The 243,496-nt window shown below is 54.9% G+C and overlaps 11 protein-coding genes, 1 long non-coding RNA gene and 1 other non-coding gene across 47 annotated transcripts; 8 read left to right on the top strand and 5 right to left on the bottom strand.

The window, feature by feature from the left end:
- Window positions 1-29,887: 29,887 nt before the first annotated feature.
- ARHGEF18 (Rho/Rac guanine nucleotide exchange factor 18) lies at window positions 29,888-111,454 on the top strand. 4 transcript variants are annotated; one of them, XM_026481313.4, is made up of 29 exons: window positions 29,888-30,171; window positions 40,999-41,120; window positions 47,386-47,645; window positions 48,353-48,503; window positions 49,164-49,278; window positions 50,167-50,224; window positions 50,532-50,576; window positions 51,086-51,163; window positions 52,743-52,845; window positions 52,981-53,122; window positions 92,142-92,280; window positions 93,088-93,200; window positions 93,357-93,497; window positions 95,211-95,461; window positions 96,414-96,539; window positions 97,736-97,853; window positions 98,603-98,851; window positions 100,369-100,445; window positions 101,001-101,179; window positions 102,018-102,109; window positions 104,259-104,441; window positions 105,620-105,757; window positions 106,119-106,240; window positions 106,946-107,002; window positions 107,096-107,143; window positions 107,261-107,731; window positions 107,994-108,321; window positions 109,159-109,284; window positions 109,371-111,454. In XM_026481313.4, the coding sequence occupies exons 2-29, from the start codon at window positions 41,106-41,108 to the stop codon at window positions 109,517-109,519; spliced, it is 4,074 nt and encodes a 1,357-aa protein (XP_026337098.2). In that variant the 5' UTR covers window positions 29,888-30,171; window positions 40,999-41,105; the 3' UTR covers window positions 109,520-111,454. The 4 variants fall into 4 exon arrangements, with proteins under 4 accessions (XP_026337098.2, XP_057167479.1, XP_057167478.1 ...); XM_057311496.1 differs by lacking the exon at window positions 29,888-30,171 and adding an exon at window positions 33,789-33,900 and having other exon boundaries at window positions 106,119-106,177; XM_057311495.1 differs by lacking the exon at window positions 29,888-30,171 and adding an exon at window positions 33,790-33,900.
- PEX11G (peroxisomal biogenesis factor 11 gamma) lies at window positions 109,741-120,286 on the bottom strand. The gene is made up of 5 exons (XM_026481320.4): window positions 120,205-120,286; window positions 118,704-118,892; window positions 116,508-116,686; window positions 114,182-114,244; window positions 109,741-113,624 (listed from the first exon to the last, which is right to left on the bottom strand). The coding sequence occupies exons 1-5, from the start codon at window positions 120,262-120,264 to the stop codon at window positions 113,390-113,392; spliced, it is 726 nt and encodes a 241-aa protein (XP_026337105.2). The 5' UTR covers window positions 120,265-120,286; the 3' UTR covers window positions 109,741-113,389.
- A 6,680-nt stretch (window positions 120,287-126,966) lies between these two features.
- SAXO5 (stabilizer of axonemal microtubules 5) lies at window positions 126,967-137,200 on the top strand. Its single transcript, XM_026480803.2, has 9 exons — window positions 126,967-127,522; window positions 128,503-128,609; window positions 128,695-128,795; window positions 129,014-129,126; window positions 129,234-129,343; window positions 129,697-129,901; window positions 130,459-130,544; window positions 131,048-131,213; window positions 137,094-137,200. Exons 1-9 carry the CDS (start codon window positions 126,967-126,969, stop codon window positions 137,198-137,200), a joined length of 1,551 nt encoding a protein of 516 aa, XP_026336588.2.
- Window positions 137,201-137,917: 717 nt separating this feature from the next.
- ZNF358 (zinc finger protein 358) lies at window positions 137,918-141,930 on the top strand. 4 transcript variants are annotated; one of them, XM_026481316.4, is made up of 3 exons: window positions 137,919-137,994; window positions 139,681-139,786; window positions 140,046-141,930. In XM_026481316.4, the coding sequence occupies exons 2-3, from the start codon at window positions 139,714-139,716 to the stop codon at window positions 141,818-141,820; spliced, it is 1,848 nt and encodes a 615-aa protein (XP_026337101.2). In that variant the 5' UTR covers window positions 137,919-137,994; window positions 139,681-139,713; the 3' UTR covers window positions 141,821-141,930. The 4 variants fall into 4 exon arrangements, with proteins under 4 accessions (XP_044233923.2, XP_026337101.2, XP_057167480.1 ...); XM_026481315.4 differs by lacking the exon at window positions 137,919-137,994 and adding an exon at window positions 138,415-138,892; XM_044377988.3 differs by lacking the exon at window positions 139,681-139,786 and having other exon boundaries at window positions 137,918-137,994.
- A 585-nt stretch (window positions 141,931-142,515) lies between these two features.
- LOC113243047 (small nucleolar RNA U13) lies at window positions 142,516-142,619 on the bottom strand. Its single transcript, XR_003312065.1, has one exon. It is a non-coding gene; the product is annotated as a small nucleolar RNA U13 (small nucleolar RNA).
- A 1,274-nt stretch (window positions 142,620-143,893) lies between these two features.
- MCOLN1 (mucolipin TRP cation channel 1) lies at window positions 143,894-152,366 on the top strand. 4 transcript variants are annotated; one of them, XM_026481304.4, is made up of 14 exons: window positions 143,894-144,042; window positions 146,050-146,246; window positions 146,958-147,125; window positions 147,224-147,389; window positions 147,789-147,897; window positions 148,130-148,226; window positions 148,440-148,539; window positions 148,752-148,858; window positions 148,985-149,134; window positions 149,278-149,379; window positions 149,794-149,916; window positions 150,198-150,413; window positions 151,924-152,054; window positions 152,152-152,366. In XM_026481304.4, the coding sequence occupies exons 1-14, from the start codon at window positions 144,012-144,014 to the stop codon at window positions 152,186-152,188; spliced, it is 1,734 nt and encodes a 577-aa protein (XP_026337089.1). In that variant the 5' UTR covers window positions 143,894-144,011; the 3' UTR covers window positions 152,189-152,366. The 4 variants fall into 4 exon arrangements, with proteins under 4 accessions (XP_026337089.1, XP_057167477.1, XP_057167475.1 ...); XM_057311494.1 differs by lacking the exons at window positions 151,924-152,054; window positions 152,152-152,366 and adding an exon at window positions 151,638-151,805 and having other exon boundaries at window positions 143,903-144,042; XM_057311493.1 differs by adding an exon at window positions 145,691-145,761 and having other exon boundaries at window positions 143,940-144,042; window positions 150,198-152,366.
- Window positions 152,367-152,519: 153 nt separating this feature from the next.
- On the top strand, window positions 152,520-182,420 carry PNPLA6 (patatin like phospholipase domain containing 6). 19 transcript variants are annotated; one of them, XM_057311491.1, is made up of 35 exons: window positions 152,520-152,591; window positions 153,661-153,717; window positions 153,799-153,867; window positions 154,196-154,283; window positions 154,455-154,537; window positions 154,707-154,804; window positions 156,530-156,670; window positions 156,764-156,923; window positions 157,238-157,318; window positions 157,535-157,663; window positions 158,020-158,100; window positions 158,198-158,360; window positions 158,610-158,693; window positions 158,986-159,095; window positions 159,221-159,388; window positions 159,475-159,552; window positions 163,057-163,262; window positions 163,492-163,623; window positions 163,705-163,828; window positions 164,278-164,391; window positions 164,647-164,722; window positions 166,366-166,506; window positions 166,681-166,744; window positions 167,011-167,179; window positions 167,376-167,558; window positions 167,743-167,861; window positions 168,067-168,223; window positions 168,538-168,654; window positions 168,742-168,811; window positions 169,250-169,366; window positions 171,056-171,357; window positions 172,145-172,261; window positions 172,480-172,576; window positions 172,699-172,808; window positions 172,917-173,211. In XM_057311491.1, the coding sequence occupies exons 3-35, from the start codon at window positions 153,841-153,843 to the stop codon at window positions 172,989-172,991; spliced, it is 3,981 nt and encodes a 1,326-aa protein (XP_057167474.1). In that variant the 5' UTR covers window positions 152,520-152,591; window positions 153,661-153,717; window positions 153,799-153,840; the 3' UTR covers window positions 172,992-173,211. The 19 variants fall into 19 exon arrangements, 17 of the variants coding, with proteins under 17 accessions (XP_057167474.1, XP_057167473.1, XP_048082849.1 ...); XM_057311490.1 differs by lacking the exon at window positions 172,917-173,211 and adding an exon at window positions 179,948-180,067 and having other exon boundaries at window positions 152,531-152,591; window positions 166,363-166,506; XM_048226892.2 differs by having other exon boundaries at window positions 152,531-152,591; window positions 153,661-153,706.
- Window positions 182,421-194,920: 12,500 nt separating this feature from the next.
- Window positions 194,921-209,287, top strand: CAMSAP3 (calmodulin regulated spectrin associated protein family member 3). Of its 7 annotated transcripts, none has more exons than XM_026481295.4 (18): window positions 194,921-195,123; window positions 200,376-200,629; window positions 200,925-201,047; window positions 201,127-201,222; window positions 202,354-202,401; window positions 202,653-202,791; window positions 203,340-203,479; window positions 203,556-203,649; window positions 203,723-203,777; window positions 203,941-204,014; window positions 204,248-204,317; window positions 204,414-205,866; window positions 206,908-207,047; window positions 207,129-207,436; window positions 207,911-208,010; window positions 208,307-208,419; window positions 208,505-208,623; window positions 208,713-209,287. In XM_026481295.4, exons 1-18 carry the CDS (start codon window positions 194,976-194,978, stop codon window positions 209,016-209,018), a joined length of 3,780 nt encoding a protein of 1,259 aa, XP_026337080.2. In that variant the 5' UTR covers window positions 194,921-194,975; the 3' UTR covers window positions 209,019-209,287. The 7 variants fall into 7 exon arrangements, with proteins under 7 accessions (XP_026337080.2, XP_044233902.2, XP_057167463.1 ...); XM_044377967.3 differs by having other exon boundaries at window positions 203,723-203,795; XM_057311480.1 differs by having other exon boundaries at window positions 203,268-203,479.
- Window positions 209,288-210,387: 1,100 nt separating this feature from the next.
- Window positions 210,388-222,291, bottom strand: XAB2 (XPA binding protein 2). The gene is made up of 19 exons (XM_026481289.4): window positions 222,186-222,291; window positions 217,738-217,886; window positions 217,366-217,489; window positions 216,960-217,157; window positions 216,053-216,187; window positions 215,804-215,968; window positions 214,462-214,606; window positions 214,001-214,152; window positions 213,795-213,914; window positions 213,490-213,621; window positions 213,257-213,388; window positions 213,055-213,168; window positions 211,950-212,112; window positions 211,679-211,869; window positions 211,444-211,566; window positions 211,186-211,357; window positions 210,809-210,938; window positions 210,603-210,712; window positions 210,388-210,504 (listed from the first exon to the last, which is right to left on the bottom strand). The coding sequence occupies exons 1-19, from the start codon at window positions 222,234-222,236 to the stop codon at window positions 210,443-210,445; spliced, it is 2,568 nt and encodes an 855-aa protein (XP_026337074.1). The 5' UTR covers window positions 222,237-222,291; the 3' UTR covers window positions 210,388-210,442.
- A 137-nt stretch (window positions 222,292-222,428) lies between these two features.
- On the top strand, window positions 222,429-224,027 carry LOC113242930 (protein PET100 homolog, mitochondrial). Its single transcript, XM_026481292.4, has 4 exons — window positions 222,429-222,571; window positions 223,291-223,377; window positions 223,544-223,576; window positions 223,901-224,027. The coding sequence occupies exons 1-4, from the start codon at window positions 222,545-222,547 to the stop codon at window positions 223,982-223,984; spliced, it is 231 nt and encodes a 76-aa protein (XP_026337077.1). The 5' UTR covers window positions 222,429-222,544; the 3' UTR covers window positions 223,985-224,027.
- Window positions 224,028-224,034: 7 nt separating this feature from the next.
- On the bottom strand, window positions 224,035-225,951 carry PCP2 (Purkinje cell protein 2). Of its 2 annotated transcripts, none has more exons than XM_026481293.3 (4): window positions 225,901-225,951; window positions 225,251-225,365; window positions 224,846-224,970; window positions 224,035-224,211 (listed from the first exon to the last, which is right to left on the bottom strand). In XM_026481293.3, exons 1-4 carry the CDS (start codon window positions 225,949-225,951, stop codon window positions 224,092-224,094), a joined length of 411 nt encoding a protein of 136 aa, XP_026337078.1. In that variant the 3' UTR covers window positions 224,035-224,091. The 2 variants fall into 2 exon arrangements, with proteins under 2 accessions (XP_026337078.1, XP_048083028.1); XM_048227071.2 differs by lacking the exon at window positions 225,901-225,951 and adding an exon at window positions 225,440-225,519.
- A 3,601-nt stretch (window positions 225,952-229,552) lies between these two features.
- STXBP2 (syntaxin binding protein 2) lies at window positions 229,553-237,763 on the top strand. Its single transcript, XM_026481288.4, has 19 exons — window positions 229,553-229,626; window positions 230,827-230,876; window positions 231,164-231,245; window positions 231,731-231,807; window positions 231,958-232,036; window positions 232,117-232,220; window positions 232,631-232,779; window positions 232,993-233,077; window positions 233,163-233,293; window positions 233,390-233,497; window positions 233,795-233,852; window positions 234,001-234,066; window positions 234,170-234,250; window positions 234,647-234,785; window positions 235,313-235,422; window positions 236,297-236,392; window positions 236,938-237,023; window positions 237,141-237,298; window positions 237,632-237,763. The coding sequence occupies exons 1-19, from the start codon at window positions 229,590-229,592 to the stop codon at window positions 237,715-237,717; spliced, it is 1,782 nt and encodes a 593-aa protein (XP_026337073.2). The 5' UTR covers window positions 229,553-229,589; the 3' UTR covers window positions 237,718-237,763.
- On the bottom strand, window positions 237,660-241,337 carry LOC123000188 (uncharacterized). Its single transcript, XR_006408005.2, has 3 exons — window positions 239,708-241,337; window positions 238,487-238,569; window positions 237,660-238,092 (listed from the first exon to the last, which is right to left on the bottom strand). It is a non-coding gene; the product is annotated as an uncharacterized LOC123000188 (long non-coding RNA).
- Window positions 241,338-243,496: the final 2,159 nt, after the last annotated feature.

Genomic DNA, 243,496 nt, shown 5'->3' with positions numbered 1-243,496 from the left:
TGGCTGCCCGAGGCCCCTTTAACTTAAAGTTTACTGCACCATCTCCAGTTCTGAGTCACGAAGTCACCTCCCGATCATTCATTTAACAAATACTAATTGAGGGGTGCCTGGGTGGCTCAGTGGGTTAAGCGTCCAACTCTTGAATCATGGCTCAGGTCGTGGGATTGAGCCCCATGTGGGGCTCAGCGCTGGGCATGGAGCCTGCTTAAGATTTTCTCTCTCCCCTCTCCCCTCCCTCTGCCCCCCCCCCAGGCTCTCTCTCTAAAAAGAAGAAATTAATGAAGCATTTACTAGTGCAAGCTGTGTGGCCATCCCCTATTGCTACTGTAACGAATCACCATGAACTTGGTAGCTTAAAACAACACATTTATTATCTCACAGTTCTGGTGGTCGTTAAGTCCAAAACCCTCTGGCTAAAGCAAAAACCAAGGCATCCACAGATTCTTTTTCCTTCTGGAGCTTCTAGGAGAAAATCCTTTGCCTTTCCCGGCTTCTAGAAGATGTCTTCGTGCCTTGGTTCATCGATCATCCATCCATCTTCAAAGCCGGCACCATCAGGCCAAGTCCTTCTCACGCCACCACGTGTCTGGTTCTCTCTCTGCTGCCTCCCTCCCTCACGTTTAAGGATGTTCGGGATTACACTGGGATCCCACAGATAAGCCAGGATCATCTCCCCACCTCCGGGTCAGCTGATTAACCACCTTGATGCCCTGTGGCCAGGCAGCCTCTCCGGTCCCTAGGTTCCAGGAATTAGGAAGTAAACATCTCTGGAGGTGCCGTAAGTAAACCAAACAAGATCTCTGCCCTTGTTTGTAGAGGCGACAGTCTAGGGGTAGAAAACAAGCAATAAACATGCTGGGGGAGGGGAGGCGGGAGTGATAATAAAGATAATGGCCGATAACAGGGAGTGCTGTGAACAAAATAAAACAGCAGGATCCGATAAGAGTAAAAACACTACGTGCCGGACAGCTGACCAAGAGCCCAGTGGCATACCAGCCCAGACCATCTTGCAGTGTGACCACGCACAGAGGGGAAGGCAAATGTGGTGTCCTCTTGGATGCTGCTTCTATGTGAATGCCCCCAGCACTAGTTTGGAGAAAGAAAACATCAAGACTCCTAAAGGCATATCATCTTTGATAAGAGTAATTCTGCCACCATCTCTAATTACAAAGGAGGTCAACGAGGATCGAAGGAATAAGCCACTCGGATGCGGACAGAGGGGGAGCGTACATAGTAAGGAACAGGTGCACAGGCCTCCAAGGTGGAGGACGGCCGAGAGGAAACACATGGGCTCTATGTGCCAGGCTCAAAGAGGAGACTGGGAAATGAGGCTGCAGGGAAGGAAGGGGACCCCCACATCAATGACTGATCTCAGCCTGCTAAGTCAGAGAGGGAGGATGGGACGAAATCCTGAGTGCGATGGGAATCCTGAGTGCGATTCTGCTGCACTCAGTCCGATCCCACATTATCTTTCCCATCTTGGACTGTGGAGGCTCCTCCTTTCCCATTGCACTGGCCGAAATCATCCTTGGCGTCACCTTGTCACTCCCGCCCGTCCTTCAGAAGATAACTATCGGTTCTACCTGCAACATCCATCCAGAAACCTAACGCTTCTTACCAACTCCTCAGTCCCCAACCTAGTTCACTCCATCATCGCTCACACTCACCCAGACTAGCACAGACACCACCCTACCCCACACATGGTACCCTGCCCCCCCTTCCTGAACCCCTGAACCTTGTCCCCCCTGAAGAAGCCACCAGAGGGTGCTGTGAGCACCCAAGTCAGGTCCTGCCCTCCTTTGCCCACAGATTTCCAGGGCTCCCACCTTGGGAGGAAGGGGGATCTGAGTCCTCTCTTAGCCTGCAAGACCCTGGAGAACCTGACCCTGTCCCCTCCCTGCCCTCCCTGCCTCCCCATCTCTCCCTCACTCACTCAGCTCCAGCCACATAGCCTTCTCCCTGTTCCTTTAACACAGCAGACCCAGTGCTGCCCCGGGACCTTTGCACAGGACTGTGCCCTCTGCCTAGAACACTCTTCCCACAGATACCCACATGGCTCCCTCCCTCCCTTTCTTCTGATCTCTGCTCAAATGTTAACCTCAGCAAGGATTTCTCTGACCACCCTATTTTAAAATCTGCATCACACTCTCACCCCCCAATGATTTCTGTCACCCTCTCTCTATCTTGTAGTTACCACCATCTGAGTATGCTATCGGTTGTGTATTTTTATCATTTGTTGCCTGGCTCCCTCCTCTCAACCATAAGCTACAGAAGGGGTGGTGTCCCTGTGTTGAGGACTGCTAATCCCAGAGCTCAGTAGGTAGTGAGAGGTATTCATGGATGGGAGGATAGGTGATTTCTGTTCTGAGATCACGCTGGCTATGGATGGAGGATGTACTATGGGGCAAGAGTGGAATCTCGGGTAGAAAACGGTGTGGCAGTTCCTCAAAAAGTGAAACCTAGCAGTAACATACAATGCAGTGATCCCACTTCTGGGCAGATACTCAAAAGCAGTGAAACCAGGGCCTCCAGGAGATCTCCGCACACCCACGTTCATAGCAACATCAAATGTCTGTCAGTAAATGAGCGGATAAACAAAATGTGGCCCATTCATACAACGGAATATTAATCGGCCCTAAAAAGGAAGGACATTCTGACACCTGCTACGGAAGGGTGAATGTGCAGGGCATTCTGCTCTGTGAAGCAAGCCAGACACAGAAGGACAGATACGTTGGACCCCACTTAGAGAAGTCCCATCCACAGGGACAGAGGAGACAGCGGGAGCGAGGGGTGGGGAGGGGAAGGGGAGTCCGTGTTTCATGGGGACAGAGGTTCAGTTTGGGGAGATGAGAAAGTTCTGGAGACAGATGGTGACGGTTGCACAACCATGTGAACATGCTTAATGCCACAGACCCATACAGCTAAAATGGCTTAAATGGTAACTGTTATGTAACGATTTTACTACAATACAAAGATGGAAATTAAGTAATTCAAGTGAAGGGAAAAGCGCAGGTAAATAAAAGGATTGTGGCAGCGGAGGAGGTGAGACTCGCTAACAAACACGCTCATAGTTAATAACACCGCGCCAGAGCGTTGAATCCTCATGAGCAGCACGCTGTGATGATCCTGTTGTTGTTTCTATCTTACAGATGGGGAAACTGAGGCACGGCAGTAACGTTCACACAGCTGGCAAGTGAGCAAGTGCGAAGGCTAGGTTCTGAAAGCAGGCATCCTTAACCACAAGCCCTAGCCCTCCTTCCAATTCTCTTCTCATACTATACACTCATTCTAAAATTATTGGAGGCTTCCTATGTGCTGTGCATTGAATCAAATCCTTGAGTGTGTTAACATATATATTCCTGCCAATATTCATATGTGGCAGATAATATTATTACCCACATCCTGCAGATGAGTAAATCGAGGTTATGGCCTCCTCCGCAGGGGCTCTGACCTCATCACTCCCCAGCTGGAAACCGCCTGTGGCTCTCCACCACCCTCACGCTAAAATCTAAGTTTACCTTAGCACGACCTTCAAGGCTCCTGGCAAGCTCGGAATCTTATTTATTTATTTTTAAGATTTTATTTATTTATTTGACAGACAGAGCGCACGCACAAGCGGGGGAGCAGCAGAGGGAGAGAGAGAAGCAGGCTCCTCCATGGAGCAGGGAGCCCGAGGCAGGGCTCAATCCCAGGACCCCCGGTTCGTAACCTGAGCTGAAGGCAGATGCTTCACCGACTGAGCCAGCCAGGTGCCCTTCAGAATCTTATTTTCACCTCTCCCCCCAGCATATGCATCCTTTGCTCTGGCCATTCCTGACTCTCTGCAGAGATGAACAGAACAAACGTGTTCCAGCCTCAGAGCCTTCGCAGGTGCTCTTTCCTCTGCCTACAAAGTTCTCCCTTTCAGCCCAACTAACTTCTTTGCCTGTTAATGCTAATCTCTTGGGAGATTTCCTCCGGCCATCCCCAGGCTCTCCTTTCTCTGTTCCTGCGATGCCTGGTGCTCACCTCTGTCCCAGGTAACGTTGCCCGTTGCCCGCAGCTCCTGCATTAGCATATCCACTGAGCTTGAAAGCTGAGAGCAGAGGGATGCATCAGTTCAAACCCTATCAGCTCCAAGTGTTAGAAACCCCAACTAGAAGCGCCTTAAATCTTAAGAAACAAGTATTCCGTGATCTCACTTATGGGGAATCCAAAAAAGCTGAACTCAGAAAACCAGAGTAGAATGGTGATTACCAGGGGCAGGGCGGGGGAGTTGGGGAGACGATGTTTTAAGGGTACAAACTTGCAACTAGCAGATACATAAATTCTGGAGATCTAATCCACGACATAGTGATGATAGGCAACAGTATGTGTTATAAACTTTAAGGCTGCTAAGAGATTAGATCTTAATTGTTCTCACCACAAAAAAGAAATTGTAATTATGTAACATGGCGCTACTGGTGGTAATCATATTGCATTACATAAATGTATCAAATCAACTTGTTGTACACCTTAAATTTACACAATTATAGTTCATTAAAACGAAAACCCTTAAGGGGACATATTATGTCTTGGAAGGAGGAGTTGTGGTGTTGGGTGGCTCCCGGGCTCCTAAATTCAGCAGAGTTAGAATTCAGATTCTTTCTATGTTTCTGCCCATCCGTCTGCAGCACGTCAGGTGAATGAAGATGTTGAGTTCAGTTTGGAGATATGCTGAGTCCTGGGCAGGGGGGCGGAGTACCCAGGAGGAATATCCAGGAGGCAGCTGGATATCAGAGCCCAGGGTGAGACAGGAGACAGAGTCATCCCTACACCACGGCAGAGGATCAGACCCTGGCAGGGTATGTGGAGTGAGAAACTGGCTTTGCCCAGCATTTATGAAGCACCTACTGCATGCCAGCACTAGCTGGGCTCTGGGGATTCAGTGACTCCATGGGGTGGGTTATCCCAGCAGCAGACCCCAAGCCAAGAATTTGGATGCAAGCATGGATTAAAGAGGAGCCTGCATCCTGTGGGGAGCTCTGGAGTGTGAATTGCGTCTCAGAGTCTGTCCTGTCTCCATGGGAGGGAGTGAGCTTTGTACTTGCGCACATGTCAGTCATGACAGGTAAAGAGGCAGGGACGCTTCTAGGCACTTCCGGCTCACTTCCGGGAGAGCCACTCCAGAGCCGAGGACAGCACTGAAGGCCACAGTGAGCTCTCAGTAGGAAAGCACTAGGGGGGAATGAGCCCTCAGAGCTGGGAGAGAGACCTGGGTAGGCACCAGCAAGTCCCTGTCCAAGTCCATGGTGCCACTTCCCTGTGTGTGATCTCAGACAAGACCCTTCACTTCTCTGGACCCCGTTATGCAATAACCTCACTTTAAAATGGCGCCTACCTTGTACATTCATTCTGCAAATATTACTGAGCGCCTACCGTGTGTCAGGACTGGGGATCCAGGGGTGGACAGAGCAGTTAAAACTTCCTAGGAAGGAAACACACAAAAAACAGAATGAGTAACTGACCTATACGATGTCCGTCGGGCTGGGAAGTCCGCCATGGAGAAAAATAAAACGGGGGTATAAACGTTGCCAGCCAGGGGTTTAGAGAGTGGAACTTTCAGTAGGAAGAGCCACAGGGCCTCTCTGATGTGGCAACATCTGAGCAGAGATCGGAAAGGAGTGAGGGAGGGAGTCACGTGGCTTTCTAGAGGAAGAGCATTCGAGGAAGAAGGAACAGCCAGTGCAAAGGTCCTGGGGCAGGATGGCTCTGCTCCGGCTTGTTGGAAGAACAGCAGGAGGCTGGTGTGGCTGAAGCAGAGTGAGAGGCGGTAATTTCAGACAGGGAGGAAATGGTGCTCACACACCACGGGGTCTCATAGCCCATCATAAGAACTTCAGATCTGACTCCTAGATCTGTGAATTATTTAATTTGGATTAAATGAGACAAGGCAGGGGCGCCTGGGTGGCTCAGTTGTTAAGTGTCTGCCTTCGGCTCAGGGCGTGATCCCGGCGTTCTGGGATCGAGCCCCACATCAGGCTCCTCCGCTGGGAGCCTGCTTCTTCCTCTCCCACTCCCCCTGCTTGTATTCCCTCTCTCACTGGCTGTCTCTCTCTCAAATGAATAAATAAAATCTTTAAAAAAATAAATAAATAAATGAGACAAGGCAGGCTATGCCCTTAACACAGAGCCTGGTACATAGCAAATAGTCAGGAAACACCAGCCAAGGATTACTTCTTGAGACCATCAACAGAAAAGAATGTGGAGCCTTCCGTAAATTGCATTGAAGAAATGGAAACCATAAACAGCCCTAGTAATAAAATAATTATCTCCCGCCATAGCCACCAGGCTATCGACAGCCAACGAAACTCCTAGAACTCGGGTCCAGGCGTACAGTTCTCCTATGTGGCCTGACCTCTGGTCCAAGGAATGGGTCTGTCTGAGACCTCAGAGCATGTCCCCAGCCCAGGAGAACCCAAAGGGCAGTTTTGAAGTCACATCTTCTGTCCACCATCAGGCATGTCCAGAACAAGCAGTAGTGGATAAACCGACTCTGTTCTGAGTAGGTTCCCACGCCCCGCCCTGCCCTAAATGGAAAGACACTTCTTTCTCCTTGGCTGAGAAATGCAAAGGTGCTCAATAGCACAGGAGGAAAAAAAGAATAAAATGATTCCAAATGAGGAATTCAGCCACTTAGGATAGTCAGTTAGGATAAACCCCAATGTTTTAGTCCTGTCTTGCTTCCTTACGTAGCTGTCTCTGGACCTCAGCTTCCACATCTGTAAAATGGGCACCCTGGGTTGATGAACGGATGATTCAGAGATAGTCCCTTCCACCTTGTGCCTCTGTCGTCCCTGGGATCTCTGCACACGTTTGCTGCAGCATTCCTTAAAGGGGGAGAGGGAAAAACCCAGCTGTCCATCTGCAGGGGACTAAGTAAATAAATACTAAAGAACATTCATGTTATAGAACAAGGGTCGGTTTTTGTAAATAAAGTTTTATTGGCACAGAGCCATACCCATTTGTTTCTATATCGCCTGTGACTCCTTTTGCTCTAGGACAGCAGAGGAGAGTGGTTGCCACGGAGACCATTTGGATCTACAAAGCCTGAATATTTACTCTCTGGCCCTTTAAGAAAGCTCGCCAAGTCCTGCTACAGAATATTATACCACCCTTAAAAGCAGCATGCCAAGTCTTGTTTTTCAGATAATGACATGGAAGGATAAACATGATCTATGATTACAGCAAGGAAAAAAAGTGCAGAAGGTTATGCATAGTACAGTTCCGTGCTGGCAAATGGGCATAATTTATTTATTTGAGCGTAGACAGAGAACCTAAGAAAACACATACACAGGTGCGTTCGTGTGGTTATAGCATTCGGGGACAATATACGAATGCTAGTTACCGTGCTGGGAATCACCTCCAGGGACTTCCACATTCTCTATTTTGGTGTTGTTGGTTTGGTTTTGTTTGCTTTTTTACAAGATGTACTCCTTTTTTTTTTCAATTGAGCAATTAAAAACTGATTGTGAAAAAAGTGTTTGTGGCAAAACACACATAACAAAAATTGACCATTCTAACCACTGTTAAGTGGCATTAAGTACATTCGCAGTGTTGTGCAATAATCCCCACCATCCGTCCCCAGAACTGGTTCATCTTGCAAAACCGAAACTCTGGCCCCATGAAACACTAACTCCCCAGCCCCCTCCCCCAGCCCCCGACTCCCACCACTACTTCCTGTCTCTATGAATTTGATGACTCTCGGGACCTCAGATAAGTGGAATCCTGCAGTATCTGCCCTTTCGTGGCCCGCTTGTTTCACTGGGAATAAGGTCAAGTTTCATCCACGTTGTAGCAGCTGTCAGAATGTCCTTCCGTTTTTGCTAGATGATACTCCGTTGTACGGATACGCACGTTCGGTTTACCCATTCGTCCCTCAGTAGACATTCGGGCTGCTTCCACCTTTCGGCTATTGTGAATAATGCTGCTGTGAACATGGGTGTGCAAATGTCTCTTAAGCCCCTGCTTTCAATTTCTTTAGATATGGACCCATAAGTGGAATGCTAGATCACACTGGCAATTCTATTTTTAATTTTTTGAGGGACCGCCATACTGTTCTCCACGGTGCCTGCAGAATTTTACATTCCTATGAGCAATACACAGCTTTTAAAATGAAATCCAGGGACGCCTGGGTGGCTCAGTCTGTTAAGTATCTGCCTTCGGCTCAGGTCATGATCCCAGGGTCCTGCGATCGAGTCCTGCATTGGGCTCCCAGCTCAGTGGGGAGCCTGTTTCTCCCTCTCCTGCTTCCCCTGCTTGTGCTCTCTCTCTCTCTCTCTCTCTGTAAAATAAGTAAATAAATCTTTAAAATAATGGAATGAAATCCAACCTCACTATCCCCTGTTCTGAGCAAAATGAATGTTACACATTGGTAACATTTTAAGAAACAAAATTTGCTGAGCAATCAGTAAAGAAGACAGACATAGTCCTTGCCCTTATGAATTCATGTTTTAGTGAGGAAGACAGACCACAACCACATAAATAAATAAATTTCAGATTGTGCTGAGTGACAGATGCTGGACAGAGATTGACATAAAGTAATGGAATCAGCAGTAACAAGGCACTTTTCTATAAGCGTAACATTTTTCACAATTGAAAAACCTCTGTAATGGGAACAGACCTTCAGTCTTGCAAGATTAAAAGGTTCTGGAGACGGGTTGCACAACGATGTACATATACTTCATGGCGCTGAACTGTACACTTAGAAATGGTTAAGATGGCAAATTTTATATCATATGTTTTTTAGCACAATATTTTTTAAGACATTACACTCTGATGTTATTTATATACAATTTTTAAGTACAAAAAAAAATCCGGTAAAAATACCACACTCTCTTTAAAGAGTGATGTAGGAGGCATTTTAGGTAAAATAGAGAAGGTCTGTGAACAAGGGATATTGAAGCAGAGACCTGAAAGATCAGAAGAGGCTGACCTTGGGGGCGCCTGGGTGGCTCAGTCGTTAAGCATCTGCCTTCGGCTCAGGTCATGATCCCAGCGTTCTGGGATCGAGCCCCGCATCGGGCTCCCTGCTCAGCAGGAAAGCCTGCTTCTCCCTTTCCCACTCCCCCTGTTTGTGTTCCCTCTCTCACTGCATCTCTCTCTGTCAAATAAATAAAATCTTTAAAAAAAGAAGAAGAAGAAGAAGAGCGACCTTGGAGCGACTGCAGAAAGGAACACCAGGTAACTGTGGTGAGGTGGGAATGAGTCCAGGGCATTCTGGGAGCGAAAGGAAGGACGGCGAGTGCAGAGCTTGGGGAGTGAGGCTGAGAGAAGCAAGAACGAGACTCAAGAAGTTCTGCAGAGCCTGACAGCTGAAGACACTTGACATCGTTAGTCGAGGGAAACGCAAATGAAGTCCACAGCGGGCTGCCGGCCCGCACCTGCCAGGACGGCCAAAATTAACAGCAAGGGCATTACCGAGTGCCCTCAAGGAGGTGGAGGAACTGGAACGCCGAATGCTGCTGATGGGGAGTAAAATGGTACACACGCTTTGGAGCAGTCCTGTGGCTTCAACTCCTGAGTCTTTCCGCAGAAGAGGTGAAAGCATATGTCCACATGTGGATTTGTACGTGAAGAAGGATCATAGCTCGGGGTGCCTGGGTGACTCAGTCGTTAAGTGTCTGCCTTCGGCTCAGGGCGTGATCCCAGCATTCTGGGATCGAGCCCCACAGCTGGCTTCTCCGCTGGGAGCCTGCTTCTTCCTCTCCCACTCCCCCTGCTTATGTTCCCTCTCTCGCTGGCTGTCTCTCTCTGTCAAATAAATAAATAAAATCTTAAAAAAAAAGAAAAAGAAGAAGGATCATAGCTCTACTTGCAATTGCCAGGAAGCGAAAGCAATCCCAATGTCCATTCTTAGGAGAGTGGATAATGAAGTTCTGGTATCCGTCTGCTGGATGTGACTCAGGAACGAAACAGAGATCATCAGACTATGGGCACGCAGAACAACGCGGATGAATCTCGAAGTCATTATGCCGAGTGAGGGCACAGGCTAAGACCAAAAAAAAAAAAAAAAAAAGGAAGAGCATATGGTACGTTTCCACTTACATGAAGCACTAGAAAGTGCACACTGTCTACGGTGGCAGAAAACACATCAGTGTTTTTTATTGGTGATTTGGGGGAAGGGGTGAGACAGAAGGAAACGATGATGAAGGGCCAGTAGGAAATACAGGGGGTTGACCAAACATTCATGATCTTAATTGTGATGAGGGTTGTACAGGTGTACAAATAGGTCAGAACTCATCAGATTTGTTACTTTAAATATGTGCGACTTACCATGTGTCCGTTTGGGTTCTAGGTACTTTTGCCATAAACATCTTTGCTGTGGCCATTTTCACCACAAACACTTTGGTCCCGTAACTCATTGGCCGCAAGGCGATTTTACCATACAAGATTAAAAAAAATAATAATAATAACTGGCAGACAGTTTGGTTCAGCAGCCTGGTTTCATTTCTCCGTTGACACAGCACTCTCATTTTCACATTGTATAAATCTTAGTCCTCCTAATGATCTATACAGGGGTGCAGAGTTTGAGCCCATGTGCCCCACAGAAGTTTGGAACATCTATCAATGGACGTGTGACAATTCGTCAGAAAAAAACAACAGTGGAGAAGGCTCTCACAATGCAACACAAAGCTCAGTTACAAATACACAGTCTACAATCTGGAAACGGATACATTTTGGGATGGGGTGGGGAGAAGAGGGAGGGAATCTTCAGCAGCTTGCCCCATGCAAGGCTGGATTTCACAACCCTGAGGTCATGACCTGAGCTGAAATCGAGTTGGACGCTTAACAGACTGAGCCATCCAGGCGCCCCTCTTTTTTTTTTTTTCCAGTAATCTCTACACCCAACATGGGGCTTGAACTCCAGATCCCAAGATCAAGAGTCAAATTCTCTACCACCTGAGCCAGCCAGGTGCCCCCAGATACCTTTCTTAATGAAGGAAGAAATGTTAGTGAAAGAAGACAAAGTGGGTTACCAAATGAGAAGAGTCAACAAACGAATACATGTGCAGTACTATGAACGGAAGGCTTCGAAGACAGCTCCTTAGGTACCATCCACAAAATAAAAATCAATTATTTGTGCAGCATTGCTATGAATTACACTAGACGTGTGGAATGTATTCAAATATTTCGTATTTCACAATAAAGTCTTTTTAATTTTATTCTTCCTTTTTCATGTTTCATTATGTCCTTTTTTAACGTCCCTCTTATTTTTGTGTTTGAACGTGTTCAGCAAAACTGCCTTAGGTCAATTTAAGTGGCAAAAATCTTTGCAGCCCAGATGCTTACAGCGAAAATATCACACCTGGTCACTTCCGCCTCAACAAAGCCACTGAAAAGAAAAACACTGTGGTCCCTTTCAGTCCAAAGTAGCCCTCCTGAACACGCAGCTGCCCCATAGGCTCCCGACTCCGACTCCGCAGACCCTTCACCCCCAACCTGTACCTCGGCGCACCTCCTCCCTGACCTCCCAGCTTCCACTCCTGCCCCCTAGAGTCCATTCACAGCACTGCAGCCCCCGGGCTTTTCTTTCTCTTCAATGCAATACAGTCCACGTGGTGACCAGGGCTCAGCGGACTGGCAAAGCCCCTCATGACTGCCTCTGCTGACCTCCCACCACACTCTCTCTGGCTCCTATGTTGCCGCCAAACGAATCTTTCAGCACCACCCATCAGAAAGGCTCTGTTCACTACTGTGTCCCCCAATGCCTGGAACAAGCCTTGGCACCATGCGGGCGTCCTGGGAGCTCCTTTCCTCAATAACCCTCTTTGGGCTGGGTCCCAGAATTGGCACTAGAAAACAGTGGTCTCTCTAAGCCCTCATGGAGCTTACAGTTGAATCAAATAATCCCAAAAATGAATTAATATATTATATTATAAATAGATTGTATAGTTTATAAATATAATAGATAAATATATTATTACAAATGCCATTCATTTCCTCATTCAACTGCACCTTGCCAGTAATCATTTCTAGCGCACGGCGGGTCTTTCATCCTTCTGTGGCTGGTGTCTCAACTGGAAAGAACTTCTCCATCTAGAAAATTTCTATCCATCCGTCAAAACACAGCTTCAAGTGTAAGTCCCCCGACTCTCCTCCCTCCTCCACTTCATAAAAGGAACCCCTCTCTCTACTGAGCTACTGTGGAAATAAATAAACTGCTGGAGCGTTCAACTCAAGAAATCCGTAAGAGAGTAACAAAAGCCAAGAAAGGAATTTGTAATGAGTTTCAAAGATCTTACATCAATTAAAACACACACACACAAAAACACACAAAAGGAATTTGGAAGCTGCATAGCCACGCCTCTAGCCGGTTTATCCAAGAAACAGAAAGAAAACAAACGCTATTCTCTAAAACTAGATAAACAGGGGCTTTTTTTTTTTTTAATAAAAGAATATGACATACAGCACTATGCTGAAAAATTTGAAAATCTCAGTGGAATTGAGCTTTCTACAAATGTATCCATTACCAATATTAACTCAAGAAGAAATAGGACACCAGGGCACCCGACTGGCTCAGTCAGAAGAGCACGAAACACTTGATCTTGGGGTCATGAGTATGAGTCCTATGTTGGATGTAGCGATTACTTAGGAAAAAAAAAAAAAAACTTAAAAAAAAGAAAGAAGTAGAACACCTGAATGAAACAATAAATACTCATGAAAAAACTAAAAATACTATCAAAAACAACCTCTCCAAAAAAGGTCAATCCCAAGAAGTTTATGCCATTGTTCCTCCTTCAAAAGTTCGAGAAATAAGTAAAAATTTCCAAAAGACTTGGAAAACTTCCTAGTCATTCTATAAACAGCCCAACCCTGATACAAAACCTGACAACCTAGAAAAAAATTTGAAGACCAAGCTCACCAAAAAAACTATATATATATAAACAGAGAGAGCAAAAGTACTCAATAAAAACTCAAGTTCACAGACACATCCATAATTCCGAAACCAAAAAAAAAAAGCTCTGAACTTTTGGGTAAGTTCATCACCAAAACTAACTTGGTGGCCAACTTGACCCAAAGTGACGGGAGCCTCTTTTGTGTATTTATGACCGTAGAACGTGTCATGCGTTTCTGCTGCTAAAATATTAATGTGCTTGATTGCAAGGTCCCCCCACACACCGTAGGTGTGTTCAGTGACCGCACTGTGTGCCATCTACTGTGTGTGTGTGTTAAATTGATAATTTGCCACGACCTTAGAGGCTACTCCCGGGAATGCAAGTGGAAATCCTTGTTGGCCCGAACAAGAGTGCCCCTCTTCCTAACTCCTCGCTCAGCGACATCGCGATGGTAGCTTGAAACCCCCCACGACGAGAGTATTTGCACCACAGATGGGTCTTCTTTTTCCCCATTTGCCAGCACTCTACTGAGCACTGAGGGTTTTTTTAAAATGAAATTCACTATCAGCCAGTGAAAGAAAACATACTGCATGTTCATCTACAAAGAAGTCCAAAAGTTATTTTGGTCAACTCTTGATCCAGCCCTGACGGTAAAAATGTAGCGAGTTGGTAACGGAAACTGTAGCGAGTTTTTATGGAGGGCATAGCACACAGTTAGACACACAGGCTCCGAAGTTCTATGGCCTGTGTTCAAATCCTGATTCCTCTCCATTGGCTATTTTCCTTGAGTTCTCTGACCCTAAGCTCCTTTCTGTGTAAATGGGAATAACAATAGCACCTTACTTCCGAGGGCTGTTTTTAGGAATTAAATGAAACAATCCCTTTAAAATGCTTAGAAAAGTACCTGGCAAATATGAAGAATCTAGTAAATGGTAACGATCGCTATTCTTTGTCAAATACGGAAAAAAAAAAAAAAAAACAACTTCCTAATGTGAAATTGTTTTATCTCTATGACTCCATCACATTTCATGGGGAAACACGAACTTTCTTGTTACAATTAAAGGAAAAGAATATGTTTCCATTATTAGAATGTCGGTTGTCATTGTTAGTATTCGGATGTCCTAACCATCAGTATAACAAGAAAAAATAAGGAAAAAAAAAACATTAAGAGAAAAGGAAATCAAATAATATTTCTCTACAGGAAATAACCTTACTTACCCTAGAAAATCTAGCCAAAAAACTATTACAGTTAATAAGAATTCAGGAAGGCAACAGGATACAAAATAAATATATAAATATGAGCAGACCAGTAATTACCAGGAAACATAATGGGGAAATGACTCATTTTATATTATTCACCCAAAATATGTACAACCTATGAATATATTTCATAATAATGGTATAGGGGTTCATATGAACAAATCATTCAATTTTTAAGGATATAAAAAAGCTAAACAAAGAAATATTCCTGGGTGGGAAGTATATTATGATGATGTCACTACAGGACAGATAACGAAAAAGACATTTATAGAAAAGAACAGAAAATCCTTAAGCAGACCCAAATGTAGATTATTATTTGGTATTTATAAATGAAGAACTTCACATCAGAATGCAAACAGCTACTCAATTCAATAAACGGACCTGGGACAACTCAGTCATCATTTGAAAAAAACAGAATTAATCTGACATGGCTGCCCATCTACCCTCACAACCAAATAAATTCCAGACAAAAATGTGAAACCTAAAAACACTGCAGGAACCCACCACTGGAAGAAAATACAAGATGGATATTTACCAAGGGTATAAGTAATAAAGGAAAAGACTGACATATTTGATTAGATTTTAAAAAAAACTTAACTTCTAGGGGCTTAAAACCACTTAAAAGAAGTTAAAAGAGAGGCCCCTGAGAAGCTCAGTCAGATAAGCATCAGGCTTTTGATCTCAGCTCAAGTCTTGATCTCGGGGTCGTGAGTTCAAACCCCACATTGGACAGAGAGATGACTTAAGTACATAAAGCTTTAAAAAAAATTTCTTTAAGTTAAAAGAGAAAAGAAAGCTGGAAAAGAATGTTTGAAATGTATTTGCCAGGATGCCTGGGTGGCTCAGTCAGTTAAGCATCTCAATCTTCGGCTCAGGTCGTGATCCCAGGGTCCTGGGATCGAGTCCCACATTAGGCTCCTTGCTCAGCGGGGAGCCTGCTTCTCCCTCTGCCTGCTGCTCCCCCTGCTTGTGCTCACTCTCTGTTTCTCTCTCTCTGACAAGTAAATAAATAAAATCTTTAAAAAAAAAAAGAAACGTATTTGCCAAAAGATACTTTTTCCATAAGAAATCTAAGAAATCAATGTGAAAATATGAAAAACACAAGGCCAGGAGACATGTGAAAATTTTGACTTTTATAAAGGTATCAAAAGTTTACAAATAAAATGAGCTGCGTTATTTGCCTATCGGTTTGGTAAAACGTAACATCCCGTGCTGGTGAGGATGTGGGGAAAGAGAAACAACGAATAAACTCAAAGAGCATCCTGAATGTAATCAAGAAACTAGTGCCCAGTGACCTGACGGTGAGTGATGGGTGGGGTGTTTCCACTCCAGAGAGCAGATAATATTTGACCCAAGGCCTGGAGAATGAGAAGGGCCCAGCTGTAAATGTCTGGGAGGGAAGAGAACACCAGGCAGAAGTAAGAGCAAGTGCAAAGACCCTGGGGTCAGGGAGGTCTATCGGAAGAACAGAAAGGCGGCCCGTGTGGCTGGAGGGTGTTGAGCAGCGGGAGAGGGGTCCAATTCATTGGGAGGAGGATATACAACCGCATGGATAGCATCTCAGCCCAGCATCTCAGCCCTGGGCCTGGCACACAGCCTAGGCTCAGTAAATGTAACAATTGTTACGAAGCTTTCAAAGTGGTGGGAGCTGCCTTTGCTGCCCCAGAGGCTGAACTTTGGGACGTTCCCTGGCCTTCAGATGTGGCCACGGGACAAGTGCCAGCCGTGGGAACCTCTGCAGGGCCTGGCTCAGGAAGGCCCCAACCCGTCATCTTCCTCAGGTCCTCAGCGCCCTGCCGCCACCCACACCCACCTGCTGGGAACCGGGCCGGAGATGCGGCACTGTCTCGCCATTCTCCTGAGCAACCTCCGGCAGACATCAGGGACTCTTTTATACAATAGCCATGCTCCGTGCGGGGTTCTTAAGAAACCAGAGCCATCGACATTGTAATGGATGTTGGTGCCAACCAGGGACAGAACATCCTGAGTCGTGGCATTGGAACTGGGCTCCCTCCTCCAGTGGGAAGCCCCACGAGCCCCACGCGCCCTGGTCTTGCACCTGGAAAGCCATACTCTGCTTGACCAGATCCGGCCTGGAATCCGGGCTGGCCACGTGACTTTACGCCTTGGTTTGACTGACAGAACGTGGTTGGACCATCTCACGTTCCACTGGCGATAGTGGAGAGTTCCAATGGCTCCGTCATTTTGCCGACGCTGGGTGTTGTTGGAATTTCCCAGGCTGGCGCTCTGGTGGGCCTGCGGTGGTGTCTCGCGGTGCTCCTAAGTTGCGTTTTCCTGATGTGCGATGGTCCTGAGCACCTTTTCATGGGCTCTGGCTCTTCATCTGTTCTTTTTTTTTTTTTTTTTTTTTAAGATTTTATTTGTTTCTCTGACACAGAGAGAACGTGAGACAGCACCACCAGGGGGAAGGGCAGAGGCGGAGGAAGAAGCAGGCTCCCAGCTGATCTAGGAGCCTGATGCGGGGCTCAATCCCAGGACCCCGGGACCACGACCTGAGCCGAAGGCAGACATCTAACCGTCTGAGCCACCCCGGTGCCATCTATTCATGTTCTTATGTTCTGAAGCATCTGTCAAGTGTTCGCACCTAAGACACCTTTTATGTCTCTAAACTCAGCTCACACTTCAGGATCCATCCTGTCTCCTTCCCGTCACGCTCAAAATGCCTTATGAAAGTTTCCCAGCCGGGGTACTATCTGCATTCGGGGCTGTATCACTCTCTGCCTTGGGGCGGGGTGGCGGGGTGGGGTGGGGGCGTCCTGTGCTTTGTACGAGGTTCAGCGGCGTCTCTGGCATCCACCCGCTAGAATACAGAAGCGCATCCCCCTGGCTGGGGTGTCAACCAAAAATATCTTCAGACACCGACAGGTTTCCCCTGGGGGGGACGTTGCCCCTCCTTTGAGAACTGCAGTCTCAGAGTCACCCCGCCCCTCTGGGTCTCCCCGGCTCTGGAACGGGACAGGTTGATGTGCCCCTCAGAGCGTGCGGAGAATCTGGGGCCGTAACCTTCCGGATCCACCCCCCCCCCCCCGCTACACCCCAGCTGCCCTGTGGATCACGTTTATCACCCAGTTCTGTCTGAACTTGGCAGTGGAGTCGCGGAGCTGGTGCAGCCGGCAGAACCAGCCCCCAGACGTCCCAGCACACGTGGTCCCGGCTCCTGTCCCTGGGAGCCAGGGGCCCCCTCCAAGAAGACTGCTCCCACTCCAGAAAGTGCTGGAGACCTCCCTGGGAACGGCCCAGAGGCCTGCAAGTGGCCAGGAGGAATTTCCTCCACTGTATCCTGGTTCTTTGAAGGCTCGTTTGGCTTGGGGGGGAGCCCAGAGCGGCTGGGGTCAAAGCAAGAGGGAGAAAGGGAGTCTCCGTGGGCCAAGCTCTTCCCTGGGTTTGAAATACAGCAGTGCTGGGCGGGGAGGGACGGGGGTGTCAGGAAAGCCCTGGGATCAGTCATGGCCGGGTCTGAGGGCATGTGGGCACACCTATGTGGGTACATACACAGGCACGCAGGGGACACACATGTATTCATGTGGGCACATGCACAGACGTGCTTAAGCACACGTTTGCACGTTAGTAGGCACACAGGCAGGAATACATTCACACACGCACGCAAATACACACACGGACAAGCTTGCGTGCACGTGGACACCGTGTGATCCCACATTCACAGGTGCGCTCTGACACATCCATGTGGGCGCACACACAAGCGTGGTCCGCACATGTGAGCACACACGTGACACACGCAGAGACCCACACACAGAGTGGTGACACATCCCCTGTCCCCAGCAGCCTCTGTTGCTCTCATCTCCATCCCCAGCCCGAGCTCTGTCCACACTCAGATTCGTGCTCACCAGTGTCTGCGGAGAACCTCATGTATGTGTGGGGCTCTGCGCTTGACTCTGGGGATCCAGGGGAGCTACTTAAAAACCACACTGATCTTGCCTCCGGATCACACAGACCAGAGGGGACACAACACCTCAAATCCGGCCACCTGCCGACACAGACCTGATGGCAGGGGGGATCCTAGGGGAACCACGGGATCCCAAGATTTCCAGGCGGCGTGGGGCCGGTGCCAGCAAGGGGACTCAAACTCCACTAGGGAGTCAGACAAGGCGGCCTCGGAGTGAGACTTCCACAGACACAGGCACTCGAGCTCAGGGGTGCACACATGTTTGCACCCCCTTCTCCCCACACATTCCCCACAAGGTATTTACCCCCAAGTAACGAGAAGCCAGGAGGACTCACGGGAGCCGATGCCTCCTAGGGGGGCACCTCCAGGCCCCTCCCTGGAACTGTAGCTCCTGCCATCTCCCACCTCCCCTTGCCCCCAGCTTCTGACGCCCCCACCTCACCCCCACTGCCTTTGCTCCTCCTCTTCTGGGCCTCCACCTTCTCAAGCACTCCCCAGTGCTCAAAGCAACACCCTCGGAGCGTCCTCGCCCACAAGCTTTCTCTTGTCACACAGTCTGTCCAGTCTTCCCCTGCACCCAATCTCAAATCTCTCCACGTGCCCAGGCTGCAAAACGTACCCAGGATTCTACCCCCTTCCCTCCTCCCCCTGCCTCACCTGGTCAGCTCCCATCCCCTCCCCCTGGGACCAGTGCAGTCCCCTGCCCCTGGTCCCCCTGCTCCCACCCTCATCCCCACAATCCGTCCTTCCCACAGTGGCCTCCAGAGGGGAGTCTGCCCTCCTCTGCCCGCAGCCCTCCAGGGCTCCCACCTCCTTCAGGGTAAAAGCCCAAGCCATCCCAGGGCACATAAGATCCTGCAGGACATGCTCCTGTCCCCTCCCCTGCCCTCATCTTCTCCCGTTGTCCCCCTCACTCACTCTGCTCCAGTCACATGGGTCTCCCCTCTGTTCCTCCATCACACCAGGCAGGGTACTACCCCAGGACCTTTGCACTGACTGTTCCCTCAGTCCAAACTGCTCTTCTCCCTGATAGTCCTACATCTCACTCCCTTACCTCCTTCGGGTCTTTATTTTTATTCTCTGTCCCCTGCCACTTGAAAAGGTCACCCCAAACAGTGTTGTCTATAGGCTTCATTCTCTGCTAGAGTCCCATTTCCAAATGGCACAGGGCCACAATAGGCGTTCATAAATATTCCTTAAATGTTGAGTATATGTTAGACATTATTGTTGCGATCGTCAACCTATTTTTGTCTCTCACTTCCCTATCATCTTCCCGGGGCAGGGGCTCTCCCCTTCTTTCAACAGATGTTTATTGAGCACCTACTGTGTGTCTAGTGGCAAAGGAAATAGACAAAAATCTCCTTTCCCCCCAAATCAGCATTCGAATGCAGGAGGCAGATCAATGTGTGTAAACCAAGAAATGATTTCAGAGAACAGCCAGGAAATACAGGGAGGCATGGAGGGCGGCAGGGGTGAGGCAGTTTGCCCCAGACAGGCGCTCTTTGAGCGGAGGCTGCATTACGAAGCGCCAGCTGCCCGGAGGTGGAGGTGGGGCGGGGGGCTTCAAGTCCGGCCTCTGCATTACCAGCTCTAATGGGCACACACAGACACGGGCACACGGGCTCCAGCAGGCAAGACATGCTCCTGGGCCACGTGCACATGTGTCCAGATGTCCCAAACACGTATGCCCCAGCCCCCGACCTGGGCCTGGGATTCCTTGACCCCTGAGTCCATGAGGGCATGGGAAGAGAGGCCCCATGGCTGAGACACCCTGCCCTTCCTCCAGGGTTCCCAGCCGCCCTGACACAGGCCCCCCTGCAGGAAAAGGAAGAGCGTCAGCCCGGGGCAGCCTCTGCCTTGTAGGCCAGCTGCTGGGGTGGGGGAATGTCTTCCCAGCCTCTTCCTTCCAGGTGACCAGAGGGGCTGCCGGAAAATCCCAGGCACAGGAAATGAAACCGGGCAAATGGCGGGAAGTAGGCAGGGAGCTTACACTCACAGATTAGCAGACACGAAGGCCCTCCGTCACCAGGGCTGACCCTGGAGCCTCCCCCAGGGCCAGCCATCTAGGGCACCGGGCCAAGAGCCAGGAGGCATGCTCACTCCCTACCTCCCATGTCTACACAAAGTCAAGCTCATTCTTCCTTCTGAATCCCCTTCAAATCCACCCACCGCTCTCCCTGCCATGCCTGGGCTAAGCCATCACCCTCTCCCAGAGATAACAGTGCGGCCGCCTAACCAGCCTTCCAGCCTCCTAGAGTGCATCCTGTTTCCATTCTCGCCCCCACCCCCTCCCCACCCCCAGTCAGAGGGATCTTCCCAAAACACAACAGCCTTTGCCACTACCCCCTGCGTACAGCCTCTCATGGCTCCTCATTGCCCTTGGAGCAAAACCCAAAGCTCTTTCTAAACCCATGTCTTGGAACCCAGCACACACTGGCCTCCATCTCTAGCTTCCTCGTTATGGCCACTCCCCCCATCCATGGCTCTCCTTGTTACAGACAGGTGGGATCACTTCTGCTCCCCAGTAGAGCCCTATGCTTGTCACGGGGTCCCCCAGCCTCACCCATCCTTCAGGTATGTGCTGAGCTTCACTTCCTGAAAGCCTTCCTGGACCACAAGTCCAAGTTCACCTGGGCTCCCCCTAGAGCACAGGCCACATTGCTTTGTACTCACCAGGCTCTCTGTCTCTCAGTGGACCCGACCTTGCAAGGCCCTCCCACACCTGGCACAGTGTCTGGTCCCAAACAGATAAGCATGTGCCATCTTGTGCAAGGAGGCAGGTTTCATCGGACCGTGACAGGCTTCATGGCTCATGCTGATGGTGGACATAGGTCTACCCTCTTCTGCTCTCTTAGCCAAGACAAGATTCATGGGCTAAAAAAGGAACCTTCTCAGCAGAGCCCAGGGCAGAATTAGAGTCTGAAAGTGATAAGCCTGGGTGTCCCTAGCTGGAGCCTTGGATGACCCAGACGTTGGGTCACTCCCTCTCACTGGTGATGACCCTGGTCATTAGAAGGCAGCATTTGGCACCATCTCTCTCCAGCCTCTGTGTGCCGCACCCAGCAGCTGAGCCTGACCCCTGCCCCACTCCAGAGGGAGCTTTGGCTGGAAGAAGAAGCCACAAGGCTGGGGGTTAAGGGTGGTAAGACACTGGTGAAGGACAAGGGTGCCTCAGTGCTTTCCAGGAAGGCTGGAGTCCCAAACTGGAGGAGCTGCATGATGAATGCAGTGGTGGCAATAGCCAAACTATGGGAAGAGCCCAGATGTCCATCGACAGATGAATGGATAAAGAAGGTATAGCGCGCACACACACACACACACACACACACACACACACAATGGAATATGACTCGGCCAACAAAAAGAATGAAATCTTGCCATTTCCAATGACCTGGATGGAACTAGAGGGCATTATGCTAAGCAAAATAAGTCAGTCAGAGAAAGACAGATACCATGCGATCTCACTCCTATGTGGAATTTAAGAAACAGAACAGATGAACATAGCGGAAAGGAAGGAAAAATAAGGTAAGATGAAAATAGAGAAGGAAACAAACCATAAGAGATGCTAAACTCCAGGAAACACTGAGGGTTGCTAGAGAGGAGGTGGGTAGGGGGATGGGGTAACTGGGTGATGAGTATTAAGGAGGGCACGTGACATAATGAGCACTGGGTGTTGTATGCAACTAATGAATCATTAAATTCTACCCCAGTAACTAGTAATACATTATATGTTAACTAAATTGAATTTAAATAAACAATTAAAAAAAAAAGAACACAATGGTGGGAAGGAAACAGCTGGGGAATGGTGACTCCTGTGGGTGCAGTGGCGGCCAGAGGCTATCCCCGTCACCAGCCACACGAGTCCCAGTCACTAGCAGAGACAGGCAGGGCTAGCAATACAGGCACATGGATGCCCCCGGCCGCAGTGGCTGGCACAGTGGCCCAGATGCCGTCCCTCTCAACATGTCCTTAACTAGGCAGATGTTCTAAAGGTTTCTGCACACCGCAGCCCCCGGGAGGCCATGTAGCACGGAGCCTCGCCTCACCGAGCCTCAGCTTCCTCGGAGGCAGAATGGGGCCAAGGGAACCCAGGATGGCCATGAAGATTAAATGAGAGAAATAAGCCATGTAGAAAGTTCTCAGAGGGTAGTGACCCTTCCTTTATGGTTCATCACCGGCTCTGGGAGCCACTCGGGACGCAGCTGACAATTGAACTACATAAGGGCACAAGGCTGTGCTTCTGCGGGCATCTCGTTATGAGAACGTTGGTTTCTTGGGTTATATTAAGATGCGGTTTTCCTGTTCAAGCCTCTGAAATCCCCTGTGGGTTCTCTGGGGGTTCAGCAGCAGGGGTAGAGGTAGGTTCTCAACCAGGAGAGGGCAGAAAGAGGCCCAGCCTCCCTGCCCTTTGTGTTGCTTCCTGAACTTGGGAAACCAGCCCCCAGGGGCTTGGGGGCTACCACGAAGCGTCGTCCCTAAGCAGGGTCAGCACCATTAGCAAATAAAAGTGTAAGAGGTCCAAGGGCGCCTGGTGGCTCAGTCGATTGAGTGTCCAACTTGTGACTTTGGCTCAGGCCACGATCTCAGGGTCCTGGGATTGAGCCCCGAGTTGGGCTCTGTGCTCAGTGGGCAGTCTGCCTGAGGATTCTCTGTCTCCCTCTCTGCCTGCCCCTCCCGCCCCCTACCTCCCCCGCCACCACCACGCTTCCGCGCTTTCTCTCTCTTTCTCTAATAAATAAATAAATCTTAAAAAAAAAAAAAAAAAAAAAGCATGGGGCGCCTGGGTGGCTCAGTCTGTTGAGTGTCTGTCTTTGGCTCAGGTCATGAGTTCTGGGATTGAGCAGGGAACCTCCTTCTTTTTCTCTATGCACACCCCCCCCCCCCCCCCCCGCTCATGCTCTCTCTTTCTCTCTCTCTCAAATAAATAAATACAATCCTTAAAAAATAATTAAAATTTAAGATTTTTTTAATTAAAAAAAAAACCATAAGAGCTCTACTTGCCCGTATTTTATCTGGCAGCCCTGACTCTCTGGGTATGCCAGGGACGGATAAATAGGATCTCCTGCATGTGTGTAGGTCTATTTTGGTAACGTGGGTAGGTGCTGTTTGGCTTCAAAAATACAAACTGATTCAAGGCATTAATTAACTCCTCTTAGCTTGTTGCTTACACACACACACACACACACACACTCACACACATGCACACACAGAGTAGTGCAGTTGAAGATGGACCAGAAGACTATTCCAGCAGAGCGCGTGGTGGGTGCAAAGGCCTGGGGCTGCAAGCGGATGGCGCCAGACCCTGTTCCAAGCTTGTCACCAGCATCGTCTCATCAAAGCCTCTGTCGTGGGAATCCTGACACATTACAGCGTCAGACGGCTTGCACACTCGGGATGCACAAGTGATGGGAGCAAGTGATGGAAGGATCAGGAGTTGGACCCAGAACCGCACACTCTCAGCCCTGCTCGACTCTCCCGCCTCCACTCTCCATGCAGGGGTCTCATGAGCCCCAGGTTTCTGATGTTACCAAGGGGCCCGCACACAATGAGACACCACCAAACGCCAGCTAGAATGGCTAACACTAGCAAAGGGCCCCACCGAGTGCTCTCAACCGTTGCTGGGGGAATACATTATTTTTTCGTCCACTAAGACAGAGAAGAGATGATTTATGGTCCGCGGGTTACACTCAGCCACAAATGAAAACGGCATTCACCCTGAGAGTCACAGGTCCGGGGCAAAGGACCCAAAGGGACTGTTTTGGCATGAGCGAGGCGGGTCTCTCTAAGGTGGTTGTGGCGATCACAGGGCGATCGATGTGCTTTGAGTCACGTTCTAGAAAGTCGGTGTGCCGGCCAACGGTCTGTACCTGCATCCCCAGCCTCTCTCTCCCCTTGTTTCTGCTTCTGTGGCCTCCAGGGAGGGGGGCTGTGCACAAGCTAGCGGTGTGCTGGGAACTCGGCCTCATCTTTCTTCTCTTTCAGAAAACGGTGCATTGTTCACACTATTTTGGAAGACACTTGAAATGATTTTCATAAAGTTGAACGTACATTCCCCTTAGGACCCAGCAATGCCACGCCTAGATATAAAGAGAGAAATAAAGACTTGTGTTCACACAGAAACCTCAGCACGAAGGTTTATAGTGGCGTTATTCATAATCGCCACCAACTGCATACCGTCTAAAGGACGTCAGTGGGTGACTGGACAAACAGTGGTATACCTTGTAACAGTGATAAAAAGAAGCACACAGGGGTGCCTGGGTGGCTCAGTTAGACGAGCATCTGCTTTCGGCTCAGGTCATGATCCCCGGGGTCCTGGGATCGAGCCCCGCATCCAGCTCCTTGCTCAGCGGGGAGCTTGCTTCTCCTTTCTCCTCTGCCTGCCGCTCTGCCTGCTTGTGTTCTGTGTGTGTGTGTGTGTGTGTGTGTGTGTCAAATAAATAAACAAAATCTTTCAAAATAAATAAATAAATAATTTTTAAAAAGATTTTATTTATTTATTCGACAGAGATAGAGACAGCCAGCGAGAGAGGGAACACAAGCAGGGGGAGTGGGAGAGGAAGAAGCAGGCTCCTAGTGGAGGAGCCTGATGTGGGGCTCGATCCCGTAACACCAGGATCACGCCTTGAGCCGAAGGCAGACGCTTAACCGCTGTGCCACCCAGGCGCCCCAAAATAAATAAATAAATTTTTAAAATAATTTTTAAAAAATTTTAAAAAGAAACACACATAGCAACCTAGGTGAATCTCAAATGTGCTATGCTGGGTGGCTGAAGTCAGACTCAAAGGCTAAATACCTGCATGATTCCATCGATATAATATTCTGGAAAAGACAAAACTCCAGGGACAGAGAAGAATTCAGCGATTTCCAGAGGGAGAGAAAGAGGATGCCTGCAAAAGGGCAGGAGGAAATTGGGGGAGATGATGGAATGGTTCTATATATTGATCGTGGTGTTGGGTACATGAGTGTACGGATTAGTTAAAACTCGCAGAACAGTGCTCTCAAGGGATTGAATGTCCCTATATGTTAACCTATGTCACTTTGTAAACATTGAGAGAAGACAGAGGCCCATACTCAGAAAATGAGACCCTACTGCATATTTTCTTCCTTGGGACTTTCATGAAATGTGGTGAGAAATGGTAAGCAAATTCTAGAGTGTAAGCTCTCCTTCTGAAACAAGAGACCGGAGAGCAGGGGCTGCTAAAGCTCTGACCGTTCATGGTTATACACATTAGAGGAAGAGTTTCTAAATACAGACAGTCCCTGACTTACGGGGTTCAACTTAAAAATTTTCGACTTTGCGATGGTGTGAAAGCAATATGCACTCAGTAGAAACTGTACTTCAAATTTTGCATTTTGTTCTTTGCCCAGGCTGCCCATATGTGGTATGATCCTGTCATGATGCTGGGCAGTGGCCATGAGCTACGGCTCCCCGTCAGTCATGAAATCAGAAACTTAGATCTTTGATATATCAATGGTTGCACAACTGTTACTGTATACACTGACAACCACTCCAGTTTTCACGTTCAGTACCGTATTCAGTAAATTATATGAGATATTCAATTCTTATCATAAAATAGTTTTGTGTATGATGATTTTGCCCAGTGTAGGCTAACGTAAATATTCTGTATATGTCTCAGGGAGGCTAAGCCAAGCTATGCTATTTGATAGGTTAGGTATATCAAATGCATCTTGACTTATGATACTTTCAACATATGATGGGTTTATCTGGATGTAACACTGTTGCGAGTCAAGGAATATCTGTGTAAGACGATATGCATCACTACTCTTTTCTCTACATCTCTGCCAGCAATAAGTGTTATCATTTTTTAATGTTTTTTAATCACATTTTTTACGTGTTTTATAGTGACAGCTTGGAAATTTTTGTTCAATCTTAGAAAATATTGGGGATCGTAGATAAATTAAATATGTAGAATTTCACAAATTTTCTGATTTCTCCTATAATTTCATCTACAATAAGATGATAATCAGACACAATTTCTCACTTATTTCTGTTGTCGTTGACACTTTCTTGGGTGTGAAGTGACAGCCAGATGTCACTTGTTACTGAACATTCACACTCTGGGCTCCTGAGGACATATTTTCATATGTTCTTTGGCTCTTGGTTTCGAGAAATACCTGTTCACGTGATTTCTCAGTTTTCTATTTATGTTGTTCGTCTTTTTCTTATCAATGTACCGAAATCCTTTTTATATGAATGTACTAATCTTTCACAGACAACTAACTGATCTTTACTTACTGGTTTTGTTTATAACATCTCCCCCCTACATTTGTGTTTAGCTTTTATATATCATCAGATATTTCTGCCTTGTCATTCATGACTTCTGAGTTTCCTCTCTTAGTTTAAAAAAAAAGAAAAGAAAAAAGCTTTTCAACCCAAAGTGTAAAAATTGCCTTGTAAATTTCTTCTACAAATTGTATTAATTTGGGGTGTTGGTTGTTTACATTTGCCCTTTAGCCCGTCTGGAAATTTTTTTTTCCCTGCAGCACAGAAAATATCACTCCACCACCTCTCTATCAAAAGCGAGAGAAGGAAAGGTGGACCTAACGGACCCAGGTGTCCCTCACTAACTCAAGCCAGGGCCCCACACTTAGGCGGTCCGTGTTGCATTCCCAGCCTGGTTTTGGGGTTTTTTCTCACTGTGGTCTTGGGTTGGCCGGCAGAGAAGCCCTGGTGAAGCACTGCCCTCTAGTGGCCCTTTCAGTGATAGCAGCTATCGTCTTAAGAACCATTTCTTAAAGCTAAAAGCAGGATGGGTTCATTTCCTCTGGGGTCAAAACTCTCCAGCAGTAATATCCAAAGGGGTTCAGATGAGGGATTCCAACAGATATTTGCACATGCATGTTCATAGCATCATTTTTCATGATGGCCAAAGGTGGAAAACAATCTAAATGTCCATTGACAGATAGACATAAACAAAATCTGTCCATCCACACAGCGCAATATAATTCAGCCGTAAAAAGAAAGGACATTCCGGGGCGCCTGGGTGGCACAGCGGTTAAGCGTCTGCCTTCGGTTCAGGGCGTGATCCTGGCGTTATGGGATCGAGCCCCACATCAGGCTCCTCCGCTATGAGCCTGCTTCTTCCTCTCCCACTCCCCCTGCTTGCGTTCCCTCTCTCGCTGGCTGTCTCTATCTCTGTCGAATAAATAAATAAAATCTTAAAAAAAAGAAAGAAAGAAAGAAAGAAAGAAAGAAAGAAAGAAAGAAAGAAAGAACATTCTGACACCTGCTACAACATGGAAGAACCTTGAGGGCATTATGCTCAGTGATATAAACCAGACACAAAAGGACAGAAATTGTCTGACTCCACTCATGGGATGTACTCAGATGGCAAATGGAGGGACACAGAAAGTCCAACAGAAGATACCAGGGGTGGGGCAGGGGCTGGGAGTCAGTGTTTCATGGAGGCAGAGCCTCACTTGGGGGAGATGACAAAAGTCTGGAGATGGATGGTGGGGAAGGTTGCACAACAGTGTGAATGTGCTTAATGCCCCTGAGCTGTGCACTTAGAAATGGTTAGAAGAGTAAATCTTACATTATGTTTATTTTGCCAAGGAAAGAGAAAAGGGTACCTCAGGCAGAAAGGATCTCCCTGGAGGTGAGACGGGGGAGTAGAGGGAGAGGAGAGCCAGGGGTACACAGCTGCACAGTCAGCATCTAGGAGGCCACGGGGACCTCGGCAGTGGAAGGAGGGCAGTGAGGAGGGGGTCCAGGGCAGAGGGCCAGGGAAGCCCATACTGAGAGCAGGGAGAGCATTCTCTAGCAATCGGACCACAAGAAGGAGAGCAGGACAGGGAGACAGGGAAGGGGAGATGCCTGAGAGAATTTAAATTCTGGCAGGGGAGCCCATGAGAAGAGGCAGAGAGAAATGGAGGTGGGGGGGAGAGAGAGAAGCCCTTCCTGGGCCAAGGACTCTAGACTCCTCACCCTCCGTCCCAGCACCACCCAGTGATGGCGTCTGTGTGGGTCTCTGGGGCTCTGCACCCTCTGAGCCATCTTGTCCCCGCCTCTGCCCCTTCATTCCCTGCTTAAGTCCCCCCCACCCCACCCGGATGACGCCCATCAGTCATGCTTGCAGTCTGGGCCCCAAGGCCCTGCAGGTCTGAGCACCGCCCACCTCATCTTCTAGGGCTGTCCCCCTCCAGCCTCACTCCCGTCACGCAGGCATTCCCCAAACACGCCAAGCTCAGCCTGCCCCCTAGCCTTTGCCCCTGCAGTTCCTGCCCCACGGAATGTCCCAGATCTTCATTTGCATGCCTGGCTCTTTCTGAGCCTCCCCTGGCGCCCCCCCCCCCCCGCCCCCGCGAATGCAGCCTCCACCCCCACCCGCTCTCTGTCACATCACCAGGCTTGCTTCCGTTCACAGCAATTAATACGGTGTGGGTCTGTTTCCGGCTTCACAGCTTGCCTCCAGCACTCCAGAGCAGGGGGTTGTGTCCGCCCTGTTCACCATAACACCCCCCCCAGCCTACAAAAAGACCCAGCATATAGTAGGTGCTCAATAAATGTGTGCTGCATTCAGTAAATAACCAATGGTTACAAAATGGGTTGTGCGCGTGAATCTTCCCTGCCTCCTGTGTCCTGCGTGTGTCTTGTGTTTGTTTCCGTGGGCTGTCGGCTGGAGGGCGCTGGTCTGTGATGTTTGCCGGCTCCCATGGTGTCCGTATGTCTCAGGGTGGCCCATTTCCAGGTACCAGCGTGATGTCACCGACCTCAGGGCTGGGAAGAGATGCCCAGGAGCACCCCACCGTCCAGTATTGCCCCCAAACGGGCTCCGTAGTCATAAATAACCTCGAGAGCACGGATAAGAGAAAAATGAAGCAAAATCATTAGGGAAGGTTGAATTTCTTCATTTTATTACAGCAAAACGTGCATGACATAAAATTTACCACGTTAACCATTTCTAAGCATACAGTGTGGCATGAAGTACACGGTGTTGGAATTAAGCGGCTATTACTTTAGTTCTTGACGTGATTTATTTAACTGTAAGTTAATATAATTAAATGTTTTATGATGGCAGCCTTTAACACCAGCCTGCGAAACTCCTGATCCTTTACAATCGGCTCCGTGAACCGGGACGAGCTGGCTGTACCTCCTTGTGTCTGCTCTCGGGCTCCTCTCTGGCCTCCCGGTGAGCGTGCCCGACTGCCCGTGTGTGATTCCATGTGTCCCCATTGGTCATGTCGTGGGCACACCCTGTGTGCACGTGCACCCACCTGTGTCTGAGCATAAAGGGCACCCGGGGATGTCTGGGGGTGCACCACTCTGCACACCCCCACGTCTACCTGGACCCCCAGGTATCCACGGACCCGTATGCCACGGGACCCTTGTCTGTGCAGGAAGCACGTGCCTGAGTATCCACTCTAATGATGCGTGGAGTCCCGTCTGAGCGTTTCCTCCTACCTCCATGCTCAACGGGGTCGGGTTGGCTTTGCAATCAGCTGCGTGGGGCTATTTACACCACAGGGATCCGCGTTTGCTACATTATCAGGGCGGCTCCTTCTTTTCTTTTCTTTCTTTCTTTTTTTTTTTTGGTCTGTGAGGTGGTTGGTAAACATTTACCGCAACACCATGGGGACCCACGTGTGTACCCACACACACGCCGGTGCGGGTTCCCGGGGTCTGAGCGCCTGCGTCTCCGTGGGTACACGCGGCTTCTGTGCCCCCTGCATCTCCACACGCCCGTGTACCCGAGTGAGGCCCTGGCACCCCGCTCCTCTTCACCAGTTGGTTCCACAGGAAGCTGCAGGGGTGGGGGCGAGGGCGCTGAGGCTCCCCGCCCCATTCCTCACCCCACCTCTCAGGACACCTGCGCTCTGGGGGCTGAGCAGCGGGGGAGGTTCCCCGCTTCTGGAACCCAGCCTGGGCAGTGTCCTCAGGCCCCCGCCTCGGCCCAGGGCTGGGGTCAACAGAGGCGCCAAGCAGGCGGGCAGACCGTTGAGGAAGAGGAAGCTGGGGCAGAGTTGGGTCACCCTGCGGTTCCCCTGGGGCCCCAACCCGCCAGTGCTCCCCCTGGGCCTCCTGGAAGCCTTAGCTGTGGGTCCTGTGGGCCGCAGGAGCTGGTAGCCAGCCAGGTACTCACGGCAGCGAGGACAAGCCTCCCTCTGGTGAGTGACCATCACGGGGGCGTGGGGGACAGAGGGGCCAACAGAGACAGAGTGGCAGTGGGTGGGGGGAGTCCGGCCAGCATCGGATAGACCACCCACAGTGTCTGTCCACCTTGCAGCCAGCCTGCTTCCTGAGTGGGCAGGGAAGGCTGTTTGACCCGGGTTTGCTCTGCAGGGGTCTGTGCGCCCAGGAGGTCCCCCCAGGGGGCTGGGGTCCACCGCACGTGCAGCCCATAAGACCGGAAGATGGGGGCCCTTGTAGCCAAAGCCCGCACAAGGGACCCAGCCAGGGGGCAAATGGGGTGCTCCCTGTACAGAGTCACCAGGCACGCTTCGTGAACTGGATCCCGGCCACCGCCACCCCCACCACCCCTACCCCCCCTTCGGGGCTTGGGTGTCTGACTTTCACAACAAACACTGCCTTCTAAGTTTGACGTCTGAGGGCCCGTCCTGGGGAGGGCGCACCCCAATCTTCCGAGGTCAGCGGAGGAAGAGGAGGACCCTCCTTCTGGGCCACCCTCCAGGTCGAGCTCTGCCTGGGGAGTCGCCCCCTGGCTCCCACCGAGGCCCACCTTGCGGAGTTCAAACCCGCCTGCCTGGGGTGGGGCGGAGGGGGCGGAAGGCTGCGGTTTGCACAGGGCACACCCAGGCCCGCTTCCGCCCGCCCCGGGGCCACAGGGCTTGCAGGAGGCGTCAAGCACAGAGGGTCTGGTGGCCCTGGGGCAGCCTGGAGGGGGTGAACTGAGAGGGGAGAGCTGGGGCCGGGAGAGCAGAGCTGCTGAGTCAGGCTGGAGGCATGCGGAGAAGGCCTCGAATGCCACCCCCAGGGGGCTGATGCTCCAGGGTTCCGCTGGCCCGGTCACCTGCAGTTCTGAGGAACGGGCTTGACGAGCAAGTGCAGCCCAGGGAGGGCTCCCCCCCGCACCCCCCACCCCGCTCTCAGCCTCCTGTGAGTTCTCTAGCCTCTGCTGTGGGCCCCTCTGGGAGGGCTTCCTGGCAGAAGCGGGCTTTTCACGGGAATGTCAGCTGCCCACAGACATCAGTGTATCTGTTCAGGGCTGTTTTCCCCATGTCCCCTCAGACCCCCAGGGCTGGACATGGTCCGGCACTCGGTACTGTCGCTGTGGATGGTGGGATGGCTGTGTCCACCAGGTGCGGGTTCAGATCCTGGCTCCCCTGACTCCGTGTGGCTGAGGGCAAGGGGCTTTCACTACTCTGGCCCTGTTTGTTCCTCTATGAAAGGTCGGGGCCTTGCAGGTGAAATCTTAACACGGTGCCTGGCACCCCACAGGAGCTAGAAAGCACGGTCAGCCTGCCCGTCCCCATAGTCTGTCCCCATCCCAAAGCTTTGCTTCAGCCACAGAAGCTCTCACATCTGCCCCCCACCCAGAGGTCCTGGACATCCCAGCGGCATCCATAGCCATCCAGGCAAAGGCGTGTGGCGGGAGGTGGGGAACTGAGGCCTGGAGCACAGCCTGGAGGTGGTTATGTTAAACCTCCACGCGCTGTTCTCTGGGTTTCTATGGGTTTCTATGTAGGAGTCTGGCCGTCTGTGTATGGTTGTGTGTGCGCGTGTGTCTGACCGTGTGTGCGCGTGCACGTGCTTCTGGGTGTGAAGGTACGTCTGACTAGTGTGTGCACGTCTGTGGTTGTCTGTGTGTGCTGGAGTGTGTTGGCTGTTGCTGGCATGGGTGTTTTTGTGTCTTTCTGTTAGTGACAGATTTGGGGTCACCTACTGGGGAGGTGCAGATGGGGTCGTCAGGGCCGGGGTGGGAGGCATGAAATGACCAAGGACAGAGTTCAAAGGTCAGACAGAGAAAGGAAGATGGGCCAAGGCAGGAAGGGAGACTGAGGAGGACGCAGGAAGGAGAAGCCTGTGGCATGGGGGTGGGGGGTGTTTAAGAAAGAGGGGGTCAGAAGCATCCAGCAAAGGTGGGGCAGAAAATGTCCGCTGGATGTAGCCCCTAGAGAGAACGAGAAGGCTGGAGGGGATGGAAATCAGCCTACAGGGGCTGTGGGGTCGGGTGGGTGTGAGTAGGCAAGCAGATAGATAACCCTTCAGAAAGTGTCGCTGAAGACGGAAAAGTGACAGCCTTCTCCTCCAAGGGGGAGGTGGCAGGCCAGGACGCAAGGAAGGAGAAGGCCTTGATCCTCTCACCGGTGACAGCGGTTTGAGGCTGGGAGGTCACAGAAAGGATTTGGGGAGCAGAGGACGAGGTCAGCAGGGAACAAAGCCAGAATTTCGTTGCCCAGGGAGCGGGATTGTAGGAGGGAGGCTTGGCCACCAGGGGGCAGCGCTGACATGGCCACGCGCTGCCCAGTGCCCGACACCGGACCGCACACCCACCCCATACACCCCACTCACACCACCGGGCAGACACACAGAAAGCGAGGCAGGCACCTAGACTCCTCACAGATAGCAGACACGGATCTCCCCACGTTCCGGGTGAGCCATGTAGGTCCAACCCTACAGATAACAACGGGCATCCAGACACACGCGCAGGATCGCAGATAGAGATACAGATATAGATAGATGCAGATATATATTTTAACGCCCATTTAACAATATTCAGCCGTAAAAAGGAAGGAAATCCGGCCATTTGTGACAACATGGATGGACGTCGAGGGCATTCTGCTACGTGAAATAAGACAGAGAAAGACAAATACTGTGTGATCTCACCTAAATGTGGAATCTAAAAACAGCAACCGAACTCGTGGATAAAGGGATGGGATTTGTGGTTTCCAGAGGCAGGGGCTCGGGGAGGAGGGAGAACGGGAGGAAGGGGATCACAAGGGACAAACTTCCAGGTCCGAGATAGGACAGTGCTGGGGCTGTAACGCACGGCATGGTGACTCGCGTTAACGCCGCTGGGTGGTGTGTGGAGAGTTGCTAAGACAGTAGATCCTGAGGGTTCTCACCACAAGGAAAAGAAGATTTTTTTCATTTTTTCTGTACAAATCTTGTTTTCCATATCTATAAGAGGTGCTGGGTGTTAAGTAAACTTGTTACGGAGATCATTTCACAGTATAGGTAGTCAGGTCATGCCTTAAATTTATATAGCGCTTGTGTTCATTGTATCTCAATAAAACCGGGGGGGGGACCACCTAGATGTTCATATTCACCCCCACCTAGGCAAGGTGACACTCAAGATTTGCACTCAAACACACACTCACGGACATGGAAGGATGCACTCTACGTACAGACTCACAAACCCAGTGTCGGAATCACAGACGATGGCACACACGCACACACAAACACTCAGACATTCAGGCACACATAGGCTCACCTCAGGACCCAGTCTAGACTTGCTTTCCGAGGACCCCAGTGTCACTACCACTCACACTGCCGTCTTCGGCTCCTCCTGGGAATGTCTGGTCCAGCCAGGGTGAGAGGCTTCCGGGTCAAGGAAGGGGGGTGGGGTGGGGGTTGTACCAAGGGCTTGGCCTCCCCCCAGGCTGGAGTCCCTGGGCCCCCCAGCCAAAAACCCCAGCCCCCCTGCCCTAGCCCCACGCTCCCATCAGCTGATGCATCTGGCAGCCCCTGGCGGCAGTCTCCGCCCCTCTTGCTGGCAGCCCCATCTTGGCAGGGACTCCCAGCCAAACTCCGGCTTCATCCCTGCTGTTCACCCTCACTCTCGCATGCGTGGGCCCCCATGGCTAACTCGGCGCTCAACCACTCCTGGCCAGCCCTCTCCAAGCTGTGGCTGAAGCGATGGGCCTTCAAGAGAGGTAAGGGGGTGGGCAGTGACCAGCAGGCACGGCCACCCCGGCAGGGCTCCCTGGACAGCCTGGAGCCTTTTCTTGGCCTGGGGCACGGACTCTGCATGATCCAGCCCCGAATTCCATGATCCCTAGCCCCCCACACACACACAGCCCACAGAACATCACAGACTTCTGGGGTCCCTCTCACTTCAGAGGAACCGTCTCCCTAGGCCCAGCCAGGACCTTGTCTCAGGAGGAAAATTTGCGGAAAGAGAATCCATCCCAGAGCTCTGTCTGGGCAGCCTGGTGACTTCCTGGGGGTTCTTGATGCTGTCTGCTCCTGGAAGGCTGCGGGACGGAGGCTCAGGGAGGCAGCAAAAAAAGAAGAGGTTGGAGACTCCCAGGGGTTCTGGTAGATGCCGCCCTCAAACACACACACATTGTCTGGTGCCAACCCCCTTCCCGGTCCTAGGGCCTCAGTTTACCTCTATGGGGGCTGGAGAGGCCCTTATAGTACATCCCTTAAGGTGTGGGTGAATTGCTTTGGCACATAGACGCGTTTCCTTAAAGCTCAAGGCGAGTTTACCCTTGAAGATAACCAGACAGTGTCCGGGGCCACAGGGGGTTTCAGTTGAGAGGACCCTCCTGGATGTCCTTGCCCCTCTGCGCCTCCCACCTTTGCACAACCCTCCCCCACCCATCAGGCAACCCATGCTTAGCCTCCGCAAGTCCTGGCCACTGCCACCTGCATGAGTCGAGCACTGCTTCAGGGTGGCGGTGAGTGTTCGTGAAGGGGGGAGGCCAATGAGAAGATTCCTTAGCTCATTCTCGCCACAGACTCTGTTTGAGAGCCGAATGTGTACCAGGCACCTGCTTGGGTCAGGAAGGAGATGGGACTATCCGAGGACCCGGAGGCTGGGGCTGGGGAGAGAGAGGGTGGCCTGGAGACTGGGATGCTGTACAAGAGTAGTCAGAAGAGGGGCGCCTGGGTGGCACAGCGGTTAAGCGTCTGCCTTCGGCTCAGGGCATGATCCCGGCGTTATGGGATCGAGCCCCACGTCAGGCTCCTCTGCTATGAGCCTGCTTCTTCCTCTCCCACTCCCCCTGCTTGTGTTCCCTCTCTCGCTGGCTGTCTCTATCTCTGTCGAATGAATAAATAAATAAAATCTTTAAAAAAAAAAAAAAAAGAGTAGTCAGAAGGATGGAAGCTGCTGCCAGGTGTGGAACCCTCGTGATGCTGAGAGAGGTTGAGTGACTTACTTGAGGTCACACAGCACACGCATGCTGCAGGAGGCAGGATTTGAAAACAATTCTATACCAAGGCTACCCTTGTGGTGTGTTCTGACCAGTAAACGAGGCTATCAGTGTGGGTGGCTGGAGGGCGGGGTGGGAGGCAGTTAGACCCACCAGTGAATAGCAATACCAGAGAACTCGTGTGTCAACCAAGGACCACCAAAGTGCCTGTCTGTGACCCAGATCCTTACGACGTTCCACCCACTCCTGGCCTCTCTGCCCACCCCATCTTCCAGCCCAGGCAGACTGAGACTGGCAAGTGGGGGAGCGAGCTGAGGGAACCAGCAGTGACTCTTACACCCTTTTATGGCTGGTGATGCAGGGCCTGATGGAAGAGGCGGCCTGGGACCTAAATCCGGGATCCTTAGAGAGAAGCATGGTGTTGGGGAGCGAGGTCTTTCCTAACAACGCCCTTCCAGTCTTTAGCCCAGGGGTGGGGAAGCCCACTGGAAGAGGGAATTTTTGTACCCCGCTTAAGCTCTCTAACTGGCCATCCAGGCACCTCACGGGACTTCCTGAAAAAATGATGGGGTTGGACTTGAGGAAGCAAACAAGGCTGAGGAGAGGGTGGTTGGGACCTGCAGTGAGGTTCCCTCAACTGCATGTGTAAGGAGTGCATTCTATGTCTTAACTTGGTTTTCTTCTTGCCTGGCTTCTCTGACTCTGTTCTGTCCCTCTTCCATCTACATGTCTCCCCCCTCATCCCCTCAGAATGCAGTCTCCTGAATGTAATGGCTCCCTGCCTCTGAACACTGCCACCCCACCTATCCAGCTATCCATCCATCCGTCAATGCATGCATGCATCCATCTACCCACCCATCCGCCCATCTAATCGTCCATCCATCCAACTGTCCACCCATCTAACCGTTCACCCATCTAACCATCTATGCATCCATCCATCCAAATAGCCAGGCAGCCAAGTATCCATTCATTCATTCATCCCGGCAGCCATCCATCCATCCATTTATATAAGCATCTACCCATCTACCCATCCATCCATCCATCCATCCAGGCAGCCAGCCAGCCAGCCAGACAACCATCCATCCATCCATCCATCCATCCATCCATCCATCCATCCATCCATCCAACCATCTAGCCAGACAACCATCCATCCATCCATCCATCCATCCATCCATCCATCCAACCATCTAGCCAGACAACCATCCATCCATCCATCCATCCATCCATCCATCCATCCATCCATCCACCCACCCATCCATCCGTCCATCCATCCATCCAGCTCGCCAACTAGCCAACTATCTAACCATCCAACCATCTATCGAACAATTTATTCACTCATTCATTCAACCATCCACTCGTCCACCCATCCAATCATTTATTCACCCACCCACCCATTCATCAGCTTACCACAGGATAGCCTGGTGGTTATAAACCCCTGCTTTGGAGTCAGAAAGACCTGGGTTTGCATCCCAAATCTTCCTCTTACCAGTATGGTATGACCTTGGGCAGGTCTCTAAGCCTCCGTTTCTTCTTTTGTAAAGTGGGGACTCGGGGGTTGTTATGAAGATAGAAGAACGCAAAGTACATGGCAGACTTAGAACTAGGCAAGGGGCATATAGGAACGAATCAATGCAGGTAAGATTGTGCTACTTGGGGCTTAGGGATGTAAAAGCGGGACAGACACAATACCTGTCCTCACGGACCTCCTGGTCTGGAGCAGGGGTCAGCAAGCTTTTTCTGTAAAGGGAGTAAATATTTTCAGCTTTGCGGGTCATACGTCTCTGATGCAATTACTGAGCTCTGCTGTTATCACATGAAAGCCGTCATGGATAATACGTACACAAATGGGCATGACTTGTGCTAATAAAACTTTATTTATAAAGTCAGATGTTGAGCCAGATTTGGCCCATGGGACTCCTGGTCTAGAAGGAAACAAGTAAACCAATCACAGTGTAACAGTGGGTTAAAATTGTGGTTGACAATTGTTCGTGTGGGAAAACCCCAACAAGAATTGTGGTTGCATAGGGAGGGAAATAATGGGGACTGAAATTCAGACAGTGGCAGGGGAAAGAAGGAGAGAGGATGGAGTGGAGAAATGTCAGGGAGGTCACATTGACAGGGTTTGGTGTCCTGAGAGGTAGTGAGGAGGGAAGACTGGTCTCCAGGTTTCTGGCCAGGTCACAGGGAGGATAAGGCATTCACACAGCTATAGGGACACAAGATGAGGAGAGAAGACAATGAGTTTGGTCCTGACAGCTTGAGGTTGGCGTATGGGTGGGAAGGTCAGGCAGCAATGACCAGAGGCCACTGGAGACAATGCCTGGAGCCTGGGGGGAGAGAATCTTCCACCAAAACCAGAGCTCACTGTGCAACGTCAGTCAGAGCTCAGTCTGAGCAGCATCAGGGTTCAGCTTGTGGCACTGATGGGAGCTCAGTCTATGACACCAGGATCAGGACTCAGTCTGTGATATGAGGATTGGGGCTCAGTCCGTGATACCAGGACAGGGCTTCATCTCTGATACCAGGATTGGAGCTTAGTCTATAACACCAAGAGGGGCTCAGTCTGTGATATTGGGATTGGAGCTCAGTCCATGACCCCGGGATGGGGCTCAGTCTATGACACCTGGGTCAAAGTTCAGTCTATGACCCTGGGGATCAAGGCTTATAGTCTGTGACACAAGGATTGGGGTTTCGGCGTGAGATACCAGGATGAGAGTAGAGTCTGTCATCAAAGTCGAGCCCAGCCAGTTCTTGGGTCAGAAGATTCTATAGAAAGAATAAACTCATCCCTGGCCTTTCACTTTCAGCCTGTGGATCCCAGACCCCCAGGGTTTGCAGAGACAAGGGCTGAGGTTCGCCTTTAACCCCTACGTGCTGTCAAGGCCTCAGACCTCCATGAGGTCCCTGCCCAGTGAAGCAGGCAGACCTGAGGCCCCCGGGGTGCTTGGCCAAGGGATGGGACTGACCCTTGGGCCAGCTCCTCCTCCCCTCCCAGGCCCGCATCAGCGCCCCAGACCCACCCCCACATCTGGTTTTTCTCCTTCACAGCCTGCTTGTTTTGTTCGGACATTTCTCTGAGTCATAGACGCCGCCTTGGCTTCAGGGTGGGGAAGGCGGGAGATACAAGGCTTACATGAGGTACAACAGAGCAGAGTCCCTCAGTCAGCCTGGGAGGGCAGCTGGGAGAGCAGGGTCGGTGGAAACAATGACGTTCTCGCACACTGTGACAGGCCCAGACATCAAAGGCTCATCTACCTTGAAGGAAATGGAGCGGAAGCCCATAAGCTCCCACCCAATCAAAATTCTGCAAGGGCCCTCGCCATTTTTTTTATTTTGGCAACAATTTCGTTGAGATAGAATTCACACCCCCTGCGATTGACCCATTTAATGGGCACGATTCGGTGACTTTTAGTACGTTCATAGTGTTACGCGACCCACACCACAATCCATTTTAAAACACCTTCATCACCCCAGTAGAAATTCGTATCTTCTAGCTCTTCCTCCACACCCCCCATTCCCCCCCCCCCACAGCCTTAGGCAACCGCGAATATGCTTTGTGTGTCTCTAGACTCACTTATTCCAGACGTTTTCTTTTTTTCTTTTCTTTTTTTTTTTTAAGATTTTGTTTATTTATTTGACAGAGATAGAGACAGCCAGCGAGAGAGGGAACACAAGCAGGGGGAGTGGGAGAGGAAGAAGCAGGCTCCCAGCGGAAGAGCCTGATGTGGGGCCCGATCCCAGAACGCCAGGATCACGCCCTGAGCCGAAGGCAGACGCCCAACGACTGCGCCACCCAGGCGCCCCTATTCCAGACATTTTCTGTAAACCCGCGTAGCATGCGGTCTCTGTCAACCGGCTGCTTTGCTTCTAACGTCTTCAGGGTTGATCCCCCAGCTGGCAGTAGGGGTCAGAACTTTTTCCCTTTTTGTGGCTGAGCACTACTCCGCTGTACGCCTGAACCACACCTTGTGTATCTGTCCAACCATTGGTGAATATCTGGGTTGTTTCCACCTTCTAACTATTGTAAATAACACTGCTCAGGAGCAGGCACGTATAGGCTTTTGGGTGGACGTACAATTTCATTTCCCTCGAGGAGATACCTAGGCGTGGGGTGGCTGGGTCACGTGATGGCTCTGTGATTTTCCTTTTTAAGGGACTGCCACACAGTTTTCCAGTGTCCTTGGGTTTTTGCACACGGGCATGTGCCCACCTAACTCCTTTGCACTCATCTGTTCACGACGTGTGTTTGTTTCTGCCTTGGCCGTTTTCTGCCATCCCGGTTCAGAGGCCCTGGCAATTTTGTATTCATAATTTCGTATTCTTTCCTAAAAGAAGGCTCCTCCAGATTGTGTACATTTCAGGGCCTCAACACTTGGAGCAGTGTTCGCAGGTCCGCAGCCAGGACGAGAGGGAGCATGAGTGGGTGCAGACAGCCCCGTTGGAATAGAGGGACATCATCGACCTTCCTGCTAGACCCTTTGGAGTATGAATGGGGGTGTTGCTCATAATCAGCCTGGCTCAGCATTAAGTAGGACTGTCCCCAGCAAACCAGGACATGGGGTCACCCAGCCATAGGGGACCCAAGCTACCTACCTAACTCGGTGCTTTCCAAAAGCATCTGATGTCCCACTCCTCCACCCCATCTCAGCCCCACCTGAAGCTACCATTACTCTTACTTAGAATGTGCTGGTCTGGTCGGTCCCTTAATGAATCCCTTCACTGGTATCTTCTCTCCTTCATCTCTACCCACCTCCCCAGGCCTCTCCTCCAGGCACTCTCCTGTCACCTCCCTGGTCTCAGCAGAGCCTGGGAGGTCTTGAGGCGGGGTAGAGGAGTGAAGGGAGTCCAGATGTCAAGGCAAGGCAATGAGATGAAATGCACGTGAGAGAGGCACCATAGGTAGGGGTGGCCAGAGATTTCTGGAAGGAATACAGTGAGGTCTCCGGGCAGACAGCCTCAGGGCAGGAATGGAGGGGGAAGGTCTCAGGCAGCAGGTCCTGCGGGAGCAGGGATGAGACACGGAAGGAATCTCCCGGTGGACATCGGTAGCCAGGCCAAGAGTCTCAATACCCTTCCTGCAGGCAATGAGGAACCTCCGCAGGGATGTGAATAGGCAAGGGTGACCATTCTCGCTGCGATGTAAGGGGCAGGGGATAAGAAAAGGGGCTACCCACTCCTCCCACAGCAGGGGACTCAGTCCAAGACCTGATGTCAAGCCAGGGCAGCCTCCTGACCCAGAGAGCAAGGAAGGTGGCTGAGACTGGCCAAGGACCACACATGCAGGGCCCCTTCCCCCTCCCCAAAGCTCTGAAAGGCATTGTCACACCCACCTTCCAGGTGAGGAAACAGCCTCAAAGTGCCTTCCCCAAGGGGTGGGCAGCCAGTAGCGACAGGTCCAGGCAAGGACACAGTCTGCTTGACCCTAAAGCCCTGGTCTTTTCCTCTATCCCATGGCACCCAGAGGTCCCTGAAACCCCAAATACAGCATCGGGGAGAGATAGCCTCAAGTCCCACCATTAGAGACCCTTACACATGTGGGCATTGGGACTTGGATTTGATCTTAAGGAGCCATTCTATTGAATGAGAGCATCTTAATCCGCAATACCTGCTGGAAATGGTGCCCGGGGAGGGAAATCCTAAGGAGATAAAAGATCAGCAGGAAAGAGCCTCAAATGTCCTCCACAGGCCCAGGATGGGGAGGTGACAGCATGTGTGCTGGCTTAAAAGTCATCGAGACCATCTTCCTCCACCACCCCATCTTATGGATGAGAAAACTGAGCCCCACAGAGCAGCAGCAGATGCAGAACTCAGACTCCCGCTCCTCAGCCCTTCCCACTTGGCCCTGACACGGGGTCCCTCCTCTCTCCGCAGGCTCGGAGCCCAAGCCATGTGTCCAGCCCTTTGACTCTGGAGCTGCAGCCTCAGACACCGAGAGCAGCGGTGCAGCCCAGCGGTCCGAGCAGCCAGACTTCCCCACCATGGAGCACGAGCAGGCAGGTGTCTGATGGCTGAGACGGGCAGCGGCTGATGACGCTGGTCGCAGCAAGTACACTTTGTAAAGCACGTGCGCTCTCCCAGGCACCTTGTGCACATTAGTCCAGAGAACTCTCCTTAAAACTTGGCCGAGGAGTTATGATCCCGTTTTATAGATGAGGAGACTGGAATCCTTCCTGGAACAAGGGGAGGGAGGGAGGGAGGGAGGGATAGGCAGAAGGCTGCTGAATGGACGGATGGAAGAAGGAAGAACTGGCAGAGGGATGTCTACATGGATGGATGGACGGACAGATGGATGGATGGATGGATGGATGGATGGAATGATGGATGGACGGGAGGAAGGAAAGAAGGTTACATGGGTGCGTGGGTGGGTGGATGAAATAGAAGAAAAAGCTTCCGAGGGGAGCAAGGAGCAGCCCTGCAGAGTGGTCTCAAGTCAGGCTGAGATGGGCGAACCATTATGTCCCCGCATCGATCAGTGGTGGCCTGTGGGCTGCCCGGGGAGGGGTGTGACTTCCTGGAAGGGGTCTGACAGCTGACAGCCATCTGCAGGCAGCCCCCCTCCTCACATCTGGGGCGGCACGTCTTCACTGGATGGGGTGCTGAGTGGCATTTTGCACGGCCCCCCGCACTAAGGAAGGGGGGTCTGTTACAGTTAACGCACACAGGGCATCCTGTGGACCCACCCCGTCATTTTGTAGAAGAGGACACTAGGGCCCGGCAGGTACGAACTGGCCCCAAGGGTCAGGGAGGATCCAGGGTGCACAGAAGTAACATCAGGACTCAGGTTTAGTTCAGGGCTCTGAACCTCTTGGGATAAATTCTAGGCTGCAGGCAGTGGACGGATGAGGTGGTAATGCGGGAACTGTGTGCCTGGGGAGGCAGGGCGCCCTGGGAGTACATGGCCAGGCTCAACCCCCCACCACCACCAAATGAACCCCTCCACCTGCGTCCCTGTCACTGTCATCTACCTGGTCACCGGACCTGGAGGCAATGGAAGGCACTGCCCTTGTCCCTTCCCTCCCCTACTCTCACCCGGGCCCTGTGAGCACCGCACGGGCACAGCCCTCACATCTGTCCACGTTTCTCCCTTCTGCTCCACTGCCCAGGAGGAGGCCACCACCATCACTCCCCCCAGCGTCCTCAGGGCTCCGCCAGCCTCCGTCTTGCCCCCCTCCAAGCCCAGCTCCTCTCTGCTTCTTGCACGATCTCTTTGAAGGCAAATCGCAGCCCCTTCCCCCACCTCCCTACCACCACTGTTTGGAACTTAGAGATTAAATTCTTGCTGGACCTACCAGGCCTGCTGGTCCGGCCCCATTTCCCCCTCCACACCTCCAGCCCCAAGGAACTCCTGCCAGTTGTCGGAAGGCACCAGGACCTCTCAAGCCTGCAGGCTTCTGAACGTCCTGTTCTTTTGATGCCTGGAATGCCCTTGCCTGTAACTTCTGCCTAGCCAACTCCCATTTTTTCCTCAGAGCTTCATTGGCTGCCACCTCCTCCAGGAAGACCCCCTGGTTGGTTTCTTTCTTTCTTTCTTTCTTTCTTTCTTTTTTTCTTTCTTCTTTACATTTAGTAGAACTTCTTCATGAAAGTCTACTGTCTCCTAACTGGTAAGACATAGATCTTTTCTTTTTTCTTTTCTTTATTTTTATTTTTTAAGTAGACTCCATGCCCAATGTGGTGCTTGAACTCATGACCCTGAGGTGAAGAGTCCCGTGCTCTACCGACTGAGCAAGCGAGGCACCCCAAGATGTAGATCTTTTTAAAATGTATGAAACACAACCAACGCGTGAAAGTTGGCTAGTTCAAGAGATCATTCACGTGTCATGTGGACGCTATTGTATGTGGTCGGAAATAGTTCTTTCTGGGTTTTGTTGTGGCTATGGAAGCTGTCTAAAGATTGTCTAACTTTTCTTAATTCATTTGTACTTAGTAGGTTTTTTACACCGATGCTTACCCTGGGTTTCGTGCTTTGAAATAGAGGGGATTTTCTAAGTAAAATTCCAATCCAGAATTTCTATCCCTCCAGACAGGGCCCGCTGGCCCCCCTCAGTTCTTTTCTTCAGCCTGCTTCCTGGAACATTCTATCATACTTGATTGTGATGGCTGGGTTAAACCCTCACTCTGCCCGCACCTAGCTCTAGGGGGTGCAGGGGACGGGCTGTGCAACTGCATCTGACACAGCCATCAGCTTCCTCAGAGGGAGAGCCCTGACTCCCGAAATAGAAAAACAGCACACACTGTAAGATCGGCTTCCACTGACCCAGGGCTTGCAGTGTGCACACATCACCTCATTGCACCCGCACAGCAAGGAGTCCTACAAGAAGGCGGCATTGCATCCATTTTACAGAGGAGAAAACTGAGACCCGGTGAGGGTTTGGGACTTGCCTGAGGTCCCGCTGAGCTCATAAAAGTCATGCCAGGGATGCAAACCCTGACCGAGGTTTTTCTACCATTCGAGCCACTCAAGAACCAGCCGCCCTGTCATCTATTTGCTATTTGTTCGATACCAATCTCCTCTCTTACCTGATGAAATGGAACCGGAGAAACGATATGCTCGAAGCTGCTTTGGCGTGCCCTGGCTTGCTAATATACGATGAAATAAATAACTATTCACATTTTTAAAAACCAGTTTATCCATGTACTGTCCAAGTTGCACCCAGTAAGCCCTTCTGCAGAGAGCATTCCTGGGACATCTCGCCTCTGAGTCTGACGGGGAAGCCCATCCCCCAAAGCTCCCCAGGGTGCATGCAGCGAGAGCCTGGATTTATTACATCCTCTCTGGTGTGTCAGGGCCAGCATACACTGTTTAGGCAGACGCCTAGAAAGGCCCCCATTGGGCCGGCTCCCGCCTTTTCTCACCCAGGCAATGTTGGAGGAAAGATTCGGGTTCCCAAGCAAAGGATGAGGCTCCCCTCCCCCTGTCTCCGTCCGTGTACCTGCCGCCAGGAGCTGGGACAGCCTGTGCCCGCAGCTGCCCACCACCCCTGCCACCCCCAGCTCTGGCCAAGTTTCCACTTCTGCCTCCGGTGAGAGAGGCCAGATGCAGGAGAGGGAGAGGGGGCCCGGTCCAGGCCAAGAGGCTGTCCTGACATGTTTATATTGACAGAAGGATAAAAACCAGAGACACCAGGAAACCTTTCAGGCAGTGGCAGAGCAGACAGGAGTCAAGAGAGGGAGGTTGTCCAGGCACCAGGGATGGGACTGGAGTAATTTGGGGAAAGGGGAGACCCGCCAGGAGGCTGCCGCCCAGGTCACAGGAAGGGGCAGACGAGCCTGAGACGTGGGTATTCCCACAGAGACCGGAGAAGAGGGGCCCTGGTATATAGAGGACAGAGGGAGGACACCGAGGCAGGGGAGGACACCGAAGCAGAGAAGGAGCCGCCGGGGAGGTCGGAGGGACAAAGATCAAAGGGAACAAAGCAGAGATTCCAGAGAAAGGGAGGCCGTGTGAACAGACTAGAGCGTGCTCCAAAAGTCAAACCCAGAATTTCCGCCGCCTCCAGCAATCCCCCTTCCGGGTACCTACCCAAAACAACTGAAAGCAGGGGCTCCACCGGCTCTCTGTACACCCATATTCCCAACAGCCAAACATGGAGGCAACCCGCGTCCATCAAGGGATGGATGGGTACAAAGAAGAAGGAAAGGGTAAAACTGGAGAGAGTTCCAAGCAGGTGAGGTCAGGGGGAAAAGCCAGATCCTGCAAAGCTCCTCTTTCCGGGTGCTTTCGACTTTGAATTGGAAGCTTCTCTGCAAATCCCCAAGACCAAGCATTAGCAGGGGGCCTCCATGTTCTCCCTCACCTGCTAAGGACTGGCCCTGCCTAGCCAAATGGTCCAGGGGTGGGGTTGCAAGACTGAGCAAACAAAATTACAGGACACCCAGTTAGATTTGAATGTCAAATAGTGCAATGTTTTGGGATATATTTCTACTAAAAAAAATACTTGTTGTTTATCTGAGACTCAAATTTAACTGGGCGTCCTGTATTTTATCTGGCAATCCTATCCTGGGTTTTTTTTTTTTTTTTTAAGATTTTATTTATTTATTTGACACAGAGGGAGAGAGAGCACAAGCAGGCGGAGGGGTAGAGGGAGAGGGAGAAACAGGCTCCCTGCTGAGCAGATAGCTGGATATGGGGCCTGATCTAGGACCCTGGGACCATAACCCGAGCCAAAGGCAGACGCTTAACCAACTGAGCCATCCAGTCACAACCCCCCCCCCAAGAGATTTTATTTATTTATTTGAAAGAGAGAGAGAGAGAGCACCAGTTGGGGGATGGACAGAGAGAGAGGTACCCCTGGAGGACTTTTTTAAAAATCACATTTATTCACGTCACCACCAATCTTTTTATTTATTTGTTTGTTTGTTTGTTTTAAAGTAATCTCTACACCCACCATAGGGTTTGAACTCACGACCCTATGATCAAGAGTGCGTTCTCGGGACACCTGGGTGGCTCAGGTGTTTAAACATCTGACTCTTGGTTTCAGCTCAGTTCATGATCTCAGGGTCCTGGGATCGAGCCCTGCATCTGGCTCCGTGCTCAGTGTGAAGCCTGCTTAAGATTCTCTCACTTCCTCTGCTCCTCCCCCTGCAGTCTCGGGCATTCTCTCTCTCTTTCTAAAATAAATAAATAAATCTAAAAAAAAAAAAAAGTTGCATGCTCTACCAACTGAGCCAGCCAGCACCCCTCCTGGGGGACTTTTGTAGAGTCCATTAAGGGGGACCATGTCCCCTCAGTGGTCCCTTCAGGCCACCAACTGGGACAGTCCATCGAGGGCTGCCTGAGACCACAGAGATGCCCGGGGCCATGTCTCAGTATTGGCTTTGCAGGGAGCAATGGGAGAGGCCCACCCACCACCCTACCCACCAAACGCGGTCTGAGGTCGGTCCTAACAAAGGTCTGGACCAGAGAAGTCCCTGGGCTACAGATGGCGACAGCCCAGAGGAGGGACATCTTACCTAGTCTCGAGGGTCAGGAAGGCAGCCTGGAGGGCATGCCCAAGCTGGCTTTTGAAGGCTGAATAGGAGTTCTCCAGGCCAGCTGTAGGTGGGCTGGGAGAAGAGGTTTTCCAAGAAGAGGAAAAGGCAAGTTCCCTAGTTGGAAACAAAAAAGGCAACTAGAATGATTTGGAAGGAGAAAGAGAAGAGAAAAAGGAATAGGAGGAGGAGAGAGATGGGTGAGAAAGAGTGTGGGGCTTGGATCCAGACAGACCTGAGCCTGAGTCCGGCTCTGCTGCTGGTCGGCCACCTGATCCAGGGCCAGTCTTCCTTCCTCCCTGAGCCTCAGTCTTCTGATCTGGAAAGTGGGATAACAATGCCCCCTCGTGGTGGAGCTGCTGTGGCAGTAAGGACAATGCCCGTTCAGTTCGGGGTGGCTGTGTGTTGGCACTCTGGCGGCTGGCACGTGGTCATCTACGTCTGCATATCTTCCGCGGCGTCTAACAGCGCCTGGCACACTGCGGCCTCGCGGGCGGGCGGTGGCTTGAGGCTACAGAGGGGCCAGAAGCCGAGGGGGCTGACCCTGTGGCCTTTTGTAATGTGCCCCCTGGGCTTCTGCCTTCCAGGAGGGGAAGGTATTGGCTTAAGTGCTGGGGTGTTCCAGACTCTGGTAGGAGGGAGCAGGGCCAGGAATGGGGGACGGGAGCCAGGGGAGTGGTACAACCGCAGGGCCAGTACTGTCCTTATTTAACATTTTAGTAACGCGCTCATCGTGGATCTCCTTGCATTACTCGACTTTTTAAAAAAAAATACTGCACTAACATGATTTTCCTGGATTCCTGAGTTTGAGGGCGCCCCCTCCGATTTTGTGCCTGAAGCGAGGTCCTCCCTTGCCTCACCCTAGCCCGGGGCCTGGGAGGGAGACTTGGGATCCAAGAGACCCATGAGGACATGCCCCAAGCCACCCAGGGATGCGACTGGGAGTCCCGACCCTGCCTGAAATTCTGCAGTAGTGTCCAGGATAACTTAGGTCCGTGCAGCTGCATTCAGTGAGGGGCAGGGCAGAGCGGTCAAGCCGATCAGAGGGAACCAGCGAGTGAGGGGGCGTCAGGGCTAGAAGCCCAGACTTCCAGCCCCTTTTTGGGATGAGGCCTTGAAGTCCCAGGTTAGACAGGGGGCTGGAGGGACTACCCTCATTCTACCCCACCTGCCACGAGAAGGGCGCGCTGAGCCCAGGTTGGGCGGGAGGGGGATGGGCAGGGTTTGGTACCGGGGCTTCTGGTCCCCTCCGTCAAGCCCTCTTCTCCCCCCCACACCGGCCTACAGGAGGATGGAATTCCGGGGCAGCTCGGCGACAGCACGGAGGACCTCGGCCTGGATCTGGGGGCCCTGCAGGGCAGCGAGTATCTCCAGGACCTGGGCCTTGGGGCCTTTTCCCACAGCGAGCCTGGGGGGGCCAGGGACAGTGGCGTCCCCAGCGAAGAGGCCGGAGGAGAAGCGACCTTCTCCAGCTCAGCAGAGCCCCAGGGCCTGCCTCGGAGACGCAGCTGGGAGAGGTCTCGGAGCTGCTCTGAGAGCTGGCAGAGGTCAGCCCGCGCGGCCCCCCGCTGCCTTCCGAGACACACCCCCAGGACAGGGCAGGGCCCCCCCTGCAGGCACACAGAGCCAGTGCGCACACGTGCCCCCGTGCACAGGCGAGCACCTACAGCTGAGGGAGGGAGCACGCTCAACCCCAAAACAAAGACTGCATGCTCACACCGCGGGCAAACACAATCCCAAGCATGCACACTTGCCCGTATACACAGGGCGTGCATGCCCGCAAGCTTGCACACTCACCCCGCTCCAACCCATACAGAAAAGCCTGAATGTGTGACGAGCACACGGGCTGCACAGATATGCACAAAGCCACAGATGCATTTGTGATTAAAACACGGGTGCGTGCATGACTCCACACACAGTAGCTGCCCCAGGCAGTGGAGCGGGGTGCTTTAGCCACCCCCACCTGCCTCCCTTAACCCCCGCCCCCCGAAGTCACCGCAGGGAGAAGTCCAATCTGCGTAAAAATGTGTCTGCCATGCAAGGACATGGATCTACCTGCAAATTCGCCAGCAAGGCTCCCCCGACGACCCCTCCCATGGAGAGAAACCGAACACCCCTCCAGATTCTGACCGCTCCTCCCTGCCCCAGAAGGATCACCCCGCAGTTCCCCCCAGGTCCCTGGATGCTGGCATCAGGGCAACCGCCAGGTGTAAGAGACTCGCTGAAGACCTGCCTTCCTCATTTCTTCCACCAGGCTCAGCTTCGAAGCCTCGGCTGTGAAGGAGGGGCCCTGTCTCCCTCGGACGCTGGCTAGCCTTGCTCTGAACCTTCCGGGAGAGGATCTGCAGGCCTGGACCCAAGAGTGTCTGTCTGGGGGTGGAATCTCAGCAGAGCTCCCAGGCAAGGTGGGTGCAACCTCCAGCCACCCCTGACCATGGCACAACTCTGGGCCCGGGGGGCCAGCGTGGCGGGTGGGAAGGAGCTCCTTACCCATGGCTAGTAGAACTTACCTGTCATAGCAGGGCTGTCCATGGGGTAGCCCAAGACTGGAGGGTCACTGAGTCCTGAGAGTCCGGGCCAGGCCTGGGGGTCCTTCACTGGGGTGGGGTCCAGAGTAGGGGATCCTCAGTCACAAGTGCAACCCATGGTCTGGGAGGCAGGGGAGATGGTCTCTGCATCTTTGCAGCTAGAAGGAAGCCCCACACATGCCTGGTAGATCTTGTCTCGGGTCTGTGATTCCAGCCTCAGGACTGTAGCCTGTGGCTGGGGCATCTTTGCCCAGGACCATGACCTGGGGAGAAACCCCTAATGGGCTGGAATCTGGAGCTCAGAGTTTGGGGGCTCCAGCCCACAGCTGGGGAAGTCCTTGGCCAGGACTGCAGCCCATGGCTGGGGAAGGTATGGCTCCAGCCCTCAGCAGCTGCTATGGAAATCCATCCCCGTGCCCTGGGCTGAGGGGAACCCCTGCCTGCGGCTGGAGGTGGGTGCTGTGGACCCTCCATCTGGGGAGCTTGCCTGCACCCCGGGCTGCCGCCCGGGCTTAGTGAGATGCTTATTCCCCGCAGGAATGTGACAGCCCTGAGAAAAGAGTGAGGTCACGGTCCGTTCCCGTGTCCTTCGATGAGATCAGCTCCCTGGAAATCTCTCCCACTTTGGAGGTGCCCACTCCAGCTGTTCAAGGTAGCCCAGCCTGGCAGTGTCCCTCATTCAAACCAAAAGGGTAGGGGGGTTCTGCTGGAGGGTTCCCTGGATGGGGCCCCAGATGTGCCCGAGACGGGAAAGGGGGGGAGTTTAGGGCCCCATGGGCAGGAACTGGGCAGAATTCCTGGAGTGGGAGGTGGGTGGAGGAGAAGAGGCGTCCAGCACCTACCCCTTCCCCCCGCCCCCGGGCCTCCCACCATGGTGGACTGCACCGCTGCAGTCCCCTTGCTCTCCTAGGACTCTTCTTTTATCTCAACCTCTGTTCCCTACTTTACCTCCCTCGTTATCTCTGAATCTCTGTGCTAAGAGCTTGTTTCTCTCTGCTGTCAAAGGGACCTGAAGTCTAAACCCAAATCTACCACTTTCTAGTAAGTCTCTGAGCCTTGTGGCTTTCTCTATGAGAAGCAGGGACGCCTGGGTGGCTCAGTCGGTTAAGCCTCCGACTCCTGATTTCGGCTCAGGTCATGATCTCAGAGTCGTGAGAAGGAGCCCTGTGTTGGCTCCACGCTCTGCTGGGCCCTTGCTTGAGAGTCTCTCTCTCCTTCTGCCCCTCCCTCCCCCCACAAAATAAATAAATAAATCTAAAAACGAATAGAACCGTAAGTGTGTCTCCTTAGGGCTACTTGGAGGGTCCACTGAGTGCACATGCGCAAAGCGCTTGGCACGTTGTCCGCAGTCTGGAGACACGGGGCGCACCTCCAACCCCGGAGAAGGCTCTGCCTTCTTGGTGCCTTTCCTCCTGGAATGGCAAGCCCCGCCTGGAAGGTCTCCAGTTGTGCAGGGATGGGTCACAGGGGGCCCAGGCAGGGCTGGTCTGCCCCAGAGCCCCCTCACACCTGGACCTCCCGGGGTGGGGGCTGCTTCCAGGCCTGGAGCCCCCGGTGCTGGAGTGCATGGAAAAGGACCACGTGGAGTCAGATCACGTGTGAGTGTCCGCCTGGCGGTGGGGAGGGGACCCCAGTGGACAGCCACGGGGTCAAGGCTGGGGTCCCTCCCAAGCCCCCCGTAACCTCGGGCTTCTCTCCCACACCATCCTTCTCTCAGAGGAAAGACCCAGGCCTCTCAGAAAGGTTCTCAGTACAGCATCAGGGGAGGGGTCGGGTCTCCCAGTGAGGGTCTGCATTGGGACCGGGGCCTGGGTGGACAATCACAGGTCATCTTGGGGAACACGTCTATACCCTGGGGCAACTGTGAGCTGTTTTTATCCTCACTTCCCCCACCCCCTGCCCCAGGCTGATTGTCCAGCAGGTGCTTCAAGAACTTCGGCAGTACCATGGGTAAGTGGGGAGGGGGACAGGTGTGACGGAGCAGGGGTGGGAAGACAGACGTGGAGGACGAGTATGGGGGAAAGCGGAGGGGGACAGTATAGGAGTGGACAGGTGGGGGACAGGTGTGGAGAAGACAGGGAGATAGGGGAGAGAAACAGGGACAGGAGAGGTGGGGGGTGTGGACAAATGTGGGAAAGGGCAGTGGACATAAACTGGTGAGGAGGGAGCCCATGAAGTACCTTCGCACAAGTGAGAAACGGTGCCTTTTTCCCAAGACACCGCCATTTGCTAGAAAATCTTCCTGACTGGCTGATTTAGTCTGACCAAGATATGTTATCACCCTCTGCTGGAAAACCAGTCGCAGTGACCATGGGTAGAGCGCACAGAGGGAGGGGTGGTGAGGTCTCGATGTGGCTCCAGGGCACACGGAAGCATTGGGGGAGAGAGGAGGCAGGAGATGGGGCAGCTGGGGAAGGAGGGGCCGCTGACCCAGGGATCTGTCCTCTCTGAGCCCACAGGGCCCGGCAGAGGGCTCGCTTGTCAGTCAGTCCCGGAGGAGCCCACTCAAACCTCACCTGGTTTGAGTTCCTGTCTGAGTAAGTCTGCAGAGCTACCGCGGGAGGGAGCTTTGGGCTGGGATCTGCCCTGGGTCTGCACACGTTTACCCGCGGCCATCTGTGCAAGACCCTGAGCTGGGGGTGGGGGGGCAGGAGGTGGAGCCCCCGTCCTCTCCCTGGAACTGCCAGGGCAACGGTGGTGATGGGGCCAGGGGAGGCTCCTCATACACCCTGGGAAGGCAGAGGAAGACTTCCTGGAGGAGGTGACGGCTTGAGCGGGTTTCCAATGGAAGAGTAGGAGTGTACCAACACATGGAGAGGAGGACCAGGGAAATAAAGAGGCGCCTTCTGGGAGAAAGGGCAAGGCCTGAGGAATGGTGTCAGGTGGGGTGGGGAAGAGGGAAGGGGAGGGACGTCAGCAGAGGCCAGATCACCTCAGTGACACTAAGGAGCACAGCTCTCCGGAGACTGATAGCGGTGGGCACAGACAAGGCTGGGGGCAGGCAGGGGCTGCCGCCTGGAGGCGTGGGATCTCCCTCCAGTGAATAGATTCTACAGGGGCTGGGTTTGTTTGCGGCTGACTTCATAAATACAGCTGATCCTTGAACAACGCGGGTTTGAGCTACATGGGTCCACTGGTACATGGATTTTTTTTTCGATGAGTATAGGACTGTAAATGTATTTTCCCTCTCTTAGAATTTTTTCTTAGTGACATTTTCTTTTCTCTGGCTTACTTTACTGTTAGAACCCAGTACCTAGGGGCGCCTGGGTGGCACAGCAGTTAAGCGTCTGCCTTCGGCTCGGGGCGTGATCCTGGCGTTATGGAATCGAGCCCCACATCAGGCTCCTCCGCTATGAGCCTGCTTCTTCCTCTCCCACTCCCCCTGCTTGTGTTCCCTCTCTCGCTGGCTGTCTCTATCCTGTCGAATAAATGGATAAAATCTTAAAAAAAAAAAAAAAAGAACCCAGTACCTAATACCTATAACACATAGAATATGTCTTCGTTGATGGTTGACGTTATCAGTAAGACTTCTGATCAACAGCAGGCTATCAGTAGTTAAGTTGGGGGGGAGTCAGAAGTTATACGTGGATTTTTGACTGTGCAGGGGGTTAGCGTTATTCAAGGGTCAACTGTATTTATTAAATGAGGGGGTACCAGTAATCCAGGAGAGGCATGACAGTGATCCTTGGCTGGAGTGTTGGGGGAAGAGAGGAGTGGGATTTGAGAGATATCCCAAAGGAAGAATGGGCAGGATTTGGAAGCTGATTAGATATTGGGGTCAGGAGTGAATCAGAGGAAGGAGGCAGAAATGGACAGAGCCAGGATTTCCAGCCTCACCACTGAGGGACCCCAAGCTTGAGACCATGTCACAGTCCCCTCTGTAAACCCAGCCCCACAGTTCCGGGAACTTTGCAAATATCCATAAATGTTTGTTGAGTGAATAAGTGAGAGGCAGAAGGAGGGAATTCAGGGACCACAGAAGTGAAACAGGACTAAGGGGCTGCAGGGAGGAGACAGATTCCAGGTGGGGTCCAGGAGCAACTTGCAGACTGAAAATGGCCCTCTGGCCATGCTGCCCCCCCCCCCCCCGCCCCCGTTCATCCTTCCATCCTTTAGGAGCGAGGACGGCGCCAGCAAGGGTGAGCGGAGTAACAGGAGCACCAGGGTGAAGCGCAGACTGAGCTCCCTACGTTGTCGGGTCACCAGGCAGAAGGAGAAGGTCAGGGGGCCGGGCCAGGGGGACCCCCCCTCTACCTTCTCCAGTTTTGCAGTATGCCCCCGACCCTGGAGCCCCGTGATTCGAGGTAGGTCTGAACGCACAAGGCAGTCTAAGGTTCACCTCTGTCCCCCACAGGGGAAGAGCCCAGTGCTTCTAAAGGACAAGGGTCAGGATGCTAGAGAGAGGAAGGAATGTATCAACGGGCACCAGCTGACGCAAGGAACCTTCCTGGGCCACTCCAGCTGCCCCCTGTGTGGCAAACCCTTTCTGAGCTCTGGTAAGTCTCGTGGCCCGGCCCAGCCCTCTGGATGGCAGCCACTTTCTCCCCTTTATTGCCTCTCATTCTCTCTTGTGGTCTCCTTCACCTGTTGCGTCCGCATCCCATTTCACCCTTGCCAAGCAGAGGCTGACTTCAGCTCCCCTGAGAGCACCAGGTCCCTTAAGGGCAGGGACCATGTGGTCACCTCAGGGCCCACAAAACCCCTCTAAATCTCAGTGTTTGTCACTGCAAAAACCCTCAGGCAGTGTATTAGTCAGCTAGGGCTGCCTGGCAAAATACCACAGTCTGGGTGCTTTGAACAACAGAATTGTGCAGTTCACCCTCGAACAATGCGAGGGTTAGGGACGCTGACGCCCCGCCCCCATACACACACACACAGTCGACAATCCACATGTAACGCTTAGCACTATCTTGGCACAACAGACTAACTACTGGGTCACCCCTTATTCCCCTCGACTTTTAATTTAAGAATCACAGAAAAGTGGAGAGAGCACAGAGTGTCCCCTTCTTTCACCCGGGTTCCCGTCATGGCAGCATCTTCTGTGACCACAGTACATTGGTCACAGCTCAGGAATCAACACTGGTGCCGTATTATTAATCAAACTGCAGGTTTTCCTCAGATATTGCCAAGGTTTCTTCTTCTGTTCGGGTTCCCTCTGTTTCCAGACACAATTCAGAATCCTGTGTTCTCTTTCATCACCCTGTCTCCCTCGTCTCCCTGGTCGATGAAGGTTTCTCAGTCTTTCCTGATTGTTCATGACCTTGACAGTCTTGAGAGGTATTAGCCAGGTGTCTAAGACAATGCCCCCCCATCTGGGTTTGTCTGGTGTTTTCTCATAATTAGACAGGGTTATGGGTTTGGGAACCTTCTTGCCTCATGAGATCAGGGGTAAGTGCTATCAATCTCACATCCCTGAGGATGTTAACCTTCATCCCCTGGTTAAGGCAACATCTGCCGGGTTACTATTCTTTCCCTCTCCCTACTCTGTTCTTTGGAAGCAAGTAACTCAATCCAGCCTGCTCTCAGGATGGTGGGAATCAGGCTCCACTTCCTGGAGACAATATCTGATTTTCAGAACAGCAATTTGAGATCACAGGAGATTTGAGTTGGTGTAAAAGAAAAATGTGGGTTGCCCTTAAGAGCGTGGTGCCTGGTGCATATGGGCAATGGTAGCATCCGTCATCATCATCTTCTTCATGATGTGTTGTTGAGTTAAAGCTGGCAGCTAAAACGCAGACCCACAACCGTGGGCTTTGACTACAGCTCCCACACTGTGTAGGAGGCCTGCGGGGCCAGGACAGCTGTGGCTCACTCCCACCAGGCCGAGAGCAGGCAGCTCCCAGGTATAACTAGCCACAAGCCTATCACCACTGGCGGTATTCAAAGCCAGATGTTACTATCTGTCCCTTAGAGGAAACAGCCCATAGTAAGTTCAACAGAACAGGGAATGAGTCACACTCCAGGTAATTATGGAAGGTGGGTCGCCAGGATAAAGCTGAGATGGTTTCTCAGAAACCAGCCCCACTGATGGAACGCCATTCCAGACAGTCTTTTTTTTTTATTTTAAGATTTTATTTGAGAGAGAGAGCACACGCACATACATACGCTCGCACGCTCAAGCAGGGGGAGCGGCAGAAAGAGAGGGAGAAGCAGACTCCCCACTGAGCCAGGGCGCTAGGATCATGACCTGAGCGGAAGGCAGACGTCTAACCGACTGAGCCACCCACGCACCGCTCCAGACAGTCTTATCACTGGCCTTGACCTCGGAGGTTCTTCACAGTCTGACCCCGCCTACCTGTCCACTTTTCCCTTCCACTACTCAGCCACCGTGAAGTCTCGTGGCTGCCCGCACACATCACCTGCACCTTGCTCATTCAGTGCTGTTCCTGGAACTCCTTGGCGACCTAACTCTTACTCACCCTTTAGAGCCAAGCCAGGGCCACCTCCCCCAGGAAGCCTGGATTGTGGATTGGGCGACTGTATCAGCATCTGAGTGTCTCTTAGGCCAGTTGCTGTCAGCCAAGAGGACACTGGCAATATCTGGAGGCATTTTTTGTTGTCAGGACTGGGGTGCTGCTTGCATTTACGTGGATAGAGGCCAGGGGTGCTGTTCGACATCCTCCAACACATAGGATAGCCCCAACAACAGGCTCAGTTGTCAATAGTGCCAAGACTGAGAAACAGTGCCATAGATTTACATTCCCTGTGTCTCCTTAGCTCTTAACAGAGTCCCTGGCCCATGAGAAGGATGTAATAAATGCACAACAGAAAGATAAAAGAAAGACGAGAGATACCGCTCCTTGTTGCCAGGCTCCTTGAGAAAGGTGGTTTCTACATTTAGGGGAGAACTGTGTCAGCCTGAAGGTTTCTATAGCCAAGATAGCTAGAGCAATAAGGAGCATGCCACTTTTCCTGCTTAAAATCTTCAGTGGCTCCCCACTGCCTTTGGAATAAAGTCCAAAAGTCATAGGAACTCAGAGAGTGAACATTTACACATCCATTGAGACCCCAAAAGTACCCGTGTCAGGTTTCTGACCTCTGATGAAGCAGTCCTTACACTTCTGGAACCTCCAATTTCCTGGACGTGCTCCCTCTCTTGACCATGACAAAATGGACTTAAGCTGAAGGCAGGTCACTTGGGGACTCTGCCACCCTGTTTCTGAACTGAGGGCTGTCGGCCACAGATTGTGGGTGTTTTGAAGTGAGTCTGGCTTGGAAAGATCTCAGCCTGGTTGGCCAGCTTGAACCTGGTGAAAGAGGTGCTTGGCTCCTCTCCTGGGTCCTGCCCAACTATCTCACCAGTGGCCAACCTGGGTTGGAACAAGCAACCTCAGAGCTTGGAAGTCTGACGGCACTTGAGGGGTGGAGGTGCTGGAGGAGGCATCCAGCATGTCTTCTGGTGTCTGAGAACACCTGTGTGGGGGTAGTCTGGCATGTATTTTAGACTCTGAATACCTGTTTGGGGGTATCTAGTATGTGTTTGGGGGGAATATCTAAAAGTTTGGGTAGGGTCTCTCACATGTCTCTATTTGGGGGTATCGATGGCTCCTGGGTGAAGGCGTCTGGTACCTTTGGGTATTTTGGCATGTTTTTCAGATTCTGAATACTTTGCGGTAACTGACAAATCGAGGTGGGGTGTCTGACCGATTTGGGATCACCTGAAAGCATGTTTTGAGTATCTGATAACACCTGCCTGGGAGTCTAGTATGCGTTAGGGGTACTAACAGGTCGTACCCATGTTGGGGTGTCTGGGACCACCTGAGAGGTATATGGCTCATTTTCCCCAGATTTGTCTAGCTTCTTGTAATCTACGCTGCCCCTTCTTCTCAGGTGACGGACCTGTTTTCTCCATCGCTTGCACCATGCCCTCAGCATTCTCTCCCCAGGCTCAATCCCCTTAGCCATGCCCAAGTGCCCGCTAATCCCCCGCTCCGGGCACCCCTGATTCGCTCAAGATGCCCCCCAGCCCCTCTGACCCTCCCCGCGAGGATCGCCTTCACCCCTCCGCAAAGACCCTCCCGGTTAGGTCCTGGGGTCCCCTACAAGGCCGGGCGGGGGTGCCCTCCCGACCGGCTCCAGGTTCCGCCAGAAACAAAGTCCGCAGTTGCCGGGACCCGCGGACCCGCGAGCCCCGCCCCCTTCCGGGCCCACGCCCTCTGACCCGCCCTCGGGGCGGGGACACGCACGCGCAGCTCGCCCGCGCGGCTTCCCGCTTCCGGCCCCGGGCTGCGGGTTGCTGTGGATCCGGGGAGGCCGGGCGGCAGCGGTGGCGGCGGCGAGCGGCCTGCGGGGGACCGGGCCGAGGTGAGGGCAGCGGGGCGGGCCCGAGGAGAACGGAGCTCGGGAGGGAAGTCTCGGGCCTCGGGAAGGCGCCGTCGGGCCTCGGGGGCGGCCTCGGGCACGGGACCCCCGGGGCTGCCTCAGCCTCGGGCCGGGCCCCCGTGGACCCCTCCGAGCCGGCGGGGGGGTCCTGCAGTTCAGGCTGTCCCTTCGGTGCGTTTGGGCTCTGACTGGCGAATGCAGGGGTGCAGACGATGCCTGCTGGCCCCATCCGAGCTCCGGCCCTTGGGCGGTGTAGCCTCCCCCCCCCCCCCCGCTCCGGAGGGGGAGGTCACCGGGTTCGAGGTTCAGGAGCGCCCGGGGCAGGACCGGGGATGTAGTGATAACCGTAAACAGCAGCCAGCGCCGTGGTGCTTCGGCGCTCTGTGGAGAACTCACTTCCCTGGCGTGGACGCCTTCCGTGCTAGGGAGCTTTTGGGTAACGAACACTATACGAAGTGTGTGTTCTTTGGATCTTCCTTACTCCAGTTCCTTGTGGAAGAATTTAGATGGTGCGGGGCAGCTTTCGCTGCAGGGAGGAATCAGAGGCCCTTGATCCTTGCATGATTTGTGGCAGTTTACTTCCCCGTCTGTTTTACCTGTTGCTCTGTTGAGATGGAAGCCTTAGGAGAGATGGCTGGCGCAGAGTGTAAAAAGTTTTCTTGGGAGGGGGAAAAAAAGCTTTCTTTAAGTTTTACAGTGTACGTGAAGAACACAACTCTTCCTTCTTCGCCTCATTTGAGGGGAGTGGAACTCCAGCCAAAAGCCTCAAAGGGCCTTTTTTCTTGTTGGGTAGAGAGAGTTCAGGACGGCAAGAGCAGCCCCATGGCCAAGGGCGATTTGGGGATGATCTTGCGGGTATCTGGGTGAAAGATTAATCCTAAAGCTTTGTGGAGAAGTGTCAAGAGCGCAGGCTTCAGTGTCAAATCAGATCTGGGTTCTGGTCCCCTGTTCCACCACGTATTAGCCATGTAGCCTTGCTAAGACTCAGTCCCCCCCCATCCTTAAAATGGGAATAAGGATTGGTTAGAGATTCCATACGGTAGTTTGTCTCAAGTGCATAGCAGAGTGTCTGGCATATAGTGAATGCTCAATAAATGTTACGTATTCTGTGTATATGTGCATGCCCCCAGACTTGTATTTTTAGGCTGACATTGCAAATAATAAAGAGTCTGGAAAACTTGAGCATCTCGGTTGTTGTTTGAACTGGGTCAGAGTGTACACTTATCAGTAGTTTGCTATCCTATGGGTCAAGCCCTTTTGAGAAAAAGGTGGTTGTAAAGCGAATAAGAGCATATCGCCGGAAGGCATAATAAATTCAGTTCTTGTAAACATAATTTGTTTTGGGTTTATATTAGCTTATTTTAATTTTTTTTTTTTTAAGATTTTATTTATTTATGTGACAGAGAGACAGCCAGCGAGAGAGGGAACACAAACAGGGGGAGTGGGAGAGGAAGAAGCAGGCTCCCAGCAGAGGAGCCCGATGTGGGACTCGATCCCGGAACGCCAGGATCACGCCCTGAGCCGAAGGCAGACGCTTAACGACTGCGCTACCCAGGCGCCCCAGCTTATTTTAATTTTAAATGGCATGCATAGAGAAATGGAAAAGGCGATTCTTTGATTCTTTTGATTCTTTTCTTTCTCTCTTTCTCTCTTTCTTTTTTTTCTTAAATTGACTTGAGAATGCCCCCACTTTGAAAGCTGAAGCGGCACGTACATTGTTTCTGGCATAAGCTGTGTTATAATTTTCATTCTTGTCACACAGTAGCAATTACCACTGGCTGCAGGGCCATTACCCTTGTCACCAGCCCCTGGGACTAGGGCTGTGGTCACCAGCTGTGCCTCCCTGGGTGTTTACCTACCACATGTTTAGCATATTTCTGATCCTTGTGTCAAGGTCTCCTTCATTCTTCCTCATTCACCCTAGGTCCTGTTTCCATTTCTTCGAGTTCCCTCTAAGACTTTGAGAACCTTTTCATCTCGGCCCTCTTAATACGTAATTTAAAACTTTACAGAGTCCAATTTACTTCTTTAGTATTTATTAGTTGAGTTCTACCACCCCACCCCCCCCAAGTGGTGGAGAGTGGCTGTTTTGAAAACTCTTTCTCCAGGTGCAAAATAATTCCTGAGCTCTGGAGCTGCCTGTAGGAATTTTCTGGAGGAGGAATGTGACGGATGGGGGAGGGGGCAAACTGATGAAAATAATGTCCTCAGTGAAAGGGCCCCTGCTGCGGTACTTATTTTTTGTTGTTAAAGTTGCCCTTGAGTGTAAAATTCAACTGGCTGCCTTCTCCCCTTTTGTTCTGAGATAGTTTTCAACTGAGTGCATTTGGTTGTGTTCAAAGTAGCAATGACATAAGCTGATTTACATCGTACGTTGAAAAAAATGTTGTAAAGTTTAGCTGAGAGTGTACATTTAACACATCGTGGGTGGTTACATTTTAAACTCATGCCACTCCTCTTTTTCCCTTAATATAACAGCTTTATTGAGCTATAATTCCCGTACCATAAAATTCACCCTTTTAAAGCGTGCCATTCAGTGGATTTTTCACAGACTTATGCAACTGTCACACTATCTAATTGAGAACATTTTATCATCTGGTTGTTCTTGTGGGTGAGTTTCAGGAGGTGAGAAAGGCAAATGAAAGGTGGGCTAGCAGGTGCCCCGTGGCTCCGCTGCAGCATGCGACCCAGGGAGGGAAGAACCGCATCAAAGTACTTGGCTGGAATCCAGCGTGTGCCTGAGCGCAAGGACGTTTATGTACTGTGTATGGATCCCTCTGATTTGCTGAGATTACAAGGCAGAGCGAAATGGACTTGAGAAAGAATCATAAGTCATGAAGCCATCCACAGTAGCGCGGTTAATGTGCTCACAGTCCCCTCACGAGACTGAAATGGATAGCGACTGACCATCCATAATGTAGAGCAGAAAACCAGCATCTGTGGGCATAGGAAGCAGGAAGGGAGGCAGCTCTGTGGTGCTCATAACACCAGGATATGGTGACTGATGGCCTTTGCAATCTTTTGCAGTGTCCACTTAGAGGCTCCTATTCAAAGAATTTAAAGAGATGGGAAGATGGAAAAACTGAGACCCTCCCAGATGCTGCTGGTGGGGCTGTAGGATGGGCCAGCCACTGTGGAAAACCAGTCTGGCCGTTCCTCGAGAAGTTAAACGCAGAGTTACCCTGTGACCTAGCGATTCTACCCCTAGGTATGTGCCCGAGAGGGATGAATACAGGCTGCACGAAAACTGGTACACAGACGTTCACAGGAGTGTTGTTCACAGTAGCCAGAAAGTGAAAACAACCCAAATGGCCCATCAGATGAATGGAAAAATAAAATGTGATCCGTCCATACAGTAGCATTCAGCGGTGAAAAGGCGTGGCATTCTGATACAGGTTACAGCATGGATGAGCCTTGAAAACGCCGTGCTGAGTGAAAGAAGCCAGGCCCAAAAGGCTGTGTATCTTCTGATTTCATTTACGTGAAATATCCAGAACAGGCAAACCCATAGAGACAAAAATAGATGAGTGCTTGCCCAGGGCTGGAAAGAGGGGAACGAGGCGTGACAGCCGAGGGGTGCAGGGTTGCTTTCAGGGGTGATGCAGATGTTCTCACACCGTGGTGGTGGATGCACAGCCCTGAACACACTAACAGCCATCGCCTCGTTCGCCGTGAGAGGCCGAGTTGTGTAGTATGTGAATTCCGTCTCCATAAAGCTGCTGAATAAGACAGAGGCCGACAAAGACACAGGATGAGAACTAGAAGCACAGTGGAAGTGGTTATGAGCGTGGGACAGAACTGCAAGAAGTGGTTGGAAACTAGGAAGCTAGTCTACGGCCATACCACCCTGAACGCGCCCGATCTCGTCTGAAACTAGGAAGCTAGAAATCCAAGGGGGATCGATAAAAAAAACCCTGAAGAAACAGGGAGCACCTCTCCAGAATAAATAGCACGGGGTCAGATTACAGACATTAAGAGATTCTTCTTTTCCTAAAGCTGATCATAGACAGGTCCCTGCCATGTTGGAAACGGTCACCAAGCCCTGTGTGCCGCCCATGTGACAAGGGTTGAGGCGGAGATGTGGGGTCAGAATCTCCGGGATGTAGCTCCGGCCTGGGCAGGAAAGCCCTCTCTCTCCTGAGGGATGAGACTCAGCTGTTGATGGGGTCGGGGGAGGGGGGCAGCTTATGTGAAAGTCAGAGTCAAGAAACGTGTGCTGTTGATCAGGTAGCCAGGGAGCGCTGAGTTGGGCATCTTACAGGCTGGCGTGTTACTGCAGAGGACTTTCTGGCCCTAGCCATCAGTGGGTGGAGGCTAGCTTGGAAAACGCAGAGGCCGGAGACAGGGAAGTTCTTTGAGAAGTGACCTGGGCCTAAATAGGGACAGTGTGGGAAGTGGTCAGACTTGCATCTGTGCAAAGGGAGGTGTGTCAGGGCTTCGTAGGCAGTGTGGAGAGAGTGGGATGTAGGTAACATGGGAGGTAGGTGACAGGGCCCCAAGATCATCAGCTAGTAGGACTCTTCCTTATGCAGCAAGGGCACCCTGAGGCGTGTAGGTGCTGTCAGTATGACCAGTTTGGACCTCTCTCGAGTTTATCTTGCACTGGAAAGGGGGAATCTGTGTTCCCTGCACTCAAATCAGGGTCTCTTCCACTCCCCCAAGCACCTCCACCCCATCCCAAGGCTTCCAGGGTCTAAGAGCAGTAAAAGTAGCCCTTCGAAGACCCTCAGAGGTCCTGAGGTTGTAGCGCTCTGGGATAGAGTGGGGGCGGGGCGGGATAGCAGTCACTGCCTGCCAGCGGTTGGAGGTAGGAGGGAGAGAGACAGAGAACTTGGCAGCGAAGTGATGTGAAACCCATCAGTAGAGTCATGATCTGGTTAATGTGCTTGCATAACCAGAGGTGGCAGCCTTCGGAGTCTGACTCCTGTAAGCCCGTGCCGTTCTGGGGCTTTTCTGTCCATTCGCAGCAGCAGTCACCCTTGTTCTCCCCACAGCACAGTATGCATGGAGAGTTGTGGCCTGGGAGCCTGGAGGGACATCTGCGTCTCTCCTCTGTGATGTGATATATAGCCCCCCACCTCTCACACCTCACTGATGTGAAAACATCTTAACCGGTGCGGTAGGCAGGACCACGGCGCCCAGAGATACTTGCATCCTAACCCCCAGGACTTGCAAACACGTGACCTTCTGTGGCAAAAGGAACTTTGCAGGTGTGATTCAGGATCTGGAGATGGCAGGTGAGCCTGGATTATCCAGGTGAGCCCATTGTCATCCAGAGGGTCCTCATGAGAGGGAGACGGGAGGGTCCGGGTCGGAGGAGGAGGTGTGATGGTAGAAGCAGAGGTCAGAGGTAAGAAGGTGCTCAGCTGCTGGCCTAGAAGGCGCGGGAAGCCCAGGAGGTCAGGTGCCACCGGCAGCTGGAAAGGGAGGGGAAACGTGTTCTCCCCTAGAACCTCCAGGAGGTGGCAGCCCTCCTGACCCCGCATAGCCTTCTGCCCTCCAGCCCCACTGGAGAAGAACCTCAGTGTTGTTTTCACCCACTGTTTGTGGAAATTTGTGACAGCAGCCTTTGGGAACGCCCACACCCACTTTCCATCTCCAGTGTTTGAAAGCTCAAATTCTCAATTGACTTGGGACCCGCCCCGCCCCCCACCCTCCCCAGCACGTCTTTCTCCTGTGGAAGTTTCTAGCACTCCCGCCTGGCCTCACTCAGGATTCTGTGTGCCTCCAGCCGGGCCACTCCCGTTGCCCCTTCGCTAGACACGTACACACGTGAGCCCCGTGAGCAGAAAGATGGTAGCAGGGAGCTCAGGCCTGCTTCTCTGGTATTAGAGATGCTGCTTCAACACTCTGATCGTCGGTTTCCTGGCTCTAAAATTAGAAGTCTAATAGCATTCCTTATTTCATAGGGCTGTGATTGCTTGTGAAGGGCTTGGCAGTGTCTGGGTGTGTCCCTCCATTCCTTCAATACCAGGATCCTGCCGCAGTGAACACAACTTAGCCCTTTTTTTTTTAATCTGAAATATATAACTTCATTAACAAAGTGCAGAATATATGTACAAATGAATAAAAATAAATTATTAAAAAATGACGTGCCACCACTATGGGCTGCTCCAGAAGTCTGGGGATTAATTATAAGTCACATCTTGTAAATTAGTGCTTTTAAGTTTGTCATTAGCTCCACCTGGCTTATTGGCAGGAAGCTAAAACCTTCCTTTTGGTGTGTCTCCCTCTTCGGAATGTTCCAAAAGCCCTGATCAAAGGAGAAGGCCCTCCATTTTCCCTGCTGTCTGCAGAATTGGCCATCCTGCTGCTGCTTTTTAAAATGGGGATAATATAATTCACATACCATAATATTCACCCCTTTAAAGTGTACGATTCAGTGGTTTTTAATATATTTATATGTACTCCTCACCCTAAACGTTCTCATCACCCCAAAAGTAAACCAAGTAGCCATGAGCAGTCACTCCCCTTTTCCCGTTCCCAAGCCACTGGCAACCACGATTCTGCTTACCCCTGAAGATGTTCCACACTGGGGTAGCTTTCCATTGGTCTAGAAGGCTCACTTCTGGATGGGCCCAAAGATAGGGGCTTCCGGGACTCTACAGTGTGTTTGGTTTTGACCATGACCATGATGAAAACCAACACTTTATGACGTTGTGATCTGGTGAGCACATACACACATACACGATGCGATCCAACGTTTTGCTGAAGACTAAGAATACTCGTCTTTATTACTCAGTAGAGACTCTGTTCTGTTTGATTTTGTGGGAAGCTATTTTCCCCCAGTTGACTAAGGGGTCATGGTCCTCCATTTCAGAACACTGCCTTGGGATCCCAGTGCGCCATGCTGTAGGAAAAAAGTTTAGCAAAGGAGGGAGCATTTGGCAGTACAATTAATAGCTTTGACTTTCGAGGACTGTACTCGTTTCTTAGGACTGCTGTAACAAATCGCTACCACCCGAGTAGCTTAAAGTAACAGAAACTTACTCTCTCACCATTCTGGAGGCTCAGAGTCTGAAATCGAGGTGTCTACAAGGCCGCACTCCCTCCGAAGGCTCCAGGGAAGGATCCTGGAAAGCTGCCCTAGGCTGTGGGTCCTTGGCTTGTGGCTGCATTACGCCAGTCTCTGCTTCTGTATTCACTTGGCCTTTACCTCCGTGTGTCTGTCTATCTCTCTGTGTCCAAGTCTCCCTCTTGGCCTTGTAAAGACGCCAGTCATTGGATCACCCTTAATCCAGGATGATGTCCTCTTGAGATCCTTAAGTTAATTATATCTGCAAAGACCCTCTTTCTGAATGAGGCCACATTCCGAGGTCTGGGTGGACGTGCATTTTGAGGGGACCATGTTCACCCAACCACAGGAGCCTTCTATTCCTAGTGGCTTGTAAGTGAGAACAAGTTGACAAGCTATTAATACTGGCTTCTTAGATTTCTTACAACACATAGTAATTTTCACATTATTTAAAGTGAAATTAAGCACTGGACTTCAGCTCACTCTTGGGAACCCAGGAAGTGAAGAGAGAAACGTGGAGGAGATCTTAAGAACCAGTTTCTCACTTGAAAAGCTTCTAAATCTGATTCCTCTGTGAATATCATTTGCCACACAGTAGAAACAGGTGCCTCATACTACAGTATGTTAAATGTTTGCTTGTTTGCCTGTCCTTATATAATCTATTCTTTCCCCCATGCATTCAAAGACCACCTTCATCAAATATAAAAGTTTTATCAATTTAGAGAGGAAAAAACAGTTCCATCTGCTTGGCCCTGCACCTAGCTTACATAAGTACTCGAAACTGCTTTCTTCCTGACCTTGAGACGTGAAATATATTAAAAGATATTCAAGCTCACACCTTTGCAGTACTAAAAGGAACACTAATGAAGGTCTTTGCAAGGTTTTGGAATTTTCCTAATATAGGAGCTGATTGCCGACTCACATGAATAGTTACAGCTGGCTTTCTTAGCCAGTGTGGGGATCTTGAGATGCTCGGAAAGCAACCTGGTACCTGTTTGCTGCCAGCGTACACTCTTTCACGGCTCTGGAATTCAGTAATGACTTCACACAGTTAATCCACTTCACTGCTTCCTTTATTCCATTCCCTTCCGTGGGCCAGGGATTAAAAATGGGAGCTTCTCGTGCCCCATGAGCCCTGCTGGGTGCATTTTGGTTGTTGGAATAGGCCCTCCCTTCCAGAACGATCCAAGTAGATAAGGTAGACCAGGAATCAGCAGACTTTCTCTGTAAAGAGCCCCGTAGTAAATATTTTAGACTTTGCAGACCACACAGCCTCTGCCGCAGCTACTCCCCAAAGCAGCCCCAGACAACAGGGAAGCAAGTGGGCATGGCTATGTTCCAATAAAACTTTATTTACAAAAATAGGTGGCTGGCCCTCAGGCCGGAGCTTGCCCACTGCTGCAGAAGATTTGTGATTTTCACCATTCTGTGTCAAGGGCTGTGACTCCGATTTGGTGAATTTGGTGAGGGACATGGGTGAAGGGGACAGGGGATTCTCTCAGATGTGTGTTTGCACTGGGAACTCCTTATGGAGCGTGTCTCTGAGCCTCAACAGCCCTGACAGGATTTCAGTTGTCTTTTTTACAGAAATGCAGTGTCCTTGAATAATTCCCAGGCCACCGAAAGCAAACGGTTTTTTTCTGGCATTGTATGCGCCTGTTTTTCTTCCTTGCTTTCCACCTTTAACAGAATGCTTTTTATCTGGTGAAAGAGAAACCCACTGGACGCTGTTAAGTGTTTGATTTCCTCTGCCCTCCTTATAGCTACCTCTGCTAATATTTGCTCTTTATTTCCCAAATAAAAGGTTTTAAAATATATATATATATATATATATATGCCTGGGTGGCTCAGATGGTTTAGTGTCTGCCTTTGCCTCAGGTTATGATCTCTGGGCCCTGGGATCGAGCCCCCCCCCCCCCACTCGGGCTCCTGGCTCAGTAGGGAGTGTGCTTCTCCCTCTCCCTCTGCCCCTCTCCCCCGCCCCATGCTCTCTCTGTGTCCTTCTCTGGAATAAGTAAATAAAGTATAAAAATATATAATAATAGTAATAAGGCCAGTTGGGGTTTTCTGGAAGATTTCAGATGTGTGGTAGCGACACCTGAATTAATCTTTCCAAATCATTTGTTTTCATTGAAATGTTTTCTAGCCGCGTCATTTTGATTTCTGTACCGTCCGTTGAATTAACATAATTGTTTCAAACACCAGCGGGGAAAGCAGGGCTGCCCCTCCTGGCAAGGCTGGGGGAAGTGGGGGGCATTGTTTTGCTGGGATCCCCACAGTTCAGCATCTGGCCTTGTTGCCAGGTCACAAGAAATACTTACTCACATGGCATATGCTTTTCAGGGTCTGAACTGCCCACGGATGATGCTGAAGGTACCTCCCTCCTGACACCAGAAATAACGTAAACTTGAGCAAAGGGGAACGGGTGATCCGCACCCCATCCTTAGCTCCGCACGCTCTTTCTCAGATCCGTAAATAACGAAGTGGAACACCAGGTTCTCTCGTTTTTAGCAGTCCCCTTCCGGCCCTGGGGTCACACCTCTGTCCCTCTGACCAGGTTCACCCCTCATTGACCTTACATTGAAAGGTCATTTCCACTGGTGTCGATGTCATCCTTTAGGAGCGATTGTTACTAATTCTGTCTTGGTAAAATGTTCCAGAGCCACCTGCACCCGAATGGCCCCTGTGAACTGGTCAAACTTGTTCATCAGAATGAGTGGAAACACCCAATGGAGCAGGGTTTTGTTCCCCTATTTTCATTAAGCATCCTCGTTAATTGCTAAGGGCGCTTTGAGGAGAGGGCGCTAGAATGCGGGGGCAGGGCCCTTCCAGACCATCGGGGAGCCCTGCAGAGTTCCCCGAGTACTGGAGCCAGTCTCCTGAGGAAGATGGTAAGTAGGTCCTGTCACGCCAGGAGGGGCCGGCAGTGACAGCGGACAGAAGTTCTCAAGTGCTGCTTTGTGTTTACCTTCTGTCTTGGGGAATGTGAGGTTCCTGGGAGAAAATCTGAATCCACGAGGGCTGAGTAGCAGCTGCTGAAATTCAGGTCCCCTGCAGCATTAGTTGTACCTTCAGAAAACAGCACGTTAACCATTTTTCAGTGTCCAGTTCAACCGCATAAGTGGACGCCCATTGTTGTGGTGCTGTCCCCACCATCCATCTCCAGAACGTGTTCATCTGCCCCAAACGGAGACCCCGTCCCCATGAAATGCTGACTCCCCTCCCCCTCCCCCAGCCCCAGCACCTGCCGTCTACTTCCAGTTTCTATGGATGGGACTCCTCTAGGGACCCCACAGAAGTCGAATCAGACAGTATTCGTCCTTTTGCGTCTGGCTCATCTCACTGAGCACAGTGTCCTCCGGGTTCGTCCGTGTCGTAGCAGGTGGCAGCATGGCCTTCCTTTTTAAGGCTGAGTCATAGTCCGTTGTATGGAGGGACCACACTGTGTTTATCCGTTTCTCTGTTGGTGGACACTTGGGTGTTTGCACCTGTGGCCAGTGTGAATAATCATCCTGTGAACGTGGGTGTACAAGGGTCTGAGTCTCTGCTTTTAATTCTTCGGAGTCTACACCCAGAAGTGGGACTGCTGACGCTTCTAATTCTTTTTAGAATTAAAAAGACTTTTTGAGGAACTGCCCAACTTGTCGGCAGCAACCGCGTCATTTGACCTTCCTGCCAAAAGTGCATCAGGATTCCAGTTTCTCCACGTCCTTGTCCACACTGGTTATTTCCCATGTTTGCGAATGGTAACCGTCCTAGTGGGTGTGAAGTGGCTTCTCGTGGTTCCGAGCTGCATGTCCCTGATGATGGTGCTTAAGCATCTTCTCATGGGGCCGTTGACCGCCTCCCTGTCTACTTCGGAGCAATGTCTCGTCACGTCCTTTGTCCACTTTTGCGTTGGGTTGTTTCTCTTCTTTAAGGGTTCTCTCTACTCGTTGCATCTGACGTTCTAGGGTCTCGCAGGAGCTGAAAAGCAAGTATGACATACCTACAACCTTGGACATCTCGAGGCCACCACCAGAGGCGTGGTGGTCCCAGGCCCGGGCAGGAAGCAGAATTGGCGTGGTGTGGCTTCCCAACCACAGACCAGCCGACTCCTGCCACCGAAGGGTGGGTGTTTAGAGAGGCGGGCAGCAGCAGTCATGAGCCTGGGAGCGAGTGTGAATCATTAGGAAGAAATCGTGTCCCATCGACCTCATTTCCTCTTCTAGTGACAACGACCCAGCCCAGTAGACCGGAGAAACGAGGCGGAACGTGTGGAAGTGGGAGGCATCTAATCAGGTCCCCCACGACATTCTTGGGGCAGGATGAGAAGTGCACAGAGGTGTTATGATAATTCTGAGCTAATTATCCTTTAGCCAGGCTCATAACTAGTTGGATGGAAGTTCCTGAAGGGTGTTAATTAGTGTCCCAGGGTCAACCGAAGGGGAGACCGCCCCTGGGTCCCGTCCTCTGCTGTGTCCTGACTGGCTGTTTACTCTGTAATTTAGAAAGATAAAAGATGTAGAAAGTTTAATTATCGAAGCTGGGGATCGCAGCTGGAGGGGCGGCCTTCATCCCAGTGTCCTGGAGTCAGGGCCCAGAAATCTCAGCGACTGAAACAACCGGCCAAAGCCAGTGAGGTAACATGAGTGCGCAGAACGATTCAGTCTCTGTGCCGGCCGCTAAGTCATCCCAGCCTCGGCACTGTGGACGTTGGGGGCCAGGGGATTCTCTATGGTGGGGCCATCCTGTGCTCATGGGATGTTGAGCCGCATCCCTGGGGGTGACCCACGCCATGCCAGGAGCACCCCCACCATCGTAGAGTCCACAAGATTTCCAGACAATGCCAAATGCCCCCCCCCCCCCTCCGGGACACAGACTCCCCTCTGGTTGAGAACCACCGATCTAAGTAAGCTGCCCTAAGGAGAGTTAGCTCCATGTCTCATCTGGTTCGGTCCCAGGAGCTCTGCAAAGCCGGCTGAACTCCTAGCCCTGGAATCTGGCCCACTCCTGGCCTTCTGGTCTTACGCAGATTTGCCTCTCTTGTTCACACCTCTTTCCTGAGCGCCTGTTCCAGCCTCAGCTGCCACCTGCCTTCCCCCGGCATCCTCAGGGGCAGCTTGGGTGACTCCACTCAGAAGTCGATCACCGCCTCTCCCCGTGCCTGACCTCTGGCTCTGCCCTTCCCGGGTCACCTGTGTCCGGTCCCGACACCCTCCTCGTCCATCACCCTGCGTCCGCCTGCATCCCCTTGCAGGCCCTTTCCCGCCGCAGCCACCACTCCTGGAGGCAAATATGATCGAAGACCCCGTGTGTAAACTTTTCAGTGACTTCAGTTGCAAGGATGAAATATAAACCAGGGATCCCAAAGGCCCGTGACAGAACCTTCACACACAGGGTGTTCCCTCCATCCTGCCCATCTGCCCCCTTCATCTTTCCTTCTCTCTCCCCTGACCTACCCTAGACCCGGTCTCCCTCTGCCCCTTCCTTCAGCAAATATTTATGGAGCAGCTACCCCGCCCCAGGCCCTGTGCCAACAACGAACGACAAACAGAGATCCCCACGTGTGTGGAGTGTCCCTCCGAGGACACAAAATAGAGTTCACTCTTTGTTTGTGGATTCCGTATGTACGAATTCACCCACTGGCCACAGTTTATCTGTAACCCCCAAGTCAATACTCCCAGTGCTTTCTTGGTCACTTGACGACACGCAGAGTGGCAAAACACTGGAGTTGCCCAAAGTGCCTATTCCCATACCGCCTCTGTTCGAGCTCGTTCGGTAAACAAGTGTCCTTGTTACAGTGTATTTAGTGCCACGGTTTGTGCACTCTTGTGCTTTTCGTTGGTGATTTTGCTGTTGAAAATGGCCCCCAAGCATTGTGCCAAAGGGTCTAGTGACCCTGGCCCAAGAAGGCTGGGATGAGCCTTATGGAGAAAATACGCGTATCAGACAAACTTCTTTCAGACGCGGGTTAGAGAGCTGTTGGCTGTGTTCAGTGTTTATGATACAACAGTGTAGATTAAATAAGGTCTCTTCCAGCCAAAACACAGGAACACAAAGTTAGGTATTGATGGGCTGATGAATATATGACCAGAGTCTCATAGGACCTGAATTCCCTGGAAGCAGGGGCTTGGCGTTAACTAATTCAGTGTTGACAGAGCCCTTCTAGACCCAACTGTCACAAATGCTGAGTGCCCACTCTCTATAGCAGGAGAAGACGGCACAACCGTCTGATCCTCTGGAGTCCAGGGCGTGAGAAGGAGGGGAAGTGGAGACCCTGGGGTGTGGGGAGGGGGTTCATAGTTCTTTTACGTCTCTCCAAAAACTTGTTTCCTACGGGTCTTTCCCAGCACTGGTGAATGAGAGACCTCCCCGATTGGGCTTCCTGGCGCACCTTTCCCTTCATTTCTGCGCTAGGGGTGTCTCTTCTCTCCAACCCACATTTGTTCCTGTCTGCCCCCCACTCCCCATGCAACCTCACTGCAGCCCACGAGCCCCATCGCCAGTAAAGGAAACAGCCTGTCCCCAGCCTGTCTTGGGAGCACACCCTTGCCCTTATCCAGAGCCTGCCTTTGGCGCTGGGCTCCCGAGCCCCAGGCTTCTCCGATTCACCCTCGTCCAAAGCTGTTTCCATGAGACTCCACATTCCATGGAGCGCTTGTCCACAGGCCCTGGACCAGCCAGCTGGAGGATAGGTTCGAGTAGGGTGTGAAAAAGTCACACGGGAAGTCTGGGCAGAGCCCTTTTCTCTGGGTATAGGCTTTTCAGCCTCCAGCCTGCCCAGGTGGCGGTCTGCGGAAGGACTGAGCCCAGCCCTGGGCCCCGGCTGCAGCCTGTGTGTGCTCAGAGATGATCAACTAACCAAAAAAGGCCAGCAATTATTTTTGAAAGTTAGAAGCCTTAAATACTTCATTTAACTTAAAGTAGATAAACGTACTTGTATTTGCCAATCTTTTGGTATCCGACAGCCTTCCCTTTGAGAATGGAAATCCCTGTCATCTTTCTTGCCTTAAGCCAGACCTGTAGGGGGCGCCTGGCTGGCTCAGTCGGTAGAGTGGGTGGCTCTTGATCTCAGGGTTGTAGGTTCAGGCCCCATGTTGGGTGTAGAGATTGCTTAAAAATAAAGTCTTTTTAAAATAAACAAACCAGACCTGCAGTATAGACTCTATACTCTAATTTCCACTTAATGAGAATTTCAAGAAAACCAGAAGCCTTCTGAATGCTGAACACTTCTAGATTTCTGTGATCGGTTTCCCCTAATTTGGGCGGGTGGGGGGTGTTAGATCACCTTCTGCTAATCAGATAGTATTTTGGTTTGCTCGTTTTTAAGTGACTTGCTTGTAAGTGTTAGAAACACTAACTCTTTTGCACTGGTGGTTCAAGAGTTGAAGTGGCATTTTGTTAAGGAATGTATCTGTAATGCCGAGTGCTGCTGGCTTACACAGCTCTGGAATTGACTAGAAATGGCTCTAGGGGCGCCTAGGTGGCTCAGTCATTAAGCGTCTGCCTTCGGCTCAGGGCATGATCCCGGCGTTATGGGATCGAGCCCCATATCAGGCTCTTCTGCTGGGAGCCTGCTTCTTCCTCTCCCACTCCCCCTGCTTGTGTTCCCTCTCTCGCTGGCTGTCTTTCTCTCTGTCAACTAAATAAATAAAATCTTTAAAAAAAAAAAAAAAGAAATGGCTCTAGTTAAGCAAATGTTTGCAGGCGGACGGCCACAGAGCATCCTTTCTGCCTAATTTGCCTCATCCTGACTTGTGCACCTGGATGGAGAAGAGGCTTCAGTTCTTGGGATGGACCTGTTAAATGCGAGTTGCCTAAGAATGTACCTGTTCGGGGCACCTGGGTGGCTCAGTTGGTTAAGCGTCTGACTCTTATTATTATTTTTTTTAAGATTTTATTTATTTGAGAGAGAGAGAGAGCACAAGTTGGGGTTGGGGGTGGGGGAGAAGCAGACTCCCCTGTTGATCAGGAAGCCCGACATAGGGCTCGATCCCAGGACCCTGGGATCATGATCTGAGCCAAAGGCAGGCACTTAACAGACTGAGCCACCCAGGCGCCCCAACTGTCTGACTCTCGATTTCAGCTCAGGCCATGATCTCGGGGTCATGGGATCAAGCCCCACATCGGGCTCCACGTTCAACCGGCAGTCTGCTTAAGATTCTCCCCCCCCATATCTCTAAAATAAATAAAATCTTTAAAAAATATATATATATATATACCTGTTCACCCAGGATGGAGAGCAGACAGCTCATAGCAAAACGCTGTTTTTACTAAATATCGTTCAAGTACTCATCATATTTCCCTTGAATGTTCCAGCTATTTCTACACATGGATTGGCCCCAAATAGATATTCCCAGGTTCTACTGTTATCCCGTATTTTCAGCTGCTTTCAGGACTTCTTTTTTTTTTTTTTTTTTTTTTTAAGATTTTATTTATTTATTTGACAAAGAGAGAGGGAACACAGGCAGGGGGAGTGGGAGAGGAAGAAGCAGGCTCCCAGCGGAGCAGGGAACCTGATGTGGGGCTCGATCCCAGCACCCCGGGATCATGCCCTGAGCCGAAGGCAGACTCTTAACGACTGAGCCACCCAGGCACCCCGGCCTTCAGGACTTCTGTACTAGCGTCCTAGGGGCGTTTCGGACTAACGATGTCCACACCGAGCGCTCCCGTGTCCCCCTTGCCACTGCTCCCTCTCCCTAGCTTCTTCCAGTCCCACCCGCTGAAGGTGCCACCCAGTGGCCCAAACCAGATGTCTCGGTCTTCCCAGTTTCTGTGGCTACCCCACCCTCCCTGCCTCCATCAGGGACACCGACACTGGCATGCAGATCACTGAACTGGTTCCCTCCCTCCATCGTCCCTCTCTCTGCCTTCTTGCTCACCCCTACCATCACCATTCTCTCGGAATGTGGATGGTCTCATCCTGTATGTCCTTCACTTGAAATCCCCCATGATTCCCCATCAGGAAGTCAAAGTGCCCAAGAGTGGCTCATGAAACACCACACACTCCCAGCCCAGCCTGCCTTTGATCCTCGTCTCTGGCCACACTCTTCCCCCTCCTCCCCACTCCCTGCCTGCCCACCCTGCACGGATGCCCACTGCCCTTTCCTGGAATGGCCTTCCCCCTTCCTTCTTTTCTCCTGACGACCTCCTACTCATCCTTCAAGACCCAGTGCAGGTGACCCCATAACCTTCCTCCTCCCCCACCAGGAAGAATGACTCCTCTTCCTCCCTGGGACACTCCCAGTTCCCAGTACTAGAAATCCCATAATTATTGCTAATGTGTCACCTTCTTGATCATCTGGGTTCCTCAGGGCTGGGGATCTCCCTTACTCAAACACCATTATTCCCATGGAAAGAGGCGTTTTATGTTTTCTAAACTAATTCACAAACTTTTTATCAGTATTATTATGGGAGAAACCTAGCCCTTTTAGCTGTGACTGCCTGGGCAGCACAGGGCTCTGCAGAAGGAGCTAAGCCCCAGTTTCCCCACTTCCCAGTGTTCTAAGGTGTCGTGTATTCTGGGATTGAGCCCAGTCCCACAGCTTGTCTGTGTTCAGGAAAATGTCAGTCTTTCTTTAATGAGGTGCTTGGATGTTAGGGGCAGGCATGGAAAGCCACCAGTTGGCCCCTTGCCCTATTCCTATACCTGGGTGTAGATTTATTTCCTCACCGAATCCTCCCCTGAGCCCCGTGAGGTAGATACCGTGTACTGTCTGCACAGATGATGAAACAGTCCTGGGGGGACTAAGTAATTAGCCAAGATCGCAGAAGTAGCAACAGCAGGGGACAGAGTCAAGATTCAGACCCCCACTCTTCCTGACCCCAGAACCTGTTTCGGAAGAGAACAGTCATGTACCAGAATGTCCCTAATTCTGCACTCCCACACTTGGGGGAAGAAACTGAAGTCATGGATTTTATATAACCTAACAGCAGCGGCCCATGCAAAACCCAGCTCAGTGCTAATTTGGGGTGGCATCAGAAATTGTCACCATCTGCTTTGAGCTTTTTCTCCAAGTAGTATTTTGAAATAATTTAAGATTTATGGAAGAATTCTAAAGAGATTGTGCAGAAAGTTCCTACAAATAGGCCCTGCACCCAGCTTCCTCCTCATGCTAACCTGTTTTTAATTATAAAAATCAATTATAAAAAAAATAAAAATTCTGCATCGCAGAAAATTTGAAAACTAGAGAAACAAGGGAAAACAGCCGTGATCCCACACAGCTACAGTAAGTCATTCCTCTGTCGTGTTGCCTTCCAGATTTTCTGTCTTTATCCATATTGTCCTGCACGGGTGTCCTGGGTGGTGCAGTCCTTTGGAAAGGCAGTTTGGTGATAACCAATCTAACATCATAAAACATAGCTAACCTTTTGCCTCCTGAACGCTGTCTCTTTGAGACTCGCAAGGGTCAAGGTCTGACGACAGAGAAGTAATTCAGAGAAGTAATTAAAGTGGAACTTAAAAAAACCAGAGCAATGCGAGAACGGGAAACATGTATATGTCCGCCGTGGTTAATGAACGTGAACACCCGGGGCGCCTGGGTGGCTCAGTGGGTTAAGGGTCTGCCTTCAGCTCAGGTCATGATCTCAGGGTCCTTGGATCGAGCCCCACGTTGGGCTCCCAGCTCAGCGGGGAGCCTGCTTCTCCCTCCCTCTGCCCCTCCACGTGATTCATGCTCACGTGCACACACACGCACGCGCTCTCTCAAATAAGTTAAATCTTCAAACAAAAAAATGAACCCATGCAGATACAGATCAGGGTACAGAGACCCCTGTGAATGACAGAGAGACTATGGATTTGTTTCAGTTCTAATTTTTCCTTTTTTTTTTTTTTTTTTACATTGAAGTTCAGTTTTGTACTGTTAAGAAGGGATCCCGTCCAGGTAACAGTGACACGGGCGACGTTTTCTCATGTGCGCTTGTCTGTGTTTGGTGAGGACCGCTCTCATCAGCCAGGAACCAGTCTCTGCAGGTGAAGAGTTGGTGCCTCATTCTGTTCTTAAGGACCATAAAGTGCAGCCAGCTGGATTTGCACCCCAGAATGTTCTCCTTTGTTCCCTTTTTTCTTCCCCGAAGATGACTCACTGTAGCCATTTGCCTTCATTAGTTCTTATCTTTATTAAACAGAACGACTTAGAGAAATGCTGTCTTGGTGTTAGACATGACTTTGGAGAAATGGCTTATTTATCAATAGAGTAAATAAGCAGGTGCCCTCCCCAAAAAAGCCCTTTGAAGTTAAGTTTTATTAAGAATGATAAGGATTCACCCCCAGGCAGTATTGCAGGTTCTTACTGGACATCTGGTCGTCTGGGTACAAGACCTGGCTCTCTGCCTGCCTGTCCCGTCTCGGCCTCGTTTTCCCTCTTGTGCAAAATCAGAGTGATGTGTTTCCACACCTGTCACAGAAGTGGTGCTAGGCTGCTTGAGGGAGTGCTAGAACGGCATTGGCCACTTCTGCCAGGATTAAGGTCTTACATCGTTATTTCCGGTAAGCAACACACATGTGTTGTACCACGAAGCCGCCCTGACTCTTAGACATTCCAGAAGGAGAAGCAGCTCCACATGGTTTTCATGGAGACTTGTGGCTTCTCACCACGGACCCTGCGGTCTTTCTTAGTGTGGTAGCACAACTTTTTTTTTATCATGGGTCACCTCGCAGTGTTGGAAGGGTCTGAAGAGGCTTCTGCATCTCAGACGAAGGCAGCTCAGAGAATTCTGGGGCTGGAGGAGGCTGACGGAGCTCCGGTCCTGCTCTTGCGGGTTAGAGATGAGAACACCAATGGCCCCTTCCCTGTGTTTCCCTGGACAAGCTAGAGGCCTATAACCCTGCCTCCAGGCAAATAATGTGGTTCTGTGAGGAAAGCGCACAGGCTGGGGCCAGGGGCAGGTGTGCGTGCGCAGTTCCCGAGGACGGGGATGCTCTGGGCACCCGGAGGAGGGGGGGGGGCTGTCCTCATGACGTCAGCCGGGGTAGCAAGAACCCCACGGAGACTCCAGGAGAAGGGTGGGCTGGGAGAGGCCAGCTGCAGAGGGTGCGGGCCAGAGGCCAGGGCCATCGGGGCAGGAGCTAGATCCCCAGCCGGCATGTCTGAGGGTGAAGACAAACAGGAAGTTCCGGGGGCAGAGGAGGTCATGAGGGCACGAGCCACGGGGATTGACAACCGCTCACTTCCTGGCCACCTCCTTCCCACACCTTCCAGCAGAATCCAATGGCCCCACAGCCTGTTAGGTGGACTTTTTTAAAATCCCACCAGAGATAATGCCCCGAAGGCAGCAGGTTGCCTTTAAGGTGAACTAGTAGGCCTCGCCGTTGGGCGCCCTCCCCATCCCTCTCCCCTCTCCACGCAGTGTCCTCCCCACCTGGCGGGGACGAGGTCTGTGGACCCGTGCTGGGAGCGAGCTGGCCCAGCATGTAGATCAAAGCAGTGTTGACATCCAGAAATGAGTGACACCTGACCCTTGCCCTCCAAGAGGTCAAGGTTCAGTGAAGCATGAGGCAGTGTGATAAACGCCGTCATCAGTAGTGTGCACAGAGGTGAAGGAAGGGCGCGGGAAGGCCTAGGCTTTTGGGGGCAGGGAAGACGGAGGGCAACCCAGAAGGACTCTGGCCAGGCCCCAAAGCTCACCAGGCAAAGCGGTGCCTGGGCCAAGGCGCCCAGGGCTGCACGTCAGCGTGGTTGGGGACAGAGTGCAAATGGTGCGCCAACAGGCCAGGGAGTCAGAGCCAGAGCCGTGGGAATGCTAACGGGTATGGGGTGAGACCCTCGTGCAGCAGGGCAGGTGGGAGGGGAGGGCACGGGCGGCCCCCCAGGGAGGTGGCAGCTTGGGCTAACTGATCAGGGAACGGGTGTGAGGCCCATGAAGTAGAAGGCAGGGCCAGTGACCCATTGGCCCTGGGGGTGCAGGAGAAGGCTGGACTGCGGGTACCACCCACTCAGGAGCTGGCACACGGAGGGAATGAAGGAGGTTCCTATGATGATGAAGGAGGTTCCAGAAGAGCACGGGGAGGGGGAGCCTCAGTGAGAAGGGAGAGAATTATACAGAGAGGGGAGGGCGCCTCTTCTGGGAAGTGAGCCTCCGGATCTAGTTCCCTGGCGGGCGAGGGCCTTGTGTTCCCAGGGCAGCAGGAGCGCTCCGAAAAAGTCTGTCAAACGCACGCTGATGGATCTGAGAATCCGCACCCTCCACCCACAGCAGAGTGCAACTCAGGGTGCTCTCCAGGAAGCCGGAGATACAGGGCTTGACCAGACGGACACTGGCCTGCTCTCAGGAAGCTTCTGGCTGGAGGGGAACACTGACAGTCTGCACTGTGGTGGGAGCAGTTGGACTGAGGAGACTTAGGGCAGGGGCCCCAGCTACTAATAGGAATTTATCCCAAGAAAGTATCCAACGCAGATGAAGTATTTCACACATCTGTTGGAGGTCTTTCGTTCGTTCGTTCGTTCGTTCTGATTTAAATTCAGGTTAGTCGACATATAGTGTAGCATGAGTTTCAGAGGTAGAGGTCAGTGATTCGTCAGTTGCATGTAACACCCAGTGCTCATTATATCACATGCCCTCCTTAATGCCCGTCTCCCAGTTACCCCATCCTCCACCCACTTCCCCTCCAGCAACCCTCAGTGTTTCCTAGAGTTAAGAATCTCTTATGGTTTGCCTCTCTCTCTGTTTTGATCTTATTTTAGTTTTCCTTCCCTTTCCCTATGTTCATCTGTTTTGCTTCTTAAATTCCACATATGAGTGAGATCATATGGTATCTGTCTTTCTCTGACTGACTGATTTTGCTTGGGATAATACCCTCTAGTTCCATTGGTTTTACCACATCCATTGGTTTTATTATAACCGTTGGAAGCATCCCAGGAACATGCCGTTGGAGGACTATTCCTGTTTAATAAGCAGTTTCACAGCCATTGCAAAAGATTTCTGCAGGAAAGAAATTGTAGAAGTTTCCTGAAATATATTTTACAGTGCAGTAGAATGTTTATGACATAATCTTAAGCAGAAAGGCAAGATGCAAAATTTGTACATTCAGTGGGAGCTCACCCGTGCATTAGGTTGAACCGTGTGGATTTTTGTAGGTTATAAATGGTTGATTATTAGCAACAGTTCCGCATAAATGGAATTAATAGAAATAAGAAGGGAATGGAATGTGCTAAAACAGGAGTAGTGGTTCTTTGTGGTTTGTGCAATACTGGGTGTTTGCTCTTTTATTCTTACTAGAAATTCCTCACGTGCACTAACCTTGCCACTTGTGCTGTGAGCCTCAGAGGAGAGACTTTTCCACACCTGCCACAGGCCAACCCTTCTAGAGGACCATCCTTGGGCTCCTTTTCTCTGGCCACCATCCCCATTGTGGCGCTCTTCCTCTCACGTCGTGGCTGGGATCCCTTGGTTGTCCCAGCAACCCTCTGGGCTTGCTCCACTTGGCCTGCCTTTGGCCCATGTGGGCTCCTCGGCCCACCTGCAACTGACCCTCCGTGGTACTGGTCACAATACAGCTTTCTGAGTGCCATCCCGGCCGGTGTCACAATGAGCCATCTACTCACTGAACTTGGCCTTGGCCTGAGAGAAACCCCAGGGCAGGCTTGGCTGGCCAGCAGCTTGGCCCTCCGGACTCTCGTCATCGCACGGATATTGATGAGGTCTAAGATGACCCAGCTGCACCCGCTCCCCAATGCTGATTTACGGACTCTGCGGTGGGCACCCAACAACCCCCTAGATGATCTCACCTGTGCCACTGCTGGGGCTCCCCCACCCACACGCCACCTGTCTTTGCGGAGTCTCTTGACATTTCCTTCGTGGTAGCCTGTCAGGTTAGTGTTGGGTCAGCTCATCTCTCTGTCTTTATTTCCAAACCGGATTTGAAGCAGCTCCTCTCTTCCATGTGAATTTGATAAGCAAGCCATCTGTGTTCTTATCTCGGCAAGATGAGGACAGAGCCCTTCGACATCCCGCTAGAGATCCCCCTTCTACCTGAGATAGGTCCGTGACCAGGCTCGGGTATGAATGGTCAGTAAGTTTTAAAGGCACCCAACCTGGGGCACCCGGGTGGCTCAGTCGTTAAGCATCTGCCTTCAGCGCAGGGTGTGATCCCAGAGTCCTGGGATCAAGCCCCACGTCGGGCTCCCTGCTCCGCTAGGAGCCTGCTTCTTCCTCTCCCACTCCCCCTGCTTGTGTTCCCTCTCTCGCTGGCTGTCTCTGTCTCTGTCAAATAAATAAATAAAATCTTTAAAAAAAATAAAAACTAAAGGCACCCAACCTGTATTTATTTCTCCGGTTCTGATTTCTCCCTCACATTCCCCGGGATGCCATGTGGGATTCAGCCAGCACCTTGCTGATACCCCAGGGGCTGGTATGTAATATACTCCATCTCCCCACTGGGCCCGGAGCCACCAGAACGAGCCACCCGTTCTCTATAATGACTATAAACACCTCTCTGTCTGCTCCTCACTTGGGCCGCAACGCACAGCTCCCAGAGTTCAGTCTCTCTTTGTTCAAGGTAATGGGAAACCCCGATTCACGGCCTGTTTCCCGTGTTCACAGCTCATAAGCCCTTTTTTTCTTCTCTCTCTCTTTTTTTTTTTTTTTGCCACAGACTAACAGTGAGTTTTTAAGATGAATTTCCTTTCTCCTTTCGCGAACCATGATCACTTTGCCCTCCTGCCGCCTTCTGTCACTTCTGTCCTCCCCGGCTACCCGGAGTTGCCACGTACAGGCTCAGACAGGCTCACCTCGAACTATCTTCCTGACTGAGGTGAACTTCTGATCTGGAGACTTGAATTTGTGCAGTTTTGTGGTCAGCGGCTGCCGTGTGCCAAGCACTGAGAAACCAAGGTTGGCTAGGTGTTCCTCTCTCTCTCCTTTTACTTTTCCTTCCTGCCCTTCTAAGCAAATTTCTCTGACCCTTCCCCTTGAAAGTGCTGGGGGTACGTAAAGAACAGAAATTTATTTCTCAATTCTGGCGGCCAGCAGTTCAAATTCAAGGTGCCAGCAAATTTGGTTTCTGGCAAGAGTCCTCTTCTTTGTGCAGAAGGATGGGGTGGGAGGAGGGAAGCATCTGGGCTCCCTGATGTCTCTCTCTCTTTTTTTTTTTAAGATTTTATTTTATTTATTTGAGAGAGAGAGAAGCGGACTCCCCACTGAGCAGGGAGCCAGATGCAGGGCTTGATCCCAGGACCCTGAGATCATGACCTGAGCCGAAGGCAGACGCTTAACCAACTGAGCCACCCAGGCACCCTTCTCATGTCTCTTCTAAGATAAGGACATTGATCCTATCAGATCGCCTCCCCCCCCCCCCCCCCCGCCACCTGACGTTCTCATTTAACCTTAATGACTTCCTTGGAGACCCCATCTCCAAAGACAGCCACTCTGGGGGTTAGGGCCCCAACATACAAGTTTTGGGGAGACAAAAACACAAACATTCAGTCCATAACATGGATGAACCTTGAAAACATCGTGCTAAGTGAAATAAGCCAGGTACGGAAAGACACATACTGTGTGTTTCCACTGATGTGAGGTACCTCGAGAGGATAAACTCAGAGAAAGTAGAATGGTGGGGGCTGGGACTGGGGGAGGGGAGTTTTTGTTTAATGGGTACAAAGTTTTTTTGGGGATGATGAAAAAGTTTTGGGTAGAGATGATGGTGTTGGTCACACACATTGTGAGTATATTTAATGCTGTTGGATTGTACACTTAGGAATGGTCCAGTACATTTGGTTCTATACATTTCTTTTACCAGAGTACAAAATAATAATAAATAATAAATAAATAATAAATAAATAAAAGAAGGAAGAAAGAACGAAAAGGGGAGAGCCAACAACACCCAGCCCCCTCAGTTCCAGGAGAGACTTCCCAGCTTGACAAGGAGCAGTCCTGTTACTAGAGGCCAGGTGGGCCCAGGGCTTCCATGCCACAGGTGTCCTGCGCCAGCAGGAGGGGACAGAAGGTGACATCCCAGACCAGGGTCCTTGGTGGTTCCCTGGAGGGGCCGCTGCACAAAGCCCCCAGGTTCGCACCCAGGAGAAAGTCTTACTTTGCCCAGCTCAGAGTAGGGTAATCCTACGTCCTGCGGATTGCTCACTTCTCATGTTTTCTCATCGATTTTTATACTCCTCACAGTCCTGTTTGTCTCCCCAAAGTAAGGTAATTTGCAGTGAGATCCTCAGGCATTTCTCATTTCCACGATAATCCTCTGAGAATGTTTTGAAGTCTCCTTTCTTAGAAAGAACTATTCCCAGACCCTCCTCCTTGGCCATCAGAACTGCTTTCTGGGAGCTCCTCGGTGACTCAGTCGGCTAAGCATCTGCCTTCAGCTCAGGTCATGATCGCAGGCTTCTGGGATCGAGCCCCACATCGGGCTCCCTGCCCAGTGGGGAGCCTGTTTCTGCCGCTCCCCCTGCTTGTGGTCTCTCGCTCTCCCTCTCTCTGTCAAATTAATTAATTAATTTTTAAAAAATCTTAAAAAGAAGAACTGCTTTCTGGAGTCTTGGTTGCATGGTGTCCGGCGCCTTCTTCCAGTAATCCTTTCTGAGAGGCCATGCCCTTTGGTCTTCCCCCTGTTGAGGTAAGGGGAAGGAAGTCCCCCAGTCCCGGCCCCCACCATTCTGCTTTCTCTTTATGAATTTGTTCCAGTCCAGAATTCCTTACTGTTTGTGCGGAGGCGTCCAGTGAGCAATGAGTTCTTTATTTAAATATATACTTAGGACACATGGTTTTATTCGTTGTCAGATGCTGTGGGCTGAATTGTGTTCCCCCCAAATGCCCATGTTGAAGCCCTGGCCCCCGGTGTGATGGTATTTGGAGGTGGGGCCTTTGGGAAGTAATTAGGTTTAGATGAGGTTATGAGGGCGGGGGTCCCCACGATGAGGTTAGCGCCCTTGTCAGAGGAGACCCAGAGAGCTTGTTCTCGCTCTCTCTCCACCCCTTGAGCACCCAGGGAGACCTCAGCTGGCTGGCCGCAAGCCAGAGAGAGAGCCCTCCCCCGGGACCGAGGCTACTCACACCTTGATCTTGGACTTCCCAGCCTCCAGAACTGTGAGAAATTAATGTCTGCTCTTCAGCCCCCCAGTCTGTGGTACTCTGTTCTCGCGGCCCACGCTGACCAAGACCTTGGTCATGAGTGTTCTTTCTGGGTATTTTGCTGGTGGTGCTTTTGTTTATTTCAGACTTTTCCTTTTGAAATCATTATGGACTCACAGCAGATTGCAAAGGTCACATGTACCCTTCACCCAGCTTCCCCCGGGGTTCCTTTCTGAGTAACTGTTGGGATATCAAAACAGAAAATTGCATCGGGGGGCGCCTGGGTAGCGCAGTCGTTAAGCGTCTGCCTTTGGCTCAGGGCATGATCCTGGCGTTCCAGGATCAAGTCCCACATCGGGCTCCTCCGCTGGGAGCCTGCTTCTTCCTCTCCCACTCCCCCTGCTTGTGTTCTCTCTCGCTGGCTGTCTCTCTGTCACATAAATAAATAAAATCTTTAAAAAAAAAAAAAAGAAAATTGCATCGGGACAGTGAGTGCGTCTGGTTCTGTGCCATTTGATCACCCGTGACCACCACTGTTACCGAGGTCCCGGGCTGTTCACCACCATGGAGATGAACCCCTGCACATCCCCTCCACCATCGCCAACCCCAGCAGCCACTCATCCCTTCCCATCCCGGGAACTCCCATCATTGCAAGGATGTGACATAAATGAAATCATCCAGTGTCCTTTTCAGCTTGGCTTTTTTCTCTCAGGACGGCCCCTGGGAGGTCCACGCGGTTGTTGCATGTCCATGGGGGGGGGGTAGGATTCCGTGGTCTGCACGGACCGTGGTTTGTCTGGCCATTTACCCCGCAGGACATCTGGGTGATTTCCAGTTTGGGGCTATTCCTGAATAAAGCTGCCACAGACGGTCACATACAGGTTGCTGTCTGGCCATATGTTTTGTGTTCCTCTGAAATTAATACCCGAGGGTGCTGTTTCTGCCATTTTCTCTGCACACTGCCCCGCTGTTTTCCAGGCTGGTGGCACCATTTCCCTTCCCGCTGTGACCCAGCTTCCACACGCCCTCGCCGGCTGCAGAGCCGTCTCTCTGGTCTTGGCCCTGCTGTACTGCTGTCTCCTGGTGGCTTTGCGGAGCACCTTTTCCTGCGCTTTTTTACCATCTGTAGGTTTTCTTTGGGGCAATGCATCTCATCCCTTTGCTGATTTTCTAAATGGATCGTTTGTGTTTTTATTACAGAGTTTTGAGAGCTTGTTGTATGTCCTACGTGCTAATCTTGGGTCGGCTAGGCGGCTTGCAGAAAGCCCAGCCCCTCTCCCCCATCCTTTTAACGAGCGAAAGTTTCTGGTTATGATGAAGTCAATTTAAAGGTTTTTTTGTTGTCGTTGTTCTTTTGTGGATCAGACTTTCGGTGTCTTATCAAAGAACACCTCATGAACCAAACCCTAGTTCCTGAAAATTGTATCCTTTGTTACCTGTGAAGCATTTTATACTGTTAACATTTTTCATATCAGTGTGGTCCACTTTGAGTTCATGTTTGGGAAAAGCATGAAGTTCAGGTTGTGGTTCATTTTTATTCCCCAGGCACACAGGAATTATTGTCCTATTTTTAACTTCCAAAATTATCCACAGATTAGTAATACAGACTATTTTGCAGTATCTTTTTTTTTTTTAAGATTTTATTTATTTATTCGACAGAGATAGAGACAGCCAGCGAGAGAGGGAACACAAGCAGGGGGAGTGGGAGAGAAAGAAGCAGGCTCATAGCGGAGGAACCTGACATGGGGCTCGATCCCAGAACGCCGGGATCACACCCTGAGCCGAAGGCAGACGCTTAACGACTGAGCCACCCAGGCGTCCCACTGAGCCACCCAGGCGCCCCTATTTTGCAGTATCTTAATTCACAAGTATATCACTCGCTGGCATAACCCATATGTCCTGCATGGTATTCCTGCAAAAAATTCATATATGCTATTAACATTATTCTTTTGCTGTGTGGAAGGGATTTTTCGAACCCAGATCTTAGGATCAGTCACTATTAAACATTATTTCTCAATTTACAAAACCATTTATACCAGGAGCAATTAAGTGTGGGTGGCGGCATTATGGATTATTTCTCCTTTTATGCCTTTTTGTGATTTTTAAGTTTTCTGCACACATAGTACTCAAGAAGATAAGCACTTTTTTTTTTATGGCGTTTACTGGGTTTGACGTAATTTGGGAATAGAAGGCTCGTGAATGATTTTTATTGGCTAATATCGGGTTTAGGAAGAGTATTCTTTCTGGCTCACGCTTACCTTCTAAGCCCCAAGATGCTTTTTTTTTTCTCCTTTGTCCCCTGAGGCACAGGGTTAAGGTTTTTCGTTGTGTGGTGTTTCTTTCTCTTCTATAGCTTTGTCCGTCTTCATAACATCTTGCTTGTGTAACGTCAAAATAAAGCAGGGCAGAGAAATCAATGAGTTGTCTTGGAATCGATTTAGTCTATTCTCAGGTGGCTGGAAAGCCAGGAACTGTGAACCGAAGACTTCATTTTGTCTCAGATTTTCTTAATTGTCTCTCGAACACTTGCCCGAAGCGCGTGCTTGCTAGAACTCTCCAGAGACAGGCGGCAATCTCAGCCTGAAAGAAAAGTCTTCACTGAGACAAAGGATGGGGGCAGGGATGGGGACACAGGCCCTCAGTAAAGATGAGAAAAGTAGCAGTTATTTTGAAGCCAAGCCTTTGAAACGGCTGTGCAGCTGGGGAAGGCCATTCCCGCCTAAAGCTGCCACTTGGCTGGTCCCTTTGTGTGGCCTTTTGCAGAAAATTGGGGGGAGGGGGACTTCTGTGCCAGGGCCCAGCTGCCTTCAAAAGATGTTCCCAGTTGCTTTCCCATTGAGCAGCTGAAGGAATCTGCCATTGAGAATATAAAATTCTTGCTGCAAAGTCAATATTTTTAGAAACAAGTATGCTTCTAGATTGTAGAAGACAGTTTAAAGCCAGTTAAGATGGTCACTGGATATGTCACATAGGGCTTCCTCCAAAAAGGAGCAACAGGTTTGTAACTATAAAGTCTCGTTAACGAGCGTTCCTTGTGAATCCTTACGATTCTACCAGAGCTAATGGGTCGTGCTTGTGTATCGGGGAAAAGTCTGTAGCCTAAAGGACCTATGAGACACCAGGGTCATGCTGGCAGTACAACTATGCTGGAAATTAGCCCCTCTGAACCTGAACTTCACAGTGCGGGGCCTGAAGCTCGAGCAAAGCATGGGAATACCTCATTTTATCGCACTTTGCAGATACCGCGTTTTTTACAAATTGAAGATTTGTGGCAAGCCTGCTTCAAGCATGTCTGTCCGGGCCATTTTCCCTCACTTTGTGTCTCTGTCACATTTTGGTAATTCTCATACTCTTCTAAACTTTTTCTTTATTCTCTTTGTCATGGTGATCTGTGATCTGTGAAAGCTCAGGTGATGGTTAGCCTTTTTTTAACAATAGAGTGTGTGGGTTTGTTGTTGGTTTTTTTAAAGATTTTATTTATTGTCAGAGGGAGAGAGCATAAGGGGGGGGTGGGTTAGCACAAGCAGAGGGGAAAGCAGGCTCCCCACTGAGCAGGGGGACCAATGCGGGACTCAGTCCCAGGACTCTGGGATCATGACCTGTGCCGAAGGCAGACGCTTCACCAACTGAGCCACCCAGGCACCCCAATAATAAAATGTTTTTTTTTAAGGGGTGCCTGGGTAGCACAGTCAGTGGAGCATGTGACTCTTGATCTTGGAGTTGTGAGTTCGAGCCCCACGCTGGGTGTGGAGATTACTTAAAAATAAAAATATTTTTTTAAAAGGTGCTTTTTAATTAAGGGATGGCTATTGTTTTTAGACGTAATGCTATTGCACATTTCATAGTTGACAGCGTAGTATGAGCATAACTTTTATAGGCACTGGGAAACCAAAAAATTCCCGTGACCCGCTTTATCACGGTGGGTCTGGAAGCGAACCCACCGTATCTCCGGGGTTCGTAAGTAGGATCATGCTGTCTGTCACACAGGCTTAGCCATCCTTAGTGCTCACAGAGACCACTCTTCCAGACACCAAGACAAAACAGGTTTTAAAGAATCATCATCATGAGAACAGGCTGCTGTCTGTGTTGCTGAGAACAACGTGTATTTTTTTTCCTCTCTGGGCAGAGAACTTTTTCCATTTTCTCTGCTTGCTTCTTATTTTTGTCCCTGCCCCTTCCCTGGGTCCCCTCGTAGAAACGGCTCTGCGGCACAGTCTCTGCAGCGGGCCCGGCGCGCCGATCGATGGCCCCTCTCAGCAGTGGGCAGACGGTGCTAATTAGGCTCGGAAGCCGCTCTTCATGGCAGTGCAGACAGTGCTAGGCAGCCGTGCGCCCGACTTCCACGCCGTGGCCCGGATCCCAGCACCACGCCACGGCCCGTCCGGCCCGCCGTGGCTGTCTGGTTTCGGAAAACACGATGGTGGGGCGAATACGCTCAGAGCCAAGGGCAAGAGCAACTGGCTCACGCTGGGTTCTCCTCCTGCAGAAAGATGGCTCTGGCTCACGGAGTTTATTCATTTGCTTGATAACTTGACCAAGATGGGCCTCACATACCCTACGATCCCCCCAGTTAAGTGTACCGTTCAGTGGCTTTTCGTAGAGTCACAGTCCCCACGATCGGCATTTGATCCCCCAAGAGAACCCTTACACCCGTTAGCCGTCACCCTGCATTCTCCCCCCAGGCCTGCACAACTGTTAAACTGCCTTCTGTGTCCTTGGATTTGCTGGTTGTGCCCATTTCCTGGAGGCGGGCTCCTACGATCTGCGGTCTTTTGTGTCGGGCCCTGCCACGCGGCAGAGCGCCGGGTTCGTCCACGTGATAGCCAGGATCAGTGTTTCATTCCTTTTATGGCCGAGGGATACTCCGTGGTATGAACAGACCACATTGTGTTTCTCCGTCCTTCGGTTGACGGACATCCGGGGTCGTTTCCACGTGGGGCTGTTGTGAATTACACTCCCGGGAGCGTGTATGTACAGGTATTTGTGGGGCAATACCTGGTCGCTTCTGTTGGGCACATACCCAGGAGTGGAACGTAGGGTGACTCTCTGTTTACCTGTTTGAAGAACCACCAGTTTTCCAAAGTGCTGCGCCGTTGTGACTTCCCACCAGCCGTCCCACAACTTCCATGTGTCTAGGTGTAGGAAACTGCCCCCAGAGGATGTTCGAGGCTCCCAGCCCTGGCAGGCAGACCTCTGGGCCCTGGGTGCCTGGTGTTTGAGGGTATCCAGGATTTGTTTTAGCCAGATACGGTAAGCCATGCAGGTATGCATATGACTGACTGCCAGGAGAGAAGTTTGTACGGAGCGGGAGGCAGGACACGCCACCGAGGGCCACAGTGGGAGGCCCTGGGGTCAGTCAGAAGCCAGAGGGCATGATGGGAAGACGTGGGCAAGAGCCTTTGCTGTGGTTTCTGTGGGGAGGAATGGGTGGGGGTGAACAGGCTTAGGATTGGCTAGTTTGAAAAATCTCAGTGGGCCCTGGGGCATAGGGGCTGTCCCTAGTTGTCTGGCACCTGCCCCAGGGGTGTTCAGGGCAGGGGGACGGTGGCCCGGAGTGCGAGAGCCCCATATTCTAGGGGTTCAGCGTGTGGGCTCTGGATTGGTGGGCTCGCATGTGAGAGGCGCTCTTGCAAGTGAGTCCTTGACTAGCACTTGGAACCCGCCAGCCCTGGGAGGGGCAGGCTTTCCTGGGTCAGCAGGGGCCCAGCTGTCAGATCATCAAAAACACAGAATAGAAAGACGTGGTTGAAACAGCCGGGCTGTGGCAGAGGCACCAACACGTGTCCGGATCAGGCAGTTATTTCTGTGGCCGTGCAAGGTACAGAGAGACGCAAATAGTGATTGTCCACCCCTTATTTTAAGTCTTAGTTAAGTACTTTGAGAGGGGCAGTGGTGGCTAGACCCTCCAGGGGAAAAGAATGATGTATCCCAAGAGGCCATATTGCTGCCAAATGAGGAGCATTACGTTTTCCTGTGAAAAGGCCCCCCAGCTCGGATACTTTTTGGGCGTATGTGTATAATAGGTCCTAAAAGGCCGTACAAAGAGTATCAGCGCTCTAAAGAAATACGGTATGTACTTGAGTAAACAAGGGGGTTCGAAAACGTCACCATAATTTCTCACTCGACACCTTTCTTGTATACAGTCAGTCCTCCTTTATTCACGGATTCTGTATTTGCAAGCGTACCTACTCGCTCAAATTTATTTGTGACCCCAAATCCACACCCGTGGGGCCTTCACGGTTGTGTGCGGGCATGTGCGGTGAAAAACATGAGTCACCCACCATGCATGAGGCAGGACAAGGTGACACCCTGCCTTCTTGTCCCAGCTTGTACTGTAGACAAGTGTCGTTAATGCCATGCTCTTCGCATTTTTGTACTCTCCGTTGGTGGTTGGGCTGCTTAGAATGGCCCCCAAGCATCGTGCTGAAGGGCCGTCTGCCATTACCGAGTGCAAGAAGGCTGTGATGCCTCGGACGCGGAGAATCCACACGTGAGATACGCTCTGTTCAGGCCTGAGTTGTAGTCCTGGTGACTGTGAGTTCAATGGTAATAGTCAGTGATCAATAGCGTATATTAAATAAGGTGTCTTTCAAGAAAAGCACACATAAAACAAGGTTACGTACTGAGGGGTTTATGGAAGTGTAGGCAGAAGCTCCCAGGAGCCCAACTTTGCGTCTCCCCTAGGAGCAGATTCAGCACTGGCTAATTCATGCCTGCTGCGACTCCACGGAACGTCGCCACGGTGAATACTGAGAATCAGCTACAACTTTTTATTTTGAAATCATTTAAGATTCACAGAAAGTGGGGAGTCTGGGTGGCTCAGTTGGTTAAGCGTCTGCCTTCGGCTCAGGTCGTGATCCCAGGGTTCTGGGATCGAGCCCCACATCAGGCTCCCTGCTCAGCGAGGAGTCTGCTTATCCCACTGCCTCTGCCTGCTGCTCTCCCTGCTTGTGCTCTCTCTCTTTCTCCATCAAATAAATAAAATAACATCTTTAAAAAAAAAATAAAGCCCCAGGTATCCTTCTCCGAGCCTCCCCCAGTGATAATCTCTGATAACCACTGATAATCCACGGTCAAAGCCAGGACACTGGCGTTGGTAGGCTGTCGTTAACTCAGGGACAGACCCTATTTGGGTTTTGCCGGTTGTTACATTGCACTCTTTACTGAGGGAAAGGGAATGTATAGTTCTATGAATTTTTTTTTAATTTTATTTATTTGAGAGAGGGAGAGCACACGAGCACGGGGAGGGGCAGAGGGACAAGCAGACTCCCTGCTGAGCGGGGAGCCCGACACGGGGCTCCATCCCAGGACTCCGAGATCATGACCTGAGCCGAAGTCACTTCACCGACTGAGCCACCCAGATGCCCTAGTTCTATGAAATGTTATCCTTGGCATATGCAGATCTGAGTAACCAGCACCACAGGCAGGATGCAGAACTGTTCCCAAAGAAGCAATGATTTCTTTTTTTCAAACTGTGGTAAAATATACATACACATCAAATTGACCATTTTAACCATTTTTTAAGAGTATAGTCCAGTGGCATTAGGTACGTTCACATTGGTGTGCCACCACCCCCAACGTCTGTCTCCAGAACATTCCATCTCCCCACACGGAGACTCTGTCCCCAGGAAGCTCGGACTCCCCATCCCCTGCCCCAGCCCTGGCTCCCACCAGCTCCTCTCTGTCTGTGTGGACGGGACTCCTCTGGGGACCTCCTGGGAGTGGGGTCCTGCAGGATGTGTCCTTCTGGGTCTGGCTGCTCTCGCTGAGCACAGTGTCCTCGGGGTCCCTCCACGTCGTGGCAGGTGGCAGGATGTCCTTCCTTTGTATAGCTGAATAATATTCCGTAAAACAATGATTTCTTGACCTGTTTTGTGGGAGGCACTGTCCTCCGTTCTACTGGGGAAGCAGACAATGGATGATCAGAATAAAGAAATGATGTCGTATGTTAGAGGGGGGCAGCTTATCATTCATTCTTTCCGCCGAAATTCTATCCCTTGTGCCCCGGAGTCCAGTGGCACCTGGTGTCCCTAATCATGACCCTTGGACACGGATACCTCCAAGTATCTTCTCCATTATCAAGGGAAGGTTTAAGTTACAATAGATTTAGTGTACCCATCATTCATTAAAATTCTTTGGGAATGGTGATTCCCAGAGGGTGTTGATGATGACACTTCCTCCTGTGGACTGTGATTAAAGCAGAACCCATCTGACTTCAGGCAAGATCTCGGCTCACAGGAACACTCTGTCACCCAGGCAAAGGACTCATTTCAGGGTTTGTCCCGTATTTGTACATTTGGGTCATAATTGCCTGGGGGGGTTTCAAGTGGTATAGAAATGGCAGGAAATGCCTGCCCTGGACCAGGGAGACCTCGATTTACGACTTTCACCTTTATGAATGTGGGTGTTCGTATAGGAATGATATCCTCAGCACCTTTGTCTCGGCGATAATAGTAATTGTTAGCCACTTAGGATCCTGACGCCGGGACGTCTGAAGTCACCGACCAGATGTCCCCTTCACCATGCGGGGCCGTGTTAATGAATGGCTGTGAATCTGTGCTCCATATGGAACACGGTGTCACCTGCTTGCTGGTGCAGTTTCCGCTGGTAAGCTTTGCTCATGACTCCTTGACCAGAAATGTTCTCTCCGACACACACCCGCCTGTACACTTGCAGCCGGCCTGCATTTCCACCTAAGTTAAAACTCTCTGGGGGCACCTGGGTGGCTCAGTCGGTGAGGCGTCTGCCTTTGGCTGAGGTCATGATCCCAGGGTCCTGGGATCGAGCCCCGCATCAAGCTCCCTGCTCTGCGGGGAGCCTGCTTCTCCCTCTCCCTCTGCCTGCCACCCCCTGCTTGTGTTCTCTCTCTCTTTCTCTCTCAAGTAAGTAAATAAAATCTTAAAAAAAAAAAAAAATCTCAGAATGTTGAATCCCACTCCCCAAAAAAGCTCTTGAAAGAAGTACATTCATTTTTCTCTGGTGCTGGTCCCTTACCCAACCCTAAAGGTCGTGGTCTGCATGCTGCAGAGAACCACAGTCCCCACTGCTTTACCTGTGTGACAGAAACCCATGGGGGGGTGCATCGGGGACCCAGGAGCCAGGTCGGAAAGGCTAGTGGACAGATCTCTTGCTAACGCTGCTGGTTATCCTTGCCTGGAGGAGTGCTTTCAAGTGTGCCCTTCACCCTGAGACTGAGCGAGCCAAGCAGTCCGTCTCAGCCAGACTCGATTTGTCAGATTGGAGAGGGTGACAGTTTGGCTTTCTGAGGTTCATCTTTCCGTGAGTGGGAAAGGTGATCAGAGCACACACGCGTCCTACTACCTCAGTTCCTACCTTAATGAGTGGAGGCGTGTGAAGAACCCTTTGGAGCCCCCGTTGTGTGTTAGGTTGGTTTATAACCCTTGTATAAGATAGGATCGACCCCTCTTGTCCGCTGTGGTGCTCAGATTCCATTAGCGTTCTTACGATCAGGGGCGTGTGTGGCCGTCCATCATGCCTGTGGTCTCTGGGTCTCAGAGTCATCCTGACATCTGATTGCGGGTCAATTAGTCGTGAGTGTGTGTGCGTGTGTGTGTGCGTGTGTGTGTGAGACAGAGAGCGAGAGATGTCAGCACGAGCCACACCAAGTGCAGAGCTCCCTGTTCAGTGATCTCAGATTATTTACAGTGAATCTAAACTCCTTTCTGCTTTTTTACCCCCTGCCGAGATGGAAGGGGTGTCAGGATTTTTTTGTTGTTATTTTACCAAAGGAGAAGATACTGTGCAATTTCCAACTAAATGGTCACAGTGGGGACCAATTTCCTGCCCTCCAGACCTGCTGTCTCAGCCAATACAGTAGGAGAAGACGCAGCTTTACATTTCTAGAAGGATCACACGGAGGTATAAAAACGGCACAGCCCGGCCTCGCGCCGCGCTGGCTCTCGGAGCCCCGACCGTGAACATGGGGAACACGCATTCCAAAAGCAGTGACAGAGATAGCGCGCTCCACGGCCGCCCGGAGCTGTCTTTCTACAGCTCTTTTCCTCGGAAATGGAGCGAGAATGTCTTTCTGGATAACGAGCTGCTGACCTCCAAGATCCTGTCCGTGCTGCGGCCGCAGTCGGAACGGGGCTTTCGGACGGGCCACCTCCGCTACCCTGCCCACTTTCTCAGCACCAACTCTGTGTTTGCCTCTGTCGCAGCGTCCCTGAAGGAGCACCCGAGGGCCACCCTCTTGTCTGATGGCAGCCCGGCCCTGTCCAGGAATGTCGGCATGACGGTCTCACAGAAGGGGGGGCCACAGCCAGCACCCAGCCCGGCGGGAACGGGGACACAGCTTGGGTAAGTGGGGTCCTGTCCCTGCGCCAGGTGCCAGTGAAGGGGGGGAAGGAGGGAGCAGGATGTGGCATCCTGCTGGGACCCCGCAGCTGGGCTCTCCGAAGGGAGACCCTCAGGTCCGTTTGAACCTGCTCGTTGGCCCCCAGCCATGCCATGAAATTCCTGTTAACACTGGCTTCGGAGATTCGATCCTCTTCTTTACTGAGACACCGTGTGTTCTGGGCGTACTTGGCCGTTGTTTCATACTCTGGAAGGGCCCTTGGACAGGGTTCCTGTCTGTGCTCGAGATGATGCTAGAAATCCCGCTGAGGTTGCCGCTGTTTATGCCCTAAGCTTGTCCTCGAGGACTTGGAGTTGGTGTTGCCCTAATCCTCCACTCAGCCGTGTTCGAGTGGAACATCTAATACTAACAAATGTCGCTGTGGCGGTCCTCGTACGGGCTGGCGAGGAAAGGAGCCGATATCTTCTTCCACTAAGAAAGGGCTCTCCCTCCTCCCTCAGCTCTGTGACTGTGTCCTCCCAACTCTTGCTAGAAAGAATTCCAGGGGCTCCAGTGGGCTCTGGTGGCCGTTAAAGGAAGCATACGATTTAACGCACCCTTAGAACGTACCTGGACGTTGGATTGACGTTAGTTACGATGGAGGAAGTCCTGATGTGACGTGGACAGACAGTCTCCTAATTCTTACAAAGGATCTGTGACAAAGTTTATCTTGAAATCCAGAAAGTTCTCCGATAGATTTGCCTTCATAGAGTGGGCATGTGTGTTTAACTCATTATTTTAGAATAATCGTTTTTGTGATTTTTATTTAGACCGGTCACAGGAGAGATGGATGAAGCCGACTCTGTATTTTTAAAATTTAAGCAGGCAGCCGATGACTCTCTCTCGCTTACATCTTCGAATGCCGAGCCCGTTTTTGTAGAAGGTACAGTCCCCCTCGATTCCTTCGTGGACATCCCGCAGTCTCCACCCACACGGGAAGGGCTGGGACGCACACAGTGTGTCCACGGGATGCGGGCCGGGGCGGCGCAGAGCCAGCGAGGCCCCAGCCCCGAGCAGCAGCCTCCTGTTCCTCCCTCAGACCCCTGCACGGCCTCGCTGAGGAGTGAGATCGAGGCGGATGCCCGCAACTTCGAGGCCGAGTCCTGGAGCCTCTCCGTGGACGCAGCGTACGCAAAGAAACAAAAGAAAGAGGTGGTGAAGAGGCAGGATATTCTCTACGGTAAGAAGTTCTGCGCCGTCACGCTGACCTTCCACTTACTCCTTTTCCACCTTTGTTCTGATTGGTTGCGCCTGCGAGTCCGGGCTCCACTGAGATCTCAGGCTCCTCCCTGAGACTGTAGGGCCCACTCCACCTGCTCCCCCGGGGCAGGCAGTGAGGTGGCCCAGGAGGGCTTTGTGAGAATCTGTTCCTGAGGACGAGTGTGGCCGAATGCCCTATCCTGACTCATCCCGACCCTGCTGGTGACCCTGAGAGAGAAGACCGTCTGGGCCCATCCCAGCCATCCCTGGTGACCACAGACAGGCCTGGGTGGCTGTGACGAGGGGGTTTGGAAGACATATGACACAGCACTGGCTCCAGGGTGGACGCCCTGGCTGTGGGCAGCCCCTCTCCTGAGATGGGGATTATAGGTCACTGTGCAAACGATAGCTTTTGGACACAGAGCCCATCCCTGGGCCAGGTGCCATGTGGGGGGCCCCACGTGTGTCCCTCCAGGCCTCTGGACCCCCATAAGCAGGATGATGAGGACCCAAGACACCCTCACTAGAATCTGAGGCCTTTCTGTCCCCAAAGCCCTTACTTGTTCTTATGATTCTATCTCCGTGGGAATCATTCCCCAAGACTGAGAGTGTTGTGTCGTCCGAGGAGGTATTTTCTGTCCCTCGTCAGTGCTCCGTGAGGAGGCTCTGGCATATATGTGTCTTCACTTTCCACTCATGTCTGGTTGGCGATGGTGGGGCCCACTGGCCCCTGCGTCCCTCCACGTCTCACACCCTGAGCTTGCTTTGTTTTTTCTTTTTCTTTTCTTTTCTTTTCTTTTTTTTTAAGATTTTATTTCTTTATTTGACAGAGAGAGCAAGCACAAGCCGGGGGAGCGGCAGGGAGAGGGAGCAGGGAGCCTGACATGGGGCTTGATCCCAGAACCCCAGGATCATGACCTGAGCCGAAGGCAGATGCTTAACCAACTGAGCCCCCCAGGCACCCCTCACACCCTGTGCTTTCTGCCCAGGCCAGAGTAGATTGGGGTGTGGGCAGGAGAACCCTATAGATGCTTTGCCTCAGGGCCCCAGACTCCGGGCAGAGATCCTGCAGGGAGGGACAGAGAGGACCAGTCTGGATGCTTCCATCTGGGCAAACACAGACTGCCTCCAGCCCCCACAGCTGGCAGCCCTGGGCCTGGCTCTGCTGACCTCTGTCTGGTCTCTAGCAGCTTCTAGGCCTTAATTTGAACAACAGCTAAACTCCAGCATGAAACCTAATCCGCCTTTGCCTTTTACCGAGAATTAAATTCTTCACGTGAACTCTGCTTTTCCATCGGTTAGAGTCTGGGTCTGGTCACTGATGTGCACAGGCGTGTAGTTTCGCCTTCCAAGGAATAGTGTTCACCAGAACAATCTTCCTGCTTAAAACAGCCTCGAAATGTCTTTGGGCCTGAAATCCTCCTGTGAATTGGAGGTCCCAGGACATGTCCTGAGTCCTCTCTTTCCTGACATCACTCCAGTCCTTGCTGCTCCCTTACACTGGGACTCCTGCGGCACTGGGCTGGGGGGGATGGGAGGCCCGCCCCCGGGCAGTAACACCACCAGGGGAAGGGCCTCGGCGGAGACCTGGGAGAAGCCAGCCAGGCGCCTGGTGCGCAGGCGGTACACATGCGTGCCATCTTGGGACGCGGGAGGGCGGAGTGGCTCAGTCCTTGGGTCCGTGTCCCCGCAGAGCTGGTGCAGACGGAGGTGCACCATGTCCGGACACTCAAGATCATGCTGAAGGTCTACTCCAGGGCACTGCAGGAGGAGCTCCAGTTCAGCAGCAAGGCCGTCAGCCGCCTCTTCCCATGTGTGGACGAGCTGCTCGACGTGCACAGCCACTTCCTCTCTCGGCTGAAGGAGCGCCGCCAGGAGTCCCTGGAGGAGGGCAGTGACCGCAATTACATCATCCAGAAAATCGGGGACCTCCTGGTGCAGCAGGTGGGCGCACTGGGACGGGCACCTTGCCCGGATGCCCTGCCTGGTCTCTGTTCCGTGCGGTCGTAGAAGGAGCACAGCCTCTGTTTATGGAGAGCCTACAGCGGACCGCGGTCCCGGGCCTTTGCAGGTGTGCAGGCAGCTGCTAGGGACACAGAGGCCTAAGTGCCCGGTGCACCTGTGTGCGGCCTTGCATTCTGGGCTTCCGTTTGGTTGCTCGGCTGGGCTCTTTGTTTTCGGTTTTCTGGTTTTGACCTCCGTGTTTTTGGCTGTGAGCAGCAGGTCTGTGGTAAAGGGTGCCAACCCTGATTTGACTTCTGAGTCGACATCCGAGCCTAGGCCAAAGTTGACAGAGGGGACCCGGAACTCCTTGTCTGACTTCCGAGTACTCCAGGCGTCCGGAGTCAGCTCATGAGAGTAAATTGGAAGAATACCCCTTTTGCTCTTCTTTTATTTTTTTAGGATTTTATTTATTAGAGTGCAAGAGAGAGAGAGAGCATAATCAGGGGGAGGGGCAGAGGGAAAGGGAGAAGCAGGCTCCCCACTGAGCAAGGAGCCCAATGTGGGACTCGATCCCAGGACCCCGGGATCATGACCTGAGCTGAGAGCAGACGCTTAACTGAGCCACCCCGGTGCTCAGCTTTTAAATGTTTCTAACATTCTTTGGCTTAAATGTACTCCTCTTTCCTGGATTTCAGGAAGTTTTCTGGCGCTCCGACACAGTAAAGCCCGTTAGAAAGTTTCCTTTCCTTGTGTTACTGTACCTTGCGACGAGACCACCCCCACCACCCCCACCCTGTCCTGAAGCATTTCCCTGCCCGAGTGTGTTAGACGAGAAAGTGGAGTCAGAAGTACACTCGAAACGTATTTTAGCAGAGTCAGCCGAGCCAGACGAGAGCACTCCCAGGTGCTTTTCCTGCTCCTTTCCACTAACCTCTCCGTCGTCTTTCTGCAGTTCTCCGGCGAAAGTGGGGACAGAATGAAAGAAAAATATGGTGTCTTTTGTAGCGGCCACAATGAGGCGGTCAGTCATTACAAGTTGCTACTGCAGCAAAACAAGAAATTTCAAAGCCTGATCAAGGTAAAAAAAAAAAAAAAAGTTTTTTTTCTTAATAAAAAAATGTATCCTCTTTGCTGTAGCTTGTGTCCCACAGGACTGTAGCCTTTGGGAGAGCTTACAGTTATAAGGTAGCCGTTACAAACGAGCACTTTTCAGGTGTTTGTTTCCTTCTTCACCACAAACTTGTTCAGAACACGTCAGGGAAGCCCAGATGTAAAACAAAGCAGAACATACCTGCGGCTTTGTTCTCGGCCACACCAGCAGGCCCCGGCGCGGAACCTGCCAGCCGTCATTCCTCAGACTGCCGAGGGGACACAAGTGTCGTTTCAAGGGGCCACTCTGCCCTGGGATCTGCCCCTCCCTCACCTCCTTCCCTCTCAGGTCCCCACTTGTCCCCCACCCCCGTGCAGGTCCTCAGAGCCCAGACCCCAAAAACACAGCATCCAGCCTGAGTCCGCCAGGTTGGGCAAGACCCCACCTCCCGCATCCTTGAAAACGCACCAGGGTCAAGGCCACTTGGCCGTCGGCATGTGCCCTGCAGCCGCTCCCTCACCTGCTGCTTGGTCCCTGAGGACTTTAATTCAAAGTGATAGCTGATAACGAACGTCTAGAGTTAAGAAGGGCAGGTTTTTAAATCCCGCTCCCTCACAGTTGCAGTGGATAGACAGAAAAGGGAGAGGGTCGGTCTGGGGCTGGCCCTCAAAGCTCACAAACCCCACGGGACTCTTCTGGTCCTGCTCAGAAGTGGCCCTCACGATTGCTGGCATTACTGGAGTGCGTGAGTGCAGGGGGAGCAGAGAAGCAGAATGTGTGGAATGCTCTGGAGGGCACCGGAAACTGCTCTCCGCCCTGCCAAGAAACGGCTTCGGATGACGGCTTCCTGGGTCCTTAGGCAGAGGTGTGCGTGAGGAGCCAGCAGGGGGCTGACTCAGGCACAGGCTCGGGCTAGTTCCAGAGTCTTCGTATGTGGATATGTGTGCACGCGTGGGTGTGTGTGTGGGTGTGCGCACACCCCCCGGGTGGTTCTGGTTTCTTCTTAACGGGTCTGACAAGGAGGGAGGCTGCCTTTGCCTCTGTGGCCTCCCCGTATACAGCAGTCAGGGCCCTACTTTCAAAGAATAGTTGAAAAGGTCCTGGTGAGCTGAGAAAGGGAGAAGCCCCAGCCGATCTGGCACGAGACAGGATGCCAGCAGGGCCTTTTCTGTTCCACGTCATAGAAAATTGGCAACTTTTCCATCGTGAGGCGGCTTGGCGTGCAGGAGTGTATTCTTCTGGTCACTCAGCGTATAACCAAGTACCCCGTGCTGGTGGAGCGCCTTATTCAGAACACAGACGGTAAAGTAGCTCCCCTCGCAGCCCTGCCGTTGCTGCTTTGAGGGCCAGTCTCTGTCTTTCTGCCCCAGGCTAGCAGTGGATTGGATAAGCACCCCTCTGTGCTCCATCCCTGGTTGTCTGGATTCATGCTGAGTGCTGGGGCTTCCAACCCAAGAAAGATGGGGTGCCAGGTCTTATTTGCCCACTATTACCCCGTACCTCTGGCATAGGGTGGGCCGAAGGCGGCCCTGGGTCATTGTCTGGGGAGTAGATGAACGTTGACCCAGACAGGCACATTCGTGTCGCGCGCCTGGAACCTGGAGTACCCTCCAGGAAACGGGACACACGGCCCCGCCTAGAGTTCTCAGAGGCCAGGGCCTGACCACACCTGACCACCCCTGACCACACCTCCTCCACCCCCAGGAGATTTGGGCCCTGGGAGAAGGAGCAAATTCTCCCGCCACAGAAGCCACCCTTTGGAGTGAGGGGAGCCAGCTCTTGGTAATGGCGGCAGGAGGAGGGAATGTCTTACGAAGAGCTGGCGGGCCAGGGGCAGATGTCTAGCAAGGAGTGGCCGCAGGGCTATGCACGGCCGCCTTTCTTTCGGAGAAGCATTTACATCTCAGGAGATCCGAGTGGGAAGGTGGATTCTCGAGGGTCCTCCGAGCCGTGGCTGCAGGGGCCGGCCCTCGCAGCCCCCAGCGCGTGTCCCCTCGCGCGTGCTTGTGGAAGGCGGTGAAGGGAAACGCTAACTCTGCCGTGTGTGGCAGCTGACACCGAGGACTACAGAGACCTGACGCAGGCCCTGAACCTCATCAAGGACATCATCTCCCAAGTGGACGCCAAGGTCAGCGAGTGCGAGAAAGGCCAGCGCCTCCGGGAGATTGCGGGGAAGATGGACTTGAAGTCCTCCAGCAAGCTCAAGAACGGGCTGACCTTCCGCAAGGAGGACATGCTGCGGCGGCAGCTCCACCTGGAGGGGACGCTGTGCTGGAAGACGACGTCGGGGCGCCTGAAAGGTAAGGCCCTGTCCCTCGCCTCTGCCGGGGGCGGCGTCCTCCTGGAGGAGCGGGTGCCGGCGACGCAGCCACCGCGGCCTGGCTGCTCTGTGGCCCAAGGGCGGTTGTGCGCCGAGTCAGAATGAGACCGGCAGCCAGGAGTGGAGTAAGAGTGAGGCAGCACCCTCTTTCTCGGGCTTTGAGGTGTTGCGGCATCCACCAGGAGGGCCACTAGATCAAGGGGGCACACGGAGCCGGGACTCCCCAAGTTTGTCAGAGGCCCCGGGATGCCAAACAAGCAGCCGCTGAAGGGCCCGCATGTGGGTCGACGCGCCACCCGGACCACTGACCTCCACGGCCCTGAGCATCCCATGCGCTGCTCGGGGTGTCCTCCGAGCCCCACCTCCGAAATCCACAGTGTACTTCAGACCAGAGAGCACTCAGGACTCAGCCCTGAGTTCGTGGTTCATTTCCTGCACTGCTGGAAACATCCTCACCTGTGCATTGACAGCATCTTTTTGTTCTTTTCTAATAATTTTTTTAAATATTTTATTTATTTATTAGAGAGAGAGACAGAGCACAAGTGGGGTGAGGGCAGAGAGAGAAGCAGACTCCCTGCTGAGCAAGGAGCCCGATGCGGGGCTCGATCCCAGGACCCCGGGATCATGACCTGAGCCGAAGGCAGACGCTTCACCGACTGCGCCAGCCAGGCACCCCCACATCAGCATCTTTAAATAGATCTTTAGGGGAGTGTTGAGATGGCCAGTGACCAAATGTATTTGTCCGGAATTTGCACAGGCGAGCATCCCGCGGACGGGCTGGACACCGAGGTGGGCGGTAGGAGGCCCTGCCCTCGGGGCTTTAGTCAGTGGCCCAAAAGGGAGAAATGAGGAAACAAACAGAAACTAGTGAAAAGTGCAATAAATGCTTCAGAGGAAGCCAGCAGGCCGCAGTCGAGAGAATCGTGTAGGGAGAGGCCGTCTGCTCTGGGTGCTGCGCCAGAGGCCGCTCTGGAGAGGACCGTGCTCACACTTCCCGAGACGCAAAGGGCCGTTCAATTCAGGATGTGCGCCTGTGAGCCAGAGCTCTGCTGCGCAACGCTCCTGCGGGGACAGGCACCGAGCCTGCTGTCACCCGGGGTCTCCAGGCGCGAGGGGCCTGAGACAGGCTGCGAGCGGCCAGCGGCTTGGGTCCCAGCTGACCTGGGAGCGGGAAGAACGGAGGGGCAGTTCCCATTCGAGAAAGCAGCAACAGGCTCTCAAAGAGCAGACCTGCAGACGACGGGGGATGGGACGGCAGGTGCCCAGGCCGGGCAGCAGCCCAGGAACCTGCGGGAGGGGACTCCGGCCGTTGGCGTGTGTGAAACGTTGAAACCCAGGAGGTGCTAGTGAGGTAGATGGAAACCCTCAGGCTCCTGCAGGACCATCACGGCTCCGGGCCGGGTGTCCAGGACCCCTCCCCTGGGGCCGAAGCCTCTCCGGAACACTCGTGTGGCCCTGCGACCCCGTGGGACGTTTCCTTCTGTGCTTTCTCCGTAGATGTCCTTGCTGTCCTGCTGACTGACGTGCTTTTGCTGCTACAAGAAAAGGATCAAAAATACGTCTTTGCCTCTGTGGTAGGTGTTCTGTCTCTTCAGACAAGAGGTCCTGCCCGCCTTAGGGACCTTAGGGGCCCTGCTGGAAAGCTGTCTGCACAGATGGCGGCTGTATGCTAACCCACTGTCCCAGGTCTCCCAGGGCCAGAAAGTTCCAGCAAGGGAGGAGTAGAATTTTCCGAGACCCCAGGGTCCCATCTGGTTACCTGGGGAAGCTTTTCAGGGGGTCACGCTAACATCCTGTCCAGTCTTAGCCTTTACGTTTCTGTGGCTCTTCCTGTCTCGGGGCTCAGGGGCTCCAGCTGACTGTCCTGCGTCCTCTCCCGGGTAGGACCCCAGTCGTACTGGACTGGACCCACCCTAATGACTTCGTTTTACCTTCATCACCTCTGTAAAGGCCCAGCTCTAATCACAAAAGGGTCTTTTCCCCCTAGATCGCAGGTATCCCTGCTCTGAATTATTTGAGAACAAAGGGGGCACATCCCCCCCACCCCCTTCCCTTCAGACTCTCGGTTCCACAGCTGCTTAGATGCAGCAGGGTGAAAGGGGTCCCCCCCCCGCCTTCCACCCACACAGGACTCGAAGCGCCCGGTCATCTCGTTACAAAAGCTCATTGTGAGGGAAGTGGCCAACGAGGAGAAAGCCATGTTTCTGATCAGCGCCTCCCTGCGAGGGCCCGAGATGTACGAGATGTACACCAGCTCCAAAGAGGAGAGGAACACGTGGATGGCCCACATCAGAAGGGCCGTTGAGAGGTGGGAAGGGCCCGTGTGTGCGTTCCCTCCCCCCAGCTGTTTTGCCCTTGGCTTTGACAGTGGGCAGAGCAGCTGTGACCTTGAGATACCCAAGAGAGTGCTGGAGGTCACGGGTAGGTAGGAGACCGCTCTGCTGTTCTTCTCCCTCATTCTGCCTTGTGCTTTTTCCATCCCTCTCATCTAAAGGGGGCACGTGGCCCCATTCTGGCTCCTTCCGGCAACAGCTCAGCTGGTCAGATGCTAAAAAGGCCCAGATGTTGCTGGCCAGTGAGTGTGGGGCCAGGCTGTCCTACCCTGCTGTACTGGTGGGATGCAGTGAGTGACACCTGACCCAGGGGTCAGACCTGAGGAGGCTGTGGCATCCTGTCCTTCTTCCTTAGGCCACGGGACCCCTGGGGACCCCAGCCCAGTGGCTCTTCATGATGCCTGGCTCCTGGTCCACCTGACTAGGGAAAGTGGTCTGGGCCTCAGGCCCAGGCAGCCTGCTGCTGCTCCCTCTTTTTATGCCTGGAAGCTTCCTGAACCTGCTCAGAGCTCCCTCAATACTCATTTTCAGCTCTGCAGGTCCCCAGGACATGAGCTGTCCTCAGTCTCCTCCCCCACACGGTGGCCAGGCGTGGAACCTGTGGCCGGTGACGTGTGGACACTTGGAGACAGGATCAGTGCCGATGGCCGCCTTCCTCTTCCCCCTCATGTTTCTTCCGCCCCGTTATCAAGACCAGTCACCCACAGGACAAGACGCTCTGAGCAGCTGGTCCTGCCGACAGAGCTCAGTGCCCACCGCTGAGGTCAGCCTGCCCGTGAAGCATTGTTACCCATCTGCCCCCTGTCCCTGCAGCTGTCCGGACGAGGAGGAGGGGCCCTTCAGCGAGGCCGAGGAGGAGAAGAAGGTGTTCGAGGCCCGCACCCTGAGGCTGAGGGACTTCCAAGGTAAGGGGAGTCGGTCTGGACCTCCGTGCCCACAACGTGTCCCCCATATGGTGAGAAGGCCCTGGGACCGCCAGTGGCATTTCTGTCCTGTCCCACTGGGATTGGCCCTGGAGCAAATCTGCACCCGAGCAACCAGGCGTTTTGCTGTGGGCCGTGTCTCATCCCGCAGCTCTACGGGGCCTTTGCGGTGAGGCTTTGTCATGAGATAGTGGCGCTCGGGGTCCCTGAGCCATTTCCAGACACTCTAGCTTTGCCACACGCCCTGCCCCCTGCCTCGGACCCTGTGCAGCAAAGAGCTTGCTGTGGGTGTCCCGGGTCACGTACGTAAAAACCCCAAGAGGACTTGGAATAGCACAGGACCCCACAGTCTCCTTCTAGAGCCTGGCAGACCCAGACCAGCCCTGGCTTCGTGGCTGCGGACTCAGCTTCTTCCTCCCTGTTTTAATCTGTTTTAACTGTTTTATTTAGCTATAACTCCGACACGATACAATCCAGCCATTTAAAGTGCACCATTCGGTGGCTGGTAGTGTCTCTCACGAGACCGTGCAGGTTCAGATCACTATTTTAGATCATTGTCATCACTCCAGAAAGAAGCCCGGCCCCGTCAGCTGTCACTCCTGTTCCTTCCTCCCTCGCCCCCTGGTAACCTCCGTTCTGCTTTCTGTTTCTGTGAATTTGCCTGTTCTGGGGACCTTGTGTAAATGGAGTCTTGCAGTGTTTCTCCTTTTGTGTCTGGCTGACTTCACCGGGCGGGATGGTTCAAGGTTCAGCCACATTGTAGTGTGTGTCGGTTTCCTTCCTTCTTAAGGCTGAATACTGTTCCAGTGTCAGATGCACCCCATGGGCCTATCCGTTCCCCTCCCCGGGTTTAACAGATGCCTGTGAGATATCGGTGAGGTCATGGCCAAGAACAATACCGGGGACTTTGTGGTCTCAGTCGACCTCCCTCTTCCCCTTCACTAACTGAGTCCTTTATTTTTAAATTAGGGAGCATTTAGGCCATAAGGACATAAAATTAGGTCGTATGTATTTTATATGTCTTTGTGCGGAGAGGTGTATGTTTGAGGTTATTCGTTAGTAGAAATGTCCAAAAGAAAGGGGGCGGGGGCACATCCCACTGACCCTGGAAGCACCATGCTAATGCAGTGTTCGTTCAGGCTCTGTTTCTGCCCGGTGGTAGTAGAACACATGCCCTGCATAGACACGTCTCTGCGGATGGCACGGTTCTCCAATAGTATGGCTTCCTCACTCATTCCTGACGGGATTCCTCCTGCATTAGGAATAGATACTTTCTCTCTGGAGATAGTGTTTCCCATCTTGGATCAAAAGCTGGTCCATGGGGGCGCCTGGGTGGCACAGCGGTTAAGCGTCTGCCTTCGGCTCAGGGCGTGATCCCAGCATTCTGGGATCGAGCCCCGCATCAGGCTCCTCCGCTATGAGCCTGCTTCTTCCTCTCCCACTCCCCCTGCTTGTGTTCCCTCTCTCGCTGGCTGTCTCTATCTCTGTCAAATAAATAAATAAAATCTTTAAAAAAAAAAAAAAACTGGTCCATGAGGGACGCTCACCAAAATCAGGAGCCAGGCCGGGCCAGCCCCTCCCGCCGTACTTCCTGCACCCTGCACGTTCCTCCAGGTTGACAAGGGTTTGAGAAACGGCAGTAAGACCATGACCGGAAGGGAAGGGACAGAATTGCGTTTTGCATGTGACATGATTATTTGCCTGGGAAATCTAATAGAATCAACTAGAAAAGTATTGGAACCTGTGAGGGCGCCCAGTAGTCCAGCTGAATGTGCCGTGTGCACACGGGCAGCCACCAGTGAGAAAGTTGCTGTCACAGCAACAACAACAAAAGCATAGAACCCAGAGACCTTAAGGAGTTTGGCCTAAATGCCTGAAGGAGTCGTCTCAGGAGAAGAAAACGAAGTCTCGTAAGAGTCTCGCTTAGGCCCACGCTAATGAATCGGCCTGTTCTGGTCCTTGCACCCACCCCACAGTGTTTGGTTTCTGTAATCGGGGCGAGGATCAGAAGATAGGACTGTGCCCTCACCTGCCCCGAGGGACGTTGGACTCAGGGTGGGCTGCGGGTGGAAGCCGGGCCCCGGGGAAGAGGGCCCCGGAAGGCCAACCCCTGCCTCTTGTCGCTCTGCAGAACGATTGAACCTGAAAGACCAGCAGATCGCGCAGAGCCTTGGCGAGAAGCAGCAGATCTACCTGGAGATGGCGGAGATGAGCGGGCTGGAAGACGTCGCTCAGTCGCGACTCCTCTTCCGAGGAGGGGATCCCTCTGAGACCGTGCAGGGGGAGCTGATCCTCAAGTCGGCCATGAGTGAGAGTAAGGCGCCACGCCTGGGGGTCCTTGGCAGGGGTGGGGGGTCCAGGCGTGCTCCTGGGAGCAGCGCTGACACTCCTCACCTCCTGGCGTCGGCTAGAGCCAGAAGGCCCGCAGACGCCCCTGGCAGACTTCCAGCATCTTCTCCCGGGCGCCTGCTCCATGCAAGTCAGCACCACACTAGGCCCTTGGGATCGGAAGTCGGCAGGTTCCCCCGGCTCAGGAGGTTCTCCTTTCTGAGAATGGGGTCCCTGATGATGTCCCCAGAAATCTTGGCGCACCCACATGTGGTGGGTCACTTCAGAGGGCTCCAGGAGCCAGCAGGCCTTCCGGGAGGGCTGCCCCCATCTAGGCAGAAAGAGGCTACTGAGCATAGCGGCCACAGGAGGGCGCTGGCTAGTTCGTGGCCTGCTGGCTTTCGGGGGCACAGCCAGGGGCCTTGCCCGAGCCCCTCGCGGCCCCCACACAGCTAGCTGCTGAGCCAGCCCCACACGAGGCCCAGCGTGTGTCCGGCCAGGCAGCCAGGGCTCATTGGGTCCAGCAGGACAGCTGGCCCTGCTTGTTCAGTGGCAAACAAGAAAGACAGCTGCTGCCCTCTAGACCTTTTCTTCAGAGTGAGGGGAACAGAGACCAGAGGGGTTCCTTGTGGACTCTGCGTCTGCTCAGTCTCGTTTCCTCCAGCCACACTGACCTTCTGCTTCCTCACATTTCTTCAGTGGCCATTGTTCTTGGCCGCCTGAGGACCCTCTCGTATCCTGTGCCTCAGCCTGGAATGTTCTCCCCACCTCCTCACTTGGCCAAAGCCTGTTTGTCCTAGAGCGTCTTGCGTGACCTGACCTGCCCCCAGAGGCCGCTCTCCAGTGGCCTCAGACCGTGTGTATGACGGTCAACACACACACACACACACCCATGTTCTCCACTCGGCCCAGCGCATCCCCAGCCTCTCCCACACGCTGGCCCGTGGTCCAGCCTCTCCTGCAGACACGGATTGGCATGTCCGATTGTAGTGCCTGAAGTTGGGGAGTGCACAGGTCATGGGGGCTGAAGTCCCATGTCGGGGGGTTAGAAGACCATGACCAGCGCCCTGCAGGCTTCTCGGACCTGAGTCCCCGGGCCCCGGCACGCTGACACCCACAGCACGGCGCACGGCGTGACTCGGTTCCTCCCGCCTCCTTCCATAGTCGAGGACATCCAGACCCTGATCTGCAGGCAGCTGGGCAGCGCCAACGGCCAGGCGGAAGACGGGGGAGGCTCCGCGGGCCTGCCCCGCAGGGCAGAGACCTTCGGGGGCTATGACGCTGTGAGCAGCCCTGGCAAGAGTGAGTGGTGCCGCGTCTGCCTGGGGCTTCGCGGGGCCCCTCCAGCAGCAACAAGAGGTTGTGCGGGTTCTTGGAATGTTCCCAGCGGCAGAGCCAAGGCATTTGCTGCTGGGCATCGCCGCTGCTGCTTCCCCCCGAGTATGAACCCTCTGGTCAGGTTCTGGAACCTTCAGGGTGTTGTCGGTCGGGCTCTGACAGCAGCACATGGGCCAGCCCCTCCCTCTCCTGCCGGTCTCTGTGTCTCAGATGCCGCCATGGCGGCCCGGCCACAATTTCCTACCTGGGTCTGGGGGGCGGGGGGCCTGGTCCGGACCCCTGTGGGACCTGCAGCATCCTCACACGCCTGCATTGGGCTTTCCAGACGGCGGCTTGAAGAAGGCCTGCAGCAGCGACCCCGGCCCCCGAGACTGGCAAGGCCTGGTGAGCAGCCTGGACTCGAAGCCCTGCAGCACCCCGGGGGCCTCTGAGGAGGCCCCACCTGCCGTACGTTGCTTCCTTGGGATGTTCCTGAGCCAAGTGCAGAGTCAGGCCAAGCCCTTCTAATTCGCATTCACAAGCGTGAGCAGCTCTGTGTCTGGGGTTGTCTAGTTTTGCCGTCTCAGGACGCCTAGCGACCAGCGCCATTGGCGTTGTACCGGGAAAGAATCTCAGCCCAGATGAACCTGCAGGCAGGCGAACCCCCACGTTCCCTCCCGCGCCTCCCAGGAATGGTACTCGGTGCCCAGGAGGGAGGTGAGGGCGGGGACAGGCCCAGGGCGGGAGCTGTGGCCGCATCAGCAGGCGAGGGGCGATGGGGGGACCGTGAGTTGTGAGTCTGCGCGTGTGTCCTCACGCCCGCGGCTGCTGAAGGGCCCGACTGCTCCCTCCCCTGCGACTCTGGAGGCCCACCCTTACCAGGCATGGGGGCCAGAGCGGGGTCAGGCTGCGGGTCAGGCTCAGTTCTGCTGCCCGCTGGCTCCCCTGCGCCCGTGCACAGGCTTCACCTCTGAGAGCTGTCGCCGGGTGCACCTGACCTCTGAGCCTCCCCACGGTGAGCCCACCCGCCTCCAGGAAGGCCGCCCTGTGCCCTCATTTTCCAGGCACCGAGACTCGCACAAGTCAACTGACCAGGCAGGGCTGGGGGGCGGGGGTCTGGTCGGTAATAAGCAGGTCCTTAGCTCTTTGTGTTTGATGCCATTCTTGCCACAGGTCGCCGGGCCGGGTGCAGAGTCTGGCCCCCGTCTCCCGGCGGTCCTGGAGTTGGAGGTAGGCTCGGGGCTCGTCCGTCTCCCCAGGGGCGGGCATGCACACCCCACAGCGCATTGCGCAGGGGGCCAGCGTCTCTCTCCCTCTCTGCAGCTTGTCCAGCGGGTCCAGACCCTGTCCCAGCTGCTCCTCAGCCTTCAGGTACGGGGGCTCCCGGGGGGTGCGACCTTGCCCTTTTCCTTCCCCTGCTTGAGGTCGGGCTCTGGCGAAGGGCAAGCCTCGTCCTAAAATCAGCCCCTGCCCGCCGCGCCCCTGCAGGCAGTCATCGCCCAGCAGGACAGCTGCGTGGAGATGCAGCGGGCCGCCATCCAGGAGCGCGAGAAGCAGCTGCGGCTGCAGTCCACGCGCGGGAACGTGCTGCTGGAGCAGGAGCGCCAGCGCAACTTCGAGAAGCAGCGGGAGGAGCTGGCCGGCGTGCAGAAGCAGCAGGGCCGCCTGCGGCTGGAGCAGCAGCGCTGGGAGCGCGAGCGGGAGCGCCAGCAGCAGGAGCTGGACCTGGCGGCGGCCCGGCTGCGGCAGCGCGAGGACGAGCAGCTGCAGCTGCAGGAGCAGCTGAGCCAGGAGCGCGAGAAGCTGGAGCAGCAGCGGCGGGCCTACCAGCACGACCTGGAGCGGCTGCGGGAGGCGCAGCGCGCCGTGGAGCGGGAGCGGGAGCAGCTGGAGCAGCAGCGGCGCCTCAAGAAGCAGAACACGGCGCCCGGGGCGCTGCCGCCCGACCCGCCAGCGGAGGTGAGGGCACGCCGTCGCGCGGGCCGTGCGCGTGACCGAGTGTCACCGCGGGTGTGCGCGTCTCCGATCGAGGGCGACTCCGTGGGCCCAGCGCCGGCCCTGCCCCCGGACAGACCCTCCCAGCTAAGAGTGGGGCTGGGTGGACCCACAGGAGCGGGGGTGGGGGTGCACCGCGCAGACCAAGGCCAGCGGCGGGGCCGGTGCCGGGGCGGCCTCCAGCAGGAACGACAACTCTGGGATCCGTCCTCTGTTGCTCGGACAGGCCCAGCCCCCAAGCCACACTCCCAGCTTCAACGGGGATGGCCTGGAAGGGCCCGCCGCCCTCGCCAAAGCGCCAGGAGCCCGGGGGAGCACGCTGCTGGCCGGGGCCGAATTCACAGAGCGCCCCGACATGGCTCGCCGGGACAGCGCCCCGGCTGAGAGCCGGCCGGCCAAGAGCGACGTCCCCATCCAGCTGCTGAGCACCACCAACCAGATCCAGAGGCAGGCGGCCGTGCAGCAGCAGATCCCCACCAAGCTGGCTGCCTCCACGAAGGGCGGCAAGGACAAGGGTGGCAAGAGCAGGGGCTCCCAGCGCTGGGACAGCTCAGGTGAGCCCCGGGTGAGGGGGCGGAGCTGGGGCGGGCAGGCCGAGCACTGGCGGGCCCTCCGCCCCACCCGGAGATGCGGGGTCTTGGGTGCCTCCCCGGTCCCTAGGGCCCTGGACTCGCAGGTCCAGCTCTGGGCAGTTTGTGAAACCAAAGCGGTTTCTTGTGAGCAAACCAAAACAGGACCCAGGGCCATCCTCTGGAGGGGGCAACAGGAGGAACCTGGAAGGCACAGCTGGCAGTACCTGGCTACATGGCCAAAGCTGGTCCTCTCCCCATGTGGAGGTCTCATCCCAAGAAAGAAAATTAAAACATCAGACCCATGGCTTTTTCCCATCTCGGTCCTCAAACAGGGATCGGGGACGAGACAACATCTTGGCAGTTCAGAAAGAAGAGCATGGGTCCCTTAGGGACATCGAGGCAACCAGTGCTTACGCTCCCCACCGAGCCCCCACCCAGGGACGATTCTCGGGCCCGGATCTCTACCGGGTCCTCATCCCCCAGAGGGGACACTGAGGCCCTTGCGTAGAGCACCCTGCAGTGAGAGTCCCCCGAGGGGCTGCCGCGGGGGCTGCCAGCATGCGGGCTCGGGCCGAGGGGAGCCAGCCCTGGGATGCTCCCTGAGGAACAGGGCCTGTGTCCCAGGACTGCTGGGGCTCAAGGGTCATGGGGTCACTCTCTCGTCCAGAGGTTGAATTACTCCAAGGGCTCTCCGGTCAGGTGTCTCTGTCTCTGGGGCTTAACGGCTGAGTGGGTGTGTCTCTAGCCAAAAGGGGGGGGGGGCTGCTCATCTGCCCGGAGCGAGGCCAAACACCCCAGGCTGTGCCCTCCCTCCCTTAGCCTCCTTCGACCTGAAGCAGCCGCTGCTCCTGAGCAAGCTCATGGGCAAGGACGAGAGCACCGCGCGGAACCGCCGCTCACTGAGCCCCGTCCTGCTCAGCGGCCACAGCTCCGTGCCCCCCGCAGGTGAGCTCAGCCCCCGCCCCCCGGGACAGCAGGGCCACCGCGGGGCCTGGCGGCTGCTGACAACCACCTCTCTCCCTCCCTTCCAGACCCCTGCTGCCCAGCCCCGGCCGACGTCCCCCCCGAGGGCTTCCCCCTCAAGCCTGGGGGCGCCCCCCTGCCCCCCTCCCCCTTGCCACTGCCCACCACACCACTCGACAAGGAAGACGGCAGCAAGGAAGACGTCATCTTCTTCTAGAGTGTGTGTGGCTCGAGGTGCAGACCCTTCCCTGTCCTGCTCTCTGGGGAACAGCCCAGTCGTCCCTCTCCTCGTCCCGAGCAACCCACCACCAACGGCCGCCTGGCTGGGGCCAGGGCCAGGGTCAGGGTCAGGGCCAGGGTCAGGGCCAGGGCTGGCCCGTTGTCTCGAGGCTCTTTCTGTAGGATTAGCAGTGGTGCCTGGGTAACTTTCTAAACCTCTTTTTTTTAACACAAAAAGGAAAGTTTTTAATCGAAGGTTGAACCAGAGCTAACCCGAGGAGGCTGTGTCCAGTCGTAGCACCCCTTTTGGGTAGGGAGACATCGACTCCACGCCGTTTTTCCAAGGTAGTGACAGACGGTGGTGGCTCCGCAAGATGCCTGATGACAGGCAGGTCAGACTCCAGTCTGAGGAGCACGTGCTGGCCCTGGGCCAGGCTCCACAGCCACCAGGAAACGCCGGAACATGTCATTAGGGTCCCGAAAGGGGCTGGGTGGTGTCAGCAGGATCCGCTTCCAAAGCAGAGACTACCTGTATTTGTGGTGAACCTCAAGGCCAGGGCATGAGCTCAGACGGGGTGGCACACAGACCACCGGGGGACAGAAGGCCACAGAGCAGGGCGTATGAAGAGGACGGCCAGTGGCACAGGTGACAGGTTCCATAGGTTCTGAAAGGGACGGGCCATAACTCCTTTTAATTTGACAGAGGTTTTTAAAACCTGCCCTTGCCAAACTTGGTGCTTTCCAGAGGCGCCCCACCACGGCGCATGCGTCTGTGGGGCTCGAGGGCACTAGCCGTTCTCCGAGCGCTCCGTCTGTCCAGAGAAGCCCAATCGAGAGCTTTAGCCAGGGCCAGCACGCTCCTGAGGGTCCACAGACAGTCCTCAGCCCCCATGAGATGGCCGGGTTTTCCTGCGGTTGCAGGGAGGAAGGCCCCAGGGTGGGTGTCCCCCACCGCTGGGCAGGTGCTGGTACCAGGCACAGAGCAGTGGAGCCACCACGTCCTGGCGGACAAGGGTGAAATGCTGGAGGGGTCACACAGGGCCCGCAGACCTCAGACGGGCAGATGGCTCCAGGTGCCTCGTGTCCAGTGAGCTGTGCTAGCTTACGTCACCTCCCCTGGAGGACAAGGGCCACCCGCCCGCTGCACAGCTCTGGACGCTGGGGACCGAGCTGCATGTCCAGGAATGCTCTGGTGCCGGCCAGTGGGTCAGATGCACACACTTCCACAAGCTTGGGTGCAGGGCGGGGGGTGGGGACACTCCAGCCTTTGCTCCCCAGGCTCCCCCACTGAGCCCAGAGTCCGGTCCCTCCCAGCTGACCAGTTCTGAACCTCTCCGGGCACAGTGAATGGTGTGCCAAGCCCGGCCCCTCGGAGAAGCTCTGCCTGCTCCCGCCTCCCTCGGTCCTGACGCGTCCGAGCTCCTCCGTGCCATGTCTGTGATCAGTGTTCGTGTTTTCGTACCGAGACGTCTCAGAGCACTTTAGCAAAGTTGACTTAAGTTCCTGTCCTATTGTGGAGAGCATTCCGGGGCCCTCGTGCTGGGTGATTTCACCGCCACACGCCCCTGTCCGCCTGCTCTGCTCTGACCCTCCGAGGCGCCACGATTCCTCAGCCGATGACAAGTCCGGGGACTCTCCGCGCGGCCGTGCGGCGGGAACTGGGGCGTCCCGCCTCGAGGCAGTGTTGGCGGCGGTCCGTGTCTCGTTCGGGCGAGGCCACGCCTGGGGAGAGCCCGATTTTACTTGTACGGTTGGTGGTTGAGCAGACCCTCTTATTTCTGTGGGACCTGTGCGCGTCTTCGTTCATTGTGACCGTCATCTTAGTCCCCCGACAATTACTTGTGTGATGATTGCCGCGTTTCCTCACCGCGGGCGCTTCAGACCCGCCTTAGAACTTAAGACCTGATTCCAGCAATAAACGTGTCGAAGATGAGCCAACGGGAGTGTTCGTTTGGGGGTTCGGGGTTTTGTTGTAGCATCGTCGTCCCGAACGTCAGTGTCATAAGGGCGGTCAGCTCACCGGGCGGGGCTCCCCTCACGCTCCCCTTAGGAAGCTCCAGACAATGACTGCGACCAGACATTGGAGTCAGAGGCAGCGGGGTGCCGGGGACCCCCAGGAGAAGCGGCCCTCCAGACGAGGCTGCGGGGCGGGGATGTGGCCAAGGCCTCCCTGCTCTGGCAGGGTCCCCTTCCATTTAGGCCTGTTCCCGTGCTCTTGGGAGGTCAGCCTCCTGGACAAGGAGCCATTGCCCGGAGTAGGGCCTGCTGGCTCCTGGGCCATCCGCAAGGCCCATCTGCCTCCCTGCTCCCCGAAGGAGCTGAGTTTGCGTCCTGAGAAAACCCTTTCAGGCCCCACTCCCGGGAACTGACTGGCTTTGCCCCCACCTGAGAGGCTGAAGTTGCCAGCCCCGGGGAAGGGCATGGGGCAGGGGGTGCGGCCACACTACAGGTGGGGCTTCTCGATAGCCCAGCGGTGTGTCCCAGCACAGCCTCAGCCCTGGCATCTGGCTCTGCCTAGGCCCATGGGACACCAGCCTGCTGGGGGACCTGTGAGCGGACAGGTTACATATGCGGGTGTTCATGGCTCCCCCACAATCACACTGTTCTGAGTGCCAGGAAGGGGGCCTCTGCTAAGGGCCAAGGTGAGCACGCCCCCCTCTGCAAGAGGTGAGGGGGACACTAACCCAGCCTGGCCCCCTCCTCTCGTCCAGATGGATGGGTAAGGGCAGGGTGCTCCAGCCAAGGCCAGGTGGGGGGTCTTCCGCACCCCGTGTTAACCCAGAGGGGCTTCCACCCCAGCTCTTCCCACCCCATAGCCTCCTTGTAGGACAAGACGTGGGGGGTGTCACATGAAACCTGATCCCCTATGCTTTCTGGCTAGGACTCAGAAGTGGAGGGTCCGAGGACACGTCAAGAGGGGCAGGCGTGGGCTGGCCACCATCTGCAGGTGCCTGCCTGAGGCCACACACACGGGCCTCTCACGTGTCAGCCTGGAAAATAGACACATCCATGATCCCCATGAGGTGGGAGACAGGAGCCTGCGTGGCCCGGCCCCAGCTCGGAGCCCATAGAACACTCAGACCGGCCCTGGGCCCAAGCCGTGGCGGAGTGGGAAATGCTTCGGCCACACCAAGCACCCTGGAGCTGCCCAGAGGGACAAGACACAGGCGTGGCCTGGTGGGAGGCGGGATCCGTGGCCCCTATGCCCGAGACGAGGCATGGGAGAGCGGCTCGCCTTGGCTGAAGGCTGCTCAGGGCCAGCGGGCTGTGCTCGCAGAGTTGGAGAGGACCCACTGGGCCAAGCACATTCCAGAAGGCAGGCTGGGGAGGTGTGGTTTCCAGGTGGCACCTGCACCCCCTCCGAAAATGCACAGGGCCGCCGCCGCCGCGGAAAGAGCAGGCGGGTGAGCGAGGGGGCCTGCAGGCGGGAGGGGCAGGGGGCCAGGGACTGAGAAACAGGCTCTCGCACCTGGGCCTGGCACCAACACGCCATTTAATCGATCATCATTTCGACTTTTCCGCACGGCGCACGCCGGCCTGGCGAGGTGCCGTGAGGCCCGCAGCAGCCTTCTCCGCATGTGAGGCCTGGGGACCCCTCCTCTGGCCCTGAGAGAAGCCTCGGCCACAGAGCCCCGGCCTAGTTGGAAAGGCCCTGGCCTCAGCCCCTGGGGGGCCTCAGCCCCGCTGACATCCTGCCCCACCAAGGGCTTGTGTCCGAGGCGGTGCCGTGCGTTCTCTGGATTACACCTCCCTACACCTGGCATTGATTCGCTCAGTTACAGACCCAGCCCCTACCCGAGTGATTACTGCTTTGTGGGAAGGGGCCCTCCGGTGGGGTTCCAGCCGCATCCACACCTCCCAGGCTACATCAGGGGGTGGGGGCCTCAGCCTGGCCGCCGGCCCGGACAGCCTGGTACACACTGAGGAGGGAGGAGACGGTCCCGAGGAGGCCCACAAGCCACAGGGGGAAGCGGCCAGCCCACAGGACACCCGGAGGCAGCCAGTGCACAGCATTGGCCAGATCGGCCACGTTGCTCAGAAGGGTCAGCACCTCCGAGTGGACCTGGGCCTCCATGGCCCTCCTCTTGGTCCGGGGCAGCCGGCTGTGGGAGCAAAGAGAAGATGCTGGGGAAGACCCATGCACACCCACGCTCACCCCAACGGGCAGGAAGAGGTGACAGCAGAGTGAGAAGTGATGGGGCTGAGTCCCTGTCACACCCTCCAGAGGGAGCCCAACGCAGGAACAGGGCACAGCCTGGCAGTGGGAAGTCTCAAACCCACACCTCAGTCCTTTGGGCCCTGGAGACAGGCAGGGAGCTGGGGGGCGCAGGGAGCTGCTCAGTGGGCACAGCGTTGCCCCACATCCCTTCTCAGGATGAAACAGTGACAGTGACTACAGTCCTCAAGAAACCACTCTGTCTCATCATCCTCCAGGGATGAGGGCTCAGCCACTTCCTGCCGACAGGTCCTCAAGCAAGCCTCAGTTTCCCCATCTGAGCCAGCCCCTGGAGCTGCTGTAAGGCCCCCCGCGCAGGCCCGCACAGGGGAGAGGCTGAAAACTGGTGGCAGCTCAAAGCACCTCCCCGGCTACGAAGACCCACCAGGGTCCCCAGCTTGGGGGAAGATGTCGCCTTTCTCCGGGCAAAACCCAGGGTCATACCTGGTGAAGGCCACCGCGGGGCCCCTCAGCCTCCGTCTCAGCATCAGGATCATCCTCAAGGACCTGCAACGGGCAAGAAAAGCAGGGTGAGGGCACAGGGGTTAGCTCCCCATCGCCACACGTCCCCTGTGAAGTCCACTGAGCTCACTGGGTGCCTCCCGCCGCCCTGGGCCCCAGAAGCTCGTGGAGACTCCTAATTTGGACCCTGACTTGCCTGCACTGTCCACACAAGATCTGGAAGCATCTAGTGCTTCTGATGTCGGAGCCAGGCATGGGTCCCTGTCCAGGTGACCTGTCCCCAGAGAACAGGGGACACAAGTCCGCACCTGCAGTGAGGTAAGTGGGTCTCCATCAGAGCCACCTGGAAGATGGGCAAAACGCCAGTTCCTGGGCCCCGGGTCCCCAGACTAGCAGCATCCGAACCTCTTGCACCTGGACATCTGCCTTTCAGCAACCTCCCTGGTGATTCTCAGGCACCTTGGGGTCCTGCAGACTCCTGGTCGGGACCCCCACGCTTGCTCGCACCAAATAGAAATGATGGGAGAAGTGTCAGCTCTAAAAACGAATGGGCAGAGCACAGACGATTTGAGGGCAGTGCCACTCCTCTGTGATACCGTAACGGTGGAAATGTCTCATCACACATCTGTCCAAGCCCTCAGGATGGATCCTGATGTAGACCAGGGACTTGGGGTGCCCCTGACTTGTCGACGTGGATCCTATCGACTGCTGGGGGAGTTTGATAATGGAGGGACCGCGGAGTGGGTGGGGATCTGTGGAAACTCTCTTTACTTTCGGTTCAACTGCGCTGTGAAGCTGAAACTCTAAAAATAAAAGTCCGTTTTACAAAATTAATGGGGGCGCCTGGGTGGCTCAGTCGTTAAGCGTCTGCCTTCGGCTCGGGTCATGATCCCAGAGTCCTGGGATCGAGTCCCGCATCGGGCTCCCTGCTCAGCAGGAAGCCTGCTTCTCCCTCTCCCTCTGCTTGTGTTCCCTCTCGCTGTGTCTCTCTCTGTCAAATAAATAAAATCTTTTAAAAAATAAATAAATAAAAATAAAATAAAAAATGAATGGAACCGGGGCGCCAGGCTGGCTCAGTCGGCGGAGCGTGCCACTCCTGGTTTCGGGGTTGTGAGTTCGAGCCCCACATTGGGTGTTGAGATGACTTAAAAATAAAAATAAAAAAAATCTTTAAAAAAGAAATTAATGGAAGCAAGGCTGCTCTAAAACAGGAACGGGAAGCCTCTTGGGGCCCGAGGTCCCGGGCACTCCGAGGAGAGGCCGTGAGCCAGCCCCCGGATTGCTGCGGACTCGGGAACGTCCACAGCGCAGCCCGCCGTAGGGAAGGCAGGCCAAGCCAGGAGAGAGGAGGCAAGCTGCACCCGGCCCACAACAGGGGGGCGCCTAGATCAAGGGCCCTCCTCCGCAGGGGTGTCGGCAGGGTGTGAGATCAAAGGCCAGAAAGAACCACCAGAGTATGGAGAGTGGGGCTGGACTGTGGATGGTTTGAATCTTCCACTCTGGGTGTGCTCATCTTCCAGACCACCGATGATAAGAGTATCATTAGGGCAAGTGTCAGCGGGGAAACAAGGGCTGCTGACCGTCAGTGTCTGGCCTGAGACAAGTGGCAGCTGACGTGGTCCCCGCCCCCTCTCTCGGGGATCTGAGAGGCCTGCCCCGCCTGTGCTTTCTGGGCACGGAGCTCGGAACAAACCCGCTCAGCACATTTACAGAGAGGGAAGTGTTCCGGAGGAAACCATTATCTGAAAGTTCTAGAAACAGTATGGGTTTCAGAAGCACACAGCTGGTCATGAAACTCCTGGCTGTTCTCTCTGGGAGCGTTTGCCAACGACCGCGCGCGCACAGAGACCCGGGGAAAGGCAGTCCCACCAGCTACTTCTGTCGGGGCCCGGACTTTCTGCTTCCTTGGTCCGGGGGGCACAACCATGCCCTCCAGAGATGTCCACACCCTCACCCCGGGCCCTGTGAGTGTGTTGCCTCACAGGGCCCTCATGGCGGGGAGGCAGCAGGGTGGGAGTTGGAGACGTGCCCAAGGAAACAGGCTGTGCCCTGAAGACGGAGGGAGGGACCAAGAGTGAGCCAAGGCAGGCAGTGGTCTCTAGAAGCCGGAAAAGGCAGGAATGGAGTCTCCCCCGGAGCCTCCCCAAGGAGCACAGTAAATCCACGCTGGGCTTCCGACCTCCAGAGCTGTGAGACTGTGTGTGTTGTCTAAGGTCAGGGTTTGTGGGAGTCTGTTACAGCAGCTCGGGGGGGGGGTGGGGTTTAGGGAGGTGCCCCTTACGGCCTGGCGGGCGTGAAGGCCATGTACCTGGCAATGCCCAGGAGCAGGGAGAGGCCCCAGAAGGCTGTGCTCAGTGTCCACCACCGGGCAGAGTCCACGCGGAGGATCTTGGCATCGGCAGCCCAGGCGATGTGCTCACAGGGGTAGTAGAGCTGGTCGGCCAGGTTGCCCAGGACCGACACGCAGCGGACAAAGATGTCCTCCTCCTGCAGGGCCAGGAGAGAGGGGGGCAGGGGCCTGGAGTCAGACCTACCCAGGCCCATTTCAGAGACCCAGACCAAGCCAGATGGCAGTCACGGGGCAACGTCCAGGCCCCCGTGAATGGCCACTGCAGGGAAGGAAAGGCCTGATTTCTGCTTCTCAGCAGTGTGGTCACCATCGCCCCCGGAGAAGCAGGTGTCCACCTAGCTGCACAGGGGATTCCCGGGATGCTTCAAAACCCCGGCCCCAGCCCCGGGGATCCTGCCTCACTAGGTCTGGTGTAGGCCCTGGCACCAGGAATGTCTAAGTTCCCGGATGATTCCCAAGTAGGACAACTCGGGATGCCCTGCATCAGGGCCTTCCCACCCCGCGCCCAGGTCTCCAGGCCAGACTCCCTGGCACAGGGCTCCAGGAGAGCTGCCGGGGGCGGGGGGGGGGGGGGAGCCCTGCAGCGCACCCCAACCTGACAGGGCAGGGCGGTACCCTAACACGCTTAGTGCCGACAGTAAGCGGGCACTAGGCTGCAAAGCTTGGGTCACCTCCCCAAGCCAGACAGGGGTCACCAGCCCCGCAAACAGGCAAACTGAGGTCCTTAGGGGAAGCTGCCACCTGCCCCCCTCATACAAGGACAGGCCTCAGGCCTTCGAAGAGCAGAACCCAAGCCCTCGACCAAGTTCTGAGCCATGGCCTGTACCCAGCGAGGTGGGGCCAGTTGAGGCTGCAGGAGCCTGGTGCCCAGGCCGCATTCCTGGGCCCCACCCCTCAGGACTCTGCCCCCTGGAGGCCTCCAGGCTGCCCCCCCTCCCCTGTCCTTACATCCTGCCTTCAGCCCTCTCATCCTCAATGCCTGCCACACCCCTCACCCCCCTCTCCATCTTCCCAGGAGCCCCCTCCTGAGCCCCCTTTCTTCCTACTAACCTCCCTCTGGATTCTGAACCCCACTCGAGCTCCCCCATCCTGCCTGGGACCTTCTGGTGCGTTTGGCGTATTTCAGTCCTCACAAGAACAGGGCCCTCCCCGCCTCCTCCCCAGTGTGCTCCTTCCACCAGGGTCTCCAGACAAGCAGTGAGGCTGAGGCCCTAGACGGGGGAGGAAGAGACACTCACAGGGGCTCAGACACCTAAACACTGGACCCAGCAAGAGGAGTTCTTGTTCTGGCCAAGGGATATACAAGGTGCAGAGGGCCCCTGCCCCTTGTCTAGGGACGAAGAAGAGAATTGGTCCGGGAAGGGGTCCTCCGGGGACACATGGGCACCATGCCCTAATCGAAGAAGAGGATAGGAGACAGGCATTAAAACAGGAGGAAAAGTCCAGAAAGCACTTGAGATTGAGGTGACTGGGCCACAGGCGCTGAAGCGGACAGAGGGTGGATGCATCCGAACGCGGAGTGGCTCAGAGGGATGTGGGGGGGTCGGACAGAGCAGCCCAGGGAGGGGCTTCATTTGGCCAGGTTGGCCCGAGGCAGGTTCTGAGCCCATCCCCTGGGGAAATGTCCCCTGTTGTAACAGCAAAATCGACATGTCCACCGGCAGGGGATCAGTTAAATAAATCACCATCCAGCTCTCCGGCAGAGAACTCCGCGGCGGCAAAGGGAGGAGCTCTGTCTGGACTGAGAGGGAGCGACCTCCAAGCTGTGCTGTGTAAGAGAAGAAAGCAAGTGCCGAACCGTGTACAAGGCACACAACCCATTACATAAACAAGGTGATTTGCCTGCACACAGACGGGACACCTCATGAAGGAATCACAGAAAGCTAACGACAGTAGTTGCCTCTGAGGAGGAAAACCAGTGGTGAGGGGATCAGGAAGGAGGGAGACTTTTTAATGATACAGCCTTTCGGAATGTATGCACATATAAGGCCTTTTTTCATTTAAATTCAAATGAGAACATCGGATCATCTCACAAAAGCAAGCAAAATTTTTAAAAATAAGAAAAGGCCCACACCGCTGCCTTTAGACAAGTCCATAAAACGCCAGTGGCCCAGAGTCTAAGGCCCCACACTCCCCCCCCCCCCCCCCCGTTACCTCTGCCCCCAGGCCATACTGCTTCGTGTAGATAAACATGGCCACATCGTCAAAGAGTCGCAGGACCGTCCTACAGTGGCTGAGTTGGGAGGACAGGGTCAGCAGGCGCGTCCCCACTTCTGACCTGGCTGGACAACGTTCCACCAGGACCCCGCCAACCAGTTGGAAGCAGTACCCCAGCGTTCGGATCTGTGGGAAACCGGAAGCAGTCAGCACGGCCCTGCTCCTGGACTAAGCTAGATCGGCCCCCACATGGCCATGGGTCCCATGGAATCAAGTTGGGGGTCGGGCGGCTTGTGCAGACTAGATCAACAAACTTCCAGTAAAAGATGAAAGCTTGAAGAGATACTTGCAGGTGGGACACATGGAGAAACGTGACCTCACTGTCCAAAAGTCACTGTGGAGACCCTAAGAGAGGGCTGGCTTGTGTCACTGAGGGGCATACCCTTTCGAGACAGATGGGACCAAAACAAGAAAATGCAACCATTTCGCACCTCGTGGGTCCTCCTTTTCCCAGCAGGCAGGAGGACGAGGTGGACGCATATATTCGCCTCTACCCAGCTGGACCAATGTCTGCAGCTGGGCTGCGGAGTGGAGAAGTGATTGGGCCTCAGCCCAGTGAGCCAAAGGGTAATCTGCTTGAATTACTTCAGTGAGAAGGAATCCACTCAGTGGGTGATTTGGGGCATTGGGAACCGGGTCAGCTTCACCACCCTTACATCTTTATTTCATCTGCTTTCCGGAAATTGCTCTTTCCTGTTGTTTTATATATTATTTTCACTTATCATTTCTTTTCAGTCCCTGTGTAATAGCAAAACTCTGCATTTTAAATGTACAGCTTGGGAATGTATTAAAACCTGAATGCCCAATCATAAGGGATTTGAATGGAACCTAACTGCCCACCACTGGCACATTTCCTGGTACAACCTAAATGGCTACCTATAAGAGAAAAACAGGAACACGCTGAGCGTCTGCCTTCAAGGGCCTTCCAGCCATATGGGAAAGCCCTAAAAATCCTAAATCCCCCTATGAGATTGTCAGGGACAACCCAGGGACCAACTACAGCGGCCCAGTCGGATCCTAAATGCTCAACTAGGGATTTGGTTGGCCTGGAAATGTCCAGCCGGGGTGAACTGAACCACCTAAGTGCCCAGTTGGAGGGGATTTGGTCGCAACCTCAATGCCCAGCCATACAGCGGGTGCTGCAACACCCTAAGTCCTCATACGAGACTGCCTGGGACAACCCAGTGACCACCTTCAGTGGTCTGGTCGGATCCCCAATGTCCAAACGTGCGGATTTGGTTGGTATTGAAAATACCCCACCATGATGAGTTAGCAGGAACCACCAATATGTCCACCGCTAGGGGACAGGGTCGGGGCCCAGCCGGGAGAGCGCCTCTGCGACGGGGGATCCTGAGCGACCCGCCCCGTTCTGGCCTCGGTTTCCAGTCTCTGAGCTCCGGCCCTGATCCGGGACAGCCGCGCTCCGCCCCAGCCTCACCAGGCGGTCCCGACCCCTATAGGACTCCAGCGCCGACGCCAGACCGGTCAGCGCCGCCATGGCAACTCCGCTGTGACGCCACCGTGACGTCGGCGCGCGGCGCCAGGGGCGGGGGCAAGGCGCGCGGCCACGCCCCCCGGGAACGCTCTGCGCAGGCGCCGCCGCGACCCTTTGTCCCTGGGCTGGGCCTTTGTCTGCTGCAGGGAGCGGGTCAGTCTGCAGCTTAGTGGTCGGCACGTGTGCGCTCAGCCGGGCATATGCACCCAGAAGGCCCGGCCCTCGGAGCCTGCTGCCTTCTGTCCCGCGACGGCTCGTCTTTTCAAAGTTAACTGTCTACCAGCCAATATCCAAGCGAAAGCACCAACCTGTTTGCTCTGGTTCAAGAACGGATTTTTCTTTTAAACTTCTGTGCTTCACCCTTTCTGCGTTGTCTGCGCATCTATAGTGAGCATATACAGCTGTTGTAAATCCATAAAAGGCGTTTTGAGAAAGTTAAGGAAACTTATAGACTCGTTCTAGAATAGGCAAGATTCTGGTAACTGGAGATGCTCTGAAGAGGATAACTATGTGGCTGGGAAGAGGATGTTAAATTGTTCACCTTTGTACCAGTTTGTAGCTTTCACCCTCCCCCGCCCAGTTTGATTGAGATATAGCTGATGTACGTCACTGTATGGATTTCAGGTGCACAGCATAAAAGTTTGACTCAGACACCGTGAAATGATTACAATTAAGTTTAGTTTAGCAACCATCACCTAGTATCATTTGGTAGCTTTTGAATTTTGTGCAACATGCATGTATTCTCTCATCAGAAAGTCAAATGAAATTTTTCAAAAAGTTACCATGACCTGCTTCCCTTTTTTTTTTAAATTGTGGTAATATTCACGTAAGAGTCACCATTTTAAGATGTACAATGCGGTGGCATTTACAACACCCACCTGTATAAACATCACCCCTTTCTAGCTTCAAAACATTTTCATCACCCTCAGAGGAGACCCTGTAATTCTGGCAAGCAGTTAATCTATCCCTCCCTACCCCAGCCCCTACCCTCCACCATCTGCTTTGTCTCGGTGGGCTTACCCATTCTGGATATTTCCTATAAATGGAATAATGCGATATGTGACCATTTGTGTCTGGCTCCTTTCACTGAGCACCATGTTTCCAGGGGTTCGTCCACATTGTAGCTTATATTAATACTCCCTTCCTTTTGTGGCTGCGTAATATTCCCGGGTATGGATCCACCACATTTCATTTATCCATTCAGCCACTGATGGACCGCTGGGTTGTTTCCACATTTTGGCGACTGTGAATAATGCTGCTATGACCCTGGGTGTGCGTGTCTCTGTTCAAGTCTCTGCCTTCAACTTCAGTCCCTTTGGGTAGATACCCAGGAGTGGAATGGCGGGGTCATATGGTAGCTCTATGTTTGACTTTTCAAGGAACCACTAGACTGTTTTCCACATCGGCTGCACCATTTGACAGTCCCATCAGCAAGGTACAACATTCTCCACGTTCTTGCCAACGCTTTTATTACTGCCTTGTTATTATGGCCATCCTGCTGGGTGGGACATGGTATTTCACTATAGCTTTGTTTTGTATTTCCCTAATGACTCATGATGTTGACTGGTTGCCTTTTGCAAAATATTTCCCCTTGATTTCAACTTCTATGACTTCCTGCCTCGCTCCCTTCTTTCCAACCACCCTCCCTTCCTCCTGGTGCTAGAAGTTACACGCCTGGGTGGCACAGCGGTTAAGCGTCTGCCTTCGGCTCGGGGCGTGATCCCGGTGTTATGGGATCGAGCCCCACATCAGGCTCCTCCACTATGAGCCTGCTTCTTCCTCTCCCACTCCCCCTGCTTGTGTTCCCTCTCTCACTGGCTGGCTCTATCTCTGTCGAATAAATAAAATCTTAAAAAAAAAAAAAGTTACAGTACGCTCCTGCCCCAGGGCCTTTGCATTGGCTGTGCCCTCTGCCTCAAATGCTCTCCCTCCAGATTCCCGCATGGCCCCCTCCCTCACCTCCTCCCCATGTTTACTAGAACATCGTCTTCTCATTGGACCTTCCCATCACACCCTCCTGGGCACTTCCTACCCACATTTCCTGCTGCCTATTTTCCTCCTAAGCTTGGAATATTATCTGACATAACTATATCGCTTCTTCATCTAGTTTTCTAATTATTTGTCTCTCAACAGAATGTGAGAACTTTGATCTGTCTTGGTCATAGCTATGAACCCACAGTCTGGCACAAAATAGTTTCTTAATAAGTACCATAACCTGCAGGGCTCAGCTCCCCACCCAAAGCTCTGTGCTCAGTCTCCACCCACACGATCCTCGGAAACCTCCCTCTACTCCCACAACTTCTCTGCCCCCTCTTCACTGGCCTCCCCCTCATGCCTCTTTAATCCTGACCTGACTTCTGCTCCCACCTGCCCCCTGGACACTTTCCCTGTGCAACCCCATCCCCACACTCAACATGTCCCAGCATCATCCGGAACATCTTGCTCTCCCCTGTCCCCATCTCAGGGCTGCCCTGCCAGTCACAGACCTGGACATTGTCACCTCTTTCTCTCCACACACACCCCTCCCACATCCCAACAGTCACCAAAATGTCACTAGAATCCATCCACTTCTTCCTGGCCCCCAACCCCCTCCATAGGCAGCCCCCTCCCCTCCCCAAGCCCTGGACTCCAAGCCCCACCTCCCCCAGGTCCACCTTCCCTACATCTCAAGATGGGGAGTCAAGAGACTCTTTAACTGGGGGACTGGGTGGCTCAGTCCTCAAGCGTCTGCCTTTTGCTCAGGTCGTGGTCCCAGGGTCCTGGATTGAGCCCCGCATCAGGCTCCCTGCTCGGCAGAGAGCCTGCTTCTCCCTCTCCCTCTGCCTGCTGCTCCCCCTACTTTTGCTCGCTCTCTCTCTGTCAAATACATAAATAAAATCTTAAAAAGAAAAAGAGAGAGAGAGACTCTTTAACCCCCACATCTGACCACAGCCCTCCTTGCTTAAGACAGGGACAGACGTCTGTGCGCCCCCACCCCCCAGCTAGGGACACTGTTCCTGCAGCAGAAAAATGCCAAACCAAGCCCAAGGCCTGCAGAAGAAGAGGGTCTTGGGCTGTTCTGCTGCTGAGTGGCTAGATCCCTTCTCTTGAGCCCACGCTGTCCCGGACAGCTTCCGCAATGGCACAGTGCGTCTCTCTGAGTGACTGCTGAGCTCCAGGCCCTGTGCCAGGCACCAAGCACACAGCACTGAGCCTTGCAAGCCCTGCCCAGCCCTCCCAGCATCCTCCGCCATCTGGTTAGGGCCGAGCTTGACCTTTGAGAGAGAGACGGGAGCTAGCCTGGCGTTCACAGCTGGCCTTGTTGTTGCTAGGAGCTGGCCTGGCAGTCCCAGCTAAGCCCTGGTGTTCTCCTGCGGGACATAAATAATTTTGCGGAATGCCAACAATGGACAAGGCCACTCCGTGACCGTGCTGGAACAAGACAAAACACGCTCGCTCCGCGACCACGTCTGAATGCAGGCAAAACATGAGCATTGTCCAAACCACAGCAGCAACCAGACATTCCCTTTTCCTGGACAGTCTGTGTGGCTGCTGTTCTTTTACCAATGACAGCTTTATTCTTGCTTCATTCCTTAGACTATCTGATAAAAACTAAGACCGTCAATAATAGAATTACCTCTCTGCCTTTGCTTCCCAACAGCATCGAGGATCCACCTCCTGGGTCCTTCTTTTCCCAGCAGGCAGAAGGACTAGGCTGGAATGTGTATTTGCAACAACCTGGCTGGGCCCTCAGCTGGGCTCCATGCAGGGGAGCCAGCGATGGGACCTCAAACCAGTGGACAAAACAATAATTTGCTTGAATTTAGTGAGAAGAAACCCACTCAGTAAGTAAGTCCTAGAGAGGTATTAGCTAATGTTACAATGACAGTTGTATTGCAGTGTGAATGTATCAAATTAATACGTTGTGAATCTCAAACACAGGCAATGTTATGTGTCAATTAAGAAAGAGAGAGAAAAAGAAAGGGAGAAAGGGAGGGAAGGGGGGGTGCCTGGGTGGCTCAGTGGGTTAAGCATCTGCCTTTGGCTCAGGTCCTGATCCCGGGGTCCTGGGATCGAGCCCCACGTCAGCTGAGCTGGGGAGCGTGCTTCTCCCTCTCCTCCCTGCTCGTGCTCGCTCTTACTATCTCTGTCTGTCTCTCTCAAATAAATAAATAAAATCTTTAGAATAAAAAAAGAAAGAAAGAGGGGCGCCTGGGTGGCACAGCGGTTAAGCGTCTGCCTTCGGCTCAGGGCGTGATCCTGGCGTTGCGGGATCGAGCCCCACATCAGGCTCCTCCGCTAGGAGCCTGCTTCTTCCTCTCCCACTCCCCCTGCTTGTGTTCCCTCTCTCGCTGGCTGTCTCTATCTCTGTCGAATCAAAAAAAATATATAAAAAAAAAAAAAAAAGAAAGAAAGAGAAAGGACCCATTTTGTAGCTGATTTGGGGTCATGAACTGGGGCCCTTGTATCTTTATTTCACATATTGGGGTTTTTTTTTAAGAAATTGTTTTTCCATGTTAAAAAAATGTTATTTATTGTGATAAAATATACATAACATGAAATTTACCATGATAACTATTTTTAAATGCACAGCTCAGTGGCACAAAGTGCGTTCACACAACCACCCCCACCCTCCATCTCCAGAACTTTTCATCTTCCCAAACCTAAGTTTGTCCCCATGAAAGACTGACTCCCCCTTTCCCCCTTTCCTATTATGGTATGTATTATTTTCATACAGGATCATCTCAAAAGGGAAAGTCAAATTCCCCACCAGTAAGAGCATGAGACTTCCTTGAACCTCCCCGGAATCACGGAAGAGAAGCCTGTCTCACACCCACAGAGCCCCAGGGAGGGCGCTCTCCCCCCACCCCCACCGTCACAAGTAACAAGCTTGAATTTGTTCAGGCCCACAGATGTGTTCCTGAAGGTCTTTGGGCTGGGAGGGCACTGACGTCCTTAAGGGTACCTTGGAGGTCTGTGAGCCCTGGGATGACACTAAGCATTGCAGTGACCCAAAGACCAAAGACACTGGCTGGTCCTGTGCGGGGGAGTGTCAGGAAGCCGACCAGCAGGAAAACTTTGGGAAATGATAGTAATGAACACCAGCAGCCTACTGCCTCAAATCCTCACCGCTGCTTTCCGAAGTGGTTACCATTCTCAGCCCCATTTTCTAGATGACAAAACTGAGGCTTCGAGAAGTCCCGTCACGTGCCAAGCTCTCTAGAGCTCTCAGGAGGCAGGATCCTCTGGTCTCACTCCTGATCTTCCTCCCCGCTGCCCTCAAGAGTTGCTGGGGGACCATTGTGACAGCACCGTCTCAGGGGAAGCTCTTTGGTCACAATGGGCAGGGCTGGACCACACCAGGACGCAGCCTTGGAAGGAACATGAGAGCATCCTCTGGGAGACTGGGGACAGAGGGAGTCTCAAGGGTCAGGCCGGTTGCCAAGCGCAGCTTCTAAGACTCATTAGTCCCATGCCACCCCTTGAGGTAAGTACCTTATCCTCATCCCTGTTGTGGAAGCTGAAGCTCACAGGAGCCCAATTACTTATTGAAGGTGACCTAGCTAGTAACTTCCATTCTCAGATTCTCCATCAACTATCTGAAGACTTCTCAACTCTCAACTCTTTTCAGTGCCAAAATGATCAAAAAAGCAAACATAGACACTGCAAACCTGTGGTCTTGTTACAACGCTTGATGCCTGCTTTCTAAAGAGGTCAACAAGAGCTAGCTGTGATCTGGGCAGGGGTGAAGCCTGCGCTAGGGGTGTGGTGGCACCCTCGGGGCTGGTCTCTGAGAGGCTGGGAGGAGAGGGAGGGGGAGGGAGACTCCTGCACTCTGAGCAAAGGCAAGTAAGTCCCAGTCAGCTAAGTGGGGGGCCGACAGCCGGAAGCTGGAGATCAGGGAAGTGGAGTGAGAGGTGCCTAAGCCTCAGAGAGATTGAGGATAGGAAGAGATCCCAGAGGACAACTGCAGAGGGCAGGAAGCCCCATGAGGAGGTGTGTGGCAGAGATGGGACAGTGGCCGGGACTGCACAGACATTGGAGGGGAGAGCCATGGCCTTGACCACTGACTGAGGGTGAGGAGAGGGGGCTCCTGTATCAGACAAACTGTAGAACGCAGTGATTCATTCTGCAGCCCTTCCCATCGCTCACTCTGCACTGGCCCTCTCTGGGAGGGGCCTTTGCACCTGCTGTTCCTTCTGCCTAGAATGCTATTCCACCAGGTACCCAAAAGCTCCTCTCCCACTTTTTTGGGTCTTTGCTCAACTGTCATCTCAGTGACACCACCCTATCTAAAACTGCAACCCTCCCATCCCCACCCCCATCCTCCTACCCTGTGTGATGGTTTTTACCCACAGCACTTAGCTCCTTCTCCTAACTCGGCAATTGATAGTAGTACATTTATTCAGTATTGTCTGTCACCTCCTCGCCCCAGTATTAACTCCACAAGGGTACAGCTCTTGGTCTGTTTTGTTATCTGATGTTCCCCCTTCCAAGAACCTAGAACAGTGCCTGGCACACAGTAAGCGTCAAATGAATGATGACAAATCTCTACTTCCCCTGGGGGCAGGCACGGGGGCTGCGCCTGTTTTTTTTACAATGTCCCCAGCCCCGATTGCCCCGTGCCTGGAACACAGGAAGGAGTAAAAGGCAGCATTGTCCTCAGGCGGGCACTTGCTCAACTCCCGGATCTCCGCCCCCTCACAGGTGGCGCCTTGTCCCGCGATGGCCGCAGTCGCCCCGCTGCCATGCCCGATGTCCCGGCTGGACTTCCTCAAGGCCTCGCACTTTGCACTGGGGCCCGACCCGCGGCTGCACGTGGGCGCCATGCAATCCACTTCGCATCGGGACTTCAGGGCCCATCCAGGGGGTACCCGTGCCCCGCAGTGCCAGGACCCGCCCCGCGGGTCCCTCTTCGCAAAGGACGCGCGCTGGGTGGGCACCGAGCTCGGGTCGGAGACGCACTGCGCGTACGCGCCCCCGGCGCCATCCGCGCGGTCGGGGACGCGGGGGCGCACCCTCGCCACGCAGGCCAGCAACTTGAGCGTGCACCCGGATCCGCGCGTCCGCACCAGCCTCTCCACGGTGCGCGCCGACTTCGGCTGGCCTGAGCCGCCGGCGCGCGCGAGCGAGCAGATCCGCGGCGCGCGGCTCATCTTCGACCGCGACTCGGTGCCGCCTGGCGACCGAGCCAAGCTGCGCATCCCGCCCACCACCTACCAGGCGTTTTACCCGCCCCACGACCCGTGCCCGCAGCCCCGCGCGCCCTGCTGCCACCTCGGTGAGCGCGCCCCCGGGCGGCCAGCGCTACTTGCCAACCGCGTGGTTCTCCAGGCGGGCGGGGGTTCCGCGTCCTCCCCCGGGGGACATTTGGCTAGGTCTGGAGATCATTTTGGTTGTCGCGACCCGCCGAGGGGGTGCTACTAGCAGGGAATGAAGGGAGGCCAGGGATGCTGCTAAACTCCCTCCCGTGCACAGGACAGCTCGCCCCAGTAAAGAATTACCCAGCCCCTAATGTCAATGGTGCCGAGCCGGAGAAAACCTGGAACGTCCCTGAGCCTCCGTTTCTATATTCATAGAATGGTACAGCTCCTGAATTTTTTAAGGGCCTGTGCCATGGGCAGAAGTCATGAATGGTGGTTTGGAATCAGACAAATCTGCTATGTACCCACCCCAGCAAGGCCACCACTGTAGTTACTGGACTCTGAGCAAGCCGACCTCTCCAAGCCTGGATTTTCCGCCGTGCAACAATAGCGCCCCACTTCATAGGAGCAGCTGAAGCCAAGGAGCCCAGAGTGCATTGATGCCCCTGGCATCGAGCGAGCGTTCCAAAAAGAGTAGCTGTCATTTGTGTGATTTCCCAATTCTGTGACTGCAGGGGACCCGCTGGTAGACATCAGTCAGAGTCCCTCCACACTGGACTCAGGGATTGTCAGATCTGGACTTGACTCAGTTCTGGTTTTGAATTTCTGTGACTTCTGGCAAGTCATTTGGCCTCTCTGAGCCTCAGGAAGGCTGTCCGGTGGGGAGAATATGAACCCTGCAAATGAGGTTCGAAGCACTTAACCTAGATGCCGGGTTCAGTGCTTGGTAGTTTCTTGTTATCATTCCTTGTGTTATTTTTGGTGTTTTCACCGCAGCCCTCGGCCGAGGCTAGTCAGGACCGCCCAGCTCCCCTCTTCAGGCAAGGACTTGCATCCCCGTGGGCCTGAGGCTGCGGGGGCTCAATGCCCTTCTCTGTCTGCTCTTGCTCATCCGCAGGGGGCCTCAACCCCTTCAGGTGGGACCACAGGGGACAGGACGATGGGACCTCCTACCAGAGACACTTCCAGGCCCTGCCGAGCCCACCGGCCTTGATGTGTAAGAGGGTAAATCAGGTGGGGCTGGTGGTGCTGGGGAGGGCAGCGATAGGGGCTGGGTGGTGTTGCCCTTCCCACCTCTGTCCGCCCACAGGCCTTCTCCAGTGTGCAACTGGGAGACTTCAAGATTGGCTATGGGCCCATGTGTTCGGAGCAGAAACAAGCCTACAGGCCCCAGGGTCTGCCCCCAGACAGGTACAAAAGGACGGTGGCCTTCCACCAGGACAGGGTGAAGAGCTCTCAGTGATATGTGGACTGTGCCACACAAGGCTCTGGGGCCAATACCGTGCCTGTGAGGTCTCCGGCACCTACAAGCAAGGCTTTCCCACCATTAGCACCCCACAGCTTGGCCTTTGGGAAGCCTGCCCCTCCCCCATTTCCTGGGAGTTGCAAGAATCCCCCCTGATCTGCAGGTATGACAAAGCCCAGGCCGCAGCCCACATCCATTATGTGAATATTCGTCCTGGAGATGGCCTGTTCCATGACAGGACCACCAAGGCTGACCACTTCTATGCCCGAGAGCCAGGTGAGTCTACTGCCAGCCCTGCCCTCCCCTCCCCTCCACCCCCCAAAGCCCCCGCTTTCCTACAGGGGCCTCCCAGGTCTGCTCAGCACCTGTTCTACCACTGGCAGAGCGTTTTGTCCTTCACCATGACCAGACTCCAGCATCCCACATCCTGGAAGGAAACTGGTGCCCTGGTCCAGGCAGCCTCACCACCTCCATGCATTTCTTCCATGGCCAGGTCAGCAGGAAGGGGGAGGCCTCCCCCCCACCCCGGGGGGCTCATTAGGGAAAAGGGTTTCCCAGGCAGTACCTATAGCAAGTGCACAGGCCTTCAGGTGGGAGTGAGCTTGACATATGTGGGGGCATCTCCTGGGTCTATCTGCGGGATCTAGGGTTAAGTCACTTAACGACTGGGAGCCTCAGTGGCTCTGTCTGCAAAATGAGATACGGTGCCTACTCCCAGCACAAGCAACGTGGGGCCTGGAGAGGGTGTGAGCTATCCAAGGTCGTATAGCGCTCATCTCTTCTCTCCATCCGGGTTTTGGGAGATCCCGGACACGGGAGCTTCCCAGATACCGTGTGGTCTTACAGCCGCCGCCCGTGACCAAACCACCCAGCCGCCACGCGCTTTACGAGAAATTGAAGAGTCACGTGCGCCTAGGGGACTCTTCGCTGCTCGAACAGTTCTTCCAGACCTCCACGGGCACGGACTATTGCTCCCGTGCGACGCCGGAGAAGCCGCAAAAAGCGCCCACTCTCCACTTGCTGCGTAGCAACCTGCCCTGGGGCACCGACGGTGAGCGCGTTGGGGGATAGGAGCAGGGCTCCCTTCCCCGCCGCAGCTCTAACCCCGCCCCGGCCAGTTTCGCCCCGCCCACTGCCCGATTCTGGCTCCGCCTCCTGAAGAGCGAGATTCCGCCCCCCCCCCCCCCCCCCCGTGGACTGAGATCCCAACTCTGCCCCTGGAAACCCGCCGCTTCGTGGACTTGACTCCCCTCACCACCACCACCACCATCTCCGCCACGGCACCGCCCCCTGCATGGCCATAGGCCCGCCCCTCTCCGTATCGGCCTTCTCCCGACTCTAACCCCTGCTCTTCTGTCAGACTCTGGCTCCGCCCCCTCGCCGACTTGCCCGCCCTACCTGCCCCCCCCCACTGGTCGGCGCTTGCCACGCCCCTGGCTCCTCCCTCCGCCCCGCCTCCTAATCCGGCCTTCGCTCCAACTTCAGCGCGGGCTCAGGCTTCGACCTGAAGTCCCCCTACTCCATCCTTAATCTCACACGTTCCTGCCCAGGGGCCATGCCTCTCCTCTCTCAGCCCCTCAGCTCGACTACCCCCACCCAAATCTCCAGAAACAGACTTTTTAACCATGAACCAGAAGATGCTGAAGCCTCATAATACAGCTCCGGCCTCCGTGACTGAGGAAATGCTACAGCGGGTGAGGGACGGGGAAGGGTACTTCCCTGCCCAGGTAACCCCCAAAATCAGTGCAGCTTTATCTCAGGATGGTAACACTGGTACCTCAGGCCCAGACTTAGTGTCAACTCCTTTCAGGGTCTCTCTAGGGTGACCCCAGGGACAGGGCCATCTTAATATCACCCCAGCCTCAAGGTCATCCCTAGCTCACCTCCAGAATCATGTCATGGTCAGCTCAAGGACACCTTTATATCACCAGCCACAATTATACCCCCAGCTGAGGGCTAGTTCACAGTTGCCAAGGGTCATTGCAGTCCTGGGGTCATTCCAGGGGTCGCCGGTGTCTCTCCACCTTTCTCCTCCAGCTCCTGGGTCAGCCCAAGCCGGGGCACCTTTTACTCACCTCCTCAGAGCCCAGTCATCAGCCTTTGCTGCTCCAAGGGTGGTATGGAGACCATGGGGTGGGCCGGGTAGGTCAGCCACCCTCCAGGCTCTCCTGCCCGGCTGCCCACCCTGTCTCCACAGTGCAAGTACAGCCACATTGAGCCCCCGCTGGGCGGACAGCGCTTCTTCTCAACCCAATATGAGGATGAGTTTGCCTCCAAGTACCACGGCCCAGCAGTGCTGAGATTGGTCAATCTCCAGGACAGCCATGTGCCTCTGGGCTCGCCTCGCCAGTGGGGCTGTGGGGGTGGGAAGGGAGACCCTTGGGCCCCTCCAGCCCCCACCTACCCATGCCCTAGCCAGCAATAAATACTGCCTTAGCAACATTCCACCCCTCCCCATCAGTCAGCCATGAAAAAGGGTGCTTGTTGGGTTGGGGACAGTACAGGAGAGAGTGACTCCATCAAAGAACCCTGAAAAGACACGTCCTGGGCCCTGAAGGTCAACCTACTCTGAGCAAGGAGGCCATCCCAGCTTGTGCAAAGGCTTGGCAGTTGGACTCAGTGTAAGGTGTTTAGGTGCACCAACAAATCTGAATGATGTGGAGAGAGGAGTCATAGTGTTGAACAGGGCAGTGTGGTGAAGGGCTGAGAACACAGGCTCCTAGGGCTGAATGGACAGAGTCCAAATCTTAACTCCTCTGTCCTGGGTAGTAGTCTTGGGCAAGTCACTTAACGCCTCTGAGCCCCATCTGTTTGCTCATCTGTAAAGTGGAGATGAATGGTAGCTCTCTCATTAGAATGTTATGAATGAGAAATGTACACACTAGTCAGTGTGTATGTGGTTGGGGGTCAAGAAGGGAGAGCACTTCCCTTCTGAGCATGAAGGTATGGAGGAAAGAGGAAGATGACAGTATGGGAAGGAGCTTTCAATCGCTGAGAGAGGGGGTGGGGTTCGGAAGAGGGAGACTGAGGGGGTGAAGAAGCTGAGAGTGACCCAGCAATTTCCTCCATTGTGAGTGAAAGCTGGAAGCTCAACGGTGCTCTGGCTGGCTGGGCAACTGGTCCCCAGGTCAGAGCTGGGTCCAAGGACAAATCAGCAAAAGCCATCAGGATATGATCAAGGATATGATCAAGTCCAAGGGAGGAGGTGTCCAGCCAGGGACGAGATGGAAATGGTGAAAAGGAGGAGAAGGGGGTGGAGCCCTGAAGTCCATCAGTGATGGGGCTTGACAGGCATGTCAACAAATGGTACCTTGGACAGCGCCCCCATCTTGAAGGTCTGGGGTGCGGTGAGATTGGCTCTGTCTGGGATAAAATGGGCCTTGGTGGCCATGCCCAGGGCCTGCTTCTGTTGGCTGTTGAGAATCTGGTTTCAGCGAATGAATGTGGCTCCCTGACTCCATTGAGCCACTAAGAGCCAAGCTCAAGCCCTGCTAGGAGCCCTTTCCCCATGGGCAGCAATTCTGTGAGGCCAGGTTGTCATTTCCACAGGAGTACAGGAGTCCAGCTTTGGGTCCCACAGAATAAGATGACCCTTTTGGCTGCACTCTTATTATCCATGCAAGCGTCTGCTAGCTGCAAAACACCTCTTCTGCTTGCTTTCTCTAAAGATCTACATGACACACTTCCGAATTACCTCATCATGCACCAGGATTTCTCAATCCCAGTACTGTTGACATTTTGGATGGGATCATTCTTTATTGTCAGAGGCCCTCCTGTGCATTGCAGGATGTTTAGCATCATCCCTGACCTCTAAGAGCTATGTGGCAATAGCATTCTCCCTTTACCCCAGCCAGTTGTGACAATGAAAATATCTCCAGGCATTGCCAACCAGGAGTTGTCCTGGTTGAGAACCGCTGCAATAAACCCATCCTGCAATGATCCCCAGACAAAATCAGCCTCTCCTGATGAAGCTGGTCTGTTCGTTGATCAGGCTACTCTTAACTAAAAGGCTTTTCCTTTTCATCTTGCCTGCCAGGAAGCTCAGAAAGCTTACTTTGGCATTTATTTCCATGTAGCTCTAGTTGCAGGAAAATGTGTGCTCCTGCCTGGTTCTAGGAATGGTTTAAAACAACCCAGACACCAGTTGAAAAATAATGGGTAGGCGTTCCAAGGAGGTAGATTTCCCCACAAATTAAAGCATTTTCTAACAATGGAACTGACTAGCCCTGGGATGGGTTGCTAGGAAAGAACCAGAGCTTTACTAGAAATATTTTTAGTGCAGAAAGATACTTCATCATGATTTGGAATGTATCTTATGGATTTATGTCTATCCCTCCCTATATTCCACTCACCCTTCCCCACACCAAAAAAGCATTTCATATCAACTACAAAAACCCGAAAGGCTTATAAAGCAAGAGGAATAAAGTAGGATTGAACATGGGAGAACAGATTAATCTTTCAAGGAAAACATCACGGAGCAGCAGAATTCAGACCTGCCACTTCCTTGTCTTTCTGTCCTTGGTCAAGTGATGTCATGTTCTGCCCCTCACTTTCCTCATGCGTAAAATGGGGTTGGCAATAGATCTTCCTTCATAAAGCGAGTACAAAGTTTAAATAAAATGCACACGTGCCATTCTTAGAATAGGGCTTAGCATTTAGCTGCAGCTTGATGACAGGTGCCCATATTTTTTTAATGTCTTAGGTCATTTTTGTTGCAAGTCATAGAAACCCCGCTCACTCTAGCACAAGTAGAAAGGGATTTTTATTGACTTTGTTACAAAGAAAACCACAGGCCCAAAACAGAGTTACTTGAGCCAGGCTAAGTCACCAAACCAGGGGTTAATACCTAACCTAATTGCAATTTCAACCTCCCCCAGAAATGTAAATCTTAATCTGCCAATCAGGAATTTTTTGAGAAGCACCAATAAGGTAATTTGTCGCATGGGCCTTCTCCATGGACAGAGGATGAGGTAATCCACCTAATAAGATCCCTACCCATCCCCTAAGGGAAAGAGACTTTGCCTGGAACAATCCTTTTCTTTTGCCTATAACTTTCTTGCCTTAACCCCCTTCCTATAAAAACTTCCATTTTGTACAACTTCTCAGAGTGCCCCTCTGTGTTAGAAGGGATGCTACCCAATTCATTTATCTTTTAAGATTTTATTTATTTGTGAGAGAGCGTGTGCAAAAGAGAGCAAGTGGGGGGGGGGCGGGAAGAGAGAGAGGGAGAAGCAGCCTCCTCACTGAGCAGGGAGCCGGACGTGGGACTCGATCCCAGGCTGAAGGTAGATGCTTAACCAACTGAGCCACCCAGGCACCCCTCATGAATTATTTAATAAAGCCAATTAGATCTTCAAATTCATTTGGATGAATTTTGGTTTTGTAACTTAGAAATAAGAAAATCTGGAATCTCCTTCACCACCTCAAGATCCTGTGTCCCTCCAAGTGGTGGCAAAAAAAAGATGCAGTAACTCAAATCCTCTTGATCAAAGCCTCAACCGAAGAGGGAGAGGGTCTTGCCTCTAACGCCCCTTATTATAGGGCACTCGATTGGTCCATTTGAGTCACACCCCCAGCCATGAGCCAATCATTGTGCCCAGAGGGATAGAGTGCTATGATTGGATGGCCTAGCTCACAAGCCCACCCCTGGGTAATTTGGTTCCCCAAACCTCAACCAGGATCTCGGATCCTGGAGCCCAACCTTGTGGGACCCTGTCTCCTAGCAACAGACCTGTGCCTGCCTATCCGCTTAGCATCTATATTTCCCCAGGTTACAATCTGGAGGGTGGAGAGATAACTAATAAGCTCTTCCCAATGGAAGGTAATTGTATATTTATAGACAGGGAGTGTTCAGGGTTACAGAGTAGCCTGGGGCATCAAGTGCCCCCTGGTTCTCCGATAATGCCAGTCTTATATCCCACCTCATTACTAATGTCCTCTTCTAGCTTGGAGCAGAGAATTTAGCTCTGGCAATCTCGCAAAATCAACCAGATGCTTGTCTCTGCTGCAAGAAGTACAGAGAGGCAGCTTGTATCTGTCTAGGGAGACCTTGATGAAGGCTTTATGAAGGCGTCCAAATATTTCAACATTCAGATATTTTTCTCCAAAGCCCCTCAGACCACAGTCTCAAGAGACACATGGTTAGAGTCCCAAGATAAAATAGGCAGGATTTTTTTTTTTTTAAGATTTTATTTATTCAAAAGAGAGAGAGCAGGGGGAGGAGCAGAGGGAGAGGAACAAGCAGACTCCATGCTGGGCTTGGAGCCTGATGTGGTGCTCAATCTCATGACCTGAGCTGAAAGCAAGAGCTGGATGCTTAACTTTAACTGACAGAGCCACCCAGGCGCCCCCAAATAGGCAAGATTGTAATCAGCTTATTTTTCTTTCACATAACAGATTTCTTGTTTCTTGAGGAGGGCTTTTCTCAGGGCAGAGTGTATGCACTGCACAAATCTAGGGAGTCCCATTCACTTTACAGGGAGTGTATGTATCTGTGGCCCGGCTCCTCCTGCTCACCTTTGCTCTGCCAATTCCACATTTTAGGTTACTTCCCTCAATATCTTCCCTTGGGATTCCTGGGTGGCTCAGTCGGTTAAGCATCTGCCTTCGGCTCAAGTCATGATCCCAGAGTCCTAGGATCTAGTCCTGCATCGGACTCCCCACTTAGCAGGGAGTCTGCTACTCCCCATGCTTGTGCTTTCTCTCACTCTCTCTCTCTGTGTCAAATAAATAAATAAAATCTTTTTTTAAAAAATACCCTTCCCTTTCCAGGTACTAATTCTAAATTAGTCAAGACTGTCATCGATTCAAGGGACAGAAACCCACTAAAACCAGCCCAATGCCCAGGAAATTTGTTGGCTCACGGTATTGGAAAGAATGAGGGCTTCTGGCCTCAGGTATGGCTATATCCAGGAGCTTAGCCAATATAGACAGAACTTTCTTTTCAACTCTCACCTGTACATCCTGGTGTAGATTGGCTTCAGTCTGCAGACTGTTCTTCCTGACAACTGGGGACGGGGGCTGTGGGTAGGATGAGGCCCTATATACAGCTTATGATCCCAGAGGAAGAAGGAGACCCTCCAACATCATGTCCTCCAACCTAATTATTGCGGCTAGGAGACGGGGTTCTCTGATTGGTAAGTTGAGATTGAGTGATACTGGGGGGCTGTGTTAGATTAGAATAGTGGAGAAGGGTCCACAAAGGGAAAGCAAGGTGCTGATAGAGTTACTTAGCAGATAGGGGCGCCTGGGTGGCTCAGTCCGTTAAGCTTCTGAGGCTTGATTTCAGCTCAGGTCATGATCTCAGGGTCATGAGATGGAGCCCTGCATCAAGCCCGCTAGGGCTCTGCGCTCAGTGGGGAGTCTGCTTGAGATTCTCTCCCTCTCCCTCTGCCCTCTTCTCTAAAATAATAAATAAATAAATCTTTAAAGAAAAAAAAAAGATACTTAGCAGACAGAAACAACAGCTGTCATTACAAGCGTTATTTGTTATGGGATCCTCCAGGAGGTGGCAGGATAAGGAACCAGTGACATAATCCAATTTCAGTCTCAGAATGCTCAGACCTGCTGTGGGCTTTTCCACAGACAGGTGGAAAGCTAGTTTCAGACCTTGAGTTTAGCACAGATCTAGAAGGTTCAGGAAAGAAGAGAGAAGACTCCTGGAGGCCTGATATGCTTGAGGCTGTATTCAAGGGTAGGTGGTGTCAAAATTCACCAGGCAAGAACCATCAGAAATACAGCTGTAGTCAAGAAAGTTTTTTTTTTTTTTAGCTTGTTAAAAGGGAAGATCATATACCAGGAACCATGGGTGTCTCCATAAGAGGGCGTTGGGAGACTGGAGGGCACCTTATAGGATTCAGGCATGTGGGGGGGGGGGTAGTTTTAAAGAGAGTTGAAGAGAGTAGAAGCAATTCTAGGTTTGTGCTATCGGGAAGCAGGGAGCGTATTAGTGACTGGGTATTTTGATGGTTTTTATCTCCCAAGTGGGAGGATGGAAGTCGAGCTGTCGTTGGTAAGAAGCAGTAGTCATCGTCTTAGTCCGGGAGGAGGGTGTGTATTTGTTTTTTGTGGTTGCAGAGTGTCCTTGTCTCTGGCTTGGTTCAGACGTGGTCACAGAGCGGCCTTGTGTGATCATTGTTTATATTCTGTGACCGTTGTTTATGCTCAGTGAAGAACATCACGGCCCAGCTGCCAGCTGCCGGGGCTGGTTTTCACTCCCTCTTTGCGGGGATCTGTGTCTCCAGGTAAAGTCTGCCCAGAGTCCTTCCCCGCTTTGGCCTGGGCTTCTCCAGAGATCATCACTCCAGGGGGCATCAGACACAGGGAGTCCACCAGTGACAGCAGTGAGTGACCTATCAGCCAGGTAGGAGGAGGAAAACTCAGGGACAGTGCTCCCAACCCTTTTCCTTGGAGAGTCTTACAGGGAGACGCTGGGTTAGGCAAAGATTAACAACTTTGTAAATTGCAGGGCTTCTCAGAGCCTTGGCTTTGCTTATGTGCCCTGCCAGTCTGCCAAATTTCTATAGAAGGTTTGGTGTTTTTGAACAAAGATAGAGTCAGAGACATGGGCATGAGGCAGAGACAGAGACAGAGACAGAGGAGGCCAGAAACGAGGAGCGACAGAGGGGCAGAGGCAGGAAAAGTGACAGGAAAGAGGCAAAGAGACTGAAACGGAGAGGCGCAGAAATAGAGGGACAGGGAGACAGAAAGGAACAGAGCTAGGCGCCGAGAGGGGAACAGAGATGCCGAGAGAGACGAGGGCACACAGAGACAGCGGCAGGGGCCGACGCAGGCGGGGGCCGAGAGGGACAGCAAAGGGCTGAGACGCGGGGCCGCGGCCGGCCGGGGCGAGGGCAGCGCGGGAGGGCGCGGCGCAGACAAAGGCGCGGCCGCGCGGCCGGCTCGGCCGGGCCGGGACAAAGGCTGGCCCGGGGGGCGGGGGCAGCGATGGCGACGGCCGCGGCGGGCGCGGGCGAACTACAAGTCCCAGCAGCTCCCGCTGCGGCCCTCGGCCAGCCCCTCTCGCTCCCCGGGAGCGCCTGGCGGGGCCGCTGGGCCGAGGGGGCCGCCGGCGGGGCTGGCGGGCGGGGGGCTTCCTGCGGGCCCCGGGGGCGCGGCGGGCCGGGCAGGGGCGAGGGGCGCCGGGTGAGTGTCCCCGCGAGCGGGCCGGGCGGGCGGGGGCCGCGGCCGGGGCGGGCGCGGGCGCGGGGCGCGGCCCGGGGCGACCTCTGTCCGCCCCCTCCCCCTCCCCGCCCGCGCGCCGCCCGGCCGGCCGGGGGGAGCGGGGTCGCGGGCGTGAGGGGAGGGGGCCCCCGCGGCCCGCGGGCCTAGCGCGCCCTTTCCGCCGCGGCGTCCCCGGGGGAGGGCCCAGCCGAGCCGGGCGCCTGAAATCGGGAGGTATGGGGGGGCACCCTCAGATGTGGGGTCGGGAGTTCAGGACGCCCCCTCCCCTGGAGGCGATCCAGACCCTCTCCGTCCCAGGAACCCTGGAGGACCCCTAAGTATTGTTCTTCCCACCCTCCAGTCTGAGGTGGGGAGTTCAGGAGGCCCTTCCTCAGGAGGGGGTCGGGGGGGGGGTTTCCCTCTGACCCCCTGGAGCCCAGTTATTGTTCCCCTCATTCTCCAATCTTGGGGTCCAGAGTTCTGGAAGCCCCTTCCCAGGAGGTAATCCAGGGGTCCACCGCCCCCCCCCCCAGGAACTCCAGTTCTTCTCCCCACTTCCAGCTAAGAGTTGGAAATTTGGAAGGCCCCTTCCTCAGGAGGCAATCTAAAGGTCCTCCTGCCCCCCAGAAACCCAGGAGGGGACCCAGGCATTATTTCCCCCCACCCTCCAAATGTGGTGTCTGGGTTGAAGAGGGGATCTAAGAACTCCACCCTCTCCATTTGCTTAGCCACTTCTAGCTGTGGGGTTTCGGTTCTGGATGTCCCTCTCCCCAGGAGAGCCAGAGGCCCCCCTATCCCTCCCTCCAGGAACAGATCTATTTCTTTGCTCCCCAACCCCCAGCCATGGGGTGGATAGCTCAAGACATCACCTCCCCATCAGGTAATCCTGCCTTCCCTCTGCTCCCCAGAAGGGCCCCCAGCTATTGTTTCTCCACCCTGCTTCCAACCTCCAGGCATGGGGCTGGAATTCAGGATCTTTCCTCCAGGAGGGCACCAAAAAAGTGTCCTGACACCCATCCCTATACCTCAGCCTTGGGATCAGTTAGTTACTCAGGAATCTCCCTTTCCTAGGAGATGACCCAAGAGCCCCCCAGTAACCCAAGAGGGGTCCCAAGTATTATTTTTGCCCCCCTCCCTCCTCCCTCCCCAGCTAGGGTTTAGAATTCAGGATCTGCTATCCAACTGGGCAATCAGGTATAACACCTGTCCCTACTCCCCTGGCTATGGGGTCCATGGGTCTCCCTGTGCCTCAATGGGTCCCACCTTATCCCCCCCCCCCAGCTTTAGGAACTGGCATTTGGATACACAGTGTTTTGACAGTTACTCCTATGCCAAACTATGAAGTCTGGCATTCAGGTCGCTTCTTCCCCAGCAAGGAAACCAGAGGTGCCCCTGCCCTCCCCCAGTGACCCAAGGGACGTACCAGATGTTGTTTGCCTCCCATTCATACCCCAGATATAAGCTTCAGGGTTCAGGGTGCTTCTTCTCTACCAGGCAAGCCAGAGGTTGCCCTTGCTACTAGGAACCCCCAAATATGTCACCCCTAACTGGACTGGAATTCAGGCCATCTACTTAGGAGCAAGCACAGGAACCTGGGCGCTCACCCTCTTCCCCATGAGGGGACCCCAGTCAAGTGGGTAGGAACCCTGGACTCTCTCTCCTCCACAGGACCCAAGCTTTCCACAAGAGGAGGAGCCCAAGATGGAGAGAGGGGCAGAGCCCTGGAGCTGGGTGCTGGAGACCTCTAGTGCCAGCTCCCATGACTTCCATCCAGGTGTGGTGCTGAGAAGGGAAGGTTCCCCCCACCCCAGCCCCTCTCCAAGTTCCCCCCAGGGTCCCTCTTCTCCCTGCCTGGGCTGGAGCGCATCACAAGTCTCCCTGCAATCTGAGACAGGAGAAGGATCCATGTGTGTATTCAGGAGTGGGTTCTGGGGCCATGGCACGGCCCCCTCTCACTTCCCTGCCCAGACTCCAGAAGATACCCCCTGACATCCAGAACCTACCTCTACCCACCCTCTGTCCTCACCCTGCAGATCCTGCCCCAGAAGCAGCCAGCACTTCCACACCAGGGATGCGACGCTCAGTCCTGGTCAGGAACCCAGGCCACAAAGGCCCAAGGCCCAGTTACGAAGAGCTTGACTCCGACTCAGAGGACCTGGACCCCAACCCTGAAGACCTGGACCCAGTTTGTGAAGACCCAGAGCCTGACCCAGAAGACCTCAACACTGTCTCTGAAGATGTGGACCCCAGCTACGAAGATCTGGAGCCCGTCTCTGAGGATCTGGACCCTGATGCCGAAGCTCCAAGCTCCATCTCAGCCACCCGTGACTCGGATCCCCAAGATCTCGACCCCATGTCTTCAAGTTTCGACCTCGATCCAGACGTCATTGGCCCTGTCCCCCTGGTTCTTGACCCTAATAACGACACCCTCAGCCCCACCGAATCCCCAGACCTGGACCCCCTCTCATCCAGCCTCACTGCCACTCCGGAGGTCCTGGCCTCCAGCCCCGCGGTGCTCCCTGCCCCTGCCAGCCCTCCCCGGCCCTTCTCCTGCCCCGACTGCGGGCGAGCCTTCCGCCGCAGCTCGGGGCTGAGCCAGCACCGCCGCACCCACAGCGGCGAGAAGCCGTACCGCTGCCCCGACTGCGGCAAGTCGTTCAGCCACGGCGCCACGCTGGCCCAGCACCGCGGCATCCACACGGGCGCGCGGCCCTACCAGTGCGCCGCCTGCGGCAAAGCCTTCGGCTGGCGCTCCACGCTGCTGAAGCACCGCAGCAGCCACAGCGGCGAGAAGCCGCACCACTGCCCGGTGTGCGGCAAGGCCTTCGGGCACGGCTCGCTGCTCGCGCAGCACCTGCGCACGCACGGCGGCCCGCGGCCGCACAAGTGCCCCGTGTGCGCCAAGGGCTTCGGGCAGGGCTCGGCGCTGCTGAAACACCTGCGCACGCACACCGGCGAGCGGCCGTACCCGTGCCCGCAGTGCGGCAAGGCCTTCGGCCAGAGCTCGGCGCTGCTGCAGCACCAGCGCACGCACACAGCCGAGCGCCCGTACCGCTGTCCCCACTGCGGCAAGGCCTTCGGCCAGAGCTCCAACTTGCAGCACCACCTGCGCATCCACACGGGCGAGCGGCCCTACGCCTGTCCCCACTGCTCCAAGGCCTTCGGGCAGAGCTCCGCGCTGCTGCAGCACCTGCACGTGCATTCCGGAGAGCGCCCCTACCGCTGCCAGCTCTGCGGCAAGGCCTTTGGCCAAGCCTCCAGCCTCACCAAGCACAAGCGGGTGCACGAGGGCGCAGCTGCCGCCGCCGCCGCCGCCGCCGCCGCCGCCGCCGCCGCCGCCGCCGCCGCCGCCGCTGCCGCCGCGGGCCTCGGCCTCAATCCGGCCTCGATGTTGAGGCCAGGGCAGGTCTCCCTCCTGGGTCCTGATGCTGTTTCTGTTCTCGGCTCTGGCCTGGGCCTCGGCCCTGGCCCCAGCTCTGGCCTGGGCTCTGACCCTGGCTCCGTGCTGGGCTCCCTCCCTAATCCCAGCCCCAAAGCTGTCTCTGGCTCCCAATCTACCCCCACCCCTGATTCTGTCAAATCTGACCCTAAGCCTGGTCCCGATGCCAATCCTGACCTCGTGGCCAGCCTTGAGCATGGATCTGGTCCCAGCCCTGACCAGGATCTTGTGCCCAGCCCGGAGCCCAACCCTGAGTCTCGCCCTGACCCCTGCTCTCCCACCCATGACGCTGTCAGTCCAGCCCTCCCTACTGGCGAGAGTCCTGAGTGGGTGCGGGAGCAAGGGGCACTGCTAGGGCCCGATGGCTGAAGTGGACGCCAACACTCACGGGGGGCCTGGGGAAGTTGTGTGTCATGCAGTTTAGTAAAATCCTCCCACTGCCTCCTGGCTCTGTGTTGTGTGGCTTGCCTGTTTCCTCTTTTTCCCCTAATGCACAGCCCCTTCCTCAGGAGATGGGAGGGTGTGGCCTGTGCCAGCCATAACAGGAACCCCAATGTCCCAGCTCCCCCCTAATCCTCCAGGTTTCCCAGTCCCCCCCCCCAAAGTCTCACACTGGTCCCTCCCAGCTGTTACGGCTCTGCTCCCCCAGGCCTGGCCACCCTAGTCACGGGTGGACTTCCCTGCAGGTGATCTGAGCAGGATCCCTTCCCTTTGGCTTTTCTATGAAGTGATGGAATTTCAGGAATGTTCACAGTCCAGTGGGCTGATAATGGAGGCCGATAGGAGACCCTGCAGGCAGCCCTACCCCATCGGCTCACATAACCTACCCCTTGTCCTTCACAGCCCCGGTTATTTTAGTCACAGCACTGGACAGAAGAGGTTGCTCATTTCTGTGTTGAAAAAAATCTGTTGATTGCTGGGGTCTCAGATGGGAACAAGCTAAGCATGGCCTTCACAGAACTCACAGATGCCAAATTCAGGAACATTTAAGAAGTAGTTACAGGGTATAGTTCATTCTAAGAGAAGCATAACAAGACTCCCACCCCCCATCCCCCACCCCCCTCCGACAGACAGGTAATGTGCTGAGGAGGTAGCAAGGTTTGGGGGAGACACATCTTACACAACAGCACGAATGCTCAGTCATCACACTCATGGTCCACAAAAGGATCAAGACCTCTGATTTAGGTGGGGGGACTGCTTTCCCAAGGAAGGATTCCATAATCCCAATAACCAGTACTTTTAATTGTCAGTACTGTTTGCCCAGCCTTGTGCAGTGCTCTTGCATTTTATGCCCTCGAGTTTTCTCATTTAATTGAACAGCTCCAAGAGATGGGTAACTATGACTAAGTATCCCCATTTTGCAAATGAGTAAACAGGCACGTGGAGTTTAAGGGACTCTTTGGAAGATGTAGAAGCGGCAGTTAGCTGGGCCTAGATTTATTAATTGATTGATTTTTAGAGATTTTTATTTTATTTTATTTATTTGACAGAGAAGAGAGAGCACAAGCAGGGGCAGCAGCAGGGAGAGGAAGAAGCAGGCTCCCCACGGAGCAGTGAGCCCGATGCAGGGCTCCATCCCAGGACCCCGGGATCATGACCTGAGCCAAAGTCGGAAGCTTAACCAACTGAGCCACGCAGGATCCCCTGGGCCTAGATTTAATCTAAACTGTCTGTTCTCCAGAGCTTGGGTTCTTAACCAGCATTCTTCAAAGCAAGAGTGCAAAGGCCCTGGGGCCATTGAGTGATAAGCTAGGGGAGATGGGGGCTGGAACAGAGGGCCCTGGCAGACTGAGGTCGGAATTGGCTTGTCATCCCAGAGCACTGGGAAAACATCAGCAGGTTGTGGCAGAGGACTGATATGACTTACTCTTGGAAAATGCCTCTGGCTGCTGCCTCGAGAGTAACGGGAGAGGGTGAGGAGTGGGAGCCTCAGGTCAAGGAGGAGGTCGCTGCAGTGTGCAGGCCAGGAATGTTGGGGGACTCTGGGCTGAGGGCCATAGGAGTGGAGATGAGTGGTCCTATTTAGGACTTAGGGAATGAAATAGGATTTGCTGACAGTTCAGATGAGAGGAGCAGAAGCAGAAAAAGTTGAGAGTAACCACAGGGTTTCTGGGAGGATGGAGAGGCACCCATGAGACAGGACGTATGGTCATCACCGGACTCTGCGGAGGGTAAGGGGTCAGGCACTGAATATGGAACTCAAGAATTTGGCACGGGACGCGGGCATGACAGGACCCAGGGCCGAGCCGGTCGACGCCGCACTCTCACAGCCAGCCCATCCCCCAGCACATTGATCGCCAGTCGGCTTTAGGACCTCAAGGCCGCCCTCCGCCCGCAAGTGGCCAGTAGAGGCACGCATGCGTGCTGCGGCGCAGGGGTTGTCGTGGCGCCGGGGGTGGGACAGGATCCGGTCACGTGCGCTTCCAGGGGGACGCTCTGGTCACGTGACCGCGGCGGGAGTCAGCTGACGCGAAAGGGTTTGAAGCTGCACCGCGAGGGAGCGAGGCCGTAGCAGCAGCGGCGGGCGCTCGGACCCCGGCTGCCCCGCCGCCGCCCCGGCATGGCAGCCCCCGTGGGCCGGCGGGGCTCAGGTGAGGGCACGCGCGGCCCCGCGGGACCCCGAACGCTGGCGGCGGGCGGGCGGCCAGCTTCTCCGACCTGGGGCGACAGAGCTCCCGGTTTCCCTTGCCTAAGCTCCGGTGCTGATCTCAGCTTCCCGGTGGTGGAGATAAGGACATATGGCTCCTAGAACCTGGGCGGCAGGTGGGCGCCAGCTCCTCCGACTTGGAGTGGCGGGACTCCTGTGTGCTCTTCCTGGATCCAGGTTCTGCTCGGAGTTCCTAAACGGCAGCGGGTGGGCCGCCAGCTTCGCCCCGCTCAGGCCGGGGAGGTTCCCGGGCTTTGCGTTCTGAGCGTAGTTCCGATTGCCCAGCTTTGCTGGAACTCAATTTCATAAGTCCAAACTCGTGGAAGCGCAGCTTTCTCGAACACAGGCGTTGGAAACCCAGCCTCCAGTCTCTTCAGTCTCTGCCTCTCATGGGGGTACCTGGAGGAAGACCCTTCGTGGTGGTCTTCCCTTCTTGATCTAGCCGGAGATACCTGAAAGCTGTCCCTGCTGGTAGGATCTGGGGTGGGTTAACTGGGATCCCAGCTAGGGAGGCGGGCCTGCCCTCTGGCTTCCCATCCAGCTATCTTGTAAACAACACAACAGCATCCAGGCTCCAAAGGGACCGGCCAGGAGCTGGCCGTCCCTGCAGGACAGGTTCTGATGGTGCTCACATTCGTCCTGGCAGCTGTGTCTGGCAGGCGGCGGGCCAGGCCCTGGAAAGAAGCAGGGTTCTCCTGGGGACGGTGGTGGGGGTGTGTCAGGGACGGTCCTGGCCTGCTGTGACCAGCTGTGACCCCAGCGGTTGATGAAACCTTGGACCTTTCTCTTAGCGAAGAGAATAACTAGTGCTTAGAATAGCCTTTATTTGCTGAAGAATTACTGAGACTTGGCTGAGCTGAGGCTGTTATCTGCTTTATCTCACTTCATTCAGAGAACACCTTTTAGAGTTTCAACCTCAGGGTTTGTTGTTTTTTTTTTTTTAAGATTTTATTTATTTGTCAGAGAGAACATGCACAAGCTGGGAAGAGGCAGAGGGAGAAGCAGGCTTCCTGCTGAGCAAGGAGCCTGATGTGGTTCTTGATCCCAGGACCCTGGGATCATGACCTGAGCCGAAGGCAGATGCTTAACAGACTGAGCCACCCAGGCATCCCCGGGGTAGACTTTTTTTAATTTCCACTTTTCAAATGAAAAGATGGAGGCTTTGAAAGATGGCCAGGATCCCCCAACTGGGAAGTGGCAGGTCTGGGATTCGGTTCTAGGGCTGTGAGAGTTCCAGAAGCTGGTGCCCTTCATGAAGATGCTATATTAGCTCATGAAAAACCACACGGGCAGGGTGGTAATAACGTCCACTGGCGTGCAGTGAGTCTTCAGCAAATGTATTCTGTTATTGTCACTGTTGTTGTTGATCGCTCCTTCTCTGGGCCTGTGGCTTGTGAGAGTGTATGCTGGATGGGCCAGGTCATGATGAGTGGAAAAGTCCTTCTTTGGGTGTTTGACCAGAAAAAACTGGAAATGTAGCTGGAATGTAGCTGAGCGCCAGGCTCATGCCTGGAGGCTGGAGTTGGGATGAGCGCTGGAGCCTTGAGTGCCCTGTGGGAAGCCAGTGGAAGCAGTTCATTCTCTTCCCGCAGATCCACAACTGGAACAATGATGGAATGTTCTGACATTCTTACCACAAGCCAACCCCTGTGATAAATGTTTTGTAAGCATCAAATCTTCAGCTTCCTGGTGAGAGGTGTTATTGCCCCATTCTGCAGATGAGAAGGCCGAGGCTCAGAGGCTGAGTGAGCAGCAGGGTCAGGAATCAGCTCAGGCCCCAAATCCGAATTTGTAACCTCTGAGCAGGACATGTATCCACAAAATGATGCTGATTCTCTGGGTTTTCTTAGATCTCTCAGAGTTCTTTGGCTGGGGCCTGGGACCTGTTTCCCCTGTGGGCAGGTGGGCCTGCCTGGGCCTGGTCCCCACCGCCCTCCCCCATTCCCCGCAGAGACTGAGCGGCTCCTAACCCCCAGCCCCGGGTATGGCACCCGGGCCGGGCCTTCCCCGGCCCCTCCCGAAGAGGAGGACCTCCGCCGCCGGCTCAAGTACTTCTTCATGAGTCCCTGTGACAAATTTCGGGCCAAAGGCCGCAAGCCCTTCAAGCTGATGCTGCAAGTCGTGAAGATCTTGGTGGTCACCGTGCAGGTGAGTCCTGTAGGGGCTCCAGCAGAACACCACCTGTGGCCACTGCTGTTCCTGAAGGAGAGTCCTGGAGTCGGAGCCTAGTCCGACCCCACAGGAACATAGGCACAGTGACGATGGCTGGAATCAATCAGGAAACCTTCTAAGATCCGTGTGGGAACAGCTCCTTGTAACCTCACTGATGTCCTTTGAGGTCCTGGCAGCTGCTATTGCCACCATTTTACCAATGAGGCAGCTGAGGCTCAGAGGGGTTAAGGGACTTGTCCAAAGTCACACAGCAGCCGAGCATGGGGAACTGGCACTTGAACGCAGGCAGTCCGATGCCATGTTGACTCTCAAAGAGAACTGATCCAGTGGCTGAACAGACAGTTGCTTCCCCCATCCCAGGCCTTGTGGTGGGGTTTGGGGACCCCAAGATGAGTCAGACCCAGCCCCTGCCCTAAGGAGCTTCTGGTCTAGTGCTGTGATTCAAGAGTATGTTACGGCACTTCTGATTTCCTCTTGGTACAAGGGCCCAGCAGTGGTACTTACCTTGTAGGTTTGGGTTAGCACAGAGCCTGGCACCTGGTAAATATCTAATGAACACTGGCCTCTGTCGTCATGAGATACGTGAGCACCTGCTGTGTGCTGCTCACTGGGGATTTATGGTGCGTGTTCCTTGTGCCCCGAGGGGGGCCCCGTCCCAGCATTGTCACTTTGCACTCCCCCCACCAGCTCATCCTGTTCGGGCTCAGCAACCAGCTGGCAGTGACATTCCGGGAGGAGAACACCATTGCCTTCCGGCACCTTTTCCTGCTGGGCTACTCAGATGGGGCGGATGACACCTTCGCGGCCTACACACGGGAGCAGCTCTACCAGGCCATCTTCCACGCTGTGGACCAGGTGCAGGCAACCAGGGGCAGGCAGGCAGGCGGGCAGGAAGGCAGGCGGGCAGGGGAGAGTGGTCAGGGCTGACAGACCCTCCCCTTCTCTGCCCACAGTACCTGATGCTCCCTGATGTGTCACTAGGCCGGTATGCCTACGTGCGGGGCGGGGGTGGCCCCTGGGCCAACGGCTCGGCCCTGGCCCTCTGCCAGCAGTACTACCACCGAGGCCATGTGGACCCAGCCAACGACACCTTTGACATTGATCCCATGGTTGTCACTGGTGAGTAGGCAGGGCAGGGCATAGCTGTCGGTAGTGCCAGCTGCTGGAATTAAAATCCCAGTTCTGCTTCCCGTTCATCTAGAAGATGGAGTTGTCCTGATCATTAATAATTTGATATTTGCAGTGTCTTTGGTAGAATGCCTGGTATGCAAAAAAATGCGAGGGTTTTAATATCGTTAATTCACTAAGCGTTTGGGAGCCCACTGAGCGCCAGCCCTAGGGCCTGTGTAGGGAGTAAGACAAACTGGGCCCCTTCCAGGGGAGACAGTGGGGAACAAATGACAAATGTCAAGTTCATAGTGAGAAGTGAAGGAGGGAAGGGGGCTGCTGGGGACTCTGGGGAGACCTGCCTGTGCCTCTCCCGCCCCCAGTGTCCCTTCCCTGACTCCCTGTCCTCAGACTGCATCCGGGTGGACCCCCCTGAGAGACCCCTTGTGCCCCCCAGCGATGATCTCTCCCTCTCGGATGGCAGCGCCAGTTACAAGAACCTCACGCTCAAATTCCACAAGTACTGCCTGGTGGAGGGGGCCTCCAGGGCTGGGCCGAGGGTTGGTGGGGGCAGGATGCCAGGCATCCTTGGCCGCCCCCCACAGGCGGGGACTGAGGAAGACCATGCTGACGCCTGTGTGTGAGCACTTCCTCTGCAAGCTGCAGAGTCAGCATGGGGCAGGAGCGCTGGGGGGAGGAGCGGCAGGAGGGACCAGCAGAGCCCGTCTTCCTCACCGAAGCCTCCCTCCCAGGCTGATCAACGTCACCATCCACTTCCAGCTGAAGACCATCAATCTCCAGAGCCTGATCAACAATGAAATTCCAGACTGCTACACCTTCAGTGTCCTGGTAAGCCCAGTGTCCAGCACAAGGGTGGCAGGCCCGCCAGCGATCGGGGTTGCCCACGGGGCACCTGAGCCCCGGGGCTGGGGACCCTTGGCCAAGGGCAGCTTGAGGGTAATAAGGGAGATGGGGCCAGACAGGCCATCGGTCATGGGCGTCTGGGAGCCTCGGTCAGCCAAGGTTTACTCTGGCCCCTCCTGCCCTGCCGTCCTCCTGCAGATCACTTTTGACAATAAGGCGCACAGTGGGCGTATCCCCATCAGCCTGGAGACCCAGGCCCATATCCAGGAGTGTAAGCACCCCAGCGTCTTCAGGCATGGTGAGCCCCCATCCCCCAGACCCATGCTAGCAGGGGCCCTGAGCTGCCCGGGGATCCCCCGAGCCCCGGATCAGCACGGACCCAGTTCCTGACTCACCCAGGTAACCCATAAGCCCACGGAGTAGCCATAATCAGATCTCTAGGCCTGGCCTAGCCCCAGGTCTTCCAAGGCCCCAAGCCACTCCTGGTCTGACCAAGTCCTCTCCCCACAGGAGACAACAGCTTCCGACTCCTGTTCGATGTGGTCGTGATCCTCACGTGCTCCCTCTCTTTCCTGCTGTGTGCCCGCTCGCTGCTCCGTGGCTTTCTGCTGCAGAACGTGAGCACTGCCTCCAGTGTCACGTGTGTGCTCCTGAGCCAGCCTCACCCAGCTCAGGGGCCCTAAGGGCTGGGGGAGAGAGGGTCCCTTGCCCGGGCCGGCCCTCACCCCACCTGCCTCCTGCAGGAGTTTGTTGGGTTCATGTGGCGGCAGCGGGGACGGGTCATCAGCCTCTGGGATCGGCTGGAATTTGTCAATGGCTGGTACATCCTGCTGGTCACCAGCGATGTGCTCACCATCTCCGGCACCATCATGAAGATTGGCATCGAAGCCAAGGTAAGTCCTGCCCGGGGCCCTGTTGTCTCGTTCCAGGCCCTGGCCCCTTATCCTGCCCCCCCACACCCCTCCCATACCTGCCTGGGGCCCCAGGCCCTCGGAAGAGCCAGGTCAGGTGGGGTTGACACTGCTCCTGTCCCTAGAACCTGGCGAGCTATGACGTCTGCAGCATTCTCCTGGGCACCTCCACGTTGCTTGTCTGGGTCGGCGTCATCCGCTATCTGACCTTCTTCCATAAGTACAATGTAAGCTTCCTGTGTGTAGGCTGGACCCTCCAAGTGGTGGCCCCATGCTCCCCAGTTCTCATTTTCCTCCCCCTGATAAATTCACACACCTGTGGCCATCATCAGCCTCTGTAGATGGTCTGGTCACGAGCCTCTTCCCTATACTGGCCCACCCCAGACATGCCTGTCACTGCACCGGAACCAGAGCCACGGGAGTCTGCTGCTTCATACCCACCCTGTGGAGTCCGGCCACGGGATATCCTCAGGCCCCCTTGGCCCCACTCTGCCCCTTCTAAACTACCTCCAGCTTCTGTGGCCAGTCTGGTGTGACCTCAGCCAGACGCTGCCTGCTTCCCCACCCCACTCCATTCTCAAGGCCAACCTAGGCTGTGGCCACACTCTCATTGAGCCCCCCCACCCATCTGCCTGCCACAGATTCTCATCGCCACACTGCGGGTGGCCCTGCCCAGCGTCATGCGTTTCTGCTGCTGTGTGGCTGTCATCTACTTGGGCTATTGCTTCTGTGGCTGGATCGTGTTGGGGCCCTACCATGTGAAGGTAGGGGCTGTCCAGGGCGTGCTGCTCATGACCCACAGTCAGGGGGTTCCCGTCTCCCCTCTCTCCAAGCCCACTGCTAAACCCTCTGACCCCTGGTCTATTGATTGTTGATCGGGGACACTGAACGGCCCACTTTGACCCCTGGTACCTTACCAGGAGGTCTCCAGCAATTCTGCCCATTGTTCCGTCTGACCCCCCCACCCGTGACCCCACCCCGTCCCCGTGCCCCCAGTTGCACCCACGGTCCTTCTGACCCCACAACCCCACTGCCCTGCTGGCAGTTTCGCTCGCTGTCCATGGTGTCGGAGTGCCTGTTCTCGCTCATCAACGGGGACGACATGTTCGTGACGTTCGCCGCAATGCAGGCTCAGCAGGGCCGTAGCAGCCTCGTCTGGCTGTTCTCCCAGCTCTACCTCTACTCCTTCATCAGCCTCTTCATCTACATGGTGCTGAGCCTCTTCATCGCGCTCATCACCGGAGCCTACGACACCATCAAGGTCAGCGCCGGCCTGCATGCCCTCCCCCAGCCTGTCTCTGTGGGGGGCCAACCCTCACATATATACAGTCATGAACCTTGGGCTCCAGGTCCCTTGGAGTTGGGCCCGGCAGCATCTCGGCACATGGGGCAGGGTAAGGAGGCAAGGACCCAGGGAGAGAAGGTGGGAGACTCAGAAGCCGGAAGAGAGGTGGCTAGGGGCAGGGGGTGGGGGTCCTGCTGATCACAGCTGCCACATTCTCGGTTTTATCAAGGTGGGGCTCTGGCCGGTAAGGTTCCTGTGTCTGCTTTTACCAACGGGGGGAAATCATGCTGTAGAGTTTTAGTGACTTGCTTGAGGTCGGCTACTAAGTGGTGGAGCCAGTCTCAACCCAGGACTGTGTGATTCTGGAAGCCCCGATCCTAACTCTTCCATCCTGTTGGGTGGCCTGGGTAGGAGCTCTTTGGGTCCAGGGAATGGTGGTGGTCCTGCAGGCTGCAGGGGTCAGAGGAGAGGGGTTGGAGTAGAATGTGAGAGTGGCAGGTAGATACAATTCTTCTAGCAAATTTGTCTGAGGGCCCTGTGCTGGGTATCTAGGAAACGTGGTATATGCAGACTATCTCAGACCAGTAGGCGAGATGGATGGTCCATGAACAGAAGTGTGATGACCAGCTGGTGAGGGGGGTGAAGGTTGCAAAGGGATCCCCTGCTTTACACTGCTATTGGGGTGAGTCCAGGAAAGTTTCCAGAAGGTGCTAATACTGGTCCTAGTCACATGTGACTAAATTTTGAGTTTAATTGAAATGAAATACAATTCCATATTCAGTTCCTCACTCACACCACCTATCAGGTGCCCAAATGCTAATATGTCTAGTGACTACCAGATTGGACAGCACATAGCTGACCTTTGCATCTCAGAAACTTCTAGATTGACAAGAGGAGAGTGCAAGAGAGAGCACCAGGGAGAAGGAAGGCCCAGTAGCCAGAAAGGACTTGGGGATGAGATGATGGCTTCTCTACAGAATGGAAGGGGTGAAGGCTCTGCTGAAAGCCAGAGTTCTGGGGATGCATATTGCACCCCCCTCCCCCCAAGCATGAATACAGTCATCCCACAGATGCACTCCTGTCGCTCCGGCCCAAGGAGCCCTCCTGGGTCTTGCTCTAGCACCTAAACGTTACACGTGTGTATCAGCCGTGGAAATACAAGCCCAGAGCTTGCTCCCGCCTTGTGTACCCACTCAGTAGATGTGCCCATCCAGGCCCCCAGCTCGTGTCAGGTATGGAGCAGCGGCAGAGGGCACCAGCTGACCAAGATGCGGGATGTGCACACATTCAGGGGCCAGGGAACGTGTCCCCGGGAAGCAAACCCTGAGGAATGACAGGTGGCGGGGACCTCGAGTGCAAAGGCGTGGTGGGGGTGGGGAGCTTGGTTGGTGGCTGAGTCACAGGAAGGAGATCCCGATGGCTGGCTGGCGAGGAGGTGGGGGGTGGGAGGCAGACCTCAAAGGGGCTACCCCGCATTTCTCCCCAGCACCCAGGCGGTGCTGGCGCAGAGGAGAGCGAGCTCCAGGCCTACATCGCGCAGTGCCAGGACAGCCCCACCTCCGGCAAGTTCCGCCGCGGGAGCGGCTCGGCCTGCAGCCTGCTCTGCTGCTGCGGCAGGTGCGAGCTGGGGCTCCGGGGCTGGGGAGAGGGAGCTTGCCAGAAGGAGCTGCGGCCTTCCGCCCCGGCTGACAGGCTGGTACTGCCTCTCCTCCAGGGACGTCTCGGAGGAGCATTCGCTGCTGGTGAATTGAGTCGGACCCGCCACTGCTGCTGGACATTAGCCCTCCGGCTGCGGAGACTCACGCTTATTTATTTTTAGGGTTTGCTTTTAAGGACCGGTTCCCTGCCGCGCCCTGAGGACCTGGGCCAGTCGGGTCGGACGCGGGTGGGACGGGGGTGGGGTGGGTGTTAAATAAACGGGAAAATAAACTTGTTCTCATTTGTAGCGGGAGGGGCATTCCCTGCGCCAGTCGGTTTTGGCCCCTTTAAGGCGTCGTCAAACAGCGGGGCGGGCTGCGCGAGACCTTACACACATGGTGGGGGGCGGGGCTGTGGCGCGCCCTGCGGCGAATAATTTAAAGGGACCGCGCCTACGGCGCTGGGCGGAAAGCTACCGGTGTTGGCGCAGAGTGGACCCCGGCTGCGGACCGCTGGGTGAGTCCGGGTTTTCGTCGCCCCCGCAGGGGGGTCCCTTCGGGGATCGTTACCGAGTCTTCGGCTTTCCCAAGATCTGTTCTCTGATGGCCGGTAGCCCCCGAGTCTCTGATGCTTCCATCCCCCCAGTTCCCGGCAGGTGTTTCCGCGCCGGTAGTCAGGTGCGCGCTAGGATGGAAGGGGACTAGTCCCTCGTGAATTTTCCAGGTAATATTTCCAGGGCCCAGTGACTCCCCCAAATTTCCGTTACTACTGTAGCGGTGCCAGAAACATTCTCAGTCTCACAGAAAACTCCCAGTAATCAGTAATATTCCACCATTCATTCCTACGCCGGCTCTCTCGCTTAAACGACCCAGGGACGTGCCCACCCAGCTCCGTTTTCCCAGGAATAGTCCTGTATTCCTGAGAATCTCTCAGTAACTTTACAGTGACCCCCAGTAATTCCAGCGTCCCTGGTTACGTCTCCCAGTAATGGCGCCAGCATCGTTCCCAGAGTCCCAGTGATGCTTCACACTGTCAGAGACCCCAAACTTTACTAATGGCGTGACGGTAAATCTAGCATCAGTTAGTAGCACCTTGCGAGCCCGCCCCACTGCGAGCGTCCAGGGATTCCTCGGAGACCTCCGCATTACCCCAGGACCTCTTGTGTGGGAGTTTCCAGCAGCACTCTCGAGCGCCCCAGCCCGTAGGTATCCCCAGGGGCAGGTCTGGGTCAGAAGCCAGACCGACCCCGTGGCTTGAAGGCCCCAGTTTCCCTGGGGTGGGGCATCCAGTCTTATCAGGGGGTTGCGGCATAGGGTCTGCTGGGTCAGGATTGATCAATCCCGCAGGGTAGAGGCTAGGAGGGGGCCACTTGCGGGAGGAAGGCGGGCCCTTCGGGGATCCGTTCGCAGGCTGCTGACTGTGGGTGTCCGGCCGGCTGCCCTTTGGCCCCAGGGTGGGGCTGTATCCGTGGGGTGTCTAGGCGGCCCGGCGTGTGCGTGAAGGAAGCCAGGCTGGGAGCCAGGGACTCGCCTTGCTCCCTAGCCTGGGCGTCGAGGTCAACTTACACTACCCCTCTGCTCTGCAGCGCCCCACCAGCCGTTCCCTGGCCAGCGAAGCCATCCAGGCGGCGAGTACGAAGGGGGTAAGGCTCGAGGTAGGGGCAGGGGAGAAGCGGGCCCAGAGTGACGACTTGCCCCGGTTCCTCGTGCTTCTTATTCCCCAGGACTCCTGGCTACCAGACCTGCCGCCCAGTCTGAAGTAACTGATGGAGGCTCCGTTGCAAACCGGAATGGTAAAGGTTGGGTTGTGTGGCGCTGCGGGGACTACAATTCCCGAAATGCTTAGCGCTCATCATTTTGGTCCCGCGAGAACCAGATCAGACGGAACTACGTTTCCCGGCGTGCACCGCGGGCCGCGGAGCCGCCGGAAGAGTTGCGCCCCCGGGGAGGGAGCATCGGCGGCCCATTCTGCAGATGGGGCCGTCGAGGCACGCGCCGATTGTGACCTCCTCGGGGGCGGCGGACTTGACAGAATGGGATGGGGACGGGGGCGTCCCGGCCTTCGGGGAGGGCTCGGCAGGCCGGGTATGCGATGCGCAGCCAGTGCCCTTCATCCCGCAGGTGCTGGGCGTGATGATTGGGGCCGGAGTCGCGGTGCTGGTCACGGCCGTGCTCATCCTCCTGCTGGTGCGGAGGCTGCGAGTGCCGAGTGAGGACCCGGAAGGCCCCTCCGGGGAGGCGGCGGAGTGGGGAGCTGAAATTCCTGGGTGACTGAGGCAGTAGAGTTGGGACTTAGGGGAGTCTGCACGCAATGTCCTCATCTCTGGCCGCGTGGAGACTGCGCAGAGCTCAGAGTGCTTCTCTCTCCACTTATCCCCAGAAACGCCAGCACCGGATGGCCCCCGGTATCGATTCCGGAAGAGGGACAAAGTGCTCTTCTATGGGCGGAAGATTATGCGGAAGGTGAGTCTAGGACCCCTCGGGTCCACGCTGAACGCACAGAGATTCTTTCCTTTCGTTTTTACACGTCTTAGTAAGCCCGTCCTCCTTGACTAGGGTCCTCTGGATCTGGCCCCTTCTTCCCTCGGTCTGAACTGGCAGGTCACCCATCCCCCATCCTTAATTTTCCTAGGTATCACAATCCACTTCCTCGCTGGTGGATGCCTCCGTCTGCACCACTTCCCGGCCACGCATGAAAAAGAAACTTAAGATGCTCAACATTGCCAAGAAGTAAGGCTGTACTGGGGTGTACCTGGCACTGGGGGCTATCTCAGGGACCATTTGAGTAATCAGCCCACACCAAGGGTGGATCTAAGGGTTCTTTGAACCGCACGGACTGTTTTGGGAGTCTTCCCACATCAGAGGGGCTATCTCAGAGCTCTCCCATACCAGACAGGCCAGCTCTGGTGTCTCTGTGCCCTGAGACGGTGTATCTCAGCGATGTTCCCCCTACAACGGGGTGTCTGTGAGCCAGTTATCTCTGGTCAGTATCTCAGATGCTTTGTAATAGGTTTAGGGGTCTCCCCACACAGGAGGTGATTCATTGGGGTTAACTCAGGTGGTTCTGTGACCTACCGGAGGGGCTATCTCTAGCTTTTGTTTTCTAGGGGTTATCTCAGCAATCTCTCTACATCAGAAAGCATCTCTCTATGTCACCTACCCTGGAGTTCTTCCTACACTAAGGAGGCTATCTTAGGCGTTTCTGTTCCCCAGGAGTTATTTCAAGAATCTTCTTGCTCTAAGAAGCATAGGAAGGACATCTCAGGGTTCCATGCCATCAGCAAAGGGCTATCTCAGAATCTCTGAGAAAGGCTCTCCCAGGGATCTTTCTAAGTTGGAAGCTGGCTGTGAGGTTGGTCTCCTGACATCATGGAATATACTTGAAGGTCTGTCTCAAGGGTGTCTTCGCACTAAGGGCTATCCCACGGAGGGTGTCATCCCGGGGCTGTGATCAGCAGATGTGTCATCACATGGCTTTTTGTGACTTCAGTAGGAGGGCTAGCTCTAGACCCTCCATGATCAGTTGAGCGTCTATATCTCCTGTCTTGGGGGTTGTCTACGTGTGTGCATACTGTTGAGGAGTTATACTGATGTTGTCGTGACCTTCGGGGAGCTATCTCAGCTCTCTGTGAACTAGGCAAGGGCTAGCCCAAGATCTCTCTGATCAGAGGGGAAGCTCTATCTAGATTTGTCTATATCATGGAATTTAATTCAGGCGTCTGCCCATTTTAGAGGGTCTATCTCAGGGGGCTTGTGTCTGGGGAGGGGCTATCTCAGTAGTACCTGTGACTTGCAGGGAAGGGCTCTTCCAGGTCTGGGAGTAGCAGAAGAGCTGTATCTGTACTTTCCACGTACAGTGAGAGCTATTTCAGGAGTTTTTGTGGTCATTGAAGGGGTCATCTCAGGGTTCTCTGAGATCTGGAAGGAAAGGCCAGCTCTGGGAGCTTTACAAAGGTCAGAGCAGCTGATGGGGTTTCCTTGTATGATGGAAGCTACTCCAGAACTGTGCTTGCATTAGGGAAGCTATCTCTGGGTCTAGTCTGCGCTAGGGAGGATGGTCTCAGGGGTCCCATGATGAATGGAGGTACAATTTCTGGGGTCAGCCCATATTTTATGTCAGGAGTCTGCCAAACTAAAGGGGTGATTTCAGGGTTTTATGTCAGAGGACGGCAGATTTTTTTGTAAGGGTTCAGATCAGTAAACATTTTAGACTTTGCAAGTCATACAATTGTATTACAATTTTTTAGCTTTGTTGTTGAGTGAAAGCAGCCGCAGGTAACATGTGAACGAATTAACGTGGCTGCATGCCAATAAAACTTTATTTACGGAAGTAGGTAGTGGGCCAGAGTTTGCTGACCCTCGGTTTTTGTGATTTAGAGGAAAGGTTATGTGGGCATCTCAGGTCTGCCCGAGCCCTCTCCCCACTTGACCCCTGCACCTCTCTCTTCCCACCAGGATCCTTCGTATCCAGAAAGAGGCACCCACGCTTCAGCGGAAGGAGCCCCCGCCTGCGGTGCTCGAGGCTGACTTGACGGAGGGCGACCTGGCTAACTCCCACCTGCCCTCCGAGGTGCTCTACATGCTCAAGAATGTCCGGTCAGTGTTGGGGTGCAGGCGGGGGGGGGGGGGCTGCAGAGCTGGGGGCTCACCTGACCTCCTGCATTCCTCCCCCTCCCCCCCATCCAACAGGGTGCTGGGCCACTTCGAGAAGCCGCTCTTCCTGGAGCTCTGCCGACATATGGTCTTCCAGCGGCTCAGCCAGGGGGACTACGTCTTCCGGCCAGGCCAGCCGGATGCCAGTATCTACGTGGTACAGGATGGGCTGCTGGAGCTCTGTCTGCCGGGGCCGGTGAGTGGACCAGCTGCGGGGCACTGCTGGGAGATGGGCAGTGGGGACTGGGCGTTGCTGTTGGTCAGCGGGGTTAGTGGTCTTTTGAGATGTGCAGGCAGAAGTTGGGAACGAAGGTGCAAGGGTGTCGGGTTGGTCTACACAGTCAGTGGTTATGATGCTGTTCAAAGATTTGGTGGGTTTGGGGATCGGGGTGTCAGTGATCACTGGGTGGTGAGGTTGAGAACCAGTGGCATGCTCAGGGGTTGGAATGCCAGTTAGCAGGGTGGGGACAGCCCCGGTCAGCCCCCCGGCCCCCGCCCCCTGTGTCTCAGGATGGGAAGGAGTGTGTGGTGAAGGAAGTGGTCCCTGGGGACAGCGTCAACAGCCTTCTGAGCATCCTGGATGTCATCACCGTGAGTAATCAGTCTTGGGGGACAAGGAGGCTGGGTATGAGGACCTAGTCAGTGGGCTGGTTTAGAGAGGGTCGTCTGGGGGGCCCCAACCTCCGAAAGTCCTCTCCGATGCTGCCAGTGGTCTCGCAAGGTGCTGGCATTGGGAAGGACTTGGGGAGCAGTGAGGCAGTGCACAGCCCCTGATCTTGATTCTCCTCGTCCTCCCCACACCCACAGGGCCACCAGCACCCCCAGCGGACTGTGTCTGCCCGGGCGGCCCGAGACTCCACAGTGCTGCGGCTGCCGGTGGAGGCCTTCTCTACCGTCTTCACCAAGTACCCTGAGAGCTTGGTGCGGGTGGTGCAGGTCAGCGGGCCTTCGGCCTCCCTCCACCTGCCTCCACCCATCCCAGGCACCTGCGGGCTGGCGCTCAGCAGCCAGGAGGCGCTCAAGCTGTGCTTATCAGCCCCGAGCAGCCAGCTCTTTGGGGGCCCCTGTCCCCTCCCTTTAGCTGCCTCCACCCCTTCTCCCCAGGCTTCTGCCACCTGATTGTGGGTTTCTCCCTGGCTCGCCCTCTGCGCCTGGCCAGCCCTTTACTGCTCCCGAACCTGACCTTCCCTACACGTCCACCCCCTTAATGCCTAGTCCGCATTTTCTTCCGCTTCTTGTTGTCTGATTCTCGTTCCCCAGTGTATCACGCCCCCCTTTTTTCCTGGCCACAGATCATCATGGTGAGGCTGCAGCGGGTCACCTTTCTGGCACTTCACAACTACCTGGGTCTGACCAATGAGCTGTTTAGCCATGTGAGTTGCGCAGGGAGCGCAGGGAATATGGGGCCGGGAGGGTGGTGGCGGGATGCATGCCTCCCGGGACCTACCACAGGGTACTCTCTGTTACCAGGAGATCCAGCCCCTGCGCCTCTTCCCCAGCCCTGGCCTCCCAGCCCGCACCAGCCCCGTGCGTGGCTCCAAGAGGGTGGTCAGCACCTCAGCTACTGAGGAGCCTAGGGAGACTCCTGGCCGGCCGCCTGACCCCACTGGGGCCCCACTGCCTGGACCGGCAGGTATCAGAGATGACCCCAGCCATGTCCCAGGGACCCCATAGCTAGGTACCCAGGTCTGACTCCCATTTGCTCCCCTGGAGACCCCCTGGCCTTGGCCCCAGGGGGCCATCAGAATCACTTTCCTAGTCCCCCAGTCCTCAGACTGTGAGCCGACCCCTCTCTAAACCCCGTGCAGTTCCCTACCCTGTGATCCTAGCTTTAGGCCTGGTGGCTTTGAGGGGCAGGAGCCTGACCACGTGTCTCTCCCAGGGGACCCAGTGAAGCCCACATCCCTGGAGGCTCCCTCTGCCCCCCTGCTGAGTCGCTGCATCTCCATGCCCGTGGACATTTCAGGTTTGGGGCACCAGGTGGGGGAGGGGGGCAGCCATCAGGTTTCTGGGTTGCCTGTAGGCATACCAGCCTTGATTTTTCCCGTCTGTGAAGTGGGAATACTGGCAGTATTCTCATGATTTCTTTGTGGGTAATTATTAAGACGGTGTCTTCGCAGCAGTGGTTAAGAAGGATTCTGAGGGCGAGTGCAGTAGCAGAGTAGTCACGTCTGCGCAGATAGGGGATTTGGCACATAAGTCAACTGGGATCACTCTCATCTTTATTGTTTTTATAAATTACCCCCTGCCCACCGCAGGCTTACAGGGTGGCCCCCGCTCAGACTTCGACATGGCATATGAGCGTGGTCGGATCTCCATGTCCCTGCAGGAAGAGGCTTCAGGGGGGCCCCAGGCAGCTCCCGCTCGGGTAAGGCCTTGCCCTTGCCCCCTCCCCTCCCCAGTGCCCTCCCAGAGCCCTGGCCTGGCCCATAGTGGCATCCCCGAAAGAAGGTCAGGTGGGAGCACAGAGGTCACAGGCCCTGCCCCGTGCAGACCCCCACTCAGGAGCCCCGGGAACAGCCAGCAGGCGCCTGTGAGCACAGCTACTGCGAGGACGAGCTGGCCACCGGTGGTTGCCCCTTCGGCCCCTACCAGGGACGCCAGACAAGCAGCATCTTTGAGGCAGCGAAGCGGGAGCTGGCAAAACTGATGCGGATTGAGGTGGGTGGCCACGGGGTCCTGGGGCATGTGGGGCAGAGAACGGGGAGGCCCATATGGGCCCATCTCAACCCCCGCTTTCTCTCCAGGACCCCTCCCTCCTGAACAGCCGGGTTTTGCTCCATCATGCCAAAGCTGGCACCATCATCGCCCGCCAGGGGGACCAGGTGAGGCTGACCCCTGGTCTCTAACGCAACCCTGACCCAAGACATTTTTCTGATCTCTGATCCTTACCCTTTGACCCTGTATGTACATCTCTCCGTGTGTGATTTCCATCCCTGCCCCTAGATGCTATGACTCTGATCTCTCTGCCCTCTGGACTTCCTGACCTTTCCTCTCTAATCCTCAAACCTTTTACGTGAGGGCCACAGCCCTAGATCTCTCTTACCTGCCCTGGTCTTTCCTGTGACTGCTGTTTTGTGACCTTTCAATTCTACGGTATGCTCTGATGTACTGTCTGCTTCTCCTCTTGGGCCCCTGCCAGGATGGGTACGCAGTAAGTCTGTAGGATCAGAATCTGGACCCAGAGGCCGTGAACTAGCCCCTGGAGCTGGATTTCAGGGCTTCCTGGCAGCACCTGGGAGTGTAGGAAATTATATCCCACAAATGCATCTATTGTCCACATGGGGAATCTGAGACCTGGTCATGATTTCACAGTCCGGAAGCACAGAGGAGGAGGGCTCTGGACTGGGGGGGAGGGGCAGAGTTGTGATCACACTCCAGCCTGACTTCCTCTTTGACCTTGTGCAGATCATTGAGATAGTTCTCAGGTTCCTCATCTGTGGAATGGGGTATTAACAGTACCTCCCTGCTAGAATTGTCACCAGGATTGAAAAGTGGCTCTGTACTGCTTAAGGTTTTCAGAGGTGGCAGGCTCGGCGGGGAGGGGGGGGGGGTCTGGAGCAGCTCACGGTGAGACTGCTGGGTAACATGACAGAGGCACTGAGACTGCAGCCCCACCTCAGGGGAGGGGGAGGGAGGGCCTGGGCTTGGAGGGGGTGTGGAGGGGGGTGGCCCACCTGCTAGCTGGCTGGGATATTGTTGTATCACTTGGTCTGTTGATTAAGCTGTCACTTCGAGCTGCTTATTACAGGGGTGGACTCCTTTCTATAGAGGAAGTTGGGTGAGGCTTTTGCCAGCTGACCATGGTACTTGGGGGTGGGAGGAATCGTGGTTACACTGTGGCTCTTGTGCTGGGCCCCGGGGCCCTGCTTACCTGGGAGACTCTGTTGGGCTCAACTTAGCCCCAGCCTGGCCTGCTAACAGACCAGACTGGTTGGTCTGCAGCCGCTCAAGGCTGCTGGGGGTCTTCAGAACTTTGTTAGGGACATTGATCTGCTTTGCCTCCCTCCAAAATTTCATACCAGTGGTTTTTCATTCGGGGGTGGTTTTTAAGCCCCACCCCCACTCTAGGGACATTTGCCAAGGTTGAGAGATTTTTTATTGACTTGGGAGGGTGCTACTGGCATCTAGTGGGTAAAGGCCAGAGATGCAAGAATGCACAGGACAGCCCCCCCCCCAGCAGAATTATCCAGCCCCAAATGTTAATAGTGCCAGGGTTAAGAAACTCTGCTTTACAGACATTTTCCAAAGGGTGCTTCATGAAACACCTATATCACAAGCAGGGGATCTGTGCTCAAACAGGTTTGGGAAATGTTGGCTATTCGATCCCTTTGTGGAAGCCCTTTGTGAACACCATTAGTATATTCAAGGCTCTGAGAAGTCTTGCAATGAAGAGACTTGCATCACCTTGAAAAGAAACCTCATACCCTTTAGCTCTTCTCCTCTTGCCTCCTAACCCCCACCCTAGCGGTAAGCAGCTCCTAATCTTAGGTCTCTCTAGACTTGCCTGTTTTGGACATTCCACATAAACAGAATCATACCGGATGAGGCCCCCCGTGGCTGACTTCTTTCACTTAGCATCATGTTTTCAAGGTTCATCCACGCTGTTGTGTGTGTTGGTACCACTTCTTTAGGACGAAATCATCGGGGGTGTGGGCCTACCGCATATTGTGCATGCACTCGTCACCTGATGGGCACGAGTGATTCCCACCTTTTGGCTATTATGCATAATGCCGCTGCCACGATTTCTGCACGAATTTCTGTGGGCATGTAGGTTTCCATTTCTTTTGGGTGTATATCTAGGAGTCAAGTTGCTGGGTCAGGGCAGTTCTACTTTTAACTCTTTGTGGACTGTTTTTGACTTTTGCCAGACTGTTTCCCAGAGCGGCAGCCCTATTTTACATCTACACCCTAACACGTTTAGATGCTAGTTACCCTTGTGTGTGCAGGAGCGTCTCACGGGTTTGAGTTGAATTTCCCTAGCGATGGATGATTTTGAGCATCTTTTCTTTATTACAGATCTTATTTATTTATTTATTTATTTGAGAGAGAGAAAGCACAAGCAGGGAGGAGGGACGAGGGGCAGACAGACAGAAAGGAGCAAGAGCAAGCTCCCCGCTGAGCAGGGAGCCCAATGACAGGGGCTGGGGGCTCGATCCCAGGACCCTGAGATCATGACCTGAGCCCAAGACAGACGCTTAACTGACTGAGCCACCCAGGCGCCCCTGATTTTGAGCACCTTTTCATGTGCTGATTGGTCCTTTATCTTTGGAGAAGTGTCAGTTCAGAGCCTTTGTCCATTTTTTAATTGAGTTAGATTTTTTTTTATTATTGAGTTGTTAAGAATTCTTTATGTACTCTAGATACAAGACCCTTAGCAGACATGTATGATTTGCAAATATTTTCTCCCAGTCTCTGGGTTGTCCTTTCACTTTCTTGATAGTGTCCTTTGAAAGTCAAAAATTTTTTTCAATTTTAGTCAAGTCCAATTTGTCAATTTTTTGTTGTTGTTGCTTATACTTTTGGTGTCCTATCCAAGAATTCATCGCCAAATTCAAAGTCACAAAGATGGGCTGCTGTAGTTTCTTCAAAGAATTTTATAGGTTTAGCTCTTACATTTATGTATTTGATTATTTCGACATGGGGTGAGGTGAGGGTCCAGCCTTGCTTCTTACATGGGCTACTTGCTCGGCCTAAGCAAAGAGGGTTTAAGCTCAGCCACACCCCTGCATAGCCACTCCTTCCAGCCTCTCGCTGGCTATGTTGAAAATGTATGGGCCTTGGAGCGCCTGGCTGGCTCAGTTCGTAGAGCATGTGACTCTTGATTTCAGGGTTATGAGTTTGAGCCTCATGTTGGGCATAGAGGTTACGTAAAATAAAACTTTTTTTTTTTTTAAGATTTTATTTATTTATTTGACAGAGAGACAGCCAGCGAGAGAGGGAACACAAGCAGGGGGAGTGCGAGAGGAAGAAGCAGGCTCCCAGCAGAGAAGCCCGATGTGGGGCTCGATCCCAGAATGCTGGGATCACGCCCTGAGCCGAAGGCAGACGCTTAACGACTGCGCCACCCAGGCGCCCCTAAAATAGAACCTTTATTAAAAAAATAATTTATGGGCCTTAATTTGAGCTCAGATTTTGGTGATCCATTAGTAATGTCTGCCCTGGGTGCCGAATGGGAATTAGATACATATGCTGCACAGCTCAGAGCTATCCAAAGCCTTTACTCCCCCCCTCCAATTTTTCCTTCCTTAGCCTTTCTTCTGGGTGCATCGAGCTGGGTGGAGGCCGGGACTGTTGCCCATGTGCCCATCTCTGCCTCTGCCCCACAGGATGTGAGCCTGCACTTTGTGCTGTGGGGCTGCCTGCATGTCTACCAGCGCATGATTGACAAGGCAGAGGATGTGTGCCTGTTCGTGGCACAGCCTGGGGAGCTGGTGGGGCAGCTGGCAGTGCTCACGGGCGAGCCCCTCATCTTCACACTGAGAGCCCAGCGTGACTGCACCTTCCTGAGGATCTCTAAGTCCGACTTCTATGAGTACGGCTGGGCACCCCCTCTCCATGGTGGGGTGGGAGTGGCACTTGGAGGGCCCCCACTTGACTCCATTCGTCTGTGGCAGAGGTCATCCCTCTGGATGCCCAGTGCCTTTCCAGGGCAGCTTTGAGCCCTTCTGATCCCACTGCAGGCCGTCACCCACCCTCTCCACTTCCTAAGGAATGTGCCAGGGCACCCCCCCAGCCCATGCACCCCTAACTTTCCCTTCCAGGATCATGCGTGCACAGCCCAGTGTGGTGCTGAGTGCCGCGCACACTGTGGCTGCGAGGATGTCGCCCTTTGTGCGCCAGATGGACTTTGCCATCGACTGGACGGCGGTGGAGGCAGGACGCGCTTTGTACAGGTGCAGCCCTTGCCTCTTCTTGCAGCTCAGGCCTTGCCTAAGACCCAGCCCAGACCCTGTCTTACCCGCTCCCCACCCCAGGCAGGGCGACCGCTCCGACTGCACCTACATTGTGCTCAATGGGCGGCTGCGCAGCGTCATCCAGCGGGGCACCGGCAAGAAGGAGCTGGTGGGCGAGTATGGCCGCGGGGACCTCATTGGCGTGGTGAGTGCAGCACCACCCACTGCCCTCTGATCACTCCCGCTACGCGTTCCCCCCACCTCTCCTACCAACAAACACGTCGTCCCAGGTAATCTGATGGGTGGGAGATGGCGACTCCCGACCTTTGGCCTAGCCCAGTCCGCTTGCCCAGCTCCTTTCCGTGGGCAGGAGGGGGCAAATTCTTGGGGTGGTGAGTCTTAATCGGACTCTGTCCCCAGACATCTATTAGAAGAGGAGACAGGCCCCGCATCCTCCCTCCGGGCATGGATCCCTAACCCTCTCCCTCTCCCTGAAGCCGTAATGAGTACGGGGTTTGATTTCCACCCATATCGGGGTCTGTCGGGGTAGGGCGGTAGCGCCTCTTGTCTGCACCCACGGTTCGCTCCCCCTTTCCTATTGGGGCCTCCGGGCTCAAGCAAACCTGGTCATGTACGGGGGGGGGGCCCCCCCAGGTGGAGGCGCTGACACGGCAGCCTCGTGCCACGACGGTGCACGCTGTGCGGGACACGGAGCTGGCCAAACTTCCGGAGGGCACCCTGGGCCACATCAAACGTCGATACCCTCAGGTGCCGCCCGAAGCTGTGTGGGCTGGTCTCCTACTGAGGGGCGGGGGCCGAGGGGGCAGGGCCTAATAGGACAGATTGAGGGCGGATAGAGCCCCAGGGAGCGGGGAGGAGGCGGAAACCCTCGAGTTTGGGCAAGGCTCTTCGGCGTGAGGCCCAAGTAACGGGGACCCAGGCACCCCGGTAGGAGGAGGGAAAAGTAGAACTAAAACAGTTGCTCCTCTCGTCTCATTGGAACGCTGGCCTCCCGTGCCCCAGGTCGTAACTCGCCTCATCCACCTGCTAAGCCAGAAGATTTTAGGGAATTTGCAGCAGCTGCAAGGACCCTTCCCAGGTGAGAGCCGGCTGTCCCCGGGAATGCTGGGGGATGTAGTCCGACGCCTAGAACACGCTGGGGGGGGGGGGGCTAAGCCCTGGGCATGCTGGGAAATGGAGTCCGGCGTATAAACCACGCTCTGGGTGGGGCTTAAAGTAGAAGTGGGATCTGATTTCTGGTGCTTGCCGGCGGGGGTGGGGGATGGAGTTCGGGGTCCTGGGCACGCGGGGAAACAGAGCCCTAGACCCAGGCCATGCTTTTCATGTAATCTAAAATACCTGTCATTGCCGGCGGGTGGAGTCTTCAGGGGCGAACTTGGTTCTGGGTGTCGGGGCCTGCGGACGAATGGAGTCCACATTCTGAGCACGCTGGGGGAGAGTGTCCTAGGAGAGTATGCTGGGAAATGAAGTCCGTGGGGTGGAAGCCGGGGCTGGGGGCCAAGTTGGGAAGGGGCTTCTGGAATTCCTGGCCAACTGAAAGGTGTAGTTTGCTGAGTTAGGGTACGTTGGGAATGGAGTCGGATTCCAGGTGCATGGAAATGAGGAGCAGAGATTCTGTGTGAGGGAGAGCCTGAGTCAGCCGCGCCTCTACACCTGCTCCTGCCTGCACCCGGGGTCTTCTGCCCCTTCAGCCTTGACACCTGGATGGTGGGGGCAGTGGTGAGCCTTGGCTAAGGCCCGTCCCGATGGTCAGGGTCTTCCCCCAACAGATTTTTTCCCCAGTCTTGGCCCATGAGTACGAATCATTGGTCCACCCTTGTCACAATTGTGGGGCAGCCTTGCTGGCGGAAACATTAAGATCTCGGGCCCCTGAGTGCCTCTCTGTTGATGAGATACAGAAAAGTTCCCCAGGGAGCACCTAATATGTACTAGGCCCTGTGCTGGGCACAGGGGCTGGGGAGAGTGCACAAAGCAGATGAGGCTCCTAGAAGGGTTTACAGCTTGGCAAGCAAGATGTTTGAAAAATACAAAGAAAAAGTGTGATGTCACAAGCTGACACATACAGTGAGGAAAACAAAAGAAGGCCTTGATGGAGTGTGACAGAGGGAGGGAGGTTTTTCTGGGGACAGTGAGCTGGGACTTGACAAATGAGATAGGGCGTGGCCTTGAAGAGAATGAGGAAGGCCCCCGCACATAGGGTTTTGTGGTTTTGAAGCACTTCAAGGAGGATAGTGAGCAAGGGGAAGGGATGGGGGGAAGGGGCAGGTCATGTAGGAGCTGGGAGCCCCAGAAGGTCGTTTAAGCTTATTCAGAATGTTTGGGGAAGCAGCTGGAGGGGAGGAGGCAGTGAGAGGTCCAGGTAAGAGGCGGGGGAGAAGCTAGGAAGCAACAGATGGGTCAAAAATATATTTGTTTCTGACTAGTTTTGTGTTCAAGTCCTTTCAGTGGACAGAAGCACCGAGGCCCGTCCGCGCAGGCCCGGTGGCGTGCTTGTAGGATTATGCAATGGATCCTGTTGCGATTAAGTCCCAAATTGAAGGTCAGATGGCTAGGTCTTATCAAGACGGGACAGGGTGAGGCTGTGGGTCCAGGCCTGAGGCCTTGACCTCTGCTGTGGTGTCACGAAGCCTCAGGTGGGGCGGGATTTCTGGGGAGGAGGAGCAGGTCCACCTCTCCAGATGCAGGATGCACTGCAAATCTCCCTCACTGGGGTCCCAGCAGGCTCGGGACTAGGCGTCCCCCCTCACTCGGAGCTTACCAACCCGGCCAGCAACCTGGCAACGGTGGCCGTCCTGCCAGTGTGTGCTGAGGTGCCCATGGTGGCCTTCACTCTGGAGCTGCAGCATGCTCTGCAAGCCATCGGTCAGTGGCGGGGGGTGGGGGTGAGAACAGGCCACTGGTCTGTGGGGGGGGGGGGGTCATGCAGGGCGTGTGTGGGTGGGGCGGTGGCCAGTGGGGTGGGGTGGGGGTGTTGTGGGTCAGGCCCCCAGTTCTCTTGACCTGGGTGTCTGACTCTCCATCGTCACCCATCCTCAGGTCCCACGCTCCTCCTCAACAGCGACATCATCCGGGCCCGCCTAGGGGCTTCTGCTCTCGACAGGTCTGTGTTCGGAGTTTGAGGAGGTGGGGGATAGACTTGCAGCCTAGAACGCCTTCAGATCGGGTTGAGTTCTGGGTGGTGGACCAAGAAGCATGTGCCCCTTCAGTCAGTGGGAGAGCATGGGTAGAATCGCCCCTGAGGGCGTGGACATGTGGGGGCCTGGGTGTCTAGGTTCCTCTCCTCCCAGGAATGCAGCTACATGGTTTCTAGGAGGTGTGGGACCCATGACCAACCCCCAGGATGACTTAGCCCTACCCCTATCCCAGCATCCAAGAGTTCCGGCTGTCAGGGTGGCTGGCCCAGCAGGAGGATGCGCACCGCATCGTACTCTACCAGACTGACGCATCGCTGACACCCTGGACCGTCCGCTGCCTGCGCCAGGCCGACTGCATCCTCATCGTGGGCCTGGGCGACCAGGAGCCCACGCTCGGCCAGGTGCGGAGACCGTGCATGGTGACCCGCCCCCCACCTCCCGACCCTGTCCCCTGCGGTCCAGTGCCTGCACCTGGCCCCGTGCACCCTCACCGTGGGGTTAGGCAAGCAGGGACGCAAGCTCGGCCAGGTGTGGAGGGTGGGGAGGAAATGACCGAGGATGCGAGGATGCCTGACTTTCACCCCTGTTTCCCCACAGCTGGAGCAGATGCTGGAGAACACAGCGGTGCGTGCCCTCAAGCAGCTGGTGCTGCTGCACCGGGAGGAGGGCCCCGGCCCCGCGCGCACGGTGGAGTGGCTCAACATGCGCAGCTGGTGCTCGGGGCACCTGCACCTGCGCTGTCCGCGCCGCCTCTTCTCTCGCCGCAGCCCTGCCAAGCTGGTGAGCGCCGCGCCTGCAGGGGCCCCCAGCAGGGAGCGCTGGCCTCTAGGGCCTTTCCGGGGCGGGGCGGGCTGAGAGACCTGTGGGGGCAGGAGCGGTGGTGTGGAGGCCCAGACACCGCCTCCTGCACCCCCATCCTCATGCGTCTCGTCTCTGCCCCGCCCCCACCCATGCCGCATCCCAGCACGAGCTCTACGAGAAGGTTTTCTCGAGGCGCGCGGACCGGCACAGCGACTTCTCCCGCCTGGCGCGGGTTCTCACCGGCAACACCATTGCCCTCGTGCTGGGCGGGGGCGGGGCCAGGTGAGGGGCGGTGCTTGTCCCACGGGCTCGCCCTGAGAGGAGGGATTAGGGTGCCTGAGGGGCGGAGCTTATTCCCCAGGAGCGGTCCTGCAGGGGTGGGGCTGGCACCTGTTCCTTGCCTGTGGGGGAGGTGGGAGAAGAGGAGCTCCGGGGGGCGGGGCCTGGGGGATCTCCAGTGGGTCCGTGGGTTTTCTCTCCCTTGCAGGGGCTGCTCACACATCGGCGTGCTGAAGGCGTTGGAGGAGGCAGGAGTCCCTGTCGACCTGGTGGGCGGCACCTCCATCGGCTCCTTCATCGGGGCCCTGTACGCGGAGGAGCGAAGCGCCAGTCGCACGAAGCAGCGGGCCCGGGAGTGGGCTAAGGTGTGTATGGAGGGGGGCGCCTACCGCAGGAGCACCCTGAATCCTGATCCCAGAGGGGCTCCTGGGCTTTTTCTGCCCTTTTCCTGACTTCATCTGTAATCCCTTCCTGGACGCGAATGACAAAACCTCCAGGACCTTGCTGATCTCTTGTGATCTCCTGGTTAGTGACCCTAGTCCCCAGCTCCCCGCTGGAGCAATCAGGACCCTTAGTGACCACCTCGTTAGTGGCGTGACCACCTCGTTACTGGCACGACCATCTCGTTAGTGGCGCCAAGGGACTCCCGTTCGACCCCAGCTAGCCTCCTTGTCCCTAGAGCATGACGTCGGTGATGGAGCCGGTGCTGGACCTCACGTACCCCGTCACGTCCATGTTCACCGGGTCGGCCTTCAATCGCAGCATCCACCGGGTCTTCCAGGACAAGCAGATTGAGGTGTGCCCTCTGCCCTCACCTGCCCTGTCCCCGCTGCTCCCCACAGGAGTCCCCACTCCTCTCCCAGCTCGGTCCCTGTGCCCATAGGACCTGTGGCTGCCATACTTCAACGTGACCACGGACATCACTGCCTCGGCCATGCGTGTCCACAAAGATGGTGGGTGCCCTCAGCTGGCCCCACAACGACCTCTGCAGTTGTGTGGGGAGGGGGTGCAGGGAGGGCAGCCGAGCACCTGGGACATTGTTAACATGAGTGACCGTCCACCCTGGCCTGATTGATGAACACTAACCATCACCCACTAATGCCCCAGAGGCCCCAGGTATGTCTCTCCTCAGGGGTGGGAGGCTGGGGGATGAGTCAGGCGCCTCACCCCCTCACGCCGTCCCCGCAGGCTGCGTGTGGCGTTACGTCCGGGCCAGTGCCTCCTACTGCCCCTACCTGCCCCCGCTCTGCGACCCCAAGGACGGGCACCTGCTGGTGGACGGGTGCTATGTCAACAACGTGCCAGGTCAGCGAGCCCACCGGGCTGGCCGGGCCTCTGAGCATGTCTGAGCGTGTCTGTGCGTGTTTGTGTCTGTGTGTCCCGCTGGGCAGGCTCCCTGTGGCGGTACGTCCGCGCCAGCATGACGCTCTCGGGCTACCTGCCGCCGCTCTGCGACCCGAAGGATGGGCACCTCCTCATGGACGGCGGCTACATCAACAACCTCCCAGGCAAGTGGCTGCCCGCTCACCCACACGCATGAACACGTGCAGGCGCACACACGGACGGGTGCACAGCGGACACGCGCACACACAGCAGCAGATACGTGGGCGTGCCCGAGGACAGGCGTGTGTGGAGCTGGAAAGTGCACCCATGTACTATGTTCAGCATGGACTGACACATATAGACACACGTGCGCACACGGAAGGGACACGCAGGCACAGCGGGACACCCGTCTGGGTTCACACCAGCCACGCCTGTGCTCACACGTTCTCGCTGCTCACAGTGCGGGTGGCGTACTCACGCATGCACGTGGCCCATGAAATTAGGCCCGTGGCTTTGCACACCAGTCTGTCCACATACACACTGCGCGCTGCCTCCGATGCGCACAAGTGTACGCACACAGATGGCGGGCACCTGCGCGTCCGAGGGGAGCTTTCAGATGAGCAGGGGCCGGCGGTGCCACTGAGAATTCCGCGAGCCCGGAAGCGAGCACACACAAGTGGGCACACGTGCTAGCTGCACATCCACTCTCAGCCCCGGAGGCCGGAAAGCAGCCAACGGCAGCAAATCCAGCCACACTCTGTCGTTGTCGTGTACACCTTGTCTCGTGGCTGCCTTTGTGCCGCAGTGGCAAAGTTAGGTAGTTGTAAGAGAGGAAGTTATTTTCTCTCCAGCCGCTTTGAGAAAAAGTTTGCGAAGTCCTGCCGTGTGTGCTCTGTGCACACGCTAACAGACACACACACGTGTGCAGATCCCCAGGCGGACAGTGCTGATCTACACACACGTGGACTGAAATGCACTCAGGCCCAGGTGTGTGTTTAGAGCTGTGGACACGCAGACACGAGACACACACAGGTACAGAGATGCGCGCAGGCGCACGGATGTGGGAGCATGTTCCTAGACACACACATAAGCTCATGAGGGACTCGTGCAAAGTCTGCTGGAGACTCAGGTATCTTCGTGGGCTGGGCCTGGCTATAGGACCCTGTCCCCATCCCCTCAGGCTCTCCCAGACCCACTCAGGGACCCTCTGTGGGACACACGGACACGCAAACACAGACCCACAGGCACACCACCCTCCTCACGGGGCTGTCACCTACCCTTCACGCCTCTGTCCTATTTCCTTGAATCTCCTTGTTCTTGGTCATCAGACGGTCATCCCCGTCTCAGCCCCAAATTTCCCCCCAGATTCTCCCGTATCTCTGATACCACTTTCTCCCCAGCAAATCTCTGTTGCTGTCTCTGCTTCCCTGCATTTCTCTCCCTTGTGGCTTGACTTCCATGCCTATCCGTGTCTGTTTTCTTGCTGCTTGGGCTCCCTGCCTCTCTGACTCTGTCCTCCTGTGTCTCTGTTTCCTGGTATCTTTACGGCTCTTTGTCTTTCCACAGCACTCCCCTCCACGCCTCTGTCCCCCCATGTGTCTGACCTGGTGTCTTTTTTTCCCAGCAACTTTGTCCCTTTGCCTCCATCTCCTCCATCCCTCTAGCCCCAGTTCCCCAGACTTAAAAGCTCCGCCGTCGGACCCCCCCTCCTCAGCATCATGGGCATCGATGTCTGTGCCCTTTGCATACCAGCATGTTGTTTGCATGGGGTTTTTGTGTGACCATTTGCATGATGGTGTTTTTGGGACTGGGTTGAATGTCCCTGCCCTGGGCCCTGGTGGGGAGCTGCCTGCTGACCGCCACCGGCCCTACAGCGGACATCGCCCGCAGTATGGGTGCCAAGACGGTCATTGCCATCGATGTGGGAAGCCAGGATGAGACAGACCTCAGCACCTACGGAGACAGCCTGTCTGGCTGGTGGCTGCTGTGGAAGCGGCTAAACCCCTGGGCAGACAAGATCAAGGTTCCAGACATGGCCGAGATCCAGTCTCGCCTGGCCTACGTGTCCTGCGTGCGGCAGCTGGAGGTTGTTAAGTCCAGCTCCTACTGCGAGTACCTGCGCCCGCCCATCGACTGCTTCAAGACCATGGACTTCGGGAAGTTCGACCAGATCTATGTGAGCGGGTGGGAGTGGCCTGGTGCCCGTATGGTGGGCTGGCAAAGCTTTATTACCTAAAGCCCAGGGCGACCTGAGGGAAAGGATGGTAGGGCTCCATTCCCAAATGGGATCCTTGAGGAACAGAGTGGTAATTGATTTGTGATGTCTGCAGTGAGTGTGTCCAGGGAATGTGGCTGTGCATGTGCCATGTAAGAACTGAGTTTCCCACAGTGTGCCAGCTGCACTGCCTGAAGCACGTTAGAGGTCTCTAATGCCATTTCTGCACTGGTGGGAATGCGAACAGGCGATCAATTAGCCATGTCTGCCTCAAGCATGGGAGCCGTGGGGGAGCCCTGCGTGGCATAGCTGCTGATCTGAAAAATGCGTCTTAGCCCACGGCCGCTGAAATTGATTGGGAGCTGAGTGTGCCGTGATGGATTAGTGATGTCTGTCAAGGCTTGGGAGATGGGGATGTCTGCAGATGTATTGTGTATTTGCAGCCCTTGAAATAAGCTGACACACCATCATCTCATGCCAGTTGGTACTTGGCGCACTGTATGGGGCTGAGGGGGAAGGACTGTAGAGAGATTGATGGGACACAGGATGAGGAATATGGGGACAAGTGTGCTACATGCAGCTGGCTTGGAAATGAGTTGAGTCTCAGACGCCAGCTCCCCCAGAGCGTCAGGCTCTTGAGAGGCCAAGGAAGGGTCCACAGAATGGAGATAAGCAGAGAAGGGGAGGCAGAGAACACATTAGGGAGGGGGGCTTGCAGGCACGGCTCCAGCCTCCTCCCTTCCCGCAGGATGTGGGCTACCAATACGGGAAGGCTGTGTTTGGTGGCTGGAGTCGGGGCGACATCATTGAAAAGATGCTCACGGACCGGCGATCTGCCGACCTTAACGAGAGCCGCCGCGCAGACGTAAGCCTGTGACCTCCCTCAATGGGGCCACTCTTAACCATAGAGATTCTCCCAGCCTGGCTGAGGCACCCCCAAAACTCAGATGATTTAGTTGGATTTAGTTGAGCCCCTCAGACCAGAGAGCTCCCCATTGGCTCTCTGGGGCCCCCGAGACACCACAGCCCGACACTCCGGGACCCCGCAGACACCCCGAGAGCCTCACCTACACCACTCCGCAGGTGTTGGCCTTCCCCAGCTCTGGCTTCACTGACTTGGCGGAGATCGTGTCGCGGATTGAACCCCCTACGAGCTACGTTTCTGACGGCTGTGCTGATGGTGAGGGGCCAGGGGCACCCTCCAGGGGTGGGGGGCGGAGCTGGGCCTGGGATCTGTGGGATATGGCTGGAGACGTCAGGCCAGCCCGCACCCCCTCACTTCACGCTGCTCCCTCATTCCAGGGGAGGAGTCGGACTGCCTGACGGAGTATGAGGAGGACGCAGGCCCTGACTGCTCACGGGACGAGGGGGGCTCTCCTGAGGGCGCGAGTCCCAGCACTGCCTCTGAGATGGTGAGAGTGGGTGGCCCTGGCCCTCCACAGGGTGGGGGTGACACGGCTGAGGCATGTACGAGCACTAGTGTCCCGTGATGTGTGCATGTGGCGCTCCTGTCCCTGCAGGAGGAGGAGAAGTCCATTCTCCGGCACCGGCGCTGTCTGCCCCTGGACCCTCCCAGCTCAGCTGCAGATGCCTGAGGACCTCAAGAGGGGTCCCCCTGGGGCTGGGTCGGGGCTGAGCCCTGTGGGGGTGGCTCACTCCTTCTCTGCCTGCTGCTATGCCTGTGACCCTCCTGGGTCCCCCTTGAACCCCAGCCCCCGGGCCCCACACACTGGACTGCCCTGCCCCCAAGGGGAGGGGCCGCACTGCACTGATGGCCATGATCAGTCACTCCCAATAAACCTTCCTCTCTTGGAAGCGGCCTTGTGTCGTCTTTGGGTTTGGGGAGCACCTCGCCCCACCTTCCATGACTAGGATGGCCGGAATTGGGGCCGAAACAGCCTTGAGCTTTTCACGGTACCCACGTGCCATGCCCAGCCTCAGGCCCAGCTAGCTTACCCCACTGTGAGTGCTCTCTCAGAATTCCCCTATAGGCCTACTCAGTGCTGGCTTCAGACCACAGGACCTCTGAATGCCATGTGCACCCCCTGGGCATCACAGATTTTTGGGTGCCCACTCTGGCACCCCTCATTTCCCTTACTAGGTTCCCACAGCCTTTGCGCTCAGTAGGCCGGACCTACTGTGTGCAGGTGCTTTGTGTTTTCTATACGGTCCTGCTGTGTGCAGCACAGAGCCTGGTTCCTAGAGGACACTGCATATGCGCAGGCTTGAGGACTTTCACAGGCTCCTGGGCTTTGGCCCTACTGTGTGTTCGGCTGTGGGCACACAGAATGAGTCAGTCTCTACGGTGTGCCGAGACCGGTCCCCGAGGGTTCTCATTCACTGTGTTGGTGTGTCCAGACTGTGGAACCAAACCGCCTGGTGTGAAACCCAGTCTTGCTTCTTACTGGTGGCCTCTGGCTTGTTACTGAAACTCTCTGAGCTTCCCTTGCTTCACTTGGGGAGTGGGGATGTGGGTCGGATGTTACTGTTCCAGCCTGGGCCCGGCTCCTGGCCAGTGCCCCTACTGTGTGCTGCAGGCCTCTTGGGGCCCCTGGGCGCTGCCTTTACCACATGCTGTTGTGTGTAAAGTTCACTGGCACTAAATACACACACATTGGTGTGTGGCCATCCCCCATCCATCTCTAGAACTTTCTCATCTGAAACTGAAACTCTGTGCCAATTAAACACAAACTCCCCACCCCCTCCCCCAGCCCCAGCTGCTACCATCTCCTCTCTGTCTTTGTGGATGTGACTCCTCCAGGGACCTCCTGGGAGCGGAGTCCTTGGGTATTGGAGCTTTCGCGACTGGCTTCGTTCACTAAGTGTGACGCTCTCAAGGTTCGTCCGTGTTGTAGCAGGTGTCCCCACGATATTCCACGGTATGGATGGGCCACATTGTTTATTCATTTGTCCGCCAGTGGACACTGGGGTCGCTTCCACCTCTTGGCCGTTGTGGGTGATGGCTGCTGTGAACACGGCTGTGTACATACCCGGTTAGGAGTCCCTGCTTTCACTTCCTCTGGGTGTGAACCCAGCAGTGGAATTGCTGGGCCGTAGGTCGTTCCAAGTTGAACTTTGTGAGGAATTATCACTCTTCTTCACAGTGGCTACACCACTTTACCTCTCACCAACAGTGCACCAGCTTTGGAAGGCTTTTGAGTGGAGAACAGTCAGATCTGTGTTTCCAGAAGGGGCAGATTACAGGGGACCGAGGAGAGATGATGAGGCCTGGGTTGGGGCAGCAGACACAGGGATGGTAAGGAGAGGACAACGGCCAAGAGATACAAGAAAATTCTTCAGAACCCTGAGGCTGATGTGCAGTGGGGGGCTAGGGGCAGGGGTCACCAAGAGGACGAAGGCACCTTGGTTGGCATAGGTGACCAGGGAGGGGTATCTATACCGAGATGGGGTGTAGGGAAGGGAGTAGGACAAGCGGACGATGCTGGGCTCTGTTTTGACCATGTTCAGTCTGAGGAGCTTCAGGGACCATTCGGGGAAAGATGGCCGGGGCTCTGGACATTTGAGGTGGGAACTTAAAAGAGATTTGTACCAGGAACCTGTCGGGAGGCCCCAGGACAGTGGTGGAGAATGATGCCATGGAGATGGGTGATGTTGTCCAGAGAGGCCGTGCTGGGCAAGAACAGCCCTGGGGCGCACGCATGTCCTGTTTCTAGACGCTTACCTGAAGCTCCCCTCCTCGCCTTGCAGTAGCCCCGAACCAGCACCCTAACTGTGAGTCTGTGGGCTTGGAGAGCCCACTACTCTTCAAGGCGGACTCAGGGTAAGCTGGAGGTGGGCTGGAGCTTCCCACAGTCCCCAGGCATATCGCTTTGCTGTGGCCGCCGTAACCCAGTGCCACAGGCTGCAGGGGCTTCAACAACAGACCTCGATTTCTCAGTTCTGGAGTCTTAGAAGTCAAAGGTCAAGGTGTCGGCAGGGCCAGTTCCTTCTAAAGCCCCTCTCCTTGGCTTGCAGATGGCCATCTTCCCCCCGTGGCCTCACACGGTCTTCCCTCTGTGCCTGTGTTGTAATCTCCTCATCTTCTACAGACGTCAATCATGTTGGATCAGGACCCACCCTAATGACCTCATTTTAACTTAATTACCTCTGTAGAGACGCCATCTCCAAATACAGTCACATGCTGGGGACCCGGGTTGTCTTAGTTCGGGCTGCGATAACAAAGTGCCTTAGACTGAGCGGCTCGTACACAACAGAAGTTTATTTCTCACACTGGTGCAAGCTGGAAGTCTGAGATCAAGGTGCCAACATGGCGGGGTTGTGGGGAAGGCCTCTTCTGGGTTTCAGTGCCGACTTCTTGTACCCTCACTTGGCAGAGAGAGGGTGAGAGAGGTCTCTGGGGTTTCTGTTACAAGGGCACTCGCTAATCCCACTAATAAGGACTGCAGCCTCGTGACTAATTACCTCCCAGAAGCCCCATCCGATACCATGACATTGGGGGCTGGGATTTCAACATGTGAATTGAAGCAGGGGACACAAACCTTCAGTCCTTGCGTGAGGATTAGAATGTCAGCGTATGAACTGGGATGGCAGGGACATAGTCCAGTCCATAACAGCAGGGAAGATATTTCCAGCATGGTGAGGCAGTGTAGAGCACAGGCCTAGGGTCAGACCACCTGATTCAAATGCCCAGTTGTTCCAATTCCAATTCCTGGATTCTGTGAAGGAAAGAGCCATCTTTTCTGGACTTTGGCTCCCGTATGATTTTCCTACTGCTTCTGTCACTAATCACCACAAACCTGCTGCTTCAACAACACACATTATTTTACAGTTCCGGAGGCCAGAAGTTCGGAATGGGTCTCTCTGAGCTAAAATCCAGGTGTCTGTAGGGCTGCATTTCTTCTTGAAGCCCTAGAGGAGAATCTGTTATCTTGCCTTTCTGGCTTTTAGAGTACCTGCAGTCTTTGTCGTGTGGCCCCATTCCCCACTTTTGAAGCCAGTGGTGGCCGGCTGTATCTTTCTTACACTGCATCACTCTGACCTCTGCTTCCATCATCCTCTCCTTCCCTGACACTGACCCTCCTGCCTCCCCCCTGCAGAGACCCCTGTGATGACATTGGGCTCACATGGGTCATCCAAGATCATCTCAAGATCCTCAATGTAATCACTTCTGCAAAGGCCCTTTGGCCATGTAAGGGGACATGTTCACAGGTTCTGGGGACTAGGATGTGTGCATGTTTGAGGGAGGTGGGCGTTATTTTGCCCAAGTACATGGACTGAGCCAATAGGAGACCCTCAATAATATAGTCATTTTTTTAAAGCATTTATTTTATTTTTTAATTTTTTAAAGATTTTATTTGAGAGAGAGAGAGAGAGAGAGATAGCATGAACAGGGGGAGCAGCAGAGGGAGAGGGAGAAGCAGACTCCCTGCTGAGCAGGGAGCCCAACATGGGGATCGATCCCAGGATCCTGGATCATGACCTGAGCTGAAGGCAGACGATCAACTGACTGAGCCATCCAGGCACCCCTATATTTATTTACTTTAGAGACAGAGAGAAAATGAGCATGAGGAGCAGAGGGAGAGAGGAGAGAATCTCAAGCCGACTCCATGCTGAGCGCAGAGCCCAGCATGGGGTTGAGCTCACCAGCCTGAGATCAGGACCTGATCCAAAACCAAGAGTAGGAAGCTTAACTGACTGCACCACCCAGGCGCCTCTACTCATTTTTGATGCTCTATTCATATCTGGAACACCAGCGTCTCGAGGGTAGGAAACTTCATCTCTTGTGCCCCATTGTTGAATCGGTGGCTTCTCCCTTCTGGGAACTGGGTCTCAGAATGTCAGCACCATGGACAGTGGGAGCGCTGTCCCAGGTGCTGCCAAGGCCCCCTAGCTGCCTTCCCCTCCTAGTGCTCCCCCAGAAGATCTCTAGGTTTTGAGGGGCACATTAAGCTGAAAATTCAGTCCCAGTTTGCCCCTTGTTGACATCTCACCCTAGTGGCCTTCCCCACTTCTTTTTCTCAACCTCTCCACGGATTCCTGCCTTGAAGCCCTTTGTTCTTTTCTCTTTACTCCTTGTGTAGCTGAGTAAGTCTATTCTCAAATAGCACCTCTTCAGATTGTCCTAAGCTAGTGTCTAAAGTAGCTTCCCCACCCCCACCTGCCCCGTTTCCTTGCTTTTAAATCACGATCTCTATACCCACGGTCGTTTTACTTGTTTATTTAGTTGTTTATATCCATCTGTATGAGACATGCTTGAATGTCAGTTCCATCACTGGAGAAACCTTGTAGAGAAGAGCTCCTGGCTCATAGTAGCTGCTCAATAAATGATTGTTGAATGAACTCAAGCTCTGAAGATAAATCAGAGATATTTGAGATGTCTCCCACTCTCTAGGAATCTTGGAAGCCCACCCAGGAACCACATAATTTCCCCCTCCCTTTAAGCAAAGATGGACACTACCAGCAGCAATGACAATAACAATGATTTTATGGAGAAATTGCTGTATATCAGGCCTTGTGTTGATGCAGGTATGTTCTCTTTGAATTCTCACAGTTCTATGGAGGACATACTGTTATCATCCCATTTTATAGGAGAGAAAACCGAGGCCCTTGAGGGGGTTAAGTTACACAGTTGTTAAGAGATGGAGCCAGGATTCATAGTCATAAGCTTACTCATTACCCAGTGCTATTTCCCCGGGAGTGGACTTGTGAGATGTCCATTGTAGGCTGTAGTCCTGGGGGCAGCACTTAATCCTCAAGAAAGAAGTGCTCCATGGACTTAGAAGGAGACCCTGATCACAAGAGCCTACCTCTAAGGTGCCCCAGGTCTCTCCAACTTATACTGGCATCACCCTTTCCTACCTTCTCTCACTGATCCTGGGCAGGTTGGGACCCCTGGCACCATGAAGCCAGAATGGAGCCAGTTATGGGCTAGATTGTGCCCCCCCCATTTATATGTTGAAATCATAAACCCCGGGACCACAGAATGTGACTCTATTTAGAAATAAGGTTTTTAAAGAGGCAGGTAAGTCAAAATTAATCTAACTGGCATCCTTTTAAAAGGGGGAAATTTGGACACTAAGATACACAGAGGAAAGATAATGTGAGGACACAGGGAAAACATCATCTACAAGGCCAGGGAATGCCTGCGGCCCAGAAGCTGAAAGAGGCATGGAACAGAGTCTTCTTTACAAAGCTCAGAGGAATCAACCCTGTTGACACCTTGATCTCTGACTTCTCGCCTCCAGAACTGGAGACAAGAAATTCCTGTTCTTTAAACCACCTTTTCTTTGGTCCTTTGTTATGGAAGCCCTACTAAACTAATATAAAGCCCTTGGCTGGACCCAGGTACTAAGATGTGGTTGGTTGGTGTATCAGTCAGGATAAATCAGATTATGCTGCTGTAACAAAGGACTCCAAAGTCTTGGGGGCCTAAAACTCTACAAAATTAATTCTTTGCCCTCAAGATGTATCTGTTGTAGATCGTCTAGGGAGTCTTTCCCACGTGCCTCGCTCCTCACCCCAGGTGATGAAACAGCCACTATCTGGAATGTTTCAGAGCACTGTAGCAGAGGAAAGAAATCTCTGGGGTACTCTGCGTGGCAATTAAGTACTCTGGCCTAGAAATGACACAGCATTCTTCTCACTGCTCATTAGCCAGAACAAGTCATGTGGTTATACTCAACCATGAGAGGCCAGGAAGGAGCAGCCCTACCCTGCACCCAAAAGAGAGAGGATTGGAAATATTTGGTGAACATCACTCATCATTTAACAGAATTAGTTGGGCTTCCACTGGAGCCTCTTGGGCTGTCCAGGCTACTTCTCTCTGGTTCTAGAGCTCAAGGCGCAGCTAATGCTAAGAAATCTTGGGGTTCCGGTGAAGGCCTGGGTTCTGGGTCAGGGGGCCTGCCCTGCAGCTCACAGGAGCTGATGGAGAGGAGTGGGATCAGAGGAGACTGACGGAGCCAGAGTTACAAGGGGCTTTGCTTTACGTGTTTCTGGCCAGGTCTGTGAAAACAACCACAAATGGGTCAGACCCCAGGACATCTGGAAAGCTGGGTAAAGGGTCTCTCCTATATTGAATGGTCTCCTAGGTATCTCTCCCTCCCCTAAATGAAAACAGACGTCCACAAAAATTTGTATGCAAAGGTTCATAGCAGCATTACTCATAATAGCTAATCAAATACCCATCAACTGATGAACGAACAAACTGTTACAGCCACACAATGGAATATTATTTGGCCACAAAAAGGAGTGAAGTATTGCCACATGATACAATGTGGACGAAACTTGGAAGCATTATGCTGAATGAAAGAATGTATTAATGTGATGACTTGATATATATATGCATTGTGAAAGGATCCCCCATTGAGTCACCTAACATGTCCCTCACCTCACATATTTATCCCCTCTCTCTCTCTCTCTCTCTCTCTGTGAGTACATTGAAGTTCTATTCTTAGCAAATGTCAGGAATACAACACAGTGTTATCAACTGTGGTCATCATGTTATAGATCAGATCCCCAGACCTTATTCATCTTATAACTGAAAGTTTGTGCCCTTTTACCAACCTTTCCCTATTTCTCCATCTCCCAGCCCCTGGCAACCAGTTTCCTAGTCTCTGTTTCTATGAAGTCAACTTTTTGCCCCCAGATTCCACATGTAAGTGATCCCCTACAGTGTTTATCTTTCTTTGTCTGACTTATTTCGCTGAGAATAATGTCCTGCAGTGTCATTCATGTTGTTGCAAATGACAGCAATTCTTTGTTTCTAAAGGCCAAATAATATTCCCTTGTATATATACCCTACCTCTTCTTTTTTTTTTTTTTTTAAGATTTTATTTATTTGACAGAGACAGAGACAGCCAGCGAGAGAGGGAACACAAGCAGGGGGAGTGGGAGAGGAAGAAGCAGGCCCACAGCAGAGGAGCCTGATGTGGGGCTCGATCCCAGAACGCCGGGATCACGCCCTGAGCCGAAGGCAGACGCCCAACCGCTGTGCCACCCAGGCGCCCCACCCTACCTCTTCTTTATCCATTCATCCATCAACGGGCACTTGGAACGTTTCCATACCTTGGATATTGTGACTAATGCTGCAGTGAACATGGGGGTGCAGCTATCTCTTCAAGATAGTGATTTCCTGTTCTTTGGATATATACCTAGAAGTGGAGCTGTTGGGTTGTATGGTAGTTTTATTTTTAGTTTTTTTGAGGACCCTCCATACTGTTTTCCATAGCGGCTGCACCAATTTACATTCCTGCCAAAGTGCACAAGGATTCCCTTTTCTCCACATCCTGTGATGGAAATGTTTCTAGTCGATAGTGGTGATGGTTGCACAACTCTGTGAACACATGAAAGCCCACTGAATTGTACACTTTCCATGGGCGAATTGCATGGCATGTGAATTAGATCCACAGATTCGAGTGGGAACCTGTGGGGACGGAAGATTTAGGGTGATTCAAAACAGGGACCTGGATTATCTCAGAGTTGGGGGAGAGTCTGCCCCTCGCCAGCCAAGTAACTCCCTTTTCTCACCTCGGTCTTTTACATAATTTTAGTCCCTGACTCAGTCCCTTATAGGAGGGGACACACACACACACACACACACACACACCCCTTTCCTGGATAAGCTGCTTCTTTCTCTGCCACCAGAGGACGAGGGGACACACACACACACACACACACACCCCTTTCCTGGATAAGCTGCTTCTTTCTCTGCCACCAGGGGACGAGGGGACACACACACACACACCCCTTTCCTGGACACACACACACACACACACACACACACCCCTTTCCTGGAGACACACACACACACACACACACACACACACACACACGCCCCTTTCCTGGGTCAGCTGCTTCTTTCTCTGCCACCAGGGGGCGATCCTGCCGTGATATTTGGGTGTCTGGCCCCAGACCTGAAGATGCCGGGCGTGGAGCTTTCTTCTGTGGACTGAGGGAGCCTTAAGTGTGGGCAGCAGTTGGCTAACTCCTTGCTTTCTTTATGGTAAACAACGTGTCCTGGGGAGGGGGTGCTTTTTCTCATTATAAAATGATTACTGGTGTGTTTAAAATAGATAAAGCATAAAAATAAAGGTAATATATGTTCATTTGGAAATAAATATTCATCATACATGGTCATTAGAACATTCAGAAAATACAGAATATTAAAAAAGGAAAGTAAGGGGCACCTGGGTGGCTCAGTCGTTAAGCGTCTGCCTTCGGCTCAGGGCGTGTTCTGGGATAGAGCCCCACATGGGGCTCCTCAACTGGGAGCCTGCTTCTTCCTCTCCCACTCCCCCTGCTTGAGTTCCCTCTCACTGGCTGTCTCTCTGTGTCAAATAAATAAATAAAATCTTAAAAAAAAAAAAAAAAAAAAGGAGGGGCACCTGGGTGGCGCAGTCGTTAAGCGTCTGCCTTCGGCTCAGGGCGTGATCCCAGCGTTCTGGGATCGAGTCCCACATCAGGCTCCTCCACTAGGATCCTGCTTCTTCCTCTCCCACTCCCCCTGCTTGTGTTCCCTCTCACTGGCTGTCTCTCTCTGTCAAATAAATAAATAAAATCTTAAAAAAAAAAAAAGGAAAGTTTAAGTCGTCCACATTCCACTCCCTAGACACAAACACTGCTAATATTTTCTTCTCTTCCCAGTTTGTTACTCTAAGTTCAGTTTATTCTTTTTAATTTTTAAATTTTTTAAAACAGATTTTATTTATTTATTTATTTATTTATTTATTTATTTGACAGCAGGAGAGAGAGTACAAGCAGTGGGAGCAGCAGAGGGAGAGGGAGAAGCAGACTCCCCACTGAGCAGGGATCCTGACCGGGGGCTCAATCCCAGGACCCTGAGGTCATGACCTGAGCTAAAGGCAGACACTTAACCGACTGAGCCACCCAGGCATCCCTCTATGTTCAGTTTAAATGACCCGGTTTTGCTTTTATTGAAACTCAGAGCTGTGAAAGAAAAGATGGACAGATTTGATGACATGAACACATGTCACCATGAACGAAGACAAAAGACCAACCAAAGCAACAGCCTGGAAGGGAATGTTTGCAATATGGAGGCAAAGTGCAGGTAATTGCTAATGTTTACTGAGTGCTTACTGCTCGCTGGGCACTGTTCCAAGTGCTTTCTAGGTACAAAATAATTTAATCCTCAACCCTATGATATAGATACCATTATTATCTTTACAAATGAGAACGAGAGGCACAGAGAGATTAAGCGACTTGCCCAAGATCACACAGCAAAGCCTGATTCAGAGCAGCTTGGCCCCAGGGTCCATACTCCTAACCTTACATCAGTGTGCCTTCTTATATAGTCCAGGTTGGCACCCAGGCTATGTAAACAGGCTCGACATAGGGGCGTCCGCACCCAGGCTATGTAAACAGGCTCGACATAGGGGCGCCCGCATGGCTCAGTTGGTTAAGCGTCTGTCTTCGGCTCAGGGCATGATCCCAGGTACTGGGATCGAGCCCTCTGTCCTGGTATCGAGCCCTGTGTCGGGCCCCCTGCTCAACGGCGAGCCTGCTTCTCCCTCTCCCTCTGCTCCTCCCCTCCCTGCTTGTGCTCTCTCTCACTCTCTCTCTCTCTCTCTCTCTCTCTCTCAAATAAATAGTCTTAAAAACAAAAACAAATAGGCTAGACATATAAAGACCAAATGAATAAATAACAACAACGTATTTAGTCTCATTAGTAATGGGACAAATGTTAATTCTTATTCTTTCATTTAGCAAATGTTAAAAATATCAAAAACATCCAGTCTTTTGGAGAATTGGATGAATAATGAGTGTCGCCACACTGTTGGGCAGGGGAAGTGTAAATCGTTGAAACTTTTTGGGGAGGGATTTGGCTATGGTGGAACAAAATACTTAAAGCACCTAACCTTTGACCCGGCCGCTCTCCATCCAACAACCGAGCCCGTAAATACAGGTGCCTAACGATGTCTGCTCCTCACAACCTGGCTTGCAATGACGCCATTGCTTGTAAAAGTGAAACATGGCAAACAGTCTCCACGACTGACAATAGGGGCATAGTTTGACAAAGTAGGGCATGGCATGCTATGGGAACTCTCGGTAGCCATTAAAGAGTGAGACAGACCTATATTCACTGACATGGAAAAAATCCCTCCATACCTTGCTCCATGGGAAAAAAAAAAACCCACATAACATTGAGTACGGTATGAGTGCATTTATGTTGGAGAACGCGAATGGACACAACTATGTATCAGACACCTTGGAAGTCTCTTCCACACAATTGACAATTCTTAGGAAGAAGAGGCAGGGTGAGAGTGTAAGGGGGAATTTCTATATATATATTTTTTTTACTTTTCTGTTATTTGAGCCTTTTACAATAAGATTGTATTATTTCGATGATTTTTTTAAAGCCCCAGAATATATCTTGTTAAATATTCTTTTAAAGCTTGACACCTCCCCCTCTCCCCTGCCCCCATGGCTGCATAATTACTTAACTTGCCCTTTCCTGCTGGGTTGTTTGCAACTTTCCCCTGTTATACAGGAAACTGGGATGCATATCCCTGTATGTTAATCTCTGTGCCTCTGTGATGAATTCCTTCTGCTACTCCCAGTTCCTCAGTGAAGAAATGAATGAATAAGCACCTATTTATTCTCTGCTTGCGTTCTTACAAGAATATCTCAGATGTAGAAATACTTGACAAGTTGCCCTGGAAAAGGTGGTACACACCCCTGGGAATGGATGCAAAGTCTTGCCTCCTAGAACACTTGAAAACGCCAGGCAGGATTGCAATTTTTAAATATCTATGAATGCGATTGAAAACAGAGTGGCTCACATCCATACAGTGATATCATGTGCCAGGTTCCATTCTAAGTGTTTCAATGTAATGGGTTTTTTTTTTCAATGTAGTGTTTTAATTTATTGTGTGTAATGATCCTACTTTGCTCTTCACTTTATAAGCAGACTGAGGCACAGAATGATGAAGTGAGTCAGTCAATGGTCTGACTTTTTAAATAAGAAGCCCAGAGGGGTGCCTGGCTGACTCCATCAGTTAAGTGTCTGCCTTTGGCTCAGGTCATGATCCTGGGGTCCTGGGATTGGGGGAGGGGTCCTGGGATCCAGCCCTGCCTTGGGCTCCCTGCTCAGCAGGGAGCCTGCTTCTCCCTCTTCCTCTGTCCCTCCCCCCAGCTCATGCACAGTCTCTCTCAAACTCTAGGTGGAATGGTTTGAGACTCTGATTTCATGACCTGACATCAATGTGTTCTTAACTTTTTTCTAAGATTGTATTTTTAAGTAATCTCTACACCCAACTTGGGGCTCAAACCTACAACCCTAAGATCAAGAGTTGCATGCTCTACAGACTGAGCCAGTCAGCCACCCCCTTAACTTTTTTCATAAAGGGTCAGTTGGTAAATATTTTTGGCTTTGCAGGTGATGCAGTCTGTGTCGTGACTACCCAACCCCGCCATCATAACTCAAAAGCACTCAGACAGCATGTAAATCAGTAGGCGTGGCTGTGCTCCAATAGAACTTTACTGATGGACACATAAATTTTTTTTTTTTTCAGGGAGGCCTGGGTGGCTCAGTCAGTTAAGAGTCTGCCTTTGGCTCAGGTCATGATCCCGGGGTCCTGGGATCCAGTCTCACATGGGGCTCCTTGCTCAACAGGGAGCTTCCTTCTCCCTCTGCCTGCTACTCCCTCTGCTTGAGCTCACTCTCTCTCTCTCTCTGACAAATAAGTAAATAAAATCTTAAAAAAAAAGAAAAAGAAAAAAAATTTAAAGTATGGATTGAACTCACGACCCTGAGATCAAGACCTGAGCTGAGATCAAGAGTCAGGTGCTTAACAAACTGAGCCACCCAGGCACCCTTTGAAATTTTGAATTTCATATAATTTTCAGTTATTGTCAAATATTCTTCCTTTGATTTTTTAAAAAGATTTTATTTATTTATTTGACAGAGAGAGAGAGAGAGCATAAGCAGGGGGAGCAGCAGAAGGAGAGGGAGAAGCAAGACCCCCATTGAGCAGGGAGCCTGATGCAGGGCTCCATCCCAGGACCCTGGGATCATGACCTGAGCCAAAGGCAGACACTCAACAGCCTGAGCCACCCAGGTGCCCCTCTTCCCTTAATTTTTTTTAAAGGTTTTATTTATTTATTTATTTGACGGAGAGAGAGACAGCCAGCGAGAGAGGGAACACAAGCAGGGGGAGTGGGAGAGGGAGAAGCAGGCTCCCAGCAGAGGAGCCTGATGTGGGGCTCCATCCAGAATGCCAGGATCACGCCCTGAGCCGAAGGCAGACACCTAATGACTGAGCCACCCAGGCGCCCCAACCTGTTTTTTTTTTTTTTCTTTTAATTCGTGTAGATTATCGTGTTTACCTTTTCTTTCCAACCTGTGCTTTTTTATTTCTTTTCTTGCCTTTTTACATTGGCCATGACTTCTGATACAATGTTGAATAGAGGCCGTGAGAGCAGACACATTTGTCTTGTTCCCAATCTTGGGGTAAAACATCCCAGCATTCACTATTAAGTATATTGTTTTAGCTATAAGTTTTCATAGATGCTTTCTAGTACATAGAGGAAATCTTCTATTCCTAGTTTGCTGAGAGTTTTTCCAATATCATGAATCTGTGTTGATTTTTGTCAAATGAGTTTTCTACATCTATTAAGATGATGACTCTCATCTGATTTTTCTTTTCTAATCTCTTGGTATGGCAACTTGGATTGATTGATTTTCAAATGCTGAATCCACCTTGCATTCCTCAGATAAACGACCACATGATCATGATGTGTTTTCCTTTTTATAAATTGCTGGACTCTGTTTGCTAATATTTTGTTAGGGATTATTTGTGTCCATATTCATGGAAGATATTGGTCTGTGGTTTTTTTTTTTCCTTGTAATGTCCATATCTGGTTATGGTATCAGGATAATACAACCCTTATAGAATGAATTGGGAAGTGCACCCTCCTATTTTCTGGAAGAATTTGTGTAGAATCAGTATTATTTCTTTCTTATATTTTGTAGGATTCACCAAGGAAGCCATCTGGGCATGGAGTTTTCTTTGTGGGAAGGTTTTAAATCACAAATTCCATTTTTAAATAGAGAACTGTTTAGGTCGCCCATTTTTTTTTAAGTAAGCTTTTGTAGTCTTGCATTTTATGGGATTTGTCTATTCCATGTAAGTTCTCATATTTATCGACATAAAGTTGCTCATAAAATTCCCTCATTATCTTTTTAATGTCTGAAGGACCTCTAGTGATCCCCCCACTTTTATTCCACTGTGCGAGTGCTTTTCAAGCCTCTGCGTCTGTCACATTTCCTATTGTCCCATTGGCCAAAAGAAGTCACAAGGTTAAGCCCTGACTCAGTGTGGGAGGGGATCCCCCAGGTGGGTGGAGACAAGCAGATGTGAACAAATTGGGAGCCATTACTTCAACAATCTGCCATACACGCTACCTCCTTGTGGAAAGTTTCTGCCCCTAAGGAACAGATTTGTTCATATTACTTGCTTAGTGATTTTGTGTGACCTTTTATTTATACAAGTATAACAAGAGTATTGAACATTCATTAAGACCACCTTACTGCATGGTCTACCTGTCTACAATTCCTCCTACATCTCTTTCTCCCAGAGCACTCATCACAGCTGTAATTAAATAATTGTGTCTTTAGCTGTTCAGTGTCCATGCTCCCACTCAAATATAAGCTCCATGAGGACAGAGACCGTGTCTGTCTATCTAGGTTGAATCCCCGGCTCCGAGCACATAGTAGGTGCTCTATTAATTCATGTGTTTGAAATGAAAACCTGTAATCTACAAGCTACTCCACACCTTGGCAATTATCTTCACGTCTAGGATACATCCTTTGATAGGAAAATTGAGAAATGAGGTGGGGAGTCTATGAAACGGACTCCACAAGCATGAACTGAGTGCCTACTGCATGCACGTAGGATCTGCTAGAAGACTAGATCTGGGGCCGGCAGAGCTGGAAGGGGCAGTGAGCTCCCTTCTCATGGAAAGAATCAAAGACAGGTAGTACAAAAGGAGGTGGAGATGCCATAGAGGGGGCTTGTTTTAGCTTTGGGGAAGGTTTGGACTAGACAGTGTTTACAGTTCCTTTTGTTTCCAATATCCTACAATTCCACACCAGGGATTGAGTTCGAGGGAAAGATAGGATATGGAAAAAGGAACAGAAAAGGAGGACTCCAGGAGGTGGAAGGATGGGGTTGCGGGGAAGAACAGTTTCAGAGAACAGCAGGAGAAAGTCGTGGAGGGTGCTTGGAGATGCAGAGAGGTTTCAGAGGGAAGATTTTAGGTGAAGTTTCCACTCCCTCTCATCTCACTTCTTTGACTCCTTCCTTTGTACCTCCCACATGCACCCTTGAAACTGCTCTCCTCAAGGTCACTGTTGAACACTGTGTTCCTGTTTCTACTGTGAGGGCTCAGTCCTTATCTCACAGACCCTCCAGTTCAGCCCCAAACTCTGGGGAGCACTCCCACTTTCTAGAAACCCGTGCCCTCTTTGGTTTTCCTCTCCAGGCTCCTTTGTCAGCCTGTGTCTCCTTTTCCATGGGGCTTCAATTTCCGACTTCCCCACGGGCACCCCCAGGTTCTGGCCATGGCTCTTGAGGGGCTCCTGAGCATCATAGGACCCAAAGTTTATATGTGATTTTCCTTTTCCAGCATGTCCTTTAGCTGTGCCTTCAGGGTTGGCAGGGGCCAGGGGGCACAGCGATGAGCTTAGAGGATAATACGGAACCTTCATCTGTGTTGAGTCCCCACAGGCTTCACCAATGTCAGAAGAGCAGCCAGAACCCCGTCCTCTCTCCACTTCTCCCTCCCACCTCCATCCCCTACAATCACATCGGTCTTCAGGTTTTATATCTGCAGAGTCACTGCCTCACATCTGTTTGCCCAAAGACATTGTCCTACCAGAGGGAGGGAAAAGAGAGATGAAGTGGACAGAACATTTCTTCCCATCAAGGACAATGCAAAGGACAGAAGGCATGCTTGAGATAATCTCTCTCCCTTGACCTGCATCAGGACAGACTGTGTGCGTGAATGTGTGTGTGAGCACGCGCGCGTGTGTGTGAATGTGTGTGTGTGTGTGTATGTACAGATATCTGTGTTCATGAGTGCAATTGTGTGGGTATCATTCGGTATATTTGTAAGTTTCCAAGTATGTATCTGTGGATATTTGTTTAGTATTTATTCATGTGTCCCTTTCTGTGTGTGTGTTTATTATAGACTGTTTTAAAAAACAGTTTTAGGTTTGTGGCAAAAGTGAGCAGAAAATATGGAGTTCCCATACACCCCCTGCCATCACAAAATCACAGCTTCCCCCACTATCAACATCGCCCCAGAGGGAGACATTTGTTACAATCAATGAACCCACACTGACACATTGTCATCACTCAGAGGCCGTAGTTTGTATCAGGGTTCAGTCTTGGTGTCGTACATTCTGTGGGTTTTGACAAATGTGTAGTGACGTGTACACATAATTACAGTCTCATACTGAGTATTTTCACTGCCCTGAAACTCCTCTGTGCGCCACCGATTCATGCCGACCGCCCCCACAAACCCCTGGCAGTTGCTGATCCTTTTACTGCCTGCATGGTTTCACCTTTTCCAGAAGGTCCTAGAGCTGGGATCATACTGTCCGGAGCCTTCTCAGATCAGCCTCCTTCACTCACTAATAAGCATGTGAGATTCTTCCACGTCTTTTCGTGGTTTGAAAGTTCATTCTTTTTAAGAGCTTTATGATATCCCAGTGTCTGAATAGACCACAGTTTATGTATCCAGTCACCTACTGGAGGACATCTTGGAGGCTCCCAAGTCCCATTGTCCTTTTGTGTGAGAGAGGCAAGGAGCCATGAAGGAGAGCAGACGTTCACGATCTTGTGATGAGTGCCCATCATGATGAGTGATGCCTCATGTGCCCATTGAAAGTACGGTATTCCCAGAGGGCAATGTCGGAAGAGCACCCATGTGATTATAGGGGATGGGGGTGGAGGGAGAGGTGGCGAGAGAGGGGGGCTCAGGCTGTTCTGACATTGCCCCCCTGGGAATGCTGTACATTTAAATGGGCACATGGGGCATCACTCATCCACGATGTGTACAAGATCGTGAACTTCCACTCTCCTTCATGGCCCTATGGGACCTGAAACTCAACCTGTCCGAGACGAAACTCATCACCCTCCCCTCCCTCGCCCAACCCGGCCCCTCATCTCACGTTCCCATCTCAGCACATGACACCACCATCTACCCAGTTGCGAAAGGCATCAGCAATCTGTGCATCTTCCAAAACTCCTCCCTTCCTCTGCCTCCTGCCCCCATGATCAGCAAGTCCTGTCAATTCTGTCTCCCAAACACATTCTGAATCTTTCCGTTCTCTCCAGCCCCAAAGCCACACCCTGGCATTGGCCTTCCGAGTGAAGCTTCCACGAGGCCCTCCACAGCGGTGGAGTAGTTTTGGAAATACCAGGCTGCTCAGCTCAGCCCTGGAGCTCACAAACACGCACGGGGCTTTCTGGCCCGCGTTTCCAGATCTGACTTTGTTGCCTGCCTCTATGTGCGTGGTTTCCAATGGGAAAGCGATTTGGCCTGCTGGGAGACGTTGCGCAATGTCTGGAGATGTTGTTGGTTGTCACAACTGGAGGGGGCTGTTACTGGCGTCTAGTGTGTAGAGGTCAGGGATGCTGCTAAACTCAACAGTGCACAGGACAGCCCCTCCCCCAACAATGATCCGTCCCCAAATATCAACAGAGCTGAGGGTGAAGAACCTTTGTCTGGAATGGCTTAAAGCCCTCCGCAGACCGGCGCTGTCCTGACGGGCTGATCACCTGTGCGGATGAGAGAGTATAGGAAACAGCAAGTGTGGAGAAACTTTAAAGTCACTTGACATAGTAATTTTATGACTTTTGGGAGCATGTTTTGCATGTCTTTTAAATTCTTTTTGTCATCGATTTTTAGAACAATTTTGAGTTTACAGAAAAATTGAGCAACTAGTACAGTTTCTCTGTACTCCCTCCCGCAGCGCGCACGCACACACACACACACACACACACACACACACACACACACACACACAGAGTTTCCCCTATTAGTAACATCTTTCACTAGTATGGGACATTTGTTACAATTAATGAACCAACTTTGACACATTAGTATTAACTAAAAGCACATGCTTTGTTCAGATTTCTCCAGCTTTACCCTAATGTCCTTTTTGTGGTCCAGGATCCCACATGACATTTAGCTGTCACGTGGCCTCAGGTGCTTCCTGGCTGGGGTGGTTTCTTGAGCTTTCCTCATCTTTGATGACCTTGACAGTTTTGAGGAGCATGGGTCAGGGATCCCAGAGGGTGCCTTTTGTTGGAATTTTCCCGATCCTTCCCTCACAGTGAGGCTAGGGTTACAGGTTTTGGGAAGGAAGATCGCAGACGCAAAGTGCCATTCTCCTCACAAGATATCGTGAGAGTACATACTATCCACCTGATTATGACCGTGGATGGTGGCCTTGATCCCCCAGCCGGGTGACATTATGTGTATGCCCGGTTTCTCCACTGTGAAGTTCCTCTTTGTCGCCCTCTTTCCACACTATACTTCTTGGAAGGAAGTCGGGCTTGCAGGTCCCCCTGTTTTGGAGGAAACAGAATCTACATCAATGATTTGGAATTCCTCTGCACATCAGGTCCGTCTCTCGTCCACCGCTAATGCATTCAATCATTTATTTGTATCAGGACGCACTCATGGATATTGACTCTATCCTTGCGATTACAATACAACAAGACGTTCGTTTTGTTCCTCCACTAGTGCCAGCTTTGGCCCCTGGGGGCTCTTTCAGCGGGCTCCCCTGGCCTTTGGCACACCTCATCAATTGCCAGCTGTTCCTTGCTTTCTGGCACCATGCATGTCTTTTTCAATTTTATTTTCCTAGAAATTAATTTTTATTGCATTTTATGGGTTGGGGGGGATGTGGTTCTTCAGTGGAGAAAAATTGAGAAGCCCTTCAAGACCTTCCAGCAGCTTCTTCTGCACTGTCAGCTGCAGCAGCCTTCCTCGGAGCATACCAGCCTTGCACCCGCCCCAGGGCCCTTCCAGGCTCTCCACTTGGAATGCTTTTCCTTCAGCTCTTCCTTTTCCTCCTTCCTGTCTCTGCCTCTCTCCCCACCTCAGAGAAGCCTCCTCCTCCCGCAGCCCCTACCCCGTCTCTAGCACTCTGGCTTTGTTTTCTTATCATCCCAAGAGTTTGTCCCCTGCTGAAATAATCTGTTTGGTGTATTAACAATTGCTTCTAAACGTAAGCATCAGGGCACCTGGCGGGCTCAGTGGCTGGAGCGTGCAACTCTTCATCTTGAGGTTGTGAGTTTGAGCCCCATGTTGGGTGTAGGGATTACTTAAAAACAAAATATTTAAAAAAATTTAAAAAATGAAAATAGATGCAGTGTCACGAGGACAGGGATAGACCTTGGCGTGCACCATATTGTGGGTTTTTTTTTTTTTAAGTTATTTTGAAATATTTCAGAAACGTCTCCCTGAGATCCCTGGATGTGGTGGTGGTGAGGGGGGTGTCTGATGATAACCTCCTTCTACTGAGACCAAACTTCAGAGAGGCCACCGTGGGACACTGTGTGGGTGGGGAGAAGAAAAACAGTGGCCATGCTTGAATCCCCATCACTGTAGTTCAATGTGGGTGAGAGGTACAGAGAGGGAATCCCGACCATCCTCTGCTCTGAGGTCCCCACAACTGCTGGCCTCATCCAGCCTCATCTGAGGGTCATGAATGATTAGAGAAGGTAGGCTAGCCTCGGGATGGAAGGGCAGCATAGTGGATCAGTGGGTGGATGCAGGTGCCTTGGGCTCAAAGCATCCTTCCATTCTCCTTGCCATGTCACTTTGGGGCTCTCAGCCTCAATATTTCTGTCTGTAAGGTGGGTATGATACCTATTACGTCAGGATAGTGTGAGGATTAAACGAGACTGTGCTGGGCATAAAAGACTCTCAAAAGTTACCTGTTGGTATGATCCCCAAAGGGCACACACATGCTGAATTTTGCAGATGATTTTGGGGGCTTCATATGCTTCCCCAAAACCTAGTCCTGAATCCCAACGTATGAACCCTCTAAGTCCTCCCCACCCCCAGCTTCATAACCAGAGCCTGTCTGATGAGTTAGGAGGTGTGAGAACCAAAGGAAGCCCCAGGTGAGGGAGGAGGCGGCAGGCGAGGACTTGGGGAGGGCCGGAGGGGGGCTGCAGGGAGGGGGCCACCTCCTGCACACAGGGGAGCCAGTGTGTCTAGAGCTGCCTGGGCCCCAGGAACAGGCCCTCAGGGGTGGGTGGGACCTCGGTTCCAGCCGGCTGTGTGTGGGTGGGGCGGTCTGGCCCAGCCAGGAGTTCCAGTTGGCCCAGTGTGGGGGCTGGGCCCGGGGCAAGGGCAACTGTGCCCAGCTCCCCGCACTGACACCATTGGATGCCCCCTGGCCCTCCAGCCCAGGACAGGGGAGGGCGTGCATGTCCCCTCCCGGGGCCCAAAGGGTCTGCTTGTGTGTTTACAGAGCATCCCCCTGGGAGTGTATGCCACTCATGTTCGTCCTTGGGGTCCACAGAGGTCATGAGAACCTTCCCAGGGAAGCAAACATGAGTGTGAGCCAACAGGACATGCCACTCTTACAGGTCTGGCAGCCCATGACAGCATGCCCTTCCTGTCCAGGGCACCTCCCCATGCCAGGAGCCCCAACGGTGCTGCAGATGGGGAAACCAAGGCCCAGTGGTGAAAGGACATGTTCAGGTCTTTCAGGGGGATTGGGACAGGAGCCGAGGCACATGCATCGCACACGTCAACATGTGTGTTCAAACACATACACACTGGCCCCTTTGTGTGCCCACACCCACCTTCTGCATGGGCACATCCAGACAGGAGGGCCGACGCCCCAGCTCCCCTCCCTTGGGCACACCCACCCCTCTCCGTTCACACGCTCTGGACCATGAGACCCACGCCTCAAACACAGCTGGGCAATGTATGTTAAGGACCCAGGAACTTCTACAAAGTGTGGGCTCAGGGACCACCACCCGGGAGGGGAGCCGTCTCAGGGAACTGACTTGCAGTCGTGCTTTCTCATCTCAGAGAATTTCATACAGTTGAGAAAACACTGATTGTTCTGTGTGTGTGCTTGTGTGTGCATGCGTGTGTTTTGAATACACTCCCTCTGTAGTTGTAAAGGGAGAAACTCACACATCCCCTCACAAGGAATTCACCCACCTAGTCTCACGTAGCTCTGACACACACATGCGTCTAGGTACACACAAATAACCTACACACTCACAGAGCCATTCAAAGCACAACTACTTACACACACATACCCACACACACGCTCCCGTCATAGATTCACAATCAGCCACACCCACAAACGCACTCACACACAGAGGTAAGTTCAGATACTCCGTTTACATTCAGGAAACACACATGTGCAGCTTGTCACACTCACGCTCACACACAGATCCATGCGAATGTCCCCAAATTCACACCGATGTAAACAGCAGCTTCACACACATACACTCAAAAAGTCAAACATGTCAAGAAGAGATAACATACAAACCCAAACACGTATGCACACTTATTATACACATGCAATTACACCTGACGATACACACTTAGACATACAGGCCGCCAAGACTTAACACAAACACTTGTGCATTCACCATTCCACACAGCTAAGAGGCACACGGCAGATGTCTTGACACAAAACCACAATGGAATATACACGTGAATGTGAAACAAATATCCACAAAAGGGGCCCAGACGTTTGCAAGTGTATCCATTCATACCCATTCCCCCGCGTTCGTAGATACAAGTAGTCACGCTCTTGCATAAATACTCATGCCCTCCATTTCTCTCATAGGCTCCTTCACTGGCACTGGTCACACCCTTACACAAAACACAAGTACATCTAGGTGCTAATATGCACACTGGCAAGTCCCCGACAAAACACAAATACACACCCACACTCACCACTCCTCAATCTTCTGCACACAGACACCCACACAGTACAGATCCTTGTACCCACAACACACACGAAAAACACGGACACACACACATGCTGTCACACTCCCACCCAGATACGCACATGCAGACACCCTCTAATACACTCACACCCGACTACATTCGGGGACGTACACGCTGATAAGAACACACGCTCTCGTACACTCACAATACGCAATCGGACACAGGTGCACCCACGCACACTCTGCCTCTTGGCCAGGAGTGACGAGCGCGCATGGATGCTCACACTCCCATCTAAGGGTACACACTTGGGCCAGCACACACATCCGCAAGCAGAGGGTCCCTCATCTTCCCCAGCGCACGCGCGCACACGCACTCCGCCGCAGCCTCCCGCCACCACCGCAGTCCGGGCCCGCCCCAGACCGCGGCGGGTGGCCAGGCGAGGCCCGGGGGACGGGGTCGGGGTCTGAGCCAGGGGCGGGGCGCACCTGGGCTCCGCCCCGGGGCGGGGCCGACGCTGCGTCGCGAGCGCGAGCGGCCGCACCTGGCTCGGCGGCGGCGGCGGCAGCGGCGGCGGCGGGCCCGGTCCGGGTGCGAGCGCGGCGCAGCCCAGCTGGAGCGAGCGCGGAGCCGGCGCCCGCAGCCCCGGTGCCGCCATGGTGGAGGCGGCGCCCCCCGGGCCTGGGCCGCTGCGGAGGACCTTCCTGGTGCCCGAGATCAAGTCGCTGGACCAGTACGATTTCTCGCGGGCCAAGGCGGCGGCCAGCCTGGCGTGGGTGCTGCGGGCCGCGTTCGGGGGCGCAGGTACCGGGCCGGGGGCGGCAGGTGCGGGGGGCGGGGCGCCGGGCCGCGGAGGCCGGGGCCGTGGGAACAATAGCGCCGGCGGCCCGGGGGCCCTGGCTCGGGCCCCGCCGCGCCGGGCCTCCGGGCTTCCTGCTCGGCCCGGGCGGTGGACTTTGCCCGCCCGGCTGCGGGAGCGCGGTGGGGGTGGGGCCGGCGGCCCAGATCCGCGCGGGGACCCCGGCGTCCGGGAGCCCAGGTGAGCGGGGCGGGGTCTCCCGGGCGGGCCTTGCACGCCCTCCCCCCTTACACATTCACATCACGCCCCCGCGAGGACCCCCCCCCGCCGACCGCCCCGCAGCCGGGACCCACACCCCGCGTCAGCCCTCCCTGCGCTGCGGGCGGCGAGGGCAGCTCCGGGAGCCTCTCATTTCGCCAGCATGGCCGCGGCCAGCGGCTGGCAGCTGTGACTTATTACCCCATTTTGCCTAGGAGTCGGTCGAGCCGGGGAGAAGGGAATGGGCTTGTCCGAGAGCGGCGGGGGTGGGGACCCAGGTGTAGGGCCTTCTCCCACCGGGACAGAGCCTCTACTCCTCCCCTAGGCCCACATGTGTGCGGAAGTCAAGCCACCCCAAGGGGAAGGATGCGGGTGGGTCCCCAGGATTCCAGGGCCTGAGTGGGCCAAGTCAGGGCCCTAGGGCAGCCCCACCACTCGGGCCAGAGCTGGGAGCCAGGGCCTGTTACAGGGCAGCCGGGGTTAATTAAGGTCTGGGCCTTCCGCGGAGTCCTGCCGGGACGCCCTGCTCTCCCACCGGCCTGCCCACCGGTCTTGGCACCAGCTGGGCACAGCCCATCCCCCCTTCAGTGGCCTTCCCAGATCAACCTGTTCTGGGTGTGGGGCTCGGGGACAGCTGCCCATCTCCTGGGTCCGCCCAAGCCTGTGTCTTTCTCCCAGCACCCTCCCATGCTGGGCCCACTCTGGGGCCTGCCTTTCCCCGAGGATCTGCTTGAGGAAGAAAGGAGGCTGGCAGGGAGAGACCCAGGTCTGCCCCAGGCTCTCCTGTCCCAGGTTACGTGGCCCTAGAAGACTCAACTTTGGGAATCAGAACTGGGTTTGAGTCCCAGCTCCACCAGGTTATGGACAAATTATCCCAGTTCTCTAAAGCTGCTGTTTCCCCCTCTGGAAAAAGAGGGCATTTATTCACTTAGCCATTTTGCAAATGTCTGGGGGGCACCCACTAGGTGCCAGGGCAGTGCTTGGGTGATGGGGATCCCAATACCCTCTTCACAAGGTTGCTGGCGGCAGACCTCAGGTATCCTTGTGCTGCATCTGGCATATTGTACATTCTAGACGGCTGCTCCCTGTCACTGCTGCTGTGATCAGCAGTGGTATTTTTATTAGTAATATTAATATCATCATGGAGCAGAAATTACCACCCCATTTCACAGAAAGGAAAGTGAGGTCTCCTAAGGAGATGCCCTGACTCCCCCAGTTCTGTTCTCACTGACCCAGATCCCTGCCCTGTGCGGCATCCTCTTTGAGGGTCTTGTTCAGTCCTCGTCCCGTCCTCCTGCTCTGTAAGACGGGGCTGAGGAAGGTGGGAGGCCAGGCCCAGAGAGGGAAGTGGGGAACAGAGCTCCGCTTGATTCATGAACTCTGGGACTCATCAATGCCTGTTGGGTGACGGGGGGGGGGGGGGGTGGAGTTGGGACAGGGGACAGGGAACCAGATCATTGGGCTTAGAGCGATAGGGTCTGGGTTGCAGAGGTGGCCATGGGGCTGGGGGAGGAAATCCCTGAACTCAGCCAGGGAGGGAAGGAGAAGGGAAGTCTCCCCAGAGGAGGGAGGGTTCAAACCTTAAAGGATGCATAGGAGTTTCCCAGGGGGAGGAGACCTCATGTGAAAAGGCCTAGGGTTTGGACCAACAGGGAGTTCTGAGAGGAGACTGAAGGTCCGGAGGGTGGGGGGGTGGCTGGGGGAGGTGGGCGATGAGAGAGGCTGGTGGGACTGGGGAGGGCCTCTCAAGGGGTGGGGTGGGGATCTGAGGGCACTGGGGAGCCATGGAGCATGTTTGAGGACCCGACAGAATGAGATGGGATAGGCAGTTGCCCCGGGGAGCCCGTAGCTGCGGTGGGCCAGAGGCGCAGGTGTGAGGAGGCTGGGAGGAATGCAGGCAGGTGGGTTCCACGGGACTCCGGCTCGAAGATAAGGAAGGGTGCCATCTCTGTGCAAGTTTGGGAAACAGCACACGAAGTCCCTTATACCAGAGCATCAGTGTGACCTGTAGGGCAACTGCGTTCACGTCAGCTGGCCGTTTATTAGCTGTGTGATCTTGGGCGAGTTCTCTCTGCTCTCTGGGCCTCAGTTTTCTCATCTGTACAATGGGGCTCAGAGTAAGTGTCCCAAGGATGACACCACGAGCAAACGCGTGCAAGGTGGCCTCAGTCTAAGTAAATGCCAGCCGAGCCGTAGCCCTGCGCGGTCCCAGGACGGTGGCCGCAGCCCCGCGGGGCTGGTCTTAGTCCTGACGCGCTGTAAACGTAGATGAACCACTCCGTGGCTTCTGAAGACTTCGTATAAAAAAACAAGTGAAATATCTCACGATGTCTTTATGTGAATTACATGTCGAAATGATAGTATCAGATATGTATGGGGTTAAATATATTACTAAGGTTACTGGTTTCTACTTTTTTGATGGGGCAGCTACAAGGTTAAAACTATATACATGGGCTGCGTTTCTCTGGGACAGCATTACCCTATGGCAAATGGCTAATGAACATTTTCCGTAGAGAGCTCTCTACCCCGGGGGGTGGTTCTGCCTCTTAGGAGACCTCTGACAGTGTCTGGAGACATTTGTGGTTGTTACTGCTTAGGGGGAGGGTGGTCCTGGCATCTAGTGAGTAGAGACCAGGGACTCTGCTGATCATCTTACAAAGTGCGGACTGCCTACCCCACCCCCTGCTGAACACAGAGAATTGTCCAGACCCAGATGCCAATAGAGTTGAGGTGTAGGCACACACACAGGTACGGAGGGAATGCTTGATCAACATTAGCCGTTGGGAGCCCTAGCTCACAGTTTTCATCTTGAAGGCCCTGACAAGTCCTGCAAGAAAGAAATTTTTTTTTCTTTCATTTTTTTTTAAAGATTTTATTTATTTATTTGAGAGAGAGAGAGAGGATGAGCAGTGGGGAGGGGCAGAGGGAGAGAGAGAGAGGGAGGGAGAAGCAGACTCCCCTCTGAGTAGGAAGCCTGACGTGGAACTCAATCCCAGGACCCCAGGATCATGACCTGAGCCGAAGGCAGACGCTTAACTGACTGAGCCACCCAAGTGCCCCAGAAAGAAACGTGTTTAATTTTGCCAGTGGAAGCAGGAAATGAGCAGGGGCTGGGGAGATAGGGAGCAGGGTTTGGGTTGGGGAGATGCCAGGAGGTGGAAACCCGAGGACATGAGGTGTTGGAGGGGTGGGGGAAGGTACGGTGATTTCTCACTGCAATTTCAGAGAGGAGCAGGTTTGGAGCAAGGTACTGAGCATCATGGGAAATGCCCAGAGGGCAGTGGGACACAAGGCCTGGGCTGCAGCAGGTGGCCGTGCTCAGATGGCCAGGGAAGCCATCACTGGGGTGGGGGTGGGGTGGAGTATGTATCCATTTACAGGGCTGTTCTGACCGAGTGTCAGGAACCTGGCATTGACGGGGCATGTGGGGAGGAGGCCTGGCTTGAGTGGTGGGACAGAGAAAAAGATGGGAAGCTGGGAGATGCTGGGGGAGGAAGGTTTCCGGAACAAGGAGGTGCTGGGCAGAGCGCCCAGGCAAGAGATGGCCCACAAGGCCCACAACTGTGCGTTGGAGGGCCGCTGCTGGCCTTGGGGAGACTGGGAGCTGGGAGGGCAGGAATCGAATCAGGGAGGTTGGGGTGGGGTCCGGTGGAAGGAAGCAGAGCCTGGAGAACTCTGTTCTTTGAAGGAGCCGTGCTGAGAGGGGCAGAGAGCGGGCACAGCTCTCCACAGGAGTGGAGCATTAAGTGGGAAGGTCAAGTGTGATTTTAGGGGGTGGAGAGGAGCTGGGGCAGGGAGGGACTGAAGGGAAGAATGCCTGGGTCCTGGTAGGTGAGGGCAGGGGGTCTCTGGGGAGCATGGCTGTGAAGACAAGCACCTGAGGGAGGTCAGGGATGTTATACGTTTTTAAGCAGTAGAATCCTGCGCCCCATTCTTTCAGACACACAGAACCCCAGTAGACAAAACAACTGTTCGGATTGGAATTAAGAGTTGGGGCCTCCCTGGAAGATCCCCACGAGGGCAGGCTCCCCATGCTGGCCTCAGTCACCTCCTCCTAGACCTCCCCAGGGAATCTTCCTGGTGCCTTATTCTGGTCTTTCTCCTCCCCACCCTTGGGTCCGCTTGGGGCTCCACCACCCACCCCTCTGCATGGGGCTTCCTCCAGCCTCTTCCTACCCTGCCCGTCTCAGTCAGTGTCTCAGTCAGCGTCGGCAAGGGTTTTGTGGCCGGTCTGCAAGGTGACCTCCCCTCTCTCCTAAGGCCCAGCCCCTCACATTCAGCCTCTGCCACCTCACCTGCTGCCCCTCCTGTACCCCCAGCTCAGCCACCTCCCTTTCCCCCATCTTTCCCGTCACACCCGGTGGGGCCTGGACGCCTCCCTCTCTCTCCCCTGCCTCCACCCTTCAGTCACCAGGTACAGACCACTCCCCCCCCCCCCCAGAATGTCTGCAGTCTGGCCACCTCCCCATTCCGTGCCCTGCAGCCAGCCCTCCACCCCACAGCTCACCCCACCCCAGCCTCCATGCTGAGCGAGGGTGTGGAGTCTGCCGGAGGCCTGGGTTTGAATCCCAGTGCCAGCCTTGCCCAGCTGTGTGGCCTTAGGCAGGTTGCTTTCCTGTCCTGTGCCTCTGTTTCTGGAGTTACCTGTTGTGCCCTGGCTGCTGCCTCCCGGGTTTGCCGGCCAGCCAGGGAGATCGATTAAGCCATGTTCACTGTGATTGTTCTTTGAGGGCCTCCCAAGACCACCCACCTCCCAACAAGCCCCTTCGCAGGCCAAGGCCCCGCCCCCACGCTGCCTCCTCCCCCTGAGGCACTGTGCCCTCCCAACTCCTGGCCCCTGCTGGCCTGGGCCCCTCCACCTGGAGCCCCTTCCTCTGGCGAACTGAACTGCACGCCTGCGCGGCGTGCCTCCTCCCAGGTCCCCCAGCCTCCCGTCCCGGTGCCGGCCTCCCTACGCATGCCTGGGCCCTGACCTACCGTCACCCGCCTCGCCCCACAGAGCACGTGCCCTCGGAGCTGTGGGAGCCCTTCTACACCGACCAGTACGCGCAGGAGCACGTGAAGCCCCCGGTGACGCGGCTGCTGCTCTCGGCCGAGCTCTACTGCCGGGCCTGGCGCCAGGCGCTGCCGCAGCTCGAGACCCCCCCCAGCCCCTCGGCGTTGCTGGCCCTGCTGGCGCGGAGGGGCACAGTGCCCGCGCTGCCCGAGCGCCCCGTGCAGGAGGCCGACCTGAGGCACCAGCCCATCCTCATGGTAGGCCCCGCCCCGGTCTTCCAGGCGCCGCCCACCAGGCCTGGCTCCTCCCCAGAAGCGCTGCTCTGGCCCTTGAGGACATGGTTTATGGCCGACCGGTAGTGGTTCTTCCAGGACCCCTATCCTGGCTCATTCCCTGAAGCCCCACCCACTAATCCTGGCCCATCCCCAAAGCCCCTCCTATTTCAAGCCCCGCCCCCCACCTTGAGGTTCTTCCTCTTCTCCCTCGGAGGCGGAGGCGAGGGGAGCGCCCATCCTTCCCCCTGGTCTCACCCTTCAGCCCTTACCTCCACAGGGAGCCCATCTAGCTGTCATTGACGCCCTTATGGTTGCCTTCGCCTTCGAGTGGACGAAGACACTGCCCGGTCCTTTGGCCCTGGCCAGCTTGGAGCACAAGCTCCTTTTCTGGGTGGACACGGTAGGTGGGGTTAGGCTGGCGCGGGCTGGGGCCCAGGATTGCCCAGTGACCAGAGCTCTGACTTCTCCCTGCTCCCCAGACCATCCGGCGGCTGCAGGAGAAGACGGAGCAGGAAGCTGCCCAGAGAGCCTCTCCTGTGGCCCCTGCAGACGGGGTGGCCCCAGCACAGCCCTCGGTGAGGCTAGGGCAATGGACGAATGGAAGGACGCAAGGACAGTTGGAAGGAATGGGTGGGCAGTTCGTGCACTGGGGTGGGGGTGCTGGAGGTGACTCTCTCTCTCAAGGCCGTTCGTGCACTGGGGTGGAGGTGCTGGAGGTGACTCTCTCTCTCTGCCTTCTCCCCTGTGCCTCTCCTGCTGCTCTCCCCTCTGCCTCTCTGGCATCAGTGCCCCACACGCTGGTACTGGAAGCTGGTTCCTGTAAGTGGGGCTGTTTCTCCGCCCCGTCTGCCTGCCTTGCTTGTCGCTTTGTCTCTCTATGTGTCTGTTCTGCCTGCCTGTCTGCTCCTTCTCCTACTTCCCAGCTGTGAGCAAAAGACGTGGGACCCCAGCCCTGGGGGACAGAGAGAAGCCCTTTGTAGACTCAGAAGAGAGGAATCCCTGCTGTTAACTGACCGGCAGACCCCTCCCCAGTTACCATTCAGGGGGTGCACCTCCCCTCCCAGTGATCAAGAGAGCACAGCTCCTTGGCTTGTCCGTCTGAGAGCTGGGAGACTTCCGGCACTTCTGAAGGGAGGACCCTCGCCCATCAGACATATGGATCCTGACCCCAGTGGCAGTGCACATGGAGAAGACCCCCCCCCTTAGCCAAGAGGAAGACCCCCAAACCCAGAAGAAGGCAGAAGAACCTTCCCAAGACCCCAGTTTCCCTAAGGACAAGTCCCAGCTTTGGTTGGGGGGGGGTGTCCATCCCTGAAGCACAACAAGGGGCAAGTGTCCCCTGCAGTGGAAGGCATTGGGCTGGAAGGGGTCCCTGCCTTTGCTCACCCTGGGGCCCCCTTCCGCTCTCGGACCTGGGTTGGGGGTTCCTCTCCTTCTGCCTACCTGCTTCCTCTGCATCCCCTCCCCAAGCTGGGGCCTGGGTCTTTTGTTGGGGGGGAGATTCCCTGCATGGGAGGCTGCTCTGTGGGATCCCTCCAGGCTGGGAGGAGCTGGGGTCCCCAAAGCTGGCCAGAGTGCAGTCGGAGCTGGATGGCCAAGGCTTATGACAGGGTCAGGGCTATCTCCCCCTCCCCTGGAGGTGTGCTTGGGGGCCCAGCAAGTCAGCACCCCTCCCGCCCCGCTGACGGCTGCTCCTCTCCCCCCAGCACGCAATTGCCTTCTGTTTGAAGGAGTCGGGGAGCAAACCCCCCATGGTAATGTATCCCCCGCCCCGGGGTCCCAGGAGTCCTGCCCCAGCCCTTGCTGCTGGCCTGGCTGCTCGCAGACACTTCCTTTGCCTCTTGCTGCTGCCCTTCCCCCGCTCCAGGCTGGCCCCACTCTGGCTCTGGGACCCCCAGCTTCACGCCCCCTCATGGCGGAAACCCCAGGCCTCCCCACCCAACCTGCATGACCGCTGACTTGGGGCCAGCCTGACCCTCTGACCTAACTCGGCTCCCACCCACAGATCCGATACCGCAAGGACCGAGCTGTGGCCCGACGTGCCCCCTGCTTTCCAAATGTGACCACGCTCCAGGATCTGGCAAGTGGGGCTGCACTGGCTGCCACAATCCACTGCTATTGTCCCCAGCTCTTGCGACTCGAGGGTGAGTGCGCGGGCCTGGGCCACACTTGTCCTTGGGAGCTCGGCACCCAGGCATCTGCCCTAGAGTGGGTCAGTAATAATGAGTGCACCTTCCAGAACTGGGGCGTGAACTCTTTTTTTCCCCCGGTTCGCTGTGTGACCTTGCACAAGTGCCTAAACTTCTCTGTGCTTCATAGAATTCATTCCTGCAGCAAATATTTATAGAACACCAGATTCCATTTCAGGTGCCAGAGATCCAGTGAGAATAATACAGACATGCTCCTGACCTCAGGCAGCTGACATCCTAGTTGGGAGAGGAAGACAATAAGTTCATCCAGAAGAACAGTCTGGATGTTAGGTGCTCCAGGGCGGGCTAGGTGGTCAGGAAAAGCTTTTTGAGTTGACTTCTTGGGGGACTAGTTCTCCGGGCAGTTGGGAACAGATGCAAAGGCCCGAGGATCAGCCTATCCTAGTACCCACACGAGGCCCGGCCCGTAGGAGGCCCTTGCTTCCCCAGGGCCCCGTCCTCCTTCCCACAGCGCGGGGGACCCAGGTGTCCTGTCCCTACAGAGGTGTGCCTCAAGGAGCCCATGTCTGTGGCGGACAGCCTCTACAACCTCCAGCTGGTGCAGGACTTCTGCGCCTCCCGCCTTCCTCGCGGCTGCCCGCTGTCCCTCGAGGACCTGCTCTATGTCCCACCGCCCCTCAAGGTAAGGTCATCTCGGGGGCCGAGGCAGGCGTCCAGGGCCATGGGTCCCAGTGGCTGACCCTGCCTTCTGCCTCCAGATCAACCTGGTGGTGCTGCTCGCTGAGATGTTCATGTGCTTTGAGGTGCTGAAACCTGATTTCGTGCAGGCCAAAGAGCTGCCTGACGGTCACGGTGAGGCCTGGCCCGAGGTGTGGGGCGGGGTAGGGAGGCCAGGCCCCACCTGACCCTGCTCTGTCTGCCGCAGCGGCCTCCCCCCGGGCCATGGAGGCCTCTCCCGCTCAGAACAGCAGTGGCTGCAGGTACAGTTCGCCTGTTGGGTGAGTCTCCATGGCCAGGGTGGGCCCTTCCCCTCGCTGGGTGCTGCGCCAGGGCCGGGGGATGCTCTCTGCTCGACTCCTGGGAGAAGTGGGCAGCGGTGGGGCGGTGGGGGGGGTCCCTCGGCTGACGTGCATCTCTTGGCAGTTCTCCTGTCTTCAACTTCCGCCACCCGCTCCTGTCACCCGGCGGCCCCCAGTCCCCACTCCGTGGATCCACAGGTGAGGGCGGGAGTATAGCCCCCTACCCAACAGCAGACTTCCTGTCTCGTCCTGATCCCTCCACTCGATCCCTCTGGCACCCGAATGACCCCATGGTGACCCTCACTGACCCCAGTGGCCCCCAGCTATCCGTCCACATAATGCCACCTCAGTGACACCCCCTGGTAGACCCCGCCCAGGGTCCCCAGCAACTCCATAGTGACCACGGAGTGACCACTTACCACCCCTCCCAGGCTCACTGAAGTCCTCCCCGTCCATGTCCCACATGGAGGCCCTCGGCAAGGCCTGGAACCGTCAGCTCAGGTGAGTGCATTTCAAGGGCCTGGCCGGTGGAGCAGGCTGGGCAGTGGTGGGTCTGGGGCTTGTCCCAGGGGCTGACCCCTCCCTCCTGCCGCCCAGCCGCCCCCTTTCCCAGGCAGTGTCGTTCAGCACCCCCTTTGGCCTGGACAGCGACGTGGATGTCGTCATGGGAGACCCCGTCCTACTCCGCTCCGTCAGCTCAGACAGCTTGGGCCCCCCGCGCCCCGCGCCAGCCCGGACCCCCGTCCAGCCATCCCCGGAGCCTGGCGACCTGCCTACCATCGAGGAGGCCTTGCAGATCATCCACAGTGCCGAGCCCCGGCTGCTCCCAGATGGCGCTGCCGACGGCAGCTTCTACCTCCACTCCCCTGAGGGCTCCTCCAAACTGCCGCTGGCTTCCTCCTACCCACTCGAGGGGGCCTCAAAGCCACTGCCCGATGGGCCCACCAAAGCACCCACCTACGTGCCCCACCCTGAGGGCCCCTTGAAACCATCTCCCTGCCCGGCAGGGGAGGTGTCGAAACCACCGGCCCTATCTGAGGGCTCCCCGAAGGCGGCAGCTTCGTCCCCAGCGGCCAGCAACTCCGAGGTGAAGATGACCAGCTTTGCGGAACGCAAGAAGCAGCTGGTCAGGGCTGAGGCCGAGGCAGGTTCCCCGGCAGCCACCCCCACAGCCCCAGAGGCCCTGAGCTCAGAGATGAGTGAACTGGGGGCCCGGCTGGAGGAGAAACGGCGGGCCATTGAGGCTCAGAAGCGACGGATCGAGGCCATCTTTGCCAAGCACCGCCAGCGACTGGGCAAGAGCGCTTTCCTGCAGGTGCAGCCACGGGAGGCTGGAGGGGAGGCAGAGGCGGAGCCGGGCCCGGTCCCTGGTGGGGAGCGACCAGCGGGTGAAGGCCAGGGTGATCCATCCCCACGGCCCAAGGCAGTAACCTTCTCACCCGAACTGGGCCCGGTGCCCCCCGAGGGGCTGGGGGACTATAACCGGGCAGTCAGCAAGCTAAGTGCTGCGCTGAGCTCACTGCAACGGGACATGCAGAGGCTCACGGACCAGCAGCAGCGGCTCCTGGCCCCACCTGAGGCCCCCGGGCCTGCCCCGCCACCTGCTGCATGGGTCATCCCTGGTCCCACAGTGGGTCCCAAAGCCGCATCTCCCAGCCCTGCTCGGCGTGCCCCAGCTGCCCGGCGCAGCCCCGGGCCCGGCCCCAGCCCGACACCCCGAAGCCCGAAACATGCACGGCCAGCAGAGCTGCGGCTAGCACCCCTGACAAGAGTGCTCACACCTCCCCACGATGTAGACAGCCTCCCCCACCTGCGCAAGTTCTCGCCAAGCCAGGTGCCTGTGCAGACACGCTCCTCTATCCTCCTGGCGGAGGGGTCACCTCCAGAGCCTGGGGCCCGGCCTGGCCTCATCGAGATCCCGCTGGGCAGCCTGGAAGAGCCCACAGCCGAAGACGAGGGAGATGGGAGCCCCCCTGGTGCTGAGGATTCCTTGGAGGAAGAGGCATCTTCCGAGGGAGAGCCCCGGGCAGGGCTGGGATTCTTCTATAAGGTGCGAATCAGCCAAGGCGGTGGGGGAAGGGACCGGGTGGGTGGGGCAATGGTCAGAGAGTGGGGACACTGGTGGATAAACAGGGAGGTAGATAGCCAGGTGGGAGTGGGCAGACAAGGTGCGTGTGGCCAGATGGAGATAGATGGGTGGGTAGATGGATGGATGGGTGACAGATGGACAGGAGTGGGTGGACAAACAGGGCTGGGGTCTTCCACGGCATCTCCTCCCTCATGTTCTCTCCTTCCCATTCTCCCCATCACGGCCCTGCCAGTTCCCCTTCCCACTCTTCCGTGTCACTGTTCTCCGTCCTCATAGCATCCCCAGCCCGGGCCAGCGGTCTCACCGGGACGCCTCCGTCACGTGCTGACTGACCTCTGCTGTCCACCCCCACCCCCTCCATCCGTGGTCATTTTCAACGGAGCAGCCAGAGATACATATTTTTTAATGTAAATGGGACCTTGTCAGTCCCCTTCTTCAACCCTGGAGCTCCCCTTGCTCTTAGAAAAAAAAGGAGTCCTTCCCATGGCTTTGGGCCCTGCTCACCTCTGCCCTTCCTATGCAGGTCTCCCCGGCTCCACCTCCCAGCCCCCTTGGCCTCCGTGCTGTTCCCTGCCCATTCCCTGCCCGCTAGGTTTGTTCTAGCCTCAGGGCTTTTGCACTGGCTGTTCCCTCTACCTGGAATATTCTCCTCACATCCCACCCCTCCCGAGTGAAGTCCCTGTCCTTCTCCGGGCTGCCACCTCCAGGAAGCCTTGCTTAGTGCCACTAGGATAGGTCCCTCCCCACACTGTAGACAGGTAGCTGCTTCAGACCTATCAGGTCGCCTTCCCCACTGGGTTAAGCACTTGGTGTGAACAGCACCCAGTCTGGCTGGGTCCCCGTTTTGCCCCGCTACCCAGCACAGGGCCATGCATAAAGCAGGAACCCACGGAGGGCCTTCAGACCAATTACAAAAGGGAAAGGAGGGTGAGTGGTTAGCAGGCGGGGTCAACAGAAGTGCTAGGGGAGGGACGGCCAGCTGGACTCGGTGCCTGCCCCCAGGATGAAGACAAGCCCGAGGACGAGATGGCCCAGAAGCGGGCCAGCCTGCTGGAACGGCAGCAGCGGCGGGCGGAGGAGGCGCGGCGGCGGAAACAGTGGCAGGAGGCTGAGAAGGAGCAGCGGAGGGAAGAGGCCGCACGGTGAGGCTGGGTGCTGCCCATCAGATCCCTGCAGCCAGTGAACCTGTGACCTGTCTGACTGCTCGATAACTTCATCTGCAGGCTGGCCCAGGAGGAGGTGACCGCGGGCCCCCCGGCCCCCCCGGCTCCTGTGGCCCCCGCAGCAGCCCCAGCCCCTGCTGCGAGGGTCCCAGCTGAGGAAGAGGTGGGCCCCAGGCGGGGGGACTTCACTCGGCTCGAGTATGAACGCAGGGCCCAGCTGAAGCTGATGGATGACCTTGACAAAGTGCTGCGGCCACGGGCTGCGGGGGCCGGGGGGCCAGGCCGGGGTGGGCGGAGGGCCCCCCGGCCACGCTCTGGTTGCTGTGATGACTCGGCCCTGGCACGAAGCCCTGCCCGTGGCCTGCTGGGTAAGGACCGGGGGGGGGGGGTAGGGCTGGGGGCGGGGGGTCAGGGATGGTGCCTGCCCAATGAGCCTGTCAGGGGCTTGCTGAGACCCCTATGAGTACATGGGGCGAGAGGGGTCTTGGGGGGTTGCCCATGCCTGGACTTCCACAGGGATGTGGGGGCTACAGTGGGGTAAGGCATGCTGGGCAGAGCTGGCCCAGCGTTCTCTCTAGAGCTTAAGGGACGCGAGGCCCTCTCAGGGATGTTTAGGAGCAAGAGCTTTCTGGGGGGGGGCTTCCCCCCCGACTTCTGGGCACAGCCCCCTCCCCCATGGGTAGGGGGGAGGTCTGTCTCAGTGGGAGTGCACAGGGTGAGGGTCTCAGGTGGGGCTGACCCCATGTTCCCTCCACAACCTGCCAGGTTAAGCACCCTCCCCCCCAGCCCTGAGGAGGCAAGGGGACTTTGGGTAGGGATGACCCCATGCCCTCTTCTCCCAGGCTCCCGGCTGAGCAAAGTCTACTCTCAGTCCACCCTATCACTGTCCACCGTGGCCAACGAGGCCCCCAATAACCTTGGTGTGAAGAGGCCCACGTCTCGGTGAGTTTGGCCCGGCGGGCAGGCGTGTGAGTTCCGGGTGCCCTCTCAGGGTCCGTGTGTGCCTTGCTGAAGGGATGAGAGGACGCGGTCCTGCGCACGTGCACATGGGGGCTGTTGACGGGCCTCAGGAACATGCCTGTGCACTTGAGTGGGGGTGTGGGGGGGGGGGCGCAGGCGTCTGCGGCTGGAGTACCTACACGCAAGCTCCTAGGTTCATCCCTTCCCTGGTCCCTCTGCCCCCGGGGAGGCTGCCCCTACCACTGACTGCATCCCCATCCCCTCCTGTCTCCCCACAGGGCTCCTTCCCCATCCGGCCTCATGTCCCCCAGCCGCCTGCCTGGCAGCCGTGAGCGTGACTGGGAGAACGGCAGCAACGCCTCGTCCCCGGCGTCGGTGCCTGAGTACACAGGTACGCGGGGCGGAGCTGGCGAGCCCCAGGCCCTGCCTGTCCCCGTCCCCACCCCCCACAGCCCTGCTGACCACCTTGCCCTTAGGTCCACGGCTGTACAAGGAGCCCAGCGCCAAGTCCAACAAGTTCATCATCCACAACGCCCTGTCTCACTGCTGCTTGGCGGGCAAGGTAAACGAACCGCAGAAGAACCGCATTCTCGAGGTGAGTCCACGCCGGGGCTTGGGGGGCCCGCGGGGGGGGGGGCGTTGGGGGCCCTGCCCACTGGCGAACTGCTGCCACCACCCCACCAGGAAATTGAGAAGAGCAAGGCCAACCACTTCCTGATCCTCTTCCGCGACTCGAGCTGCCAGTTCCGGGCGCTCTACACGCTGTCCGGGGAGACGGAGGAGCTGACTCGCCTGGCGGGCTACGGCCCCCGCACAGTCACGCCCGCCATGGTCGAGGGCATCTACAAGTACAACTCGGACCGCAAGCGCTTCACCCAGATCCCTGCCAAGACCATGTCCATGAGTGTAGATGCCTTCACCATCCAGGGCCACCTCTGGCAGAGCAAGAAGCCCACGACTCCCAAGAAGGGCAGCAGCACCCCCAAGTAGCCTCGTCCCGGTGGTACACGGGGCGGGCCGCAGCCATCGCCCTCTCGGAGGACAGCCTGGAGGACAATCAGTGGGTATTCCTGGGTCTCGTCTGTCCCCAACCTTGTCTGGGTAGGGCTGGAGTCCCTACCCCCTAACTTCTGTCCTGTCCTGCTGTGGGGGCTGAGCTGGGAGGTTCAGGGACTCAGGGCTCAGCTCAGTCCCCTGTCTGTCCTCCCCACCTTCTTGAATAAAATAATTTAGAAAGAGCTTGAGTATTGGCATCTCCCCGAGGCTGGCTGGGGCACCCAATGACAGCTCGGCCTGAGTGTTTTCCTTTCTCCTCGATAGTCCTGGTGTGGCTCCTGCCAAGGCCCCTCATGACTGCTCCTTGGCCGCCTCCTCCCTGACCTCTCCCCACCTGCCGCTCTCCACTTTTCTCCTCTGTGTGGATGTTACTGGCCTCTCCTGGCATTTGGTCTGCAGCCAGCTGCTAAGCTTTACCTTCTCTCCACCACCGCCTGCCTCCGTTTCTAGGCTGTTACCACTGCTAGAAAGGATTCCCATGTTTCTCTCCTGCGAGCTCCACATCCAAGGGTCTGGGTCTGTCCTTGGCATGGCCACGGATGTCTCAGACACAAGCCTTACACCGTGAGCTCAAGCTGGCCTGAGCTCCCGGTCTCCCTGTGACTCAGGCACGGGACCAGCTTCCCCCCGCCCCACCCTGATGCCTAATGGCCTCCTCAGTCTCACTAGCTTCTCTCTATCCCCATGACCACCCCCCAGTCCAGGCCAATGACCTGAGCCTCCCCACACCCCGAGCCACCTCCCACCACAAGCCAATCCCTCACAGCCTGCATGGCCTGTTCAGGGCACAAATCTGATTATGTCCCTCAATGCTTAAAATCCCTTAATAGTTTAGAGCCCACTAATGGCTTCCCAGAGCTTAGACCTAAGAACCACGCCCCGGCCCCGGCTCTGGCCCAGGGCTGAGGACTATTCCTGGCTGCTGTCCAGGGCGAGAAGTACCTTGCGAAGCTCACCGACCTGCCTTCTCCTGGGAAGGTGGTCAGTGCCCTGGCTCAGAAACAGTTTGGAAAGGGGAGGCTCAGTATCTCCACCTGCTAATGCGGGGGTGGGCTGGCAAGACCCGGGCAGTTGGGGGCAAGGCCCTCAAGGAGGCCTCAGGCGGCAGAGACTGGCCTCTGAGTCCAGAACTGGCTCTGCAGGGTGAGGGTGGGGCGTGTGCCCTGGCCTGGAGCCCAGCTGCCCCACCTCCTGCACCAACCAATGGGGGGGGGTGGGAGGAAGGGGGGACTGGGCCCAGGGCCAGAGCACTGAGCAGGCAGTCCCTACGGGCACCTGGGCAGCAGGAAGGAGGCTCAGACTGTGATGTACAAACACAGGCTGTATTGGGGGAGGATGGATGGGGGGCAGGGGTGGGGTTAGTCCTCCTTCAGGCTCCCGAACACGGCGGCCGGCACACTCTGCTGCTCCAGCCGCACCTCTGGGGAAGGGGGGAGGCAGGGAGGACACGGTCACTCCAGGACGGGACCCTGCCCCTGCCTCTCCCAGACCGCCCTGCCTGTCTGGCCGGCCCCATACCGTTGGGCTCCAGGTCCATCTCGTCCTCATCCTCGTCCTCCCCCAGCTCGATCTCCTCCGGGTTGGCCTGCTGTGCCAGCTCGGCCAGCTCCTCCCGAGAGGCGTCGCTCCTGCAGGCAGACAGGGATCAGGCAGGGCCCGCGCGCTCGGCCTCCCTGGCACCTCCCCTGTGGAGGAACCGCTCACTCCTGCGGCCCCATGCTTGCCTCACAAACAGGATCTTGCTCTGCGCCCGTGGCGGCTGGTCACGCTCGGCCTCGGCCGCCAGCTGCTCCGCCCGCTGCTCCAGCAGCTTCATGTCATCCATGCCACTCTGCCCCGGGGCCAGGTCGGACACTGGGGTGGAGAGGGGTGCTCAGCACAGCGGGTCCCGCCCTCCCCACAGCTGCACCCCACGGCCCGCTCTGCTCCGGCTGCTGCTACTGGGTGCCCCAAGCGGTCTGAGGACCCAGCCCTCAAGGAGTGCCCAGTCTGCAGCGGGAATGCCCCCAATGCCCCCAGCCGGCAGATCCAGGCTGGGCAGGGGGCAGAGGCCAGACCTCCAGGGCCCGGCCGGGGTGAGGGGTAGCCCGCAGCTGCTCACCAGTGCCCGTGGCGCTGCCAGACACCTTGAGCATCTGCGAGGCCATGAAGTTGACTTGAGTGTTGTACGTGGCCTGCACGCTCCGGCGAATCCGCAGCATCTCCCGGATGGTGTCCTCGTTGCCGTGCCGGACCTCGAAGTCCTTCCACGTTTGCCAGAAAGCCCCGGTGGTCTGTGGAGGGTGGGCGGCACGCGCGTGAGCTGGCTGGCCCGGCTGCACCCCCCTCCCAATGCCTGCCCGCCAGGCTCGGCCCCTACCCGGGGGTCACAGATCTGGGAGCAGAAGCTGTAGATGGCGCGCGCCCGGTCGATCTCGCCGAGCCTGCACTCCATGTCCGCGAACCGCAGGCACATCTCCCGGGCGTGCTCGTCCGACAGCACCTGCGGGGCGGCGGGGGGAAGGGGTGGGCGTCAGCGGGGTTCCCACGCCCTGGACCGGCGTCCGGAACGCCGCCCCGAGTTCCGCAGCCGCCCCGCCGGCGCCCTGGGGCACCTCGATGGCCTTCTGGTAGATGCTGCGGGTGTGGGTGACGCCGTAGATCTCGGCGGCGCGCTTGATGTAGATGTTGAACATGTCGTACTGCTGCGCCGGCTCCACGGCCCGGGTGGCGCGCTCGTACACGGCCATGGCGTGCCGGGCCAGGCCCCACTCCTCCTCCAGCTGCGCGTACAGCAGGTACAGCGCTGCGCCGAAGGACGCCGGTCAGAGGCTGCTGCCTGCCCCCGGGCACCCCCCGCCCCCGGGCACCCCCCGCCCGCCTCACTCTTGGCGTATTTGGGAGGGCAGCCGTCCAGCGCCTGTTCGAAGAGGTCCCGCGCTCGCTCCAGCTTGCGGCCCCCGTAGCGGGCGATGAATTTGGTCAGGTAGGTGCTCCAGATGTCGGACACGTTGGGCCACTTGAACAGCGAGATGCCACGCTCGTACGCCTGCCCGGAGAGGGAGTCGTGTATGGGAACGCGGGGTTAAGAGCACCTGGCGCCCAGGCTGTCGGGAGCCTGCCCCCGCCTCCCTTGGGCTGAGCAAGGTGGCCTTCCCTAGCTGTCCCCTCCCTACAATCACGACGCAGTCAAAAGGGTCTGTGTGCCTCCCTCAACAAACTGCAAAGCCCCCAATGACAGGGCGGGACTAGGACCTACCAAGTCACCAGGAGGTCACATTGTGCGCAGGGGAGGTGGGGGCGGGAGGACCCTCAGCTCTGCAGACACTAGAGCCCAGAGCCCCGTGAGGAGGTTCACGTGCCCGGGGCCAAGGGGCAGGGCCCGTGTCACTCAGGCCGGGGGTGGCCCGCGTGTATGTGCATACAACCTCCCCAGCCGTGTCCAGAGAGTCCACACATAACCCAAACGTGTCGAGCAGCCAGCCGGGGCCTCACGCGTACACGCGCAGACCTACAACCCGGGCGGCAGGGCAGGAACACCCACACCAACCCCCCCCCACAGAAGCAGGACGTCAGGGGTGAACTGTGTCCCCCCAAATCCTGTCGAAGCCATAACCCCAGAACCTCAGAATAGAAGTGTAGAAATGAGCTCTTTAAAAAGGAAATAAACGGGGTCACTATAGTGGGCCCTAATCAAACGACTGGAGTCCTTGTGAGGAGATTAAGACACAGACACACACACAGGAATGACCACGGGAGGCCCCGGGGAGAAGATGGCCGCCTGTACGCCAAGGAGAGAGGCCTCAGGAGAAACCAGCCCCGCCGACACCACGATCTGAGATTTCCGGCCTCCAGGGCTAAGACGACATGTCTCCATTAAGTTCCCTGCTCTGTAATACTTCGTTAGGGCGGCCAGAGGACACTGACATAGCGCCCGAGGCCCTGAGGAGGACACACTGCCGCCTGGGACCCCGAGATCAGCCCCCCTCACCTTGAAGCTTTCCTCAAAGTACTTGTGCTCCTCCAGGAACACGGCGTAGTTGATGACGATCTGGGGCGTGGCGATGCGCAGGTCCAGGATGCGGTCGTACACGGCCTTGGTGGACTGCGGGGCAGGGGCGGGTCGGAGCACGTCCCGGGCAGAGTCTGCAGCCCCGTCCCACCCCACCGCAGGCCCCGGCCGCGCAGCTCACCTGGAAGGTGCCCAGGCTCTCCTCCAGGTCGGCGAGCAGCGACCACACCTTCAGCGACTTGTATACACGGTTCTGCACAGGCTCTGAGCCGTCGAAGTACTCGGCCCGGCGGGCGGGCAGTGCGGTGGCCTTCTGCGGGGGCCGGCAGCGGAGGGGGGGCTTAGGGACGTCCCGGACCTGGCGACGCAGCACAGCACACCCCTGCCCCACCCCAGCCCCGGGCCTGTGTTTACCCGCAGCAACCGCAAGGCCTGGTCATAGTTCTCGTGCCGGAGCTCCAGCTCACCGCACTCACACCACACGCTGGCCAGGTCGTCCACCTGCTTGAAGCTCACCTTGGTGGCCTTCTCCAGGATGATGCGGGCCTGCCAGGGTGCACAGAGGACAGGCTGAGACCCTGCCCCCCCCCCCACGCCATGAGGGTGCATGTGTAAACACTCATGCAAACATGACCATGTCTGTGCCTCCAGCGTCCTCTGGCCACGGACGCATCTGTACACACACACACACACAAATGCACAAATGGCACAGCACTCACGTCATCCAGCTGCCCGTTGTCCTCGTAAAACTTGGCGAATGCCACCCACAGCGTGTGGGGCTTGCCTGTCGCCTTGAAAGGGTCCACCGTCTGCACAGCCTCCGTGTATGTGTTGATGATCTGGGCGGGAGGGACCGAGTCAGGCGGGACAGCTGGGGCCCTGGTAGGTTGGGGGGGGGGCGGCGAGGGGCAGGGCCGTCACGCACCTCCCGGGGGCGGCCCTGGTGCAGGGCCACACGCTTGTGCCACTCGTGCACGTGGTGCGGGTTCTGGCGCAGCAGGACGCTGTTGAGCAGCAGGGGCCGCCGGCCGATGAGCTGCTCGAAGCGCGCCAGGCGCAGCTCCAGGTCCACGTCATCTGGCTCGGTGATGAGGGCCGGGGCGCAGAAGTCAGGGCCTCGGCACACAGCCACCTCCACCCCCCAGCCCCCACCGAGTGCTCTGGGCTTCGCAGACTCGCCCCACTGGCCACCCCGGCCGGAGATGCATCCCCCCGTCCTGGAGACTCTCCAAGGTTCCACCCACCCTGGCCACTCGGCCGTCCTCCCTCCCTGCCGGCCCCGGCCACGCACCTCGCCCTTGCCCCGGCCACTCAGGACCCTTGGAGCCCTGCCAGCCAGCCTGGCCTTCTCTCCTCCCCAGCCCAGGACCGCCCCTGGCAGCTCACCTTCCTCCTCCCGCCCCAGCTCCGAGGCTGTCTCCATCTTGGCGGCAATCATGCTCTCCTCAAACTGGGCGTAGCTGTCGAACACCTGGGTGAAGTCCCGCACGGTCATCACGGTGCGGATGGCCTCCTCGTACACATCTCGAGCCTGTGGGTGCAGGAAGGGTGAAAGGAAAGTGCTGGTGGGTGGACTGCGTGAACACAGGGAACTCAACAGCATGGCCCTGGCAGCGGTCCAGAGTGGGGGTCGCCCAGTTCTGTCAGCCTCCGAACAGTGACACCCAGCAGAGCCATGACTGGAGCTGTGCCCGGCCCCGCCAGAGTGCTCTGGGACTTCTCCCCGTAGACTAACGGTGACGGTCCCTTGTGTGGAGTGAACGAGGCTCAAGGGAAACGTGTGTAAGGTGCCTGACACCCACTTAAAACTCATGAGGTGACTGACCCCCATGCCCCCCCAGGTCCACGCCGCAGGGACCCTAACCTCGGCTTAGCCACGGAGGGCTCTGCCGTTGCTGTGCGTACCCCTCATGCCGGCCCGACCCCACTTCTGAAGCTCAAATTCTCCTCATCACTCCTGCCCCCCAAGCTCGGGCCCCATCTCTCTACTCATCCCTGGCTGGTCATACCCCACTGCTCCCACCTGGCCACTGGCTCCAGCGGCCTCCAGGCTGGTCTCCTGCCATCGGCCTCAGCCTGGAGTGGCCCAGGGTGTAAACGCATAGCGGGTCCTGCCTCTGTCCTGCTCACACCTGGCCGGCAGCTCCCTCAGCAGGGCACAGCCAGCCCCTCCTTGGCCCGCAGGCCTCTCCCTTCCCTGGCCCTTCACCGACCCCCTCTTTGCTCCAGCTCCACTCCCTTTTGCTCTTACGTCCCCGAGGCCCCAACAACCCCAGCCAGCCCCTCCGGGGACCTCTCAGAACCCCAGACACTCCCCCAGCCCCTGGTGTGCCACTCCACTGCCTGATGACAAGCCAGCTAACGTGAACACTGACAGGAACGCTAACACTTCACGAGTGACCCTACATCAGGCGCCTGTGTGGCACTGGATTCCTCACAGGTGGGGGAGCAAGTGTCACTCTCATTTTGCAACTGAGGACACACAGGCTTAGTGGGTCCAAGGCCACCCAGCCAGGAAGAACTCAGGTCTGGCCGACGCCAAGGCGGGCGTGCTTGCCAGCAGGGCTGGGCCACGCCTCACCTTCAGGAAGGCAAACGTGTGCAGGGCGTGCACCTGGGCACACAAATGGCATGTCTGCGTATCTCCCGCATGTGCCCACGTGCACCTCCGGAATGCCACGCTGGAGAGACTGCTCCCCTCCCCTCGTCGGCTCCCGTGCCCACTCACCTTCTCGAAGTGGCCGCTGCGGATGTAATAGTCAGCCAGCGAGCACCAGAGCTTGCCCAGCTGGTCAGTGAAGCGGGTGAGGCCCCCACGGATGATGGCGTCCACATTGAGCGACTGTACCTTGTCTGGGTTCTGGGAGATGAGGTCACAGAGCTCGTGCCACAGCTGCAGCGCCAGGAGGAGAAGTCTCAGCCTTGTTCCCCACGGGGGCGCGCCGTCCTGCCCCACTCCACTCCCCCAGAGGCCCACCTGGTAGTTGGACTTGCCGGCCTTGGACACGAAGCGCTCGTCATTGACCACGGTGGCCAGGCGCTGCGCGGCTTCATCCAGCCGGTCGCTGGACTTGAGGTACTCGATGTACTCCTCTGCGCTCTCGGGGCTGAGCTGTACAGCGACCGGCCCCATCGGCCGTCAGGGGGGCTGAGGAGCCGTACCACGACAGCCCCGGCCCCTCGGCGGCTCCAGGTCAGCCATCCACCACTGTCCCGGTCAAGGGCCAGCCCTGCCGACCCAGCCTCAGCCACCCCTGTCCAACCTGGGTCCCACCAGTCCAGCTTCAGCCCCGCAGGTCCAGCTTAGGCCCCAGGGATCCAGCCTGGGCCCCACTGGTCCAAGGCCAGCCGTGACCGGTCTGGCTTAGACGACAATGGTAGAGCCCGCACTGTCCAGGCCTTGCTTTTTACCACAAGCCCCCCAGCCAAAGAGCACTGTGTTAAGAGTTTCATGATGTATGACAGTTGCTAGAAGTTTAAGAAAGCCACACACCATCCGCCCCCGGTTTCCACCTGGAAACACTCCCAGAGCCATTCACCTCGCATTCCCTGCCCTCCCGGGGTGGCGGTTTTCCTGGTTCATGTGGTCAGCTCATGGGCATCTGTCTGCCCAGTTAGACCAAAAAGCTCCACGCATGCAGAGCCTGTCTCTGTCATGCTGTCCCGGGACCTGTCTCAATACTGGACGTGCAGCAGTTGCTAGCAAATATGAGGAGAATAAACAAATGGCAAACAGAAGCCTGTCTCAGGAAGCCTTTTCCCCACTTCCTGTCAGGTGACATCCTGCAAGGGGCTAGTGTCCAGTGAACCAGTTTGGGGGGCCCTCTTGACGCGAGGGAGTGGCCCCCCCCGCCCCCAGCAGCACCTGGCGCCCCCAAGCTTACCTTGAGGAAGCGCCGGTAGCCCCGCACGGCCGTCTCGGGCAGCGGGTGGGAGCGGAGGAAGCGCAGGTACAGGGGCCAGATGCGAGAGTGCTGTGTGATGGGCAGGGCCCGGAGGGCGCGGTCAAACGTGCGGCGGGTGTGCGTGACACGGCCCTGGTCCATCAGGAACTGGCAGTAGTCCAGCCACAGACGGGGCATCTGGAGGTGTGGCGGAGAGGCGTGCCGTGAGCCGCTGGCACCACAGCCCCACCATACACCCGCTGTCCTATGGCCCAGGACGCAGCAAGACCCACAGCCCCCTCCTCCAGGACCAAGTCTAGCTCTACTCCAATCCCCCAGCTTCGCCCATTTCCAGGGTCTGAGCCCCACCTCCCCCTCGCCCCGGGCCGGCCTCTGCCCCCTGCACCTTATGCATGAACACAAAGGCCCTCTCGTGGCAGTTGTTGACATCTTCATAGGCAGGGTCAGTCACGCAGCGATGCTTCACCTGCGCCCGGCGCGCCTTCAGGTATCGGTACCAGAGTTTGTAGCTGGGGGAGGCAGGAGGGGACAGACGAGGACTGGTCGGCTTTACAGACCCCTAGAGCCCTTCGCCCTGCCCCCACGGAGCAACTGCTGGAATAAGGGGCCTGGGGAAGGCTGACAAGTCTCAGCAATGGGGGGATGGATACTTAGTGCCAGAACAAGAGCAGCCCCTGGGACCTCCCGGCCAGTTCTGATGGGACAGGACCGGGGGGTGGGGGGCTGGGACAGGCGGGGCGGCTGGAGCGGTCCCCACCTGCAGGGCAGCAGCTTCAGCGCTCGCTCATACAGCTGGTTGAGCCTGGGCTTCGGGGCACCTTGTTTGAACTCAATGTAGCGGAGCCAGCACTTGACCGAGAACTGGTTCCGCATGATCTCCTCCTCATAGGGGAGGTCCTCTTCCTCCTGCGGGAGCCAGGGAACGGGGAGGAGAGAGACCTGCCCTCAGAGCCTGGTCCCACGTGCCACTGTTCATCAGAGCCAGGTCACCAGACCCCCAGATCCTAGGGCTCAGATCCGGATTTTACTCCTCGGAATTCCACTGCCCACCATCTGACCCAGATCACCAGACTCCTCAATCTGGGTTCTAGGCCAGACTCGAGATTGTCAACCAGACACCACTCTTGGACTTTTGGATTGAGCCATCCACTCCCTGGCCCAGATCACCAGATTCCTTAGACTCCCTGGTCCAATGCCAGGCCTTGCTCGGACCTGAACACCAAGCTGTAACTCCGCACGACGTGCCTCTTCCTGGACACCAGGCCTTTGGCATCGCAGGCTCCCACTAGCCAGAGTGGAGCTCAACTCTGCCCCAGAACTTGGAAAACGAATAAGGAAACTTCATTGGAAATGGAATCGGGAAGCCCTGAAGGGGGAACGCTCAGGCCCTACCATCTCTTTGTCAATTGCAGACCCCCCCACAGGAAGATCTTCTCCTTGCCTGGCAACAGCCCAGCCAATGAGAAACTGCCAAAACTCAGTCAATGAGAAGCCATCACTACCCTGAACTATCACTCTCTTCTAATAGACTTTCCTTCAAAGCAGCCCTTCCCAGCTGATTCCTTTTTCTCTATAAAGTGACATTCCTCTCCCTTGTTCTCCAGACTTGCCTTTGGTTTTACCAGCACTTGCATATCCCGATTTAAAACTCCTCTGCCACTCCTAAATAAACCCATTTTGCTGGTAAGATAACTCGCAGTTTTACTTTCAGGGTCGTCAGAAGCTAGACCTTTACCTCAGGAGACGTATGGACCACCAGCAAGCCTCACCAATACTAAACACCAAAAACTGGTGAAGAGGCCTGACCTCAACAGGCACACGGCTCACAGATACCGTAGGTTCCACACCACAAGACAGTATCACAACACAGCAGGTCCGATGAATTTTCTGGTTTCCTAGTGCACATAAAAGTCATACTTATGCAATACTGTAGTCTATTAAATGTGCAATGGCATTATGTCTAAAAAATCTACACATCTTGATGAAAAAATACTTTCTTGCTAAAAAATGCTAACCGCCATCTGAGCTTTCAGTGAGCTGTAATCTTGTAGCTGGTGGAGGGTCTTGCCTCCATGGTGATAGATGCTGACTGATCAGGGTGGTGGCTGATGAAGGCTGGGGTGGCTGGGGCAATTTCTTTAAAAAAGACAGACTGGTTTGCCATACCAACGGAATCTTTCCTCCATGAACGACTTCCCTGTAGTACGTGATTCGGTTTGAACAGCATTTTACCCAGAGTAGGACTTCTTTCCAAAGTGGAATCAATCCTCTCAAACCCTGCTCCTGCTTTGTCAACTGAATTTATGTAATGGTCTAAAAGCTCTGTTGTCATTTCAACAATCTTCATGGCATCTTCACCAGTAGATTCCATCCCAAGAAACCCCTTTCTTTGCTCATCCAAAAGAAGCATTCGTCCTCCAAACTTTATCACGAGATCGCAGCAATGCAGTCCCACCTTCAGGCTCCACTTCTGATTCTGGTTCTCTTGCTGTTCCCACCACACCTGCGGTTACTTCCTCCCCTGAAGTCTGGAACCCCTCCAAGCCAGCCATGAGGGTTGAGATCAACTTCTTCCAAAACCCTGTTAAGGTTGATACTTTGATCTCTCCTCGTGAATCAGAATGTTCTTAATGGCATCTAGAATGGTGAATCCTCTCCAGAAGGTTTTCAATTTGCTTTTCCCCAGATCTATCAGAGCAATTGCTATCTCCGGCAGCTATAACTTTATGAAATGTATTTCTTAAATAATAAGACTTGAAAATTGAAATTACTCTTTGGTCCATGGGCTACAGAATGGATGTTATATCAGCAGGCATGAAAACAACATCAATCTTGTTGTACATCTCTTGTCGGAGCTCTTGGGTGACCAGGTGCATTGTTAATGAGCATTTTTGGGAAAGAATCTTTTTTTCTTCTTCTTCTGAGCAGCAGGTCTCAACACTGGACTCAAAATATTTAGTAAACAGTGTTGTAAACAGATACGCTATCATCCAAGTTTTGTTGTTCCATTTATACAGCACACGGTAGTTTTAGCTTAATTCTTAAGGGCTCGAGGATTTTTAGAATGGTAAACGAGCACTGGCTTCGATTTATAGTCATCAGCACCATTAGCCTCTAACAGAGTCGGCCTGTCCTTTGAAGCGCTGAAGCCAGGTACTGACTTCTCCTCTCTAGCTATAAAAGTCCTGGATGGCATTTTCTTTCAAGAGAAGGCTTTTCCATTTATATTAAAAGTCTGTTTGGGGCACCTGGGTGGCTCGGTTGGTTAGGCATCTGACTCCTGATCCTCAGCTCAGGTCTTGATCTCAGGGTTGTGAGAAATAATAACAATAACAATAACAATAATAATAATAAAATTTAAAAAGTTTGTTTTGTGTACTCACCTTCATTAATTATCTTAACTAGATTTTTTAAAAAGATTTTATTTATTTGAGGGAGAGCGGGAGAGTGAGAGAGAATGAGAACAAGCAGGGGGAGCAGCAGGCTCTCCAATGAGCAGGGAGCCAGGCTCAGGGCTTGATCCCAAGACTCCGCGATCATGACCTGAGTCAAAGGCAGACGTTTAACCAACTGAGCCACCGAGGTGCCCCTTAACTAGATCTTCTTCTTCTTCTTAAGATTTTATTTATATATTTGAGAGAGAGAGAGAGCACAAGTGGTGGGAGGGAGAGGGAGAAGCAGACTCCCTGCTGAACAGGGAGCTGGATGTGGGACTCGATCATGACCTGAGCTGAAGGCAGACGCTTAACCGACTGAGCCACCCAGGCACCCCCAGACCTTCTGATTAACTTGCTACAGATCCTACTGGCACTCACTGCTTCACTTTGCACTTTTGTTATGGAGACGGCTTCTTTCCTTAAACCTCATGAACCAACCCCTATTAGCTTCAAACTCATCTCCTGCAGCTTCCTCACCTCCCTCAGCCTTTGTAGAACCAAAGAGTTAGGTCTTGCTCTGAATTAGACTTTGGCGTAAGGGGATGTTGGGCCTGGTTTGATCTTCTACCCAGACCGCTTAAAACTTTCTCTATAACAGCAATAAGGCTGTTCTGCTTTTTTATCATTCATGTGTTCACTGGAGTCACACTTTTAATTTTCTTCAAGAAGTTTTCCTTTGCATTCATCACTCGGCTGTTTGGTGCAAGAGGCCTAGCTTTCAGCCTCTCTCAATTCCAACATGCCTTCCTCATTAAGCTTAATCATTTCTAACTTTTGATTTGAAGTGAGAGACATGTGGCTCTTCCCTTCACCTGAACACTTAGAGGCCACTGTAAGGTTATTAATTGGTCTAATTTCAATATTTTTATGTCTCAGGAAGTAGGGAGGTCCAAGGACAGAGGCGGGCAATAGCCCATGAAGCAGTCCGAACACCTGCACTTATTAACTTCCCCCTTTTATCTGGGTGTGGCTCCTGGTGCCCCAAAAGTAATGGAAAAGTTTGACATATTATGAGTATTACCAAAACGTGACACAGAGACATGAAGTCAGCAAACACTGTTGGAAAATGGTGCCAACACACCTCCTTGATGCAGGGTTGCCACAAGCCTTCAATTTGTTTAAACAAAAGAGAGAGAGAGAGAGAGAGAGAGAGAGAGAGGGGGAAAGAAAGAAAGAAAGAAAGAAAGAAAGAAAGAAAGAAAGAAAAAAAAAAAAAACAAAACTCCTGCAATATCTGCGAAGCACAATCAAAGGACATACACCTGTGCTCCAGATACCAAGCCCTGGACTCTTCAGGATCCCACTGGCCATCGCCTGACCAGCTTCACATCTGACTCCAGAGTTCTCCGAATCCAGACACCAATCCTTTATTTCAGAAACTACAAGGCTCAGGGCCAAACCTAGGCCGTTACTCAGAACACCAACACTTTACCATAGAAACCAGAGCCCTGGCTTTGGGTCACTAGCCTTTACTTCAGACGCTAGATCTCTACAAGATTTAGCTATGCGATCTACCCCTCTCCCCGCGCGCTCCCATTTCCACCGGAGGCCCGGGTCGCCGAGCCCTTAACCTCGACAGCAGCTCTTCACTCAGACCACCTGGACTCCGGCACCAGAACTTTGCTCCTGGACAGCCCGGTCCGCACGCCCTGCCCTCGGGTGGACAGAATACCACCCAGACACCCCAGGCGGCCAGACCCCGAAACCCTGAAGCATCCAAGGCCGGTGCTCCCACACGGGCCACTCCCCGGCCCCGCCGCGGACTCACGAAAACGAGGTCCGGCCGCTCGGGCCGGGAAAGACGCGCCATCACCACCATCTTCCTGACTCTCCAGCCGCTGGCAGAAGTCACGTTATAATGACGCCTCCCGCTGAAGGCCCGCCCCCCGGGGCCAGACCTATTCGCTATTGGTTGAACTCTTTCAACCCCGCGGACCGCGTTTGTTGACTTTCGCTTAGAAGGAGCCGGCGACCGGAAGCAGAGAGGAGGCTCCCGAAGATGACGTCATCATGAAATTCCTCTACCAATCAGCTTCAGTAGTGGAGCCCGCAAAAGCCCGATGAGCTGCTGTTTTGCTGGAGGGTTGACTTTGGGCGGAAGCAGCTTTATAGCCTAGGAGAAGCGAGATGGGGGTGAAGCTGGAGGTGTTTCGGGTCAGTGAGCTTTGCAGCGGGTGGACGGTTGGACTCCTCCCGGAACTGAGGAGGAGGCTCTGAAAGGGAGGGCGGGGGGACTCCAGGAGAGAGGGCCATGTGGCGAGAAATCTGAGTTTTGAGAGGGATCTTTAGGGTTGGAAGCCCAGCGGAGGGGGCGCTGGGTTAGGGGAGAGCTGGTGTGAGGAAGGGCGTCTGAGAGGAGTGATCTGGGAAAGGGGCTCCGAGAAGGAAGGCTCCAGACCCTGGGGAAGCTCATGGGCTCCGAGTGGTTGTGTGTTTCTGATAGGGAGACCCCTATGTTTAGGGGAATAGACTCCAAATAATGAGGGCTCCTGGGTTTGAAGATGCTCCAGGGATCTGACGAACGGGTGGGTAATGAGGTCTCAGGAAGATGCCTTCGATTTTAGTACGAGGTTTTGTACTCTGAGTCAGGCGTCTTTGCGCACGTGTGTGTGTGTGTGTGTGTGTGTGTCTTCCAGAGGGAGTCTCCCCAGACTTGGAGGAGGCTTTGAGGTCCCTTAAATTATTACTATTAGGGGTCTAGGCTTTAAGGTGTGAGGCTTCGTACCGTTGGTGGGAGTTCTGCGGTTCTTGGGGACCCCGAGGAGGCACTGCTGGCTCTGCCGGAGGTTGGTCCTCCAGGCTCTGAGCAACCGATGCGTGTTGTGGAAGGGGTTTAATCCCTGGCTCTGTTCATTTACCCCCTGCCCTTCTAGATGACACTCTACCTCACCTTCCCCGTGGCTATGTTCTGGATTGCCAATCAGGCCGAGTGGTTTGAGGACTATGTCATACAGCGCAAGGTGGGCACAGGGACAGTATTTATGGGTTCAATCCAGGGCATGGGGGAGAGATGGGGCACCAACCTGCTGGGGACCAATGTCTGCTCTCCACCAGCCAACCCTGCCCCGGGTGGGGGGCTCTGGAGGCTCCTGGCTCATGCTTCCAGCTGTTACTTTGTCCCCACAGAGGGAGCTGTGGCCACCTGAGAAGGAGGACCAGGTAAGTAACATACTCTTCTTCCCCCTAAAGGGACGGAGGTGCCTGGATCCTTATGGCCGTGATGGGTTTGAGTGAAAAATTTGCTCTCAGCCATGAGGAAAGAGAACTGAGAGCAGAGGGGCATATAGTTTCTTTCTTGCCCTCTTCCTGAAAGATGAAGTTGATCCCATTTGGACCCTCGCTGTAATTGGCACAGGGCTTCCAGTGTAGACACTGAACTCTAAAGCTGTGGCCTAGGGGAGTAAGGGGCAGGGTGGTGAGAAGGGGTGTGTGTGTCCTCCTCCCTTCCCATTCCACCCCCATTTTCCACCCCCCACCCCCCAGCGCCGGGAGCTAGAAGAATTCAAAGAGAGGATACGGAAGCAGCGGGAGGAGAAGCTCCTTCGTGCTGCGCAGCAGAGCTCCTGAATCCTAGCCCCTCCACCCGTGAAATAACACACAGTTTCTTGTTTCTTGTGGAAGTGTTTTATTGTCTGTTTTCAGGGGCCAAGCAGGGCCCAGGATGGCTCAGGCCCTCAGGGGGCTTGTGTCTGGGGTTGGGGGCTGCTGTTCCGACGGAAGCTGAGAGCAGTCGGGTCTTGAGGGGTGAGGAGGGGTTGGGGGCTGAGCGTCCCGGCTCGTTTCTGCACTCCGTCCTGTGGATGAAGAGGGGTCAGCCAAAGGGAGGGACCGGGGCAGTGCCAGCTGGAGGTGACCCATACATTGGGGGAGGGTGCCTGTGTCCCACCTCCTGCCGTTTGCCCCTACTATCCCCCAGCTTCTATGTACCTTAGTTACACAACCTTTAGGGTGGTATTTGGGGTCTTGAGCAGAACCCAGGCTACATGTGCATATGTGTGCCATAGACACACACTAGCGTGTGGAGGTGTGTGTCCTGTGCATAAACTCATGTGTCCTTTTCCTCAGAGGTGTTTTCCTAGGAAGGGGATCTGCTCATTCTGTCTTCCCTGAAACCCTGAGACAGGGAGGCAGGGGCCGTGAGTTCCAGTCACTGCTCCGACATTAACATGCCCCTGGCCTGACCTTGGGCCCCTCTCGGCCCTGTCTGGGCCTTTGTCCTCCCACCCGAAGTTGGGTATTTGGTTGGCCAGGATCCTGTGACTGGCAGGGACCCAGGGTGGCACTCTTACCAGGCACTCATGCCTAGGGGGCAAATCGTGGCTAGACGTGAGGGTGAGGCCCCATTTACTCCTGGCTGGGGGGTGGGAGGCAGGGTCAGAGGGCTCAGCCTAGCAGGTCTCTGCTCAGCCCCAGTGGCACGTCACCTACCTTGGGGCCTATGGGCTGGAAGCCAGGCAGGCTGCTGACTGTCACACGCTGGTCATCCATACGGCGTCCCTGGGTACTGGCCAGCATGTCCATGAGACTGTCCATCTCGGGTGCAGGGCCACTCTCTGCGTTAAGCAGAGGCATGTGGGGATGAACATATACACTGCCTCCAGGGAACACAGCCCAGCTGGAGCCGCTAACCCGCTCCTCGGCCCCCATTCATGTTCTCTGGGAAGTGTGCTCACCTCTCCCATCCCTTGCCCAGTGTTCCCATTTGTGGCTTACTTTCTCAGCCTCTTGCCCACAGGCCCCCCAGATGGCCACTCTCCCTGGATCCCTGCGCCCTGCCCCGTTCATGCCCCCAGACATCACACCAGTCCCACACACCCCCGTGCCCGCTCTCACGGCTCTCAGAGGTCGGACCCGGCCCTGCCTGCAGTGGGCACCGCTGTTCCTCCATCCGGTCGCCCTGCACGTGGCTCAGCAGGTTGAAGAAGCCCTCCTGGTCTGGAGAGCCAGCCTGGGGAACAGACACACTCAGTCCAGCTGGCCTCTCAGCTGGGGAACCCCTCCCCTCCCCTCCTCGGCTCTCACCATGATCCCCGCCGATGTGCTGCTGTGCAGAGCTGCTCAGAATGAGACCTGAGCCTCCTTCCCAATCCCGGCCCCTCCTGCCCCAGGGGCCCGGCCAGCAGGGCCACTCCACGTGGTACTGCCTCAAGGGAGAGGCTGCAGGTGCCAACATCGTGACGTCCTAAATTGGGGCCTGACTGCAGGGTGGCCTGGGGGCTGGGACATGAACCAGGGAAACATACCAGGGGCCGCCCCCAAATCCCAGCATCCCCCACCTCACAGGGGTTAGCACTGAGAGCCCTGACCTCTGCCCTGGGGCTGGGTTAGGCACTCAGACCCTCATGCCCACCAACACTTCCTTCGGCCGCAACTGGGTCAGGGGTCCCAGGAGACTTGCTTGCTAATTAGGTGCCCTACAAACTAATTAGTCTTGTCATTCACAGGCCCTTGAGTTGGGGATGTGTGGGGTGGGATCTGCTTACCTTGACGCAGGGGGCCAAGCTCCCGTCCACCTTCTCTTCCTGGTCCATCATTGTCCCCGCGCCCCTCCCCTGGGTCCCGTCCACTTCTCTGCTGGCCTCTGTCCCGGCCCCGTGCCAGAGAAGGCTTTTTAAAAGACTAGGATGTGGAGGGGGGAGTGGATACCCAGCCCCAAATCCCCAGCTCACGCCCCATCTGCTCCCACCCAAGCTTAAGCCCCATAAAGATGATCCAGATAATTGTTTTTGCAGCAGGATGTGGTGCTGCTGTGGGGGTGGGAGACAGGGTGACCTGGGCTTGGACCTTGCCCAGCAGGACTCACTGGGCCCCAAGAACTCTCAGGTGGGGCTCAGCAGCAGGCCAGACCAGTATCCCCACAGTGGAGAATGGGGGCTGGCTGGCCCCGCTGGGAAAGGACAGGCCACCAGGGCAGCTTGGGCGGGGTCTGTAGCCCTCTGGTGAGAAGCATTGCGAGATGGTCTCACCCTGCTGGAAAGGCAGTTGCCATCCACAGGCGGGAGGGGAAGAAGCTGCACGTGAGGACCACAGAGGCACCACCAGGCTGACTAGCTCCATCTTAGTCTCCTGGCCACCCCTCCTACTCACTGTCCCTGGGTCTGGTTGCCCACTGCAGTCCTAAGACAAGAAGGTCTGGGATCTCCTTTTTTTTTTTAAAGCTTTTATTTATATGAAAGAGCATGAGTGTGGGGGGCGGGGAGAGAGAGGGAGAAGCAGACTTTCCACTGAGCAGGGAGCCCGAAGTGGGGCTCGATCCGAGGACCTGGAATCATGACCTGAGCCAAGGGCAGACGCTTAACCAACTGAGCCACCCGGGTGTCCCAAGAAGGTCTGGAATTTCCTGTCCTGCCACCAGTGCCAGGTTGAGCTTTCTCCTGAGATCTGTCATCTCAGTGCCTGGGGATGGGAGGCAAGGAGGAGAGTCCCTGCCCCCTGCCCCAAGCAGCTATAGCCTTCTTTCAGTGCCCTGGGAGAGGGGGCCACTGGGAGGATCCCACTGGCACTCCATCCCCTACCCAAGATGCCTTTCTAGAAACGAGTTAAAACCTCTTCTCAGAGTAAATGGGCCGCAGTGTCACCACACCTGCCTAAGCACAGAGATTGGTCCTCTTCCCTAGGCAACCGTTCCCCATCCAGAGCCTCACCTACACCCTGTCCACAGCCCCGACTCCTCAATGCCAAAGGGACACCCTGCTCTTCCGAGGATGTACTGGTTTCCTGGAGCTGCCTTAACAAAGTCACAAGCTGGGTGGCTTAACGCAGTAGACGATTGTCACACAGTTCTGGAGGCCAGAGCCATAAGTTGGGGTGTCGGCGGTGCCATGCTGTCAGACCCGTGGGGGAGGGTCCTTCCTTTCCTCTCCCTGGTTCCTCGCAGTTGCAGGCAGCCCTCGGTGCTCCTTGGCTGTTCGCTGCAGTATTTCAACCTCTGCCTCTGTCATCATGTGACATTCCTCTGTGTCCCTATCTTCACATGGCCATCACAAGACATGGAAACCAGTCATGTTGCGTTTGAGCCTCATGCTACTGTAGCCTGACCTCTTAACTAACTGCATCTACAACGACTCTATTTCCAAATAAGGTCAAAATCTCAGGTACCAGAGCTTAGGCCTTCAACCTGTCTTAGGGGAGGGTGGGCAGGATACCATCCAGCCAGTAAGAGCAGAAGACCCTGGTCACCCTCACAGAGTATAGTGGGGGATGGTAGGCCTTCCGAACTTTCACTCCGTAGGGGACAGACTGAGAAGCTAGAGGGGGTCTCCCAGACTCCCAGCTCCTCCCTTTGCCCCTGCAATCCATCCTTCCCCTCCAGGAGCTGCAGCGATTCCCTTCCTTCCCCTGTTCAGAACTCTCCCTTGGCCCCCATTGCCCTCAGGAGAAAACTCAAACACTGTGGAGTAATGGAATGTTCTAAAACTGGGGATGGATGCACAACTCTGAACATGCTGAAAGGCATTGAATTGTACACTCTCAGCGAGTGAACTGTATGGTTTGTGAATTATATCTCAATAAAACTGTGAAGAAAAAACAAGAAAGGAACGGAGGGAGGAGGAAAATGGAAGAAAACCCCTAAATCCTACCTAGAATAGCCAGCCATCCTGGTTTGTCCAAGACTCTCAGTTTTAGCACGGAAGTCCTGTGTCTTGGGAACCTCTCAATCCCAGACAAACTGGCCTAGGTCAGTCCTACTTTGTCCCATAGAGGTCTGGCCTCTGCAGCCCCTCCAAGCTCACCTCACTTGCTCCGCTCCTCCAGCCACATCCCCTGCTTCTCTCTGCCTGGATCGCTGCGTGGCTGCTGCTTGATATTGTTCAGGTTAAATCTAAACGTCACCCTGTCAGGGTCCCCCTCTGGTACCACACACAATAAACCACCACGCCCACACGTGCCGTGCGCTCTCACATTACTGTTTATTTCCATTAGAGCTGAATTGATCATTTTCTCTCCCCTTTCCATTTAACCTTAAGTGCCACATGGCAGACCTAGTTTTCTTCACTGTTGCCTGTTCCAGGTAAGTGGCAAAGGGCCAAGCACCAGACCAATTCCCTTTTTTTTTTAAGACGTTATTTATTTATTTATTTATTTATTTATTTATTTATTTAAGAGAGAAAGAGCATGAGCCGGGGGAGAGGCAGAAGAAGCAGTTTCCCCCGCTGAACAGAGAGCCTCACGTGGGGCTCCATCCCAGGACCCTGGGATCATGACCTAAGCTGAAGGCAGGCACTTCACCGACTGAGCCACCCAGGCGCCCCATCCAGACCAATTCTTAATAAACGTGGCCAAATGAAGGAACCAGTTCTGGATTCTGCTTTCACACACGGGCATCCCACTTGAAATACGAGACCTCTTTAGTATGGGTGCTGCTTGAGCAGGCCATGAACCTTCAAGTCAAGTGTGAACTGAGTGTGTGTGTAAGTGTGCAAGGGGTTGAGCATGCCGCTAAGCCCACGAGTTCATCAGCGGACGAATGTGATTATCAGCCTGTGAGAGTGTGTGTGCACCTGGTGAGGACAAGGCTCTGACGAACGGTGCTGCTGGGACAGTCCTGGTTCAGATCCCAGCAGGCCATTTCATCAAGTGGCCTTACGCAGGGGTCCTGCTGAGCCGCGGTTTGGTAGTCTATACCGCACTCCCTGTCAGGGGTTCTCGGGGGATTGAGTGAGAATTTGACACAGGTCCTTGGCACACAGTAGGTGCTGGCTTAGCTTCAACCCTCCCTCCAGGCTTCCTCGTGAGTTGATCAAATGTTGTCCAGCCTGCTGCTACGCTCTGGGGAACAAAAAGTAAGGAGGTCACGGGTTTATGGCCCCGCGGCCCCGGATGGGCACACAGCATCCGACAGCCAGGGAGAAACTTCTGGCTGGGTGGTGGCTGTGTCTGGGGAAGATGAAAGGGTTGTGTTCCCGCGATCCCACTTGCTCGCTGCACGCAAGCAGGGAAGGTGTGTCCGAGCTCACGTCTGTGTGTGTCGTCGGGGTGCCCCTCCAGCGACTCCGCAACCGTCTGCGTGGACACACCCGCCCGCCCACTCTGCGAGGGACAGATCTTCCTCTCCGAGGACCGATGGGGGAGGAGCCAGCTCCGCGGGGCGGGGTCCAGGTGGCTGACGCGCGGGGCCACGCCCCCCACCTTGGGACAGACCCGGAAGCGGTGGCGGCGCCCCTGGGGGAAGATGGCGCCCTCGGGGCTGAAGGCGGTGGTGGGGGAAAGTGAGTGCGTCTCCTGGGGGGCGGGGGCCAGGGGTGCACGAATCCTGGGACCCTGGCGGCGGGGATTTGGCGGCCGGGCTGGGCGTCGAGCACCTGATCCTCGAAGGGGCGGGCGGGGACTTGGTCCCGCTGGACGTCCCGGCTCTCCCGTGCCGGAGCGAAACAAAGTTGGGGGACTGGACTCCGGGGACCCAAGGGATCGGTCTAGGGCTGGCGTAGGCAGGCGCCAGGGCTTGCACTCCTGGACCCCCTAGGGTGCCGGCAGAGAGAGGGCACAGCTGGACGCCCATACTGCCGGTTCTCTGAGGCTGGCAGAGTCCCGGGGGGCTGGACTCTTGGACTGGGGCCCGGACTGGGTGCGCTGGTCAACTACCCAAGGTGGTGTGAGAACTCGGGGGATGTGGTCAGGCCAATGTCCAGGCCCAGGGGTGCGGGACACCTTCCTTCTTGCCGGGTCCCCACGAAACTCATGCAGCGTGAGGACTCGGGCGTCTAGGCCGCGTGGGTAGGGGCTCTTGCGAGAGGGGTGGAGGTCGCCCCTTCCCCCATCTCGGGTAGTTCCGGTCTCAGCACCTCCTTCCTTCTGCTTCCGCCCTGGCGGTCCTGATAAGAGTGGACATGACACTCTGGGCGGGCGGGGCCACCCTGTCCCTTCTGCCTCCTCCCTCTGCAAGGCAGGGCAGACTATGGCTCAAACCCCTAGCACCCCAACCCAAAACGGAGCCTCGTACACAGGGGTTAATGGGGAGAAGCCAGGCCCACCTCGAAGCAGGGAGTCAGGGGGCCTGCAAGTAAACTGATGTAGGTCGCGGGGAGGGAGGGGTCTGGCGTCAACGTTCCCACCAGGAGAACTCGAGGTTGCAGATGGCGAGGCTGAGAGCCAGGCTCTGGAGGGAGGTAGACCTATATGTGAGCTCTGGCTTTTCAGTTATTCGTTCATCCAAAGCATATATTGAGTGGCTACTTAAGCCCCAGGCATTTAGCCATTTAGGGCTGAGGGTGCTGAGGCTAGTCACTTGTCCTCTCTGAACCTGTTTCCCTGTCTGTAAATTGGGGGTGACACTAGGGGTGACCTCACAAGACTGATGAGAGAAGTAAACAGGAGTGAAGATGGAGGCCCAGCCCCAAGGCCCAGAAGGCTTGGGGGCACGTTGGGGCCAGAGAATCCAATATCTTGAGCCCACCCTACCTTCCCTGCAGAAATTCTGAGCGGAGTCATTCGGAGTGTCAAAAAGGATGGGGAGTGGAAGGTATGGGGTTGGCAGAATGCCTTGTCCAGACTCATGTGGGGGGCCTGAATGTGGGACCCATAAGAACTCCCTGAGGAGGGTGCTGGTCCATGGTGGGGGGAGGGGGGGGGGCTTGGGTGGGTCGGTCTGGGACAGGGTGGGGGCAGGTGGGGGTCCTGGGTCCTCCCACCAGCCAGCTCTTGAAGCTGTCAGTCCCGCCTGCCACCCCAGCCCCACCTCGGGGGCAGCTGTAGCCTCTCCTGCCCACTCATCTGTCCATCAGTCTGTCTGTCCATCCATCTGGGCAGGTACTCATCATGGACCATCCAAGCATGCGCATCTTGTCCTCCTGCTGCAAAATGTCAGACATCCTGGCTGAGGGCATTACTAGTGAGTGGACACCCCCACCCCACGCTGCCCAGGTGGGACCTGAATATGGGGTCCCCTAAAACTGTCCAGAACTCCCCAATACTCAGGTCCCCATATATACAGCCCTTCCTCCTCCTGAGTGTGGGAGCCTGTGATGGGCGGGTCTCCCATGCAGGTCTTCCCAGCTGCAACTTCCTGACTATGTAACCCCTGTGTGTGGAACCCCATGTAGGATTCCCAGAGTGAACTCAGTGTGAGACACCCCAGAATATGTAACTTTCTATGGGGGACCCCTAGGGGGTGTGGCTGTGAACTTGAATGTGCAGAACCCTGCCCGTGTAACTCTTAGCTGTGTGCCCCTCCCCTTAGGCACCCGAGGGTGTACAGCTCCCCCTGCCCTAGCATCCAGCCCTCTTGCCCAAGTGTCCAACTTTCCAAGTCTGAGATTCTCCATGATCCCTGGCCCCAATGCCACCTACATACGGCCCTTTCTCTGTTCCTACTAGTTGTTGAAGACATCAACAAACGGCGAGAACCCATCCCCAGTTTGGAGGCCATTTATTTGCTCAGCCCCACGGAGAAGGTGCCTGCGTGAATGTGTGTGTGTGTGTGTACGTGTGTATGCGTGCCTGTGCATGTGTGCACATGTTGGGGGGGCAGGCAGGGGCTGGGAGGCTGGGGCAGGGCTCTGGAGGCGCAGGGCCAGGCTTGGACAATGGCGTGCCTCCCTCAGTCAGTGCAGGCCCTGATAGCAGACTTCCGGGGGACTCCGACCTTCACCTACAAAGCAGCACATGTCTTCTTCACCGACAGTGAGTGAAGCGAGCTGGGGGAATGGGGGGGTCGGGGCGTGGGGTCACTCTGGCCTGATGCCCCCTCTTGCCCACCCCAGCCTGCCCCGAGCCCCTGTTCAGTGAGCTGGGCCGCTCCCGTCTAGCCAAGGTGGTGAAGACGCTGAAGGAGATCCACCTGGCCTTCCTCCCCTACGAGGCCCAGGTACAGCCCAGACTAGTCCAGGGTCGGGGTGGGGGTCCGTGACCAAACGTCCTGGGTTCCAACAGAAACAGACACTGAAACGAGTAAAGGGGACATCAGGTTGGAAAGGAAAGCAGCCAGCACAGAGGGTCATAAGTTCTTCCCGCATAGGCACCTGGAGTTCTGTCCTCCTGGGCAACTGCAAGGGGCAGCATAGAGACACCTCTGAGGTGTCCTGCCCCGGGGGTAGGGGACTGGGGTGTTTCTCCACATCCTTCAGGCATCAGCTGAAAGCGGCCTGGGCCTGCCTTCTGGATGGTGTGGCAGGCTCCAGAGCCCGGGGGAAGCCCCAGGGAGCGGCAGGAGCTGGAGACCGCACGATGGCCAGGGACGCACCCAGAGTGGTGGCCTTGGCACTTATGCCCTCCCAGGTGTTCTCCCTGGATGCCCCCCACAGCACCTACAACCTCTACTGCCCCTTCCGGGTGGGGGAGCGGGCGCGGCAGATCGAGGCACTGGCTCAGCAGATCGCCACACTGTGCGCCACCCTGCAGGAGTACCCGGCCATCCGCTACCGCAAGTGGGGACCCCATCCCAATGCCGTCCCCCACCTTGACCCCAACCTGCCTGCAGCCTTTGACCTCACTTTGACCCCAGTCCTGGTCCTCACCCTGGTGCCAGCTCCCATCCCTAACCCCATCCTTGGAGTTGTGTGTGCCTTAACTACCCGTGTGTGCCCGGCCCTCCCCAACCCCACTCCTGAGGCCCCCATGTCTGCCCACCCCACTCCCAGGGGCCCAGAGGTCACGGCGCAGCTGGCCCACGCCGTCCTGGCCAAGCTGAACGCCTTCAAGGCAGACAATCCCAGTCTGGGTGAGGTAAGGGGGCCTGCCGGGGAGGTGGGGGTGAAGCCACGGCCAAGGAAGGACAGGGTCAGTATCCTCATCCCTGCCAACCCCCCAGGGCCCTGAAAAAACCCGCTCACAGCTGCTCATCATGGACCGGGGGTCGGACCCTGTGTCCCCGCTGCTGCATGAGCTCACCTTCCAGGCCATGGCCTATGACCTGCTGAACATCGAACAGGACACGTACAAGTAGGCGGAGCCCAGGAACACTCACCGCCCCCCCCCCCCATCAGCTCCTGGGTCCCTGGTCGTCGGCTGGTTGCCCTGACCCTCCATCTCCCGCAGGTACGAGACCACGGGGCTGAGCGAGGCCCGTGAGAAGGCTGTGCTGCTGGACGAGGACGACGACCTGTGGGTGGAGCTGCGGCACTTGCACATTGCCGACGTGTCCAAGTGCGTGCGCGCCGGGTGCCAGGGAGTGGGCCGCTCCGCGGGTGGTCGCCACGCATCCCCAGTCCGCCCCCTCCCCCCGCTGTGGGCCATGTAGGTGGTCTTTGGCTCTGGGTGAGCACCCCAGTACAAGCCACGCCCCTCACCCAGACTCGGTGCGGGCTTGCCCATGGCCTGGTACAGGGACACGTGTGTCCCCTGGCTCCCACCCCCGGGCTGTGTGACCCCTCCCCCCCTGCAGTCAAACCGCAGCCTTGGCACCAGTCCCCAACCCCACCCCTGCCCACTCTTCACCGTCAGGAGGGTCACGGAGCTTCTGAAGACGTTCTGTGAGAGCAAGAGGCTGACCACCGACAAGGTAGGGGCAGGCCTGCGTCAGGAGGGGCAGCTGGCGAGGAGAGGCCCCTGCCCCCATAGAGCGGGAGCGGGGCCGCAGTCCGGTTGCGGAGCCTGGAGTCCGGAGCTGGGGTGGGCAGGGCTGGGCCTCACGGCCTCCCTGTCCCCAGGCCAACATCAAAGACCTGTCCCACATCCTGAAAAAGATGCCTCAGTACCAGAAGGAGCTGAACAAGGTGAGCATGGGCGGGGAACCTGCCCCCCCCCACCCGCCCCACACCACTGCGCCAGGCTCTTGGCTTGGACTCAGTCTCTGTTACCCCAACTCCCGCCCCGCAGTATTCTACACACCTGCATTTAGCCGACGACTGCATGAAGCACTTCAAGGGTTCGGTGGAGAAGCTGTGCGGTGTGGAGCAGGTGGGGGCGGGCCTGGGACGGGGTGGGGGTGGGGCCCCAGAGAGCCGGACCTGTAGAGGGGGCTGGGTCTGCAGGGGAGGAGACTTGTAGAGGTGCGGCCTGTGAGAGGGGCGGGGCCTTCGGAGAGCAAGCTGGCGCTGTGAGAGGCGTGGACCCTGGGGAGAGGCGGTCCTGGGACAGGGGTGCGGTCTATGGCAGGGGCAGGTCCATAGAGAGGTGGGACCCGGGTAAGGGGTGGGACCTGGGGAGAGGTGGGGCCTTGAGGGGGCGGGGCCTGTTGATGGACAGGGACGAAACCTTCAGAGACCGGACAGTAGGAAGAAGCGGGTCCCCAAGGTCCTGTCAAGGACCCTGGGGTGGCCTAGCTCTGGAATCGCCGGACTCCCCGCCCCGCAGGACTTGGCCATGGGCTCAGACGCAGAGGGTGAGAAGATCAAGGATGCCATGAAGCTGATCGTGCCCGTGCTGCTGGATACGGCGGTGCCCGCCTATGACAAGATCCGGGTGCTGTTGCTCTACATCCTTCTACGGAACGGTGGGTTGGGGGCATGGGAAGGCCTCCGGATACCCCCGTTCACGGGGGTCTGCAATGAGCCTGGGAATCAACCAACCCCATGGTTTTCCTGACCTTGGGATGCCCTCACTCAACGGGCACACCAGATCCCACAGATATACCCGTCTCGAACTTGGGAACCCCCCTCCCTTGACCTGGGGGAACTGTCATTGACATGAGGGCTCTGCTGACATAGGGACCCCCAAATCTATGACTCTTCCAAACTTGGCCCCATCAACTAATTCCAGATCCCCATCTATCCCCTCTGAGATCGCCATCCAGAATTCTAGCATCTTCCTCACACCTGCCCCAGTGGCCCCCTTGGTCCTGAGCACCCCCCCCCACATCACAGTCTTGGGACCTCCTCTCACCACCCCCAACCCCCTTCACCCAGGAACCCCATGGCCACCTTCCGAGGCTACCTTCAGAGAGGGCCACCCCATCCTCTCTGAGCCGGCCCGCCTCATGAGACTCCCATCCACAGAAGCCCACCTGTCTTCCTCCTCCAGGTGTGAGTGAGGAGAATCTGGCCAAGCTGATCCAGCATGCCAACGTGCAGGCACACAGCAGCCTCATCCGGAATCTGGAGCAGCTGGGGGGCACGGTCACCAACCCTGGGGTATGCTGGCAGCAAGCCGTAGGGTCAGAGACTGGGCAGAAGGCAAATGTGGGCATGGGGGGGGTGCCTAGGAGGGTCAGAGCCTGGTGCCTGAGAGGCTGGGGAGCTGGGGCATTCGGGGGTATGGTGGGGCTCTTGGAGGGCAGGGGTTCTGTGCAGGATCAGGTCTGGGGACCAGAGGGCACCACAGCTGTCCCCAGTCATGGGTCACATGAGAAGCAGGGGTGAGGCGTAGCCAGAGCTGTGGTCCTGGTGATGGTGCAGTGGGCAAGGGGGGTGTGTGGCCGAAGTCCCAGGTGGTGGACAGCAGGGTCACCGGCACACAGTCAACTGTGGGCTCCTGGAGGACTTGGAGCCCCCCCCCCCAAACACAGTCTAACTTGTGCTCAGCTGTCAGCTTCGCCGCTCCTGTCTCTCTCTGGCCCTGTGTGTCCCACTCCCCTGACCCTGCCTGCACTGCCAGGGCGGCTCTCCCATCCCCCTCACCTGTCCCTCATCTCTCTCCCGGCCCCCTGTCTGTCGCCCTGTCTCCCACCTCCTGGTTCCTGGTTCCCGTTTCTCCTTGCCCTTCGGCCTCTGTCCCCACCTGTCTGTCGTCGTCCTCGTCTTTCTCTGTGCCACACTTGGTCTCATTGGCTCTGTATCTCTCTCTCCTTCTCTTTCCCTGTCCTCTCCCTCTCCCTCTTTCTTCCTCTCCCCCTCCCAGCTCTCTTTCTCTCCTTCTCTCTCCTTCTTCCCTCTCTCTGCTCCTCTGTTCCATTTCTCCATCTTTTTCTGCAACCCTTCCCCCAAGCCAGGTGAGCTCCCAGCCCCACCTGTGACCCACCTCCTTCTCCCCCATCCTCCCACCCCTCCCCCAACACCCCGCCTGTAGGGCTCTGGGACCTCAAGCCGGCTAGAGCGGAGGGAGCGCTTGGAGCCCACTTATCAGCTGTCCCGCTGGACCCCAGTCATCAAGGATGTGATGGAGGTACCGCTGGTGGGGCCCCACCTCCCCCTGCCTACCCCCGCACCCCCGCCAAGTCCTGCCCTGGTCTAGGCGGTGGCTCAGTCCTCTTCATGTCATGGTGCTAAGCCTCAGGGCTTAAGGGAAAATCCCTCATTATGGGCATCCCCCTGGCATCTGATCTGCTCTGCGGGGGGGTGCCCCAAGCCAACACATTGGGACAGCAGGGGGGCACCTCAAGGGGGAGCCTCATTTCCTGTCCAACCACTGGCCCCTTCCTTTGTCCTCCTCTGTTCTCTTCCCCTGCTGCCACTATCCCCCCCCCCCCGAGAAATCCCCTTGTTCCCCCTTCGCCCTCCCCACCACCAGCCCCTGCCCATCCTGGGAGCCCAAAGCAGCAACAGCCAAAAGGACCAGGCCAGGGGCCCAGCCTCCTGGCTTCCCGCCTGCCGTTCCTCTGGCACCTCTACCCACCTGGGGGCCCAGCAACCTGCCCCTCCCATCCCCGTGGACCCTGGATGCCCCGTCACCTGAGGCTGCTGTCCTGATTCTCCCTCTCTGGCTTCCAGGATGCCGTCGAGGACCGGCTGGACCGAAAGCTGTGGCCCTTTGTGTCCGCCCCCGCCCCCACATCCAGCTCCCAGGCTGCTGTCAGGTGAGGGCCCAGGGGACACCCCCTGCCCACACCCAGGCTCATGTGAGGTGAGGGGTGTGGCGCTGGCAGAGGAAAGTCTCCTGCCCGGACTGACCCCTGCCCGCCTCCCCTGCCCAGTGCTCGTTTCGGCCACTGGCACAAGAACAAGGCCGGCGTCGAGACGCGGGCAGGGCCCCGGCTCATCATCTACGTCCTGGGCGGCGTGGCAATGTCGGAGATGAGGGCCGCCTACGAGGTGACCAGAGCCACTGATGGCAAGTGGGAGGTGCTCATTGGTGAGAAGCCGGGACTGGGGTCCCTGGATGCTGGGGCTGGACACCTAGGTGCTTTGGAGGGTCGGGCTGGCAGGAGACTCCCTGTTGGGTCCCCCAAACCTGGAGCCTGTGTAGGGCCTGTGTCTGGGAGCCCAGGGTGAGGAGCTGGAAACTGACTTTCCGAGGGGCTGGGGCTTGGGTTCCCAGGGAAGGGGTCCCCTGGGGGCTGGACCCCTATGTTTCTAAGGAGTCTAGACTCTGGAGTCCTCAGAGTCAGGGCCTGCTTTCCCAGGGACCTCAGCTGGAGGTCCCAAGGCAGCAGCCCCATCCCCCTGACCCTCCCCTGCTGCCCAGGTTCCTCGCACATCCTCACCCCGACCCGCTTCCTGGATGACCTCAAGACGCTGGACCAGAAGCTGGAGGACATTGCCTTGCCCTGACCTGCCCCCTCCCTTCCCAGAGAAATAAACTCCTCCCTTCTCTTTGCCTGCCAGCGCCCACCTCGCCTTCTTTCTGAGGGAGCTGTCCTGGGCCAGCCTCCTGTGGGCCCTCCTCCCTGACCTGCGCCTCCGGACCCACTCGTGTCCTGCCAGGGGGCATCTTAAGCCCAGGCGAAGGTTCAGATTTGGGCTTGGTTTGAACACTGGCTCCAGAACTAGGTGTAAGTTCTTGGCCGGCGTCCTGGTTTCTCCATCCATACAAAACATGGGGCCGGTCATGGCAGCCGCTTTGCGGAGGAGATAGAGACCACTCCAGAAAGCTGAGGGTGTGAGGGCGTGACAGCTGCTGTCCTCCGCTTGGCAGCTGTGATGGGCCTGTTAGTATTAACAAGCAGAATGGATTCGGTATCCTGCCCCCCCAACTCCAGGAACTGTATGAAGGGCCCCGGAGCCATACTCGGCCAGGGGTCCTCTCCAGCTCCCGGGATCAGTCTGCTTTTGTGCGAAGACAGGCACACAGCACACCATGCCCAGTTCCCACCCACCCCAGAGCGTTAGAACTCTCCCGGCTCATCCTCGCCCCCCCCCCAGGGTGTGCCCCACCCCCAGGGTGTTCACAGGGGCTCCCAACTGCAGGACATGTCAGAGGGTGTATGAGCGTGCTGGGGCTCGATGACTTAAGGGCAGAGATGTGTTCTCCCACAGTCCTGGGGGCTGGAAGTCCAAGGTCAAGGTGGCAGCAGGGTTGGTTCCTCCTGAGGCCTCTCACCGTGGCAGGTGGAAGCCGAGATGCCTGCCATCTTCTGTGTCCTCATGTGGCTGTCCCTCTGCACGTCTGTGTCCTAATCCCCTCTTAGAAGGACACCAGTCATGTTGGATTAAGGCCCACCCTAATGACCTCCTTTTAACTTAATTATCTTGTAAAAAGAATATCTCCAAATACAGTCACATTCTGAGGCGCTGGGGGTTGGGACTTCCACATGAATTTGGAGGGGGGATACAATTTAGCCTGTAACACGCAGCTAAAAAGGAGATACGAATCTCACAGTGTGAGTAAGACATGATGACCGTTGTCTCTCTGTGGGGCACAAATACAGAGCCAGGCGGACAGCAGCAGAGGGGGCTGTGGGAGGCCAGAGGATACCCTCATCTATCCAGTCTGGGGGTAGTCAAGGAAGGCTTTCTGGAGGAGGGCAAGTCTGAGTTGAGAATGAAAAGAGGAGTCAGGGAAGGCGGGGAGGGCACAGTGGAAGCAAAAAGAGAGTGAGATGGAGCAGAAAGGATATTGAGGGGCAGTAAGATCTGGGAACCACAAAGCGCCTGAGGGCCTAGGTGAGCTTGTGGCCCCCTGTCGGGGCAGCGCTGTGGAAACTACAGAAGGGATCTGAGCACGGGCAGGCGGGGCCCACATTTAACGCCAGCAAAGAGGTGCTGCTGGGAGGGGCTCCGGTGGGTGGGTGGGTAAGCTGGGTATAGCGCCCCCGTCCCCCGCCCGTGGAGCACTACTTATCACCCATATGTGTAATGGGTGCCCCATCCAAGGCTGGGACCAGGAGGGCACGGGCGGAGACAGGACACGCAGGACCCTTCCTCACCGGCCAGGGAGGACATGGCCCTGACTGAAGTCACCTCTCCTTTTAAGAATTCAGGGAAATCTAAGGACACTTTTCCCGGGAAAATCGCTCACGCAGTTTTGCAGGCGGCGCCCTGGAGAAGGGCTAAACACTGACTCAGCAAGTCCGCTTCTAGGATTTACGCGAAACTCCTACCGGGGCAGAAAGCTGAATGTGCAAGGTCGCCGAGGGGGCGGGTGGGGTTCCCCGGCCCCCGACCCCAGAGATCCCCGCCCTGGATTCGCGGCTCTCCGTCCGGCCCCGGCAGGGAGGCCTTTTAACTGGCCGGAGACGGGGCGGGAAGGAGGTGGTTCTAAAGTTTACCACTGAAACTCGCCTCGCGGGAAAGCCGCGCTCGGCCCTCGGGGCCCACTTACGGAGGTAAACACTGTGAGCACCAGGAGGCGCTGTGGCCCAAGTTTCCGGTTCCTTGGCTGCTTCACGTCCGTACCTGGAGCCGGGGTGACCCTAACTGGAAGCTTTAAGTAGGTCAGCGGTTCCTCCGCGCTTCTCTGCGGCAACAAGACTCCGTTGCCTCTGCCCTTTATTTACGCCAAGGTGGTGTTGTAGCTTGTCCGACTTAAGGACATTTTGATTCAACAGATATTCACGGACCCCTATGGGCCACAGCGGCCAGCAGCGTCAGGCGTCACGCCAATCCCTCCGCATGCATTACTGAGACTTCTCGAAACCCTCCTATGGGAATGAAATCCAATCTCCCGCTCTCTGTGTGTTACACAGTCCCTCTGCAAGTCCATTCCCCACTGGCTCCCTCAGACATAGCTGCTGTCCCTCAAACACATCACTCCGTTTCAGCCACAGGCCCTTTGCACCTGCTGTTCTCATTGCCTACAATGCTCTTCCCCCAAGTCTTCGTATCCTCCCTCCTTCCCGTTTTAGCTCAAATGTCACCGTGCTTTATTTCCTTAGGACATCTATCCTGACTTGCTGTGTTTTCTTTGGGGTTCTCTTCCTGTCCTGGGGAATGTGCCCCATTCTGGATTTGGCTGGCTGCTTCTTTGTGACCCTATATAACTTGTTCTTAGAATCTGTCCCCACCATCCCCACCATGCTGTTTCCTCAGGTCAACAGGTGGTTAGCACTACCTGGACCAGGTAGTGGTCAGAACATTCTTTCACCAGTGGGCCTGGGTACCGCCTGTTGCATCTTCTCAGGGGCTCCATAACATCGTGGTGCTACAATTCATCTGTGGGTTGGTGGGAGTGGGGCAGGTGTCCCCCGGTCCCCACCAAATCTCCACCTAAAGCTGTTAGCAGCCATCAAGTCTCAATGCCTGGACCCATTCTCTCCTGAAGATTGTTTCCAACCTTATTAAGCCTTCCACTGGCATTAGCTGGGATCCTTCTCGAATGACCTGTCCCTCGGCAACTAGTTGGACTGTACAGAAAGTAACTACCTGATACATTTTCTTCGGTGTTATCTGCAGGATCCCCAGGAGGCAGCAGGATATATGAGTTTATCAGGGGGGTCTGGGGTGGAGACAGACCTCAGGGTGACCAGTGGTCACATTGTAAGCATATAGGAAGCATCCAGGAAACTCTGGCTGCCATAATGATAATCATCATCATAATACATTATGGATATAATAATAATGTTATTATTAGTATCTGACACTCCAATGGGGTCCGGCCCTGGGTGGGCTAAGAAGGAGGGCCCCCCAAAGCAGCAAAAAGGATATCTCAGGCTCACATCAGCACTTCGGAGGGTCTGAGGGCACATCCCCAGGAGAAGTGAGGTCCGATGGTTTCAGGATCAGGAATGCATTAGAGTGGGAGTTCTCCCCCCATGCTGTGCAGGGAGCCTCTTCTAGAATAATCTCTCATCCAAGTCACTGGAGGGAAAGGTTTGTGGTCTGGAACTTCCTCCCCTGAACAAATGTGAGGCTCCAGGGCACGCCGGAGCTGCCAGCTGGGCAGGAGGGGTGAAAGCGGGGATCCTGGCAGAGGAAGGGGCAGAGGAAGGCGTGCCCGAAGCCTTCAACTTGGGAGGCAGAGGCTTCGTGGCCTCACGGCAGGGACAGGAAGTGAGTGTGACTCAGCGAGCCAAGGAAAGCTCCAGCAAGGAGAACAGGGCAGGGAGGCTGTCAGCTCCAGGGGAACCTAGACAGCGCAGAGGCAAAGCAAGCTTCCCTTTTTTTGTTTCTCTAAAGTTACTCAAAATCTTCAAACACCAGTTAACCAACAGCTGCCAAGAATATTGTGAAAAGGCCCCTGGAGTGAAGAAATTGCCTAGCAAGTGGGAAGGCTCTGCTCCAGGGGGGCCAGAGCTGGAGTCCCCAGGGCTGGGGCGCTGGGGGGGGGGGAACAGGACAGGAAGAGGAGGTCCTGGCTGGGGCTCCCCCGCCCTCCAGTGACCAGAGTTCTTTGTTAGACCACTGGGAGTCTCGGTCCCTGTCGGTGGCCAGGGAAATTCTGGGAAAATGCTGGTGAAGAAAGGTGACATATCTGCAGCATTCGCTCCGTGCGGTGCCCCGTTCTGCGTGGTCTCTGCAGATGCACGGGAGTAAGTCAGGAGGAGAAAGACAAACACTGTATGATTTCCCTTACATGTGAAATCCATGTCCCCCCTCGTTTATTGAAATACAATTGATATGTAACATTGTGTCAGTGTAAGGGTTACAATGTAGTGATTCGACCTATGAATATATTGCAAAATGATTTCTACAATAAGGTTAGCAACTTTCAGATATCCGGTACAGTAGTGCTGTGCTCACCCCTGTGTACACGAGATTCCCCAGAACTTACTCATCGTCTAGCTGGAAGTTGGGACCTTTGGACAACCTTCCTGTATTTCTCTAACCCGCCCCCTGGCAACCACGGATCTCTGTTTCTATAAGGTTTTTGGGTGGTTTTGTTTGTTTTAAAGATTTTGTTTATTTATTTTAGAGAGAGAGAGGGAGAGAGCAGGGGGGAAGGGGCAGAGTGAGAGGGAGAATGAGTCTTAAGTTGACTCTGAGCTGAGCCTGATGTGGAATTCGAACCCAGGACCCTGAGATCATGACCGAAGCCAAAACTAAGACTCGAATGCTCGATCAACTGTGACACCCAGGTGCCCTGGTATTAATTAATTAATTAATTAATTAATTATCGTAATCTCTACACCCAATGTGGGGCTTCAACTTACGACCCCGAGATGAAGTGTCACATGCTCTTCCAACTGAGCTGGTCAGGCACCCCGAGTTTGTCTGTTTAAGATTGATATATGGAATCTAAAAAAGCCAAGCTGGCCCCTGGGGGGCTCAGTCGGTTAAGCTTCTGCCTTCGGCTCAGGTCATGATCCCTTGGTCATGAGATCAGGCCCCACGTCATAGAACTCCCTGCTCCTTGGGGAGCCTGCTTCTCCCTCTGCCCCTCCCCCTGCTCATGCTCAATCTCTCTCTCAAATACATAAGTAAAATCTTAAAAAAAATTAAAAAATGAAAAAGCCAAGCTGGGTGGAAGGGGTTTCCACAAAACTCTTCCCGCCCCTCCCGTTACTTTGTCCTCCATGCTTCCCACCCTGGTCCATGTACTGCTCACCCCAGGGTTTGTGGGGGAGAAATGCCGTGGTTAAAAGGGAAGACTTTGGCATTGGACACATCTGGGTGAAATCTCCCCTTTGACAGTGAGCCAACCTTACCCAGGGACAGTTTTCCCATCTGTAAAACTGCACCCAGCTGTTTGGAGAATTGGGGAGACGGTGCTCGGTGCTCCGGAGAGCGCTGGGGTTTGTGGTGGAGGCTGGGCTATGGGGAAGGGTCAGTTTTACTCCAGGAAGCCAGATGCCACCACCCCTCTATCCCCTTTTATTCCCAGTTCCTCAGTTGGTGGGGAGGGTGCAGGTTACTTCATACCCACCCCCCACTTCTTGATTACTCCCTGTGAGTAGGAATACCTGGAAACATTTCTTTTATAAACTTCTGTATTCTTTGAATTCCTTTTTAAATAGGGACATTTAAAAAAAATATTTTATTTATTTATTTGAGAGAGAGAGAGACAGAGATAGCCAGAGACAGTACTAGCGGGGAGGAGAGGGAGAAGCAGGCTACCTGCTGAGCAGGGAACCTGTTGCAGGATTCGATCCCAGGACCCTGGGATCACCACCTGAGCTGAAGGCAGACGCTTAATCAACTGAGCCACCCACGTGCTCCAAAATGTCCCTATTTA

Source organism: Ursus arctos, unplaced genomic scaffold (genome assembly GCF_023065955.2).
Source record: "Ursus arctos isolate Adak ecotype North America unplaced genomic scaffold, UrsArc2.0 scaffold_14, whole genome shotgun sequence".
Taxonomy (NCBI): Eukaryota; Metazoa; Chordata; class Mammalia; order Carnivora; family Ursidae; genus Ursus; species Ursus arctos.
Note: the sequence above shows the minus strand (reverse complement) of the source record. Positions and strands in the feature narration are given on the sequence as shown.

Bases quoted from the DNA above. Each gene is read 5' to 3' on its own strand.
- ARHGEF18 (XM_057311495.1), top strand. From the start codon at position 33,825: ATGGCTAACTCGGCGCTCAACCACTCCTGGCCAGCCCTCTCCAAGCTG. The intron at 47,646-48,352 runs GTCAGCCCGCGC...TTCTTCCACCAG, and splicing joins TGCTCTGAGAGCTGGCAGAG to GCTCAGCTTCGAAGCCTCGG. The intron at 107,003-107,095 runs GTAGGCTCGGGG...CCCTCTCTGCAG, and splicing joins CGGCGGTCCTGGAGTTGGAG to CTTGTCCAGCGGGTCCAGAC.
- PEX11G (XM_026481320.4), bottom strand. From the start codon at position 120,264: ATGGCGGCGCTGACCGGTCTGGCGTCGGCGCTGGAGTCCTATAGGGGT. The intron at 118,893-120,204 runs GTGAGGCTGGGG...GGTTTCCCACAG, and splicing joins ATAGGGGTCGGGACCGCCTG to ATCCGAACGCTGGGGTACTG. The intron at 113,625-114,181 runs GTATGACCCTGG...TTGCTCCCACAG, and splicing joins CCCGCGGTGGCCTTCACCAG to CCGGCTGCCCCGGACCAAGA.
- SAXO5 (XM_026480803.2), top strand. From the start codon at position 126,967: ATGGCCGCAGTCGCCCCGCTGCCATGCCCGATGTCCCGGCTGGACTTC. The intron at 128,610-128,694 runs GTAAATCAGGTG...GTCCGCCCACAG, and splicing joins CGGCCTTGATGTGTAAGAGG to GCCTTCTCCAGTGTGCAACT. The intron at 129,344-129,696 runs GTCAGCAGGAAG...GTGGTCTTACAG, and splicing joins TGCATTTCTTCCATGGCCAG to CCGCCGCCCGTGACCAAACC.
- ZNF358 (XM_026481316.4), top strand. From the start codon at position 139,714: ATGGAGAGAGGGGCAGAGCCCTGGAGCTGGGTGCTGGAGACCTCTAGT. The intron at 139,787-140,045 runs GTGTGGTGCTGA...CTCACCCTGCAG, and splicing joins CTCCCATGACTTCCATCCAG to ATCCTGCCCCAGAAGCAGCC.
- MCOLN1 (XM_057311492.1), top strand. From the start codon at position 144,012: ATGGCAGCCCCCGTGGGCCGGCGGGGCTCAG. The intron at 144,043-146,049 runs GTGAGGGCACGC...CATTCCCCGCAG, and splicing joins CGTGGGCCGGCGGGGCTCAG to AGACTGAGCGGCTCCTAACC. The intron at 146,247-146,957 runs GTGAGTCCTGTA...TCCCCCCACCAG, and splicing joins TCTTGGTGGTCACCGTGCAG to CTCATCCTGTTCGGGCTCAG.
- PNPLA6 (XM_057311483.1), top strand. From the start codon at position 154,049: ATGGGGCCGTCGAGGCACGCGCCGATTGTGACCTCCTCGGGGGCGGCG. The intron at 156,924-157,237 runs GTGAGTGGACCA...CCTGTGTCTCAG, and splicing joins AGCTCTGTCTGCCGGGGCCG to GATGGGAAGGAGTGTGTGGT. The intron at 163,624-163,704 runs GTGCAGCCCTTG...TCCCCACCCCAG, and splicing joins GCAGGACGCGCTTTGTACAG to GCAGGGCGACCGCTCCGACT.
- CAMSAP3 (XM_057311479.1), top strand. From the start codon at position 194,976: ATGGTGGAGGCGGCGCCCCCCGGGCCTGGGCCGCTGCGGAGGACCTTC. The intron at 204,015-204,247 runs GTGAGGGCGGGA...CACCCCTCCCAG, and splicing joins CCCACTCCGTGGATCCACAG to GCTCACTGAAGTCCTCCCCG. The intron at 207,048-207,128 runs GTGAGGCTGGGT...CTTCATCTGCAG, and splicing joins CGGAGGGAAGAGGCCGCACG to GCTGGCCCAGGAGGAGGTGA.
- XAB2 (XM_026481289.4), bottom strand. From the start codon at position 222,236: ATGGTGGTGATGGCGCGTCTTTCCCGGCCCGAGCGGCCGGACCTCGTT. The intron at 217,887-222,185 runs GTGAGTCCGCGG...TGGCTCCCGCAG, and splicing joins AGCGGCCGGACCTCGTTTTC to GAGGAAGAGGACCTCCCCTA. The intron at 210,939-211,185 runs GTGAGCAGCTGC...TCTCCACCCCAG, and splicing joins TGGCAGCGCCACGGGCACTG to TGTCCGACCTGGCCCCGGGG.
- LOC113242930 (XM_026481292.4), top strand. From the start codon at position 222,545: ATGGGGGTGAAGCTGGAGGTGTTTCGG. The intron at 222,572-223,290 runs GTCAGTGAGCTT...CTGCCCTTCTAG, and splicing joins TGAAGCTGGAGGTGTTTCGG to ATGACACTCTACCTCACCTT. The intron at 223,577-223,900 runs GTAAGTAACATA...CCCACCCCCCAG, and splicing joins CACCTGAGAAGGAGGACCAG to CGCCGGGAGCTAGAAGAATT.
- PCP2 (XM_026481293.3), bottom strand. From the start codon at position 225,951: ATGATGGACCAGGAAGAGAAGGTGGACGGGAGCTTGGCCCCCTGCGTC. The intron at 225,366-225,900 runs GTAAGCAGATCC...TCTGTTCCCCAG, and splicing joins GCTTGGCCCCCTGCGTCAAG to GCTGGCTCTCCAGACCAGGA. The intron at 224,212-224,845 runs GTAGGTGACGTG...CTTCATCCACAG, and splicing joins TCCAGCCCATAGGCCCCAAG to GACGGAGTGCAGAAACGAGC.
- STXBP2 (XM_026481288.4), top strand. From the start codon at position 229,590: ATGGCGCCCTCGGGGCTGAAGGCGGTGGTGGGGGAAA. The intron at 232,780-232,992 runs GTGGGGACCCCA...CCCCACTCCCAG, and splicing joins CCGGCCATCCGCTACCGCAA to GGGCCCAGAGGTCACGGCGC. The intron at 233,078-233,162 runs GTAAGGGGGCCT...CCAACCCCCCAG, and splicing joins ACAATCCCAGTCTGGGTGAG to GGCCCTGAAAAAACCCGCTC.